Below are 288,358 nucleotides of genomic sequence, written 5' to 3'. Positions count from 1 at the left end.
AGCATGGGAGGGCTGGGTCTGTGGTATGGCTGTGTGGAGCAGGTGTATGGGGAAGACGATGCAGGTCTTGTTGGTGGGGGTCCCGGCAGTGGTATGTGGGACCTGAGCAGGGGATCTGCTGCCTGACAGTGGGCTGTGTGGCACAGGGGGCAGGAGGGAGTGGGGAAGGTGTCGAAGGTGCGGGGGCCCGGCTTGGCTGCTTGCTGTGCAGGGTCTGTGGCGTGAGGCCGGGGAGCTGTGGTGCTGGGCGGGGATTTGGGGCCTGGGGTGGGCTGTGAAGACTTGGTCCTGGCATGTTTGGCCTTTCTTTGGTGCCGGGCCTCCCCCGGTTTGCGGTGCTTCAGTTTTGTGGGGGGCATGCGTGTGTGATATCTTTTATTAGACCAAATAAATAGTTAGAAACATTTTTCTCAGCAAGCTTTTGGGTTTAAAAACCCTTGGTCAGGCTGGGGAAGCCTCTGCAGTTGGTGTGCGCTCTTCCTGGAGGGAATGAATGGTAAAGAGGCCAGCGACTGGTCTGCAGCAAGAAGGGCAGGCAGTGGAGATGTACTTTGAGGTGTCAGTGGATGAGAGGCAGGCCAGGACTGTGTGGGGGAAGGGGGATGAATGTAGCAGGGGAAAGTGGAGAGGTACCTGGGGAGTCAGATGTCAGGCAGCTTATAGCGTGTCATAAATCCCAGGTCTGTGTTTAGTCCAGGGATGTACTTAGTAGCTGTGCCTTTGTGAGTTGTGCCGAGCTCCTCGTTGATATGGCACGTATGTAAAATTTCTTCCCCGGAGGTGTCAGACGGCAGGAGAGGAGGTAAAAAAACCTTTGCTTGTTGCTTTGACACGAAGTTTAAAATCCAACATCGGCTGCAATTCTGCGTCATCCGTGTTTCTGGGATGTACTTGGTAGCCGTTTTGGTCCATAGACAAGAGGCAATGCAAAAAGGTAGAACTCTCGGTTCCAAAATGATCCCTTTAACAAGACCAACAGGGAGATCGCAAGACAAAGCTGGACCCAAAGGGACAGCTTTCTACCTCCACTGCCTCTGCACACACATGAAGTGTCTTTCCTATCCACAGGGACTTTTTATCATCTATACTTTTCTCAGAGCCTGATAAAGGGCCTTGGAGCCTGAAAGCTCGCCGAAAAGGACAGGTTCCTGGTGATTTCCCAGTTGGTCTCATAAAAGGGATCATTTTGGAACCAACAGTTCTACAGCTTTGCATTGCTTCTGTGTTTCGGCCAGGATTTGTTGTATCCAGGAGGTTGATGAAGTGACGTTTGTAGGTTCGTCCGTGGAAAGCGTTTTGTGCATTCCCTTGGAGGATTCATCCCGCGAGACTGGAGAGGGAGCGGTTTTCTCATGAGAAATGTACCCTGGTCACCGGGTAGTCCAGCTTCGGACAGATTTCTGGCATGTATTCACTGAGGCGCGCGGTTGTCGTTTGGTCTCCACTATGTATTTTCGATCGGGGCTTTGATGCTCCGGACAGGATAGCGAATGCTTAGGGCGGTGCCGGTGTCAGACCCTGCAATGGTCTGTTGTGGCGTGTAGCAGTTGTGGCGGCCGCAGTGGCAGAGATACGGCTTTGCATTTCTTTTCATGGCACAGCCTGGACCTGTTTGGTGCATTTTGGGCTGCAAGAAGTTTGCCTCCAGTGATGAGGGTCGCGAGGCTTGGTGCTTGTCAGAAGTCCGGGACGGGTGGCTCCGGGAAGAGCTCGGGAAGAATAGGATCTCTTTCTAGTGTGGGCTGCAATGGTCTGAGGAGTTTACCTATAGGTTTGAGGGAGCAGTGATACGTCATAACCGGCAATGCACAAATTGCGGGGGTTTTCCTTCTGCACTGCAGCCATTGGTCACGTGGTATCCGGGTGGCTCTTTGAAACATGCAGCTATTTTGCTGGAGGAGCGTCCCTGCCGCGTGAAAGCCATTTTAAGAGTTGTGTGGCTGTGATCCCGGGTGTTGCCTGCAGTGCCAACTCAGTGCTACCTGAGGGCTTGGCTGCGTATCACGGGTTTTGTGGCGTGTTGAGGGTGACTGCTTGCTTCGTGCAGATATAGACATTGATCCATGGGTTTCTCATCTGCCGTGACCTGTATTTTACCATTCGGGATGCCGATCATCGCCTCTCAAAAGGAGATGTCGGTGCCAGAGTCCGTGAGAGACAGTTGGACAGAGTGACGACGACTGCCGCATTTTGACGGAACTCAGCCAGAGATGTGGGTGGTTTTTGGTGCAAACAACGAAGATGCCATCAATCTGGCTTAAGCATAGCAAGGGTTGGATGGTGCAGTCTTTGAGGAAGTCTTCTTCCAGGTGACTCATAAACAGGGTGGCCTCCTGTGGGCCCACGGCCTGGAGGAAGCGGTGCTTGTTAAAAGTGGAATTGTTGCGTGCGAGGATGAGGTGTAGCATTTCCGTCATATTGCTAGGTCTGTAAGTCACCAGCTTGCTCTTGGAGATAGGAGGAGCATGCCGTCCTGGTGGGGGATGGTGGCATATAAGGGGGTACCATCCACGCTGGCTAGGAGGCTGTTGCTGGCAAGGTGGCCTACGCTTTGAAGTTTTTGTAGAACGTCTGTAGCATCTCGGACCAAACTCGCTCCTTCGGTAACAAGCGGTTTAAGGACTGGTTCCACGAGACCCACTGGCTCTCAGCCACCAACTCCTCAATTTACACTTTTGCTGACTGGCTTGAACGCAGGCCCGCCTCCAGTGTCTTGACACTTTGTTCCATCTGGGAAGAGCACGCACCGACCGTAGACATTTCCTTAGCCTGATCGCAGGTATTTAAAATGGAGAGCTGGTTAGAAAACCGTTTCCAACCATGTTGTTGGTCTCAAAAAAGATATCCGCTTTACCTGGAGAACCTTGTCTGTCCCATGTATGTGTGCATTTGGCTGTAGTAGGGGTGGGGTACAGGGATAAGTGGTGGGCATGTGCCCCACAGCCAGGCAGGGGCCCCCAGCCTCCCTTGCCAGCTCTAGGAGGGGAAGGGGCCCTTACTCCCACCTACCCAAAGCCCAGCTCTCATGGTGGGAGTCTTGTGTTTGCCCAGGGCCCTGCTACACCTTCATCTGCCTCTGTGCTTGCCACTCCTCCCCACACCCGACCGATGCCTTATTCGCATCAGGGGGCCCCAAAAACTTGTGCGCTGGCCCTGGTGCTGAGGGTGCACTCTATGCCATCTCCCAAGTCACCAAGGAAGATACCGACCCAAACGGGCCCAGCACTGACCCCTGAGGTATTCCACATGATATCGGCTGCCCACGTGACATCGTGCCATCGACTACTACCCTCTGAATGCAACGATCTGGCAGGTTTCGGTCCGCCTTCCAGACCCTTTATCTGACCTGGACTTTCTCAGCTCGCCTGTGGGAATGTTGCGGGAGACGGTAGCAAAAGACCAGCTTGAGTCAAGGTGCGATGGTGTGCCCGCATGCACAGAGCCCATCCTTTTTCCGTAGGAAGCAAATTGGGTGGGTAGGGCCCGGCTTGGTACAATCTCTTTGCTGTCCTTGAAACACGTATACCCATTCACTACATCACTTTACCTTCCATGTTCAACATTTCAGCTGGGCTAATGATTAGACTTTTACCATACGCCGTGAAGGTACGCAGCTGTTTGGAGAGGTAACGAATGTAGAACGGCGAAGAAAAGATACAATTCACTAAGCGGCGTTTCTTGGGAAGGAAGTTATACCGAACCTAACTGACAGGCCTGCCTCGAGATGTGTCTGTAGAGTCACGGGATGGCTTTTGGCACCGGAGAAATGTAGCTTTTACTTGCTGGGATTTATGTAATAACATGGGTCCCTTCATCTTCTTTCAGCGCTGTTGTCATTTATCTCCACGCAATGTTGGAATGCGAGATGCCATCTTCGTAAATTTGCCTGGCATCCAGGATAAATACCACTCCGTGTTCTCTAAACAGTCTGTCTGCGGGGAATCCATTGTGTGGAAAGACCAACAAGTCAGGATGCGCCTGTCCTGCATGATGCAGAATCAGGTAAGAGATGCCCACGGTAGCTTTAAAGGATTGGGGGATAAAGAAGTTGGATCAGAGTACCCCACTGATGCCTCTAGACCACTCCCGTTACCCCGGCTCACTTGGGTAAGTCCGCTCCCACAGCGCAGATGTACATTTACCTAGCGGGTGCATCTACACGAGGTGCATTCCTCAATGGGAGGCCAATTTACCACATGGTAAAGGGTCGCTCTGTAACTGCGTGCAGCAGGGACTGCGTGGTAAAACAGGGTAATGTATGCTTTCTTACTACCTGTAAATGTAGGTAGTAGAGTGACTGCATGGTAGGTAACGCACAGCGGGCATGTCTGCACATGTCTTTACTCTGGCCCCGAGTTACACTTGTGCAAGCCAAGCTGGAGTAAGGGTTTCCAGGCAGGCATTGACACATGCAAGAAGCAGGGAGCAGAGTTGCTCCCAGGTACCTGCAGCCCAGAAATGGGCACCTGCAGACACCAGGGCCAGCTTCAGACTAGCCCAGGGGGGCTGGCAGGGAGCACCAAGACGCTTGTCTCTGGGCCCCTGGGGGGCTGCCTGATGCTGGGGCAAAGCTGAAGTCCCCCCTCCCTGGCAGCGGGGAGCTACTGCCCTGGCTCCCTGAGCAGGGGCACAGGGCGTGGATAGAGCTGCAGGGGAGGGGCAGGGCCCAGCCCCTTGCCCTGATGCCCTGTGGGGCGGCTAGCTGGCTGACCTGCCAGCAGATCAGGGTAGGGGGCTGGGACCGACACCCCCCTGCAGCTCTTTCCATGCCCCATGCCTCAGTTACCCAATTAAGGCAGGAGACTGGGACCTGCCTCTGACTGGGACAGCTCCCCGCCACCCCGGGGCTGCACAGGGAACTCTGCACATACTGCGCTGAGCTGGCAGGAGATGGCCTGAAACCGGACAGTCCCCAGCCACCTCTAGCCTGCTCATGCTCCCCTGTGTGGCCCAGGGCTGGCTGGGAGCTGTCCCGGTCATGGGCAAGTCCCTCAGTTTTCAGTCCGAGGTGGTTCCTGGAAAAATTTAGGCTCCTTGGCTGGCTAATCACCGTAGCCTGTGGTTATGAGGGCTGGGTGCCCGCAGGTGTTGCGGGGTCAATTTTCCACATGCCCGGGATCCCACGGCCCCCGTTGCCTGTGTGCCTGCCACTCTCCATTTTCACCAGCAGCCTGCTGCACTTTTAGCTTGTCTCTTTGCGTGCGGTCTCAGACCAGGAGAGACTCCCCGTGCTTGAAGAAGGGGGGCTGCGCCCGAAAGCCTGCTAAGACCTTTTTTCCAGCTGCTCGGCCAGTCAAAAACAAGATCTCCTGTCTGCTGAAAAAACCTTGCCTACCGAGCATGCCAGTTCTTGTGTACCACGGCGCTGACATTGCCTGGGGGTCTGAGAGGGTGCTGTGCAGCCAGAGCAAGGTTCTGTCTTCACCCATCGGGTGGAGCAGGGCATCCCCCGCTGTGCCCTCCCCTGGGACCTGCCCGAGCCTCGGGGCTGCCTCTGTGGCCCTCAAAAGGCACAGGGTCATGAGCCCAGCCTGGCGCTCCACCACCTCCGGCCCGGCCCCTGAGGGCCGTCTGTACTCATAGAGGAGTCGCAACATGATGCCTGGAAAGTCACCTGCAGCCCCAATGAACTTCTGCTGTCTGAAGGCATGCGTGAGCCATGTGTGGGGCAGGCCAGCAAGGAGAGCAGGCCCCGGCTGTGGAAGCCCCAGCCACGGGCCCTTCCTGTAAAATTGAAGCCATGTGCCATGTCGCCGTCAATGAGAGGCACCGACAGGAGGATCGCCTGCTGGTGGCTGGGCCCAGGGACAGCCTCATTGCCTTGCATTTCTCTGGCATTGGGAGGGCTTGTCCCTGTGCACTGCCGCATCTTATGGGGCCTGATGTTTGTGGCCCAGCGTGCTGTCTGCCCGTGGGTGCACTAGTGCCAGGGTGCTGAGCAAGTGCCCTGGTATCTTTCTGCAGGGCGTTGCTTCCAGAGGCAGGAGCTTGTTCCTTTTTCCCAAGCAAAATCCTCCACAGGGCCACTGCCCAGGTGGGTCTGCTTGGTGGCCTCCCATTTGATCTTCCAAGCGCTTGGCCCCCCCACCATTTGCAGGGCAGTGGGTTCCGCTGCCTCCTTTTCTGCCCCTGGTTGGCACAAGATAGGTGAGCAGAGCCAAGATCTGTCTGCCTGGACCCAGCTGCCTTTCCTTTGAGAGCCAGAGTGGAGGGTGTGCTTTCAGAGCTTGTCCATCCCCCCAGCCATTCTTGACCCCTGCTGATGGGCAAGGGGCCTCGACCTTAGGCAACCTCGAGAATGGGCAAAGTGGAGGAGGAACAAACTGGAAGAGGCAGACGTCAACTGGCACACTAGGGCTGGTGCCCCGGTGGCACGTATACCAAGCTTATGGCTTTAAGGGTCTATGCCCAGTCCTGAAAGGGCCTCATTGAGCGGGGCCCACGGGGGCCCCTTGGGCAAAGGGGGCCCGAGAACGAGGGAGCTCTGCATCTCGCTGATGTTGGGAATGGTCGCCGAGGCTTCCCTGTACGAGCCATCCCCTGAGAAGGGTTCCCCCAAAGTCCAAGCACATACTCAATATTCCACGTGATGACTCACACCTGATGAATCATCGCTGTAAGAAGAAAAAAAAAAAGTTGGAAAGGGTTTTTTTTTGCACATCCTATGAATGCCATCCCAGGCTCCAGGCTCTCACCTACCCTCATGACAATGAGCAACGTATGCCCAACGTCGCAGCGTTTTCCCAACCGAATGACTTGCGAATGTCACATGCCCCTGGGTATGCCTTGTGGAAAGCAATACATTGGGACTCTTCCCCAGTGCCTGAGTCTCCACAGCCAGTCTCCATTGGTGCCAATCAGAGCCCGGCATTCCCTGCCATTGCCTACCGTAGGGTCCCGGGACAAGGCCCGGGGCCTTGTTCTGGCCGTCACACAAGTGAATGTATCCGGTAGGAGAAAAGACCTTTCTATGTTCTAGGAGCAGAGCTAACGTGCAAATTCTTTCTCTTGTTGAAAGTTTAGAGTGAGCCCTTTATTGCACGAGTTAATAGGCAGACTGGCTCCAGCAGGATCCAAATGACTAACACTGAGGTCAGCTATCGCAGGTCCTTGTCTGTTAAGGAAAGCAGTGGTCTTGCTGTTGGGCACCTCAAACATAATGCTGGAAACCCAGCCCATAGACACAATACCCCCGATGTGATGCCATTGAGTAAGAAATGTATGAAAATGCAGCAGTGGCCACCTCTTCAGAGCCCGCTTTCCCACGCGTGCGAGTTTCCTTCCCAGGCACGAGACCCCTGCGGAACAAGATGAACCGATTGTAGTGTCAATACCGACATAGTGAGGAACGGCGCCGTCTGAGTCGAGTGCCACGCTGGCAAGTGGACGAGCCAGCCGTCACGGTCCACAGGTCACCTCTGCCTTTCTTTCCCAGGCAGTGCAAGTATGGTCTCTGCTCTTCTTCAGGTGCCTGCATTTACGTTACATAGACTGCAGTCTACCGAGCTCCCTGGGTTGTATTTCCAAGACTCAAGTCAGTGTCCGGGTCAAAAAAATGCATGTGCCTTATCCTTCATCCCAGAAAATGTGGCAGAGACCAAAATGGAGAGGGTAACAGGCCTTCTGGATGACCGCCGAGCCTCTCGGAGAAGGGGGGCTGTAATCACCCGAGCCGTGGAAGCTCGGGGGCGGTGGGTGCTCCCGACCTAGTCCCCGGAAGTACTTACTGATGCCAGGGACTTCTGCCATTACCTACGAGTCACACCCCCCCCCCCCCCGATCACCGGAGTGGAAAGAATTGGGACCCAAAACATCCGAGAGACCAACACAGACATCAACAGATTCACGCTTGTGATTTCTGGTTCTTCCTTACCTGTCCATGGTGACTGCCTCCCAACGAGCCCACTACATGCGGCCCATGGTGCCCGGTGGTCACCTGCTGTTGCCTGTGAATTGAAAGAGGCACGCATCAGATAGCATCCCATCACATTTGGAAAACCCTACCCCTCTGACACCCAAAAGAAAATGCGGCGGGGCCCATGACGGGTGACTGCTCCCTTTCGTTTATGCCTCGGTCAAGTCCCCATGGAGAGCGATTCTCCCAGCTTTTGGCCAATGAACACCATCTAACACTCACGTATGAAAAAGACACCCATGCTGAGTCGCCAAAGGTCCAAGCCCAGGGTCACTCCAAAGACACTTTTGCTGCACGCGTGTGTGCAAGAGATGGGTCCCATTCCCACCGTCTAGAGAACAGGGTGTGGCCAGGTCCACGATCATGAAAGGGCATGCTGAGATTACGAGTGCAGCAGCTCCCGGCAGACACGGTGTGCACGGCACGGTTTTCACCTTAGCCATGTGATACATTTGAATTAGCTGTGCACAAGCCATGTAGCATGTGAGGAAAGCGCGAGCCCACCACCAAGGTGCCACTCGCTCTATGTGGAACATTTTGGTAGCCGGTCAGTTGACACTGTCACGCAAATGGGAGACACATGTGAACGCATGACCAAACAGAGGGGAAGGACGTGCCCTTGGGGAAGTTTTCCAGTTGCTCTGTGTGCAGTGATGGCCCGCCACCCAACCGAGAGGGCTGCTGGGGCATCTGTCACAAAGGGCTGGGTGACTGTGGAGTCGAGGCTTGGGGCCCAGGTTCCCAAGCGTGGTCAGCTGGGGAGCCCAGGACTCGAAAAAGGCTCCCGGGTGACAGGCTCTCTGCACGCCTGATGGATAAAGGGCATGCCAGGCACCCCCACACCCAGGATGCCGGTCCCTAGTCCTGGGTGTCCCACAGACCGTGATGTTTTAAAGATGCTCCACGAAAAAGTTCTCCTATGGCAGGTTCCCCAGGCGCTAGCCTGTGCATCATGGGATCTGAGGGCTACTGGCGGTAGCCGCACCGGTCTACGGACAGCTGCAGGCCCGACAGAATCTGGGAAGTTTTGTACCAAACCGTTCTTCAGACCAAGACGCCGGCTGGGTCCCCTTGTCAACATGGGCTGCGCCACAGCCAGACTAATGCGCTTGGATGAAAATGCAGAAGGACCCTCTTAGAGGACAGCACGCCCAAAAAGAAGCCTGGTTGGGACACCGCAGGCTGAGAAGTTCTCCACGGACTGGAAAGTGTTACATACGGTCTCGGGTGAGACGCTGGACTCTTCTCCCAGTGCTGAGAGCAGCCTTTTTAACCCCTGGGTCCTTCAACGGGTTACTGTATGGCTCTTCTGTCCCCTGCCCTGACTGCCTTTTCTGGCAGCGCCCTCTCTTTTTCCTGCCAACTCCCCCATCCTCCCCCGGTGTCTTAATCGCAGCTTTCTCATTAGAAGCTCTGCTTCCCGCAGTCCCTTTGATGGATCAGAGGAATGCAGGCAGAGATCCGAGTAAGCTGCCGATGATGGAAGCTTCCTCTTCTCCGCTTTTGTCCGTGCGGCACAGGAACGGTCGTGGTCTGGACTCCCTCGCTGCGCTGTGCTTTTCCTAATGTTAAGCCTGAAATGAGCCCAACACGTTCTTCTGGGAGTTTGTGACCGTGCTTCCTGGCTTTCCCCAAGGGTGCCCTGGCAAACTGGTTGTTCCCTGAGCCCCAGAGGGATGCCCCGGCATAGCGACCGGCTGCTACCCAGTCCCCTGTCGGTCTTCTCTATTTCAGGCTGGATAGTCCAGGCCCTGCCGCCTTTCCTCGTAAAGCTTGCTGTGCGAGTCTCTGAGTGTACGGGTGACTCTTCTCCAGCCTATCTCGAGCGTTACCGCATCCCTCTTAAAGTGCAGTGCCTAGAACCGGATGCTGCACTCCGGTTGCGGTCTCACCAGTGCTGAGCTAAGCCAGAGAGGTGCTTCTTTGTGGTGGTTTGGCTGGAGACACAGCAATTTTGACCTGCCCCATGATAGCTTAGGGGTGACACGTGAAACTGTTTTGATGGGATGGGATGGGACAGCTGTTTTGAATTGAAATGCACTTTGAAATGGAACGCCACTGCTTTGCATGGCCCTAGTGCCCGGTAGGCACTTCTAACTCCCCTACACACCTGCCACCCATCCGTGTCACTGTGAGCAAAGTGACTGTCAAATCACATCTGAACAGATGTCTTTCCCCCTGCTGAGGCGGTAGTAGTTTCTAACCATGTGCTCTTTGTTTGCGCATGGGAACCAATTAGGTCATCCCCAGTAGTCAGTACCAGGTCGAGCAGCGCTTTACCTCTCATTGGCCCATAGACTTCTTGAGTCTGGTAGAGGTCATTCACACATGATAGGAAGCTTTGCAACCACTCAGATTTTGCTGAGTGATCTTCCCATGAGATGTCTGGGTAATTTAAGTCACCCATGATAACTATGGTCCTGGAGCATGCGGCTTCAGCCAGTTCCTGGGCGAACTCCTGGTCAAGCTCTTGACTTTGGGTGGGAGGTCTGTAGTAGACTCCCACCATTGTGTCCCCTGTGCCATGTTCCCCAAGGATTTTAACCCAGAAGGTCTCTAATAGTCCACTCTGGTCAACAACATCAGCTTGCAGGGACACGTAGCTTTCCTCAACATAGACAACTACACCCCTGTCCCTTTTATCTACTCGATCTCTCATTGATTGATTGTGAGGACATCTGAGCAGATGGTACATGTTCTTATTTAATCATTTGCTAACATTATATTGGCCCTTTCTTAAACTCCAAAGCAGGAAATAGAGGAAAGAGTCAGAAAAAGAAAGACAAAAATAAATGGGAAATACTACCATGATGGGCAGCAATATAAAATCCTAGGCCCGCTCACCAGAATATGGGAGGATCATGAAAAACACTATTCTGCTCTGAATATCCCAAGAGAGTAGGGTTGTGCGAAATTTTGGCAGCTGTTTCACTTTGGAAGCCTTTCAGCCCATTTTGACGCCCAAAACACCAAATCCAAAATGAAACGGAAGTCTCCAAAACATCTCTGAAACCAAACCAAACCATCCAAAACATTTTGGATGTTTTGGAGTGGGGCTCATAGGGAAACAGAAACTAAGAAGAGGGAGGAGGAAGAGGCAGAAGGAGGGCTCTGATATTGGCATCTGTAGCTGACCAGTGTCTGCGATCTGTCCCTGAGTTCCCTTCCAGTCCCAGTGCTCTTGGGGAGGGACGGCAGCCTACTGTCATCCCACGCGCAGATCCGGGGCACTGCATCACCCTGGAGGAGTCTGGCATAGCCCTGCAGCCCTCCTGGAGGGTGCAGGCCCCTGGATCCAGATGAGAGTATGCTGCCAGCTGGGGCCAGCACCAGCACCCGAGCCTCACCAGTGCAGTCTGCACCAAGCACAGTCAGAGGAGCCACAGGAGAAGCCCCATGGCTTCCCTGCCTGGCCCCAGTCTCCCAGCACTTACTTAAAAAAAATAATAATAATAAAAAAAAAAATATATATATATATATCTCAGGAGGCTGGGGACGGGCAGGGCATCCATGGAGGATTCTCCCATGGCTCCCCCCACCTGGAGAAAGGCAGGAACAGCTGGAGGAGCTGTGGGAGAAACTGCAGCTGCCCAGCTGTGCCTGCCTCTCCCCGGCTGATCCGAATCCCCGAAACAGCATCAAAACTCTGAAACAGAGTTGGTCAAATTGAAACGTAATGGTGATCCAAAACACCGAAATGAATTCCTATCCCTCTGAAATGGCCTAATCCAAAACTGAAACGAAACGGCCGTTTCACACAGCCTTACAAGAGGGTTCAGTTGTGTGCTTTTGGGAACAGACAAAAGAGCAACTTCCCACTGTAACTCATCATACTTTGCAGGAGGTGTTCTGAGTTGCATTGATCCCCCAGACCAAACAGAAGTTAATTGTTGGGTCCAGGGAGGATGGAGAGTTTGGGAAATCCAGCTGCTGACTTCCAGCCTGCAGCTGGTTTCCCTTAGCAATGGCCCTTCCTCCCCCCCAGCCCAGGCACTGTTTTCAAAGTGGTAAGGGGGGCAGGGAGCAGAGGGAGCTCACTCTTGGGGTTCCCCAGCCAGTACTGGAGGGTGGGGTAGGTGGATTGGCGCCCCCACCCCCACCTTAGGATGGCTCCAGTTCACCTGCCCCTCTTCCAGCGGAGGCTGAAAAAACCCCAGACAAAACTCCCTCTGCTCCCTTTCCCCCTCCCATTCTAAAAACAGCTGGGAGGCTGGGAGGCAGAGCAGACACAAGTTACTGAAGACGTTGTTTTGAAACCTCTTCCTCTGAACCCTCATGCAATGGGGGTTCAGATTTGTGCAGGATTGGGCCCTTTAAAGTATTTGCACCCGTACACTTCTGTTTGGTCATGGCCGTAGAGTGCTTTCAGGGGCCAGATTGGGCAAAAATTGGCATTTCTGTCTGTGCACTTTACCGCTGTACTTTCCCCCTACTCCTTGTATGCCTTTTCTGTTTTTGTACCGTGCTCAAGCAAGCAATATTTGCCTTGGTCACTAGGCACTTTCATAGGTTAGAAAGAAATCTTTAACCTGACAGCAGAAGCTAAGTAGAAGCTATGAGCTCAAAAAAATAGAGCACAGGCTTGATGTACTCATGGAGGAAATCAATTGTCACACGGTGCAAATGTTTGAGAACTAGAGGTGTGTGTGTGTGTGTGTGTGTGTGCAAGAGAGAGAGAGCTAGAGATTCCAATTCAGTGAATTTAGCCTAAAGGAAGTTTAGTCTGGGTACAATGTATTTACTTAGCATATTTTGGGCTCAGCAGACTCTGCTCTTTGTTCTGTAGAGGAAGCACAGTGAGAGTCGTTCAGAAGTACCTTCTCTTTGTCCTTGTAACTCATGCTCTGCTCCCTGCATTGTAGGTTCCTGGTGTTGTCCACATAAGAGAGCAATTTGCATTGTAGAGCATCAGTCTCTGTTCTGATTAAGAACAACACGTACCTCCTCCATCCTGTTTGCATGGCTATTTAACTTAATTAAGCCCAGCAAAGGCCTTATTTTAGCCTAATGACTTGTAAATGTGACTTCTTATGTCCCTGAAACCGAGTGAAAGGCAACAGGCACGGCTTTTTAATACATCTAATTACTCAAATGCCATATATGGATAGATATGGGAATGGGCTTTCAACTTGAGAATACTTCACTTTTCTGAGCTGCTGTTGGATTGTTTCGAACTTGAAACTGGGTGTGTGTACATGTGTGCGCACATGCATTTTGCCTGCTTCAGTATTAGATGTATTGTATAAGGCTGTACTTTGATGCAAAGAGCTTTACTTTCACAGGGTTTTAATCAAACAATGCATGTCATTGCTAAGAATATGTGACCAACCTTATGGAAAGTATGTTACGGTAATCCTGAGACTAGCAGAAGTAACAAAGCCCTTTCGCTTTTATACGTTCTTAAAGCTCAAGTAGCAGTTAATGGCGCGTCTGCTCGTGTGCGCGCTTTAGACATCACAGATAAGGCAAATGGAAAAGATCAGAGAGGCCCCCAGGTGTTAATGTTCCCAGATTTCTGTGGTTCGTAAACAGTGGGAGGAAAAATCCCATGCTTTTGCCATTTATTGGGACAGCTATGCCTAGTGGAATAAACTGCCCAGAAACAGAATAGTTTTGTTTCCTGTGTGCTAAATAGGCCCTAATTCAGGAAAGCACTTAAGGACATGCCTGGATCCCACCGATTCCAAGTCTTGTCTGTGTTACAGTGTGTGTATGTAAAATGCTGGATTTACATTCAAAAATGTTAGGTTAAAGATCTAGACCAAGATGATTACAACTGACTTGCAATCTAAGGTGTCTGAATTTGGGCGCCCAATTTGAGCCACATGGGGGAGATACTCTGGAAATCAATCTTGTTCAGGTGCCGGAAATCGGACACCCTAAAATGAACGCATCTCTTGAAAATCTCTGCACTGGTATCTGATGTTTATTGAAGTCCTTGGATATAGACACACAAAACAGTCAGATATGATGTTAGAGGATGGGCAGGTGAGCTGGATTGTGCTGTACTAAATTCATGAGTGGTCTCAGGTTGTAATAATATGTGATTTTTCCATTCCTACAAAGCATGTGGTGAGGGGAGAAGATGCAATCCTTTCTTAAGCCTGTCTGTCTCGACGCAATTGAAATCCAGCTAAAAGCGCTAAATTGATGTGTAAGTAGGTGAGTCAAGTGCTAACAAGCTGTAGATGTGCTGTGTTTCTAATTGATTTCTTCATGACTCCCGTAGTGGAATAAATTGTACACGAGGGATATAAATAAGTAGATTGGTAACAAGGAAGCAATGGGATATAGGTTTAACTGAAGCTTGTGCCCCTAGAGAGAAGTGACAATTGAAACCGGGAAAGCCTATTAGAGGGATGCTCACAGCCGACAGAAGATGGTCTCCTGGGAAAAGTCCAGAGGGGCATTGGGAAAGAAGTTGTGCCTGACATCAGATCTGGATTCTTGTCTCATTTTTCCACCTATTTTGCTGCATGACTGTGGATGAGTTACCTGATCCCTCATTTCCTCCATCTGTTAATGCCTCTATTACCCGTTCTGAACATATTGTTCTCCTGCTGGTAATGGCGTCGGTCCTTCTTCAAATACTAGCAGAACTATGGAGCCTTACACTTCAGCTTTGCAATGGAGAAGGAAATCATAGGCTTGTTGGTTTGGAAAGGACCTCAAAGGTAGCAGTGGTGCAGCCTAACTCATTTGCTTTCTTTACATACCAGCCCTGAAACAGAGGTGGTCACAAATGGAACCTTTGCAGGGTTTGCACACCAGTTTCTGGTTCCTAGTACCTGCCTATCAATATGTTACAAAGCAGAAAGTGAACTCTGTGCCATCTGCCGCAGTGCCTCTCTCAAAGGATCTCTACATAGTAATAGTTTTTCAATGCCATCTGATATTTCTTGAACATCACGGTACAAAACACTAGTGAGATTTCACCTCAGATGCTCTGAACAACACGGTCGCCTATGTTTAAGAGAGAAAAAATTGGAACAGGATCGATTTCTGAAAAGAATCAAGTACCAGGCAAGTTAATAAATCCCGGGCTTGGGAACTCAGTTCAAAAATCAACTTCATCCAAACTTGCAGTCTGTTCTCTTTGGTTACCTCATTGCTAAACTGAAGGGAATAATATTATACATTGTTCAATTTTGTCACTACGCTGTCCCTTCTGAGAGTAAAACCATACTCCTACGTGAAGAAAAAAGAGCCCCCAGGGGGCACTTGCCTGCCTGTACACAAATGCCAGGAGCTTGGGGAATAAGCAGGAGGAGCTCATCCTCCTGCTCAGTGCAAACAATTACGATGTCATAGGGATCACGGAGACCTGGTGGGACTCCACCCATGACTGGACCACGGGGATAGATGGCTATACCCTGTACAGGAGGGATCATGTAGAGAAAAGGGGCGGGGGTGTAGCTCTCTATGTTAAGGAAAGCTACGCGTCCCTGCAAGCTGATATTGGTGACCAGGGTGGACGGCTGGAGACCCTCTGGGTTAAAATCTGTGGGGAACACGGCACAGGGGACACAATGGTGGGAGTCTATTACAGACCTCCCACCCAAAGTCCTGAGCTAGACCAGGAGTTTGCCCAGGAACTGGCTGAGGCAGCTTGCTCCAGGACCATGGTTGTCATGGGTGACTTCAATTTCCCAGACATCTCGTGGGAGGATCGCTCAGCAAAATCTGAGCGGTCGCAGAGCTTCCTCTCGTGCGTGGATGGCCTCTACCTGACTCAAGAAGTCTATGGGCCAACGAGAGGCAAAGCGCTGCTCGACCTGGTGCTGGCTACTGGGGAGGACCTAGTCGGCGACCTAGTGATCGATGGGAAGCTGGGTGACAGCGACCACGAGCTGATCACCTTCACCATCCGCCGAAAAGCTGGCAAGTCAGTCAGCAACACGCAAGTCCTTGACTTCAGGAAAGCCGACTTTGACAAGCTCAGGAGGCTTGTCAGTGAGGCCCTAAGGGACTGTGACCACAGGGAGAGGGGAGTTCAAGAAGAGTGGTTGCTCCTCAAGGGAGCGATCCTCAATGCACAAACTAAGTCTATTCCATCTCGGAGGAAAGGCAGCAAGAGGGCACAGCAGCCCCCATGGCTCTCCAGGGACCTAGCAGACCTCCTGAGGCTAAAAAGAAAGGCCTACAAAGGATGGAGGATGGGAGTCACCTCCAAGGAGGATTATTCTGTACTGGTCCAGTCCTGTAGGGAGCAGACCAGGAAAGCCAAGGCTGCAACTGAACTCCAGCTAGCTTTGAGCATCAAGGACAATAAAAAGTCCTTTTTCAGATACGTGGGGAGCCGGAGGAAAAGCAGGGGCAACGTTGGACCCCTGCTGAACCAGATGGGGCAACTGACAACTGACGCCCAGGAAAAAGCCAACCTATTAAATAGGTACTTTGCATCGGTCTTTCATCAGCCCCATGGGACGCCCGTGCCCGCTACAGGGCTGGGAAGTCCGGGTGAGGGTGATCCCCTGCCCTCCATTAATGCTGACTTTGTGAAGGAACATCTTGAGAAGCTGGATACCTTCAAGTCAGCCGGCCCTGACAATCTTCACCCCAGGGTACTCAAGGAGCTGGCGAGCATCATAGCCCAGCCTCTGGCACGGATCTTTGAAAACTCTTGGCGCTCTGGTGTAGTGCCCGAAGACTGGAAGAAGGCCAATGTGGTGCCTATCTTCAACAAAGGGAGGAAAGTGGATCCGGCTAACTATAGGCCCATCAGCCTGACTTCTATCCCGGGGAAGATCTTAGAAAAGTTTATTAAGGAGGCCATCCTTAATGGACTGGCCGACGCCAACATCTTAAGGGATAGCCAGCATGGGTTTGTTGCGGGTAGGTCTTGCTTGACCAATCTCATTTCCTTCTACGACCAGGTGACCTTTCACCTGGACAAGGGAGATGAGATTGATGTCATATATCTTGACTTCAAAAAAGCCTTCGATCTGGTGTCCCATGATCGTCTCTTGGAGAAACTGGCCAGTTGTCGCCTTGGGTCCCCCACGATCCACTGGCTGGAAAATTGGCTCCGGGGTCGGACCCAGAGGGTAGTAATTGATGGAAGTCACTCATTGTGGTGTCCTGTGACCAGTGGGGTCCCCCAAGGCTCTGTCCTTGGACCCATACTGTTCAACATCTTCATTAATGATGTGGACACTGGAGTCAGAAGCGGACTGGCCAAGTTTGCTGATGACATCAAATTTTGGGGCAAAGCATCCACACCAGAAGACAGGTGGATGATCCAGGCTGACCTGGACAGGCTCAGCAAGTGGGCGGATGAGAATCTGATGGTGTTCAACGCCGATAAATGCAAGGTTCTCCACCTTGGGAAGAAAAACCCGCAGCATCCTTATAGGCTCGGCAGTGCTATGTTGGTTAGCACTATGGAAGAAAGAGACTTGGGGGTCATCATTGACCACAAGATGAACATGAGCCTGCAATGCGATGCTGCGGCTAGTAAAGCGACCAAAACACTGGCTTGCATCCATAGATGCTTCTCAAGCAAATCCCGGGACGTCATTCTCCCCCTGTACTCGGCCTTAGTGAGGCCGCAGCTGGAGTACTGCATCCAGTTTTGGGCTCCACAATTCAAGAAGGATGTGGAGAAGCTTGAGAGAGACCAGAGAAGAGCCACGCGCATGATCAGAGGTCAGGGAAGCAGACCCTACGATGACAGGCTGAGAGCCATGGGGCTCTTTAGCCTGGAAAAGCGCAGGCTCAGGGGTGATCTGATGGCCACCTACAAATTTATCAGGGGTGACCACCAGTATCTGGGGGATTGTTTGTTCACCAGAGCACCCCTAGGGATGACGAGGTCGAATGGTCACAAACTACTACAAGATCGTTTCAGGCTGGACATAAGGAAGAATTTCTTTACTGTCCGAGCCCCCAAGGTCTGGAACAGCCTGCCACCGGAGGTTGTTCAAGCACCTTCATTGAACACCTTCAAGATGAAACTGGATGCTTATCTTGCTGGCATCCTATGACCCCAGCTGACGTCCTGCCCTTTGGGCGGGGGGCTGGACTCGATGATCTTCCGAGGTCCCTTCCAGCCCTAATTTCTATGAAATCTATGATATCTATGAAATTTCAATTAAGTTATGGAAGTTGTAGCCTAAAAGTTCAATGAAAGATAAACTTTAAAAAGCCCTCTAGATTTTGTGCTTAAGTAATTATTTGTACTAGATTATGATGAAATGAATGCATATTATAAGAACCGTTTCTTGCATCTACTTTAAATTTATCTTACTGCCCGTGGGAAATTCCCTGTTGGGGATTTGGGGATGTTCTTTTTCCTGATAATCTTCACATATTTGTAGTTGCATTTTGCAAGATGCTTTCTGTGTTGATGGGGTTGTGAAAAGGTAAGCAAATGAGATTTTAGGAAGCATGCAATGAGAGTTCCGCTACGGGGATCATTGTGAATCGGAGCATTGCTGTTTGATTAGAAAGAAAGACTAAGAGAGATGGAATAAGAAGAAAGCGGGGAGGGAAAATGGTTTGTTTTTGGGGGCAGGATTCAGCACAGCACTTCAGCGCATGAACAACTTTGAGCCTTACTCTTCATGCCATTCTTATTCAGGCTAACATTTTAACTAGATTTCCACAAATCCACAGATCCACGGATCTTTGAAAACTCTTGGCGCTCTGGTGTAGTGCCCGAAGACTGGAAGAAGGCCAACGTGGTGCCTATCTTCAAGAAAGGGAGGAAAGTGGATCCGGCTAACTATAGGCCCATCAGCCTGACTTCTATCCTGGGGAAGATCTTAGAAAAGTTTATTAAGGAGGCCATCCTTAATGGACTGGCTGACACCAACATCTTAAGGGATAGCCAGCACGGGTTTGTTGCGGGTAGGTCTTGCTTGACCAATCTCATTTCCTTCTACGACCAGGTGACCTAGGGAGATGAGATTGATGTCATATATCTTGACTTCAAAAAAGCCTTCGATCTGGTGTCCCATGATCGTCTCTTGGAGAAAATGGCCAATTGTCGCCTTGGGTCCCCCACGATCCACTGGCTGGAAAATTGGCTCTGGGGTCGGACCCAGAGGGTAGTAATTGATGGAAGTCACTCATCGTGGTGTCCTGTGACCATTGGTGTCCCCCAGGGCTCTGTCCTTGGACCCGTACTGTTCAACATCTTCATTAACGATGTGGACACTGGAGTCAGAAGCGGACTGGCCAAGTTCGCCGATGACACCAAACTTTGGGGCAAAGCATCCACGCCAGAAGACAGGCGGATGATCCAGGCTGACCTGGACAGGCTCAGCAAGTGGGCGGACGAGAATCTGATGGTGTTCAACGCCGATAAATGCAAGGTTCTCCACCTGGGGAAAAAAAAACCCGCAGCATCCTTATAGGCTCGGCAGTGCTATGTTGGTTAGCACTATGGAAGAAAGAGACTTGGGGGTCATCATTGACCACAAGATGAACATGAGCCTGCAATGCGATGCTGCGGCTAGTAAAGTGACCAAAATGCTGGCTTGCATCCATAGATGCTTCTCAAGCAAATCCCGGGACGTCATTCTCCCCTTGTACTCGGCATTAGTGAGGCCGCAGCTGGAGTACTGCGTCCAGTTTTGGGCTCCACAATTCAAAAAGGATGTGGAGAAGCTTGAGAGAGTCCAGAGAAGAGCCATGCGCATGATCAGAGGCCAGGGAAGAGGACCCTACGATGACAGGCTGAGAGCCCTGGGGCTCTTTAGCCTGGAAAAGCTCAGGCTCAGGGGTGATCTGATGGCCACCTACAAGTTTATCAGGGGTGACCACCAGTATCTAGGGGAACGTTTGTTCACCAGAGCGCCCCAAGGGATGATGAGGACGCATGGTCACAAACTACTTCAAGATCGTTTCAGGCTGGACATAAGGAAGAATTTCTTTACTGTCTGAGCCCCCAAGGTCTGGAACAGCCTGCCACCGGAGGTTGTTCAAGCGCCTTCATTGAACACCTTCAAGATGAAACTGGATGCTTATCTTGCTGGGATCCTATGACCCCAGCTGATGTCCTGCCCTTTGGGCGGGGGGCTGGACTCAATGATCTTCCGAGGTCCCTTCCAGCCCTAATGCCTATGAAACCTATGAAGCCTATGAAACCTATGAAATGTTTATGGCAATATGCAGACAAGGTTCCTTGGGTGAATTTGATATCTCTTATTAGACCAACCCAAATAGTTGGAGAATAGTTATTAAGCAAGCTTTGGGTTCCCAAAACCCTTCATCAGGCTAAGGAAGTTTCAGCAGTTGGTGTGTGCTCTTCCTGGATGGAATGAAAAGTAAAGACGCCAGGGGCTGGGCTGGGGAGTCATTTGCCAGGCAGATTATAATGTATCAAAAATCCAATGTCTATGTTTGGTCCATGATCTCTGGTATCCAGGAGGTTGATGAAATGGAGCTCATAGGCTCGTCTCTGGGCAGTGTTGTGTAAGTTTCCCTTGAGGATCAGGACTGAGAGATTGGAAAGAGAGTGGCCCTCCTGTGAGAAATGTGCCCCCACCAGTAATTGAGTGTTTCTGTCTTAGATGGATTTCTGGTGTGCAGTTGTTGTCTGGTCTCTCCTACATATCTTCCATCAGGGCATTTGGTGCATTGGATGAGGTATATTACATTTCTGGAGGTGCAGCTGTAAGATCCTGGGATGCTGATGGCTGTGTTGTGGTGTGTAGAAATAGTGGGGGTGGTGGAGATGTGTTGGCAGGTTTTGCATTTCTTGTCCTGGCACGGTCTGGATCCTTTTGGTGTGTCTGGGCTTGAGGAAGTTTGCTTCTGGTGATGAGGTTGGTGAGTTTCGGTGCTTGTTTGAAGGCTAGGATTGGTGCCTCTGGGAAGATCTTTTTAAGAACAGGGACTCTGTCTAGTATGGGTTGCAATTTTTTGAGGATTTTCCATACCAGTGGTGGTTTCCCTGGATTTCTCTGGTCAGCCAAGGAAGCCTCCTGGCCCCTTTCCCTCTTTTTCCTCGCATCGGGATTGTCTCGCTTTGTGCCCGAAGGATCATTTCCTTAAGGCACAGCCACCCTTCTTTGGTTCCCATCACTTCAAAACTCCTACTCTGCAGTGCGTCCTTGACTAATCACCTGAGTTCATTGAAATCAGCTGTCCTAAAGTCTAGCACTTTCTCCCTACTTGTTACCTTACCCACTCGACATTTTATGAAGATTTCTATTATTAGGTGATCACTGTTCCCCAGACAGCTACCGATCTGTAGGTCCCCTACCATGTCATCCCCCGTTGCCAGTACCAGATCCAGTATTGCATTCCCCCTAGTGGGACCGTGTACCTCCTGTGTCAGGTGGAGGTCCTGTACACAGGTTAGAAACCTGTGTGAACGGTGGGACTTTGCCGTCTGAGTCTCTCAGCAGATGTCCGGGTAGTTTAGGTCCCCCATGACTACCGCCTCTTTAGCTGTTATTGTCTCCGAGAGCTGCCTCAGGAGCCCCAAATCTATTTCTTCCCCTTGGTGTGGGGGTCTGTAGCAGACCCCTACCACCAAATTCCTTTCTCCTTGCCCCCCATGTAGCCTGACCCACAATCCTTCTACTTCCTCATCCTTCGATTCCATCTTGATGAGTGTTGATGTATATTGCTCATTGACATAGACTGTCACAGACATATACTGTGGTCTGTATTTTATCCTTCTGGATACTGATCGTTGTGTCTAAAAAGGAGATGTTGGTGCTGGAGTATTCCAAAGAAAGTTGGATGGAGAGATGGTGATTGTTGCATTTCTGATGGAACTCAATCAGAGATTGCAGGTTTTCAGTCCAAATGATGAAGATGTCATCGATGTATGTTAAGTATAGCAAGGGTTTGATGGTGCAGTTCTTGAGGAAGTCTTCTTCCGGGTGGCTCATAAAAAGGTTGACATACTGCGGGGTCATTTTAGTGCCCATAGCTGTTCCCATCATCTGGAGGAAGTGTTGATTATTAAAAGTGAAATTGTTGTGTGTGAGGATGAAGTGTATAATCTCAGTAATATCTTTGGGTCTGTATTCTTAGCTGTAATTTTGTTCCTGTAGATATGTAAGGCAGGCTTGGATGCCATCCTGGTGTGGGATGTTGGTATATAGGCTGGTAACGTCCATGGTGGCTGGGAGTGTGTTGCTGGGAAGGTGGTTTATGTTTTTAAGTTTCTGTAGAAAGTCTGTAGTGTCTTGTACAAAACTTGCTCTGTGGGTGACAAGTGGTTTTAGGATTGATTCAACAAAACCTGATATTTCCTCAGTTAGGGTCCCATAGTGGGGGGATCAAGGTCTGTAGTTTTTCTTGTAGTCTTGATGGAAATGATTTGATGATATTGTTGAGTTTTTTGGTGAAAGGGGGAGTAGGATCTTCTTGTAGTTCTTTGTAGTAGGTGGTGTCAGAGAGCTGTCTCTTGGCTTCTTTATGTAATCCTCATGGTTTAGGATGACTAGGGCTCCTCCTTTATCTGCCGGTTTTATTCCTATTTGGTGGTTAGATCTTAGAGATTCTATGGCCTATTTCTCTGATAGAGAGAGGTTGTTGTGGTGGAGCGTGTTGCTGATTATTTCATTGTTCATTCTTTCCCCGAAGCAGTCAATGTGGCGGTCAAGGTTACAGTTTCGTCCAATGTGAGGTGTCCTATCTGATGTTTTTTGGGGCTTTTTGGCATTGATCCTTTCCTGAATGTTGTCAGAGGATGAGTTGTTGTTGGGTGTGGGTTCAGTCTGGTCGTGGAAATATTCTTTGAGGTGCAGGCATCGGAAGAATTCTTCTAGTTCTCCACTTTGAAGTATTTTATTAGAGTATTTTTCTGGAAAGAAATTTAGGCCTTTAGAAAGGACAGATTTTTCAGTTTTGGGAAGCATGTGTGTGGAGAGATTGATAATATTTGTGGGTTGGTTGCTGCTTTCAGTTTCACTGAGTCTGAGGTTGGAAGGTCGTAAGGTGTTGGTGTTGTTCCTCTGATGGTTGTTTTGTGGCTGGGGAGCTTGTTCTTGGAGTAATTTGTTCCATTTCTTCTTTTTATGTAGGATGAATGCTGTAGAAAGTTTTTCGTAGTCTCTATGTATCCACTGTATATTGTCAGGGAACCTGCATGGATTTCTGTCTTTTAAGTTGTTGTAGTGTATGGTGATTTCCTTCCTGAGTTGGTCTCTTTTGGAGTAGAGTAGGTGAAGTAGATGATTTCTAATTTTCTCTGAAGTTCTTCTGCATAGCTGTGTAGCATATTTGGAGTTGTGTGTAGTAGTCAGGGGATTGTAGATGTTTAGTCCTTGGGGAATGATGTTGTGTTTCTTGCAAAGGCTTAGAAAATATATGTCGCTGTTGAGTCTGGCTTCTTTCTTTTTCATGCTGTACAGTTTCCATTTCAGACGGCTGAATTTGATATCTTCCATGTTGCAGGGGTTTAGGTTGCAGCCGTGTTGGTCTAAGGACATAGGCAGACAAGGTTCCTTGGGTGAATTTGATATCTTTTATTAGACCAACCCAAATAGTTGGAGAATAGTTATTAAGCAAGCTTTCGGGTTCCAAAACCCTTCATCAGGCTAAGGAAGTTTCAGCAGTTGGTGTGTGCTCTTCCTGGATGGAATGAAAAGTAAAGAAGCCAGGGACAGCCAGTCAGTTGCCAGGCAGATTATAATGTATCAAAAATCCAATGTCTATGTTTGGCCCATGATCTCTGGTATCCAGGAGGTTGATGAAATGGAGCTCATAGGCTCGTCTCTGGGCAGTGTTGTGTAAGTTTCCCTTAAGGATCAGGACTGAGAGATTGGAGAGAGAGTGGCCCTCCTGTGAGAAATGTGCCCCCACCAGTAATTGAGTGTTTCTGTCTCTGATAGATGTCCGGTGTGCACTCATTCTGGTGCGCAGTTGTTGTCTGGTCTCTCCTACATATCTTCCATCAGGGCATTTGGTGCATTGGATGAGGTATGTAACATTTCTGGAGGTGCACCTGTAAGATCCAGGGATGCTGATGGCTCTGTTGTGGGGTGTAGTAATTGTGGGGCTGGTGGAGATGTGTTGGCAGGTTTTGCATTTCTTGTCCTGGCATGGTCTGGATCCTTTTGGTGTGTTCTGGGCTTGAGGAAATTTGCTTCTGGTGATGAGGTTGGCGAGGTTCGGTGTTTATATGGGAATTAGGCACAGAGTTAACAGAGCAAAAATACGGCTTTTGTTACTCTAAGGGGCCATGCGCCAGAGCTGATAAGGGAATGGGCTTTAACTTGAGAGAGCTGAGCTCTGCTCCTTGTTTGACTGCAGATCGCTCCCTACAGATGTTGTGGGACAAATGTCCAGCACATCTAAGCCTTCTTCAAGTGACTAGACATGTGAAGAGTGCCGTTGACTCCAGTCAAGTGTAAAAATCTTCACATGCATTTACTAGGGACGTGTGCGTTGCGGTAAATGTGTACACAGGAGCTCAGTTAGACCTGTAAGCAGTCACACCTCCGTAGGTGTGTTTCTGAAAATCATCTTTCTTCATATGCGGTTTTCAGTTTTACTGATTGACAAAGGTAGGAGTGGCAGGCTCTGGCATCATGCCTGGATCTAAGCATCGATAGATTTTGAAATGCTTCTACCTTCTCCCCGACTCAGTGTGCATAGAAAAGGAGGTCGCATCTAGTCCAACCCCCTGCTCAAATCAGGGCCATCCCCAACTATATCACCCCAGCCAAGGTTTTGTCTGAGAACTTCATTCTCGATTCCGCAGGGAAAGGCCATCAAACCAACTCTTCCGCTTAGCTATTTGTATTATTGTCTCCTCATGTGACTTCTTTATAGAGAGCTAGTGCAGTACCCGCGGCTCCTGGTCTGAAAAAAGAGAGTGGGTGGGAATAATCACCGAGTGGTACTAGGCTGGTAAAGTGGGTAATGAGACCTACTGCTGGTATGGTCTTTGCTTCCCATGTAAAGGTACACCAATGTGTTTTCTATGATAAGTTACAATCAGTTTCTTTTTCCTTTTGCACCCCTGTGCTTCACTTAGCAGTTATTGGTGCTTAGATCCAGGAACGATGCTGGCTGGCATGGCTGCAGCAGACTTATCCTGAATCCTGCTCCTGACAGCGGCTAGTACCAGCTGTATCGGAGGGAGGCACAAAAAAATTAAACACATCCTGAGAAGGCATTATGGGATAACACTTCTTGGGGCAGACTGTTTCCTGACACCGATTAATTAAAGTTGGCTCTTGTCCTGAAGCCTGAGGGTTGAGTTCAGGTCTAAAAATCTTGTTGGTTTGATTTTTAACATGGAACGTAACCATCCCGGGCAGTCTCATTATCCGTAGAAAGACCTAATCCTTTATTGAAACCTGCAAAGCTATGTCCTCCGTTGATTTCCTGATGCAATGCACAGCTTCAATTAATCCACTGAAATGTCATCCAAAGGCACAGAGGCCATTATAAAATGAATCCTGTTCAACGAAGGGTCCAGGCTATTTCTGGGCCACTTCATCAAGTTCCTTAACTGCCCTGACTTGCTATTTTTGCTAGAAAGAAAGGAGTTGTAGGATAACATCTGCTTTTTAATTGTAATGAATAATCGGTGCAGAATAAGCTGTCTCTTTCTGGAGAGCCCTTTCATTTAGTGGATCATCTGGCATGGAAACATACTGTGAAGCCACAATATTTGTTCTGTCTCCGGTCTTGCTACCAGTACAATGAGTGGTAATTTTTTCAAGAACTGGCAAAATGGTAATGATAAGAAGGGCAAGGTAGTGCCTAGGATGCCAGTATCTTGGAGAGTCTGAATTTTGTCCTTCAATAAGCTCCCAGGTGTACTGGGTAGGCTTTGGTGATTGCAAATGGAGATTAAGGAAACGGTGAGTTTTCCACCAAGAGCACCAGCATCTCCTCCTCCTTGTGTTTGTCTGCTGCCTTTAGACAGAGGGCTCCAAGTCTAGGACCTGAATGGGCACCTTCAGCTCAGCAGCACTATGTTTACTGCTCTACTTCCCTATGTGCAATTAGGGTCTCTTGTACACGTGATGATGTGACGATGGACTCGTTACAAAAATGTCACTTTGTGTGACTTAATGGTGTCACACATTGCGTGTACATGAGTTTTGGGGTTTTAGATGAGTTTGCATCACTGCAAACTAAACTACATCCTGATGTAGTTGAGTTTGCAATGATGCATTGCAGCTATTAGTCAGCTAGCTCTCCCAGCCGTGGTAGAGGCGGGCAGGCTCCACCAAAAAAAAAGGATCGGTCCCCTTGCCACTTGTGCCTTCAGCAGGTACCTGGCTTGAATATTCAGAGTAACGGGGCCCTCAGGGATGAACAGAAACCATTTTAAGTGCCCTTCTTACAAACGGGAAAATATACAGGAACCGGCTGCTCCAAGAGACCCGCTCTAGATTCTTGTGCGTGTTGCGGCTGCTTTCCTGGCACGGTATCGGCCCCGGGTAGACTGGAGTTATTGAGAGGCAGTCTGGACTTCCTGGTCCTTAGGCTCGGCAGGCTCCCGATGCGTTTAAACTGTTGTTTTGATCTGCCGTCCATCAGAGTGCTTATGTGTTATCATACCCAGTATTTCTGTGGAGCGCTCCTTGCCCTGAGTGGAGTGTATGAAATGGCTGGATCTGCGGGGAACCATCTTGTAGCGTTTTCCTTGGTTCTTACTGTTAAAACAGTAATGGCATCCCCAAAGCATTTACAGTAGCTGCAATGGCATTCCCTATACTTGACATGAAGGTTGCTTTGAATATTGCAGATGCACTGTCGTTTTGGCTAAGTATGTCTTTGTATAATGGGAGCACCTTGCTTTAGAAGGCAGGGCAGCACGAGAGGCAAGTCCATTTACAAAACTTGGCAGAGCCACCCGGGTCAGTTGGGAAGACAAGTCTTTTGTAACTCGGTGGTGCACGAAATGCATTTACCGGCTTAAATGGGGTTCGGTCAGAATTGACCGTTTAACACCCAGACTGCAATGCTTCAGTCCCAATACCATTTTCATGCTGATGTATGGCCACGAGAGGTGGGAATTCACCCATGATCTAGACATCTAGACTCTCTCAAATCAACAAAAAATACCATCTCAATGGGAGGCAGCTGAAAGAAAAACCTGAGCATCGACCTCATCGCGATCGTCATTGCACAGCATGCGGAACAGTTGGGAGGGGCTGGCCGATGGAAACCCTCCACCAGACACTGCTGAAAGCGAAAACTGAGGGGATTTCACCACGCAGAGGATATGGACTGAGTGGCAGAGCCGAGACCAGCATAGCAGAGACTAGGTACAGACATTCACTTTCTCCTGGAGGAGTCGCTGATCTCCTAGGAGAAAGCCCAAGCATGTAGACATTAATTCTTTTTCACCCACAGCACAAAGGGCTGCTCGTGGAGAAGAGTCACTTGGGAGCAATGGTTCCTGGGAGAATCTGTCTTGGGAGACCATATGTCTGTCTTGGAACCCAGTCTTGGTCAGGCTTCTGGCATGACTTGACTATGGGCATGTCTGCGCATGCACGGTCACCGGTTGAACGTTACTGAGTGGTAAGCGGAAATAGGCCGATGTCTATAGACACAGGTACAGACACAAGCTGATTAGCACGTTGTTCCAGAGTGAGTCTCTGTGCCATAGCCTACATCAGGTCTCAGATCTAGGGAGCCTGACCCCTCCCCAGGCATAGGCTGGTCACATTATACCAATCTGTTGGCCTGTGCAGACCCCACCAGGCTCCTCCCATCCCCAGAAGCATGTGGGAATCCAGCTTCAGCTGCATGCAGCTTCTCCTGGCCGGTGCTGACCCGGCTGGGTCCATCCCATCCGGAGCAGCATGCGGCTGAAGCTGGCTTCTCACAAGCTGCTGGGGATGGGAGGAGCCTGGCCAGATCAGCACCGGCCAGCAGAAGTGGCGGTGGAGCCATGTTCCACTCAGGACTGACCGTTGCAGGCAGGGGAAAAATGCAGCTGAGCCCCTGCCAGTCTGGCCGGGCTCGTCCTATCCTGAGTGGCACACGGCTCTGCCACTGCTTCTGCTGGCCGGGGCTGACCTGGCCAGGCTCCTCCCATCCCCAGCAGCTTGTGGGAAGCCAGCTTCAGCTGCATGCCACTTTTCCTGGCTGGTGCTGACCCGGCTGGGTCCATCCCATCCGGAGCAGCATGTGGCTGAAGCTGGCTTCCCATGTGTTGCTGGGGATGGGAGGAGCCTGTCAAATGTCCAATATGATGTCAATGTCTTTGCAAGCCTGTCCATGTAGGCTTTGGACCTGTTCCTTGGGAAGCTGAAATAGGTCTGAAAACCCATCATTTTTACTGGGGCAGCCAGCAATAGTCTTGAGCATCATGACCTACTTAGAACAAATGTCAATAAGAGAAGAATCATCATTTTTCAGAAATCTAATTCTCATTCTAACATGGCAACCTGTTTCTGAGGATCTACTTAAAAACAGAGGTGAGGAAAATCCACTTTTAGGCACCCTTATTCAAAGCCCTGTACCTAGTTGAGATTAGATTAAGGACTTTGTTTCCCTGGACAGACTCAAGGATTTGATCCCATTGTTAGAGATCACCAAACCATAGCTTCACACGCTACCTATGCTTGGTTTTGCCTAGCAAGATAAACTCGCTCCTTCACGAGGTTATTTGCCTGTTGAGATCTGATGCCCGATGGATGAACAGTCGCTGCTGAAAGGAACAAATGCACAGGTGCCTGAAAAAGAAAATTTGAGATGCAATTTCTTATCGCAAGGAATGCTGCCGATGCATTGCTAAGTGATATCGCCCCTTTCCTTTCTTTTCTTTTCAGTAAAGGTGAAGAGCTGAGCTCCTAAACTGATATCTGGGATTGATCTGAAGCTGCTTTGGAAAAATAAATGGCTTTCACAAGGGTAAGGGAATATATCTTAATGGAGCAAAGTAACAGCTAGAAAGCCCCATGCTGCTCACCTGCTCCAGTGCCCACCCTCACATAGCTACCTCATTGAATGGGCTCTGCTTAAAACCATTGGCTGTACCATCCTGAATGTGCATTGCTTCAAAGAGAGAGATTGCACGCGACATTGAAAAAACTGGGCTTGTGCCTTTTGGGGGCTGCTTTGTGTGAGAAAGGTTGCGGTGCTGCCTGTACAGGCAACCCCTGCTTAATGCCGTTTCATTTAGCGCTATTTCCTTGGAAAGCTCCACTTGGAAAGGATATTCCAGTTCACTTTGTTCTCGGTGTGTTTCATGATAATGCTCGCCGTTGCCATCGTGGGTAATGAAAAACAACCACGGCTGTCATTTTGGGTTATCAGATACTTTCGGTTTCGCTGAGTGCTTGTTTAGCTTCACATTGGTTTTTCCAGGGACCAATTGAGAGCGCTAAGTTGGGGTTGCCTGTACTGCTTTACCCGTGAGCCTGTCTGCCTTGGAACAAATGGGAAAATCTGGGGAGGGCGTATGGAGTCCTGGAACGGAAGTTAAGAAGCTGGGGACAGATTTTTCAGGGTGCCTAGGGAATTTTGAGGAGGAGTTAGAGTTGCGTGGATGCTTGGGAAATGCCACTCAGCACCTCGACCCCTTTGAGCATTCCTGGCTTTTGCCACTGTCTGCTTGGTAAATTGGGGCCAATGGTTTCTCTTCCCACACATTTCACTCCTTGTGCTTTGTCTAAGTTAGCTTGCATGCTCTTCAGGGCAGGAGCTCTCTCTCTCTCGAGGTATTTTTCATCGCATCTCATGCAACTGAGCCACTTGAGTCCAGATTTCTAAATGGTAGTTAGGCCCACAGCTCCCCTAAAAATCACAGGAAATTTGTCACCTGAGTTGCTTTAAAAAGACCAACCCCAAGCCAGCGTGCACCACTCTGTTGGCAGGACTGGACTCCCAGCTAGTTTACATTTTTAAGGGTTGCGGTTTCCTCAGGGTATCAGCTGCTCTAGTACCTTAGCCTTGAACTCGCGCAATATCGATCCCAAAGGATGCCAGGTGAAGCAATCGTGTATATCCCTATCCTGTATGAACAGCACAGACACTTCAAAAGCAGTACGTCGGAGATGGTAGAGAGAGAATCCGGTATGCTTTCTCTCTAGTGCATCTTGAGTTTATGTTCTGTGCCTGAAATGGCTCTATTTGGTTTGACAGTGTCTTGCAAGCATGGAGTAAAGTTCCCTCCATTATCTGTTTGCCCGTATCCCAGTTCCTTCCCCGCAGAAGCCTCTGGTTGGATTCATGCCATAAAGCAGACATATTTACCATTCATGAAGTGGTGCGAGCTGCCAAGCATGCTGCATGCAACAAATGGACATGGGAAGAGAAGGAGGCACACCGGCACGAGCAGACCCGAAGCCTGGCCGGTGTTTCTGAATGTGGGCTTCATTGGCAAGGTTTCCTGTACCACCCACATGTCATCTGAAGAGCTACATTCCCCATTGCCCCCACGGTTGAAGTGTTACACAGGTGTTCTGGTTTTGAGGATTAAAACATTCTTTTGATGTTTCCACTGTCTCTCGTCCCTGACTTGTCTCCTCCATTGATCGCATTCAGGGAAAGGGATTTTGTCCTGTACTCCAAACACAGTCTTCTCTGACAGCTGAAAATTATTTCTGTGATAAGGGAGCCTGCTGAAGGCTCTATGAAGATTAGACTAAGTGTTTTTCTGTCATTTGTTTAGATATTAAGATATATGTCATTGCTAAGAGCCTAATTAAAGTTTAAGATGTAGTAAGGCCTTGTATCAAGTAAGGCCGAGCCAATTTAGCAAAGCCTGGAAGTAGTAAAGCCCTGTGGCCTAGTTAAAATTAACCTTATCAAATAAATGCAAGTCTTGTACTGTTATTGGTGAGTCTAAGGACAGCTGAAGCAAAAAGCATCTGAGTGGCTGTAAGTTATCAGCATGGTTCAGAAGTTATAAATTGGCTGAAACATCCGGAAATCATTCAGAAGGAAGAGACAGTTCCATGAAAGGGATTAATTAGCTGTTGACCCAGATGGGCAGGCCTGTGGATCTTGAGAAGCCCAAGGACCGAATGCCAGGGTCCTTCCCGGTGCCTCTCAGACAGTGCCGATTGGGGATGCCTGACTTTGCTGAGCTTTGCAGAAAGAGAAATGTGTCATACGTCAGGCGTTGGAGGGGATTGCCGATAAGTTGCCGATGCAAATTATTCTCGTCTGTCATTGTTTGTCTCGTTACAAGGCGTAGTTGTGTTTTTGTGAATTCAATAAACCTTTCTTACCTTTCCACCCCCGACCAAACTCTCAATCCCAAACCCTCCGCAGGTGGCTGGAACAGTCTTCCCATGCTGGTCTCCCCTTACCTTGCATCCATTATTATAACAGAGCTTCATAGCATCCTACAGGAGAACTGCGTTGCGTTTACTCTTTTGCACGTGGGCACCTCACCTTTACACACCGCTTAAGGAGGGCCGCAGCGGCAGCCTGGAAGTCTGAAGAACCGTGTCTGGGGAGCCCGGCCTGTGCAAGCTTCTCCATCTCATTCCAACGTGCGTGTCTCCTAGCTGGGTGTGTGGGAAAGCAGGTGTGTGGTTACAGTCCTGGAGGTGGACGGTGTATGCTCTTTGCCAGTCTCTGCTAAAGGCTCCTTCATTTTCCTTAGTCTTAAACGTGTCGGAGGCACTACTGTCCATGCACCATTTTGTCCTTTCGTAATCTATTTTCAGAATTGTATTTTACTAGAGGGCCGGGTGGAGGCTGGAGCCCACGCCACCGTAGCGGACTCAAAACCCATTAGGGCCACCTAAAGCAGCTTTTAAAGGCTGGCTAAACCCGAGTGAGGAAGAATTGTTTCTGAGCCGGGGATTCCTCTGGTCATACCAGGACTTTGGGTAAGTTTGCATGCAAACAGCTTCCTAGCTTTTGAGGAGGAACGGGTCTGGCTGAGAGACAGGGGGTTGCTGTGGGCATCTCTGCACCCATCACCCAAAGCCATTGGAGTGGTCTCTTGAAAAACCCCAGCTACCAATGGTAGTGAAAGTCACCTTTGGGATGTTGGACTGTTGCTTAGCTGGCTTAATAGCCTGACATCTACGCTGGGAAGGGAGAGGGTACCGCTCAAGGGTGGCTTGGTACCTTTCATTCCCAACCCAGCTGAGACCGGCTTGTCTGCAAATCTGGCCCTGAGTTTCTACCAAGCCTTTTGGCATGGTCCGACTTCTGCCTACTTTATATTTATGTATCTGGGTTGGCGTTTTCCTTTTAAGCCTTTGGTGTTGTTCTTCTGTATGAAGCCAAATAAGCGACTCAGTTTATCCCTGATGCCACGGTCTGGTTGTGGGCTTCCTGGTGCTGTTTGTCTGTGGCCACTTTCTAAGTAGGGGCCATGAGCACCCTGGCATCCTCTGCCTTTGTGGCAAGCAATTGTGGATGCGAGAGAAAGGGACAGTCAATCAAGATGATTAACTATGGTCTGATAAAAGATATCAGATTCACCCAAAGAACCTTGCTTGTTTATAAAGGACACCTTTTTTTTTCTCTCTCTTTCAGTGTAGCCCTGCTCCATTTTACTTCCCGTTATTCGTACCATCTCCTCCAAATGCGTTTGCGTGGACTGATGATATGTCAACAGTTAAAGGACACCGGCAGCAGGAGTGACAAGCGAAAAGCAAGTGCTGTGGGTGGCAGGTAAAATCAGCCGGGTACCGGATGTGGCAGGGAGATGCTGTGAGGCTATTTGAAACAATAGAAATGACAAAGTCAAAGGCTCTCTCACTGAAAGCGGCAGGACAGGAGATGCTCTGTCAGAAGTGTGAAGGCGTAACTCGGCTGAGGTCACACAGCAAATATTACACCACATCCTGCATGTAGCCCAGCTCCAAGAAGCACGGGCTTTGTGCTTACAGCGTTGGATTGTGATTTAGGAGCTCCCAGTCAGCTGTTGACTACGCCATATATGCCTGTTGTGACTTGGATAAGGTACTGAAAGTCCAAACCTGAGCTAAATGGGAAACACCACGACCACTAAGGCAGTTTTCCTAGTTGCTGGGATGGGCCACCTTCTTGGCATGGGGTAGTACCTCGACCGAGGTCAGGCACAGTCTCCCACTTTCTCTTCCTGTGGGAAGATCTTGGCTATGTGTCCGCATTATGGAAATGGGAGACTCATCCCTAGCTTGCCCCTGCAGCCATGCAGCTGAGGGTGGGCCAAACTGAGGGGCACCCGAACCCTGAGCCTCCAGTCTTGGATTTGGAAGCATCAGAAGCCCCAGGCAGGGGTGGAGGATGTTTGCTGGTAGTAGGGCCACATGTGGTTCTTGAATGACTCGCAGCTTTGGAATTAATTTGGCTGATTTGCTTGGAACACAAAAATTTTTCCTTATCAGTTATCCACCCCCCCCCCGCCAAAAAAAAAAAAAAAAAGCGCCCAAGCTAAAATATTTTGGCTGCGCTGGCTGCTTCCTTAGCCCCACATCTCTGTGGGCATGTCTACATGAGACGTTTGCTGCCAAGCTAATTAGTTCCACAGTAAAGTCTCAGCATGTACTCACGTGGCCCTATTAGGCCATAATAAAGTAATCAATACCACCAGAAGATAGTATTTGTAAACACAGGCAATAGCGTGTGGCAGTGTTATTAAGTGTGCTGGCTAGCCCCACGCTGGCTCCCCCTCGTGCCCCAGCCAGCCCCTCTGTTCCACAAGAAGCTGGGCAGGAGCAGCCTTGGGCTGGCAGACTCAACCCCCTGGAGCCCCCCAGTTCAACGGGCTGTGGTCCTAGGTGTGCTCAGGCACGTGAATGGTATGTGTAGACACACCCGGCATTCCTCGCCTGCAAGCTGGGGATGACAAAGTTCCCCCTTTCCACCCGCTTTGTCTTTGGTGTGTCAGGTCTTTAGGGAGGGGACAGCCTTTGCTGTGTGAATGTCCACTCATTTATACACCGGGATCTTAACTGTGGGACAGCAGTCACTCCTGTGTTTTAAAAAGCACAAAAGATCTTTGCTAAGCTCAGGTGCCCTGGAGAGGTTTGTCTGCTGAGGTGTTTCTCAGGAGAGCCGAGGCCAATGACTTTTTCCCCAAGCGAGTTGACTTTTCTTTTTAAATCAGACATTTTGTTCCTTCCGTCCAGACGATTTGTTTTTTCCTTCCTCCCTCACCCCCAATTAAATCATAGTGGACGTGTCAGACTGGACACATTGATAGCCTCTAAAATAGCACATGGCTCATCCCCAGGAGCTCCTAGGAGTGGCTTTTAGTAATGGACCAACTGTGACAGAGACTGGACTCCCCCAGTTTATCAAATAGACAATTGGCATATTCTGTACTTTTAAAACTGTAAGATTGATCCGCAACCCACGGGCATTTTCCATGAAAGCTTCACAAAGCACCTTGTACATGATCCTGTTTAGTTGCAATGTCAGTTGTCAGAAACCATATTGAACGCTACACACAATTCACAAGAAGCGTGTCTCACAACTGTTCACCACAGCTCATACATGCTGCGTATTTTCTTATGCCAGTACTTATTTTTTCCGGGCAATTATCTATCAGGGTGGCAGTTATTCCTCAGCCCCATTGGAGGAGAAGAAATGGCAGGCGTGTCGAAGAGAAGAGGCTCAGCTCAGGCGATGGCCACGTAGATGTTCTTTCTTCCACCTCCTGGAGCAATACCTATGGCTTGGAGCTTCAGCCACCGGCCCAGAGGTTGGGCCTGCAAATGGCTCTAGAGGGTTGGGGCACAAGACAGAGCTCCCGGTGGCCCTCTCTGGGTCTCTGTACTCACAAAATGGCTGTGTGGATGCATTGATCCACTAGTGTTGTTGCTTCTGGCTCTTTCCTTGGATGGTGTTAGCCCACAAATGCTGTTTAGTCTCCTTTTGTGGCCCTTGTCTATGGCAGGAGGTGGCGTTGGGTGGCGGGAGCTTTTGAATCCTCTGGTGAAAAGCTGAGGGATTGCCACCCTCATCTCCCTTTTTGCAATTAGGGAAGAGTCCCTTTTCATAATGGGTGTTTTCCCACTTGCACGCGTCCTGTCATCTAGCAGACTCTCGGGCTCCATTGTCGCGGGGCTGCCGAGAGTGCTGTTTGTGTAGCTAACCAAAGCAGACCAGGCTCCCACTTTTGCGGACCCAGGTCATTCACCTCGGAAATGTGTCAGTGCTCGTGCCGATGCAGATTCACTGAGAAGCAAGTTGTTGCTCAGGGGATCTTTCTGAAGTCCTCTGCGCCTTTTTTTGTGTGATCTGAAAGCAAAGGAGATGATTAATGTGTTGTATGTATAGCTGCTTCATTCATGGTTCTGTCGGCCAGATGCAACGCAAACCACATGAGACCCAATGTCAGGGTTGGCCTCGAGACTGAAACCAGAGCATCCTAGGCCGGTGCCCTGAGCGCACTGGTTTTATCCCTATTGCAATGCCCGTGCCCCGCAGGGGCTGCATCCCTAAACCGAGACCTGGTTTTGTCTTTTTGGCAGCCAAGCAGGCCTGCTTTGCTGTCACCATCAGAAAACAATTGGGACCGACGGTAACGATGAAGACTCATGGCCTGACGCAAGGTGACTGTGAAATGGAACGACCCGTCTTTGCTCTGAAAGCCCTTTGCTGTTTGGCTTTGCCCCACCAATGCACTTCGTATGCACCATCCAGCCCCTCACTTCTGCCCCACCTTCGCCCTCGGTGTCAGCCTTTATCACCTGTCCAATTTCTCCTCCCCTTTCCCTTGTTGCCCCTTTTCTGAATGGTAAAAACTCTGCAGAAAAAACAAAAGTCCTCAAAAGCACTGCACTCTCTCTTTCCAAACTCTCCATAAAGCACGAGACTTCAGGTGAGTCTGCATTCTGCATCTTGAGGTCGCAACACAGGAAATGTAGCCTGCCAGATTGGCAGAGGTAGGGGTAAAGCGGGTCGACACTACTGCACCGTCCTCATCTCGGGCGGTTCAGGTCAGTCAGAGCTCAGGCAGGCGCCTTGCCTAGCTGAAGGACCGATAACAGTGAAGCTGTGGCGGTGACTAGCGCCGGGTGCAAAACCTGCCTGAGCAACCGGGCAGATGCTCAGGTATTTGCCGCTCAGGTGGGTTTGCCTGTGCTCGGCTCTAGCCTGCCATGCCCCCCCCCCCCCCCCATGCTAAATTGAAAAGCGGAAGGGTCTGTTGCATACTCATGAGTGGTAATTTGTGGTCGGTTTTGTTTTTAATTCTATCTCTGAAATGATACTGCACTTCCCCAGGAAGGAGCAGCCTGTGCTGTAAGCGTGCTCGGTGGCGTCCCTCCAGCGGAACTGGATCGCTAGCTACGTGATATACAAGTGCACACACAGCTTCGGCACATCTCGCTGCGCGCAAGGGTGCTGCACAGAAAACAAGAGCCACTTTTTCTGAATGTCGGGACACTTTTCAAACACTGGAATGTGCGGTGTGGCTGCCTCCCTGCCGGGAACCATCAGCAACCCTAGTCAATTAGGAGAGTGTTCTCATTTCTGACAGCGGGGATGTTTCCTTGTCGTCCAGTGTCATCCCTAGCACGAGGGAGAGAGCAGGGCCCCTTGGATCGCAGTGAGAGAGAGAGGCAGTGAGAGTGAACTTGCCACTGGGACTTGCCTTCAGAGGTTCCGCCCTTCCAGAGATCAGAAGCATCGATCAGGTTATCGTTGTCCTGGCCGCCATAACGTGTCAGTAGTCCTGGAGAGCTAGATTAGACGAGAAAGCAGAAGCATCTTCTTGTTCTTCACGTGTGCTGTGAAACAGCTAGCTGTCTCGCAGTGGAGAACTTGCTCTCAAGCCTGCTTCCTGACAAAGATGCACAGGTTCACGCCTGTTGCGCCCCCAGGAGCCAAAGACCTGGACCTGGACCCCCCCAGCGAAAGGCCGGGAGATAAAAGCTGGACCAACAGAGAGGGCAGGGGTGCTTGCAGGGGTTTGAGGGAGTGTGTGTGTGGGTGCGCAAGTGTGTGTGCGTATGGGGCTGTGCCGGGTGGGATGCACTGGTTGAATGAAGCCCGGGGGGGAACCCCACCCCACCTCCAGTCTCTACTTAGCTGAGCCCCCCCAGGGAGCCCTGTGACTGGAGCTGTGCAAACAGAGCATGCAAACAGGCACAGCCTGACAAAGACGCAGCAGTTTGCACAGGAGTTTGTGCAGTGGGGTGCGCACTAGGCACCTGAAGGGCTGGTCTGAGCAAGTGACCTGAGCCCAGAGGCCTAGAGAGAAGCTGCTGAGACCAGGTAAGTACGGGAAGTAGCTCGCGGCAACGGAGGTGACCTGATGTGCCTGTCAGCATCAGCTTCTTGGTGCTGAGACCTCCATCCAGACTGGCCCTACACCATGTGGGCTGCCAACACCTGAGCATGGGCGCACCCCCCCTTGTAGGATGCATGCCTTGGTGGAGTCCCTGGAGGGCTGAGTGTGGGAGCTCAAGGAGGAGGTATGACAGCTGCCATGACAGGGACCATGAAGATTACAGCCACAACAACTGCCAGGCCTTAATCCAAGGGAACAGGGGAGGAGGTGGCCACAAACCGCTCCACAAGCTCCCTGGAAAATGGTCGTCTCCATATCTGGGGCACGCAGAGCTAGGGCTGGTCCTCCCCTGGCACTGCACAACAGGTACGCTGAGGAGACTCTGACAGAGACACCAAAGGAGGAGGTAAGTATTCAGGAGGTAAGTATCCCTGCCCCCAGGAGGAGACACTGGGCGGTGGCAGCGGGGGGCTCTCTCCTGAGAGGTACGGAGGAACCCACCTGCTGTCTGGACCCCGTAGCCCGAGAGGTCTGCTGGCTCCCTGGGGCCCGCATGCAAGAGGATCCCCAAGCTCGTCCATCCCTCCGATTATTACCCTGCACTCCTTGTCTGTGTGGGCACGGACCATGTGGCCAGGGGTAACCATGACTGGGACATGAGTGACTGCAGGGCCCTGGGCTCGAGGGACTGGGGGCTCAAGTCATTTTCTTTTCTGTGCTCCCTGTTGCAGGCCATGGAGCCAGGAGGGAAGGCTGCATGGAAGACGTCAACAGACGCCTCCGACAGTGGTGTGACCATGAGGGTTTTGTTTTCTTTGACCCCAGCATGCACTTCAGAGAGAGAGGACTGCTAGGGGAGGTAAGGCCCTGCTCTCAGCCAGGGTGGCCCATGGACTGCATAGGGCTTTACACTGACTTTGCCGAGGGACAGGGAAACTCCAAGTGGAGCGTGCCAGGGGACCGGCATGCAGGAAAGCTCCCATGTGGAGGACACTGCTTTTGAAAATGCAACCCAAACAGTTCTCCCATGGCATCTCAGGAAATCGAGGGTGTCAGCTGGGGGCCTCGGCTGCCTGGACACCAATGCCAGATGCACGGAGAACAAGCCAATGGCAGTGTGACCTGGTGGGGATCACAGAGACCTGGTGGGACTCCTTGCATGATCAGAGCATAGCCCTAGAGGGCTGCACCCTGCACGGCAGGGAGAAAAGGCAGAGGGGTAGCTCTCGATGTGAGAGAGCAGGACTCCTCTCCAGAGGCTGACACTGGCTCTGAAGAGAAGCAGCTTGGAACACCCTGGGTCCAGCTACGGGGTGGGTGTGAGGCGAGAGAAACCTAACTGTAGGTGTTTGCTACAGGCCCCTGAACCAAGCAGAGGAGCTGGATGTGGACTTCTCTAGAGAACCGACAGAGAGGCTGGGTGTCCCAGGGTGACTTCAAGTACCTGGACTCAGCTCGGGAGGAACGCTCGGCTAGGTTGGATCAGTCACGCAGTTCCCTGACTGCGATAGAGAACCTCTTCCTGATCCGGGATGTGCAAGGGCGAAGCAGAGGTAATGATCTCCTAGACCTGCCCTTGGCCCAGGGAGATGATCTGGTGTATGGCTTGAACATCGAGGGTAGCCTGGGCAACAGCAACCACGAAATGGTCAGGTTCACTGTCCTCCATAAGGTCAACAAACTGACCGACAGGCACGAAGTCCCGGACTTCAGAAATGCTGACTCTGACAGGCTCAAAGTATTAGCAGGGGAGGGGATGTGGGACCAGGAAGGCAAGGCGAATGGGGTACACAAAGAGAAGTCGTTGCTCAAAGACAATCCTTTCGGGGACACGGCCGCCTCGGCAGCACGCACCTTCCAGCAAGAATGTTTTACTTCCTATCTCACCCACACTTCCCTTGCTGCAGCGTGAGCTCCTTGCCCTCGCTGAGAACAGCCCTGCTCCATCCTCTTTGGAGCCCCTCCCCCCGCAGGCTGCTATTCAATCCCTTCTCAGTCTTCTCTTCCTACGACTAAATCAGCCCTGTGCCCTCAGCCTCTCCTTGAAAGTCACGTGCCCCAGCCTCCTAACCTTTTCCATTGGCCTCCACTGCACTCTCTCCAAGTTTTCCACATCCTTTCTTAGCGGGGGGCCTAAAACTGGACACGGAACTCCAGATGTGACCTCACCACTGATGCATCGAGGAGTGTAATTGCTTCCCTTGCCCTGCTGGCAACACACCTACCCACGCAGCCCAGGATGCCGTTAGCCTTCTTGGCGACAAGGGCACACTGCTGGCTCCCCTTCAGCTCATTGTCCCCTGTCACCCCCAGGTCCTTTTCTGCAGAGCAGCTGCCCGGCCAGTCAGCCCCCGGCCTGTCCCAGGGTGAGGGACTGTTCCAACCTAAGTGCAGGGTTTTGCACTTGTTGAACCTCATGAAATATAGTTTGATTTGGTCCTCCAACATGCTGAGGTCTCTGAATCCTAGCCCTACCCTGCAGCGTGTCTACTACTCTCCTCAGCTTGGGTGTCGTCTGGACACTTGCTGAGCAGGGCTGGCCTGCCCATGCCTGTGACACCAGTGGCCGCAGGAGGCCCTGCAGCTGAGGGGCCCCGTGCGGCCGGCATCCTCTGCAGCAGGGAAGTGAAAGCTGCTGTTTTAAACTCTGCACCCATTTTTGGCACCAGTTTGAAAGCTGCAGCTTTCCCATTTGCTTCCCTGGGAGCCAGAAGCAGGACCCCTCCTCCTGGGGCAAGGAACGCCGGGCTGGGGTCTTGCCTAAAGAGCCCCACCATGCCTGCAGGGGAGGGGGCTGAGCTGGGCAAGGAGAGTCCTGCCTTCCTGCTCTCTGCCAGACCCAGCCCAGCCAAGCCCTGCCCTGCCCTGCCCACTGCACCTGTGGGCTGCTCAGGATGGCCAGGCAGCAGCTCCCTGCACGTGAGTGTAATGGAGGTGGGGGGGGGAGTGAGACTGAGGTGGCTGGGGGCAGGAAGGGGTCCTGTGTGTGTGTGTGTTTGTGTGAGAGAGATCTTTTATTAGACCAAATAAATAGAAACATTTTCCTGAGCAAGCTTTTGGGTTTAAAAATGCTTGGTCAGGCTGGGGAATCCTCTGCATTTGGTGTGCGCTCTTCCTGGAGGGCATGAATAATAAAGAGGCCAGTGGCTGGTCTGCAGCAAGAAGGGCAGGCAGTGGAGATGTACTTTGAGGAGCCAGTGGTGGGGATGGGGCTGGGGAAGGGGGATGAATGTAGCAGGGGAAAGTGGTGAGATACCTGGGGTGTCAGATGTCAGGCAGCTTATAGCATGTCATAAATCCCAGGTCTGTGTTTAGTCCAGGAATGTACTTGGTAGCTTTGCCTTTGAGAGTTGTGCCGAGCTTCTTGTTGGCATGGCAAGTAGGTAAAATTCCTTCCCCGGAGGTGTCAGACGGCAGGCAGGGAGGTAAAGAAATCCTTGCTCGTTGTTCTGACACAAAGTTTAAAATCCAACATCGGCTGCAATTCGGCGGCGTCCGTGTTTCCGGGATGTACTCCGTAGCCATGCTGGTCTGTAGATGAGAGGCAATGCAAAAAATAGAACCCTCAGTTCCAAAATGATCCCTTTTACAAAACCAACTGGGATATCGCAAGACAAAGCTGGACCCAGAGGGACAGCTGTCCACCTTCAGCTGCCTCTGTGCACAAATGAAGTGTATTTCCTTCCCACAGGGACTTTTTACCACCTATACTTTTCTCGGAGCCTGATGAAGGGCTTTGGAGCCTGAAAGCTCACCAAAAAAGACAGGTTTCTGGTGATTTCCCAGTTGGTCTCATAAAAGAGATCATTTTGGAACCAAGAGTTCTACAGTTTTGCATTGCTTCTGTGTTTCGGCCAGGAGTTGTTGTATCCGGGAGGTTGACGAAGTGACGTTCATAGGCTCGTCTGTGGAAAGCATTTTGCATGTTCCTGTGCTGGATTCATCCTGCGAGACTGTAGTGGGAGCAGTTTTCTCATGAGAAACGTGCCCCTACCAGTCACTGGGTACTCCGGCCTCAGATAGATTTCCGGTGTGCGTTCAGTGCAGCGCGCCGTTGTTGTTTGGTCTCTGCTACGTATTTGACATTGGGGCATTTGGTGTGCCGGACAAGATAGCGAACGCTTCTCGGGGTGCCGGTGTCAGACCTGGGAAGGACTACGGTTCTGTCATGGCGTGTAGCAGTCATTGCAGTGGAGATACACTGGTAGGCTTTGCACTTCTTTTCATGGCATGGCCTGGACCCATTTGGTGCGTTTTGGACTGCAAGAAGTTTGCCTCCGGCGATGAGGGTTGCAGGCTCAGTGCTTGTCGGGAGGCCGGGACGGGTGGCTCTGGGAAGATCTCGGGAAAAATAGGGTCTCCTTCTAGTGTGGGCTGCAATGGTTTGAGGATTTTCCATGTAGGTTCGAGGGAGCGGTGATACGTCATAACCCGCAGTTCGTGAGTCTTGGGGCTTTCCTTCTGCACTGCAGCCATTGGTCACGTGGTATCTGGGCGGCTCTTTCAAACATGCAGCTATCTTGCTGGAGTAGTGTCTCTGCCATGTGAACGCCATTTTAAGAGTTGTGAGGTGGCGATCCCGGGTGTTGCCCACAGCGCCTATTCGGTGCTCCATGAGGACTTGGCTGGGTATCACGGGTTTTGTGGCATGTTTAAGGCAAATGCCGGCTCTGTGCAGACATGGACATTGGTCCATGGGTTCCTCATCTGCTGTGGCCTGTATTTTATCATTCGGGATGCCGATCATCGCGTCTCGAAAGGAGATGTTGGTGCCAGAGTCCGCGAGAGACAGTCGGATGGAGGGACGACGACCGCCGCATATCTGATGGAACTCAGTCGGAGATGTGGCCAGTTTTCGGTCCAAACAACAAAGATGCCATCGATCTGGCTTAAGCACAGCAAGGGTTGGATGGTACAGTCTTTGAGGAAGTCTTCTTCCAGGTGGCTCATCAATAGGGTGGCCTCCTGTGGGCCCATGGCCTGGAGGAAACGGTGCTTGTTAAAAGTGGAATTGTTGCATGTGAGGATGAAGTGTAGCATTTCCTTCGTATCGTTGGGTCTGTACTCTGTGTCACCAGCTTGCTCTTGGAGATAGGCGGGGCACGTTGTCCTGGTGGGGGATGGTGGCATATAAAAGGGTAACATCCACACTGGCTAGGAAGCCATTGCTGGCAAGGTGGCCTGTGCTTTGAAGTGTTTATACAATGCCTGTAGCGTCTCGGACCAAACCCGCTCCTTCGGTAACAAGTGGTTTAAGGACCGGTTCCATGAGACCTGCTGGCTCTTAGCCACCGTCTCCTCAATTTACATTGTCGCTGACTGGCTTGCACGCAGGCCTGCCTCCGGCATCTTTACTCTTTGTTCAATCTGGGAAGAGCGCGTACCGACCGCAGATGCTTCCTTAGCCTGATCGCGGGTGCTTAAATTGAAGAGCTGGCTAGAAAACTGTTTCCAACCGTGTCGTTGGTCTCAAAAAGATATCGGCTTTACCCAGGGAACCTTGTCTGCCCCGTGAATGTGTACATTTGGCTGTAGTGGGGGTGGGGAGCAGGGAGAAGTGGTGGGCATGTGCCCCACAGCCAGGCAGGGGTCGCCTCAGCCTCCCTTGCCAGCTCTAGGAGGGGAGGGGGTCCTTACCCCCCTGCCGGCCCAAAGCCCAGCTCCCATGGTGGGAGGGGGCCTCCACTCTTGTTTGCCTAGGGCCCTGGTACATCTTCATCCGCCTCTGTGCTTGCCACCCCCACACCACTGCCGATGCCTTCTTCGTGCCAGGGGACCCCAAAAACTGTGTGCCGGCCCTGGTGCTGAGGGTGCGCTCTATGCCAGGTCACTGATCGAGATAATGACCCAAACGGGCCCATCGCTGATGCCTGAGGCACTCCACCTGATACTGACCGCCCACCGGACATCACGCCATTGACTGCTACCCTCTGAACACGACGATCCGGGCAGGTTTTGGTCCTCCTTCCAGACCCTTTATCCAACCTGGACTTTCTTGGCTCTCCTGTGGGAATGTTGTGGAAGACCTTAGCAAAAGCCCAGCTTGAGTCAAGGTCCGACAGTGTGTCCACATGCGCAGAGTCGATCCTCTTGCCTTAGAATGCAAATTGGGTGGGTCGGGCCCAGCTTGGTACAATCCCTTGCTGTCCTTGAAACACGTATACCTGTTCGCAACGTCGCTTTACCTTAAACATTGAACATTTCAGCTGGGGTAACGAGCAGAGTTTCACCACACCCTGTGACAGTATGCAGCTGTTTGGAGAGGTAATGGACGTAGAACGGTGAAGAAAAGATACAATTCATTAAGCGGCTTTCCAATGGGAAGGAAGTTGTATGGTGCCTAACCGACGGGCCTGCCTCGAAATGTGTCTGTAGAGTTGCAGGATGGCTTTTGGTACCTGAGAAATGTAGCTTTTACTTGCTGGGATTTATGGAAAAACACAGGTCCCTTCACCTTTTTTCAGCACTGCTGTTATTTATCTCCACGCAACTCTGGAATGTGATGCCGTCTCCGTAAACTTGCCTGGCATCCGGGATAAATGCCACACCCTGCTCTCTAAACAGACTGTCCGCAGGGAATCCATCGCCTGGAAAGACCAACAGGTCAGGATGCACCTGTTCTGCATGATGCAGCATCAGGTAAGAGATGCCCATGGTAGCTTTAAAGGACTGGGGGATAAAGAAGTCAGATCAAAGTACCTTCCTGATGCCTCTAGGCTGCTTCCGTTGCCTCGGCTCACTTGGGTAAGTCTACTCCCGCAGCGCAGATGTACGCGTACCTAGCGGGCGTGGATACACAAGGTGCTTTCATGCACGGGAGGCCAATCTACCGCACGGTAAAGGGTCGCTCTGTAACTGCATGCAGCGGGGACTGTGTGGTAACACAGGCTACCGTATGCTTTCCTACTACCTGTAAATGTAGGTAGCAGAGTGACCACGCGGTAGTTAATGAGGAGCGGGCATGTCTGCATGTGTGTTTACTCTGACCCCAAGTTACGCTTGCGTAAGCCCAGCCAGAGTAAGGCTTTCTGGGCAGGCATCGACACATGCAGGGAGCAGAGTTGCACCCAGGTACCCGCAGCCCAGCAATGGGCCCCTGCAGACACCAGGGCCAGCTTCAGGCTAGTGCAGGGGGGTGGCAGGGAGCACCGAGATGCTTATCTCTGGGCCCTGGGGTGCTGTCTGCTGCTGGGGCGGGGCTGACATCCCCCTGACCTGGTAGCAGGGAGCTTCTACCCTTGCTCCCTGAGCAGGGGTGCAGGGTGTGGAAAGAGTTGCAGGGGAGGGGCAGGGCCCAGCCCCTTGCCCCGGTCCCCTGTGTGACAGCTCGCTTGCTGCTGGCTGTCCCACCAGAGGATAAGAGTAGGGGGCTGGGACTGACCCCCACCCCCCTGAAGCTCTTCCATACCCCGCACCTCAGTCACCCAATTGAGGCAGTAGACTGGGACCTGCCTGTGACCAGGCCATCTCCCAGCCACCCCAGGGCTGTGCAGGGAAGTCTGCACATGCTTTCCTGAGCTGGTGGGAGATGGCCTGAAACCAGACAGTCCCCAGCTACCTCCAGCCTGCTTGTGCTCCCTTGTGCATCCCAGGGCTGGCTGGGAGCTGTCCTGGTCATGGGCAGGTCCCCTGGTTTCCAGTCCCTTTTGGTTCCTGGAAAAAGTGAGGCTGCTTGGCCCATCACTGTAGCCTGCAGTCATGAGGGCTGGGGGCCTGCAGGCTTTGTGGGGTGGATTCTCCATGTGCCCTGGATCCCACAGCCCCTGTCGCCCGTTGCACCTGTCTCTCTCCATTTTCACCAGCACCCTGCTGTGCTTTTAGCTTCTCTCTTTGTGTGTGGCCTCAGACCAGCAGGGACTCCCCAGGCCTGAAGAAGGGGGACTGTGCCCGAAAGCCTGATAAGACCTTTTTTCCAGCTGCTCGTCCGGTTGAAAACAAGATCTCCCACCTGCTCTAAGAACCTTGCCTACCAAACAGGCCAGTTCCTGCGTATCATGGCACCGACATCGCCCAGGGCTCCAAGGGGGCGTTGCACAGCCAGAGCAAGGTTCTGCCTTCAACAGCATGGTGGAGCAGGGCATCCCTCACTGCGCCCTCCCCCGGGACTTGCCCAAGCCCGAGCCCAAGCCTGATACATGGGACTGCCCCCGGGGCCCTTGAAAGGCACAAGGCCATGAGCCTGGCTGCCGCTCTGCCACCTGTGGCCCAGCCCCTCTTGCTGTCCTCACAGAGGAGTCACAATGCGATGCCCAGAAAGTCACCTGTGGCCCCAATGAGCTTCCGCTGTCCAAAGGCATGCACAAGCTGTGTGTGGGGCAGGCCGGCAAGGAGAGCGGGCCCTGGCTGTGGCAGCCTGAGCTGCTGGCCCTTCCTGGAAAAAACAAAGCCATGTGGAACATTGCTGTCAATGAGAGGCACCAGCAGGAGGATTGCCTGCTGGTGGCTGGGCCCAGGGACACCCTCATAGCCTCGCATTTCTCTGGCATTGGGAGCGCTTGTCCCTGTGTGCTACCACAGCTTACGGGGCCCGACGTTGGCTGCCCAGCGTGCTGTCCTCCCGTGAGTGTGCTTGTGCCAGGGTACCAAGTGATCGGCCTTGTAGCTTTGCGCAGGTCATTGCTTTTGGAGGTGGGAGATCATTCCTTTTTGCCAAACTAAATCCCCCAGAGGGCCACCCAGCCAGGCGGGTCTGCTTTGTGGCCTCCTGTTTGATTTCCGAGTGCTTGGTGCCCCCGCCTCCATTTGCAGGGCACTGGGTTCCGCTGCCTCCTTTTCTGCCCCTGGCCGGCACGAGGTAGGTGGGCAAAGCCAAGGCCTGTCTGCCTGGGAATGGCCGCCTTTCCTTTGAAAGCCAGAGCAGAGGCTGTGCTTTCAGAGCTTGTCTGTCCCCACATCTGTTCTTGACCCCTGCTGATGGGCAAGGGGCCCTGATCTTAGCCAAACTTGAAAAGGGGCAAAGCAGAGGAGGAGCAAACTGGAAGAGGCAGGTGTCGACCGGTACACTAGGCCTGGTGCCCCGGTGGCACGTATACCAAGCCTGTAGCTTCTAAGGGTCTGTGCCCAGCCCTGCAAGGGCCTCATGAGTGGGGCTAATGGGGCCTGAGAATGAGGGAGTTCTGCGTCTCGTTGATGTTGCGAACGGTCGCCGAGGCTTCTGCATATGAACCCACAACTGCGGAGGGTTCCCCTGAAGTCCAAGCACATGCCCAATCTTCCATGTGACTACCCACAGCAGACGAGTCATCGCTGCGAGAAAAAAAAAAGCTGGAAAGGGTTTTTTTTTAACACTCCGTAAATGCCATCCTAGGCTCCCACGTACCCCTCATGATGATGAGCAACGTATGCCCAGCATCACAGTGTTTTCCCAACTGAATGATTCACAAATGTTGAGTGCCCCTGGGTATTCCCCGTGGAAAGCGAGACATTGTGACTCTTCCTCGGCGCCTGCGTCTCCACAGCCAGTCTCCATTGGTGCCAATCAGTGCCTGGCATTCCCTGCCATTCCCTACCGCAGGGTCCCAGGACGAGGCCCGGGACTTTGTTTTGACTATCGCACAAGTGAATGCATCCAGTAGGAGAAAAGCCCTTTCTATTTTCTAGGAGTAGAGCTAGCGTGCAAATTCTTTCTCTCATTGGAAGTTTAGAGCAAGCTCTTTCTTGCATGAGCTAATAGGCAGACTGGCTCCAGCTGGATCCAAATGACTAACACTGAGGCCGGCGATCGTAGGTCCTTGCCTGTTCAGGAAAGTGGTGGTCTCACCACTGGCTGCCCCATATGTAATGCTGGAAACCCAGCCCATAGACACCATACCACCAATGTGACGTGGTCAAGTAAGAAACGTATGAAAATACAGTGGCAGCCACTTCCGCAGAGCTTTCCCACGTGCATGATTTTCCTTCCCGGGCACAAGACCCCTACAGAGCAAGATCATCCAACCACCGTGTCGATACCGACTTAGCGAGGAACGGCGCCCTTCGAGTTTTTTGCAACACTGGCAAGCGGAGGAGCCAGCTGTCATGGTCCAGAGGTCACCTCAGCCTTTGTTTCTGGGGCAGCGCAAGTATGCTCTCTGCTCTCCTTCTTCTTCAGGTGCCTGTGTTCACGGTACCTAGACCAAAGTCTACTAAGCTCCCCGGGTTGGATTTCCAAGACACGAGTCATTGTGCAGGGCAAAAAGAGGCAGGTGCCTTATCCTTCATCCCAGAAAATGTGGCGGAGACCAAAATGGGGAGGATTCTTCCTGATGGCTGCCAAGCCTGTTGGAGAAGGGGGGCTGTAATCTTTCGAGCTGTGAAAGCTCAGGGGCAGCGGGTGCTCCTGACCCAGTCCCTGGAAGTACTTACTGATGCCAGGGTCTGCTGATGTTTCCTATGGGTCACCCACAAACGCTGGAGTGGAAAGAATTGGGACTCCAATTGGGACCCCAAATGTCCGGCAGACCAACGCAAGCATCGACAGATTCATACTTATGATTTCTGGCTCTTCCTTACCTGTCCATGGTCCCTGCCTCCCGGTGAACCTTCCCACATGCAGCCCATGGCACCTGGTGTTCACCTGCTGTTGCCTGTAAATTGAGAGTAGTACGCATCAGATAGAACCCCAACCTGGTTAGCACACCCTACCCCTGCGACACCCAAAAGAAAACGTGGTGGCGCCCATGACAGCCAACTCCTCCCTTTTGTTTCCACCTCTGTCATTGGAGACAAGTCCCTGTGGAGAAAGATTAGCCTGGACTTTGGCTGACTAACACCATCTAACGCTTAAGTACAAAAAAGGCACCCGTGCTGAGTCGCTGAAGGTCCAAGACTGGGGTTGCTCCAAAGACACCTTTGCCACATGCGTGTGCACGAGAGAGACCGGCGCCATTCCCACTGTCTAAAGAAACGGGCATGGCCACGTCCACAGTCGTGAAACTGAACACTAAGATCATGGGTGTGGCAGCTCCCAGCAGACATGGCACACACAGCATGGTTTTCACCTTAGCCACGTTATATGTTTGAATCGGCCGTCTGTAGGCCATGTAGCCGCCGAGGCGCCGCTCCCTCTATGTGGAACATTCTGCTAGCCGGTCAGTCGACGGTGTCATGTGAATGGGAGCCACGCGTGAACACGTGACCAAATGGGAGGGAAGGACATGCCCTCGGGGAAGCTTTCTAGTTGCCTTGTGTGCAGTAGGGTTGGAAGGGATCTTGTCGATCATCGAGTGTGACCCCCTGCCCTGGGCAGGAGAGGAAATGGGCCTCAAATGACCCCAGCCAGGTAGACATCGAGCCTCCTCTGAAAGACCCCCAGGGTAGGAGCCATCACCGCTTCCCTTGGCAGTCAGTTCCAGATCCTAGTAACCCTAATTGCAAAGGAGTGCCTTTGGATGTCTAGTCTAAACCTACTCGCTAACAATTTGTGGCTGTTATTCCTTGTTACGGGGGGGGGGGGGGAGAGGTGCTAGGGAGAACTGGGTTTCTGTCAAAGCCTGCGGGTGCCCCCTAGGGAGCTTATAGATGGGCACCAGGCCCCCCTCAGCCTTCTCTGGTGAAGGCTGAACAGGTTCAGGTCCCATAGCCTCTCTTTGTAGGGTCTGCTGCGCTGCCCCCAGATTGTGCGGGTGGCCCTCCTCCGGACGCTCTCGATGCTGTTGACATCTTTCCTGCAGTGCAGTGCCCAGAAGTGGACATGGTACTCCATCTGCGGCCTGACCAGTGTCACATAGAGAGGGAGGATCTCATCCTTGGACGTGCTCATGATGCATCTGTGGATGCACGACAAGGGACGGTTAGCCCTACCCATTGTGACTTTACATTGTAGGCCCATGTTCATCTCAGAGTCAATAATGACTGCAAGATCTCTTTCTGCCCCCATGCTCAGAAGGGAGTTTCCTAGCCTCTGAGCATGCTGCTGGTTCCTACTAGCAAATTGCAGCACTCAGCACTAGTCAGCTTTGAAACGCCTCCTATTTTTGTGAGCCCGCCCCTGTAACCTGTTCACATCTTGCTATCATCTGTCCTTCTCTACTTGTGTGCCCACCTCACCCCAAATCTTGGTCTCGTCAGCAGATTTGAACAGGCTGCCTTTTAGGCCATCGTCCCAGCGACTAATATAGAAATGGAATGGTGTGGCCCCAAAAACCGAGGCCTGGGGGACTCCAGTGCCCACTTCCCTCTAGGTTGAAAAAGACCTGTCCACCGCTACCCTCTCAGTATGACCCTTCAGCTAATTTGCAACCTATCTGACTGTGAAGGCATTAATGTTAGAGTCACCTAGTTTTTTGATGAGAAAGGGGCAGGAGACAAAAATTGTCGGTCGCAAGCAGGTGGGTGTTCCTGCCAGTGACTCTGGGTGGCACTGGAATCGGGCACCAGACCCTCCCCCAAGGCCCGCCATTCCCCCAGGTGAGCTTGCCGACGGTCACCCGATGCTCTCGCCACCTAGTCTGGGGAGGCTTTGTAGGTTTGGGCCCAGTCGCCTTGCTTTGTAGGGCCTGCCTTGCTGCCCTGTGACTGAAGGAACGGTGCTCCTCCGGACCCTCTCTGTGCTGGCCACCTCCCTCTTGGGACCAGACATGGGACTGTGAGTGGTGGGCCCGGCACCGCAGAGAGGGGTGGGATTGCCTCCTGAGACCCGTTTGCGACGTCTCTGTAGATGTTGGACTGGGTGCGGCAGGCCCTGCGGACCACGTCCTCATGTTGCCGGCTCGCGTTTGTCCTGGACGCGATGCCAACGTTGAGAGCCTTGTCGGCCACTGTATGGAGAAGAGCGTTCTCCAGCCTACGCTTGCCACCCCCGTGTCCGGATTGCCGAGAGAGATGTCAAATGGTACAGGCCCTGGGCCCGAGCCCTCGGTGACTGTGCCAGCTGTGTTCCTCTGGGTTGAAAGCGACCCGTCTGTCACTGCTGTGTGGGTGCGACTGCGTGGCTAGTTTGCCGCCCGTAGAACCTGGTGGGCATGGGCACTGCAGTCCCTGTGTTGTGTGAACCTCATGTGGGGGGAAACTGTGCCCAAGACCTTTGTCCAGTCCAGGAAGACATGTGCCGTGACCCCCGTGTTCAGGGACCATGTGGCTCAACGGGAAAAAGAAACAGTTAGTTGGGCAGGACCTGCCCTTGATGAACCCAAGTCAGTTGCCTCTGAGCGTGACCTCCCGTGCCGGGGCCCTGGATCATTTTCTCAAAGGCATGTCTCCGAGGACTGAAAGTCGGGAGGCAGAGGCCGTACCTCTTGCTGAAACGCACGATCCCTCCTGAGGCCCCTTTCCTGGTAGCATGTGGGCAATGTCTCCAGGAAGGCGGCTGAGCAGTTGGCATGTGCAGTGTTGCCCATTGTCTAGGTGGAAAGGAGACTTGTGGGGTGCGGTGCAAACCGCTGGCATGCCACCTGTAAGTTGCGGCTGGAGCGGTGCATTTTTGGGAGAGAGGCTAAGGTAGACAAGTTTGGTGTCTGTTTTGGTGGCTTGGCTCAAGCCTGTGGCCTGCTGCCCGTCCTGCTGAGTGATGGCAGCGGTGGGTGCCTGGGAGGGGGCCGGGGGCTTGCTGGTGCATGCGGTGTGTGAAGGTGCGTCTCGTTCTGGTGACAGATGCCAAAGGTGCTGGTGTCCTCCTTTGCGTGGTTGGTGGCATGCGAGATGGGCTGCAACCTTGGCCCACTGCACAATGTGCTAGGCTGTGTGTGCAGCCACGTGTACTGCTGAGTGAGCTCTGCCATTGAGCGTGTGTCCGGGCCGCTGTGCATGTGATGTGTGTTAGGGGGGGGAGGGTCTGCACGTGGTGCTGGCTGAAATTGTGGGTAGAGGGTAGAGTGACTTTAGGGTAGTGCCCGTGGTCTGGTGAGACCTGGGCCAGGGGCAGTGTAGGTGGCAGAGAGTTTCTGGAACACCTGGGGCATCCCAACTGGGCGGGAAGACGTTGTGTGTCAATGGAGATGGAGGTCTGTTGTTCTGCACCCTCAGCCTCAAGAACTGTGTGGACCTGGTGTTGGCCTGCAATGGGGGCCTGCCTGGCAAACGGACCCCCGGAGGACCTGCTGTAGAAAGGGACGGATGGCGGGATGGAGCTGGTGGGTGAGGGGGAGCAGGGTGACTGTGGGCCTCTGGACCTGTGTGGCAAGCCTGACTGCCTTGTGGCCGCAGGTGTTGGATAAGGGGGCTTGTGGTGGGGTGCAGCCTGACATGGAGTCACTGGGGGAGGGGAGCTAGCTTGGGTGGGGAGGTTGTGAGGTGGGGTGGCTCTGTGAGTGGGGCAGGTGTGCTGAGGTGGGAGGGCCTGTCAGGGAGGAGGCTGTGTTGTATGGCCCTGGTGTTGCAAAAGCTGGAGGTGTGCAGGCAGTCAGCAGGGCTGCTGAGGGCCTGACAGGAGTGTAAGAGTGGAGGGCAGTGGATGTCCCCCCACCCCACCCTGTTGAGATAGTGGTGCCTGTGTGCCCCTGAAGGAGGAAGGGGGCCTGGTGGCCTAGGGCACCCCCAGTTTGTGTTGCGAATCACAGTGGGCAGAGGCAGTGGTGAGCAGTGTGATGTGGCGGAGCCCAGTGAAAGGCCCGTGTGTGCTGTGGCTGGAGAATGGGTGCCTGTGGGATGGGGTGCTGCATGGCAGCCCCTGCTCCTGTGGGTGCTGTTTGGAGGAGGATATGCTTGTGTGTGCCCCTTTTGGAGGGACTCATTTTGGGGGTGAGCAGGGTGGATGGTGGCTGTTGGACGTCAGGGTGGGTAGTCGGGGTCAGGGGGAAAGAGGTATTTAGGTGTCGGGTGAGCAGGAGAGGGAGGGGATGACTTGTAGCCTTTGCTGGTTGGCAACAGTGTGGAGCGGCTGGTGGATTGTGGGATGGAGTCTACGGTTGATGCACAGAGCAAGGCTGCCACCGGCCAGGGAGGTTATGGGGAGCTGCCTGGAGCTGTGCTGCTCTGTGCTGTGTGGTAGGGGGATGAGAGCGGTGCTGCTTTTGTGTGGTGACTGCTTTGGCAAGCGTGGCAGGCTGTCTGCTGCTCCTGGCCCTACATTGCCGAGTAAGCGACTGGGGCCGGAGGAAGTGTCTCTGTGGGATGTGGGACGGTAGCACTTCGTGGCCCTTGTTGGTGGGGGGGAGCTGGGTTTGGGGAAGGAGGTGAGAGGCTGGTTTGGTCTTGTCGATGAGGGCGCGTGGCTGGGAGGTAGAGTTGATTAGGATTGGGGCAGGGTTCGAGAGCTCAGTTCTGTGCTGTGCGGGAGTGTCGGGTGTGGTGGGCTGTGGCACGTGCCCAACCTGGCGGGGCTGCAGAATGCTGTCACTTGCCTGTGGTGCTGAAGTGGCAGAGAATGGCTGGCTGTGCAGGGCCAAGAAGGTAAGGGCTGTGGGCAGGGAGTGTTGATGCAGGGCGGCCGGGGCTCCAGTGGGCAGGAGGAGGCAACTAGTGAAGCAAGGGGCTGCAGCTGGCCCTGGGGCAGGATGGGCGTGAGAGCACAATGAGGGGGCAGGAAGGGGCTGGGCTGAGGCGTATAAGGCAGGGTGGGGGCAGAGGATATGGGGGCAGTCTGGCCTGGGCAGCAGTGGGGAGAGGAGCTGCTGCTTGTGGTGCTGCTCATGGTGTGCTGGAAGGGAGCAGGGGAGGTGAGGCTGTTGCTTGGCTGGAAGAGCTGGGGGGGGGGTGGAGTTTCCCAGCTTGTGTAGGCAAATGCAGTATGGTGGGGGGTTGTGCTTGTGCCTTGCTCTGGGCCCCCGGGGTGGTGGCTGTGAGGGGGAGGGTGTTGGGGTTGGTGGGAGGGGTGGGGGGAGGTGAGACCTTGTAGGGGTGTATGTGCTGTGGAAGGGGGTGGGTGGTGGGGGAGAGCCTGGCTAATGGGGTGTTTTTGTTGTGGCAGGTGTGGCTGAAGGGCCTGTTGGTGGAGTATTGGAGACGTAAGGTAAGTGCTTGTCCCAGGTGCGCGTGGAGGGTTTGGGATGGAGAGTGTGGTTGGGCGTCGAAAGGTTTATTGTCGTAATGTTGGCTACCAATGCCCAACTCAGGATCCTTAAAATTCTGGTTTATTAGGCGGATTGAAACACTGTAATGAAGTTAAATCATAAACCTTGGGGCTGGTCCCCACACACACACACACACACACAGTAGCAAGCTGCAAGAGTCAGGTATACCTATCCTACATGTACTGGAGTCTGCTGTCGATGGCCAGTCAAGGCTTCTTTCCAGCGTGGTGTTATCCTCCAGGAGGGGGTCACCGGCTGGTCCTTCTGGCCTGACAGGTCGGCTGCTGGTCGAGTTGGAGATCAAGAGGGCGCTGCTGAGGGTCAATTTTCATTGCTTTTTATCTGTCCTTGGCAGACTTTGGTGACTCCCCAGTTGTCAGGCTTGCCCAATTCAGGGGTTGTTGACCCTCGTGGGACTTCCCCCCTCAGTGGCTACTGGATGGCATCTGTCAGCACCAGGGGTCGTCCACATGTACGTGCATGTTTGGGAGTCAGTTGATGAATTTTGAATAGGGCTCTGGGAGCAGTCGATCTGGAGATATTCAGCCCAAAAGTTGGTCCCCGGCGTTGATTAACTAAGGCCAGGGCTTCTAGCCCTTGATCAGTGACTTTTAGAGAGTTCCTGGTTGTTACATTGGTTTCTATTCAGTTCTTCTGTTGGCTGATCTGCAGTTTCCCAGGTATTAATTGCTGCCTGCTACCATGTTACACATTCAATCACTGATTCACTCCCTTCTTTCAGGGGCCAGCCTGATACAGGGAAGGGCAGTTTGATTCCTGCCCTTGTTAACATTGTTACAATGTATAACTTATTATGAAACTAAACACATTTAGTTGAAAGGTGAGGAGTATAAAATATAAGCTACAAAAGTAATGCCATGGCACACAAATAGATAAAAATACCAAAATACACAGGGAGATACAAAATGCGCGCACACAAATTTTAAAACACAATTCCTTATCTTAAAGTGAAAGAAAGAGGAAGGAAGAAAAGGTAGAAGAAGAGAAATATATCCAAAGAGGGGAGAGCAAATTCAGGCAAGAGGAAAAGGGGGCTTTCTGCTACATTATTCCCCCCCTTAACATCGGCCTTACACAAGGGTGATGTCGCTAAAGTATTTGGGCTAGTATTTTAGCCTCATCTATTTTAGCATGTACTGTGTGTAGGGTGGAAACATGTCTGCAATACAGGAATATAATTAGGAACGTTAAAATTATCATTAGGATAAACGGCACTACGATGGGGTGAATCATGAGATTCAGAATACCAGTGGCAGTTGGGGACCAGCCCAGGAGGGTCTCCCAAGGGCTGTAGTGGGTGATTTGTTTGATTTTGGTGAGACCTGGGTAACTTGGTGGTTGCTAGTTTGAATAATAGCGTAGGTTTTATTGGCTTGGGACTGTAATGCTTGTAAGGCCTGTTGGATTTCTGGGTGTGTAATGGCATGTTTGAGGGCTTGGGGGGACATGCCTAAGTAGTTTAGGTTTGAAGAGGCTGTCCTGTGGGGTGAGGGACTGATGCAACATGTCTTTTCTTTTATACTGTATGTCACACCCCGTAATGGATCTGACATTACACAGACAGAGGTTGTGCTGTGGGTCAGTAATATTATAAAACTCATTCACGGTGATAGAGGGACATAGGGTGCGGAGGCAGACACATCCAAAACCAATATTGATGAGCAAAGACTGAACACTGGGGTCTCTGAACATCACATAGGGACAGATTCAAAAGTCAGGGTCAAAGCATATCTATACTCAACCTACTTATTCCCAATCTTTCTCCTTAACAAAAGTCTTCCCAGTAAATTAAACAATGTCATTAAATCCTTCATACAAAATCGTTTACCAACAATTATTTTATTTTTAAATTAGTACTTTTATTAACGCTCGAAATAAAAAAACAAACCTGCACATAATACACCAAAAAAGTAAACTCCTAAAACCAACAGCAAAATTAAAATCAGTATCTAAACACCACTATTACAACATTTTCCTAAAATATAACCCCACAAAATTAATAAATTTTACGTTACATCCTATAATCATAATTTTATTATACATCATTATCTTATATTTCTAATGTGTATACTTACTTGCTCTGCCCAAAGGCTATATTGACAAATAAAAAATCTAACAAAATATGTCAACAGCTATATCACCCTATAAAATTTTAATCAGCATAAAATATGCAAATGCAACCAGTCAAGAAAAAAATTGTAAAACCCATCCCAAAAAGATCTCTAAAAAAATGTCAAACTAACACTCCCCCAAAAAACAACTTTACAAAACCCAAAGACCACAAAATATAACCTAATACATCTGCTAATCTGCTAAAAATTAAAATTAAAACTGCTTTATATAACTATTCTAAAAAAATACCCAAAATAACAGCTATAAAAAACTTCAACAAAGCCTAAAGCTTTCCAACATACAATTGAGCTTACTCTAACCTGTAAAAAGTCATAAAACTAAAAACTTCATATAATTAAAAAAAAACCCTAAAAATAAAAAGCAAATAAGTAAATAAATAAAAATCATAAAAATAAAACCTTAAACAAAACTAATTAAAAAAAAAAACTAAAAACCCAATAAAAAAATTATATCGCCACCCTGAACTCCAGGTGGAATTCCCAAAACCCATCAAATAATAATATAAAACAAAGTAAAGCAAGCCTTTCCTCCTACCCAATGTGCTAAAAACTTATAAATATAATAATAATTACAATGTGTGTGTGTGTGTGTGTGTGTATTTATATATATATATATCATATTCATGACAATATAACCTCATACCTAAGTTTTACCTTAACATGTAACTTATAAGTTACTCACCTTCTCCCTTGAAAAAAAAAATAACAAACCCACAGAGAGATCAAGAAGCCTCTATCAAGCCCGAGCCTAAGCCCGCAGGAAAAACCCCAGATTTTGCGGTGCGCCCGGCAGGGTCCCATGCCCATCCCTAGCACACTGCAGGGCCCACCAGCCACCTCGGCGTGAGCCTCGGGTAAGGAGGTTGACACTCGGAGGGGTTTCCATTTCAAGGACCTTTATGGATAACCTCTCTGTCCGGGCATCACAAAGACCTGAGGGGAGTGCTCAGGGGACGAATCCCCAAGCCACGACCAGCAGACAGGAGAATGACTGCGACAGCGATTCGTAACACGGCTGGTCCCTTAACTTACCGCAACATTTTGGGTCGATACGGGGGTGAGGCAGAAGAGACTCTCAAGCCCTTGGCCGCCCACTGTGTTAGCCTTGCTCTCCGAGTAGTGATGCTGTCCCTAGTGTGCGGCATAATTTTTTTCCTAGCTAGACACGCTCGCCGTGCCCCTGAATTGATTTAGCGAGTTGTCTTTGAAAACAAACTAGATATTGACATCCTAAAGGATCAGCATCACTTCCGGATGGTTTTTAAACTCCAGGAAGACTATGCTTGCAGCACACAACATTGAACTCCTGGACGGCCCTGCCCCGGTAGAAAACAGGAAAGAAAAGTTACTTCCCAACTTCAAGTGACAGTGGGGTTTTTCCCCCCTTTTTCCCTTGGGGTCAGCATCCTCAAAGCCCTTCTGCAGGACATAAACAGAGAGATCAGCCAGAGAGACTGAAAACAGCAGCCCTCAGGGGAGAAGGCTGAGAAACCAGAGAGAAAACAGACTTTTTTTCCCCTTCCCTTTCAACTACATTTATAACTCTGTGCAGGGACTAACATGCGCAGCATCAACGAGCTGGATAAGCATTTGATAGCAGCCAGCATCTGTGGCACAGCCACAACTATTTCACATTCATAGCACAGTAGTTATAGATTTCTTCTGTACCTGCCCCGTTGCATTAATGAATGGGAAGAGGAGTGTGACATTTATAAAGAGCCTGAGGACTGCATCTCTTAGAATGATTGCTTTGAATCCCGGGGGGCAGGGCACTCCAAGCTACATGATGACAAAACACAGCCCTCAGCTACTAGCGGTGTGGCAAGTGCCCCAACCCAAGAGCAGTCCCAGCAGGCACTGTCAGTTAGATAGCTCTCTGACCAGCCATTCCTTTTCTACTTAATTCTGCCTCTGGGAAGATGCTGATTTGCCTCTGGCTTATCTAGGTGGTCTAGGAGTAGCTGTGCCTATGATCCATTATGGGTATTTCCCATGCTTGTGGGCTTTGCTGGTTGCTGCATGTGGCTGGGAGTGGTACCCCCCCCCTGCATATGTCAGAAGCTTTTTAAGCCTTCCTCAGAGACACTGATCAGTAGTGATGTGTAGGGGGTGCACCTGTACCTCCTGAGAGCGTTGATGCAGGGTGTCAGGCCACGCTCCCTGTTTAGGCAATGGGCAAAAGCGGACAAAAGCGGTGGCAACTGCTTCTGGGGCAGTTTCAGCTGCATCTTCATTGCCAGAATGTCTTTCAAATACAAGTTTCAAGCGATCCATGTAGTCTGCTGGGGATTCTCCTTTGTTTTGCTTACAGTTATTTATTTTGGCCCAGTCAGTTTTCCTGGGGCAGATTTTAAACACGGATTCAAGAAGGCGTTCTGGGGCACTTACTAAGTGACCTCCCATTCCGGGGCCTTGAGGAGGCCAATTAGCCTGTTTGATGAGGCAGTTATAGACTTCGGAGGGCAGAACACTTCTCATTAATTGGTTTAAATTAATGAGATTACAGTTTCCAATTCCTCTCTAAACTTCTGGGGTTCTTCCCTGATATTGGGAAGTTGCTTAACAGGGTTTAGGAGATAAAGTTGTGTTAATGCTGATAATGTTGTTGATGGGGGATCCCCTTTTGATGCACTTTTCTGTTTTAATTCTTTTATCTGAGATTTTATTTTTTCTTGGGAGTCCTTAAGGCTCTGAACTTGAGAGTCTTGACGTCTTTTGGAAGCTTCTGTATACCAATCAAAAAAAGTGTCCCACTGAGTCTGTGGTGTTTTACTGCCTCTTGACTCAAGGGCTCTGTGGAGATGAAGGATTTTACTTAAATCAAATGTTCCCTCCAGGGGAAACTGCAAGCTAGCATCATCTCTGGTATACCCATTCCATTTACCTAGAAACGTACAACTCTTATGGCCATAGTGTGTGCACACGTACAATGCTGGAGTCCCTTCTGGCAGACCCGATACGTCTTTAGACCCTCTGCTCCCCATATCCTTAACCTCAATTCACACAGGTCTTTCACACAGGAGAGGCTTATTTAGGGTGTCTGGTCAGGTTGTGAGATTTCCTAGTGGACAGAAATTCTGTGGCTAATGACCATAGCACCGGCACACAATGCAGTTGCTCACTGTTAGACACGGCTCATTCATGAGAGCGGGGATAGGGAAAATTTGTCACACAACCCTGATCTCCTTCAGTCTAAGAGTTTCCACCTTGCACCCTTGCTTTCGAAGAGCACACAGTCTGGTGTCCTCGGGGCGGCTGCGCAAGGTTTCCACTCCTAGCTTCAGAAAGACCTCATAGTTCTTTGCAGAACTTAATTCAAACAGGGATTCATTCACTGACAACAGCAACACAGTTTCTTTACTCTTTTCTTTAACCTTAATTCACAGTTCCTACTTACATAGTGGGTCTGACAATTCTGGCCGCAAAACGGTCAGATAGGTAACCCTCAAGCAGCAAACAGGAAGACACACAGGCAGTCTCTCACTGAAAAGCCCCAATAGAGATTTCAAAAGGTCTCTCACCTTAGTTTGGCACCGGGGCGTCAGTGAGGAGATGGTCTGTGTCTCAACTGATCACTCCGGGCGTCTCTATCTGAGTCACAGCAGCAAATTATGGAAGAAATCAAACTTTGCGTTGTGGTTGTATTAAAATTGGCAGAGCCATCTAGGTTTATTTAAAGCTATACAAGTGATCACAGGGAGAGTTCTCAAAGGAACTCTGACCTCTACAAATTTACAAGTGTATTTATACTTTAGACAGCGAGAAAAGATGCAGGGTTCAGACAAAGCAACCTGGGGAGAAACAGAAAGATGTTGATCATTCTTTTGTCACACGTAAGCAGTTTACTTATTTAGAAAAAAACAAAACAAAACACCTTGTTTTGGGAACAGTTATCAGCTTCTGGTTCGGCGGAAAAGAGGAGGTTAACATCTGCACACAGACAAAACAAGTCATGAAGGTTTTTCCTTATCTTAGAACGTTTTAAAACACATAGCATCAGCATTAGCATCTTTTTCTCTTCTCTTTTTCTCTCTTCTTAGTCAAGTAAGAGGCCTGGTTAAACTTATTTCCACACCAGTAAGACATTAAATAGTTGCTATATTCAATGTGGACTAAAAAAATCATCTTGAAAATCCACAGAGTTGACCCACCACTTGCTTTACTAAATAACATCTTTGATATTTGCAATTTATTTCTCCAGCCCCTTTTCCATTCCAATATTCTCTCTGTAAAACAATGCAATTATGTATTATACAATTTGTTTAGGAGATTCACTCTCACCAAGTCTCAGGTGCTGTGATTATGAAAAAGGAAATTGAAATGTAATGGTTCCATTATTCCCAATCTATTCACGAGATATAATCTTGTCTTCTGATAAATGGCTGTCAACAACTACTTCTATGCCATTAGCACTCCTAACCTGGGATTCCTTTTTTTATTTTCAGCATCCACGATGGGCCTTATATTGAAACATGCAGTTTATTTAAAATCCTTGAAATCCACTAATGTTTTTCTTCCCGAGACTTCATCCCAACGAGTAATAAAGAAACCATTCTCCATCCTCAGAAGTTGGCAGGGAAGGAGTTAAACTTCTTCCTTAGGTTAGAATAATGGCCACAGGTGTTCCCTCTGGGGGCTGGAGAGGTGATTTGAACCAGGTGCGGGGAATTAATTAATTAAGTAGTTTGCTGTGTTTGGAGCTGGGGCTTGAGTGCAGCAGTCTGCAGGAGAGAAGTGGCTCAAGCGTTTGCTTTTGATTGCTCTGCAAATACTTTGCCAAGGTGAGGCACAATTTATAATACTGCTGTTGGGATTCAGATTGAAGGAAGCTTGGTTGTGTTTGTGTTTGGACATTAAAGGGCAGGACCTTTTTCTGTTTTGTGAAAATAAATCACAGTGATTTTCCTTTGAATCTTAGGACTGGAGATCCTGGTTAGCTTTGACTAGCTTGGCATGTACCTAATCAGTTTGGGCCTTAACCTTAGCCTGTATCTGCTGCCCTCCTATTCTTCTCTCACTTTTCTTATCTCTTCATCCATTTTCTTTTCCAGCACAGTAACTGGTACCTGAAAGAAGACATATTCATCCTTCAGCATTTATGATGGGTGCTTATGGTCCTTGTGGTATTTAAACAAAACATTACTTGAGGTAGAGATCATAAGAAACAGGTTGAGGATTTCTTTGTCACAGTCTATTCATCCACAGGTAAGCTGTGTACAAATCTGCAATAACTTTGTATATGAACACTTTAAGCATACTTTTAAGTTCAGCTCAGTGTAATGCAGCTAACTCCAGAGATCCTCTAGAATTGTTATGGTTCTGCTTAACCTCAACATTTATTTCCAAGCACTACTTTTACAGTAGGGACTTGGGTTTTTGTTAGTTTTGCATGGGCAGTAGAATTAAATTAATTTTGCTTTGTTTTTAATTGAGCTGAGCTGCATAGAACCCATGCTGGAGCTCTTTCAAATTGTCCATAATGGAAACCAGTGAAGAGTAGTTGGTATGCTGTTAATTCACACCCTATCTTCCTAGGCAGGCACACAAGTCCTAAACATTGAAAACGTTAAAGGGCACATTGGTACTGATGTGGTAAGACTTTTGGCTCGCATGTTCTCCAGCATGTCCACACTTCATCTTGATGTGGAGTATAAAAATGCCACCTTTAACCCTTTACAGTAGTTACTTTCCCTTTTGGGGTTGGTAGTGTAATTTTTTTAAAACAATTTTTCCTCCCTGTCCATATGCTCTTAATTGGATTACCTAAACGAAGGTTGTAAAATTCCCCAGTTTTCGGGCTTGATTTCTTTAGTTATTGTTGTTACGATTTGCTTTCGAAGGGACAAAGTGCTTTCTCGACATTCAAGAAGAGACCCTCCCGAAGAACGAAGCAGATGTTAAGCAGGGACATACACATGCACATATGCGTGCACGCATGCCTGCATGGATGTGCATGCATGCACATGGGGTCTGTGTACAAATCCCCAATATTCACAAAGGCAGCAGAATAGATTTTGAGAGGAGCTGAACACCACAGCTTGCCTTGAATGTTGTTGGACTTGTGTTTGTTGGATACCTTGTCAAGGAATTCACCCAGAGTAGGACTGGTTGACAGAAACCTGACCTGACTTGTGTATGTGGTATGGGAAATGGAATGGTTTGAAGTACAGCTGCCTAAGCCTGGAGAATTCAGCCTGGCAGGTGTGGCAAACCTCCTTCTGTGTCTAGGAAAGTGAGGTAGTTAGCTCTGTTAGTCTGAAGTCAGGCAGAAGGCAAGGCAGGGTTGCACCTTCAGGTTTGTGTAGACATTTGCACCTGGTCTATGCACATGTATCTTCCTGTTAAGCTGTGCCCTGATAGATCAGGAGCAGCAAACGCACACCTTGGCTGGTGCCAGGAATTCCATGTAGGTAATTTGGGGTGGATAGAGGGCCTAGCAGGTGGAGGGAGCAGAGAGGGAAGGACAGATGACCCTGCGGTGGGGAGGGGTGTTGATGTGTCTGTGTGGGGTTGTAGTTCCAGGGGTGGGGGGATTGGGGAACTAAAAACAGCCTAGTCAGAGTTGGGAGGCAGGTAGGAAGAGTGGGGAAGAGTAGCTGAGCTTTACCAGCCCTGGGGCTGTGCTCCAAACGTGAGCAGACATTCAGTAGACCCAACTAAGCCATTCCAGATCTAAGTTGGTTCGCCTCCACAAGTGAACTAGTTTAGATAGGGCCTGGTATTTTTTTTTATTCCAACTGAATCTCCTCTAATGTCTGCACAGATGGTCATTTACCTTAACCTAACCCCAGTTTGGCCAATCTAAATGTAATGTCTGCATGTACCCACTGCCCCATGCTGCATGGGGGACTCTGTATGAGCCCCCTCAACCCCCCCCCCCCCCCCCGCCAGGGGTCTGCCCTTTAAGAAAAAAAAAAAGTAGAAAAAGCCCCAGGACTCATCACTCCTGGTGCAGCCTCTGGGCTTTGGGGGCTTGTGCAGAGCCCCCCACATGGCTTGGGGCAGCGGGGATTGCCCCCCCCCACCAGGAGCAAGATGAGTCCGGGGTTTCTTTGGGGGGGGTCTTAAAGGGCCAGAGCTGACCTGTGTGGGGCACCTGTGAGGTGGATAGGGGAAGGGGGGATGGGAGAGCCCCCCCCATGCAGTTGGGGGGGCAGAGAGGGTTGCCCCCCCCCCCATGCCCACCAGCACCTGCGAAGCCAGGACTTTTTTCCCCCAGGTGCTGGGAGCTGGGTGGGGCAGGGCAGCCATTGCTGGGCTGGGAGAGTGGGCAGGGGATGGGCCTGGCCTGGATGACTCAGAGATTTGGCCGAATCAAATCAGGACACTGATTCAAATCACCAAATCGAATCGCTGTCCCCCAAATCAGCTGAATCCAAAGCAAATACTACCCACTTTGCACAGGCTTGTTGGCTACCTATTCCTGCAAGTGTTGGTTTGCTTCAGTATCAGCTCTTGGCTCCTCCAACTGGGAACACTTCTGGTTCCTCTCCTTAGCTGCAGTTTGTTCAGGTTAATTTGTAGAGTGAATCATTACAATTCAGAAGCGTATTTCTTTAGTGGCTTTAATGTGGCACTTGCATTATGCCTTTGAACAAACAAAAGTGTAAGTTATTACACTTCTTGCACAGCTACACTTTAAAAGACTGCTTTATGAGGAATATTTCAAAGGATCACAGCCAAGTGCATGCAAAGTCCCATCAAAGCAAATGGCAGTAAGAGCAAACAGGCGAGGCAACAGGTACCAGCCAAGGTCTTCTACAATTGATTTTTCAGGTCTGAATTGGCAGCCTCAGACACACTTCCAGCCCCTCCGGGGGCTCATTGGAGTTCTGCTGCTGTTTCCTCCATCAGAGACAGTGTCCCTAGGACTTACTTAAGATGGCAGCTGTTGGCACTGCTTCAGTACAGGCAGGAGTCTGCTTTACTGCCTGCTGTCTTAATGACACTATGCACAATGCTACCAAGTGGGGTTAGAAATATGATGTACAGGGACTGACTTTCTGGAATGGCTTCCATTTTGTCTGGCATGTTTTTGCACTTGCAGATATGTGTTTCTGTGCCCAGGTTTCTGTGCGTCCAAGCTTCTGTAGTGCCTGTTATGTGCATACTGTAGATCCAGACTTTCAAATAACCCTGGGACTCCCTTCCAAATGCTATATCACTGACTCTGCCTATTGTGTACTTCTGGATCATACTCCACACTCTACAGTAGGTGTAGTTCTAGAAAAGGGGTCTATTCAAAGCCTGCTTAAGTCGCTGGACGGAGTCTTTTCACTGACTTTAATGAGCTTTAGAACCGGCTCTTACAGTGCTTTCATTTTCAAAGGCATTGAGCTATTGTTGAGGTTCAAGGAAAGCAAAATGCTCTTGCTAATTCCTTGTTTTAGACTCATGTTCCTTGTGCTGCATACATTCTTAAGCTGAAGGAAAGAACCAATCAAGTCCTATTCTTCTTGTCTCTGAATATCCACTACCACTGGGAAATAGTCTATGCTGTGTGGCTAAGAAAAATTCATTCAGAAGGCCATTTCTTTCAAGGCCTTGCTATGATGTTCACTGTTATTTTCAGTATTGCCATTCCAAATCTTCATATCAGCCCTCAAAATAAGCAGACAAGCATATTAGGCGTCTAAAAGTGTATGTTCACGGCTGTTTTAAATGACTGTGGAAACATTTCTTATGCAGATGATAATAGTGAGTACAGCCAGAGAGGTTCCCTTTCAACTCAGGAAAACACATTAGTGCAAAATATACAGTTGTGTTAGGTACTTGGTGCATTAAGATTTCACAGAAAGGAAATCTAGATCTTTCTAAGTTTGTGGGTTTATTGTTGACATGGTTATAAATGCACTGTAGAAACTATTTACAATTTAATTCAAAGCGCTAGTCATTCACTTTTTTTTGCAAAGCAAATGCATCTTATTTAGTTGCCCAAATTAGAGCTGCTTAATGCTTAAATGAGAATGCTGTGAGCTTTTGAAGATCTGTACCAAAGTATAGAGTGCAAGAGGTGCCTAATTTTGAAACACTGATGTGAATAGCAGGGCATACATGCGAGTAGATATACTGTGCACGTTGTCTGCCTGTTTGTGTTGAATGTATGACCCAGTTAGCTTCTTTCCCAGCCATTTCATAGAATCATAGACAATTAGGGTGGGGAGGGACCTCAGGAGGTCATTTAGTTCAACCCCTTGCTCAAAACTTATTTATTTAGCCCCAACTAATTGTCCTACCCAAGTCTTTTTTATAGCCAGGTCTTAAAAACCACCCAGGATGCAGGGTCCACAACATCTCTGGGTAGCCTGTTCTAGTGCTTTACTCCCCTCCTTGTGAAAGAGTTTTTCCTAATATCTAACCTCAAATTCCCTTGTTGCAACTTGAAACCATTGCTCCTTGTTCTGTCATCTTCCACTGCTGAGAACAGTCCGGCTCCATCCTCTTTGCAACCACCCTTCTGGGAGTTGAAGGCTGCTATCAAATCTCCTCTCACTCTGCCCTTCTCCAGATGAAATAAGACCAGTTCCCTGAGCCTCTCCCTATAAGTGATGTGCCCCAGCCCCCTAAATCTTTTCATTACCCTCTGTGGGGCTCTCTCCAGTTGTTCCATATCCTTTCTGTAGCCAGGGGATGGGAGCAAAACTGGACACACTATTCCAGATGTGACCTCACCAGTTGTGAATAGAGGGAAGAATCACTTCCCTCAATCTGCTGGCAGCACTTCTACCAATGCATCTGTGTGTGTCATTAGCCTTCTTGGCAACAAAGGCACACTTTCTGGCTCATATTCAGCTTCTTGTCCATTGTAACCCCCAGGTCCTTTTCTGCAGAGCTGCTGCCCAGCCAGTCAGTCCCCAACCTGTACCGGAGCATGGGACTGTTCTGTCCTAAGTGCAGGACTTTGCACTTGTCCTTGTTGAACCTCATGAGATTTCTTTTGGTCCAATCCTCCAGTTTGTTGAGGTCTCTCTTAATCCTAGCCCTACCCTCCAGCGTATCTACTGCTCCCCCCACCTTGGTGTCATTTGTTGGTTGCCCCTAACATACCATTTGTACATGAGGTTATGATTCCATCTATTTAAAGTATATGTGCATATATTTGGTTGTAAGCCCTGTTCCTGAAAGTACAAAAGCATATGAATAGCTTCGCTGGAGGCCGATACCAGAGATCACTTTTTTGGGAGCCAGTATAATCCAATTTTAGCTACGTAGCTACACTTAAAATAGTCAGAAACAGTTTTTCATTGCTTTTAAGCCACTGAACATGAGAAGCAACAGGGGTTAGGTAGGTCCTTGTACTGTATACTTAGCAGTGATAAAATAGTTCACATATTCCAAAGCTGTTTTGGAGGAAAAAAAGGAAAGCTGTATTTGGACAGTGTTAATAAAAATGAGCAGCTAAAATATAGAGAGGAGAATATAGACTGTAGGCTAAGGAGTGTGACACTTTCCTCTCATCCATTATTTTCACTGGACCGGTGTTCTTTGGGGAATATGAAGAATGAAGACCAAACCTGAGGGAATGCAGGTGATGAACTCATCAGGGCTTGGTTCACTTTCGTGCAGAAGGCCATGATGATATGCCTTAGAATAAGTAGCACTTTATCATGATCCTTGCCTTTTTATATAGCACTTTTCCATTTTACAAAAGGAGTCACAATCTTTTTCTTTGTTATGGCTGGGGAAACTGAAGCAGAGGGAAGTGAAATAACTTGGCTCAGTTGACCCGGTGGGTCAGTAGCAGAGCTGAGAATATGCATGAGGTCTCTGGAGTCCTGTAATTTTTCCCTTAGATTCTGTTACTTCTCTTAAGTGGTGCCTCCTTGAACTCTTGCCTGCCCACAGGGTAAATTTCTTGTGCTAGTGAATGTCTTAAACAATACTAGAGAAACAAGGCATTGAAGATACTGTGCATTTTCTTATGCTTTTTGCGGTTCACTTCTGGGTCTGCCGCTGAGCACACTGGAGAGCCCCCCGTGCGCCTGTGAGATGCCCCATCCACCCCACCAGCTCAGCATTCATGAGTTGTGCCTGGGACCTCAAGGTATGTAGAAAAAGCATATAAAGCTATGTCTATGTCCAAATCACTGATTCTCCGAATCAAAATTGAATCTTCAGGTTTAGATTGGGCTGAATCAAATCAGGACAGTGATCTGAATCACAAAATCACTGTCCCCTGAATCCAGCCAAATCCAAATTGAATACTGCCTGCTTCGCACACCCCTACTCTTTGGTATAGTTTTATTTGTTGTATTTTTTTTCTTATAGTTAATGGGAATAAAATTATACCACAAAACCATACCAATGGCTACCAAAAAGTTGTCAGCTGGTATATTTTGAAGAAAAACCTCTGCTGAAAGCTTTGAGGATATTTTAAGGCTGTCGTTTTACTTCTAGGAAACTCATCCAGAGGATGAAATTCTGGTTGCATTCAAATCCATGCTAGTTTTGACTTTGTCTTCTATGAGGCCAACATTTCAGGTAGAAATAATTGAAATCAGTGGAAAAATTCCCAGGCTTGTTTCATCAGGCTGCCAATTGGTACGAATCTCAATTTTATACACACAGAGACCCCTGCCCCATACACGGAGAGCACCAGTCAGTCGCTTGATGTAAAACGTGTCTGGGCACTATTCCACTGATTTCAAGCAATGGTTATCACATTGGTTAGACTAGTCGTGCAAGCAGTGGTTTCCATTTTTAAATGTTTATTTGCAAGAGTAAACAGGCTTGGAATATTTCAATCTAACTTCTTCTAGGTAGCATGGCCTCTTTGGGGAAAAAAAAAATATTTAGCCAACCACTTGCTTTATTTCACTTGAAATGTTATATATATATATATATATATATATATATATATATATATATATATATATATATTATAGTGTGTGTATCCTCTTAAAATTTCAAACTCAGTATTAATTATAGGTTAAGAGCATGTCTTGCTCTGTGTAGATATTTTAAAAGTTGGATATTAAAACAAGCTCCATCATCTCAAAGTGACAGTTGACCTTCTTAGAGACACATTGATTGCTGCTCCATTTTTGTGCTAACCTTGGCAAACAGAATCCTACTTGTGTTGGGATGAAACTTGTAAATGTCCCTTCACACTCATGTCCTCTGGGTTGAAATTTCTTCCAGGACCAGGGTCCAATATTTCCCCCTTTCTTTTCCTTGCCTTTTTCTCCTCTTCTTTAGGTTGCAAGAAGTTAAAGCTTTTATACATAGGAAAGCTTATTAAGACAGCCCTGAGTTGCACATGCCTTTGGTGAAAGAAAGCCTAAGTCAAGAGCCCTAACTTGAAAAAAGGAATTCTTTCACTGCGGGACATGTACAAACATTATTCCAGACAAGACTTTGATAGTATTGAATGACAATGGAAAAACCCCCCAGTCTTAAAAGGCCTTAAAACTCTGCATGAATTAAGCATTAGAACACCATGTAGGAAGCATGTGTTCTGACTGGAGAGGAGAGCAGCCACCTGTGACTTGGGAACTCATTTAGGTAACTAATTGTGATTGACAACTAGAACCTAGTCTTCAGCAGCAGGGAGAGCTAGGAATGAGGAAGGGGGAGTAGCAATACTCTCCATCATCTGCGCTCTTGCTAAGCGAACTTTTTTTTTTTTTTCACTGTGAACCTTGGTTGAAGTTTGAACAAAGAAACACCATTGTGTTGTATAATTCCTACTTTATGTAGGTGATTAGGAAGAGCTCTTTTGCAACAGGAAACAGACTTCATCCTTATTTAGTTTGTTCTGTTAAAAAAGACAACCATATATTATTTGGTTTAAAAAATGCTGTGACTAGAACTTTTTTCCATGCTTGGAACACTTGGAGAGTGATTAGAGAGAAGATTTTTTTTTTTTTACTCATTTTACTTTTTTCTATCTTGAGTTGAGCTGCAACAGTTTCAAGGCACTGTATCAAGTCTCAGCAAGTGAAGTAGAAAAAGGAACAAAAAATCTGCAAAGGTTTTTTACACCTTTTTTGCACTTGCACCTTTTGTGTATGTGTTATATTACACACCTGCCTCCCTATATAGACTCATACATAAGGTTTCATATAAATCTTTGGGCTTGGACTTGATTCTCCTGTTGTTTATACTGGGGGGTAGGGGGAAAGAAATGAGAATAACTCAACAGAAATAAAGGATTTACATCAGTGTAAACCCTGAATAGGGCCCCCCTTGTGTTTAAAGGGAGTGAGTAGGTTACTGGAAGACAGCTCAAGGTTTCCTTCTAATGCTTCAAACTAGTAATGGAAAAAAAGGGCTCAATGTAGTGAAGGAAATCATACAGAGGGGAAGGTGTATGTGATTGTCTCTAGTGGGTTATGGAATAGAGAAAATCCCACACAATTTACTGATTCGTTTTGATGCACTGGCTGGGGGAGTAGTTAGCTGATTGCACAATTTCACAATGATTACACACTTAATTTATACAACACAATTTTATTTTAAAACTCTTTGCTACGTATATAACACTGCTTAGCTTTAAGAAACACCACAAACATTAAAAACACAATAATTACATATATCAGAAACAATGCTCCGAATGCACTTCCTTCCCAAACAATACTATAAGAATTAGTGTTACAAAACAACTACAATTACAACTAAAAGTTAAATTTGAATCAATACTATTATTTTTCATATTATACTTACACTCCTAGAATTCCGAGAAGCCAAATACCAAAATATGTTTTCATTCCTCAGTAGTACGATTTAATGGGTTGGCCTCAGTAGTACGGTTCAATGGCCTCGCCTCAGCAATACGATTCAATAGGCTGGCCTCAGCAGTGATAGGACTAAATCCCCTTCCTTCAGTCTCTTTCAGGTGCTCCGCGGCTTCAGCGTGAACTAAGAGATTCGTGTTCACGGAGAGGGTGGTTCAGGTGATCAGTCTGATCCGGCCTGCACTTGCGATTCTTCCTTCGTTGTTCTGCAAGTATAGTCACCTCCAAATTGGAACAGTGAGTTACAGTTTTTATTGAGTGAGCTGCCTTCAGCGGGCTCCTCCTACTCAAACCTGTCGCTGCTCCCAAATTTGGGCTCGGATCTTACTCAACAGGTTCTTTTGTTAACCATTTTAAATTACCTTTGGGAAACTTCCATATCACTGCAAATGCCCTTTTCTTACCGATCTGGTCAAAAGGCCTTAAGGTTTGATCTCTCGGAACTCAGGATATTTGCTCTCTTTGTAAAAGACTTCTAAAGATAAAATTCTAATTAAGACTTTAAACAAAGTCAGGACTTTTTGCATGTAGTCCAAAAACAATGACTTGGATAAGGAGATAAATCTTATCTTCTTCCTGAACCTGGCTAATGGGCAACCTTTACAAACATTCAAACTATTTCATTCAATATGACAGTGATGTGGAAGGTTTCAAAGTCCTAATGGCTTCTTTGTCTCTATATAGCATATAACATTATGTTGCAATACAATAAATGATAGGGCACTCTCTGTATTCTCTCTGTGCAATGGGCAAGGATTTTTTATGTCATTCTTCATTCACAGCCTGCTACACTGTATAAGCATAGATGCTGGCTCTGTGACATCAAAGGGAAAAAAAACAATCTTTTTATTGCTGTTAAGCAGATTTGCCACAAATTCCGTTTCCACTAAAACATCAAAACACCAAGAACAAGGCCACATTCCCCTCAAGGAAATGGATGGGGAGAGAGAAGAAGAAATGTCCTGTGTATGTTGTCATTTGTTTTAAACAATTTTGTCTAGGCATTCATGTTATATTCAAGGCTGTAAGGCTAGGGACAGACACTACACAGAAACCAGTTTAAGTGATCACAAACTGGTTTAAACCTGTAACAGAACAGATGTTCAGTGCACTTAAACCAGTTTGAAAATGGCTGAAATGGTTTTGAAATAAACCTGGTTGAATGCAGTATCAGACTTAACAGATTTGGATCAAACTGGTTCATGCAATGTCTGTTCCAGACCCCTTGCTGGTTTAAGGTAAATCAGACACCCCCAGCATCCTGGCATGCTCTCTGGGCTAGGTGGGGCTCTCTGCTGGACAGCAGGGCTGGCCCCTCCCCTCTGGAGGGGCCAGCCCTACTCTCTGCCAAGCTGTGTGTTGGAGCTTGGCAGAGACTACAGGCATCTGTCTGGCTTCCCCTTTGCCACTCCCTGCTAAGCAGGGATTCTGCCATCCCTTACGCAGACGCACAGCATTAGCTAGCAGACCACATGCTGGCTGTGGTGCACGCTGTGGCAGACCGGACAAAGGGAGAATCAACAGGTAGCTGGTAATGTCCCTGTGTTGTTTTCTTAATGAGGTGGTGAACACCGAGTTAGAGGAGATAAACACTGTTATCAATTCCTGGCTGGGCACTTCTCTAAAGCTGTCCTTCATTATCAAAGACCACAGACGCTGCCAAACAAGTGCAGATCTGATTTTCTATTATTAACAATCAGGCTGGTAAACTCAACAACTGAGATGTTCAGAAAACAGATCTTTTATCCTAAGTCAGGGTAAATAAAAAGCATTTATGAACTGCTTCTCATGACAAAATTCCAAAAAAATAAGAGTTCAATTAAAACGCATCATTTTACTACAGTATATGCATTTCATTTTAGTTTCAACATTTTTAATAAAAAACATTTCAAAGAGTTCTCATATGAACAAATATTTTGTCTAAAAATATTTAAATTAGATGTTATAAAATACACCTCCGACATATTTTTCAAAGAGGAGTTTTGTCAAATTTGATAAGACTTCATGAAACCAATCTGTTTTCTCATAATCATAGGGCATTTTCTACCAAACATGGTTTTGAGGAAATTTTTCTGCCTGGATCTGTTAGAACTCTGCTGACTGACACTTCCAGAGCAGCTAGCCTCTGTCATTTTACCCATTCCAGCAAGGGATCTGGGACAGACATTGCATGAACCGATTTGAGCCGAATCAGTTTAGTCTGACACTACATTCAACAAGGTTTATCTCAAACTGGTTTTGGCCATTTTGAAACTGGTTTATGTGCATTACACATCTGTTCTGTTAGAGGTTTAAACCAGTTTGTGATCACTTAAATTGGTTTACGTGTAATGTCTGTCCCTAGCCAAAATGATTTAAATTAAACCAATTCACTTTCTGTGTGGAGTCAAGACTTTAGGGGCTGTAAAAAATTATTAATTGGTCAATCTGGTGGATTTAATAATATTGAAGGAAACTTTCATAGATTCATAGATGTTAGGGTCGGAAGGGACCTCAATAGATCATCAAATCCGACCCCCTGAATAAGCAGGAAAGAGTGCTGGGTCTAAATGACCCCAGCTAGATACTCGTCTAACCTCCTCTTGAAGACCCCCAGGGTAGGGGGGAGCACCACCTCCCTTGGGAGCCCGTTCCAGACCTTGGCCACTCGAACTGTGAAGAAGTTCTTCCTAATGTCCAGTCTAAATCTGCTCTCTGCTACCTTGTGGCCATTGTTTCTTGTAACCCCCGGGGGCGCCTTGGTGAATAAATACTCACCAATTCCCTTCTGTGCCCCCGTGATGAACTTATAGGCAGCCACAAGGTCGCCTCTCAACCTTCTCTTGCGGAGGCTGAAAAGGTCCAGTTTCTCTAGTCTCTCCTCGTAGGGCTTGGTCTGCAGGCCCTTGACCATACGAGTTGCCCTTCGCTGTACCCTCTCCAGGTTATCCGCATCCTTCTTGAAGTGTGGCGCCCAGAATTGCACGCAGTACTCCAACTGCGGTCTGACCAGCGCCCTATAAAGGGGAAGTATCACCTCCCTGGACCTATTTGTCATGCATCTGCTGATGCACGATAAAGTGCCATTGGCTTTTCTGATGGCTTCGTCACACTGCCGGCTCATGTTCATCTTGGAGTCCACTAGGACTCCAAGATCCCTTTCCACCTCCGTGCCACCCAGCAGGTCATTCCCTAGGCTGTAGGTGTGCTGGACATTTTTCCTCCCTAGGTGCAGCACTTTGCATTTCTCCTTGTTGAACTGCATCCTGTTGTTTTCTGCCCACTTGTCCAGCCTATCCAGGTCTGCCTGCAGCTGTTCCCTGCCCTCCGGCGTGTCCACTTCTCCCCATAGCTTTGTGTCATCTGCAAACTTGGACAGAGTACATTTCACTCCCACGTCCAAGTCGCTGATGAAGACATTAAAGAGTATCGGTCCAAGGACCGAACCCTGCGGGACCCCACTGCCCACACCCTTCCAGGTCGAGACCGACCCATCTACCACGACTCTTTGGGTGCGACCCTCTAGCCAATTCGCCACCCACCGGACTGTGCAGTCATCCACATCACAGCCTCTTAATTTGTTCACCAGTATGGGGTGGGATACCGTATCGAAGGCCTTCCTGAAGTCCAGGTATACGACATCCACCCCTCCTCCTGTGTCCAGGCGTTTCGTAACCTGGTCATAGAAAGAGACTAGGTTGGTCAGGCACGATCTGCCCGCCACAAACCCATGCTGGTTTCCCCTCAGCATAATTTGTCCTGCCGGGCTCTCACAAATGTGAGCCTTGATAATTTTTTCAAATACTTTACCAAGGATGGAGGTGAGACTGACCGGCCTATAGTTGCCCGGGTCCTCCTTCCTCCCCTTTTTGAAAATGGGGACCACGTTAGCCCTTTTCCAGTCCTCCGGGACTTGGCCCGTGCGCCACGAGCATTCGAATATTCCCGCCAGTGGCTCTGCAATGATGTCGGCCAGTGCCTTCAGCACCCTCGGATGGAGCCCATCCGGGCCTGCCGACTTAAAGGCATCCAGTTCTTCCAAATGACTCTGCACCACCTCAGGATCTATGTATGGAAGTCTGGCGCCTTGCTGCTGCCTCTCTACAACCCCAGTGAGAGACTTGTCGTGCCCCTCGCTTAGGAACACTGAGGCAAAGAACTCGTTGAGGAGTTCAGCCTTGTCCCCTCTATCTGTCACCAATTGCTTCTGCCCATTTAGCAGGGGTCCTATTCCTCCCTGGGCCTTCCTTTTACTCCCTATGTATCTAAAAAACAATTTCTTGTTGTCCTTTACTTGGGTTGCCATCCTCAGCTCCATGGTAGCTTTGGCCCGCCTAACTGCCTCCCTACAAGCACGAGCAGAGGAGGTATATTCATCTTTAGTGATCTCACCCTGTTTCCACTTTTTATGTGCTCCCCTTTTGGCCCTTAGGCTGCCCTGGATTTCTCTGGTCAGCCATGGAAGCCTCCTGGCCCCTTTCCCTCTTTTGCCTCGCTCGGGGATCGTCTTGCTTTGTGCCCAAAGGATCGTTTCCTTTAGGCACAGCCACCCTTCTTGGGCACCCATCCCATCAAAACTCCTACTCTGCAGTGCTTCCTTGACTAGTCGCCTGAGTGCAATGAGATCAGCTTTCCTAAAGTCTAGCACTTTCACCCTACTAGTTACCTTACCCACTCGCCATCATATGTTGAATTCTATCATAAGGTGATTTCCTATTGATAGTATTCAGAACACGTTAATACCAGCGTGTGACAGTTCAGAATGTATAGCCCGTTTGTTAAGAAATCTTGAAAATACCATTGACAATGTTGAAGCTATTGCAACTAGTGAGCGAATGGAGTTGCATTTGTTATGGATTTATATTAAATGTCAGACAGCATCCCATTGCCCCAAATCCCAACGTGGCAGGGCATCTTTTCTTTCCTACTTGTCTCCTTAGACTGTTCTCTCAGAAGAGTTTGCAAATCAGCCTTGCCAAAACAGAGTAAGTTCATCTTTACTCTAGTTTAAAAATTAATGGGGTACAGTGGGAGGAAAAAATATACAGGAGATTTCTAGGCTTGAGGTTTAATTTCTCTCTTGTCATTTACACTTCTTTCTGAAGATGTTTCATCAGTTTAAAACATTCATTTTAATCCTACTATATAAATGTTTCTGTCTGCATAAAAGAATATGATTGTAAACTGTTTCTTACTAGCTTCTCAGTGACTCCAAGCCACATACAGAAAGGTTAGCTTTCTATAAATGAGGAGTCCCTAATCGGACATGAGGTTTGGCTAATAAGTTTTCTTAAACTCGATTTGGTTGGACTTATGGCCTCTACTTCCTTTGAAGTCAATGGAGCTGCAGATGCTCAACAGAGGTGCCTAAATAATAGAGCTTTGTTTCGAGTTGACTCAAGGTTTCTGTTTTACTTTGAGACAAAAATACATTTCAAAAGGGAAAATGAAACCTTGTGCTCCAACAACAGTGAAGCAAATTATTTTTAACCTTTCAAAATCCCCCCCCACCCACACACTCCTTTTTTGTGTGTCCAAAACTAGTAACCTGATATGACCCCAATTCACAAAAAGTTTTGCCCTATCCCAAAACTGCCTGTTTTTGGCAAAGTATTCACCAAAAATATGTTCCCTTGTTTTGATGTTTATTAGTAAAGAGTGATGTCTTACTTTTTCCCGTTACTCTCACCCCCTTGATTGGAAGCAGAAATACCACTGACGATGCTAACTGTGCGGCCCTTTCAGTTACCGTTGTAATTATAGGCAGTTTTGAAAGCCTGTTCTCACACGATTGCATGTTTTGAGATTAAGCAACCACACCTACTTGGGTATTTAATCATACGTAGTACGTAACTACCTGCTCTGTAAATGGATAAAGCCAGTACTCCAGGTTTAGACTAATATAGCAAAATTTGTAATCTAATAAAAGTCAAATTTGTCATTCTTGCTCCTTTTGCTAACCTTTTTCTACATTTCAGTTTGACAGTGGCACACTGGATAAGGTGTACTTTTCTTTGCACTTAATAATAAATGCCATGCTATTTTATAGTTTTCTATTGATTTTTGGACCTTCTTCACTTTTTGCTAATTCTCTCCCCAAAGCACATTTTCTCATGCATCTGTTTTTAAGAAAATAACTTACTGACAAATAAAAATATTTTACCTGCCTATATGGTGCTAGGATTGGTATATTTTAAACTGAGACTGTTGTTTTCTGACATGAGCTGCAGTTTGTGTCTTCCTCTTGAGTGTGCACGCACAATAGGAGAAGAATTTATTGTCATGTAATTATTCACGTAGACTGTGTGTGTGTGTGTGTGTGTGTGTGTGTGTGTGTGAGAGGGAGAGAGAGAGATGGAGAGGGATCGAATACTGATGTTGTTTTTCTTTTCCTTCTCTAATGACAGGATGCTGATTCTACACAAGAGGCCTCCCTTTGGACAATTCTTGATTTCAGAGATTAGCAGATCCCCAAATACACCAATTCAGTTCTCTTCCGCTTCTTCCAGAAGACCATCTTCCTTTGAATGCTGCTGCAGGAAAGGTATGTGCGTACACATGAACAACACTGAATATTTGAAAACAAATGCCTGGACAAGAGAAGAGTTCAGACTTGTGTGGGAACAGTTATGTTCCTGTATTCACTCCTCATCTACCTTTAAGCCTACCTAAGTACATATGCAATCAATAATGTTTTGTTAGGCAACCTTTGTCTGTCAGAAGGCAAAGAGAAGGCTAAATCAGTGAAAGAGTCATTTAATAGAAGTAACATTTAGTAGAAAGTGATGCAGCCCTTGTTAGAACACCTTCTCAAGCGTAATGGAGTTATGTATTGTGGGTAAAGAGTGAGGGCCAGGTTGTTTTTTGAGTTACCAAGGTGTAAATTAGAACCAACTCTGTGAAAACTGTTTTGCATAAAGGGACTCCTGGCCCGAGGGGCACTCAATGTAAACAGTTAAAATAGGAAAACTTGGGAGCGGGCAGTAAAGTCACATAGCTGAGGTCATACAGAGCACCTATGCATGAGCGCGGAGGCTGCTCTAATGCACTGAAATTCCAGCGAGTCTTCCCAGCAGCAAACTGATTTTAAAAATACGAGAATAACACTTGTGTTTTATGGCTAAATACAGACAGTCAAAAAACCCAAGGCTGAATTGATTCCATTTTCACAGGTTAGTCTAAGCTACATAGATTGAACTGATAAGCAAATGAGCAGACATTCACTTCTGATTCCAGAAATGCAGCTATTTGCCTGCAGTAGCCCAAGGCGCTAGACTACACCTCCCCCTGCTCAGCTGGAGCAGGCAGCTTGAACCAAGGCTAGGCTGTCCACCCTGTGATTGGGGGGGCAGCACTTTTTAGGTGAAGTGCAAAGCATCCTGGGATGCTGATGAACTGAGAGTTGACTTGATTCTGGAGAGGATCTGGGACAGAAATTCAATAAACCGATTTAACCTAAATTAGTCGAATCTACTACTATATCTATCCAGGTTTATCCATTTTCCAACGCTATTCACTATCCCTGTCTGCCTTTTGTGATGTCCATTGAGAGCTTAACCCACTGACCGAGAAGCAAGATCCCCAAAGATCAGCAAATATCAGAACTTTAAGGATGAGAGATGTGCAAGAGCAGTGTGCATGTTATAGCTAGATAGATAAAATAAACATGCACACTGCTCTTCTACACCTCTCATCCCTAAAGGTCTGATATTCTTTGTCAGGTCCTTGAAATCTCACAGACAAATGCATGCATGTCAGTTAAGATAGGTGCATCATTACCATCACTGTAAGGAAGTTGTGACAATTTTGAACAAATGATCCAGTAATAGGCTGCCAACCAGAGAAGGTTGAGCAATGCTGATCTAAAGCATGCTAGGATCAGAAATGGTGTCCTTTATATTCTGTTTTTTTCTTGTTGTTGTTTTGGTTTTTTAAAGCTTTTAACAGGGAAGTCTTGTGTACTGAAATTACTAGCTCTGCCCACCCTGCTTTCTTTTCCTCCTTGCAAGTATTGCAATTTAAAAAGTCAGTGCTGCCTCCCCTGCATTTCATCTCCCCATTAGGTGGGAGACTTGACCAACTGACCTTCTAAATCAGCTTGCACAAGAAACAAGGTGAGACAGTAGGAGAAAGGAAACCAGAATATTTCAGTCTACCTACAAATTGTATTTCTACACAAACTTACTGCTTAGATAAGAACAGCCCTCTTAATTTAAGTGCATCCAAATGAGTGTAACCCAGACTGCAAGAGGACAATGAATTGCCTTTGTCTCCATCAACACACTTGGTAATCCAATTTAAAATGTACATGGAAGATTTAACAGAAGTAAAGAGAAACTTTTTCCAGCAGCGAGTCTGCTGAAGACAAGGAGTAAGGTTAGACTGGTCAGAGTAAGTGAATCAAAATCTTTTCCTTCTGCTCCTTCCAGGTTCAAGTGCCTAAAAGGGTGCTTTGCTAAACTCCGTATTCTCCAATTGAAATAAAAATTGTTCACCTTCATGCAGAAATTAGTAGGTTCTGCCCTGCGTTAGGTATGCACCAGAGTGTATGATTATAATCGTATCTTCTGGGCTTTAAAATCTGCAGTCTCGGTGTAGTGCTATTCACTGGAGTGATGGTTTAGTGATGACTGTCTGAAGCAGACCCTCCAGCAACAGTTATTTATAGCAGCGTGTAGGGTCACCCTCCTTTTGCCTACACTCCTAATACCATACTTCACAGGCTGCTTATGGGGGTGATGCACAAACACTTTTAACATGAAGAACTTGAATTCTGCAGCCCATGAGAGGCTTTGTAAAGATTTTTTTTTTTTTTTTTTTTTTATACCACCACACAACTACAGCAGGTACCTAACCCCCTTAGGTTCATCTGCAAATCCCTACCTATATTGCTGCTATGAAATCTTTTCACCCACCTCTGAAGTTCTGTAACAAGAGCCTTATGGCTAATGAAGTTGTCCAGCAAACACTTTTATTTTTCTAATACAGGCTGTAACTATTTCTATAGTATGGGAATGAAGTGTATTGGCAGAGGATGTAAAGAATCCCATTACAGTCCCAGGGGTACGGTTCAGAGGTGGTTAGCTACATTAGTCTGAAGTCAGGCAGCAGACGGCATTGTAGCACCTTTAGATACTAACTGGTTCAGTGGCACCTGCTTTTTTAGGCAACCATCTGTTCTGTCAGATGCTACAAATGGGCTCAGGGAAGGGTGGTGTGAGCCTTGCTCATTGCTCGAAGGCTGCCTCCAGTCAATCCAGCTGCAAATAAATAGGTGGTCATGCAGGCTGGAGAGTGGAAAGTAGGCAGATGTAGTTTTAGCCACATCACTGTCCTGTGCTGTTGGCTACAGAAAGTCATGTGTTGTAAGCATGGCAGCCTGATGGGCTGTTAGCCTCCATCAGACTTGCATTCCCTTACAATAAGATTTCTGTAGGAAAGTGTTGGTTTTTCCTTCTTTACATATTATACAGGAATTTTCTGAGAGGACCTACAATGGTGTCCCCCTACCCCCACATAAAGTTTTTGCTATTTTTTTAGCCTTAGATTTTAATAAGTCAGTTGTTGGAACTAAACCATCAGTGCTCCTGGTCAGGGAAGGCTTTGTACATCCTGAAACAGAACAGGATTAGCATGTGCGTGTGTGTGTGGGCACATATATTTTAAAGATAAGCTTCTCAACAACACCTGCTGCAGTATACTGCATTGCACACAATTCTCTTGCAACAAATATATCCTCCTTCCAATATTTTAGCATCTCTGATAATACACCTACTCTACTGCCTGCCAGTATAATTACAGCAATCAGCAACTTAGTTCCAAGAGAACTAAAATCACAAAGCTAAACTTTCCTTATTTTTAGGGAGTTCTTGGGCTGCCTCCTTTTAAGGCTGTGCTTTGGTCTCTGCTTGCTGTTGGAGTGAACTCAGAAGGTGATTTAGGGCTGTGGGGCTTAGCGAGGGGTCTGGTTCAGACCTTGTAGTCATAAGTATGGCAGCTGCATGCTGCCCAGGGCAACCCCTGCTCCTTCTGCGCTGACTGGGCAATATGATCAGCCACCACTGCGGCAATGTCTGCTTTTGCACCCCACCAGGAAGGTGGTGCCTGGGGCTGTTACCCTGGTTGCCCTTTCAGTTATTCTTCTGGTTGCAGTTCCTTTTGCATTGACCCCAGGGGGGTTTGGATAAGGTCTCGAGTCAGTCCAACTCCTGCTGAACTTAGGACTAGCATGGATCTCACAAGGAGAAGCAATGGGCTGTAACAGAGGCCCCTGCTTGTGATGATGCTTTTCATCTTCATGAGAGACTGGTGACTTGGAGTTTTAGCCAGATGCTTGGCTACTGTGCTTGCTCGTAGACAGCACCTACGACTTCTCTTTGGAACAGCTTCAAGGGCTTCGGCTGACTTGGCAGCTTCCAGACCCCTTTAGCTGAGTCATTTCTCGTAGCATTTGTCTCGGGCTGGCAGAATGCTTCTGAGAACCTCTCAATTGCCAGCTAAAACTCTGCTGCCCAATACAACGTGACTTGGAGGAAGAGCAGGGACTTAACCCTTTGTATAAATATGTATGCTTGTATTTGCAAAGACTGGGAGAATGGCAACATTAACACCGGGAGGGTTTCTTGAAGGTCTGCTGGATGGGGGTTTTTTATTTGTTTGTGTTTTCCCAGCATCTACAGTATGCAACTTTAATCTGCTGCCCCAGAACTGGGTGCAGCATGTGAAATATCTGCCTATTCCTTCCTTTCTCTGTCTTCATGACTGATAAGATCTGAATTCACTTGGAAAGTATCACGTCTGCTTAATACTGTGCCCTCTTACATGGTTACATTTGCACTGAAGACTGAAATGAGACCTCATATGAATGCATAGTTGATGCGTCTTCAAACTAATCCAGACCTTGCTTTGTGTGCTGCATAGCTTGACTGCTGTTCTTCCCAGTGCTGATCCCAATGCTGTCCCTCAGCATGACTTGACTTCATCTGCTGCCTGGAACAGACTCTATTCTAAGATACCACCTTGACTTGTTTTTAAAAAACAGAGAGCAAATAAACTTTTTGCTCTCAGATTAAAAAAAATGTTTCTGGTGCTGAAGGGACAGCAGCAGAAATGGAACTGGCATCAAAGCTCTGCACAAACTCCTCAAACTATTATCTGGATATGGCTTGTGAAATGCATCGGGGATGATAAGAAAAATACAACCAGGAGAAAAAACCTCCCTCATAACTAATGCAGTTTAAGTATAGATCTGCAATTCCTTACAATTTCCCTGTGCTATGGCTAACTTGCCCCCTGCGCCAGTGGATCAATTAACTTTTCTGCCCCATCTGTCCAGCTGACTTACTTCTATTGATATTGTACCTCTGTGATGGCTTTTAACAACAGAAGGGCTTTAGAAAGCTGGAGAGGCAGCAGGTGAGAGCATGTGTGGTATCAGCGGTGTGCTGGAGTGCAGTGCTTACCACTTCTCCCCATTTTCAAAAAGTTCTGGTGCCCTTCACTTCTCAATATATGCTGCTGCTACCTGCCCAGCATTCAAAGCCATGCTGTGATAACTGGTCACTGTTCAAAGCCCAGCACTCAAGGGCCTGCAGACAGTAGCAAAGTAGCGCAAGCACAAAGAAAGAGCAGAAGAAGAAACTTTAGTGAAGAGATTGATTTACACTTTGAGGAGATTATCCCTGTAAAGTAAAGTGAAGGGGAGAATTTTATTTGTAAATCATGAAAAAAACTCTTGGTATCCTTTGGAAACAAAGAATCAAGCTACCCCATCATGTACCACGCTAAATTGAACTTCAACCTTCTAAAAAACCCTTTAACAAATTGTTAATGTCCATCATAGCCACATTAAATTAAAAGGAAAAGAAAAGGAAAAAAATATTAAAAGAAGAAAAAGTTGCAAAGTCAAGTGTTCAGAGGTGATGCAATGCAAGCACTAGGCTTGCTTACATAAACTTTGGGAGCCTTCTGTTCCTGCAGTTTGATTCGACCTTTAAATATGCAGCCTAGACTTTTTCCCCAGGAAACGTGCTTCATTTGGTATAAAGGATGGCGCTGCTGTATGAACAAATCCGGGCGGTAAAATGAAGGAGTCGTGTGCAACTCATCCATTATTGTGGGAAAAGGTGTAAAGTATGTAGTAAATGAGGCAGACAGTGGCAAGAAGAGAAAGGGCTGCTTTCTGTGTACAGAAGTTGATGTTACCCTAGAAAATCAGCTTCTATCCCTTCTGATGGCTAGAAAATGGTATTCAGTGGTTTGCTTGTGGGAACTGGCTTGTAGGTAAAGTAGATATCCATTAGAACAATGGTCCAGGGCGACGGCAAGGGTTATTGATTTCTAAAAGCATGTCTGTGACAGTTTCTTCAAGGCCCACTGTGTCTGACAGGCAAGCAGAAACAGGCTGGGGATTCCACATGCTGACAGGACAGAACGTGGGCAACAATGACCACAGAGCCCAATCACCGATGCCCAAAAATGAAGAGTCATCAGAGGGGGTAAAAGATACCAAAAGAGGGGATTTCAGAGCAGCAAAGGGTCCCTAGGAAGGGAACCTGAGGCCACCATGGACAGAGGGCATACCACCAGCCTGTCTTATCCACCCCATGGTGGGGGGTCCTCAGCTTCCAACCTCCGGGCTGCTGACATCTCACATTCAAGAGAGAACTTCAGAGTGAAACTTGTGTACTGGCCAGATGCACCATGACTCTGTGAACCCTGGGACTGGTAGATACAGAGGTGTTTGCCTTATTCTTATCTGCTATCACTGTGTATCAATACAATTTGCCTATTATCATATGGTGAGGTTGTGGTCAGTCTGAGGGGTTGGGTGTGGCGGGCCAGTAGATGGTGCTTCTGCACAGAGCCACCCACCTCACTGCTTCCAGGCTCCGAGTGCCTCCCTGGGGGCAGCCCACATCTAGCCGACCCCCTTCCTGGAGCTGCCACCACCCAGGGTCTGGCATGATCCTGGCTCTGTCCCCTGGGAAACACAGGTCTAGTAGCCCTCGAGGGTACGTGACTCACTTCAAGAACTTGAGGTGCTCCCCTCAGTATGAAGCACCAATAGTGGTCTCCCTTAGGCAGCCGAACCGAGGCGGGGACCCCAAGGCCTAATCTAGACCCACTCCCAGTAAGTCTCCTGTGCTAGGTACAAAGGAGAACTTTATTGGTTACAAGAAGTAGGCTTGGAATGGGGTACAGGGTTGAGCAGTATCAGAGAAATCCCTTAGAGCAAACAGGGGTAGCCTTTGATCATGCACCTGAGTTACTTGAAGCTATATATCTAGTTAGATCTCAGGTAGCTTACTCACGAACACCATCCAGAGGCAGGTGGAGAGTCTCTCTGGAGGCAGGCTGCTCATTGATCATGAGTTTCAAGACAGGAAGCAAGTTTCAGATGGCCCAGCTCTTCTCTCTGAGTTTTTCTCGTGGCTACAACCCTCCTCCTGAGCAGTTCTTCACTTATATAGCCCTTATGACTTCGTTTACCTGGTCCAATGGAGGCCAGCACCTGTTGGCTGCCAGTGAACCCACTGGAAACACATCACTGGTTGCCAGGCAACCTGGCAGGGTCTCTAGCCCCCTCCCGGTCAGGTTGGCATTGCTTAGGAGAATAGGGAGCGTATGCCTCTCACCCGGGGAGGTGATGTCACTTAGGCAGAGGGAGCAGGTTTCTTCCTTCCCTTAGGAATGTCTCAAACTCAGGTTCCCTAAAGAGATGGGATGTCTGCCCTCTGCAGGCCCCATGTTAACCACACTGTCGTAGAACAGATTTTTGGGGGAGAGACAGGTGGCATTCTGCCACACAAAGTATCTATCTGGGTCATAAATCCAGTCCCAACCCCTTCTTCTGCCAGAGAGCCTGTAGGTGAGGCTTGGTAAGTCATGTAAGAAAAAAAAAACTCTAATAAATGATCATAGAATTGTAGATCCAAAAGAGACCTCAGCAGGTTAACCAGTCCCAACCCCCTGCCCGAAGTAGAATTTGCCATGAGTAAACCAACCCAGCTAAGTGTTTGTCTAACCTGGTCTTAAAAACTTCCAAGGATAGAGATTCAACAACTTCGCTGGTTAGCCTGTTCTGATGCTTACCCACTTAAATAGTAGGAAAGTCCCTCCTAATATGCAACCTATTGACCCAATATGTGTGTTCTGTATTTTGGGGGCACTCACTTTTAAATGTCCCAGATCAGAATGACCAGAGCCCTTGCAATGGAGAATGGGAGCTCCATTCTGAACATAGCATGTGCTGTAAAATGAATCAGGAGCTCAGAAAAATCAAGCCCTAGACTTCTGAACAGGGATGAGTGGCTTTTTTTTAGATAATTGTATCTGTGGATCTCTGCATGTCTAGGAACTCCCTGTGTACGATAGGGACACAATTGGTCTGTTGGGAAGAGAAATTCATCAGTGTTTGTAAAACACTTAGACACTATGATGACAGCGCCATGGAAAATCCTAGTCAGTGACAGCAAAAACTGTCGGATGGCAACTACTTTAGCCATAATTGTCTGTCCTAGGCAAAAATTAAGCAAGAGGTCCTGTGAAAAAAATGTGACCATTTCATTTCCAGCAACATATGTTATTTACCACACAGTATTTAAAACCTACACTGAATATAGAATTAATCAAATGTACACATTCATTAGGACAAGTACAATGCAATGGCATGTAATGCCAGTTGCAGAAATTGTGTGAAAATTTTAATAAGGAAAGTTGGTGTGAAGAAACTATTAAATACTGTGCATTTTCACTTTTCTTCCTGTATATTATCACAGGAAAAATCCACATTAGGGACTAAATGGCCTGTAAAATTGTAGTTGAGATAAACTGAATGTGATGGAAAGACAAAGCTGAACAATAGCGAGAAATCCCCAACCATAAATATTTATGAGATACTATAAATATGTATGAGGTACTAGTACCTGATATATATTTCTGTTTGGGGTTTTTTTGCTGCTGTTCAGATTTTTGTTTCCATCACGTACGTGTGTGTGTGTGTGTGTGTGTGTGTGTGTGTGTGTGTGTATATGTGTGTGTGTATATATATATATATATAGATGTGTGTATCCTAGCCAATTGCCCATCAAGAATGACAGGACGGTGGCTGGGACGGAACGCTGCCTCCCACCGGCCCATGCTGCTGCCACTCTGCATCCAACTGCATGCAAACCCTCCCCCCTTGCTCTGTGTTCAGCCCCATGCACCCCCCCCCCCACATGCCACACACACAAATCTCACACACGCAGCCACACGCCACACACATCCAGCCGCACACATGAACGCACCCAGGCGTGTGCCACATGCCACACAAAGCACCATGTGCCGCGCACAAAGCCACGTGCCACACAGCAGCACACACCATGCACCCAGCCACATGCCATGCACCCACCCACATGCCACCCACACAGTGCCAAGTGCCACACACACGGCACCATGTGCCACACACACGCACAGTGCCATATGCTGCAGCCACATAGCCACACCCACACACAGTGCCCCACGCCACACACAGTGTCAGGTGCCACACACATGTGCTTTGCTGCTTGGCCTGCCCAGCGCTGGAACTCACATGGCGCCATTCTGCACCGCTGTCAAAGTAGCAGCAATGAGGCAGGGAGCAGAGGCTGCAGCCCACCCTTGCCCCATGCACAGACTGGGGGGCCACATGCCACCTCTTTGGTTTTCTGGAAGAGCTGCTGGGCTTTTAGTGTCCCATGACCCAACCCAGCCAGGGTCCCATTCACCAGGAACGGGGTCCTAGCTGGGCCGGGTCATGGGGCAGTCAGAGCCCAGTGGCTCATCCAGGGATGTGGCATGGGGGAGCGGCTGGACTTACCCATCCACCCATGGCCTGGAGGAGCCACTGGTCTCCTGTGGAACAGTCTCAGCGCAGCCTGCCCCCATGCTGGGATCAGCCCAGCCTAGCCTCATTCCAAGCCCCCCCTGCCTTTCCCCCGGCAACGGCAGCACCACCCCCACTCCTCTTCCCTCTTCCCTCCTCTGCCCCCCTCCCCCTCCCTGCTGGCTGTTGTCAGTGTGCTGCGGCATGGCAGCTCCCTGGTCCCCACCCACCTCTATCTGCTGCACTGAGCAGCGATGCAGAGTTGTGCCCGGGCCAGCCAATTGCTGCCCGCCCTCTTGGCCGTGCATGTGCAGCTGGCTCAGAGCATTGTGGACAGACAGACTGACTAAGGCTGTTATTATATTAGAATATATATTATATAGTACCTCATGTATATTTATGTTTGGGTTTTTCTGCTACTGTTCAGCTTTGTGTTTCCTTAAATTCAATTTATCTCAACTATAATTTTACAGGACCATTTACTCCCTAATGTGGATTTTTCCTGTGATACTGAACGAGCAGCAAAGGGTGGGAGAAAAGTGTGTGTGTGTGTGCGCACTAGCTAATTGCCTGTCAAGAATGATGGATTTCAGGGAGTCTTTACGTGTGTCCCCCTTGCCCTCACTCACCCTTCGGGGCCAGCCATGTAAAGACTCTCCCTCCACCATCACCGCTGCCTCCAGTGCAGGGGCTCCCTCCCCCTGCCCACCTCCACCTCACAGCAGGGCTTCTCCCCTTTCCTCCCTCCCCACTGCTGCCACCTCCCTACTGGCTGTTGTCAGGACTGGGTGGCAGGGAGGGCACTGCCACCGTGATCCCTCCTGCCCTCCCTGCTTCCCTCTCTCCCTTCCCTGCTACTCAGCCCCAAAATCAGCTGCCCCCATTACCCCCCTATCACCTCCCCCCATGCCTGTCCAGGCCCATGCAGCTTCCCTCCCTGCTGCCTCCCGCTTCCTGCTGGCTGCTTTCTGGGTTCCCTTCCAGCTCCACTCCATCCCCACTGCCCAGCCCTGACAACAGCAGTCCCCATGGCCCCCTTTGCCTCCCCCCTACTGTGCTCCCCTCCCTTCCTCCCACTGCCTCCCCCTCTCTGCCAGCTGTTCTGGGGGCCACCACCACCATGACCCCCCCCCCCTTCACCTTCAGGCAGGGAGACATGGGGGAAGCCTCACTGCTCAGCTGGCTGGGGCATGGTCACCACCACCACAAACTTCCCTGGTAGCGGCTCAAACTTGGGCCCATGCAGCCCAGGCCTGTGCAGCCAATCGCCGCTAGCCCGCCCTCTCGACAGCACATGCACAATTGGCCAAAAGCATTACAGACAGACAGATACGCAGACAGACAGGCTAAGCCATTTATTATATTAGAATACACACACACACACACACACACACACACACACGATATAGATAAATAAAAGATGGTGAGCTTTGGCTATGACTATATAGAGGAGGGTTTGTTTGGTAGGGGGCGGGGTTCAGATATATGTATTATAATATAACGCCACACACTTAAACCTTCCATTTAGACATTAAACCTGGCTTTCCCTTCAAACTGATTTTTTTAAAAGGAGAGCCAATGGACTCTGAGAAGAATCCCAATATGATGGATTTCAGCTCTTCCTCTTAAAAAATATTGTTTTTCAAATATCCCAATGTAGCAAACCCCCCCAGTTTTTGATTGTTTGTTTTATTGTTAAAATGCATTCCCTCCCCTTCCCCAACCGTTTCTGACTTTCTCTCTGCCCCCTCTATCCCTTCTAAGTGATTTTTAGTAGTACTAGGCAAGCTAAGCTAAGGTCTTCTATACTATTATTGTAATACGCCCCTTTTTATATATTGTAAATAGTGTTCTGTTATGTTTGTATTGATTTTTAGTGTTTTATATTGTATCATATTGTATTCCTATAATTTGTGCGTTGGTTGTTATTGTTTCATATTAATATTGTATGGTCCAGGCCTGTGTCTGTGAAGTGATGTCAAGTCTTGATTCCCATCTTGTCCCCATACCCTGGTGTGTAAGTATGTTGCACTTCTGTAACTTCTCCCATGTAAATTGGTTTTCCTTGAGTGCCTGAAACAAAAGAGTGAATGGATGAGTGAAACACAATAATAGCAGGACCCCCTCCTACATCACCCCACCATCAAAATCAATACCTGGACCAACGACCTAGCCCTTGGAACCACCCTCTGCATTCAAGACACAAACGATGAGGCAGCCACCATTGTGCCAAGGCTGCACATGCGCAGTATGAACACCTGGAACCCTCTGGAACAGGACTGACCTTGCCTGGACAGGACCTCCCCAGAGGAGATCAGAGGTAGTCTGCCCCATAAAAAGGGGTAGTGAAGATCCCTTTGGGATGCCATCTTCACCTGGACCAGACCTACTCCACGTTATGCTGCCTATCAACCCAGAGGCCCTGCCGGTGACCTCCTCTGGACAACACCTGCTGGAGAAAGACCCTGACTGGCCATCGAGGACCCCCTCCCAGCCTGGATAGGTAGCTATCACCCCCACCTTCTCTTCAACCAAGGACTTGGACTATGTTTCTCTTCCCTACCTGGACTCCAATCCTTCCACTGAGTCTCTTTCTGCTGCTGCCATTGTGTGAGTGTGTGTGGGAGTGCTTGCATGAGTGTGCGGGAACCAAGCTGTACAGTACAGTGTTCATTTAATAAAACTGTTATTTGGAGCCCTGAGTCGGGGTTTGCTTTACTCTGGCTCTGTCCCTGATCCAATCTGTGCTCCTTGCCCTTCTGACTTCGGTCTCATTTCTCCCTCTCCTGCTTCTGACTTACCGCCACCTCCAACACCTGTCGCATGCTCCTGTGGCTCCAGCTGCCCTGAGCTCCTCTCTGCCACTGGTATTGCCTTATCTCCACTGCCTTTTCCCCTGAAGTCTTCCAGTGTTATTGCCTTGTACCCACTGCCCTTTCCCCTGACCTCTGCCACTACTATTGCCCCATCCCCACTGCCTATTTCCCTGATCTCTTTAGTTAACAAGCACCCCAAGCAGAGGTACCACAGGCACCAACACACACACACTGTCACCTGAGTCAGTGTTCAGCCTGTGTGCATACGTGTATGTTGTGTATGATTTTGTGTCATTATCATTAGAGTGTGCATGTGCTTGAATTGGTGATAGGTATGCATGTGCCTAGGCTGATAATTTTGGATGTGCATGTGCCTGGTGGGGGTGTATGCACCTAGAGTGTGTGTGTGCACCTAATTGATTTTTGTGCGTGTGAAGGTGCAATTGTACACCATGTCCGCCTGTCGAACAGTGCAATATTGAGATCCTGACCATTGGCCTGACCCCACAGGGCTACACTGCAGCTTTGGAAAACATTGCAAACAATGATTATAGGAAGTAGACCAACCTCCTGTACATAATCTTTCCCCACCCTCACTTCACTCATCAATCAAGGGTATTTTAACAACATAAAAACTCTAGATACACAAGACAAATAATGGCTGAGAGAAATGTTAATTAACTGGTTGGGAGTTATCTGTCAAAATGCATCTCAATTGGAAAATGCCAATTTATCGCATGACAACTTCGAATGGAGCTGGGAAATGGTTCCTGGTCCTGGGATGAAATTGAGAGGCTGGGAAAGTGGGGAGGAAGAGAGTGCTTCCCTAAAGAGTCAAATGCCAGCATCCTTCAGTTAAGGCACACAGCAGAGGGGCAGACTCGCTTAAATCAGGCAGATCATGAACTCAGGATCCCAAGCTTGCCTAACATCTCTCCCAGCCATACACTTGGTCCAATAAAAGATATTGCCATAAAAACCTCACTTCTCCCATATTCTCTGGACCATTAGCAGCACAGCAGCTCTTCCTTAAGTGGGTGTAGTACAGCTGAATGGCACTGGCTTTCACAGCTTGGGGCTCTGAGATCCTCTACTGTTTGTAAATAGGCCCCAATGCTTGCTGCATCGGAAAGGGTCCCACTTCCACCCCTAGAACCGTTCAATCTCCCAGTGATTCGAAGCAAATACCTTCTTGGATTCTAAAATGAGTTGCAAATACTGAACATCTGCATAGGGACCCACTGACTTCCCTAAGTATGCAGGGAGCCTTGTTGATTTATGCAGTTGGGGCTCATTGTAGATTTGGAGAAAGATTACCACTACCTGGGAAAATAAGTCAAAGTACCATCCACTGCCATCACCTACCTTGTGTTCTTTCCTGAGAGTTGCTATTTTGTTGAGTATTTACCTAGTGGAAAACATCTATTTGCAATGTTCTGGGTTTTATTAGAAGACCCTTTATATTCATGCCATTCAAAGTCCAATCTTCCCAGGCCCTTCCAGTCTATATGAGGGTTAATGCCCATTCATGGTTGACCCAAGGCCAGTACTCAAATGTTCAGATCTTGAAGTACATTTTCATGTCCTGAGAGAGAAGTGCTTATCTGCCAAGAAAGCCCAAGAGTTGAGCTGACTAATACCCAGGCCTTATAATTTACAATGCTCCTATCATAATACCATTCATAGCTGAAAACAGAGGCAGGGAAGGGGGTGGGATGGGAGTAAGCCATAAGCACAGTTCTTCTTGGAATGACAGCCTGATAAATATAATAGCAAAACTGCATACACCTTTTTTTTCTCCCCTGTTATAACTATATTTCTCAACTAGCAATACAGGCAGTAAAAAGAGCCTAATACCTTTGCATGTCTTCTCCCAAATAACTCCTCTTTCACAGGAATAAATCAATATTAATCTGATGGTTTAAAATAGTAATGATGCCTCGCTGAGTTCCTGTTTCTCTGTACAACAGAGATAACTTACCTCCACAAAGAACAAGTTTGTGCCCTTCTGACAGGCCACTTCACACAGTATACTTGCATACTTCTGTAAAGCCTTGATTCTTTGTGATTTTACCTAGTTTGTCAATACTGTAGCCATACATTATTGCCACTGCAGTTAATGTCCTGTCAGTGTTTCCTTTGCACAGTCCTGTTCTCTGGGACTTATAAATTAACCATAAAAAAAATAAATAAATAAATGAAAAAAATCACTGCTTCCTGAAATTTGGCAGACCCAGCCATCATCAGAATGAAACTGGCTTTAAAGATCTGTTCGGCTGAATATTAGACTCTAATAGTAGAGAAGAGATGGAAGCCCTGTTGCTTAAAATCTTTAAAACCAGCTTAGAAGAAATGCTGTATAATGGACTGCAGGAACTATCCTTCACTGGCAAAAAGATTACATTGTTGTTTAATTATATAGTAATGGACGTGTGCTGCAAGAAAATAATATCTGACATCAAATAGCAAGTTAGCAGCTGGTGTGTTTTAATGAGTATAAAGCTTTACCAAGAGACATTGAATCCCTAGCTAGGCAACAATTAGCTGGCCTTGCAAGAGTTTGCCCTCTCTCACAACTTTTATAGCATGACAGCCAAAAGTAGCCAAATAATTGAAATAAATAGATTATAATCAGCTGTTTAACATAAGCGAAAATTATTCCAGCATTCCAAAACTGCATGAAAAATTCTTATGCATGAACACTTAGCTTCGTTCAATTTCTGGTGTGTTTGCTGCCTGTCTCAAACATGGCTTGCATACTCATTGCTTCCTGTTTAAAAATGGATGCCATCCCTTTGCTTACTAGTGGAAAGAGCCCAAATGACAGTAGTACTTGGGAGAATACAGGCAGGGTCCAGAGAGTCTGCAGTGCTTGGAGCTTTGTAGACATAGCCTCTCTCTTAGGATTGCCCTCTGCAGTAATGATTTTTAGCAGGCTGGAATTTGTTGCATGAAGGTTTTGAGCAAGTATTTTTTTTTTTTAAACTAAAACAAACAATAAAAATCCTTGCAGCTCCCTAATTTCAGAACAGCTGTGCGAACACCATCGAATTATCCTCCTCCCCTGATGAGGTGGCTGCTGCCCTTCTAACAGGTTTAATACAACAACTGCTTATTTCTATGTGCAGGAGGTTGACCATGCATCCATCGAGGTTTAAGTTATTTCCATATTTGCCTGCTTTTTGCCTTGCTCTGAAATGTTATTTGTATCTGAAAATACTAATCTTTTTCTGTGGAAAACTTTCCCCTGCCCTGGCCTTTTCAGCCTCCACCAGAAAAAGAGTGAATTAGGCATTAAGTGCATATGGTGCTGCTGAAAAACCATCGTGTTGTGATGTTTTTGAGCAAGGGCTATCATTTGCTTCATGTACCTGCCACAGCTCCCTTAACCTGCTTGGCTACAAAGCAAGAGGCTCTTCCTTCAAGTTCTTCAGCACACACTTAACTTCATGTACATTAAAATTTCCACTGCATCTGATAGGAGACAGTGTTACTTGGTAGATTGATCATTAGAGTGGCACACAAGAGATGTAGAATCTATCCCTGCCACCTGTGTGCTTAGTAACCGTAAGCAGGTCATTTTGTTTCATCTCTTTGCTTCAGTAACTGATCTGTGAAAGCGGGCTGATATTGAGCCCCCCTGGAGAGAACTGTACAGTCTGTTGGAGAAACAGAGCTATGGAAGAGCATGGCTGGGTTGTTAGGAGTGTTAGAAAAATCCTGAAAGCCAATCAGTGCAATGTACTCCTATTGCCATGAATCTTTTGGAGGAGGATGAAGCTGAAGTGAACTGTGGCTACTTGACTTCTGAATGGCAGGGGCACCCTGTGGTTTGATGTGCTTGAATTTGTGGGCACTGGCTTCACATCTTTACTTGGTTTCCTGAGGGCTCCTTTGGGCTAGGTACAGACAGTGAAAAAGCCAGAAGCTGAATCGATGCAATGTTTGCAGGTTAGTCTAGCCGGCATAGATTGAACTGAGAAGCAAGTGAGCACACATTCACTGTTGATTCCAGAAATGCAGACACATGCCTGCAGTGGCCTGGGCCAGAAGTTGTGGGGTGCTAGAGCACACTTCCCACCCACTGCCAAAAGGAAGGGAGGAGAGAAGCTCTCCACCCTTCCTGCTTGAGTGGAGGGGGCCAGGCCAAACCCCAGCCTGGGCCCAGCATGATGTGGCTGGGGAAGGGGTTAGGGGGCTTTAAACCCCCACTCTGGCCTGCATGGGACCCCAGCCCTGGTCTGCCGGGGGGTGAGGGGGGGCAGGCAGCACCTGCCAGATTAGTGGCCTCAACTCTCTGCTCAAAGTGGGGGGGGGGGGGGCAGTCCCTGTTAGGTTTTTGCCCTCGTGAGCAGAAGGTGGGGGTGCATGTTGTGCCCCAGCCAGGGGGCTCCCAGGCTGAGGTGGGAAGGTCCTCCCTGGCTGCATGGGACTGCATGGGTCTGCCTCAGGGGGAGGGGGACAGGTCCTGCCAGGCCCCTGTCCCCTGTTCAAGTGGAGAGCAGGGGCCATGGACATGCCCAAATCAGGGGCTCTTAGGCTGAGGTGGGGAGAGAGGGGGTTTAAACCCCCTCCCTGGCCCTGGACCCCAGCTGGGGTTTGCCTAGAGGGGGCAGCCTCTGGAAGGCTTTGGCCCCCACTTGCTACCCACTCTAGTGGAGGGGGGTTGTGGCCATACCCCAGGGCAGGGCTTGCATGCTTAGGTGGGGAGGGAGTAAGGAACCCTGCCCTCACTCCCAGGATCCCTTGCAGGAACACTGCCCTCAGGAAACCAAGTAAGGTGTAAAACCCCCACCCTCAGTGTGCCAGCCCAGGACTGGGACATGACTATGCCCCCTGCTCTCCTCTCTAGTGAGGGAGAAAACCCTGGCAAGGGCTGTACTCTCCCCACCTTGAGTGGGGAACATGGGGCAGAACACCCTCCAGGGCAAACCCCAGCTGGCGTCTGGAACCAGGGAGGGGGGTTAAGCTTCCCTCTCCCCCCTGCAAAAGACCCCAGCTGGGATCTGCCTGGCAGGGGTGAAGCAGCCCCTGTCTGCTTGTCCCCTGCTCCCAGCTTGAACAAAGGGTGGGTGAGGGGAGGGGGCATGTAGCCAGATGCTAGCCAGACAGAACCCCCCTGGAGTCCTTTGTGGGGGGAGAAGTGGCAGTTTAAACTCTCCCCCCCACCCCACCTCAGCATACCAGGCTGGCTGGCATCTGGCCATTCCTCCTGCCCCTCTGCTCAGGCAGGGAGAGGGGAAAATCTAAGCACAGGCTGCTTTGCCCTTGCCAGGCAGACCCTGGCTGGGATCCCTGGCAGGCAGAGGAGCGGGGTGTAAACTCCTCCACCTGAGCCTGCCAGCGTGGCCAGTGTCTGCCCATGCCCCTGCCTCTCTGCTCAAGCATGAAGCAGGGGAAAAGACTGAGGGGCAGCTCTGCCCCTGCCAGGAAGGCACCCGCTAGCATTTAGAGACAGTTTTCCCACCCCCGCCCCCTTCTCCCCTAGGCAGAGCAGTGATAGTGCTCGGGTTAGGCTGCAGAGGCGTGAGGCCAACCCGGCTCTGCTGGAGCAGATAGCACAGCCCAGGGCTACAAAGCATCCTGGGATGCTGGGGTCTGTGAGTTAACTTGAACCAGGAAGGGGTCTGGGACAGAAGTTCCATCAAGTGGTTTGACCTAAATCAGTTAAGTCTGATATGACATCCAAGCAGGTTTATCTTAAACTGGTTTGGGCCATTTTGTAAGTAGTTTAAGTGCGCTGAACTTCTGTTCTGTTACAGGTTTAAACCAGTTTCCGATCACTCTGTCCCTAGCCTTGCAGACTAGCCCTCGGTTGTGAGTGAGGGCTCTCAGTACTTCTTGGGATTAGGCCTCTGTTTTGTCAGCTTTTTCAGTATGAGTACAAGAGGAGACTTTTAAAAGAAGGTCCAAAAGAAACAATGTTTGTTTGTTTATTAAATATAATTAACTTTGAAAATACTTTTCTGATTCTAGTTCCTTCAGTTTGATCATGGGAATGAATAGTTTATTAAGACTCAATATCCTTATATTGCCTGCCATCAGTGCAGAGGGGAAATAAGTTCACAGATCACTAAATTGCTTCAAAGCTACTTGGCAACTGCAAATTACAAAATTGACCATCAGACTAATTTTATTCTTCTTTCAAAGAAGAGAAGACGAAAGAAAACCTATTTAGGATTCTCACAAAGAATAAATCCTCTTGCAAACTGCATTTTAATGGCTCTGTCAGTAAATCTGCGGAATTCAAGGCATTTCAACAGAAAAAGCTGCTGCTGTCCCTTTTGGCTCCGTCCTCTTCCTTTCTTGTGCTCTGAACAGCAGGACAGAGCACGAGCGTTTAACTTGAGTCTTGCTGGCCTAATCCAGAGGCATTTTTTGTTTCCAGCCAGATGGTTTGTGCCTCTGGTCCATAAGAAATCCTTTTTCATAGGAAGTAAGGGGACAAGTCTCCTTGGCTTTAGCAATTTGCTATATGGGAGTGGGAGAATGGAGCAAAAACAGCAGGAAGGAAGGGTTTAGCAGAGGCACCAGGAAGTTAGTCTGTGTGCATATGGCTTGAATGCGAGTGGCATTGGTAGACACTGATATCAAGGAAAAGATTGGCACTGACTGTAGTGAATTTTGGATGGGCAGGGGAGCTCTGACAGATCTAGGAGGCAGTATCCTCTTGGATAACTGAAGTGATCTGAGGAAGGGCACTTGGTGCCAAAAAACTGCAGAAGCATGCGGCACCAGGACAGCAGGGAATTGCTTCGGATGTTGTTTTTCTCCCACTGTTTTGTTCATAGATTTTCTTTGTTCTCATATTCATAGCTTTATGTCTTGCCTTCATCTGCATGCTGTTTTCCTGAATACATTTGAGGCCGGGGTCTCAGCCTAGTTCCCCATAGTTCATCACTAGGAATGCTTCTGTTTTGTAGCAGCCATCAATTTGTTCTCTTTTATTTGCAACATTTCCTTGACACATATACCTTTTGGATTTGCAAATCTTTTCCATTGTCTGCTCCTATCATGTTAGTGTTACCTCTAATTTATCTCTTTTCTTGGAAGCCTTGGCTCAGGATGCTTCAATATGCTTCAGTGCCCATCTAAAGTTGTCCACATGTCACCTCTCTTGTTTCCATGTTACACTTTTCCTGTGTCCATGTGACAAAAATCACCTTTAAGCTAGCTAAACAGTGTCTCTGTATCCACGTTATCAGCTGATTTTATCATTTTATATATATATATATATTTTTTTTTTATCGTGGAAGGGGGCTGTTAATGTGGCTTACCCCCCGAAACGTGGGGCAGTGATAGGGTTGCAAAGCAGCCTGGCCATGGGGTTCCTTCAGCTGCAGCAGGAGTGGGGAGGGATGCGTAGGCAGTGGTGAGGGAGGGAGTGGGACTACGGCTAGGAGAGAGACAGGCACTCGGGGTGAGACTGAGCCCCAACCAGCTCATCTAGGGGGTGCAGCTCCTGCCGCTACGCACAGCCTGGGAGGCATGGGGGGATGCATGCCCCCAGATCTGTGTGGGGCAGGGCCGCCTGCCTCTGTGGGCTGGGGCCAGGCTCTTCCCGGCAGGGGTGGGGGCAGGACTAGGCTGAGGGTGGACAGCAGCAGTGCTGGGAGAGGGCTGCAGCCACCTCAATATACACCGTAGCCCACCCGACCCTGCTCCCAGTGCTGCCACCGCACACCCGGAGCATGGCATGCCCCCCCCCCCCGCCCCCGGTGCTGCCCCAGTCCCACTCTGCAGCGGCAGTCCACGGTGCCCCAAGGAGATCAGGGTCACGGGCTGTCCCAAGATGCATGCAGTGGCAGGAGCCATCGCCCCTCCCTGTGTCCCCAGACAAGCCGCAGCTCTGTCATGCACCCTGCCCCACCCCGCCTTGGCTGTGTAGGGCCTGGTGGGGTGGGCATGTGTGGTCCCAGAGGCTCCATCCCCTCCAGCCCAGTGGCACAGCTGAGGCTGGCCCCACTCCAGCCCCTGGCTCTGGGCCCACCTGGGTGTTATGCAGCTGGGAACGGGGTCCTGACTGGGGCTGAGGCTGGGGCTGGCATGGCCAGGCCAGAGGTTGGGGAGGCAGCCAGCATGTGCGGGGCCAGGACAGGGAGACAGCTGGGGCTGATGTGGACAGGGGCGGGGCCAGGAGGCAGCCGGGGCCAGTGCAGTGCAGCATCGGGCAATGCCACTGCCCCCCACAGCCCTTTCCCTTCCCCCTCTCCCTTTCCTGTGGGGGGCAGGGGGGTATGTATGCATGTGTACACGCTCAGCCTTACCACATTTTTTTTCTTTCATTCATCTATGTTGACAATCCAGCTTTCATGTAACCCGTTCCATTTTAGAGCAAACAAGAATGGGCTTCTGACTTAATAAAATGAAATAGGCTTTATGTTTATAAATGGATAAAGAGTTCCCTGTGTCTTAAGGCAAACACAAGCAACTCAAAGGACACGTGAAAGTTTATTATATAGGAGACTGAATAAGAGTCATAGTGGAAATACCTTTAAAAAGTGACTATTTTTGTATGGTCTTGACAAATGCTGATTAATGACCGTGCTGCCTAGACTTAGGATATAACATACTGCTGTAGGTAATATAATTTCTTACATGATTTATATTGCTTTCTTATAACACTTAGCAGTGGTGCCTTATTCTGTTTAGGTGCCCATTCATTATAAGTGTATGTTAATACTTGACTGACCTGAAATGTTGTTGTTTGATAGTAAGGGCCGTTCAGCTCATTTTACACTTCAGTAGGTGGTTCTGAGGTTCTAAGTTCAGTGATAGATTAAATCTAAATAGTCTATTTTATTTGAAGATTTTGATTGAGCTTGCACATATATGTATGTATATTTATACTTGCTATGTGCCTGTTACATTTAAAGTATTGCACATACATGTATCGTGTGTGTTTGTAGTAAATATGCATACCATTGTACTGCCAGAGATGGCTGATGGTCAGAATTTGGTCACGTTATGCTAGGTGCAATACAAAGCTGGAAAAGGGAAAGTTCTTGTATACGTGCATGGGATTTAAACAAAAGCTCGTACAGTGCATGCTATCATTGAGCCAAACAGAGTTGGAAAGTAAAGACCTGGAGTCATGAATTGGGAAAAGAAGAAGGAAAGATAAAAGAAGAGAGTAGGCTAAGGCAGAGACAAAAATATCTAGTTATTTAGACAGGCAAAGTCCTTTGGGGAAATGTGATATCTTTTATTAAACCAATAGTTGGACAAGTTGTTCTTTGCAAGCTTTGGGGCACAAACTCCCAAAGAACCATGTTTGCCTACGTCCTTAGACTGACACAGCTACAGCCATCACTCCCAAAACAGGGTAGTTCAGAAGGTTTTGACCATTTTGCCCTCCCATACTGTGCCAGGAAGCACCTGTCATGTTAAGATTGGAGGCTGCTTGAGGAGCAGCCTGCATGTATTGCAGGGGCTAATGAGGGACTCACTTGACCAGGAGCGGGGCTGGGCTTGAACTAAATAAGCCCAGTGCCTGAGCTGGTTAGGCAGTCTAGCCCTGGGAGCTACTGGGAGAGGAGCAGCAGGACTTCTGCCTTAACATCTGACCTGGGGGAAGCAGCACTGAGCCCAGGAACAGGCCAGGGCTTGGAATAGGTAAGTCTGGGAACAAGAGTGAGTGAGTGAGCCCATATCCTGCAGAGTGGTGGTGGAGAGAGGAGGACCAGGGTGCCTGAATCCCAGTTAGTGAATAGAGCAGTGCCTGAGAGGGACGAGGCAGGCCTGGGGACAGAGGCACTGGTCCGAGAGGGCTGGTGGTTGTGGAAGGGACCGTTGGGGAGGTATGGAGGTCCCAACTGTCCCGGCGAGTGAGAGGGGCCAGAAGAATAGAGGGTCTGGAGTCCAGGGGGGAGAGAATGTGACCCCAGGAGAGACTAGGTACCTGGAAGAAGGTCCAGTGCCTGTGTGGGGGGACCAGGATGGTCTGGTGCCCTGGAGGACTAGGGTGCATCAAGGGAAGCTCCAGTGCCTGGGCCTGCCAGAGGGCAGAGAGTCGTGTTAGTAGATCATCTGTGAGGCATGGGAGTGGGTACTGGGGAGGATGGAGCCCACTAAATTGGTCCTTAAGGCAATGACCACGAGCACCTGCGGTCCTAAGAGTAAGACCAGGTTTGGGAAGCCATGGGGTGGCCTCCCTTCAATCAGAAATTAATAACATGAAGATGTGGTGGGTGAGTAACAGGGAGAGGGCCCCAAGGGGAGCCAGGCTGGCAAGGGGTGAGGCCACCAGGGCACATCGTGACCACCCCTGGGATGGGCACTTGCTATATATGCCTACTGAAATCTTGGCCTATCAGTTGACTATAGGAGCAAAAAGGTGTCTCTTGCAGAGATGCACGCTTCCTTTTTCCCTTTTTTCTCTCACTGTGGGGAACCTGACTCTCACCACTAACTTGCTTCTTAACAACCGCAGGACATCCATTAGCTGGTCAAAACTCCTCCCTCTGTATTAAGCATCTGACACCACTGAGCCAGTAAAAGGTCCTGTGTCCAATTAAAAGCCTCCATTTAGTAAAGTCAGCAGCATCTGACTCCAGCCTGTTTTTACCATGAAGTAAATGCATGAGTTCTGTTCCACCACTCGGTTGTTGCCGTTGTCTCTTATTATTGTGTATAATGTGGGATCTTTAGGCCCAGTGTGATGCATTCTGCCTCCCTCCCCTTTGCTTCATCCTCCAACTGAGGAGGAAGCTCTTGCTTTTCCCAGACCTGTCAGTCAGAGTTAAGCCTGCTGTATTTTCAGATTAATTTTTTTGACTCAGCAGGTATGCAGTTTCCTCTTTTTTTTTTTTTTTGCTTGCAAGGTCTTAACAGTTTTACAAAATAATCCCTCTGCCCCATCCCCTCCCCCCCCCCCCCCAGGCTTTTAGCTCTTGTTTCTCCCCCCGTCCTTTTTTCTTTATTGAGAAACTTTTATTTCTTACTTTTGAATGAGGAATAATGGAGCAAACAAGATGCTGTATGATCAGTAAATAATACAGAACATGGGGGAAGAAAAGAGCAAAGCTGCTGAGGGAGGCAAATAGAAAAGTAAATGGAATTACTTAGCTTTACAAGATGCAGATCCGCTGTGTCAGACATAAATAATGGCAATAGTTTCTGTCATTTGTATTTCGTTTTCAGAATGGACTCATGCCTTTTGCTTCCTTTCTTTATTAACCCTTTACTTAATCCTCCATCTGGCATGGGATATGTTGCTTTACATGCTCACTAAGCACTTCCATGTCATTACAAAGACCTTTTAATGGCTTTTCTGCACTAAGTACACAGAAGCAGTCTGAGAAGCAGAAAGAAACAGCCCTTGTGGATCCGAAACAAAAGAAAGGCACGAGACAAGGACAGCTGTAATGTAACTGAAGCTCAGGACTCAATCCTGCACAGTTAAAAAGGATGTTTGAGGGGTCCCTTGTGGTGGGAGGGGCAGGGACAGGGGTTACTCCTCCTCCCTTGTCTGCCGGTGGAAGGGTCAGCAGGGGGCCTGTTCCCAGGCAGGGAGCACGGCGGCGAGGGCAGGCAAACCCAGCTACCAGTTGGGGTAGAGGGAAGACTAACTCTCCTGCTTTGCCTCAGTCGAGAGATAACGTTTGTCCTGTTACAAAACAGTTCAGCCTAGCCAGGTTAGACTAACCTGCAAAGGTTGAATCATTCCAGCTCCAGCTTTTTGAATGTCTGCCCCTAGCCCTAATGTCCAAAACTTTTCCTAGGTTCTTGCTTCTGAAGGCCATGGAAAATCTCTATACTATGTGTAAAGGAGTATGATGCATCTAAAGGTAAGGGGCATGAGGGAAGCTTGTCAGTATTATGATATATTTTTCTCTTACACAATGATACTGCTTTTCCATAGTGCATGGGCATCTTGGATTGCTGGAACCACTTGATTTCTCTGTTCAGAAGCACTACATGTGGGTCAGTGTTCAACCCTTTCTAAGACATTGGGCTCTGTCAGGTTGGCAGGTTTTTCACTTAGGCCTTGGGTCTTTCATTAATGTGGTGAAATGACCCAATTTTCCTTGTGACTCTGCTTCCTTATCAGTCAGTTGGACATATTGTGTACTCCTATGAAGTGCTATAAGGTTTGGAGTGAAAATGTAAGTGCAAAGAGGGAACTAACTTAGATTTCCAGCTGTATCGCCAGCATCCTGTCTGACCTCTAGGAAGTCCTTTCCCTCCTTCAGTGCCCTTACATCTCGGCAGGAAATACAGATAGCCCTCTGAGGTATGGAAGGGGTAAGACAATGATCATCTGTGCCAGATCCTGAGGGAGGATTATCTGTGCTGGCCCATTTTTTTTTAAAGTTACTTAGAAACAAAATATGAAAACAGGATTTATAAAAGCAAATCCTGTCATACCTGTATGTTTCATTCTCAGTTAAATCCATGGCAGATAAGCACTTATGTACTTTTAAGACTCCCCCTTTGCATTTATTTGCATTAAATATCTTTTAAAAGTGACTTATTGCGAGTTGATTTGTTTTAAGCTCCTACACCATTTAGGTGTTCCTAAATCATTTGGGTATTGAAATGCTGAATACCCTCAACCTTCTGGGGTTAATCACCAGGGATGTGGAGTATCCTCACAAAACTTTTAGATAAATACCAAGTAACTTCCCAGCTTCATCAGTGGCTACCATGCCTGCTATTTTCACCCCCCTGTGCCTTCATATTTACAGGTGATATGAGTTTTTCTTGTCAGCAGTGTGAGGTCCAGTTTTCCAGAAACACCTTCACCTATCTTCTGCAAACTTGGTGGGCTTCATGCCCTCAGAAGGGGCTACCATCCCTGCTATTTTCATTCAAATCTGCCAAAACATGACAAAGTTATAGGCAGTTCTGTGCTTCCCCATTATATCCTAAGGACAAAATGTCGAAACAGTTGCAATGAAACAAAAAGGAACAGTGCTTTCAAAACAAACCGAAACTCAAAATGAAACACTGTCCCATCGAAATGGCGAAAAAAAGTCAAAATGAAACGGTGCTGTTTCGCACAGCCCTAGAGAGCGTTACTGTACTTAGGGTGTGATTGAAGGCAAATAAGACACCAAAAAAGATCAGCAAACGGCAAGAAAAATAGAAGAGTCATTAAACAGCGTAGTGTAAATCAGCTGTGCATGAAATAGAAAGGATTTGTTTCAAGCATCATAAATATTTTTCCAGTCTCTTATGGTCACACTTGAATATTGAAGTTCCATTTATAAATAGTTTGTGGCAGGCTAATGACCGAACTGGACAAGGTTTTGTTTTCCCTTCCTTCAAAGGAAAAAAAAAATAGAATTGAAAAAAAATGTTTAAAAAGAAACAAACCTCGCTCTACTGTTTTGGGGATACAGGGACAAAAAGAGTTGGAGAGACCAAAAGAGTAACTAGAATAATTAACCAATCACCTTCCCTCACCCCTCCTCCTGCCCCCCAAATAGCACCCACTTGGGAATTGGAGGCACAGATTGTTGTGCCCCCCCAATCCTCCTCAGTCCACGTCATCAGGCAAGTCCTAACCAGCTGTAGTTAATATGTGACTGATGGACATGTTCAGGAATTGTTATCTGTGCCAGAAAGGATGATGTGATCATATGTAGTCTGACTTCTTGTTGTAGAACACAAGAATTGTATCTGCGTACTTCCACATTGATCCCAAGCAATGTTTGTGGATGATTATAAAGTTTACTGGGTCAAAAGATAACTTTTATAACCCCAGGTCTCTAACAACTAAGACTGATAGGGCCTAGCACATACTTCACACCATCTATTCATGTCTGCAATGTACTTGTAATATCTATTGATCACGTATAAATCATATTTGGATTGAACTTGAATTTGAAAAGTGACAATTTATAAAGTAATTTTAAACCTTGGACACTGAATACATTGACTCTAATGGATTTTGGCTCACAGCCTATTCTCTCCTACTTCCATCCTTTTCTCTAATTTGGGACTCTCCATTTTTCTGTATAAAAGTTTGAGGTGTTTTAGTCCTTATTTACAGAGGAATGGGGAACCTAAAACACTGACTGAACTCAGTTGAAGTACTTCTGTCAAGGATGTCTAGCAGCTGTTGACAGATTCTCAAAAACAGGGGTGGAAATGATTAGAAAACAAATATGATGAGTTTCTGAAATTTCACTTAATCCCTAATCAGGGTGGAAAATAGGAACTGCAGGATTTTTCATGCTCTGACTTGATAGAAGTTAAGATTGGACTGAAATCAAAATATTTTGACTTGCTCAGAACTGAATGTTGTTGTTGTTTTTTACAAAATCAATACATTCCCAACACATCTTTTTAGATGTTGTTCAAAACATCTTTTCCATTGAAAAAGGTTGCTTGAAAAATTTTAAACTAGTTCTAACTCAAAGCAATATTTTTAGAAGGCATCTGCATCGTTTTCTGGCTTGCTTCTCAAGGACCTATTACCCAGTCAAATGCCAGGCAAGCTTCTGCATGCTTCCCCAGCCAACGTGTCTTGATCTTGCCATGGGGGAAGAATATTTTGAGGGTTTGAGAGGTTAAATCAGCCTCTGTGGTCATTTTAATGATTTGCTTGTCTGCCGAGAGTGGCAGCGAGGGGTGTAGGGAATGGCCAAATGGAGTGGTGTTTTTATCCATGATAGCTGCCCTGAGACTAAAGAACACATTTTATATGTGACACCTCAGAGCCATCACTTGATGATCTCTTCTGTTCATCTTCCTACCTGAACTGGATTGGAACTGGTGAGGTACTGTTTACAATCTCTGTAGTCATTCCTGGCTTTAAAATTATCCGAGAAAAATAAGGCAACAAATTTGGATCCTGTACAATAGGGCCTTCTTTCTTAATGCGGTCTCTGTGTGCTGGTTGTGAGGGCTACACAATTCAGATGGAGACCAAATGCTGTGGAAAATTCACATTAAAGCCTTGAGCTTTGTTTTCAATCTCAGTGCAAGCTGCAAAACTTAAGCAGAGTACGAAATCATTATTTTCATGATAATAATTTACACTTGCATAGGAGCTTTCATCCAAGGAAGTATTGTGTGAGAATTTTCCATTTATAGTCTCTCCAAGACATGGTAATTCTACCATGGTAAGTATTATATTTTCTCCTTTGCTGCTGGAGAAGGGAAGAAAATGATTATTATGGTTTGTACTGTTGAATGTTTATTATAGCAATATTTTGCATTTATGTAGCATTTTTCTTCTGGGGATATGAGTGAGCTTTAGATCTATTAGTTTAAGCCTCAGACTATTTCCATGAAATAGCATTAGCCTATCATTTTGTATATGGGTAAACTGAGGCAATGAAAGGCAGTTTTTCAGAAATGCTGCATGCTCATCATCCTGTTTGAAGTGCATGGGAGCTGAAAGTGCTCAGTGTTTCTAAAAAGCAGCTCTTATGGAAATGAGCCAAAATCATGTTACTTGAGTCCAATTCAGCACCAAAGCTGAAGTCCAGTCTCTTGCTTGGGACTTCTCCTGTGCCTAAAAAGAGGCGTATGCTGTAGTTGTTTGTTGAGAGATGGGTTTAACACCAGTGCTGAAATGTTATATTAAGTGGTGCCTGAGTTTTGCGGGGATGGAAAGCTTGGGTTCTCCTTCCAAATGTCCTTGAACTCCATGGGAACTTCTCCACTGACTTGAATAGGATTTCAGTCTGTAGGCAACACTGCATAACTTTTACCATTTTCCATACCTGGCTGTCACGGCGGGGTCCTCGCGAAGGGCCGTGATCTCCTTGAGGTCCTCTCACCGTGCTACTCCGGCCCGAGGGCACCCTCCATTCTCGCCCGCCACGTCTTGATGGAATATATAATAGGGAGGCTGCCTTGTGTTACCTCGGGCCCGTCAGCTCCTGGACCCCTCGTGGGTCTCCCCGTACAATGGGCGCTGCCCAAGTGCCCTAGCCTTATGGGCTATGCGTGGCTCCTACCTCCCCTGATACCACGCCCCAAGCCTCGCAGAGGTAAAGGACGTTGTCCTGTCTGTCTCTCCACTGTGGCCCACCCTGGGCTCCCTCTCTCATGCCCAGCCTCTTGCTGGGACTCCCATCTAGCCCACTCTGGGCCTCCCCTGCCGGTGTGGTTCCGCTCCGGGACTCTCTAACGGGCCTCCGGTCCTATTGGCCAACCTCACGGATACCCTCCCTGACTCTGGCTCCCTGCGCTGCTACTCCCTGTCTTCTCAGGGGCAACCTGAGCGCCCTGCCTTGGTCTGAGGGGGATTGCCGCACTAGCCTGCGGCCGGGCTCGCTATGCCCGTGCGCCCACACTAGGCTACTCAATAGTACACAAGGGCGTTCCCCCTCTCTGGGGCTCGCCGCGCCCACACTGGGCTACTCAATAAAACACAATGGCGTTCCCCCTCTCTGGGGCTCGCCGTGCCCACACTGGGCTACTTAATAATGTACAAGAGCGTTCCCCCTCTCTGGGGGCTCGCCGCGCCCACACTGGGCTACTCAATAAAACCCAATAGCATTCCCCCTCTCTGGGGCTTGCCGCGCCCACACTGGGCTACTCAATAACGTCCAAGGGCGTTCCCCCTCTCTGGGGGACTCGCCGCGCCCACACTGGGCTACTCAGTAATACCGCCCCTTTCCTGGGGCCGGGGGGGGCTATGTTCCCCCACACGCAATCCGGGGTCCCACTCCAGAGGCTGCTGAATCCCAGCACCGGAAGCTTTCAGGAGCAGATTGGCAGGGTTTCTTAAGGTGATGTCTTGTATTGGACCAGCTGTACAGTGGGGATACAGTCAGACACGATTTCACATGCAAGACGTTCTCCCTCAGACCTCCGATCACAGGCAATAAATCCACAACCTACAGGTTGCGCCCGCGACCCACTGGCCGCGCTCCTCGCCGCCAGCTGCTCGCGCAGTGGCGTGCGAGCTGCACCTTTGTGGTCTACGTTCCCCCACACGCAATCCGGGGTCTAGGTCCCCGTCTGCAACCTACGGGTTGCGCCCGCGACCCACTTGCCGCGCTCCTCGCCGCCAGTTGCCCATACACTGGCGTGCGAGTAATTGAGGATAATGCGCCCTCTTGGCGCTAGGGCACCCCACACTCTCTGGGGTCCCTATAGTTGAGGCCTCCTCCAAGCCTCCGGGTGTAATAACACCAACACAAAGCAAAACCACAAGCCCCTAGGCTGTAACACAAATGCAAGCCGCCTGGCCATAACTCATCATCATAGCTCACGCCTCCAGGGCTATCATGAGCTGTACTTGCGACTTAGGCTCCTTCCCATATCTCGGCCAAGGGAGCTCCTGCCTCTCCGGCTGCTGGCAGGGAATTGCCAGGCTGGCTTCGGCCCTGGGCTTTATAAGGGCCAGGCCCTGCCCCCTGTAGGCAGCTGGCTCCACTTAGTTGCTCCGGCAACCCACAGCTGTGCTCACTTGGTTCTGCCAGGTCTCTCTCCCTGGCAGTTTCTCCTCTCTTAGGAGCAGGCACTAAGGTGCCCTGCGACACTGGCAAATAAAGCCGATTTTGCCGTTTTTGTTATGCAATAAATCCCCCGCACAGCAGCTCAGTTCTTTGGCAGGCCAAGGGCAGTTCCTAACCAATTCTAACTCTAGCGTATTCTCTCTTAATTCCGTCTGAACATGTGCATTCTCTCCCGATCCCATCCTCATCACCACGTGCGGCCAGAGCCCCGATCCCACCTTTGTCGCCATGTGCAGCGGTGATTCCAATCCCTTTCTCGCCGCCATGCGCGTGCCGGGGGTGAGCCGGGCCCGTCTTCGTCGCACGCGGGCTGTGGCCAGCAGCCCGGGCACGCTGGGCTGGAGAGAACCACAGGGAGGTTTAGCACACGCGAGTTAGAATTAGTTACGGAGGCGTAATGGTTGATTTAAAAGATTGTTTACTTACACCCAAAGATGGTATTGGTGTAGGCTGGACAGGTTTCCAGCCACAGCTCCCGCTTAGATACTCGCTAGAGGAACACAACAAATCGATTGCTCCCACGGAGTTGTTCAGGCTCCGCGGGTCCGGTTTGGTTGGGTTCGAAAAGTTTCCCCGGAGTTACTTAGGCTCTGCGGGTCTGAAGTTACAGGAAAGGGATACGTCTGGGATTGTGAATGGTGACGGGGAGAGGCTAGAAGCGAAAGCTCCGTAGGCTGGGTTCCATTGCCTCTATTGCCTGCTTAGGGGAGGCGTGTTGGGTCTGCGAGGGTCCGCAGCGCTTGGAGATCTTCACACAGAATCTCTCTCGTCCTCCCTCCTCCAGCTTGGGCGGAAACTACCCAAGCCTTTTGTATGGCTAGCAAGCCAATCGCTAGCCGCCACGTGTGCCTATATTAGGAATTGGCCAATAATGTGGCATGAGTCCGAATACAAATGGCGGAAACTCCTTTGCAGCGTGTATCACTATGATGCAAAAGAAATGCACCCTGCAAAGGAGCTGCAATTTGGCGGGAAATCGCCTGTTGCACCAGAGTTCTCTCTCAGCAGAGAACTCTACCGTGCAAAGAAAGCGACAAATTGGCGGGAAATAATTTAGCGGTGCCAAAGCGCACACACAAACAAAAATCACAACTTTGGCTTGTGACAATCATCAGACGAATTTGTACTTCTTTCAAAGAAAAGAAGACGGAAGAAAACCTATTTAGGATTCTCACGAAGAATATATCCTCTTGCAAACTGCATTTTAATGGCTCTGTCAGTAAATCTGAGGAATTCAAGGCATTTCAACAGAAAAAGCTGCTGCTGTCCCTTTCGGCTCTGTCCTCTTCCTTTCCTGTGCTCTGAACAGCAGGACAGAGCACTAGTGTTTAACTTGAGTCTTGCTGGCCTAATCCAGAGGCATTTTTTGTTTCCAGCCAAATGTTTTGTGCCTCTGGTCCATAAGAAAGCTTTTTTCATAGGAAGTAAGGGGACAAGTCTTCTTGGCTTTAGCAATTTGCTATGTGGGAGTTGGAGAATGGAGCAAAAACAGCAGGAAGGAAGGGTTTAGCAGAGGCACCAGGAAGTTATTCTATGTGCATATGGCTTGAATGCGAGTGGCATTGGTAAACACTGATATCAAGGAAAAGATTGGCACCGACCGTAGTGAATTTTGGATGGGCAGGGGAGCTCTGACAGATCTAGGAGGCAGTATCCTCTTGGATAACTGAAGTGATCTGAGGAAGGGCACTTGGTGCCAAAAAACGTTTCTAACGTTTCTCCCAATCCTATGGAAATCTGCAGAAGCATGCGGCACCATGACAGCAGAGAAATGCTTTGGATGTTGTTTTTTCCCCACTGTTTTGTTCAGAGCGCTCTGAGAACCTGTAATAAGATATAATGCATTAGAAGTGCAAAATATTAATTAGTAGGTGTAGTTCAGACAGTAGCTCCTACCCTGGTTTGGCCAGAAGGGAGTCTGTGCGTAGTGGACATTTCTTCCCTGAGGTAGAGGTATTTGACAAGCTCTCTAACTAACTTGTTTCTTCCGATTTAGCTATCCAGGTTGTTGCCACATTGGTCTAGAGGAAAAGGCAATCAGGAGTCATAGTAGAGGTAAAATCTTTTACTAGACCAACAAGGTTTTTTGCAAAAAAATGTTTTAGTTGCAAGCTTTCGGGCACAGACACCCTTCATCAGGCATTGGAGAAAAGATTGGAAAAGTTCCCCTGGGTACTTTGAAGTGCAGCAGGAAAATAAAGTGTCTGACGTCAGAAATACCCCAGTCCTTCAGTTTTGTGGCAAATAATTGGCCCTGAAGGAATTGGTTGTTACAGTTGTCCTCTCAGCTGTAGTGTGTGCATGTTGCCTCTCTTTTTCCTGCTTGCCTTGCAGCAAACTTTTTGACAGGAACCCCAAGGACTCATATCTCAAAGGAAGGGGAAAAAGAACAGCCTGAGTTAAGGGGTCAACTTAAAATGATCTAGAGCTTCATTCAATTAAAACATCCACAAGGGAATAAATTCTGAGCATGTTAAAACATTCCCTTATACTTTTAAGAAGGCGCTTTCACTACCAGGCTTGTATTGTTCCTCCTATACAGTGTTTAAGGCAGGGGTGGGCAAAATGCGGCCCAGGGGCCAGATGCCGCTCTCCAGGATGTTCTATCCGGCCCATGGGACCCCTAAAAAATTTAGAATTAATATTAATCTGCCCTGAGCTACCTACCACGCAGCCCTCAATGGCTTGCTGAAACTTGGCAAGTGGGCTTCTGCCCCAAATAACTGCCTGCCCCTGGTCTAAGGCATCTCACTTTTACTAGACTTTAAACCTTACAGACAAGTTGCTATTTCACTACATGTATGCAAGTATGCAGAGTTGTAAGGTATTTTTAAGCAATATGCATTTATTTTTGAGAAATATTTGTTCTTTTGTAGCATGTGCCATATACTACTTGGTTGGTGTTTCTGCAGTCCCAGACCTTTAAAACTTCACAGTGCAGAGGGCTTCTATTAAACCTCCTTTCCTGAAGGACAAGAGGAATGTTAAGGTTTAACAGGACTGGGGGTAAAATGCTGGCAAGTTCACAAGTGATTTGGGAGCTTTGGTCTTACTGGCAAATATGACTGCGAGGTTTAGGAGGCTGGGAGAGGAAAGCAGGTCCTGTGGTTAGGACTTGAGACCTTTGTTCAGTTCCTGCTATGCCATAATCTCTGTGTGGTCTGGAGTAGGCAACACTGCATAACTTTTACCATTTTCCATACCTGGCAAATAAAGCCGATTTTGCCGTTTTTGTTATGCAATAAATCCCCCGCACAGCAGCTCAGTTCTTTGGCAGCTATTGCCTTTCTGGAGGCTTTGCATAAATATATAAAAGCCTCTTTCCAATTCTCTTTTTTTTCCTTAAACAATTCTTTATGCACTATTTACTTTTTTAAGAACTGAAAGTGGATTTTTTCCCCTTCTTTTGGAAAGCTGTAGGGAACCTTTCGTTTAAACATGTGTAAGTAGCATAAGGCAGGCCGATAACACCAAGTCAAAGCCATTTCATAGAAGGTGTTTCATAACTGCTAAATGGGCTTAGACTACTGTACTTTTTATGGAGAAAGTACCCCAAATACAGGATGGGTAGCAAGATACATTCCCTTAGTGATATATGACTGCACCGTGCTGCTGTTGGAGTTATAGATCAGTTTTGATTATGTCATAACAATTTCATAGCTGATTCTTGCTTTTTATGTTTTGACAGTAATCTACTTTATTAATGTTAACTGGTGGTTGAGAGTGACAAATATTGATCAAACTTAAACTTTTAATGTATTCCAATTAGTGGATGGATGTGGCATTATTATGTCTAAGTCGATCACTCTCCCAAGTGTTTCATTGCTTTTAAAAAGCAGTTTGTCTCTGCAGAGATTAGAGAACACTCCAAAGCTTTCATTAAAGATGGAAGTATAAGAAGGATTAATTATTTCGGTTACATTTAACTTTCCTTCATGCTCTGCAAAATATTTAAAATATTTATTATAATTTCATATACACAATAAATAGAGGCATAATCATACAGGCAGAGATTACTTTCTGGGCTACCTGTGAGGGTTCTTATATGGCTCTCAGTGCCATGGTGTATTAATGTATATCCTATGTTAATGTATTTGTCCTGAAGCACTCTTACAAGGTAGAGAGTAGTCTTTATCCCTAACTTACAGATTTAACGGACAAGGGAGATGAAAAGGTCAGACCATCTTTCTGGTATGGATTCATATTGTGTTTAACACAGCGGGGTCCTGGTCTGGGATTGGTGCTCCTCAGAGACGCTGCCTTGCAAAATAATATCAAATTTTCTAAAATGATAAGCTTTGGGCAAAGCCCATTGTGATACTTGCGGACCAGATACTGAAACGGGATCTGAGTTGTTTTAAAAACCTGGGCCCAGTCGTGAGCACTGAATATTGGAAAATCGGTTTAAATCACTTGCTGGGATTGTTGGCGTAGTTGAGACTCAAATTTAGGTCTCCAGAATCTATGGCTGCCTATATGCATGCTCGGTGTGGGGTGGGAGGTGTTTTAATTAAAGCAGTTTCTGGACAGCTATTCTATCTGAATTAATTAAAAAAAGTAATACCCCACCATACACATTCTCACAAGATCCCATGTGTAGGATTTTTTTTTTTTTTAAGGGTTGGGGAATATTAAGAAAGTGGAATTAGAGATGCAGACCCAGGTTGAAACAGGCATTGCTTTCCTCAATTACACTTTAAGGCACTTTACTTTTGTAAAACAAATAATCTAAATGAGTATGTCAAGAAAGATTAAAACCTCATTAAAATGTGTAAACAGAGTTGGAAAAAAAAAAGCTCGGCTGAACTGAATAAAAGTAAAAGTTATGAAACATTATCAGTAGTTAAAAGTTCTGCTAAAGTGAACATACCATTCAGATGGGACGCAGAACTGCTGTTATCTACATCTCAGCATGGTGCTTTCTTTTCAATAATTAGACAACATAATTATTATAATAAATTAATAACATTACCCAGGAAATGGAGCCCTGACATAAAGCTAACTCCTCTCCAGTTCCCCCATCTCACCAAAAGTAATTCTGGTCTCAGACAGTCAGCAATGTGTGAGTTTTTTTCCCTGCGCACCCACAAGCACTGCTGAGCCTACCATGAGAGCTTAATAAGTTTATTTCACCAAACAGAAGTAATGATGCTTAAAGTCCTTAATGGCTGGGAATCAGGCATCCGTATTAAGTGAGCATTGGTTGTGACCAGTATTTATTAAAGATCAAAGAACCTAAGCATATCCATTTTCTTTTTAGCTCTGACATTTCCCTTAAGAAGGACTTTTGCCAAAGGGGAGAAATATTATCAGGCTAGCAGGAGCACAGGGCCCCAGTGTTTTAAGTGCTGGGCAAATATGGGGTGATGATCCCTGCCATAAAGAGCCTTCCAACTAAATACAGGAGGGGCAGGGAGGTGAAGTGACTCATCTGAGGTTAATACCAGGGCCAGGATCTCAGCCTTATTTATGAGCTCTTATCCTATTTCCATACCAAATAGACTGTGCTGCCTTTCCCCTGAGAAAATCATGGTTCTTCATGATGAAAGGAATATAAGCTGGAATGGGCCAATAAATCCGGTTATAGTTTTGTAGGATTGTTCAATATTCAGTGCCAGGTTGCATCTTCATACGTTTGTACAGGGCACCATGGAAGACCCCAATCCTGGCTTAAGTTCCTTGCAACAAAAAGTCACCAGTGACAACAGTAATTAAAGATGATTGAACCACTTTGAATAAGCAGCAGCTCATCATGAAACTCCTTTTTTATTAAAGCAAAATAGCCTACTTATCTCATCAGGTTTTTTTCAGAGGCTTGTAGTTGTTAGAGGCTGGAAGGGACCTTACAGATCACTGGATCCAGCTTCTCTGCACTCAGGAAGGAAAAACTGCTGGGATCAGATGTCTGTAAAAAAAAAAAAGAAAAAAAAAAAGAGGCCATTTTAATATGCTGTTATTTTCTTGCAGAAAAATATTTTTTTAAAAAAACAGTTATTGTTTTCAGTAAAGTGTGATAACAAATGAATTCAATGCATTTTCCAATTAAGAGAAATGGGGGGAAGCCTCTTCCCCTTGACAAACTAAGGTATTGAAACTGCACTTGCCCCATGCTCACCAGGTTATTTCGAATGTCTGATCATTTGCATTGTGATAACAGCTGGGACCCCTAATCATAGAGCAGCATGAATCAAATGCTAATACTTTGGTTTGTTCAGGATGGTTTTTGGTGTTTAGGTACAACCCAGTGAGAGTAAGGGTACTGGCTCTGTTCCATAGTTTACCGTTGTCCCCTTTGCAATGTTTTGCAAAGAGAAGAGCAACAAGAAACACTCCTACAATGCCCTATCTGGCCTTCTAGTTAAGTTCAAACCCTAGACTGAAACTAATAAGACCTCTGGTCAGGGCTCTGTGTGTCCTGACATCCTGGATGACACAAAGTCCCAGCAGCATCTATCATTTCAACAGCAACTCAGTCACTTAAGTGCCTAGCACACCTTTGCTAGTCTTGGATGTATGCCCTCAACCACTGGTACAGACAGGACGTGATCGGTCTGCGCAAGACAAAGCAATCCTTTTTCATGCCCTATAAAATTTGCTCTTCCTACTGCAGTTCATACCTGTCATGATGACAGCTATTCTTTGCTTGGGAATAGGCTGACAGCATTACTCTCATTATAGCTGAGGTTTAGACCAGTGTTTCCCAACCTTTTTCACCACACGGCACTCTTAAGTGGCCACTCTCCTGAGGGTGTGGAGCAGGTGGCGCAGCGCTTGAATCACTGGCTGGAGCCATGCTCCCCATCTGGCTGGCTGGGGCATGGTGGGGGGCTTGGTTCCAGCCCAAAATGATGCGGCACACATGGACATGCCTGGCAGATGGTATACCGGTGTGCCGCAGCACACCAGTTGGAAAACGTTGGTTTAGACATTGCTTTTAAGTCTGATTCAGCAAGATAGGTAGGCTTCCACCTATGTTTAGCAATCCCACTGAAATTAATAGGACTATCCATGCATTTTATGTCAGAGAAATGTTTAAATGCATTGGTGAATTGGACTGTTATCAATGAGACTGAAAACACAGCATGCTTGTGATAAACATAATTTTCCTCACTTACTAAGGCCCAGGTTGGCCAGGGGGTTTCCTAAAGGTCAGAACAAGAATCGGTGGCAACACTGCAAAACAAACTTGTCTTGTTGTTCTTCTGTCAGTGTTTACAATTGTTGATTGTGCTACCAAACCGCGTTATAACGTATCTGCTCTCATGAAAATATATGGCTCCATTTCTAAATGCCATCAATCCTATATGACATGACATATAGCTCTCCATAAAAAGAAGTTTATTCCTCATCTAGAGCATTCAGCTTGTGTTTCACTCTTCCAAATACACCCAATGTGGAATGACATCCAGAATATTTCACCATCCGGGAATAGAGAAGTGCACTTGACTAATCATATTATTAAAATATGGACAAATGCATTCCTTTGGGGTGACTATTTATAAATAAAAGAGAATTGGCAGCTTACTCAGCTTAGCTGAGTAAATGAATGGAAATACTGCTGTTACACTTATGCCTTGTAGTTATGACTAATTCTTTTTTCTGTATAATGGTTGTAATCATGCTAATGACAGCAAGTGTCACCCAGAGCATCTCTAGTGCTCCAGCGCTTCCTACTAATAAGTCACTTCCCTTAACAGTTGGTGCAGGAGAACTGTATAGATCTAAACCTGCTAAATCAGAGTTGAATGGCAAGTATTTTGAGGTGTGTTATGTCTAGGGACCTGCATAAATAGCAGTGAGACAAAGGGTTTGTCACAGATTGCAGCACACCGAGCTGACTTCGTGGGTGTTTTGTAACAGCCCTGCCCCTCACTGCTGATTGTCAGAGAGGCCTTGGTGACCCCACCCCTCACCACTAATTGGTGGTGGTTGCTTGGTTGCATCTCCTTGATGTGACCATCTTGGTTCAGGGTGAACATTACTTGCACCTTGTTGGGGTATCCTAAGATGAAAATGTCATCTGGCCAGCTCTACTTCTTGGTTACATCTCCTTGACAAGGAGATGTAACCAATCTGGTTGGTTACATCAATGATCTACTGGTATTTGGGGAGGGGGGGGGGGTGGAGGTGGCTAATATTGCAGGAAATCACAACCAATACCAGATTTCCTTGCAATCGTGGACTTCTTTTTTGCGGGTTCTGCAAAATCTGTGAAACTGTGGTTATGTTATGTTATGTTATGTTATGTTATGTTATGTTATGTTATGTTATGTTATGTATGATGGTGCACAGTGATTGCCAGCATCTTATTAGGTTGTTAGTTTATTAGCTTGTGGGATAAATTTGCATTCAAGTAATAGTCAGTCTCTTCAATTTAGAATAAACTTGAAACAATAGTGCCTGATAAGACTGTTGGGGCAAAAGCCCCCAGTCTTGCCCGGATCTAACATAATTGAGGAGGAGAATGCAAAACCAGCAGAAAGTTCAGCTTCACATTTTTATTTCCTGAGCTGGCTAGGTACCAAGCCTTGTCCCCAGCAGGCTGCTCTAATTTATATTAGCTGTCACTGGCCACAAGTCATTATTTTGACTGCCAAAAATGACTAGTGTACAAGATTACATTCATTCAGGATCCTGCCCTTTTCTGCATTTGAAGCCTGAGAGTGGGAATGGCATAATCTTTGTGAAACCTTGGTGGAGATTGACATAGTGAAATACATCAGAATAATGATTTCCAACCACCAAGACCTGAATAGCATATAAATAATTTAAGAAAGCCCATTAGCCCAACTGGGATCTACTGATTATCTAGAAATTGTTACGTGATCTCTCTCTTCTAGATACTACAGCAAGCAGCAAAATCCATGAAGATCCTGAAATGAGTTCCTGCAGACACAGAGGCAGTGCCACTAACTCTTGATTTTAATGCGAGTGTCATAAGCTCCAGGGATTCTGCTTTTCTCTGTTTAAAAGTTGCAAACTCTCTGATAAAAATAGCAAATTCTCTAATTAAAAACATAAAATCTCAGTTTTCCCATGATTTAAATGACCACCACTATATTTGTATAAGCATATGTATAGCCATGTGTGTGTGTGTGTGTGATTTGAACACAATGTTTTATTGATATATTTACAATTTTAAAGCAATTTGGAAGCCTACCAGTGTCTCAAAAACTATAACAAACTAAATTCTAAATGCCTATAAATTTTAGCATTTGATTTTGGGTTTCTTATCATGGAAAATCAGAGCTTCCCCTGCCCCCTTCGTTCACCAGGATGCAGGTCCAGCTGCAGCTGTCCTCCCCAGCTGCTTTGTGGCAGTGAGCAGCCTTGATAGGCCGGTACCCAGCTCATGCCACTATCCCTCACTCCCAAGCCACAGACCCTGGCCCTGCTGGTACCCCTCACTCCCCAACCACAGCCCCTGCACCCCCCAGCCCTGCGAGAGAGGGATGGGGGGGGGGGGCAAGCTGCCAGGCCTATGGGGCTGGGAACCCAGGTCTGAAGCCCTCTGTCCCCCACCAACAGTGCCTGAGCACTGGCTGCCAACCATGGGAGGCAGGGGCTGCTGTGGCCTGAGTAGAGCACAGAGCCCATGAGGGCATGCAGATGCAGGCTGGCAGCTGTGGTCTCGGGGATTCCCGCTCTGCTGACCTCCCACTGGGGGCCTCTTTGGTCCTGTGGGCAGGATCTGGCAGGGTGGGCTAGAAGGCTTGGTGCCACTGCCATGAGCCCCACACCACCATGGCAAGGTGCTCCCTGCCCACCTGGCAGCAGTGGGGGACACAACTCGTGGTGCCACCCCTGCTGCTGCCAGGCAGGTAGGGGGTGCCTCACCATGGTTGCATGGGGCTCACTGGGGTTCCTCACCCTGCTCTGCCAGGTCCTGCCCTTAAAATGAGAAAATCTGCATTTTTCTGCACTAAACAGAAAACTAGGATCCCTGGTGAGCTGTCATGTTCCTTTAAAGCCAGGATGCCTGCAATCATGTTTGTATGGGAGAACACCCTTCCTGGTTGTTGTTAAGAAAAGCTGACAATATGACCCACATGTATCCTATCAGCTGAAAAAAACTGGAGGCCAATGAAAAAAAAACAAACAAACAAATAATTTGTAAATCTCATGAGTTTGAACCATCCATGTTGGCAATGCTGCAAACATCTCTATGCATGGAAGTCAGTTCAGGGTCTGGCCCAATGTTGCAGAGAATAGTGAGACACTCTTAGCACAAACCATTTCAAGGAAGTAATTCCCAATTTTAGTAGCAAACTCTTACTCCACTATTAGAATGGTGATGTAACGCATGCTTGCAAACGCATTCGATCTCCTGATTCATGCCTGAGGAAATGTCTGGAAAAAGGAAAAATCTAGTAACTGATCCTAGGTAAAGGAAAAATCAGGTGACTGGGCAAGAGAAGGAAAAGCATTTCCACAGAACAGAGATCCTGAGTGCTGGATATCTTAATGCAAATTAATAGGAAAGTTGTGGTTTGTGTGTTTCCAGACTTACTGCAACTGGAAGCACAAAGGCTGTAAACGCCAGACTGACTTTGAACTTGGATATTCAGCTCGGTGTTGCAAGCCAGAGTGGGACAGAACTTGTGATCCAGAGAGGGAGTGGGAATGGTGCTCCGATATCAGGTAAGCAGAAACCACATGGTTATTTCCTGGGACAGATATCCCATTGCACACCTCCCCAAAGTGAAATAGTTAGAGATGAATGAAATTTCTAATGTAAAAGAAATGTGCTTTGCAACACAAAAGACAAATGTTTTGGCCTGACAACCAAAGCTCCTTATGTTTTGTATAGAATTAAGGTGTTAGGTCTTGTGAATATGTTATTTATGTGCATGTGTATGCATGGTAATCCTGCATGTTAATGCAACACTGCTTCTGAAAAGATCTCCTTTTCTGAATGCTGTCTGCTGGGCTCCACACTCCTGTTAAATTAGGTGTAACTCCAAGTTGAGACCACTACCCTGAAATTATTGTGGATTTACACAGATGTAAGAAGGAATTGGCCTTCCACCTTTATAGTTAGTGTTGATAAGAACAGCAAATGTTCACTGCTACCTTTTACTGCTTTGTCCTCTTGTTTCACTGTAACAAAGATTTATTTTGTCATCCTGGACTAGACATTGTGACTAAACTTGAGGTGGTGTGGTGCTTACCCTAGTGTCAGTCGGCTGACTGTGCTGGGTCCCTTGTGCTGATAAACAGCAAAAGCAATGCAACTTGATGAGCAGAGCAGCAAAGCAGCTGTTTCTGTGTTGTGTGCTGCTGCACATTTCATACATGGTTAAAGTTTAAGAGGAGGGAAAACTTTGGACTTGGAGGATGTACAAAGTACTTGCCCCAAAAGGTAATTCTTGAAGTGGAAATTAAAATTAAGCTAGAGGAATTTAGGAAGCATTTGCACAAGTGCCTTAAAAAGGAGAGACAAGGTTCCTTGGGTGAATTTGATATCTTTTATTAGACCAACCCAAATAGTTGGAGAATAGTTATTAAGCAAGCTTTCAGGTTCAAAAACCCTTTGTCAAGCTAAGGAAGTTTCAGCAGTCGGCGTATGCTCTTCCTGGATGGTATGAAAAGTAAAGAAGCCAGGGGCTGGGCTAGGGGGCCAAGAAACAATGGTCACAAGCTAGCAGAGAGCAGATTTAGACTGGACATTAGTAAGAACTTCTTCACAGTTCGAGTGGCCAAGGTCTGGAACGGGCTCCCAAGGGAGGTGGTGCTCTCCCCTACCCTGGGGGTCTTCAAGAGGAGGTTAGACCCAGCACTCTTTCCTGCTTATGCAGGGGGTCGGACTCGATGATCTATTGAGGTCCCTTCCGACCCTAACATCTATGAATCTATGAAAGTCCCCGGGTTAGATAGTGGGGGGATCAAGGTCTGTAGTTTTTCTTGTAGTCTTAATGGAAATGATTTGATGGTATAGTTGAGTTTTTTGGTGAAAGGGAGACTAGGATCTTCTTGTAGTTCTTTGTAATAGGTGGTGTAAGAGAGCTGTCTCTTGGCTTCCTTTATGTAATCCTCACAGTTTAGGATGACTATGGCTCCTCCTTTATCTGCTGATATCAAATTCATCCAAAGAACCTTGTGTGCCTACGTTTAGTCCATGATCTCTAGTATCCAGCAGGTTGATGAAATGGAGCTCATAGGCTCGTCTCTGGGAAGTGTTGTGTAAGTTTCCCTTGAGGATCAGGACTGAGAGATTGGAGAGAGAGTGGCCCTCCTGTGAGAAATGTGCCCCCACCGGTAATTGGGTATTTCTATCTTTGATAGATGTCCGGTGTGCGTTCATTCTGGTGCGCAGTTGTTGTTTGGTCTCTCCTACAGTTCTTCCATCAGGGCATTTGGTGCATTGGATGAGGTATATCACATTTCTGGAGGTGCAGCTGTAAGATGCAGGGATGCTGATGGCTGTGTTGTGGGGTGTAGTAATAGTGGGGGTGGTGGAGATGTGTTGGCAGGTTTTGCATTTCTTGTCCTGGCACGGTCTGGATCCTTTTGGTGTGTTCTGGACTTGAGGAAGTTTGCTTCTGGTGTTGAGGTTGGTGAGGTTCAGTGCTTGTTTGAAGGCTAGGATGGGTGGCTCTGGGAAGATCTTTTTAAGAATAGGGTCTCTTTCTAGTATGGGTTTCAATTTTTGGAGGATTTTCCGTACAGGTTCAAGGGAGGGGTGATACGTCATAACCAGCGGTGTGCAATTTGTAATTTATTCCTAGTATTGTGATAGCAACCATAGGGCCCAATCAGGACCCTATCATACCAGGCATTGTGCAAAAAAATCACAATGTAGACTTCATTCAATAGCTAACAGGTGGATAAGCCATAAAAGTGAAATGCAATGCTTTTCTAAAACGTCTTTATTTTGGTTCCTCAGTGGACTCTGAACCTGCAAGTTGAATGCGTAAATTCAAATCAAGCCTTTCAGTCTCTTGCAGGTTTTCTTACTTTTGCCTCTAATTAAAGAACCACAAAGTTTGGAGTTGGATTTTCAAGTTCCCCAAAGCCCAGATATGTTTGCATCTGGTATTTCAGTTCATCCCTACCTCTGTATCTATAACAGTTTTTTCCCCCCCTCATTCTCTGTATCTTGGGGGTTTTCTATTAGGGAATATCACTTTAATAACTGAGCACCTTTTGCGGAAAGGTACTTCTGTATTTTGGAGATCAGCACCCTATTAAGGTTTATGCCAGGGAATGTTGCACTTCAGCCACCTTGACCTGTCCTGTCTGGCATAACTTAAAAACTCATGGCTTTTCTTCAACAGGATGCATTTATTAACATGTTGCAAACGGTGATGAAAACGGACCCGGATTTGTATTTTATTTCTCTTTTTTTAAAAGGCATCATACTTTGTCTAGAACTATGTGCAGCAGGCAGAGACATCTAGCTGTTGAATAATATACTACTATCAAACGTCCTATACAAGCCGGTGAGTTTGAGGGTCCTTCACTTGGCTGCTAATGCTGTGATCTCCTCTCCTCATCCTAGTAAATATAACACGTGTAAAAAGAGGATCTTATCCTCTAACTGCTTACAGATGAATGTTTATATGAAATGCTTAAAAAAGATTATTTTAAATTCCAACGTTCCCCAGTTCTTGTTTTGCAATCTCTTCTAGTCATGCAGCTTACTGAAAATGTAACCTCAAACGAATGGATAGAATAGGCTTTGTTAAAGTGTGATAAGAAATTACTTTTAATGCAAATGGGCCCTTTTTATACAAAAATGAGTTGATCCCAAAGCAAAATTATTATTCAAGTCTGCCAAGGCGCACAAGTGCAGCTTTGCCAGAACAAATGTAGTATGCCTCACTATCTCAGGGTTACTCACAAGTATTTCCACGTGTGTACACCAGCTCATCGGTTTCCAAAGTCATGCCCCTTTGCTGCACACGTGCATCCATGTTATATAAAAATAGGACTTGTTTATAGAGAGGTTTTAGTAGTGCAGATATCACAAAGCAACAAAGTCATCTGCATCTGTTTCCTCAGCCTGACAAAGGGTATTTAAACCCAAAAGCTTGCTAGGAAGAAGTTTTCCAACTATTTGAGTTGATCTAATAAAAGATATCAGATTTACATAAAGAACCTTGTTGCCTGTGTCCTTAGACCAACATGACTACGACCCACACCTCTGAGATAACTTGTGGTCTGCTTCACAGATGGAGGAAAAAGCACTAGTAATTAATTTTAAAGGTGAACACAAGAAGCTCTATTCACAGTCATTTTACATTGTGCTTTTAATCCTCTTGTGGGCTGAGAGAGAGGCAGGAGCCTCAGTGCTCAATGAGCCTTCCCTCTGATGCCTTCTCCCTGCAAACTTCTGGGTGACGAACATACACGACTTGAAAATACAGCAGCCTAATGCAGATTTATGAATAATGTCACCTGGGCCGTGTTTTACTTTAGCCACTGCCGTGTTTCAGAGAAAGAGGCAGGGAAGCTTATGATGGAAAATGTATTTGGCAGATTTGCCCTAGAGAGGGTTTATTCCCATTTGCTATCACCTGAAGGCTGGCTTGTGTCCACATGCATTTGGATTTACCGTATTTACTCAAATATGGAATGACCTTCCAATACTTAGTCTATATGTGGAAAATGTACAAATTTGTTACAATTTTCCAGGTAGAGACTCTAATTATTGAAGGTTTGCTTTGAATTTGTCCCCCTCCCACTACTACAGCAGGAAAAATAAATCTGTGGGGTCAGGCAGCTCAAGGGAGCCCTCTGCATCCCCTTACCCGCTCCTTACTGTCAGACCCTGCTCTTCCTGACCATGTGAACAGCAAATTTGAAAAACTGATCTTGATATAAGCATAGACTTAGTTCATTCAGAATTGGTGCGTTTTATCTTTTTTTTGAAACTGCTGCAAGTTTTAGCACAGGTACTCCATAAAGACACTTTAAGCAGCACTTTTGTACCTACTTATCTATATAGTAGCCCAAGCTATGCCTGATAGTAGTCTAAAGCCAAAAGGCTCATGATTTGCCATATAGCTCATTGGGCTGGGCCCCACAGAGTCAACAGTATTTCAAGCCATGGTGACCCCACTGCTCAGCACTGCTCATTGTGTGTCCACACTCCAGATGCCCCCCTACATAAAGGAGACATCTGCTAATTAGCCCCGAATCCTGATTGGGATTAAGTATTCATGAGTCCTGGGATCCTCCAAAAATGTATAGGCAGATGAGGCGCAGGGGGCAACCAGGTCCAGTTCCACCTTTTGGAGGATGGAGCCACACTAATCATATGCACCAGGCTGAGAGGGAGCGACAGAGAGATTCTGGGCAAGTGTTTGGGCCTAGAATAGCTTCTGAATATGTTGAGAAAAAACGCTGTCAGAGTCCTGTTCTGTGTGAGATCTAAGGGCAGAATTACCTAGGCAGTGTTTTGTGGATGATACGGGATTTGTACCTGACCTTGGGATTTCCCTTTGAGTATAGATGCATTTCATCCTATACCCACGTATGTCAGGTTAGTGGTAGGTCTTGGCTTGTTTTGGCCATTGTGATCCATTATTCTGGTATTTAGTTTATCCCTGTAAATCCTAATGGTATGGCTTTTCCTGTCTAATTGAATGGCTTTTCACAATAGTGGCATAAAGGTCTTGGCTATCACCAACGCTTGTATTTGTATGCAGCTGTGGATATTTCACATAGGAAGTTGCTCGTCTCTGCCGAGGGTCAGTTTATGGATAAATTTGAGGGCTTAAATGGTGCCTTGTTCTTTTCTGGCCTCTTGCATAGGGATGAATTTCAAAAGCAAAGGGAAATTACAAAATTGCTTTAAATTACCAAAAAAACCAAAAACACACCTCTTCCGAACCTTAAAATAAGGCATTTAGGACTCTCCTATGTGACACAGATTAACCCCATCCTCTGAAATAGTTTTTTACAGAATAGCTCTATGTATTCTGAAGACCAAAGAAAAGTAGACTATTTGGGCAGCAGGGACCAAGGTTGAGCCCATTGCTACATAACTTCTTTCTCTCTGATTTGGAATATAAACTGGAAATTGGACAGGTGGTATCGTATTGTCTTTTTAATATCGGAGCCAGAAAGATGTGTATATAACTTTCTCCCTATACTAATTCTGTCTTCTCCTAGGCTAGACCATTTCTCCATCTTGACAGTGGAGTATACACGAGACCTGGGTGTTTTCATTTTGAACTGACAAAGCAAGTTTTTTTGCAGAGTGGCTTATGCTGGTCAGCAATTATAAATGTGAATGCTTCAAAAGCAGTCTCCTGCTTTGTCATTGTCCGAGTCTACAAGTGTCCCATAATAAGCTGACAGCATGGTTACAGTTTCTTTGGGATAATTGGTATAGCATGCACAGTCCTTTGGATACCAGCCTTCTTTATCTTTGAGAGTGTTTCTTTGTTTCTGTTGTTAACAAATCAGTCGCATTCCTTGGTATGGATGGTGTGGGCAATTTTGCAAGGATAGCAATGCTGTTGTCTCTAATGCTGAAGTGCTGTTTGCTGCTGTCTCTCCACACTGACTCATCTCATTTAGTGGGGATACAAATAAGAAGCTTGGTAACAGTTTAACCATTTTATAATGCTGAGGTGTAACCAAACAGTGGCACAGTACTTGAGGTCTGCTGGATACACAGGGGAAGATCATTCTAAGGAGAAAAATGCTTTGTTTCATCATTGAGGCAAAGGACTTCTATGGCACAGACAGAAGTGACCATTTTCACCTGATCTGGCCCCCAAAAAGGTTTGACAGCCATAACCAAACACAAGTGTATGACTGAAGCGAGCTTTAAAAGTGTCTGATCCTGTGACAATCTGAACGCTCATTACATGAGGGTTCAGATGAAGGTGCTCCAAAGTGGAGCACATTCATTAACTTCTGTCTGTGCACACTGGGAGCAGGGCTCAGCTGACACAACCCAGCCCAACCCTCAGTGCTGTTTTCAGAATGGAAGTCAGGTAAGGGATCAGAGGGAGCTCATTCTGGGGGTTGCCCAGTTGGCACTGGAGGGTGGGGGGGGGGGTGGATTGAAGCCCCTCCCCCCATTCCAGCATGGCTTGCAAAACCCCAGACAAGACCTCCCTCCCCTGCCACGCGGGGGCATGGGTTGGGGGAGGAAGAGCTAGGGGAAGAGGCTGCAGAGATGCAGCCTCTCTTCCTGTATCTTGAAACTCAATTAGCACACCCTCCTGACCCAATGGGAGGGTGTGCTAATGTTTTGCACCAGGAGGATCAGTCTAACTCATGGCACTTGCTGTAAAGTGCCATGAGTTAGACCTGAGAGCTGCCTTTCTCTCTGCACCTCTATAGTTCAGCTGGGCACTCTTTGCATGGATGAACCCGTCCTTGGAACGCTGTGGTTTGTACTGGTATATAGTAAAACCCTCACCCCCCTCTGAGTAAAACAAGGTCTATGGGTACAGCACCACCAGATCAACTAAAACTACTAACAGTTGGAGCCTAAATGGTTCATGGGTATACTGCTGGCATCCTCCCTACTGTCAGTTTTACCTTGGAAAATCCTAAATCAGATTTGCCTGAAGTGAGAGATCTCTGGAAGCTGAACCTCTTTAATAGAAATAACTTTTATAGCTCCAATAAAAACTATTTGAATGGCTCTCTGTACCTCAGTCTACTGATTTCTATTAAATCAGTATTGAATAGATCAACTGACTTTTGTGGGAAGTATTTGTTCATTCCTAACGGGGAAGCTGTGGTAGACCCTTTTATTCAATGCAGTATAAGAAATGCAGAAGCCTGGTATACTGTTAGAAATCTGCACAAGCCACATAGAGAATGTGGCATTGATGTCAGTTGTTTTGAGTCACTGTTCAATTGTCGTGCACAAACACAACATATTTTCATTGCTCCATTTCATCCTGTCTAGCAGTAGAAGTTGAATGTAAAGTCTCATCTTTGGCATCAAAATTCAGGCTGTTACAAATAACACACTTTTCTAACTGTCCTGTGGCTCCTTTCTCATCTGTGTCTGTTAAGAGCTGGCAGAGGAAGCCATTTGCAGGGCACAACATCTTTTTTTGGTCCAATAAATCCAGCAGCTATTCTCTACATTCTTAAGTGCTGCCTATTGGAATTTTTTTCTATTGGCTGTTTGCTTATGTGCAGCGACCCAGCATATGATCGTGCTTTGGGCAACTAAATGGGAGGGAGGCTAAATGACTGCACAGATGCTTTTCCTGGCCTGGGGTTGATCAGTCACCAGTCTTCTCTAACTACTATCAGTCAGAGTTACCCCAAGGGAATTGTTCTGTTAGATAAGTGCTCCCCTCTCCCTGTAGCATCCTTCCCACAGAGTACCCAAGGAAGATGATATGGAAGCCTCAGTGATGGAAACCTCAGCTACTACATTTGGAGGATTTTTCTGGCCACTTAGTATCATTCTGACCAGCACAAAGGACCACAGTGGTGACCTATTACTCAGTCCTTATTCTTATTCTTATTTATATTACAGTGGCACCTTGATGATGGAGAAGGAGAAGGAAGGCCCCATTGTGCTGGATACCGTCCAACTGTATAGTAATAGAAAGTTCCTTCTCAATGGAGTATACATAAGGGCAAACAAGCCCAGGAGGGGAAAGGTCCTTGAAAGGAAAAGTGACTTGGCCAAAGTCATATAATAATAAATGCAGATCACAAATCCAGATCCTGTGATCCTGCCTACATTCTGCACTGCTGTTATGGCTTTCCATTAGAATACCATTATTTTTTAACACAAAATCTTCCTTTATTTTACAATGAAAGAAAGTGAAGAACTAAAATACATTTTAAAAAAAGGTTGGTCATTCTGAAATCCTGTTAATAAAATAAAATTTAAAAAACCAAACAGAGATTACAATGATGCACCCTATTTGATGGATGAAAAGTCGTGTTGATTTCATCCAAATTCTTTGGCGAGGCAAAGAAGAGATTTTTGTTTTTGTTTGGCTTACAATTTTGTGGTGCATGTCCACACTAGCTTGTCTACACTTTTATAAAATTCCATTCAAGCTCTATTTAGTATGCAGCAGAATTATTGTACTTGCTATATATCAACTTTAAATCTGCTTCAATACAACCTTAAATGCCTTTCTTGCAGTATATCACTTCATCAGTCTAGCTTAACTAGAGCTGCTTTGTCATTTTTTATTGCCCCCATAAAATCTAGGATTGGAACACTTGGATTTTTCTAGCAGTAATTTTCATTACTTAGGCTTTTTTTTTAAAGTACTTGTCAATGAGATACAGTACTTGCACAGAGTATATTTTTCAGCTCTGCATTATATTGTTATTTCAATTTATTTTAGACAGAATGCGTAACGTTCATCTAAATAATACCTATGGTATTTCAAATGAGTGTATTATGAATATAATTAGAATGGATATAAACCTACTTCATCCATCAAGATTCCTATATTTTGTTGCCTGCATCTAAGCGTATGGCATCTTTCAAGTAAGCCTTTAAATGATAACTCACATTGTGCTTTTAATGCTGCACATAAAATCATATCACAACGTGGGGGAGGGAGGGAAATTAGGTTCTTGTAATTTTTATGTTTTAATTTCAAATTTTTAGAGCTGTCTAGATTTTTCCTTGGAGTGAGTTGTACCAGAAAGTTTTATTCCCCCCGCACCCTTAGGCATATAGAAATTGCCATATTAGATCAGGCCGGTGATCTATCTAGTCTAGTAGTCTGCCTGTTTCTTAGACTCGTAAGAGGAAAATGTAAAATATGATGCTACGTGTTATGGAAATGTCTGTTCACTGGGAGAGATTCTTCCTAACCCGCTTCAGTTTTAGTTTAGTGTGGGCCCTGTACCATGAAGATTTATAGCCTTCCCCAAAAAATTGAGCTACAGTTGTTTATTTCTCCCCTTCCCTTCCCTCATTGGAGATATTGGTTCCAGTCTAGGTCCTGCTGCCTTTCTTGACTTTCCTCAGAGAAGTCATTTCACCTTTCTGTTCCTTGATTTCCTCTTCTGTTATTATCCTGACCTTAGGTTAAAGCCTTGAGGACCTACAAAGCAAATATACAATTTAAGATCTAGACAGTATTGGCTTTAAAACATATTTTAATTCTTAATATTGTAACTGCAGATGTTCACACCATCCATCTAAATCTTTGGTAATGCTGAACATCTCTTTGCCCCAGTGATGTATTGTGGCTCTATGTTCCAAACTCTAATTGTATACTATGTAAGAATTATTTTTTTTGTTTTTAATCGGTGAAAGTGAACTGTTACTTTCCAGAAATCTTAGGGATTGAAGGTGGCACAGGGTAGGGAGGCAGCTTTGCATTTCAACTGATGGGTGAAATTGTGTGTTTACAGTTAGCATTCGCATTAAAACATCCCAATTAGCTTTTGCACTGTTTCCATTAGTAGTGCTAATGTACATGAGAAAATAATGTCTCTGTAAGAAAAAGAAAACTGTAACCAGATATGTCAAAACAGCCCTCCTCAGCTATGTCATAAATACCCCCTCGTTACTCTCATTTTGTTGAATGAATATTAATAATACATTTTAAATAATACCTATCATAATATAGCATGAGTGGGGAATAGGAACACCTCTCTGTTGAATGACATTGGGAAAGGGTTCTGGGTTAAATCACTGTTCCTTGGACGTGATTGAATTAGCATAGATTGAATGCCAGTGATAATTCTACGCAATTGTGAGATCTGTAGTTTAATGCATCTGGCAGAGAGACAGGGATTTTCTTTCTCTTACAGCACTGAATAACCCCCTATAATCCTTTTCCTTTAGTGCTCACGTCTATCCAGGCTTCAGTTTAATAAAAGGCCAAAGATATCAGGATTCTGCTGAGCTTCTGTGGCTCCAACACAGAGAGAATGAGATGTCATCTCAGGGTGGTTGTGGTTCAGAATCATTAAAAAGACTAATGGGTGGATTGGAGGGCTATGTTTATATTTCCAATTGCTTGTATACTGCAGAAGACACCCTTCTTAACAGTAAAGTGTATATGCTTTCTTTAATCCAGTAGCCCAAGAACTAAGAGGACAAAAGAGAGCCTGGAGCAATCACTACTTCGGAGTTTTATTTTTACAACATTTTGTATATGTTTGTGTTCATTTGTATTAGAGCTGGACCAAATCTGAAAAACTCCATTTATTTTTAGCCAGGGCAGGGTAGGAGCAGTTGAAAACTTCCTGAGGTTTGTGCTTTCTAGTGCTGTACAGGTTTTAGTGATCCTACAAACCCCAGGGGTTAGGCTACATTTCCCTGAGCACCATCCACAGATACTTTATTTCTTAACTACCTACCTATAGGAAAAAGACCCCTCTATAGTTAGCTTTGTATTTTTAACTGGTGAGCCTACAAGGTGCCGCCCTGCCCTGCCTTCTGCCTAACTATCCACAGGTAGAAACTGAGCACTGCTGGAGTTAGATGGATGGATGTGTGTGTCTGTATAGAGAGCTTTCTTTATGGATGCCCCTACATGAACTCATGCTCATGCAGTTGTGATCTCCTTGGTTTATTGAATACAGTGAAACCTATTTGCGTGACTTTTCCACAGACCTGGGCTTTAATCTCTGAAGTAGCCATGAACCTGAACTTGAACAGTAACCTCATCCAGAGTGGAATTCTTTTTGGCCCATTTTCTGCTTCAAAGGATCTTCAAAGGATCACAGGTTCCACTTACACACCTAAATAAGCAGTTAGTTTCTCCAAAGACCTGCCAATAGTTGCTGAGCTGTTTCAAAACAGCTGAGCTGTTTCTCCCATTGTTGTGGGAGAAAACTCCCTGGAGTTCGTTGTTTAGCTGCATAGGAACTAGGCAACAGGGGTAAAGGCTTTTACTGCAGTTTATTTGCTCAAGCAAATGACCATAAGGCAGCAAAGAGGCAAAATGGCCCCCACTAAAGGGTGGGGCATTCTTTTATACTTTTACAATAAGGTAAGACTACAGGGTCAGCACATAAGCAATACTTATGGTCATCATCTCCTTATATGGTGCTTCACAAATTGTCATAGTAACATTACATTTATCTATTATAGCTAGTACTTTTCCAAAAGCAGAAATTAAGTAACGGTTACATGTTATCTTTTACATTTCAATCTGTTTTCTGTTTTCAGCGGTGCTATCCTCTGCTCCTTTCTCTGGGCCCCTCTTTATCTTTTTTAGTTCCATGCTGTAACTGGTTTCCAGTGCACAGACTTATACAGATTTACTTATTTTTCCCTCAGAAAATGGTTGGCACAGTTAAAATGGCTGGCCTAGCTATCATTCTGCCTTGTAGTCAGCAGCATTGCTAGGCCACAGGTCATGCCTTGTATTCAGCTGCAAATCTAATACTTCTCAATAATCTAAATTATTGTTAACCTAACAGTATGCTATCAGAAAACTATTTTATTTCAGGGTAATAATAAACTTGCCCATCACAGTCCCCCCTTTGTTCCAAACTTCCAGAGGGAGTTTTGGAACACACTTTTAAGTATTCAGATTCCTGTGGGGTTAGGTTTTGATGATTGTTGCCGGATATTTGTACAAAGTGACCATACATTTTTACTTGCCTTTGCATATACTGTTGCCCCAAAGAACACAAACACTGAAAACAGCGTAACAGGCAAACTACAGTTATAACTATTCCGATTATACTTAATACAAAAGGTCTAAGCCATCCCGTAAGGGAAGGGAACCAATTAGTAAGCCAGCTAAGAGATGTGTCTTTGGGGATTTTAGTTATATCTTCGGCGTTTTGGATATGGACAGCTGCAACATTGAGGTGTGTTTGAAATATGGTGAAAGAGCTGTTATTCCATACGCAACATTCCGGTCCGATGACTGCGCATGCCTCTCCTTGAGCAGCGAGGAGGAAATTAAGGGCTATGTGATTTTGAATTACCATTTGTCAGAGTTTTTCTTGAGTGTCAGCTAAAGCTGCGACAGCTTTTGAAAGTTCTTTATGGCCTTCACTGAATTTGTGAGCCATGATTTTTATTACAGCTTGGAGGCGTAATGTAAATTTTCTAAGACACACAGTGCCTATTCCTGGGAGTATTCCTGCAAGGGAACACGCTAGCATTGTTCCTTTAGTAAGTGGAGTTGTTTGATATTTGTTTACTATATCACGGCTTTCTTGCAAATCTCTCTTGTTTGGCACCTGCCCCACGGAAGGTGCGTGGCGAAGGACGTAGAGGGTTTTAGCATTGCTGGATAGCAGATACCATTTCCTTTGGCGGGAATTTTATAGTAGGCATGGGAGCCACAGACCCAGTATTGCCCTTCTAAAGCGGTGAGGCCTGAATACTTGGGAGGTATACGGCCACCATTTCCCAATCCTAGCACTCCTCACTCACCTTTTGATTTAAAGGAAGGATTTGCAGTTCTATTGAAGTAGCAATGTCCCCGGAAGGTATCATGGTATGAACAATAGCACAGGGTATTCTTTAAATTAGGGACAGGTTTACATTCAGGATTAATGCCATTGGTTAAGTTTTTTTTTGCTGTAAAAATTATTGTAAGAGCTGCAAAAAGTAGGTGTATGATTATTACGCCAATCTCCTCCAGTAGAATAAGTATAATAATGAAGACATATGCTAGTACTTAAATTTATGCAGTAACTTGCTGAACAGTTTATGTAGAAGCACCAATTTCCAACGACTGGCACAACTAAGTAGTACTCTTGTTTATTTTTTTGCCCAAGTTTTGTTAAGGAGATTGGGGTCACAAGATGGATTTAGGAGTGATTCTACTGGTCCCAAGGGGATAGGAATCATAGGGATCCCTCCTTGAGCGTGGAGAGGGAGATGGCTACATGCCCAGCAGTTACTGCAGGTTTCTGCTTTAGCAGCGTGTGTAATATAAACACAGTAAACATGTAATATAAACACAGTAAACGTTGTTATTAGACGGAGATAACGGTTGCTACTGGATGTAGGTGGGCTAAGAGTAGTAGGTGAGGCTGGCGGAGAGTTTTCAACAAATTGAAAGTGAACTTCAGTTTTGGAAATATGGGCCCTCTTTGCAAAGCGTTGGTAAATTGGGTGTTTAGGTTTTACACAATACTCTACTCCAGAGCTATCTACTACAACCTCCGGTACCTGACAGCACTGTGACGGGGGGTACCAGTGAGCCATGTTGACTTACATGTACTGTGGAGCTCGCCCAGCCCCTTTTTGAGTTCTGGCATTTACAGCAACTGGTGTTAGAACTCACGCCTTTGAGAAAGAGAAAAATTAAGAATATTATGGTTATAAAATCCATATTATAGTCAAAATGATTACGAATAATATAAGCAACCCTGCAGCTCTGGTAATTACTCTGTGGAAGCAAAGGATAGCTGAGGCATCAGGGGGGAGAGAGAGATTCCTTAGATAAGAGGAAGACGACCGTTAAAGCTTTCTTGAAGGACAGAAAACAGAGGCAGGAAAAGCTAGTTAGGAAACCCTTTGTCTTGAATTTATAAAAGTTTAATTGCCCTTGTTGTAAGGCAGAGAGCCAGGGGCAATCTTCTCTTTGACTATTTCTCTCCGATAGCTATCGAAATAAAGTTTCTACCTGACCTGATTCCAGATATTACAGCGTGTTTTTTCCACAACAGCCTTTTTAGGACAGGTAACAGATTTGAAATGTTTGGTTTTGAAGGTGTCCGCACTTAAAACTCGGCTTTTTTCTTTGGGTTTGGCAGTATCCCAAAAGGGTGACAGTTTATTGATAAATTTTGGTTAGTTTGAGTTTTATGCCTGAAAGTGGAACCATTTGGTGTTTCATCTGCTTCTGGTCTACCCTTGTCGCGGTCAGGTAGACAAGTGGTGCTCCCGCGAAGTCCGCAGTTGTCTTCTTCTGGCTTCTCCTTTTCCAAGTCGGGGAAGCTTGCGTTGGAGCCGATCCTGAGCTCTGGTGAAACTTCTGACTTCTTTGTATGAGTATAATGAATCCAGTTGTCGTTTTTTGTTACCTTCACGGTGGTGGGGGAAGTGAGGAGGACTTGATAAGGTCCTTGCCCCCTAGATTTAAGAGGAGACCGTTTTCAAGTTTTTACGTACACCTGGAGAGGCTGGGCGCGATGTCCTGGAACATCGGAAGGTAAGGGTTGTCTTAAAGCAGCATACCTATTTTAACTGAGACTGTAGAGATAAAACATAAGAGGTGAGTTCTTCATTGCCGAAAAGAAAGGAAGTGTGAGCCGGTAATAAAGGGGAATGTTGGGAGACAGGGTGTCCAAACAGCAGCTCGTAAGGGCTGAGCTTTAGTCTTCCCCTAGGGGTAGTTCTGATGGACATAAGAGCCAGTGGAAGAGCCTTAGTCCATTTCAACCCACTCTCAGTGCAAAGCTTTCTAATCTTTTGTTTTAGGGTCTGATTCATTCTTTCTACTTGTCCTGAGCTTTCTGGGTGCTAAGGGGTATGGGATTTCCATTCTATTTCTAGGCAGCTGGTCAGTGTTTTATTTATGTTAGCAGTAAAATGTGATCCTTGATCGCTTTCAATGATACGTGGTGGGCCAAACCTGGGTATAATTTCATTAAGGAGTATTTTTACTACTTGTTGTGCTGTAGCTCTTCTGGCTTTTACCCACCCCGTGAGTGGGTCAATGATTACTAGGAGGTTTTTGTACCCATTGTCTTTAGGCAAAATCTATTTTTAGTCTTTCAAAGGGAGTATAAGCCCAGGGGTGGGCTCCGGGGGGTCCTGATTTGTCCCCTTTGATATTAAACTTTTTGCATATACTGCAGTGTTCTAAAAGCCTTTTTGCTTCCTGGTAGACTCCGGGTGCATAGAACAGTCTATTAGTGATAGCGGCAAGTTTTTCACAACTTAAATGCTCGCTTTGATGGAGTTGTTGTAGATAAGGTCTAAGGGCTACTTTAGGTAGCACTATCCTTTTGTCTGGCAATCGCCATATTTCATCTTTTTCACAGGTGACTCCTGCCGCTTTTCATTTTTATTGTTCTAAAGGCGGTGCAGACTCATACATTTTTGGTTCTAATTCTCAAATATGCCTTTGACTGAGGAATTTGAGTTTGGAAGGCTAGGGCGGATAGTGGCTGTAGGGCTGCTATCTGGGCCGCTGCATTGGCCAGGGCATTGCCTTTTGAGACTTGATCTCCCTTTTTGGCATGGGTTGGGCAATGCATTACAGCTATAGCTTTTGGCGACATTATAGCGTGTAGGAGATTATGGACTTGTTTGGCATTTGATATTTTAGTTCCAGAGGCTGTCATAAATTCTCTCTGTTTCCACAATTGTCCAGTGGCATGACAGATTCTGAAGGCATACTTAGAATCAGTCCAAATATTTACAGAGTGGCCCGATGCTAATTGACAAGCTCGTGTAAGGGCAGTAAGTTCGGCCGCCTGCGTGCTCAACTGTCCAGGCAGTGGTTTAGCTTCAAGCACTTCAAATGGAGTTACTACTGCATAACCCATTTTTCTGACTCTGTTGACTATTTTTGAAGAGCTATCTACATAAAAAATCAAGTCAGGGTTGTTTAAGGGTAAGTCACTGAGATCTGCCCTGGGTTTGTCTGAAAATGCTGCAACTTGAAGGCAATCATGGGAGTCTGGTTCCCCGTCGCTGGGTAGAGGTAATAGAAACCCCAGGAATTAGGCTACATTTCCCTGAGCACAGATACTTTATTTCGTAACTACCTACCTATAGGAAAAAGACCCCTCTATAGTTAGCTTTGTATTTTTAACTGGTGAGCCTACAAGGTGCTGCCCTGCCCTGCCTTCTGCCTAACTATCCACAGGTAGAAACTGAGCACTGCTGGAGTTAGATGGATGGATGTGTGTGTCTGTATAGAGAGCTTTCTTTATGGAGCCTACATGAACAGGCTCATGCAGTTGTGATCTTCTTGGTTTATTGGATATAGTGAAACCTATTTGCGTGACTTTTCCACAGACCTGGTCTTTAATCTCTGAAGCAGCCATGAACCTGACCTTGAACAGTAACTTCATCCAGAGTGGAATTCTTCTTGGCCCATTTTCTGCTTTAAATGTGGAATATATATGGTTCTGTCTTTACTTAGTGCCCGCCAACTGAGGTTCAAATGGAGCCCAACTTGTAAATGGGTTTAGAGAGTGTTTTTGGTATCTGTACTGGGTGTTGAGCCAGTAAATTGGCATGTAAGACCAGATCCTAAAGGGATCACAGCTTCCACTTACACACCTAAATAAGCAGTTACTTTCTCCAAAGACCTGCCAATAGTTGCTGAGATCTTCTGAAACCATGGCCATAAATGTTTCAAGGGGAGCTGGAGGAGGCCAGCCTCTTGTGCCTGCTTGCTTCATTCTCTTTCTGGTACCCAACCTGAGGAAGAGCTGCACAGATGCAGAACACCTCATTGCAGCTGCTCTGTGAATATCAAACGAGAAATGTTTCATGGCTTTGTTCTCTATTGTTGGCAGACTAATATATCACTATAATCAGAAAGCATTTCCTGTTAAAAGCATGATTGCAACTGGATTCTGAGTTTCACTACCTGTCTGAAATGATCATAGGGACCTAGGAGATTCCTGATTGTATTGGACTCAAAATTGAGTCCAGCAATTCTCTTTACCGGGGTTTCATTGGTAGATATAAACATGACACTGTAAACAAATAAAGAATAATATGTCTTCCCTTAGTTCTCATACTGGTGTGACAGACTTGCCCAACTGAGCTCCAGTGTGTCCTGGGGCTCAAGAAGGCTTACTTCTGATTGGTGGAGACAGTCCACCAATCAGGAACAAGCTGGGAAAAGCGAGCATCACCCCTTTCCTGAAGGGTGTGGGAGAGGGGGTCTGGCTGACTGAATGTGTGTGTGTGTGTGTGTGTGTGTGTGTGTGTGTTTTTAGAAAAATGAGCCACTGACCAGGTCTGGGACTAAGGCTGGGTCTAGCCGCCCCAATTCTAATAAGGTAGCGTCGAAAGCAAGGGGGCCCAGCTGAAACCTTGTGACCTAGTGGACAGGCGTCTGAATGATTTGTCTTTTCCAAACCCCTTGTCCCAGTAGCTTCTGTCAAGAGCAGGAGTGAAAAGATCCCTTTTGTTTCCCTCCCTGCTTTCATTGTATGAGCCGGTGTCGGGTCAGAAGCCTTTTGTCTGGGTGGTAAAAAATCGTGAGGCAGGCACTGTATGGCCCGGATGTCCTAAATAAGCCTTTCCTGTGTATTCCTGTGTGATTGAAAATGGGGATAGGTCAGTTGAAACCAGTTTCAGTCCCCCATAAGGGGACTCCAGCATACTTTTTTATACACTATACACTATTCTCCAGAGACTTGCAAGTATCTGGATAAGTGGAACCGGTATACTAGGGATAATCCCGTGAAGCAATTTCCACAGGAAGGAACATTTGATCAAGATAAATGTTACGGGGGGGCTTTAGAGTCCCGAAGATCTAAGACGTCACAAAATCAGTGGGACGCGTCCTTTTATTGGTATGATGAGATGTCCAAGAGGCCAAGAATATCAAACTAGAAGTGTAAAAGATTCTGAGGAAAAATTGAAACAGCAGTTAAAAGCTGTTCGGGAGAAATTGGCTGCTTTCCCAAATTATACGCCGGCCACCGCTCCACTGTATCCAGCTTTGCTTGGGGCGCCCCCACCAGAACCAGCAGAAGACATCCTTGATTTCTGTTCAAATCCTGCTCTTTTAGGACTCCCACATCAACCGGTTCAACATCAGGCTGCAGCCCAGGCTAGTGACTCATCAGCTTGAGACTGTATTACCCACAGAGTCTGTTAGTCCAGACTCAACTACCGCTCCTGCTGCTCCAACTCTCAAAAAGAGGAATTGGGGCCTGGAGAGATCCTCTATTAATCTTAGATATAGTAGTGCACAGGTTTATTCATTAAGACAAATGCCAGGCATTGGCACGAATGGAACAAATATAATAACTGTGCATGGACCCTGGACACCAGGTGATCTTTACAATCTAACCCAGAAATTCCCTAAAATCAGGGAGGATCCAGAAAAATTTCAAGAAGAATTACAAACTGTTATAATCCGACATGGGCAGATATAGAGTAACTTTTATAAGCCATTTTGCCCAAAGAAACAGGAAGCACGTCTATACTTCCTGTTCATGGCCAACCAAAGACCCAGGAACTGGCCAAGACTTTATTGACAAAAGAAAAGCTTTAGTTCAGGCAATTCTTACAATCTGCCCGAAGAGGGCAGACTGGACCAAGATAAATACTTGTAAGCAAAATAAAAACGAACACCCTAGTGACTATTTAGAACGCCTCAAACAGACATTTGAATGATATTCAGGAATGGATTTAGTTGAAAATGCTAAGCAAGCTATCGTAGCTGCTTTTGTTCAAGGACTTAAACCTAAGATAAAAATCAAACAGTAATTATCGGCTGGGAAACTAAAGATTTAACTGAAGTCCTTGCTGCAGCTAACCATTTTTATAACAAATTGGATCGGTCCAAAGACAATGCCGAGTTCAAGTTAATGGCCTTACAGATTTCTCAGTTGCAAGGTCCAGGCAGAGGAAGAGGATGGGGATGTGGCCGAGAAAGGGGAGGCCCAGGTGAATATGGGAGAGGCTATGGAAACCAATGTCACTATTGTAAGCAAGAAGGGCATTGGAAATCAGAGTGTCCCAACCACCCTGGCCAAGGACCCAGACCCCAGCCCCCACCTCCTCTGCCTGTCAATTTTCCCAGTGTTGAATAGGACAGCCTGAGGGACAGTAACATTATCATTCCTTTGCTTGCTACTGACCAATCTGGTCCGTTTGTTGAATGCCTTATTTCTGGTAAACCTGTCTCCTGTCTTGTTGACACCGGAGCTTCCCGCTCCATGCTAAAGGCTGCTGAATTTCCTTGCCTACCTCATTCTGCTGAAACTGTAAATGCTGTTGGTATGGACAACCTATCCCACATCCTGTCTCTGAACCGGTCTCTATCTCTATTGGCCTTTTGTCTGAAAATCATGCCTTTCTTCTTAGTCCCTGTGCTCCTGTCAACCTTCTTGGAAAGGATTTGCTGTGTAAACTGGGATGCATGATTTATTGTAACCCAGAGGGTTTTTACCTTGAAACATTTCCCTATGTTCCGGGAACATAGGGAAACCGAGCTTGTGGCTGTGCTAACTCAGGAGTACTCTGATCTTGCAAGAGGAACTGTTGGCACGGGTACCTCCACAGCTGTGGTCCACCCATGCAAATGAAGTGGGGCACATGCTGAGTGCTGAACCAATGTATATTTAAACCCTGCCAAGCCACTTCCTCGTGTTCCGCAGTACTCTATCTAGAAGGAGGCTGAAGAGGGAATTAAGCCTGTTATTTCTTCACTCCTTGAGCAAGGGTAATCCCTTTCAACACACCTACCTGTTAAGATATGTATCGTTTTGTACAAGACCTCTGAGCTGTAAATGCTGCTGTTTTACCCGCTTTCCCTAACCCTGCTACTGTTCTTTCCTGTATCCCTTCTGACCCTGCTTATTTTACAGTAGTAGACCTTTGTTCTGCTTTTTTCTCTATCCCTGTTCATGAGGATAGCCAGTATATATTTGCATTTGCTTATTGAGGACTCCAATATACCTGGACAAGACTCCCTCAGGGATATACAGAATCTCCCACTCTGTTTTCCCAGATCCTAAAGAAGGATTTAGATTCTATCACATTCAAAGGGGAGGTCCACCATTGTTCAGTATGTTGATAATCTGTTGTTAGCCTCACCCACTTTGGAGGCTTGTAAGCAAGATACTTTGATACTCCTTATGGCCTGAGCTCAGAAGGGTCACAAAGCCTCAAAATCTAAACTACAGCTCTGTAAGCTATTTGGGGCATGATATTTCAGCAGAAGAATGCCACCTTTCGTCTGGTAGAACTAAAGCTATCCTTGGCATTCCCAAATCTATGACTAGAAAACAGATGAGGGGATTCCTAGGTGCAACGGGTTATTGTAGACAGTGGATCCTGGGTTATGCTGCTTTTACAAAACCCTTGCAAGTGACCCATGATATCACTTGGGAATCCCTACCTTGGACTCCTGAAGCTGAGCAAGCATTTGTGGCCCTTAAACAAGCCCTCACTATTGCACTCTTGGACTCCCTAATTACAGGAAACCTTTTACTTTGTTTTGTTATGAACGGGAAGGAGTCACTTTACTCACTTTACTTTACTCAGCTGCATGGTGAGAAGCATCGCCCAATTGCGTATTATATTTCTGCCCTTGATCCCGTGGCTGCAGGATTTCCCCCTTGTCTTCATTCAGTGGCTGCTGCCACTTTATTAGTTGAAAAGGCCGATACTCTAGTTCTAGGACAACCTTTAACTGTTGCAGTTCCTCATGCTGTAATGGCTCTTTTTCTGAAGGGACAGACTCAGCATCTTTCCAATTCCCGTCTTACTAAATATGGGAAACTTTTACTGTCAGCTGCAAATGTAACCTTAAATTGCTGTTCAATTCTGAATCCAGCGTCACTTCTGCCAATTGCCTCTGATGGTAAACCTCATGATTGCCTATCTGTCACAACTCAATTATTAACCCCTCGAACTGACCTTAAGGACATTCCTATCCCAAACTCTGACCTTGCTCTGCTTGTAGATAGTTCCTGTTGTGGCAGAAATGTCGGTGCCCCTCTCCAGAGATCTGTCTCCACCAGCCTAAGAGGCTGGTGTTGAATCCCTCAGGGCGGGGATCTCCCACCTTGTCTGCATGACAAAAGCCTGGCGCCTGGGAGGCGATGCTCTGGTCACCTGGGCAGGGGGGAAAGGCCCGGCCCTGCGCGCGGGCCCAGGTAGCCAGGGATGCTTGGTAGATTGGTCAGCTTGTGGCCAGTATTGGCAGCTTCGATTGGACCGGGCTGCTGAGGTCAGAGAGGTTATTTAAGGGCCCGGTCCAGGAAGAAAGCCATTAGCCATGCGGTCATCCAGGTGAATCTGAAACTGGCTCTCTCCTCATCACCGCATGCTCCAAGAGTGCCCTGCCTCCAGAGGAAACCTCCAACCACATCTGGACGATGCGAGTGAGTAAGCTACTAGAGATCCGATTAGATATTTAACTTCAGTAACTCAGATGCATGTTTAAACGGCTACCTCAGCCACCCTGGTTTGCTCTATGGGATTCCTTTGATATTCCTGTAATATTTCTATGATATTGCTCTACCTTTTACTCTGTTTCCGCCCTACCCCCTGTAGAATAAAGTTCTCCTTTGTGACTGGTGTGGGAGACTTATTGAGGGATGGGTCTAAATTATGCCGAGGAGGCCCCTTAGGACTAAGGGAGACTTTCCTAAATAGCCCCTGACTTGGGGAAGTGCCCCAAGTGCTTGTATTGGGTCTAGTACCCATTGGATGATCACCAGAAGTGAGTCCAGAGCCTTGGATGGTGGCAGCGGAACCCCAGGCTAGCGGGTGTGCTCCAGGGAAGGGGTCGGCCGGACGTGAGGCACCCCAAGGGATGCACTCGGAGCCTGGAAGGTGGTTGGGCACAGGGAGGTGGGCGGCTCAATGCAGGAGCACCCCCTACTGGCCCGCCACACCTGTCTTAGAAATTATGCAGGCAAATTGGTTGCCTGCATAATACTGCAAATTGGATATGCAGTATGCACTCAGTATGCTGTTTTAGAAGCCTATTCCTTACCTCAAGCTCGTTCTGCTCAAGTTGCTGAACTCATTGCTCTAATACATGCCTGCATCCTTGCAAAAAATCAAATCACAACCATTTATACTGACTCTAAGTATGCATTTGGTGTTGTTCATGATTTTGGACAAATTTGGAAACAAAGAGGATTCCTCACTTCATCAGGAGCCCAAATCAGTCATGGTTGTTATATCAAAGAACTTTTGGAAGCTGTTCAATTGCCCTCTGCTATTGTTAAGTGTAAAGCTCATGAAAAACCTTTTGATGATGTCACATGAGGAAATGATCTGGTAGACCGTTCTGCAAGAAATGTGGCCCTTTCTAGCCCACAGGCTCCTATCTCTGTTTTTGTTTGTTTTTCAGCAAACCAGTCTCCTCTGGCTAGCCTCTCAAACCTTTCTTCAAGATCAGGCCACAAAAAAGGAAAAAAGGTGGCTGGCTGCGTGCAGGGTGTTCACTGCACCCTGACTCTCTATGGCACTCCCTGGACGGCTGCCTGGTAGCACCTAGAGAGCTTTTGCCATACCTTGCTCGTCTGACTCATTCAGAAGCCCATACTAGCAAGGGAGGCATGATTGCTACAGTACAAAAGGATTGGTTTGCCCCAAATTTTCCTTCTATGGCACAACAGTACTGCAGCTCCTGTCCCATCTGTTTAGCTCACAATATTGGGCAATGGGTAAAAATGACACCCGCAGCCCATCCCCCTCCATGGAGACCGTTTGTGAACTTGCAAATTGATTTCTCAACATACAGCAACACCTACACTGCAGTTATCATCCACAGTCAAGTGATGCTGTAGAACGTAAAAACTCAGATTTGAAAATGCGCATTTCAAAGATCTGCGCTGAAACAGGTCTCAAATAGCCCGATGCACTGCCCATTGATCTTATGCACATTAAAAACACCGTCAACAGAAAACATGGATTAACCCTTTATGAAATACTCATGGCATGACTCATGAGAATGCCGGCTACAACACCTGTAGCCCCACACCAAGCAATTTACTGATGAAACTGTCCTAAATTATTGCAAAGCATTAATGAAGTATGCTAGGTCTGTTCATTCACAGGTCCAAGAAGCTTCACCTCAACCACCGGATGTTCCTTGTAACTACCTTGAGCCAGGAGATTGGGTCTACGTAAAGGTTCATCAATGGAAAAACGCACTTCAACCCAGATGGAAGCCCTTTCAAGTGCTTCTGACCACTAACATTCATTGCCAAGGTCGCCAGACATGGGCTCACGCCTCACACTGCAAGAAAGTGTCACCATTGGATCCTGAGGCCGCTGAGTTGAAACCTTTCCCTGAGGCTGAGGACAAAGACCCTCAGGACCTCACTCAAGCAAGTGAGGAGTATCAAGGCGCAAGTGATAGTAATCTCAGTGATGAACCTAACACCCTGATCCAACTGACGAGCTCAGAAAACATACATGTTTCCATTTGGAAGATCATCACCTCAACCAGATCAGTGCTATTGTTCAAGGCGAACAAATAGACAACGAAACCCTGAAGAATTGCCTGCAGAGGCAAGCCAAACAATACTTGCCAACATGTTTAAAAAACTTGTCATAACTGCTATCTTGTTTAGCTTAATTGCTTTAAGTGCTTCAAATGTATACTTAAAATTCTTGCAAAAGATTACTGAAGCCTTAAACACATCTGCTTGTTGGGTCTGTGGACTTATCCCCAGAACCAATGATGCAGAATTTCCAATTATACCACGGCCTTTAACCCTTATAAATTTAACTGTGAGGTACCTGATGGCAGGGTACCTACAGGGAGAAATGTGTTGAGTACACAACTACTCCCAGCAAAAAAAATATTCAGTGGGAAATAATAGCTGCAAACATTATGATATGGGAAAAGGGGTGTGGATGAACAATCATACCAAAGAGAGAACATGGTGCCAAAGTTTTAACGAATGATATAACCCATATAACCAGTCTAGCGGAACTGGCGCAATATCCTGCAAACCAATGAAGTGGTCAACTATTACCATATGGGAATGTTCTAATTTAAGAGGGCATTGCTATAGAAATGGCACCAAAAAGTCAGCATCTCCTGACATTTTGGGGAGGCCTTCTCCTATTGGAGGTCGGTTAGCCCTTGACTGGTATGACGGCTCCTTTAGAAATAACCAGGCTCTGCGAGGAACCTATTAGGTATGTGAAACTAAACCCTACCATCAACTACTGCCAAATTGGTTTGGATCCTGCTATCTTGCCTGGTTAACTCTGACCGTCAGGATAACAAAGGTCTTGCCTCAAGGGCATCACAGAAATAAAAGAGAGAGCAGACCAAAAACAAAATGCGGTAGCTACCCTTGAAGCTTATAAAAATCCTTTAACTTTGGGAAAATTAATAGAGTGCTCTGTAGCAGGAATAATTCCACTAGTTACCGGCCCAGCTATCTCCTGTTTGGAAAGATATACCCTGCGACTACAAGAAGTAGTTGAAAAATTGGCCTTAGAAACTAAAACTGCTATAACCAGTTTTCATAGACCATAGTTTGGTCTATGAAAAACCATAGACCAAAACCAAGATGAGTTACGACAAATAGTTATGCAAAACCAATTGGCTCTTGTTTTAGCTTCTGAAGGGGGTGCCTGTAATAGGGCAAGAATGTTGCACATATGTGATATAGTACTTTCCAGTTAGTAGAAGAGCAAGTAAATTATGTGCTAGCACATGCTGCAAAAGGAGCTGAGGTTTCCTTCATTCCAAAAGATACTTCAGTTGGTCCCCTTGGGGACTATTCAAAGGCTTGCTCGGAAAAATAATGTCTGTTTTGTGCCTGATTTTAGTTTTAGGCTAATACAACTAATTTTGTGTTGTGTCTGCATGAACATCCAAAGAACTAAGCAGAGCATTTCTAGTATCTCAAAGAAAACTAAAATAATGGTGTTGCAAAGGTGTGAGCAGATCGAAAGTAGAAATGAACGGCTGCAGAATGGAATCGAAGGACTTACGAAATTGAAATTTTAAGGCTAAGATGAGACTCAAAAGTCTCAAAAGGGGGGGGGACTGTGGTGTAAAAAAAGCAAAGGCGATCGAAAAAAGGTTGTAAAGATAAAACAAAAGGTATTGTGTAAAAGTGTGGGCTAAGAAAAGAGGAAGAATGTAATCAGCAGTGGTAATCAGCGGTTACTGAGACAGCAAGAAAAGAGTGTTTTGTAATAAAGAAAGGAAAATAATGTTTTTGTAACTGTTACTGCAGCTAGGTTTCTAAAAAATTTCACTATATGTTCACGTGAATTGTAGGTGGCTGTTAAAAAAGTATATAAGCCTTTTGCTTTAACGTTTAGGGAGGGAGCCCCCTCCAAGTGCATGGTGAATCCATGTCACTTTGGGCCCCTCCTACAGCTGTAGCTCTAGCCAAATAAAGCTTCTGATGACCTGACCCAAAAGTTTGCTGCATGTGTTTTCCACGACAAATCTAAGAGTAAATTTAGAGCCTTTAGCCCTAAAAATGTCAATTTTTGCTGCTTAAGCTGCAGGACTCTTACTAGTTGTAACAGGCTGTTGTTATCTTCTGATCATGTTCAGTCAGTAGAAGAGGACAATGGCCTGTGTTATCCTAACCTCCAAAACAAGGTCCAGGTTCAGACATGTAACAAAATGCAGAGCTGTTTAGAACAGAGTGCTCAGTGCAAGCCTGCCTCTTGTACCCAAACTGAAAAAATCATGCAGTTTTTTTCTGTGCTAAAGCAATTAATAGGCTGGGGTCTGGTTTTTATGCACTGACATATGCAGGATGAATGGTTTGGGCGATGAGTTCTGGCAGCCAGCTTGACTCATACTGGAAGGAGTGAGGAATTAGTGGTCAAGACATTCAGTGAAACCCCAAGATTCCTATGAAGAATACAGCTCTCAGTCAGTGATCACAAGTTAAGCCATCATTTTAGTGATGCTGTGCAAAAGCCTGGATTTGGGAGGAGATTGAAGTGGTTATATGCTTCCCTTAATTGTTTGCCTATCCCTTAAATGATACATTTGCAACATTTGCAACATTTGGCTCATTTCCTTCTCCTAGTGTTGTCTACTGTATGTTGCTTATGTTGCTGGCAAGACCTGTTCTGTGAAGAGACTTGTTCTGCTTTCTCCCTGTTTGTGGGGTGACCGTGATGCTAGAAACAAGAGCAGGTGTATACACTACCCTAAAACAGGTGCCTTCAGTTATGTTGCTTTCTTCTCTTTTTGGCGCTCATCTCTTCCTTGCTTGTCAGATTTCTTCTGCAGCCCAGGCAGCCCTGACCTTGTCGTTCTAGTCCTTGACTGTTTCTTGAGCAGAGACTGATAGTCATGAAAATAGTTGGTCGATGGGCAGTTGTCTGGAAGGCTAGAGCCCCCTACAGAGAGCACTGATGCTGCCTTGTTTGTGAACTAAGTTTTCAACATTAACCTCCAGGTGAGAGCGAGGCAGTTGTATCCTTTGAAGATCTCCTTTCAGCTGAGCTGTACCAGGAATTCCTTCAGCCCCTTTTGGTCATCATCTGGTATCTCTGAATATGAACTTGTTTTTTGTTAATTTCATTTCATTGGGGCAGAGCCTCAGATGATGTAAAATAGGATGGATTTCAATAGAGTTAGGCGGACTTATGGTACCTGGTGGGATGGTCAGTAGCTCTGCCTTAATTTACATCCGAGGAAAATTTCAGACACCATTTCCTAATGAATCAAAGGCCTCTGGTGATGTTGGACAGCAGACTGCTGTGGATTCTCCGTTGTTATGGGTTTCTTCTTCCATCCCCTAGACCAGGGGTTGTCAACCAAGGGTAGGCGTACCCCTGGGGGTACGTAGGAAAGCTCTAGCGGGTATGCAGCAGTGGCATGGAGAAGCAGGGGGTGGGGCCGCCAACACTTTGCACCACTTATACCCAGCGTGCTGCCGGTGCTTTTGTTTTCACCGCTGTCGCTTCACCGCGGTTTTGAACACCCCTGCCCAACTGGTTGATCAGCTACTGGGGGACTCCCCACTTCTCGACTGCCTGCCGGGGGTACACCGACCAAAAAAGGTTGAAAACCCCTGCCCTAGACCACCAAGAGATCATTTTGGTTGTCATTTCTCATTTTGAGCAGTACCTCCAGCAGAACCTGGCACCAAATCTGAATGGCAGAAAGCAATCATGGGTGGTGTAGGTTGCTACAGGGAGAGGACAGTGTGTATCTCTTCAAAGTTTTATGTTTTACACGAACACCCAGGTTTTCGTGCAAGTGGTGAGCAGAAAAGGTTGCACGAAGTGACCCACAGTGACCCGGGTTTTGCAGGATCAAGAACACTTTTGATGTACTTCAAATGGCTGCTCCAGGGCAGCTCTCCATCTCAGCTTGTATCCATTCCTTCTCTTCCCAATTTCCTCCTCACGCCTTTTACCACAGGTGTGCTGTCTGCATAGTTACAACAAGCAGCCCGGGCACCCTAATCGACTGGGGAAGCCCCAGTGCCTGGCAAAAAAAAGCCAAAACATGCAACTGGCCAAACCCAGTGACAGCAAAAACAGCTCATTTTAAGAAGAAACATGTTAAAATTATGAATAGGCTGCCTGTGACAGCATTGGACTCCAACCCCAGGAGATCCTTTCCAGTTCTATGTTCCTAAAAGTCTTTCTTTCCAGGATCACAGGATTCTTTCCAGTGGCAGGCTCCACTGAAGGGGGGCGTGGAAAAGCAGTGAGCCTGATTTTCTTTAAACTCTCTGGAGCCTGCCTGAGCTGTGTGGGGGCCTGGTGCTTTCCTCCGCAGCTGCAGTGCCCCTGAGACCACCTGGGCCGGGTGCCAGCGGTGGGTGCTGCCTGAGGAGCGCCACTGCTGCGCAGGGAACCACCTGGCCCCCCGTAGCTCAGGAACCACTTGGCCTGCTGCCTTGATATTACTCTCTGTTTTTTCCCTGCTTCTGAGCAGATATACTATTTTAGTAATGAATGAGCCATCCAGAAATTTTCCTTCTGTACTGCAAACACATAAGGCAACCAATGGCAAGGTTACATCTTCCTGGCATTTTACTGATTATTGTGGGAAGTGTCAGAGAGTCTGCAACTTCTCAACATGAATAAGAATATCAGGATCTGGCCTTAAATTTTATTTTGCCATCTCCTTGTTTTAATGAAAGTAAATCACTTTTATTTTGTGTAGCTGTGCATAAAATACTTCATCTGTCAAACTGCACAACATTAAACTGTCTTGTAAAAGAAGAATAGCATATGAGTGATGACACAAACTACAGGTAAAATATGGAAGCATTATTTAAAAAAAATATATTGTTAGTGGATTTGCAAATGCCAGGATTTGCAGAAGTGGGGAGAGGTGACCATTGCTGGGTGTTCACTGTGCTCGTATCAAAAGTCCCTTAAAGCTGTTCCAAGCTGAGCACCCAAGAAACTGGTTGCCTTTGAATATCTTAACTTCGGGATGACTTCATGCTTCACTGAAATGCAACCAGTTCTGGTTGGAAGACACGATTGTTAATGAAGCCCGTGGGATGATACGCAGCACGTTAGGCCTGGAAGTGGAGAAAAACGGTAGAAAAGAATTTGGTTTATAGTTAAAACACGGTGGATTTTTGGCAGGCAGCACATAACTGCCCAAATTAGACTTGGAGATCCAGACTTAATACCTGATCCCAAATAATTCAAGCAATTTTTAATGGACATAGGCAGGTAGTGTCAGAGTATTATATCTCCTTCAAAAGCTGGCTTTATTTATTTATTGTTTGGTTCACATTTTTATTGTACCTGCTGCTTAATGTAAGATTGACAGAAGGTACAATTGTAGCCAATACACTAGTGACAATAATAAGACAGAAAAGAAAAAGAAACTTCATCCTTGGTAGCTGGGGTAGATTTTCTTCAAGTTTTTAGTATGGCTCATCTATTGTGCAAGTCATCTCAACTTTCACCTGGAACCCAAAGTAAAACACCTGGGAGTGCAAGCCCCTGCAAAACAAAGCTGCTAAGTTTTGCACCATTCTAAAAATAAGGAAATGTGTCCTGTGCCTGTGATATTTCTCCTGACATTATCTCCTGACTTGTCCTTTAATTGCACAATCTTAAAAGAAAATGGCAAAGAAAAAATAAATTCCTCCTACAGTTCTTCAGCAGGTGGAAAATAATAATGTTCTTCTCATGGTCTCTATGTTTCCCCTCCCTTTACATGCTCTGGGGAAAGAAATGACACATCTAAGCACTCAGTACCTGAAGGAAAAAATAGATTCATCTCTAAATTTTGAAAAGCACTGAGTGAAACAATGGATCCAACTCACCCTGAAGTCTGAGGAAGTTCTCTTTCTGATACGAACTTCATGATTGTGATTCTCTTGAGCATGTTTTTGCAATCCACTGCAGAGGTAGGGACGATTTGGCCTAATAGTTACAGCATCAGGCTGTGAATCAGCAAACCAAAACTTACATACCCAGCCCTGTCATTGCTCTGTTATGTGCATGATGTTGCTATTTTTCCCAAGACGCTGGGCTGGGATTTCCATTTTCAGTCCAAAGTTCAGCACTGTCGTATCTGAATATTTAATACCTGGCCTGGGGTAATGCAATGTTACAGTTGCAAAGCTGCTGTCTGTTAATAGATGAAGAAGACTACACAATAATGGTAAGAATACTGTGTGTGGCCTAGTGATGTCATGCAAAGTTACTTTACAAGCCTGGAAGTTGCTACCAATTCATTTACAAACAAATAGAACTAGGCTCATGGGAAGAGCCAACAAGATTGCCACTCAAGAAGACCTGTTCCATCCCTTGCATGGGCTGGCTCTGATCATTTCATTAGAAACTAATTTTGGATGTAACCTGCTATCCAAACACTCCAGTCTTATCACTTGCATCACCTCTGTGTATTGCATTTCAAATATTTTTTTTTCTTGGAAACCAACCACTATAGGGTGATGTTGCAAAACCAGTGCAATAAGTGAAAAAGTTGAGCGGTTTAGTGGAATGTACTCTAGACCTCTGTAAGATGCATCTTGGTATGCCGTTGCCCTTACCTATGCTGCAATGGCGAACTTGCAGAAAATCTCATTAAAATAACTTAGTTGTACCTCTCAGGCCAGAGCCTGCTGCTGTGAATTCTTCCTTGGGTAACAGGGAAGGCTTTTGCAGCCTTGGGTCTGGGAAACATCAGGAAGCATTTCAGTGGCACACCTAATGAAAGCAAGGACATCTGATTTCAGGCTACTGGCATTGAAACTTTCGTACTGCATTTGATTTCTAGCATTACAAAAGCTAAGCTGTGAATTAAAAAAAATAAATAGTGATGTTCTTTGGTTTTCTAAAGTTAACATTTGAAATGGGAATCAGGCTTTTTTTTTTTTTCTTTTTTTTTTTTTGGTTGAAAAACAAATGTTTCTCATTTGCCAGGGCTGGTTTCTAGCCCCAGTTAACAAATCTGAAAGTTTTTCTTTTTTTGTGTCCAGTCCATGAAACTTATTTATTCCTTTTCCCTGACACGCAAGTACTGCATTCTGTGAATCCTGTGATGACCACTGCACCATAGGATGCAAAGTATACTTTGTCATAAACATATAAAGAAAATCCAGTGATTAAATTAAATTAAAAAGAAAAAAAAATCCAAACAAATAGAGGTCAGCTGTGGAATACCCCAAATGACCATAATCGAGCATTTTAAAGATAGTAACGATGGAATAATAACAATTCCTGGCAACCATGAAATCCCTCCAAAGCACTTTAAAGATAAAATCATTATTATCCTTTCCTTCTCAGAGTGAAGCTTACCGCTGTGCAGAGGCACAAGGGACCAGATGACCTTACGAGTTCCCTTCCAGACTTACTTTCCTAAGATCCTATGTAGTCCTAGATCCTCAAAGGCATTTAGGTGCCCAACCTGCAAGGATTACACCAGGATCAAGTGTAACCAGGATCACAGGGGCACATTTCACTCTTGAACACCCTATTCCACCAAGGATCTTGAAGCCCTTGGCAAATGCTAATTAATTAAGCCGTGCAGTATGCCTGTGAATGATCCCAATTTGCACCTTCTGCTCACCCAGCAGTTGCAGCTCCTGTGCCCTGTTCACCAAATTCTCCCTCTCCCTCTCCCTCTCAACTACTTCAGTTTGAGCTGTGTACTGCCACCCCTCACTGGAGAACTTGAAAACCTTCAATAACAACAGTGACGAATCTGGCATTTTTACCCTTCTGGTAAAGGGTACTTTGCTTAGGTATGGAGGTTTTGGTGGGCTGCTCCAGCATATTTGTATTGCGAGTATCATTTATGCTATCTCAAGTGAGAAAGTTTTGCAACATTTCCTGAAGATTGTGGGAGTCTGGATTCACTTGATCTCCTCTGGGAGTTCATCCCACAGAGTTATTACATTTTTCTGTATATATGATTGTATGTAATTGTGTTGAACAGGGCATGCTTTGTCCTGTGTTATCTCTTGTCTCTTCATAGACTGCACCACTCCTTGGCCCTCCAAACTCTTTGTCCGGCAGTTGCAAAAGCCCTGTGACATGAACAGGAATTCTTCTGTGGGCTTTGATAAGGTGTTGGTCTCCTATTCTCCCTGTATTTGTGCCCAGCTTGTTATGGTGCGCACAAAGCTGGCATTAGAACTGGCTTCCCAAATCTAGAGCAAAAATCACCCTCGGTACAGAGGTTTATTGACCTACAGGTGTGAAAAAACGAGCCCAAATGGTGGGTAGCCTTTATATTGACATGCGGTGCAGGAGAAAATGTCATGTTGTGTCTTACAGAAGAAAAGTTTTAATATAACAATGTTTTTTTTTTACTTAAGTAACTCAAATACAACACAACTGGGAAAACACCCATCTCTTTCTGTACTTATTAAGCCAATATTCCTCTCATGTTTGTGCTGCATTTCACGGCTGCAATAGCTAGGGGCTCCATTTTTGAGCTGGGATTGATGCTTTTTGCTTTTCTGCTACTGATGCAGTATTAAGTCTGAACAGGAGTCTTGAAGTGCCGGGTTAAGTTTCTACTCACCATCCTAGTCCAGCAAAGCACTCAGATATTTGCTGAAGCCTCATCCTGTTCCATAAATCATTTGGGCATGAGTTTAAGTGCTTTGGTAACAGTCATGGATTCTGCTCTGTTCTGCAAACTGAGGGACTTTTGTTGCATTATAACATAACAAAACGCAGTGTTACTTAATTTTGCAGTTCGCAAGAATAAATCTAGTGGGTGATTGTTGTTGTACGTCTGTTTTTGTCCTCATTGCCATACCCTGTAACCAAAGGGACCCTGGGTCATGCGTGACAAACCTACACACTTGCAAAACCCAAAGGGTCTGTGGAGCTTTTGTGGGTCAGCAGCCACATAAGCAAGTGTTGGCTAGATTGAGCTCTTGCTGTCATTCATATACAAAGGGAGTTTATTTTGGAGACCAGCAATAAAAGAGCTCTCCCCTTCTCTGTGCATTTGCTTTTCCCTGTCTGTTGTTCAGCTTCCCAGAAAACGCTCCTGTATTAATTCAGAGAGGCAGGGCCCAGTTTCCAGGCTGTTCTTGGCAGGTGCAGTCAAGTACTAAGGGTATTAATGATCTTAATGATCTCAAAATGATGCCCCCAATTCTTGTTGGTGCCTGTTCATAGCAGGTGCTTTGAAGGAAATCACATTTTGTAAGTCTGACTGGTGAGTTCTGCATAGACTTCTGCAGTCCAGCATTGGGCAGTCCAGCATCCAGGGCAGAGCGTACAGATACCAGTATTTATATGCAGTATACATAACTAGGTATCTATACATAGATAGTGATGTGATTTGTCTGTATGTATTCACAGAGTTATTACATATTTCTGTATATATGATTGTATGTAATTGTGTTGAATGTGTAATAGGGCTCATGTAAGAGAAGGCCCCAGTGTAAAACACAAATGTGCTGGAATTCACACCATTTCAGCTGCCTCTGCTTAACAGACTGCATGCTTCTGCAGATCTGCCCCCCAAACTTAAATCTGTGAAAAACCACTGAAACATACAATTTCCAGCATTACATGAGTGATTTGTGTTTTTAAAGCAGTCTCTTAATGATTAAATGCAGCTGCATATCCCTTGGTTGGAATCGTGCCTGAGTTCCTCATTATTTTAATTAAATAATTAAAATAATTAATTTTAATTATTTAAAAAATAAATTCCATTGTTTTACCTGCCTGACCAGCAGGTCACCCAAGGTCATTGGTTTGAATCCAGTTTGCTCTGAAGCCAGCCAAAGTTGGCTAGTGGCAGTCTGATGCCTTGTGTAACAATTAGTTGGTGATGCTAGTCCAGGCTCTCCTGGGCAGATGTACACATCACAAACCCCCATCACCCTAGGCACTACAAAATAATCTCATTGACCTTTTTCAGTAGCTGAGCCAAAGGTTTGCTTTGTGCCTTGGAGACTGAACAGCCTTCCCATGTGTATACGCTCCAGCTCAGGAATAAAAGTGTATTGGTGGGACAGCATGGGAAAAGCCTGAACTGCTGCTGGCCATGCTGTACCTACTGCATGGATAGATAGCATCATTCTCCAGGTTGATCAGTTTGGCACCTTTTTTTAACACTCGGTAGTGGAGACACACAATGCACATGGCGCTGCGTGGTGAGTTTTCAGGAGCCATTAGGACCCCAAAAGCAGGTTTTCAATAATGCTCACTGTCATTAAGGCATAAAAATAAAGGGCCAGATTTTGAAAATCACTGGGAAAGTTTCTTGAAGTAAGTCCCACACTAATGAAAACCTGCCTCCAGTGGTTCAAGCAGTACTGACAGGGTGTGCACCGGGGGGATGGGGGTGTGCCACTTCCATTTTTGCCGCTGGTTCCACCGTTGACATTTCTGGGCTCAGCGATCAGCTGCTGGGGGACCCCCTTAGCAATTGGCCGTGGATGGGCCAATTGGTGTTATGGATACTTGTAAACTATTGTAAGCCAATAAAACTAATTAGCAATGAATCACCATGATTAAAACATCTACCAGCCCTTTATAAATTATTAAAATGTGCCCTCTGTGCAAATGGAGACTGTAGAGTTAGACTGAAATAACGTAAGTGGGAAGTCTTTTCTAGAGTGTGGAGGGCGCAAGCATTTAACATTTATACCATGGCTGCCTTCAGTTGAGGATGAGAATATAACTACACTAAACTCCACGTTTGGAGGGTTGCTGGTAGCTTGCAGGCCTCCCACTTATTGTCTATGCAGGAGTGAGTCTTATTCGCTTCAAAAATAACCTTTTTGTGGATGTCACTCCCCATGGTGGGGTAAGTTTGCTTGAGTGGCTTTGGTTGTAAATACTAGGCCACCTTCTTGATCCAGTAATTAAATAAGGCTTTAATATCCTTAGAGACATCACCCAGAGAGAGAGTTATGGAAACATTCCCTCTGTGGCTTGTAAAATGGGCTGCGTTACAATGCTATCGACATGTTTAGTGAATCTTGTCTTGTTTTAAAAATGGACCTGGCTGGCGCTCCACAAATGCCAGGACTCTCATTTTCTACTTTGAAACATAAATGACCATACGTTAATGCAATAACTTGATACAGCAAGGCTTAAATAGTTCCCTCTTCAGTAACATTAGGAGTAAAGACAGGTGACTTTTTTAGCCTTTTGAATTGTTCCAAAGATGAAAAAAATGTAAAAAATTAGCAATTGCCCAGTTTGAATTATTTTTATAGAGCTTCAGGGCCAATTAACTAACTCCAGGATGACCTTCAATATAAATGATAACCTCAGACACAATTACTGTGCAGGAGAGGAATGGAAAGTGGGTACATGGCATATTATGTACCCAATTCAAAACAATGCCTCAGCATTGTTTTGAATTTATAGAGCAAATTTTAATTTAAACTGGAGTGGGGAAAGGAATTGTTTCATTAGCAAAAATGTTTTTTTCTTAATACCTTTTCCAGTTGAATTGGATGTTTTCCTTTCTTTTTGAGAATTAGACTGTGTATTAACCAGGTTTGGTGGCTGTTACAATAATTTGAACCCAAACTGAGTTTTAAAAAAGTCTGGTGATTATTACGGGTTCAGATCCTCTGCTGGTAAAACATGGCGCCATTGTGAAGCTGAACAGAGTTTTGCCTTGCCGCGGCAGTGCTGCTGTTACTCAGAGGTATTCTGCCCTCATTCAGCCTGTCACACCTGGCAACAGGCAACAATTTACACCTGTCAGCAAGCTCCTCATTGGTACCACCTCAGTATCTACTGCTGTAAGCCTCTTGGGAAAGTATTTACAGCTCTCCTTTTGTATTGATCAGCATTTGCAAGAGTCCTGAGCCCCAGAGCCTTGCCTCCTTGTTCAAATTATATTAGCTCATGCATTTAGGTTTGGAAATCCCTGGCTCCATGTCTCCGACAAGAAGTTTTGTCACTGGTCCACTGGCATGATAAAAGCCTGTGGGTGCTGATAGACTTGGGGGGAAAAAAAAACAAGTGCTTTACAGGAAAAGGAATCACGTCAGTTTGACCCGGCTCCCTAATGTCTTTATAGCTTGCTCGCGTGCTTCAGTGGGGCTTTTCGGCACTTTTATCTGATGACTGATTGAACCAGCTATTAGAGAAAAGTGCCAAGAAGCCATGCTGAAGCATATGAGCTATACAGACGCTGGGCAAGCTGGGTCAAACTGACATGATTTCTCTTCTGGGGTGTGGGTGTGCTCGGGCTGTGGGTGTGCTGAGCTGAAAGTAAAGTGCCAGATTTTTTCCCCATGTCTATAAGCACCCTGATTGTGCAGGCAACCAAAGAATTTCCCTTAGCTGAACGGGCACCAAGAGATGAAATTTTCATCACAAATCCTGACACTGTATTCGACTTACCAAGTAAGGAAGACTCTAGCTACAGAATAGTCATTGATTACAATGAGACACACCTAGAAAAATAATGTCACAATCCAGTTTGGTTGTATTCTTCATCGTTTGATGATGAGGAGGCTGACCTCTCTGGCAAAATGCTTGGAGAGCCATGTATCACAAGTAACATTAGTATACAAGTCCTATTTCTTAAAAGCTGAGGCTGCCAAGATCCTGACCAAGTCCTAACACACGAGAACTATGCTAACTATGAACCCAGCTGTTATTTTTACATTTACGTACACACAGTGACGTATTACTCCTAAAGCCAACTATTGTAATGTGTGCGCTTTAGGAATTGCTGGATGGGGAAAGACACGGTACCTGCCACTGGGTAGAGGATGTTCTTACTAATGTTTCATTCTGGACAACTGGTCCAACCGGACTAGAGAAGCCGGACAGTTTACTTTAACTGTCTGATTTCAAGCCTGATGCTTCCAACAGACTCGTCACAGTATTCAAGCCACCATGTCCATCTCTGCATTAACAACAGAACAGTTTAAAGCATCTTGTAAGGTGTTTGAAAGCCAGGTTAATTAGACTGGGCCTGTTTGAAAACTTCCTGTTATCTATGAAAAGACTATCCATAGACTTCAACATGCTTTGCGCACCAGGACCTAAGAATTTAGTCCCAGTTCCTCCACCGAGAAAATACTCTCTCATTGATTTCAATGTCACTTGCTCTTCACATTCATGTTACTCACTGCTACCGAACATACCCTCTATAACTTTATCCCTGTGTTTATCCTACGTATTTTTATACTAAGTATTTTTTAATGTGTTGCTTCTCTGACAGAACTGTATTAATAAACATGTTCATAGAGTTTCTGCTACCATGTGCTATCTAGCAATCCACATCCACCTATTTTTAATAAGGGCTTTACCACCCTTAGTAAGGTTAAATGTTTGCCATAGTGAGGCACTGAAAACTCAAAACCTTTAATTACATCAGTGCCCCAATGAATTAAATGTGTTGTCCTAAACTGTCAGGCGTTCCTTTATGAACCCCTATTCTGAACAGCTCATACTACAGCAATAACAATTTGTTCCATACTCTAGAATGACACATAAGTTCTCTACTTGAAAGATGCTATTATTATTATTATTATTATTACTATTAATATTATTATAATTATAATACACATGTGTATCCATTTGGCATTTAAAATAACAGTGAACTACTTATGCATTGAGCCCATAAAACTTGTTTGGCATGTACAAAAGAAAAACAATGTTAACAGGCCCAGACCTTTTGGATACTTCACCTCAAAGGTACAAAAATTCACCATGACAGCTAACCAAGGAAATCCTGTTTCCCCTCAGGGAAGGTTCAATTATTTATTTATTCATTTATTTTTCTTAATGAATATTTTAAGTTAAAAGTGGTCTCCTCTTCCACCTCTCCCCCGGCAAAAAAAAACCAAAACTTTTCAGAAGATTTGTTAACGTTTTTAAACACCCTGTTTTCCACCAATATAGCATGTTTTTATTAAATAAATAATAAAAAAAAAACCTAAGTGAGGTTTTTGCTTACCAAAGACAAGCAGTAGCTAAATAAAACATCCTAAACTGAATGCTTTGACTAAAAAAAAATGACAAGAACTTTGAATTCTCAAAGCCTATTTTAATGAAAAAGCATATAAACATTTCATTTCCCCCCATCCACAAAGCAGGACTAATGTTTTGTAAAATATTTTAAGATTTATTATTAGTATTAGAGGTGTACCAATACATTGGTCCATTATTAGATTGGCGCCAATATAAAGAAAATTGATTGTATTGGAAATTGGCCAAATGTGTTTGATAATTTGGCCGATAAATGGCCGTGCATGCACGTAGCTGCAGCATAGCACGTAGGCAGCAAGGAGCACAGCCTGGCAGCTTGGAGAGCTGTGTGCAACTGGTAAGTCTGGTGTGGAAGAGGGGGTGCAGATCAAGGGAAGAGTGGGGCTGGGGCAAGCGCTGCCCAGCCGGGGCAGGGCAGGCATGGGATGGAGCCATGGCTCACCCAGGAGGGGCGGGCAGGAGGGTGGCACACATCTGGGAGCCACTGGTCTTGCACTTGCCCGCTGGTCTGGCAGCTCCTGCCAGTTATCCGTGAAGGCATGGAGGGGGCGCATGTGGATCTGCATGGGGCAGGGTGGGCCAGTAAGATCCCCAAGCAGGCCCATCCCCAGTCCACCCCACCCTGCTCAGATCCTAGGGCCCATGACCCACCTCTACCTCCATGCCCTCCCAGATCAGCAGTGGGAGAAGTGGCGGGAGCCACTGGATGAGCAGGCGAGCACCAGACCAACCATTTCCAGATGAGCAGCACACAGTGGTGGGAGCCACCCCCTCCTACCCACACCCCTCAGATGAGCTGTGGGTCCATCCCACGCCTCAGCCCCTGCCCTAGTCTCACTCCTCCCTCACCGTGGGGACTTTGATCTGCCCACCCCCATGCCCCTTCCCTCCCCGCTCTCCTTCCACAACACCAGACAAGCTGCCGGGCTGCTATCAAATATCAGATTGGTATCGGCCGATACGCCTCCTTAAAAATCAGCTATCGGTATCAGCCCCCAAAATCTCTATCACTGCACCCCTAATTAGTATGCATTCTCTCAAATAGGGAGCAGATAGGATTCCTAGTCATGGACCAAAATCCCAAGCACTGTTCCAGCTATGCAATGTAGATGAAAAGGTTGATCTTATGGAAGAAATCCCCTAATACAGTAAAATCTCTGTTATCTGTCATGAGTTGGGAATGGGGGGTGACGAGTATTGAAAAATTGCAGTTATCTGAGCGTTATACAGTGCAAATAGTGCAAATTTTCAAAGAATTAGTGTACAGTATAGCACCAAGTCCTTGGCCACATGCTGAGGGTAGCAGACCTAAGCAACCACATGCAAATCCTGGTGACCTCCATGCACCTCCAGGTGCACCGGGGTTCTCAGCCACACGCCGAGGGTAGCAGACCTGAGCCACCATGTGCAGCTCCCAGGGTCTGGTGTCCCCATGCACTGCTATGTGCACCAAGTATCCTGGGACCCAAGCTGCCTCCTGCAGCAACCAGGGTTGGCTCCATGCACCGGGCTGGTGCATGGGGCCCCATGCAGGCTCTCCCTGCTCCCAGGGTCGAGGCTATGGCGGTGACTCCTCCAGTGATGTCTTCAGGAGCCCAGGGCTATCACCAGCTGGGGCAGCTCTCCCCAGCTTTTCTTGGCTCTGCTGTTCTTGAGTGCCTTGCTGCATCTGCCCTGCATGCTGAACATGCTCTCCTTTTGTACACTTCAGGGGCTCTGCCCCTCAAGTCCAGCAGAGCTGCCGCACTGCACTCTGAAATTAGGACGGAGAGCTCCTCTCCCCCTCCCTTTGGGAAAAGGGTGGTGCCCACTTTCCACAGCTTGTTCCTGATTGGTGGACTGGCTCCACCAATCGGAAGTAAGCATTCTTGAGCCCCAGGACACACTGGAGCTCAGTCAGGTAAATCCGTCATACCAGTATGAGAACTAAGGGGAGACATATTATTCTTTATTTGTTTACAGCATCATGTTTATATCTCTACCAATGAAACCCCTGGTAGAGAAACAGGATGCTGGACTCAATTTTGAGTCCAATCCAATCAGGAATCTCCTAGGTCCCTATGATCATTTCAGACAGGTAGTGAAATTCAGAATCCAATTGCAATCATGCTTTTAACAGGAAATGCTTTCTGATTATACTGATATATTAGTCTGCCAACCATGGAGAACAAAGCTGCAAAACATTTCTCATTTGATATTCACAGAGCAGCTGCAGTGAGGTGTTCTGCATCTGTGCAGCTCTTCCTCAGGTTGGGTACCAGAAACAGAATGAGGCAAACAAGCACAAGAGGCTGGCCTCCTTCAGCTCCTCTTGAAACATTTATGGCCATGATGTGATGGACAAGTTTGTTATTACCCTGAAATAAAATAGTTTTCTGATATCATACTGTTAGGTTAACAATAATTTAGATTATTGAGAAGTATTAGATTTGCAGCTGAATACAAGGCACGACCTGTGGCCTAGGAATGCTGCTGACCACAAGGCAGAAAGATAGCTAGGCCAGCCATTTGCTTATGTTAAGTAGCCATTAGCTGTGCCAACCATTTTCTGAGGGAAAAATAAGTAAATCTGTATAAGTCTGTGCACTGGAAACCAGTTACAGCATGGAACTAAATAAGATAAAGAGGGACCCAGAGAAAGGAGCAGAGGATAGCACCACTGAGAACAGAAAACAGATTGGAATGTAAAAGATAACATGTAACCGTTACTTAATTTCTGCTTTTGGGAAAGTACTAACTATAACAAATGAATGTAATGTTACTATGACAATTTGTGAAGCACCATATAAGGAGATGATGACCATAAGTATTGTTTATGTGCTGACCCTGTAGTCTTACCTTATTGTAAAAGTATAAAAGAATGCCCCACCCTTTAGTGGGGGCCATTTTGCCTCTTTGCTTGCTTATGGTCATTTGCTTGAGCAAATAAACTGCAGTAAAAGCCTTTACCTGTGTTGCCTAGTTCCTATGCAGCTAAACAACAAACTCCAGGGAGTTTTCTCCCACAACAATTTGGCACCCCAGATGGGACCCGTTTAGCTTGGCGCCTTTGGAGACCTCCATCCCCTGACACCCCAGCACGCACCAGGTGAATTGGGTTAGTCTCGGGAGGTGGTTGGTCCCCTCAGGACCAATAAGGCGGGATCCTCAAATCGGGTAAAGGAACAGTACTGGCAAGTACCTCAGGTCAGGTATGTTTTTGGTTTCTGTCTACTTTCTGGGTTTCTGGTTTTACCTCCAGAGGTCTCTGGAAGCAGTCTTTGAGGGTATCCGTCTGCCACTTTAAAAGCTGTTAGAGCTTCAGCCTGGCCAAAAGGTGAAAGACATGGATATAAGGTAGAAATGCTGTTATAACGGCAAATGACTAGGGTCTCAGACTCAAGACGCCCCTCCTCATGGAGAAAGCCAGTGGGGTCCGAGAACACCGGTTATTGTACGTGGATGGTTTCATGGTTTTCCAGGTAGAACTTAGGAAAATAAGACTGCTTGTACTTGGATATAATCATGGGTTCCAGCCTAGGGAAAGGAAAAGCTATTCCCGATTCACCCCTTGATTATATAATTGGAAACATTTGGAGGGATGGGCAGAACTGTCCAAGTCTCGTATGGCAGAACTTTGTTTAACTAATTGGATGTCTTATACGTCTCAACTAGATTTGGGAAGACAATGGCCAGAAAATGGATCATTTGACCCAAATCGCTTAACTGCCTTTCGAAAGATCTTGGAGGACCTCCGCCCCGGTCAAATGAACTATTGGTATTTATGGGACAATGTTGCTAGTAAGCGATCAAAGCCTTTAGCCACCCCGACCCCTGTACCTTCCCTGAATTTGTTAGCTCCCCTTCAATGTCCAAAACCTTCCGCATCACCTTTATATTCAGAAGATGATTATCCCCCTATCCCACCATTAATCCCACCTGATCCGTTCATTCCCGTGCCGGCAGGGGACTCGGGAAATCGTGGGGAGGCATCACCCCGACTGCCTCCCAGCGACAGCCCAAGTCCCTAGCCTGTAGATGGATCAAGACATCCCTCTCCAGACTCAACCTCCCCGAACACTGATCCGACTCCCATAGCTAATCGTACCCGACAACGAGTACCTGCCCCTAGCCTTCTAGATCCCCTAAGAGAATACCCTGTGCCTGGCATGGGTGGAGACGGGCAAGAAAACACCCCCAGGCTCAGAGATGATCCCGAAGTAGTTCTAAGGTGCTTCAAAACCATTTTCATGACTCATAACCCCTCCTGGTCAGATGTCATGCAGCTTCTCGAAAGCCTTTTAACCTAAGACCCAAGTGCTACACCACGCTGACCAATTTCTAGCCAATCAGCAGCATCAAAACCACCCCATGCCTAATGGCGTACCTAGGCAAGATCCAGAATGGAATTACAACCAGGAAATGGGGCAGAATGCAATACGAATGCTAAAAGGAGGACTAAGAAAAACTACAAACTGGTGCAAAGTAACAGCTACTGTTCTGAAGAACACCCTTCAGATTACTTTGAAAGACTCTTTAAAGCTATATGCCAGTATGGAAACATGGACCCCGAGACACCACTTTACCTGTGTTAAGACTTGTATTCATCAGTCAGGCTAGCGAAGATATTAGAAAGAAGCTCCAACATAACCCTAACCAATGTTAAGGTGTTGAGGGTAAATCCGTGGCAGAAATCTTAGCCATTGCTACTAAAACTTTTAATGAAAGAAAAGAAAAAAAGAAGAAAGAAAAACAAAAGGAAGACCAGTCCAACATTCGCATGTTGGCAACGGTAATTCAGCCGCCAAATCCCTATAGAACCAATCTGCCCCATGGCCCGAGGCCCTTTGTGCCTATGCCACCGGGTCGCACCCACCAACCGTATGGGTCCAATGTATGCCACTACTGTAAGCAGGAAGGACACCGGAAAAGAGAGTGTAAGTTAAGACCAAAAAGACCCCCAAGTGATAACCCTGAAAACCAGAAATTTAAGACCCCTCAGTTCGCTACTGTTACCCCAGATTTTGTTCAAGACCAATTTAATGACTGACGCGATGAGGAAGATTCTACATGCCACCTTTTGCAACTTTCCTCTGTCCAACCCAAAGAAGTCACCCTAAACTGCAATACTCAGGATCCCCTGATACCCTTAGAAATAGAAGGACACGTTTACGAGTGCCTGCTAGAGACAGGGGCAACTTTTTCGGGTATTTCCAAAGGACACCTTTCCCCAAGCAGAAAAGTTACGGGTATCGAGGGCAGACCTTTCCATTGTCCCTTTTCTCAAGCCGTTGATATCAAGATCGGCCCTCTTTCAACAGAACACTCTTTCCTCTTAACCAATAGTCCTGTCAACCTTCTAGGAAGAAACCTTCTCTGCAAACTACATGCCACCATACAGTGTTCACCCGATGGAATTATCTTAATATTCCCGTCCTCTCAAATCCCTACATTGGCTGCAGTCCTTGTACCCATCCAGGACCCAAGTTTAGATTCTCTCCTGTCTGTCCTAAAAGAAAAGGTACCCCCAGATCTTTGGGGCCTCACCTCCAGCTCGGTAGGACTCCTAAAATCTGCAGATCCTGTCAAAATTCTAATTCGCACCAATCTCGAGCCACCTAAAGTACCCCAGTATCCTTTAAAAGCAGAAGCTATTGAGGGACTCAAGCCTTTAATTGAAGATTTTTCTAAACAAGGAATTTACAGCTATAGCTGTAAAGCATTGCCCAGCCCATACCAAAAAGGAAGATCAAGTCTCAAAAGGCAATGCCCTGACCGATGCAGCGGCCCAGATAGCAGCCCTACAGCCACTATCCGCCCTAGCCTTCCAAACTCAAATTCCTCAGTCAAAGGCATATTTGAGAATATTGTTAGAACCAAAAATGTACGAGTCTGCACCGCCTTTAGAACAATAAAAATGAAAAGCGGCAGGAATCACCTGTGAAAAAGATGAAATATGGCGATTGCCAGACAAAAGGATAGTGCTACCTAAAGTAGCCCTTAGACCTTATCTACAACAACTCCATCAAAGCGAGCATTTAAGTTGTGAAAAACTTGCCGCTATCACTAATAGACTGTTCTATGCACCCGGAGTCTACCAGGAAGCAAAAAGGCTTTTAGAACACTGCAGTATATGCAAAAAGTTTAATATCAAAGGGGACAAATCAGGACCCCCCGGAGCCCACCCCTGGGCTTATACTCCCTTTGAAAGACTAAAAATAGATTTTGCTGATATGCCTAAAGACAATGGGTACAAAAACCTCCTGGTAATCGTTGACCAACTCACGGGGTGGGTAAAAGCCAGAAGAGCTACAGCACAACAAGTAGTAATAATACTCCTTAATGAAATTATACCCAGGTTTGGCCCACCACGTATCATTGAAAGCGATCAAGGATCACATTTTACTGCTAACATAAATAAAACACTGACCAGCTGCCTAGGAATAGAATGGAAGTCCCATACCCCTTGGCACCCAGAAAGCTCAGGACAAGTAGAACGAATGAATCAGACCCTAAAACAAAAGATTAGAAAGCTTTGCACTGAGAGCAGGTTGAAATGGACTAAGGCTCTTCCACTAGCTCTTATGTCCATCAGAACTACCCCCAGGGGAGCCCTTATGAGCTGCTGTTAGGACACCCTGTCCCCCAACATTCCCCTTTATTACTGGCTCACACTTCCTTTCTTTTAGGCAATGAAGAACTCACCTCTTATGTTTTATCTCTACAGTCTCAGGTAAAATCTCTCCATAGGTATGCTGCCGCAAAGCCAACCCTTACCTGCCGATGTTCCAGCACATCACACCCAGCCTGGAGACTGGGTGTACGTAAAAACTTGAAAACGGTCTCCTCTTAAATCTAGGGGGCAAGGACCTTATCAAGTCCTCCTCACTTCCCCCACCACCGTGAAGGTAACAAAAAACGACAACTGGATTCATTATACTCATACAAAGAAGTCAGAAGTTTCACCAGAGCTCAGGATCGGCTCCAACGCAAGCTTCCCCGACTTGGAAAAGGAGAAGCCAGAAGAAGACAACTGCGGACTTCGCGGGAGCACCACTTGTCTACCTGACCGCGACAAGGGTAGACCAGAAGCAGATGAAACACCAAATGGTTCCACTTTCAGGCATAAAACTCAAACTAACCAAAATTTATCAATAAACTGTCACCCTTTTGGGATACTGCCAAACCCAAAGAAAAAAGCCGAGTTTTAAGTGCGGACACCTTCAAAACCAAACATTTCAAATCTGTTACCTGTCCTAAAAAGGCTGTTGTGGAAAAAACACGCTGTAATATCTGGAATCAGGTCAGGTAGAAACTTTATTTCGATAGCTATCGGAGAGAAATAGTCAAAGAGAAGATTGCCCCTGGCTCTCTGCCTTACAACAAGGGCAATTAAACTTTTATAAATTCAAGACAAAGGGTTTCCTAACTAGCTTTTCCTGCCTCTGTTTTCTGTCCTTCAAGAAAGCTTTAACGGTCGTCTTCCTCTTATCTAAGGAATCTCTCTCTCCCCCCTGATGCCTCAGCTATCCTTTGCTTCCACAGAGTAATTACCAGAGCTGCAGGGTTGCTTATATTATTCGTAATCATTTTGACTATAATATGGATTTTATAACCATAATATTCTTAATTTTTCTCTTTCTCAAAGGCGTGAGTTCTAACACCAGTTGCTGTAAATGCCAGAACTCAAAAAGGGGCTGGGCGAGCTCCACAGTACATGTAAGTCAACATGGCTCACTGGTACCCCCCGTCACAGTGCTGTCAGGTACCGGAGGTTGTAGTAGATAGCTCTGGAGTAGAGTATTGTGTAAAACCTAAACACCCAATTTACCAACGCTTTGCAAAGAGGGCCCATATTTCCAAAACTGAAGTTCACTTTCAATTTGTTGAAAACTCTCCGCCAGCCTCACCTACTACTCTTAGCCCACCTACATCCAGTAGCAACCGTTATCTCCGTCTAATAACAACGTTTACTGTGTTTATATTACATGTTTACTGTGTTTATATTACACAGGCTGCTAAAGCAGAAACCTGCAGTAACTGCTGGGCATGTAGCCATCTCCCTCTCCACGCTCAAGGAGGGATCCCTATGATTCCTATCCCCTTGGGACCAGTAGAATCACTCCTAAATCCATCTTGTGACCCCAATCTCCTTAACAAAACTTGGGCAAAAAAATAAACAAGAGTACTACTTAGTTGTGCCAGTCGTTGGAAATTGGTGCTTCTACATAAACTGTTCAGCAAGTTACTGCATAAATTTAAGTACTAGCATATGTCTTCATTATTATACTTATTCTACTGGAGGAGATTGGCGTAATAATCATACACCTACTTTTTGCAGCTCTTACAATAATTTTTACAGCAAAAAAAAACTTAACCAATGGCATTAATCCTGAATGTAAACCTGTCCCTAATTTAAAGAATACCCTGTGCTATTGTTCATACCATGATACCTTCCGGGGACATTGCTACTTCAATAGAACTGCAAATCCTTCCTTTAAATCAAAAGGTGAGTGAGGAGTGCTAGGATTGGGAAATGGTGGCCGTATACCTCCCAAGTATTCAGGCCTCACCGCTTTAGAAGGGCAATACTGGGTCTGTGGCTCCCATGCCTACTATAAAATTCCCGCCAAAGGAAATGGTATCTGCTATCCAGCAATGCTAAAACCCTCTACGTCCTTCGCCACGCACCTTCCGTGGGGCAGGTGCCAAACAAGAGAGATTTGCAAGAAAGCCGTGATATAGTAAACAAATATCAAACAACTCCACTTACTAAAGGAACAATGCTAGCGTGTTCCCTTGCAGGAATACTCCCAGGAATAGGCACTGTGTGTCTTAGAAAATTTACATTACGCCTCCAAGCTGTAATAAAAATCATGGCTCACAAATTCAGTGAAGGCCATAAAGAACTTTCAAAAGCTGTCGCAGCTTTAGCTGACACTCAAGAAAAACTCTGACAAATGGTAATTCAAAATCACATAGCCCTTAATTTCCTCCTCGCTGCTCAAGGAGAGGCATGCGCAGTCATCGGACCGGAATGTTGCGTATGGAATAACAGCTCTTTCACCATATTTCAAACACACCTCAATGTTGCAGCTGTCCATATCCAAAACGCCGAAGATATAACTAAAATCCCCAAAGACACATCTCTTAGCTGGCTTACTAATTGGTTCCCTTCCCTTACGGGATGGCTTAGACCTTTTGTATTAAGTATAATCGGAATAGTTATAACTGTAGTTTGCCTGTTACGCTGTTTTCAGTGTTTGTGTTCTTTGGGGCAACAGTATATGCAAAGGCAAGTAAAAATGTATGGTCACTTTGTACAAATATCCGGCAACAATCATCAAAACCTAACCCCACAGGAATCTGAATACTTAAAAGTGTGTTCCAAAACTCCCTCTGGAAGTTTGGAACAAAGGGGGGACTGTGATGGGCAAGTTTATTATTACCCTGAAATAAAATAGTTTTCTGATAGCATACTGTTAGGTTAACAATAATTTAGATTATTGAGAAGTATTAGATTTGCAGCTGAATACAAGGCATGACCTGTGGCCTAGCAATGCTGCTGACTACAAGGCAGAATGATAGCTAGGCCAGCCATTTTAACTGTGCCAACCATTTTCTGAGGGAAAAATAAGTAAATCTGTATAAGTCTGTGCACTGGAAACCAGTTACAGCATGGAACTAAAAAAGATAAAGAGGGGCCCAGAGAAAGGAGCAGAGGATAGCACCGCTGAAAACAGAAAACAGATTGAAATGTAAAAGATAACATGTAACCGTTACTTAATTTCTGCTTTTGGAAAAGTACTAGCTATAATAGATAAATGTAATGTTACTATGACAATTTGTGAAGCACCATATAAGGAGATGATGACCATAAGTATTGCTTATGTGCTGACCCTGTAGTCTTACCTTATTGTAAAAGTATAAAAGAATGCCCCACCCTTTAGTGGGGGCCATTTTGCCTCTTTGCTGCCTTATGGTCATTTGCTTGAGCAAATAAACTGCAGTAAAAGCCTTTACCCCTGTTGCCTAGTTCCTATGCAGCTAAACAACGAACTCCAGGGAGTTTTCTCCCACAACAATGGGAGAAACAGCTCAGCTGTTTTGAAACAGCTCAGCAACTATTGGCAGGTCTTTGGAGAAACTAACTGCTTATTTAGGTGTGTAAGTGGAACCTGTGATCCTTTGAAGATCCTTTGAAGCAGAAAATGGGCCAAAAAGAATTCCACTCTGGATGAGGTTACTGTTCAAGTTCAGGTTCATGGCTACTTCAGAGATTAAAGCCCAGGTCTGTGGAAAAGTCACGCAAATAGGTTTCACTGTATTCAATAAACCAAGGAGATCACAACTGCATGAGCATGAGTTCATGTAGGGGCATCCATAAAGAAAGCTCTCTATACAGACACACACATCCATCCATCTAACTCCAGCAGTGCTCAGTTTCTACCTGTGGATAGTTAGGCAGAAGGCAGGGCAGGGCGGCACCTTGTAGGCTCACCAGTTAAAAATACAAAGCTAACTATAGAGGGGTCTTTTTCCTATAGGTAGGTAGTTAAGAAATAAAGTATCTGTGGATGGTGCTCAGGGAAATGTAGCCTAACCCCTGGGGTTTGTAGGATCACTAAAACCTGTACAGCACTAGAAAGCACAAACCTCAGGAAGTTTTCAACTGCTCCTACCCTGCCCTGGCTAAAAATAAATGGAGTTTTTCAGATTTGGTCCAGCTCTAATACAAATGAACACAAACATATACAAAATGTTGTAAAAATAAAACTCCGAAGTAGTGATTGCTCCAGGCTCTCTTTTGTCCTCTTAGTTCTTGGGCTACTGGATTAAAGAAAGCATATACACTTTACTGTTAAGAAGGGTGTCTTCTGCAGTATACAAGCAATTGGAAATATAAACATAGCCCTCCAATCCACCCATTAGTCTTTTTAATGATTCTGAACCACAACCACCCTGAGATGACATCTCATTCTCTCTGTGTTGGAGCCACAGAAGCTCAGCAGAATCCTGATATCTTTGGCCTTTTATTAAACTGAAGCCTGGATAGACGTGAGCACTAAAGGAAAAGGATTATAGGGGGTTATTCAGTGCTGTAAGAGAAAGAAAATCCCTGTCTCTCTGCCAGATGCATTAAACTACAGATCTCACAATTGCGTAGAATTATCACTGGCATTCAATCTATGCTAATTCAATCACGTCCAAGGAACAGTGATTTAACCCAGAACCCTTTCCCAATGTCATTCAACAGAGAGGTGTTCCTATTCCCCACTCATGCTATATTATGATAGGTATTATTTAAAATGTATTATTAATATTCATTCAACAAAATGAGAGTAACGAGGGGGTATTTATGACATAGCTGAGGAGGGCTGTTTTGACATATCTGGTTACAGTTTTCTTTTTCTTACAGAGACATTATTTTCTCATGTACATTAGCACTACTAATGGAAACAGTGCAAAAGCTAATTGGGATGTTTTAATGCGAATGCTAACTGTAAACACACAATTTCACCCATCAGTTGAAATGCAAAGCTGCCTCCCTACCCTGTGCCACCTTCAATCCCTAAGATTTCTGGAAAGTAACAGTTCACTTTCACCGATTAAAAACAAAAAAAATAATTCTTACATAGTATACAATTAGAGTTTGGAACATAGAGCCACAATACATCACTGGGGCAAAGAGATGTTCAGCATTACCAAAGATTTAGATGGATGGTGTGAACATCTGCAGTTACAATATTAAGAATTAAAATATGTTTTAAAGCCAATACTGTCTAGATCTTAAATTGTATATTTGCTTTGTAGGTCCTCAAGGCTTTAACCTAAGGTCAGGATAATAACAGAAGAGGAAATCAAGGAACAGAAAGGTGAAATGACTTCTCTGAGGAAAGTCAAGAAAGGCAGCAGGACCTAGACTGGAACCAATATCTCCAATGAGGGAAGGGAAGGGGAGAAATAAACAACTGTAGCTCAATTTTTTGGGGAAGGCTATAAATCTTCATGGTACAGGGCCCACACTAAACTAAAACTGAAGCGGGTTAGGAAGAATCTCTCCCAGTGAACAGACATTTCCATAACACGTAGCATCATATTTTACATTTTCCTCTTACGAGTCTAAGAAACAGGCAGACTACTAGACTAGATAGATCACCGGCCTGATCTAATATGGCAATTTCTATATGCCTAAGGGTGCGGGGGGAATAAAACTTTCTGGTACAACTCACTCCAAGGAAAAATCTAGACAGCTCTAAAAATTTGAAATTAAAACATAAAAATTACAAGAACCTAATTTCCCTCCCTCCCCCACGTTGTGATATGATTTTATGTGCAGCATTAAAAGCACAATGTGAGTTATCATTTAAAGGCTTACTTGAAAGATGCCATACGCTTAGATGCAGGCAACAAAATATAGGAATCTTGATGGATGAAGTAGGTTTATATCCATTCTAATTATATTCATAATACACTCATTTGAAATACCATAGGTATTATTTAGATGAACGTTACGCATTCTGTCTAAAATAAATTGAAATAACAATATAATGCAGAGCTGAAAAATATACTCTGTGCAAGTACTGTATCTCATTGACAAGTACTTTAAAAAAAAAGCCTAAGTAATGAAAATTACTGCTAGAAAAATCCAAGTGTTCCAATCCTAGATTTTATGGGGGCAATAAAAAATGACAAAGCAGCTCTAGTTAAGCTAGACTGATGAAGTGATATACTGCAAGAAAGGCATTTAAGGTTGTATTGAAGCAGATTTAAAGTTGATATATAGCAAGTACAATAATTCTGCTGCATACTAAATAGAGCTTGAATGGAATTTTATAAAAGTGTAGACAAGCTAGTGTGGACATGCACCACAAAATTGTAAGCCAAACAAAAACAAAAATCTCTTCTTTGCCTCGCCAAAGAATTTGGATGAAATCAACACGACTTTTCATCCATCAAATAGGGTGCATCATTGTAATCTCTGTTTGGTTTTTTAAATTTTATTTTATTAACAGGATTTCAGAATGACCAACCTTTTTTTAAAATGTATTTTAGTTCTTCACTTTCTTTCATTGTAAAATAAAGGAAGATTTTGTGTTAAAAAATAATGGTATTCTAATGGAAAGCCATAACAGCAGTGCAGAATGTAGGCAGGATCACAGGATCTGGATTTGTGATCTGCATTTATTATTATATGACTTTGGCCAAGTCACTTTTCCTTTCAAGGACCTTTCCCCTCCTGGGCTTGTTTGCCCTTATGTATACTCCATTGAGAAGGAACTTTCTATTACTATACAGTTGGACGGTATCCAGCACAATGGGGCCTTCCTTCTCCTTCTCCATCATCAAGGTGCCACTGTAATATAAATAAGAATAAGAATAAGGACTGAGTAATAGGTCACCACTGTGGTCCTTTGTGCTGGTCAGAATGATACTAAGTGGCCAGAAAAATCCTCCAAATGTAGTAGCTGAGGTTTCCATCACTGAGGCTTCCATATCATCTTCCTTGGGTACTCTGTGGGAAGGATGCTACAGGGAGAGGGGAGCACTTATCTAACAGAACAATTCCCTTGGGGTAACTCTGACTGATAGTAGTTAGAGAAGACTGGTGACTGATCAACCCCAGGCCAGGAAAAGCATCTGTGCAGTCATTTAGCCTCCCTCCCATTTAGTTGCCCAAAGCACGATCATATGCTGGGTCGCTGCACATAAGCAAACAGCCAATAGAAAAAAATTCCAATAGGCAGCACTTAAGAATGTAGAGAATAGCTGCTGGATTTATTGGACCAAAAAAAGATGTTGTGCCCTGCAAATGGCTTCCTCTGCCAGCTCTTAACAGACACAGATGAGAAAGGAGCCACAGGACAGTTAGAAAAGTGTGTTATTTGTAACAGCCTGAATTTTGATGCCAAAGATGAGACTTTACATTCAACTTCTACTGCTAGACAGGATGAAATGGAGCAATGAAAATATGTTGTGTTTGTGCACGACAATTGAACAGTGACTCAAAACAACTGACATCAATGCCACATTCTCTATGTGGCTTGTGCAGATTTCTAACAGTATACCAGGCTTCTGCATTTCTTATACTGCATTGAATAAAAGGGTCTACCACAGCTTCCCCGTTAGGAATGAACAAATACTTCCCACAAAAGTCAGTTGATCTATTCAATACTGATTTAATAGAAATCAGTAGACTGAGGTACAGAGAGCCATTCAAATAGTTTTTATTGGAGCTATAAAAGTTATTTCTATTAAAGAGGTTCAGCTTCCAGAGATCTCTCACTTCAGGCAAATCTGATTTAGGATTTTCCAAGGTAAAACTGACAGTAGGGAGGATGCCAGCAGTATACCCATGAACCATTTAGGCTCCAACTGTTAGTAGTTTTAGTTGATCTGGTGGTGCTGTACCCATAGACCTTGTTTTACTCAGAGGGGGGTGAGGGTTTTACTATATACCAGTACAAACCACAGCGTTCCAAGGACGGGTTCATCCATGCAAAGAGTGCCCAGCTGAACTATAGAGGTGCAGAGAGAAAGGCAGCTCTCAGGTCTAACTCATGGCACTTTACAGCAAGTGCCATGAGTTAGACTGATCCTCCTGGTGCAAAACATTAGCACACCCTCCCATTGGGTCAGGAGGGTGTGCTAATTGAGTTTCAAGATACAGGAAGAGAGGCTGCATCTCTGCAGCCTCTTCCCCTAGCTCTTCCTCCCCCAACCCATGCCCCCGCGTGGCAGGGGAGGGAGGTCTTGTCTGGGGTTTTGCAAGCCATGCTGGAATGGGGGGAGGGGCTTCAATCCACCCCCCCCCCCACCCTCCAGTGCCAACTGGGCAACCCCCAGAATGAGCTCCCTCTGATCCCTTACCTGACTTCCATTCTGAAAACAGCACTGAGGGTTGGGCTGGGTTGTGTCAGCTGAGCCCTGCTCCCAGTGTGCACAGACAGAAGTTAATGAATGTGCTCCACTTTGGAGCACCTTCATCTGAACCCTCATGTAATGAGCGTTCAGATTGTCACAGGATCAGACACTTTTAAAGCTCGCTTCAGTCATACACTTGTGTTTGGTTATGGCTGTCAAACCTTTTTGGGGGCCAGATCAGGTGAAAATGGTCACTTCTGTCTGTGCCATAGAAGTCCTTTGCCTCAATGATGAAACAAAGCATTTTTCTCCTTAGAATGATCTTCCCCTGTGTATCCAGCAGACCTCAAGTACTGTGCCACTGTTTGGTTACACCTCAGCATTATAAAATGGTTAAACTGTTACCAAGCTTCTTATTTGTATCCCCACTAAATGAGATGAGTCAGTGTGGAGAGACAGCAGCAAACAGCACTTCAGCATTAGAGACAACAGCATTGCTATCCTTGCAAAATTGCCCACACCATCCATACCAAGGAATGCGACTGATTTGTTAACAACAGAAACAAAGAAACACTCTCAAAGATAAAGAAGGCTGGTATCCAAAGGACTGTGCATGCTATACCAATTATCCCAAAGAAACTGTAACCATGCTGTCAGCTTATTATGGGACACTTGTAGACTCGGACAATGACAAAGCAGGAGACTGCTTTTGAAGCATTCACATTTATAATTGCTGACCAGCATAAGCCACTCTGCAAAAAAACTTGCTTTGTCAGTTCAAAATGAAAACACCCAGGTCTCGTGTATACTCCACTGTCAAGATGGAGAAATGGTCTAGCCTAGGAGAAGACAGAATTAGTATAGGGAGAAAGTTATATACACATCTTTCTGGCTCCGATATTAAAAAGACAATACGATACCACCTGTCCAATTTCCAGTTTATATTCCAAATCAGAGAGAAAGAAGTTATGTAGCAATGGGCTCAACCTTGGTCCCTGCTGCCCAAATAGTCTACTTTTCTTTGGTCTTCAGAATACATAGAGCTATTCTGTAAAAAACTATTTCAGAGGATGGGGTTAATCTGTGTCACATAGGAGAGTCCTAAATGCCTTATTTTAAGGTTCGGAAGAGGTGTGTTTTTGGTTTTTTTGGTAATTTAAAGCAATTTTGTAATTTCCCTTTGCTTTTGAAATTCATCCCTATGCAAGAGGCCAGAAAAGAACAAGGCACCATTTAAGCCCTCAAATTTATCCATAAACTGACCCTCGGCAGAGACGAGCAACTTCCTATGTGAAATATCCACAGCTGCATACAAATACAAGCGTTGGTGATAGCCAAGACCTTTATGCCACTATTGTGAAAAGCCATTCAATTAGACAGGAAAAGCCATACCATTAGGATTTACAGGGATAAACTAAATACCAGAATAATGGATCACAATGGCCAAAACAAGCCAAGACCTACCACTAACCTGACATACGTGGGTATAGGATGAAATGCATCTATACTCAAAGGGAAATCCCAAGGTCAGGTACAAATCCCGTATCATCCACAAAACACTGCCTAGGTAATTCTGCCCTTAGATCTCACACAGAACAGGACTCTGACAGCGTTTTTTCTCAACATATTCAGAAGCTATTCTAGGCCCAAACACTTGCCCAGAATCTCTCTGTCGCTCCCTCTCAGCCTGGTGCATATGATTAGTGTGGCTCCATCCTCCAAAAGGTGGAACTGGACCTGGTTGCCCCCTGCGCCTCATCTGCCTATACATTTTTGGAGGATCCCAGGACTCATGAATACTTAATCCCAATCAGGATTCGGGGCTAATTAGCAGATGTCTCCTTTATGTAGGGGGGCATCTGGAGTGTGGACACACAATGAGCAGTGCTGAGCAGTGGGGTCACCATGGCTTGAAATACTGTTGACTCTGTGGGGCCCAGCCCAATGAGCTATATGGCAAATCATGAGCCTTTTGGCTTTAGACTACTATCAGGCATAGCTTGGGCTACTATATAGATAAGTAGGTACAAAAGTGCTGCTTAAAGTGTCTTTATGGAGTACCTGTGCTAAAACTTGCAGCAGTTTCAAAAAAAAGATAAAACGCACCAATTCTGAATGAACTAAGTCTATGCTTATATCAAGATCAGTTTTTCAAATTTGCTGTTCACATGGTCAGGAAGAGCAGGGTCTGACAGTAAGGAGCGGGTAAGGGGATGCAGAGGGCTCCCTTGAGCTGCCTGACCCCACAGATTTATTTTTCCTGCTGTAGTAGTGGGAGGGGGACAAATTCAAAGCAAACCTTCAATAATTAGAGTCTCTACCTGGAAAATTGTAACAAATTTGTACATTTTCCACATATAGACTAAGTATTGGAAGGTCATTCCATATTTGAGTAAATACGGTAAATCCAAATGCATGTGGACACAAGCCAGCCTTCAGGTGATAGCAAATGGGAATAAACCCTCTCTAGGGCAAATCTGCCAAATACATTTTCCATCATAAGCTTCCCTGCCTCTTTCTCTGAAACACGGCAGTGGCTAAAGTAAAACACGGCCCAGGTGACATTATTCATAAATCTGCATTAGGCTGCTGTATTTTCAAGTCGTGTATGTTCGTCACCCAGAAGTTTGCAGGGAGAAGGCATCAGAGGGAAGGCTCATTGAGCACTGAGGCTCCTGCCTCTCTCTCAGCCCACAAGAGGATTAAAAGCACAATGTAAAATGACTGTGAATAGAGCTTCTTGTGTTCACCTTTAAAATTAATTACTAGTGCTTTTTCCTCCATCTGTGAAGCAGACCACAAGTTATCTCAGAGGTGTGGGTCGTAGTCATGTTGGTCTAAGGACACAGGCAACAAGGTTCTTTATGTAAATCTGATATCTTTTATTAGATCAACTCAAATAGTTGGAAAACTTCTTCCTAGCAAGCTTTTGGGTTTAAATACCCTTTGTCAGGCTGAGGAAACAGATGCAGATGACTTTGTTGCTTTGTGATATCTGCACTACTAAAACCTCTCTATAAACAAGTCCTATTTTTATATAACATGGATGCACGTGTGCAGCAAAGGGGCATGACTTTGGAAACCGATGAGCTGGTGTACACACGTGGAAATACTTGTGAGTAACCCTGAGATAGTGAGGCATACTACATTTGTTCTGGCAAAGCTGCACTTGTGCGCCTTGGCAGACTTGAATAATAATTTTGCTTTGGGATCAACTCATTTTTGTATAAAAAGGGCCCATTTGCATTAAAAGTAATTTCTTATCACACTTTAACAAAGCCTATTCTATCCATTCGTTTGAGGTTACATTTTCAGTAAGCTGCATGACTAGAAGAGATTGCAAAACAAGAACTGGGGAACGTTGGAATTTAAAATAATCTTTTTTAAGCATTTCATATAAACATTCATCTGTAAGCAGTTAGAGGATAAGATCCTCTTTTTACACGTGTTATATTTACTAGGATGAGGAGAGGAGATCACAGCATTAGCAGCCAAGTGAAGGACCCTCAAACTCACCGGCTTGTATAGGACGTTTGATAGTAGTATATTATTCAACAGCTAGATGTCTCTGCCTGCTGCACATAGTTCTAGACAAAGTATGATGCCTTTTAAAAAAAGAGAAATAAAATACAAATCCGGGTCCGTTTTCATCACCGTTTGCAACATGTTAATAAATGCATCCTGTTGAAGAAAAGCCATGAGTTTTTAAGTTATGCCAGACAGGACAGGTCAAGGTGGCTGAAGTGCAACATTCCCTGGCATAAACCTTAATAGGGTGCTGATCTCCAAAATACAGAAGTACCTTTCCGCAAAAGGTGCTCAGTTATTAAAGTGATATTCCCTAATAGAAAACCCCCAAGATACAGAGAATGAGGGGGGGAAAAAACTGTTATAGATACAGAGGTAGGGATGAACTGAAATACCAGATGCAAACATATCTGGGCTTTGGGGAACTTGAAAATCCAACTCCAAACTTTGTGGTTCTTTAATTAGAGGCAAAAGTAAGAAAACCTGCAAGAGACTGAAAGGCTTGATTTGAATTTACGCATTCAACTTGCAGGTTCAGAGTCCACTGAGGAACCAAAATAAAGACGTTTTAGAAAAGCATTGCATTTCACTTTTATGGCTTATCCACCTGTTAGCTATTGAATGAAGTCTACATTGTGATTTTTTTGCACAATGCCTGGTATGATAGGGTCCTGATTGGGCCCTATGGTTGCTATCACAATACTAGGAATAAATTACAAATTGCACACCGCTGGTTATGACGTATCACCCCTCCCTTGAACCTGTACGGAAAATCCTCCAAAAATTGAAACCCATACTAGAAAGAGACCCTATTCTTAAAAAGATCTTCCCAGAGCCACCCATCCTAGCCTTCAAACAAGCACTGAACCTCACCAACCTCAACACCAGAAGCAAACTTCCTCAAGTCCAGAACACACCAAAAGGATCCAGACCGTGCCAGGACAAGAAATGCAAAACCTGCCAACACATCTCCACCACCCCCACTATTACTACACCCCACAACACAGCCATCAGCATCCCTGCATCTTACAGCTGCACCTCCAGAAATGTGATATACCTCATCCAATGCACCAAATGCCCTGATGGAAGAACTGTAGGAGAGACCAAACAACAACTGCGCACCAGAATGAACGCACACCGGACATCTATCAAAGATAGAAATACCCAATTACCGGTGGGGGCACATTTCTCACAGGAGGGCCACTCTCTCTCCAATCTCTCAGTCCTGATCCTCAAGGGAAACTTACACAACACTTCCCAGAGACGAGCCTATGAGCTCCATTTCATCAACCTGCTGGATACTAGAGATCATGGACTAAACGTAGGCACACAAGGTTCTTTGGATGAATTTGATATCAGCAGATAAAGGAGGAGCCATAGTCATCCTAAACTGTGAGGATTACATAAAGGAAGCCAAGAGACAGCTCTCTTACACCACCTATTACAAAGAACTACAAGAAGATCCTAGTCTCCCTTTCACCAAAAAACTCAACTATACCATCAAATCATTTCCATTAAGACTACAAGAAAAACTACAGACCTTGATCCCCCCACTATCTAACCCGGGGACTTTCATAGATTCATAGATGTTAGGGTCGGAAGGGACCTCAATAGATCATCGAGTCCGACCCCCTGCATAAGCAGGAAAGAGTGCTGGGTCTAACCTCCTCTTGAAGACCCCCAGGGTAGGGGAGAGCACCACCTCCCTTGGGAGCCCGTTCCAGACCTTGGCCACTCGAACTGTGAAGAAGTTCTTACTAATGTCCAGTCTAAATCTGCTCTCTGCTAGCTTGTGACCATTGTTTCTTGGCCCCCTAGCCCAGCCCCTGGCTTCTTTACTTTTCATACCATCCAGGAAGAGCATACGCCGACTGCTGAAACTTCCTTAGCTTGACAAAGGGTTTTTGAACCTGAAAGCTTGCTTAATAACTATTCTCCAACTATTTGGGTTGGTCTAATAAAAGATATCAAATTCACCCAAGGAACCTTGTCTCTCCTTTTTAAGGCACTTGTGCAAATGCTTCCTAAATTCCTCTAGCTTAATTTTAATTTCCACTTCAAGAATTACCTTTTGGGGCAAGTACTTTGTACATCCTCCAAGTCCAAAGTTTTCCCTCCTCTTAAACTTTAACCATGTATGAAATGTGCAGCAGCACACAACACAGAAACAGCTGCTTTGCTGCTCTGCTCATCAAGTTGCATTGCTTTTGCTGTTTATCAGCACAAGGGACCCAGCACAGTCAGCCGACTGACACTAGGGTAAGCACCACACCACCTCAAGTTTAGTCACAATGTCTAGTCCAGGATGACAAAATAAATCTTTGTTACAGTGAAACAAGAGGACAAAGCAGTAAAAGGTAGCAGTGAACATTTGCTGTTCTTATCAACACTAACTATAAAGGTGGAAGGCCAATTCCTTCTTACATCTGTGTAAATCCACAATAATTTCAGGGTAGTGGTCTCAACTTGGAGTTACACCTAATTTAACAGGAGTGTGGAGCCCAGCAGACAGCATTCAGAAAAGGAGATCTTTTCAGAAGCAGTGTTGCATTAACATGCAGGATTACCATGCATACACATGCACATAAATAACATATTCACAAGACCTAACACCTTAATTCTATACAAAACATAAGGAGCTTTGGTTGTCAGGCCAAAACATTTGTCTTTTGTGTTGCAAAGCACATTTCTTTTACATTAGAAATTTCATTCATCTCTAACTATTTCACTTTGGGGAGGTGTGCAATGGGATATCTGTCCCAGGAAATAACCATGTGGTTTCTGCTTACCTGATATCGGAGCACCATTCCCACTCCCTCTCTGGATCACAAGTTCTGTCCCACTCTGGCTTGCAACACCGAGCTGAATATCCAAGTTCAAAGTCAGTCTGGCGTTTACAGCCTTTGTGCTTCCAGTTGCAGTAAGTCTGGAAACACACAAACCACAACTTTCCTATTAATTTGCATTAAGATATCCAGCACTCAGGATCTCTGTTCTGTGGAAATGCTTTTCCTTCTCTTGCCCAGTCACCTGATTTTTCCTTTACCTAGGATCAGTTACTAGATTTTTCCTTTTTCCAGACATTTCCTCAGGCATGAATCAGGAGATCGAATGCGTTTGCAAGCATGCGTTACATCACCATTCTAATAGTGGAGTAAGAGTTTGCTACTAAAATTGGGAATTACTTCCTTGAAATGGTTTGTGCTAAGAGTGTCTCACTATTCTCTGCAACATTGGGCCAGACCCTGAACTGACTTCCATGCATAGAGATGTTTGCAGCATTGCCAACATGGATGGTTCAAACTCATGAGATTTACAAATTATTTGTTTGTTTGTTTTTTTTTCATTGGCCTCCAGTTTTTTTCAGCTGATAGGATACATGTGGGTCATATTGTCAGCTTTTCTTAACAACAACCAGGAAGGGTGTTCTCCCATACAAACATGATTGCAGGCATCCTGGCTTTAAAGGAACATGACAGCTCACCAGGGATCCTAGTTTTCTGTTTAGTGCAGAAAAATGCAGATTTTCTCATTTTAAGGGCAGGACCTGGCAGAGCAGGGTGAGGAACCCCAGTGAGCCCCATGCAACCATGGTGAGGCACCCCCTACCTGCCTGGCAGCAGCAGGGGTGGCACCACGAGTTGTGTCCCCCACTGCTGCCAGGTGGGCAGGGAGCACCTTGCCATGGTGGTGTGGGGCTCATGGCAGTGGCACCAAGCCTTCTAGCCCACCCTGCCAGATCCTGCCCACAGGACCAAAGAGGCCCCCAGTGGGAGGTCAGCAGAGCGGGAATCCCCGAGACCACAGCTGCCAGCCTGCATCTGCATGCCCTCATGGGCTCTGTGCTCTACTCAGGCCACAGCAGCCCCTGCCTCCCATGGTTGGCAGCCAGTGCTCAGGCACTGTTGGTGGGGGACAGAGGGCTTCAGACCTGGGTTCCCAGCCCCATAGGCCTGGCAGCTTGCCCCCCCCCCCCATCCCTCTCTCGCAGGGCTGGGGGGTGCAGGGGCTGTGGTTGGGGAGTGAGGGGTACCAGCAGGGCCAGGGTCTGTGGCTTGGGAGTGAGGGATAGTGGCATGAGCTGGGTACCGGCCTATCAAGGCTGCTCACTGCCACAAAGCAGCTGGGGAGGACAGCTGCAGCTGGACCTGCATCCTGGTGAACGAAGGGGGCAGGGGAAGCTCTGATTTTCCATGATAAGAAACCCAAAATCAAATGCTAAAATTTATAGGCATTTAGAATTTAGTTTGTTATAGTTTTTGAGACACTGGTAGGCTTCCAAATTGCTTTAAAATTGTAAATATATCAATAAAACATTGTGTTCAAATCACACACACACACACACATGGCTATACATATGCTTATACAAATATAGTGGTGGTCATTTAAATCATGGGAAAACTGAGATTTTATGTTTTTAATTAGAGAATTTGCTATTTTTATCAGAGAGTTTGCAACTTTTAAACAGAGAAAAGCAGAATCCCTGGAGCTTATGACACTCGCATTAAAATCAAGAGTTAGTGGCACTGCCTCTGTGTCTGCAGGAACTCATTTCAGGATCTTCATGGATTTTGCTGCTTGCTGTAGTATCTAGAAGAGAGAGATCACGTAACAATTTCTAGATAATCAGTAGATCCCAGTTGGGCTAATGGGCTTTCTTAAATTATTTATATGCTATTCAGGTCTTGGTGGTTGGAAATCATTATTCTGATGTATTTCACTATGTCAATCTCCACCAAGGTTTCACAAAGATTATGCCATTCCCACTCTCAGGCTTCAAATGCAGAAAAGGGCAGGATCCTGAATGAATGTAATCTTGTACACTAGTCATTTTTGGCAGTCAAAATAATGACTTGTGGCCAGTGACAGCTAATATAAATTAGAGCAGCCTGCTGGGGACAAGGCTTGGTACCTAGCCAGCTCAGGAAATAAAAATGTGAAGCTGAACTTTCTGCTGGTTTTGCATTCTCCTCCTCAATTATGTTAGATCCGGGCAAGACTGGGGGCTTTTGCCCCAACAGTCTTATCAGGCACTATTGTTTCAAGTTTATTCTAAATTGAAGAGACTGACTATTACTTGAATGCAAATTTATCCCACAAGCTAATAAACTAACAACCTAATAAGATGCTGGCAATCACTGTGCACCATCATACATAACATAACATAACATAACATAACATAACATAACATAACATAACATAACATAACATAACATAACATAACATAACCACAGTTTCACAGATTTTGCAGAACCCACAAAAAAGAAGTCCACGATTGCAAGGAAATCTGGTATTGGTTGTGATTTCCTGCAATATTAGCCACCTCCACCCCCCCCCCCTCCCCAAATACCAGTAGATCATTGATGTAACCAACCAGATTGGTTACATCTCCTTGTCAAGGAGATGTAACCAAGAAGTAGAGCTGGCCAGATGACATTTTCATCTTAGGATACCCCAACAAGGTGCAAGTAATGTTCACCCTGAACCAAGATGGTCACATCAAGGAGATGCAACCAAGCAACCACCACCAATTAGTGGTGAGGGGTGGGGTCACCAAGGCCTCTCTGACAATCAGCAGTGAGGGGCAGGGCTGTTACAAAACACCCACGAAGTCAGCTCGGTGTGCTGCAATCTGTGACAAACCCTTTGTCTCACTGCTATTTATGCAGGTCCCTAGACATAACACACCTCAAAATACTTGCCATTCAACTCTGATTTAGCAGGTTTAGATCTATACAGTTCTCCTGCACCAACTGTTAAGGGAAGTGACTTATTAGTAGGAAGCGCTGGAGCACTAGAGATGCTCTGGGTGACACTTGCTGTCATTAGCATGATTACAACCATTATACAGAAAAAAGAATTAGTCATAACTACAAGGCATAAGTGTAACAGCAGTATTTCCATTCATTTACTCAGCTAAGCTGAGTAAGCTGCCAATTCTCTTTTATTTATAAATAGTCACCCCAAAGGAATGCATTTGTCCATATTTTAATAATATGATTAGTCAAGTGCACTTCTCTATTCCCGGATGGTGAAATATTCTGGATGTCATTCCACATTGGGTGTATTTGGAAGAGTGAAACACAAGCTGAATGCTCTAGATGAGGAATAAGCTTCTTTTTATGGAGAGCTATATGTCATGTCATATAGGATTGATGGCATTTAGAAATGGAGCCATATATTTTCATGAGAGCAGATACGTTATAACGCGGTTTGGTAGCACAATCAACAATTGTAAACACTGACAGAAGAACAACAAGACAAGTTTGTTTTGCAGTGTTGCCACCGATTCTTGTTCTGACCTTTAGGAAACCCCCTGGCCAACCTGGGCCTTAGTAAGTGAGGAAAATTATGTTTATCACAAGCATGCTGTGTTTTCAGTCTCATTGATAACAGTCCAATTCACCAATGCATTTAAACATTTCTCTGACATAAAATGCATGGATAGTCCTATTAATTTCAGTGGGATTGCTAAACATAGGTGGAAGCCTACCTATCTTGCTGAATCAGACTTAAAAGCAATGTCTAAACCAACGTTTTCCAACTGGTGTGCTGCGGCACACCGGTATACCATCTGCCAGGCATGTCCAGGTGTGCCGCATCATTTTGGGCTGGAACCAAGCCCCCCACCATGCCCCAGCCAGCCAGATGGGGAGCATGGCTCCAGCCAGTGATTCAAGCGCTGCGCCACCTGCTCCACACCCTCAGGAGAGTGGCCACTTAAGAGTGCCGTGTGGTGAAAAAGGTTGGGAAACACTGGTCTAAACCTCAGCCATAATGAGAGTAATGCTGTCAGCCTATTCCCAAGCAAAGAATAGCTGTCATCATGACAGGTATGAACTGCAGTAGGAAGAGCAAATTTTATAGGGCATGAAAAAGGATTGCTTTGTCTTGCGCAGACCGATCACGTCCTGTCTGTACCAGTGGTTGAGGGCATACATCCAAGACTAGCAAAGGTGTGCTAGGCACTTAAGTGACTGAGTTGCTGTTGAAATGATAGATGCTGCTGGGACTTTGTGTCATCCAGGATGTCAGGACACACAGAGCCCTGACCAGAGGTCTTATTAGTTTCAGTCTAGGGTTTGAACTTAACTAGAAGGCCAGATAGGGCATTGTAGGAGTGTTTCTTGTTGCTCTTCTCTTTGCAAAACATTGCAAAGGGGACAACGGTAAACTATGGAACAGAGCCAGTACCCTTACTCTCACTGGGTTGTACCTAAACACCAAAAACCATCCTGAACAAACCAAAGTATTAGCATTTGATTCATGCTGCTCTATGATTAGGGGTCCCAGCTGTTATCACAATGCAAATGATCAGACATTCGAAATAACCTGGTGAGCATGGGGCAAGTGCAGTTTCAATACCTTAGTTTGTCAAGGGGAAGAGGCTTCCCCCCATTTCTCTTAATTGGAAAATGCATTGAATTCATTTGTTATCACACTTTACTGAAAACAATAACTGTTTTTTTAAAAAAATATTTTTCTGCAAGAAAATAACAGCATATTAAAATGGCCTCTTTTTTTTTTTCTTTTTTTTTTTTTACAGACATCTGATCCCAGCAGTTTTTCCTTCCTGAGTGCAGAGAAGCTGGATCCAGTGATCTGTAAGGTCCCTTCCAGCCTCTAACAACTACAAGCCTCTGAAAAAAACCTGATGAGATAAGTAGGCTATTTTGCTTTAATAAAAAAGGAGTTTCATGATGAGCTGCTGCTTATTCAAAGTGGTTCAATCATCTTTAATTACTGTTGTCACTGGTGACTTTTTGTTGCAAGGAACTTAAGCCAGGATTGGGGTCTTCCATGGTGCCCTGTACAAACGTATGAAGATGCAACCTGGCACTGAATATTGAACAATCCTACAAAACTATAACCGGATTTATTGGCCCATTCCAGCTTATATTCCTTTCATCATGAAGAACCATGATTTTCTCAGGGGAAAGGCAGCACAGTCTATTTGGTATGGAAATAGGATAAGAGCTCATAAATAAGGCTGAGATCCTGGCCCTGGTATTAACCTCAGATGAGTCACTTCACCTCCCTGCCCCTCCTGTATTTAGTTGGAAGGCTCTTTATGGCAGGGATCATCACCCCATATTTGCCCAGCACTTAAAACACTGGGGCCCTGTGCTCCTGCTAGCCTGATAATATTTCTCCCCTTTGGCAAAAGTCCTTCTTAAGGGAAATGTCAGAGCTAAAAAGAAAATGGATATGCTTAGGTTCTTTGATCTTTAATAAATACTGGTCACAACCAATGCTCACTTAATACGGATGCCTGATTCCCAGCCATTAAGGACTTTAAGCATCATTACTTCTGTTTGGTGAAATAAACTTATTAAGCTCTCATGGTAGGCTCAGCAGTGCTTGTGGGTGCGCAGGGAAAAAAACTCACACATTGCTGACTGTCTGAGACCAGAATTACTTTTGGTGAGATGGGGGAACTGGAGAGGAGTTAGCTTTATGTCAGGGCTCCATTTCCTGGGTAATGTTATTAATTTATTATAATAATTATGTTGTCTAATTATTGAAAAGAAAGCACCATGCTGAGATGTAGATAACAGCAGTTCTGCGTCCCATCTGAATGGTATGTTCACTTTAGCAGAACTTTTAACTACTGATAATGTTTCATAACTTTTACTTTTATTCAGTTCAGCCGAGCTTTTTTTTTTCCAACTCTGTTTACACATTTTAATGAGGTTTTAATCTTTCTTGACATACTCATTTAGATTATTTGTTTTACAAAAGTAAAGTGCCTTAAAGTGTAATTGAGGAAAGCAATGCCTGTTTCAACCTGGGTCTGCATCTCTAATTCCACTTTCTTAATATTCCCCAACCCTTAAAAAAAAAAAAAATCCTACACATGGGATCTTGTGAGAATGTGTATGGTGGGGTATTACTTTTTTTAATTAATTCAGATAGAATAGCTGTCCAGAAACTGCTTTAATTAAAACACCTCCCACCCCACACCGAGCATGCATATAGGCAGCCATAGATTCTGGAGACCTAAATTTGAGTCTCAACTACGCCAACAATCCCAGCAAGTGATTTAAACCGATTTTCCAATATTCAGTGCTCACGACTGGGCCCAGGTTTTTAAAACAACTCAGATCCCGTTTCAGTATCTGGTCCGCAAGTATCACAATGGGCTTTGCCCAAAGCTTATCATTTTAGAAAATTTGATATTATTTTGCAAGGCAGCGTCTCTGAGGAGCACCAATCCCAGACCAGGACCCCGCTGTGTTAAACACAATATGAATCCATACCAGAAAGATGGTCTGACCTTTTCATCTCCCTTGTCCGTTAAATCTGTAAGTTAGGGATAAAGACTACTCTCTACCTTGTAAGAGTGCTTCAGGACAAATACATTAACATAGGATATACATTAATACACCATGGCACTGAGAGCCATATAAGAACCCTCACAGGTAGCCCAGAAAGTAATCTCTGCCTGTATGATTATGCCTCTATTTATTGTGTATATGAAATTATAATAAATATTTTAAATATTTTGCAGAGCATGAAGGAAAGTTAAATGTAACCGAAATAATTAATCCTTCTTATACTTCCATCTTTAATGAAAGCTTTGGAGTGTTCTCTAATCTCTGCAGAGACAAACTGCTTTTTAAAAGCAATGAAACACTTGGGAGAGTGATCGACTTAGACATAATAATGCCACATCCATCCACTAATTGGAATACATTAAAAGTTTAAGTTTGATCAATATTTGTCACTCTCAACCACCAGTTAACATTAATAAAGTAGATTACTGTCAAAACATAAAAAGCAAGAATCAGCTATGAAATTGTTATGACATAATCAAAACTGATCTATAACTCCAACAGCAGCACGGTGCAGTCATATATCACTAAGGGAATGTATCTTGCTACCCATCCTGTATTTGGGGTACTTTCTCCATAAAAAGTACAGTAGTCTAAGCCCATTTAGCAGTTATGAAACACCTTCTATGAAATGGCTTTGACTTGGTGTTATCGGCCTGCCTTATGCTACTTACACATGTTTAAACGAAAGGTTCCCTACAGCTTTCCAAAAGAAGGGGAAAAAATCCACTTTCAGTTCTTAAAAAAGTAAATAGTGCATAAAGAATTGTTTAAGGAAAAAAAAGAGAATTGGAAAGAGGCTTTTATATATTTATGCAAAGCCTCCAGAAAGGCAATAGCTGCCAAAGAACTGAGCTGCTGTGCGGGGGATTTATTGCATAACAAAAACGGCAAAATCGGCTTTATTTGCCAGGTATGGAAAATGGTAAAAGTTATGCAGTGTTGCCTACTCCAGACCACACAGAGATTATGGCATAGCAGGAACTGAACAAAGGTCTCAAGTCCTAACCACAGGACCTGCTTTCCTCTCCCAGCCTCCTAAACCTCGCAGTCATATTTGCCAGTAAGACCAAAGCTCCCAAATCACTTGTGAACTTGCCAGCATTTTACCCCCAGTCCTGTTAAACCTTAACATTCCTCTTGTCCTTCAGGAAAGGAGGTTTAATAGAAGCCCTCTGCACTGTGAAGTTTTAAAGGTCTGGGACTGCAGAAACACCAACCAAGTAGTATATGGCACATGCTACAAAAGAACAAATATTTCTCAAAAATAAATGCATATTGCTTAAAAATACCTTACAACTCTGCATACTTGCATACATGTAGTGAAATAGCAACTTGTCTGTAAGGTTTAAAGTCTAGTAAAAGTGAGATGCCTTAGACCAGGGGCAGGCAGTTATTTGGGGCAGAAGCCCACTTGCCAAGTTTCAGCAAGCCATTGAGGGCTGCGTGGTAGGTAGCTCAGGGCAGATTAATATTAATTCTAAATTTTTTAGGGGTCCCATGGGCCGGATAGAACATCCTGGAGAGCGGCATCTGGCCCCTGGGCCGCATTTTGCCCACCCCTGCCTTAAACACTGTATAGGAGGAACAATACAAGCCTGGTAGTGAAAGCGCCTTCTTAAAAGTATAAGGGAATGTTTTAACATGCTCAGAATTTATTCCCTTGTGGATGTTTTAATTGAATGAAGCTCTAGATCATTTTAAGTTGACCCCTTAACTCAGGCTGTTCTTTTTCCCCTTCCTTTGAGATATGAGTCCTTGGGGTTCCTGTCAAAAAGTTTGCTGCAAGGCAAGCAGGAAAAAGAGAGGCAACATGCACACACTACAGCTGAGAGGACAACTGTAACAACCAATTCCTTCAGGGCCAATTATTTGCCACAAAACTGAAGGACTGGGGTATTTCTGACGTCAGACACTTTATTTTCCTGCTGCACTTCAAAGTACCCAGGGGAACTTTTCCAATCTTTTCTCCAATGCCTGATGAAGGGTGTCTGTGCCTGAAAGCTTGCAACTAAAACATTTTTTTGCAAAAAACCTTGTTGGTCTAGTAAAAGATTTTACCTCTACTATGACTCCTGATTGCCTTTTCCTCTAGACCAATGTGGCAACAACCTGGATAGCTAAATCGGAAGAAACAAGTTAGTTAGAGAGCTTGTCAAATACCTCTACCTCAGGGAAGAAATGTCCACTACGCACAGACTCCCTTCTGGCCAAACCAGGGTAGGAGCTACTGTCTGAACTACACCTACTAATTAATATTTTGCACTTCTAATGCATTATATCTTATTACAGGTTCTCAGAGCGCTCTGAACAAAACAGTGGGGAAAAAACAACATCCAAAGCATTTCTCTGCTGTCATGGTGCCGCATGCTTCTGCAGATTTCCATAGGATTGGGAGAAACGTTAGAAACGTTTTTTGGCACCAAGTGCCCTTCCTCAGATCACTTCAGTTATCCAAGAGGATACTGCCTCCTAGATCTGTCAGAGCTCCCCTGCCCATCCAAAATTCACTACGGTCGGTGCCAATCTTTTCCTTGATATCAGTGTTTACCAATGCCACTCGCATTCAAGCCATATGCACATAGAATAACTTCCTGGTGCCTCTGCTAAACCCTTCCTTCCTGCTGTTTTTGCTCCATTCTCCAACTCCCACATAGCAAATTGCTAAAGCCAAGAAGACTTGTCCCCTTACTTCCTATGAAAAAAGCTTTCTTATGGACCAGAGGCACAAAACATTTGGCTGGAAACAAAAAATGCCTCTGGATTAGGCCAGCAAGACTCAAGTTAAACACTAGTGCTCTGTCCTGCTGTTCAGAGCACAGGAAAGGAAGAGGACAGAGCCGAAAGGGACAGCAGCAGCTTTTTCTGTTGAAATGCCTTGAATTCCTCAGATTTACTGACAGAGCCATTAAAATGCAGTTTGCAAGAGGATATATTCTTCGTGAGAATCCTAAATAGGTTTTCTTCCGTCTTCTTTTCTTTGAAAGAAGTACAAATTCGTCTGATGATTGTCACAAGCCAAAGTTGTGATTTTTGTTTGTGTGTGCGCTTTGGCACCGCTAAATTATTTCCCGCCAATTTGTCGCTTTCTTTGCACGGTAGAGTTCTCTGCTGAGAGAGAACTCTGGTGCAACAGGCGATTTCCCGCCAAATTGCAGCTCCTTTGCAGGGTGCATTTCTTTTGCATCATAGTGATACACGCTGCAAAGGAGTTTCCGCCATTTGTATTCGGACTCATGCCACATTATTGGCCAATTCCTAATATAGGCACACGTGGCGGCTAGCGATTGGCTTGCTAGCCATACAAAAGGCTTGGGTAGTTTCCGCCCAAGCTGGAGGAGGGAGGACGAGAGAGATTCTGTGTGAAGATCTCCAAGCGCTGCGGACCCTCGCAGACCCAACACGCCTCCCCTAAGCAGGCAATAGAGGCAATGGAACCCAGCCTACGGAGCTTTCGCTTCTAGCCTCTCCCCGTCACCATTCACAATCCCAGACGTATCCCTTTCCTGTAACTTCAGACCCGCAGAGCCTAAGTAACTCCGGGGAAACTTTTCGAACCCAACCAAACCGGACCCGCGGAGCCTGAACAACTCCGTGGGAGCAATCGATTTGTTGTGTTCCTCTAGCGAGTATCTAAGCGGGAGCTGTGGCTGGAAACCTGTCCAGCCTACACCAATACCATCTTTGGGTGTAAGTAAACAATCTTTTAAATCAACCATTACGCCTCCGTAACTAATTCTAACTCGCGTGTGCTAAACCTCCCTGTGGTTCTCTCCAGCCCAGCGTGCCCGGGCTGCTGGCCACAGCCCGCGTGCGACGAAGACGGGCCCGGCTCACCCCCGGCACGCGCATGGCGGCGAGAAAGGGATTGGAATCACCGCTGCACATGGCGACAAAGGTGGGATCGGGGCTCTGGCCGCACGTGGTGATGAGGATGGGATCGGGAGAGAATGCACATGTTCAGACGGAATTAAGAGAGAATACGCTAGAGTTAGAATTGGTTAGGAACTGCCCTTGGCGCAATAACCAACGCCAAGTGAAAAGCTTTGAAGAATTAGAGATATGTATCGCTTACCACCAGGCGGGCGGAACGGGTGAAAGATTTGTAAGCGGCCATTTGTCACTAAAGGGAGAAGAGGGAATCTCCAAAGACGGAGCCCAGAGAGAAAGGGAAGTGTACTTGCTCCCTGCGGCGTTCGGGTGTATAATGAGAGATGAGCGCGTCCTGTTTAGGCCCCTCGATACTGTGTCCCTTGCTGAACCCAACCCGGCGGGTGAAACGAACCCAACTTTCACCTGGGAGTGTGCCCGATGCCTAAGATATGCTCGGGAGAGTGAAGAACCGGAGCCCATCGGCCCGTTCTCCCCGTGTATGGTAATGTCTAGATTATGGGGTCGCGAGCTTCCATCCGAGCTCTGCAAAGATCTGGAGACGGAGGAGCGCCCCGCAAATGAAAGAGTGGTCTTGCGGTACAACAAGGGGGGAGAAGGTAGTGCAACTATTTGTACTATAATGAATCTAATGCAGAAGAATTTAAGTTTAAAAACCCAGCTGCAGATGGCGATCTGATCGGTCAAAGAAGCGGCTGAGAAAAAGGAGCCTGAAACGCCAGTTCAAGATGGTGCCGAGCAGGAGGGAGACCGCGTGGAAGAACTGGAAAAGAAGGGTGGAGCTTCTAACAAACCTGCGAGAGTTCGGTCAGCGACCTCGCCCATCGACGCAGTGTCGTCGCCGGCAACCCCGCCTAGCGACGCAGCAGTGTCTCGGCCGACCACGTCTTCCTGCCAACGAAGGAGAGAGTCAAGCGGAGGAGAGCATCCGCCCCTCCTGCCTGAAGCAACGACAGCAGCAGTAACCCCCGCGGCAGCAGTTCAGCCTTTAACAGCATCGACTCCCGAAAGAGCAGCTTGCCCTACAGCCACAGTCAACCAAGCAACTGATACACAAGATACTGCCATCAGTCGCATTCGTGTTTGGACAGATCTACAACAATGGTATAAAGAATCTGAAATGGAATCTGATGAAGCTATAATTTAATGGCTAGATCTTATGGCTACGGAATTTAAAAGTGATTAAAGAGTAATCTTCTTTGCAAATTGCCAAGACTGCGTATCCTGATGAAGCCAAGACTGTCTTTTGATCGGGACTGTCAACACCCGACCAAGCCCCAGGACACCAGACGACGTGGATCCGATCTCCCACCACTGCCACCGAGAACCCTAGAGGAGCGATACATGTTTGGATTTCTCCTACAGCGTTCCGGACTTAACAAGCGGCAGCTTCGGATTTTAGGGGACGCAGGCCAATGGCAATTAGCTTATGAGTTAGGTTTCCATTATTTGGAAGAACCAGATGATGAATCTTCGACGATTTCATCTAATTAAGCCATGAAAATCATTTAAAATTGTTTAAGTTTGTTAAATTAGGTCATTAATCTGTTTTGAGAGTTTTCTGTTTACAGATCCGAAATTCAGAGCGCATGGCGAGGAGGAGCCCTGAGAGGGATGACACCACCGGAGAAAGTGAGGGCCTGATGTACGACTTTGTCACGACGCCCACTGAAGCCCTGATCATGCAATTTTGTTATGAATCAGATTATGTGTTTGTGTTGATTATTATTTCTTGATTGTTATGTAACTTGATCCCAGGACAGTAAATTTTATGTTTGTGTATTTGTTTGTTGGCTTGTTTACTTGTTTGATGACCACGACAAAACTCTAGATTGCTCGGAAGAGTATGGCATAATTTAGCTATGCTCTCAGCAAGGGGGGATGTCACAACCCAAAGTTGTGATTTTTGTTTGTGTGCGCGCTTCGGCACCACTAAATTATTTCCTGCCAATTTGTCACTTTCTTTGCACGGTAGAGTTCTCTGCTGCGAGAGAGAACTCTGGTGCAATGGGGGATTTCCTGCCAAATTGCAGCTTCTTTGCAGGGTGCATTTCTTTTGCAACATAGTGATACACGCTGCAAAGGAGTTCCCGCCATTTGTATTCGGACTCGCGCTACATTATTGGCCAATTCCTAATATAGGCACACGTGGCGGCTAGCGATTGGCTTGCTAGCTGTACAAAAGGCTTGGGTAGTTTCCGCCCAAACCGGAGGAGGGAGGACGAGAGAGATTCTGTGTGAAGATCTCCAAGCGCTGCGGACCGTCACGGACCCAACGCGCCTCCCCTAAGCAGGCAATAGAGGCAATGGAACCGAACCTACGGAGCTTTCGCTTCTAGCCTCTCCCCATCACTGATCACAACCCCAGACGTATCCCTTTCCTGTAACTTCGGACCCGCGGAGCCTGAATAACTCCAGGGAAACTTTTTGAACCCAACCGAACCGGACCCGCGGAGCCTGAACAACTCCGTGGGAGCAATCGATTTGTCGTGTTCCTCTAGTGAGGATCTAGGCGGGAGCTGTGCCTGGAAACCTGTCCAGCCTACACCAATACCATCTTTGGGTGTAAGTAAACAATCTTTTCAATCAACCATTATGCCTCCGTAACTAATTCTAACTCGCGTGTGCTAAACCTCCCCGCGGTTCTCTCCAGCCCCGTGTGCCCGGGCTGCCGGCCACAGTCCGCATGTGACGAAGACGGGCCCGGCTCGCACATGGTGGCGAGAATGGGATCGGAATCACCACCGCACATGGCGACAAAGTGGGATCGGGGCTCGGCCCGCACAATGATCAATTTTGTAATTTGCATTTGCCAAGTAACTTTGAAGCAATTTAGTGATCTGTGTACTTATTTCCCCTCTGCACTGAGGGCAGGCAATATAAGGATATTGAGTCTTAATAAACTATTCATTCCCATGATCAAACTGAAGGACCTAGAATCAGAAAAGTCTTTTCAATGTTAATTATATTTAAAAAACAAACAAACATAGTTTCTTTTGAACCTTCTTTTAAAAGTCTCCTCTTGTACTCATACTGAAAAAGCTGACAAAACAGAGGCCTAATCCCAAGAAGTACTGAGAGCCCTCACTCACAACAGAGGGCTAGTCTGCAAGGCTAGGGACAGAGTGATCGGAAACTGGTTTAAACCTGTAACAAAACAGAAGTTCAGTGCACTTAAACTACTTACAAAATGGCCCAAACCGGTTTAAGCTAAACCTGCTTGGATGTCGTATCAGACTTAACTGATTTAGGTCAAACCACTTGATGGAACTTCTGTCCCAGACCCCTTCCTGGTTCAAGTTAACTCACAGACCCCAGCATCCCAGGATACTTTGTAGCCCTGGGCTGTGCTATCTGCTCCAGCAGAGCAGGGTTGGCTTCACCCCTCTGCAGCCTAACCTGAGCACTATCACTGCTTCGCCTAGGGGAGAAGGGGGCGGGGGTGGGAAAACTGTCTCTAAATGCTAGCAGGTGTCTTCCTGGCAGGGGCAGAGCTGCCCCTCAGTCTTTTCCCCTGCTTCATGCTTGAGCAGAGAGGCAGGGGCATGGGCAGACACTGGCCACGCTGGCAGGCTCAGGTGGAGGAGTTTACACCCCGCTCCTCTGCCTGCCAGGGATCCCAGCCAGGGTCTGCCTGGCAAGGGCAAAGCAGCCTCTGCTTAGATTTTCCCCTCTCCCTGCCTGAGCAGAGGGGCAGGAGGAATGGCCAGATGCCAGCCAGCCTGGTATGCTGAGGTGGGGTGGGGGGAGAGTTTAAACTGCCACTTCTCCCCCCACAAAGGACTCCAGGGGGGTTCTGTCTGGCTAGCATCTGGCTACATGCCCCCTCCCCTCACCTGCCCTCTGTTCAAGCTTGGAGCAGGGGCCAAGCAGACAGGGGCTGCTTCACCCCTGCCAGGCAGATCCCAGCTGGGGTCTTTTGCAGGGGGGAGAGGGAAGTTTAAACCCCCCTCCCTGGTTCCAGACTCCAGTTGGGGTTTGCCCTGGAGGGTGTTCTGCCCCATGTTCCTCACTCAAGGTGGGGAGAGTACAGCCCTTGCCAGGGTTTTCTCCCTCACTGGAGCGGAGAGCAGGGGGCATAGTCAAGTCCCAGTCCTGGGCTGGCACACTGAGGGCAGGGGTTTTACACCTTACTTGGTTCCCTGAGGGCAGTATTCCTGTGAGGGATCCTGCGAGTGAGGGCAGGGTTCCTTACTCCCTCCCCACCTAAGCATGCAAGGCCTGCCCTGAGGTTTGGTTACAATCCCCTTCACTAGAGTGGGTAGCAAGTGGGGGCAAAAGCCTTCCAGAGGCTGCCCCCTCTAGGCAAAACCCAGCTGGGGTCCAGGGTCAGGGAGGGGGTTTAAACCCCCTCTCTCCCCACCTCAGCCTAAGAGCCCCTGATTTAGGCATGTCCATGGCCCCTGCTCTCCACTTGAACAGGGGACAGGGGCCTGGCAGGACCTGTCCCCCTCCCCCTGAGGCAGACCCATGCAGTCCCATGCAGCCAGGGAGGACCTTCCCACCTCAGCCTGGGAGCCCCCTGGCTGGGGCACAACATGCACCCCCACCTTCTGCTCATGAGGGCAAAAACCTAACAGGGACTGCCCCCCCCACCCCCACTTTGAGCAGAGAGTTGAGGCCACTAACCTGGCGGGTGCTGCTTGCCCCCCCTCGCCCCCCGGCAGACCAGGGCTGGGGTCCCATGCAGGCCAGAGTGGGGGTTTAAAGCCCCCTACCCCTTCCCCAGCCACATCATGCTGGGCCCAGGCTGAGGCCTGGCCTTGCCCCCTCCACTCAAGCAGGAAGGGTGGAGGGCTTCTCTCCTCCCTTCCTTTTGGCAGTGGGTGGGAAGTGTGCTCTAGCACCCCACAACTTCTGGCCCAGGCCACTGCAAGCATGTGTCTGCATTTCTGGAATCAAAAGTGAATGTGTGCTCACTTGCTTCTCAGTTCAATCTATGCCGGCTAGACTAACCTGCAAACATTGCATCGATTCAGCTTCTGGCTTTTTCACTGTCTGTACCTAGCCCAAAGGAGCCCTCAGGAAACCAAGTAAAGATGTGAAGCCAGTGTCCACAAATTCAAGCACCACAGGGTGCCCCTGCCATTCAGAAGTCAAGTAGCCACAGTTCACTACAGCTTAACCCTCCTCCAAAAGATTCATGGCAATATGAGTACATTGCACTGATTGGCTTTCAGGATTTTTCTAACACTCCTAACAACCCAGCCATGCTCTTCCATAGCTCTGTTTCTCCAACAGACTGTACAGTTCTCTCCAGAGGGGCTCAATATCAGCCCACTTTCACAGATCAGTTACTGAAGCAAAGAGATGAAACAAAATGACCTGCTTACGGTTACTAAGCACACAGGTGGCAGGGATAGATTCTACATCTCTTGTGTGCCACTCTAATGATCAATCTACCAAGCAACACTGTCTCCTATCAGATGCAGTGGAAATTTCAATGTATATGAAGTTAAGTGTGTGCTGAAGAACTTGAAGGAAGAGCCTCTTGCTTTGTAGCCAAGCAGGTTAACGGAGCTGTGGCAGGTACATGAAGCAAATGATAGCCCTTGCTCAAAAACATCACAACACGATGGTTTTTCAGCAGCACCATATGCACTTAATGCCTAGTTCACTCTGTTTTTGGTGTAGGCTGAAAAGGCCAGGGCAGGGGAAAGTTTTCCACAGAAAAAGATTAGTATTTTCAGATACAAATAACATTTCAGAGCAAGGCAAAAAGCAGGCAAATATGGAAATAACTTAAACCTCGATGGATGCATGGTCAACCTCCTGCACATAGAAATAAGCAGTTGTTGTATTAAACCTTTTAGAAGGGCAGCAGTCACCTCATCAGGGGAGGAGGATAATTCGATGGTGTTCGCACAGCTGTTCTGAAATTAGGGAGCTGCAAGGATTTTTATTGTTTGTTTTAGTTTAAAAAAAAAAATACTTGCTCAAAACCTTCATGCAACAAATTCCAGCCTGCTAAAAATCATTACTGCAGAGGGCAATCCTAAGAGAGAGGCTATATGTCTACAAAGCTCCAAGCACTGCAGACTTTCTGGACCCTGCCTGTATTCTCCTAAGTACTACTGTCATTTGGGCTCTTTCCACTGGTAAGCAAAGGGATGGCATCCATTTTTAAACAGGAAGCAATGAGTATGCAAGCCATGTTTGAGACAGGCTGCAAACAGACCAGAAATTGAACGAAGCTAAGTGTTCATGCAAAAGCATTTTCATGCAGTTTTGGAATGCTGGAATAATTTTCGCTTATGTTAAACAGCTGATTATAATCTATTTATTTCAATTATTTGGCTAGTTTTGGCTGTCATGCTATAAAAGTTGTGAGAGAGGGCAAACTCTTGCAAGGCCAGCTAATTGTTGCCTAGCTAGGGATTCAATGTCTCTTGGTAAAGCTTTATACTCATTAAAACACACCAGCTGCTAACTTGCTACTTGATGTCAGATATTATTTTCTTGCAGCACACTTCCATTACTATATAATTAAACAACAATGTAATCTTTTTGCCAGTGAAGGATAGTTCCTGCAGTCCATTATATAGCATTTCTTCTAAGCTGGTTTTAAAGATTTTAGCAACAGGGCTTCCATCTCTTCTCTACTATTAGAGTCTAATATTCAGCCGAACAGATCTTTAAAGCCAGTTTCATTCTGATGATGGCTGGGTCTGCCAAATTTCAGGAAGCAGTGATTTTTTTTCCATTTATTTATTTATTTATTTATTTTATGGTTAATTTATAAGTCCCAGAGAACAGGACTGTGCAAAGGAAACACTGACAGGACATTAACTGCAGTGGCAATAATGTATGGCTACAGTATTGACAAACTAGGTAAAATCACAAAGAATCAAGGCTTTACGGAAGTATCCAAGTATACTGTGTGAAGTGGCCTGTCAGAAGGGCACAAACTTGTTCTTTGTGGAGGTAAGTTATCTCTGTTGTACAGAGAAACAGGAACTCAGCGAGGCATCATTACTATTTTAAACCATCAGATTAATATTGATTTATTCCTGCGAAAGAGGAGTTATTTGGGAGAAGACATGCAAAAGTATTAGGCTCTTTTTACTGCCTGTATTGCTAGTTGAGAAATATAGTTATAACAGGGGAGAAAAAAAAGGTGTATGCAGTTTTGCTATTATATTTATCAGGCTGTCATTCCAAGAAGAACTGTGCTTATGGCTTACTCCCATCCCACCCCCTTCCCTGCCTCTGTTTTCAGCTATGAATGGTATTATGATAGGAGCATTGTAAATTGTAAGGCCTGGGTATTAGTCAGCTCAAGTCTTGGGATTTCTTGGCAGATAAGCACTTCTCTCTCAGGACATAAAAATGTATTTCAAGATCTGAACATTTGAGTTCTGGCCTTGGGTCAACCATGAATGGGCATTAACCCTCATATAGACTGGAAGGGCCTGGGAAGATTGGACTTTGAATGGCATGAATATAAAGGGACTTCTAATAAAACCCAGAACCTTGCAAATAGATGTTTTCTACTAGGTAAATACTCAACAAAATAGCAACTCTCAGGAAAGAACACAAGGTAGGTGATGGCAGTGGATGGTACTTTGACTTATTTTCCCAGGTAGTGGTAATCTTTCTCCAAATCTACAATGAGCCCCAACTGCATAAATCAACAAGGCTCCCTGCATACTTAGGAAGTCAGTGGGTCCCTATGCAGATGTTCGCTATTTGGAACTTATTTTAGAATCCAAGACGATATTTGCTTCGAATCACTGGGAGATTGAACGGTTCTAGGGGTGGAAGTGGGACCCTTTCCGATGCAGCAAGCATTGGGGCCTATTTACAAACAGTAGAGGATCTCAGAGCCCCAAGCTGTGATAGCCAGTGCCATTCAGCTGTACTACACCCACTTAAGGAAGAGCTGCTGTGCTGCTAATGGTCCAGAGAATATGGGAGAAGCGAGGTTTTTATGACAATATCTTTTATTGGACCAAGTGCATAGCTGGGAGAGGTGTTAGGCAAGCTTGGGATCCTGAGTTCATGATCTGCCTGATTTAAGCTAGTCTGCCCCTCTGCTGTGTGCCTTAACTGAAGGATGCTGGCATTTGACTCCTTTGGGAAGCACTCTCTTCCTCCCCACTTTCCCAGCCTCTCAATTTCATCCCAGGACCAGGAAACACTTCCCAGCTCCATTCAAAGTTGCCATGCGACAAATTGGCATTTTCCAATTGAGATGCATTTTGACAGATAACTCCCAACCAGTTAATTAACATTTCTCTCAGCCATTATTTGTCTTGTGTATCTAGAGTTTTTATGTTGTTAAATTACCCTTGATTGATGAGTGAAGTGAGGGTGGGGAAAGATTATGTACAGGAGGTTGGTCTACTTCCTATAATCCTTGTTTGCAATGTTTTCCAAAGCTGCGGTGTTGCCCTGTGGGGTCAGGCCAATGGTCAGGATCTCAATATTGTGCTGTTCGACAGGCGGACATGGTGTACAATTGCACCTTCACACGCACAAAAATCAATTAGATGCACACACACACTCTAGGTGCATACACCCCCACCAGGCACATGCACATCCAAAATTATCAGCCTAGGCACATGCATACCTATCACCAATTCAAGCACATGCACACTCTAATGATAATGACACGAAATCATACACATCATACACATATACACACAGGCTGAACACTGACTCAGGTGACAGTGTGTGTGTGTTGGTGCCTGTGGTACCTCTGCTTGGGGTGCTTGGTAACTAAAGAGATCAGGGAAATAGGCAGTGGGGATGGGGCAATAGTAGTGGCAGAGGTCAGGGGAAAGGGAAGTGGGTACAAGGCAATAACAGTGGCAGACTTCAGGGGAAAAGGCAGTGGAGATAAGGCAATACCAGTGGCAAAGAGGAGCTCAGGGTGGCTGGAGCATGCGACAGGTGTTGGAGGTGGCGGTAAGTCAGAAGCAGGAGAGGGGGAAATGAGACAGAAGTCAGAAGGGCAAGGAGCACAGATTGGATCAGGGACAGAGCCAGAGTAAAGCAAACCCCGACTCAGGGCTCCAAATAACAGTTTTATTAAGTGAACACTGTACTGTACAGCTTGGTTCCCGCACACACTCATGCAAGCACTCCCACACACACTCACACAATGGCAGCAGCAGAAAAAGACTCAGTGGAAGGGTTGGAGTCCAGGTAGGGAAGAGAAACATAGTCCAAGTCCTTGGTTGAAGAGAGGGTGGGGGTGATGGCTACCTATCCAAGCTGGGAGGGGGTCCTCGATGGCCAGTCGGGGTCTTTCTCCAGCAGGTGTTGTCCAGAGGAGGTCACCGGCAGGGCCTCTGGGTTGATAGGCAGCATGACGTGGAGCAGGTCTAGTCCAGGTGAAGATGGCATCCCAAAAGGTCAGTCTTCACTACCCCTTTTTATGGGGCAGACTACCTCTGATCTCCTCTGGGGAGGGCCTGTCCAGGCAAGGTCAGTCCTGTTCCAGAGGGTTCCAGGTGTTCATACTGCGCATGTGCAGCCTGGGCACAATGGTGGCTGCCTCATCGTTTGTGTCTTGAATGCGGAGGGTGGTTCCAAGGGCTAGGTTGTTGGTCCAGGTATTGGTTTTGATGGTGGGGTGATGTAGGAGGGGGTCCTGCTATCACTGTGTTTCACTCATCCATTCATTCTTTTGTTTCAGGCATTCAAGGAAAACCAATTTACATGGGAGAAGTTACAGAAGTGCAACATACTTACACACCAGGGTATGGGGACAAGATGGGAATCAAGACTTGACATCACTTCACAGACACAGGCCTAGACCATACAATATTAATATGAAACAATAACAACGAACGCACAAATTATAGGAATACAATATGATACAATATAAAACACTAAAAATCAATACAAACATAACAGAACACTATTTACAAGCTATAAAAAGGGGCGTATTACAATAATAGTATAGAAGACCTTAGCTTAGCTTACCTAGTACTACTAAAAATCACTTAGAAGGGATAGAGGGGGCAGAGAGAAAGTCAGAAACGGTTGGGGAAGGGGAGGGAATGCATTTTAACAACAAAACAAACAAACAAAAACTGGGGGGGTTGCTAGATTGGGATATTTGAAAAACAGTATTTTTTAAGAGGAAGAGTTGAAGTCTATCATATTGGGATTCTTTTCAGAGTCCATGGGCTCTCCTTTTAAAAAATCAGTTTGAAGGGAAAGCCAGGTTTAATGTCCAAATGGAAGGTTTAAGTGTGTGGCGTTATATTATAATACATATATCTGAACCCTGCCCACCACCAAACAAACCCTCCTCTATATAGTCATAAGCAAAGCTCACCATCTTTTATTTATCTATATCGTGTGTGTGTGTGTGTGTGTGTGTGTGTGTGTGTGTGTGTGTGTATTCCAATATAATAAAGGGCTTAGCCTGTCTGTCTGTAATGCTTTTGGCCAATTGTGCATGTGCTGCCGAGGGGGCAGGCTGGCAGCGATTGGCTGCACAGGCCTGGGCTGCATGGGCCCAAGTTTGAGCCACTACCAGGGAAGTTTGTGGTGGTGGTGACCATGCCCTAGCCACCTGAGCAGTGAGGCTTCCCCCGTGTCTCCCTGCCTGAAGGTGAAGGTCATGGTGGTGGTGCCCCCCAGAACAGCTGGCAGAGAGGGGGAGGCAGTGGGAGGAAGGGAGGGGAGCACGGTAGGGGGGAGGCAAAGGGGGCCATGGGGACTGCTGTTGTCAGGGCTGGGCAGTGGGGATGGAGTGGAGCAGGAAGGGAACCCGGACAGCAGCCAGCAGGAAGTGGGAGGCAGCAGGGAGGGAAGCTGCATGGGCTTGGACAGGCATGGGGGGAGGTGATAGGGGGTTCATGGGGGCAGCTGATTTTGGGGCTGAGTAGAAGGGAAGGAAGGGAGAGAGGGAAGCAGGGAGGGATCACGGTGGCGGTGCCCTCCCTGCCACCCAGTCCTGACAACAGCCAGTAGGGAGGTGGCAGCAGTGGGGAGGGAGGAAAGGGGAGAAGCCCTGCTGTGAGGTGGAGGTGGGCAGGGGGAGGGAGCCCCTGCACCGGAGCAGCGGTGATGGTGGAGGGAGTCTTTACATGGCTGGCCCCGAAGGGTGAATGAGGGCAAGGGGGATGCACGTAAAGACTCCCTGAAATCCATCATTCTTGACAGGCAATTAGCTAGTGCGCACACACACACACACTTTTCTCCCACCCTTTGCTGCTCGTTCAGTATCACAGGAAAAATCCACATTAGGGAGTAAATGGTCCTGTAAAATTATAGTTGAGATAAATTGAATTTAAGGAAACACAAAGCTGAACAGTAGCAGAAAAACCCAAACATAAATATACATGAGGTACTATATAATATATATTCTAATATAATAACAGCCTTAGTCAGTCTGTCTGCCCACAATGCTCTGAGCCAACTGCACATGCACGGCCAAGAGGACAGGCAGCAATTGGCTGGCCTGGGCACAACTCTGCATCGCTGCTCAGTGCAGGAGGTAGAGGTGGGTGGGGACCAGGGAGCTGCCATGCCGCAGCACACTGACAACAGCCAGCAGGGAGGGGGAGGGGGGCAGAGGAGGGAAGCGGGAAGGGGAGTGGGGGTGGTGCTGCCGTTGCCGGGGGAAAGGCAGGGGGGGCTTGGGATGAGGCTAGGCTGGGCTGATCCCAGCATGGGGGCAGGCTGCGCTGAGGCTGTTCCACAGGAGACCAGTGGCTCCTCCAGGCCATGGGTGGATGGGTAAATCCAGCCGCTCTCCCATGCCACATCCCTGGATGAGCCACTGGGCTCTGACTGCCCCATGACCCGGCCCAGCTAGGACCCCGTTCCTGGTGAATGGGACCCTGGCTGGGTTGGGTCATGGGACACTTAAAGCCCAGCAGCTCTTCCAGCAAACCAAAGAGGCGGCGTGTGGCCCCCCAGTCTGTGCATGGGGCAAGGGTGGGCTGCAGCCTCTGCTCCCTGCCTCATTGCTGCTACTTTGACAGCGGTGCAGAATGGCGCCATGTGAGTTCCGGCGCTGGGCAGGCCAAGCAGCAAAGCACATGTGTGTGGCACCTGACACCGTGTGGCATGGGACACTGTGTGCGTGTGGCTATGTGGCTGCAGCATATGGCACTGTGCGTGTGTGGGGCACATGTTGCCGTGTGTGTGTGGCACGTGGCACTGTGTGAGTGGCATGTGGCTGGGTGCATGGCATGAGGCTGGGTGCATGGTGTGTGTGTGTGGTGTGTGCTGCTGTGTGGCACGTGGCTTTGTGTGCGGCACATGGTGCTTTGTGTGGCATGTGGCACACGCCTGGGTGCATTCATGTGTGCGGCTGGATGTGTGTGGCGTGTGGCTGCGTGTGTGAGATTTGTGTGTGTGGCCTGTGGGAGGGGGGGTGCATAGGGCTGAACACAGAGCAAGGGGGGAGGGTTTGCATGCAGTTGGATGCAGAGTGGCGGCAGCATGGCCCGGTGGGAGGCAGCGTTCCGTCCCAGCCACCGTCCTGTCATTCTTGATGGCCAATTGGCTAGGATACACACACATCATTATATATATATATATATATATATATATATATATATATATATATATATATATATATATATATACACACACACACACACACACACATACATACACACACACACACACACACACACCCCCCCACACACACGTGATGGAAACAAAAATCTGAACAGCAGCAAAAAAACCCAAAACAGAAATATATATCAGGTACTACTACCTCATACATATTTATAGTATCTCATATATATTTATGTTTGGGGATTTCTTGCTATTGTTCAGCTTTGTCTTTCCATCACATTCAGTTTATCTCAACTACAATTTTACAGGCCATTTAGTCCCTAATGTGGATTTTTCCTGTGATACTATAGAGAAAGAAAAGTGAAAATGCACAGTATTTAATAGTTTCTGCACACCAACTTTCCCTATTAAAATTTTCACACAATTTCTGCAACTGGCATTACATGCCATTGCATTGTACTTCTGTCCTCATGAATGTGTACATTTGATTAATTCTATATTCAGTGTAGGTTTTAAATACTGTATGGTAAATAACATATGTTGCTGGAAATTAAATGGTCACATTTTTTTCACAGGACCTCTTGCTTAATTTTTGCCTAGGACAGACAATTATGGCTAAAGTAGTTGCCATCCAACAGTTTTTGCTGTCACTGACTAGGATTTTCCATGGCGCTGTCATCATAGTGTCTAAGTGTTTTACAAACACTGAAGAATTTCTCTTCCCAACAGACCAATTGTGTCCCTATCGTACACAAGGAGTTCCTAGACATGCAGAGATCCACAGATACAATTATCTAAAAAAAAAAAGCCACTCATCCCTGTTGAGAAGTCTAGGGCTTGATTTTTCTGAGCTCCTGATTCATTTTACAGCACATGCTATGTTCAGAATGGAGCTCCCATTCTCCATTGCAAGGGCTCTGGTCAATCTGATCTGGGACATTTAAAAGTGAGTGCCCCCAAAATACAGAACACACATATTGGGTCAATAGGTTGCATATTAGGAGGGACTTTCCTACTATTTAAGTGGGTAAGCATCAGAACAGGCTAACCGGAGAAGTTGTTGAATCTCCATCCTTGGAAGTTTTTAAGACCAGGTTAGACGAACACTAAGCTGGGTTGGTTTACTCATGGCAAATTCTACTTCGGGCAGGGGGTTGGGACTGGTTAACCTGCTGAGGTCTCTTTTGGATCTACAATTCTATGATCATTTATTAAAGTTTTTTTTTTCTTACATGACTTACCAAGCCTCACCTACAGGCTTTCTGGCAGAGGAAGGGGTTGGGACTGGATTTATGACCCAGATAGATACTTTGTGTGGCAGAATGCCACCTGTCTCTCCCCAAAAACTCTGTTCTACGACAGTGTGGTTAACATGGGCCCTGCAGAGGGCAGACATCCCATCTCTTTAGGGAACCTGAGTTTGAGACATTCCTAAGGGAAGGAGGAAACCTGCTCCCTCTGCCTAAGTGACATCACCTCCCCGAGTGAGGGGCATACGCTCCCTATTCTCCTAAGCAATGTCAACCTGACCGGGAGGGGGCTAGAGACCCTGCCAGGTTGCCTGGCAACCAGTGATGTGTTTCTAGTGGGTTCACTGGCAGCCAACAGGTGCTGGCCTCCATTGGACCAGGTAAACGAAGTCATAAGGGTTATATAAGTAAAGAACTGCTCAGGACGAGGGTTGTAGCCACGAGGAAAACTCAGAAAGAAGAGCTGGGCCATCTGAAACTGGCTCCCTCTCTTGAAACTCATGATCAATGAGCAGCCCGCCTCCAGAGAGACTCTCCACCTGCCTCTGGTTGATGCTCTTGAGTAAGCTACCTGAGATCTAACTAGATATATAGCTTCAAGTAACTCAGGTGCATGATCAAAGGCTACCCCTGTTTGCTCTAAGGGATTTCTCTGATACTGCTCAACCCTGTACCCCATTCCAAGCCTACTTCTTGTAACCAATAAAGTGCTCCTTTGTACCTAGCACAGGAGACTTACTGGGAGTGGGTCTAGATTAGGCCTTGGGGTCCCCGCCTCGGTTCGGCTGCCTAAGGGAGACCATTATTGGTGCTTCATACTGAGGGGAGCACCTCAAGTTCTTGAAGTGAGTCACGTACCCTCGAGGGCTACTAGACCTGTGTTTCCCAGGGGACACAGAGCCAGGATCATGCCAGACCCTGGGTGGTGGCGGCACTACCCCCAGGCTAGCGGGTGCGCTCTAGGAAGGGGGTCGGCTAGATGTGGGCTGCCCCCAGGGAGGCACTCGGAGCCTGGAAGGTGGTTGGGAGCAGTGAGGTGGGTGGCTAAGTGCAGGAGCACCACCTACTGGCCCACCACACCCAACCCCTCAGACTGACCACAACCTCACCATATGATAATAGGCAAATTGTATTGATACACAGTGATAGCAGATAAGAATAAGGCAAACACCTCTGTAGCTACCAGTCCCAGGGTTCACAGAGTCATGGTGCATCTGGCCAGTACACAAGCTTCACTCTGAAGTTCTCTCTTGAATGTGAGATGTCAGCAGCCTGGAGGCTGGAAGCTGAGGACCCCCCACCATGGGGTGGATAAGACAGGCTGGTGGTATGCCCTCTGTCCATGGTGGCCTCAGGTTCCCTTCCTAGGGACCCTTTGCTGCTCTGAAATCCCCTCTTTTGGTATCTTTTACCCCCTCTGATGACTCTTCATTTTTGGGCATCGGTGATTGGTCCCTGGTCATTGTGTTGCCACGTTCTGTCCTGTCAGCATGTGGAATTCCCAGCCTGTTTCTGCTTGCCTGTCAGACACAGTGGGCCTTGAAGAAACTGTCACAGACATGCTTTTAGAAATCAATAACCCTTGCCGTCGCCCTGGCCCATTGTTCTAATGGATATCTACTTTACCTACAAGCCAGTTCCCACAAGCAAACCACTGAATACCATTTTCTAGCCATCAGAAGGGATAGAAGCTGACTTTCTAGGGTAACATCAACTTCTCTACACAGAAAGCAGCCCTTTCTCTTCTTGCCACTGTCTGCCTCATTTACTACATACTTTACAACTTTTCCCACAATAATGGATGAGTTGCACACGACTCCTTCATTTTACCGCCCGGATTTGTTCATACAGCAGCGCCATCCTTTACACCAAATGAAGCACGTTTCCTGGGGAAAAAGTCTAGGCTGCATATTTAAAGGCCGAATCAAACTGCAGGAACAGAAGGCTCCCAAAGTTTATGTAAGCAAGCCTAGTGCTTGCATTGCATCACCTCTGAACACTTGACTTTGCAACTTTTTCTTCTTTTAAGATTTTTTTTCCTTTTCTTTTCCTTTTAATTTAATGTGGCCATGATGGACATTAACAATTTGTTAAAGGGTTTTTTAGAAGGCTGAAGTTCAATTTAGCGTGGTACATGATGGGGTAGCTTGATTCTTTGTTTCCAAAGGATACCGAGAGTTTTTTCATGATTTAAAAATAAAATTCTCCCCTTCACTTTACTTTACAGGGATAATCTCCTCAAAGTGTAAATCAATCTCTTCACTAAAGTTTCTTCTTCTGCTCTTTCTTTGTGCTTGCGCTACTTTGCTACTGTCTGCAGGCCCATGAGTGCTGGGCTTTGAACAGTGGCCAGTTATCATAGCATGGCTTTGAATGCTGGGCAGGTAGCAGCAGCATACATTTAGAAGTGAAGGGCACCAGAACTTTTTGAAAATGGGGAGAAGTGTTAAGCACTGCACTCCAGCACACCGCTGATACCACACATGCTCTCACCTGCTGCCTCTCCAGCTTTCTAAAGCCCTTCTGATGTTAAAAGCCATCACAGAGGTACAATATCAATAGAAGTCAGTCAGCTGAACAGATGGGGCAGAAAAGTTAATTGATCCACTGGCGCAGGGAGCAAGTTGACCATAGCACAGGGAAATTGTAAGGAATTGCAGATCTATACTCAAACTGCATTAGTTATGAGGGAGGTTTTTTCTCCTGGTTGTATTTTTCTTATCATCCCCGATGCATTTCACAAGCCATATCCAGATAATAGTTTGAGGAGTTTGTGCAGAGCTTTGATGCCAGTTCCGTTTCTGCTGCTGTCCCTTCAGCACCAAAAACATTTTTTTTAATCTGAGAGCAAAAAGTTTATTTGCTCTCTGTTTTTTAAAAACAAGTCAAGGTGGTATCTTAGAATAGAGTCTGTTCCAGGCAGCAGATGAAGTCAAGTCATGCTGAGGGACAGCATTGGGATCAGCACTGGGAAGAACAGCAGTCAAGCTATGCGGCACACAAAGCAAGGTCTGGATTAGTTTGAAGACACATCAGCTATGCATTCATATGAGGTCTCATTTCAGTCTTCAGTGATCCTCAGTGCAAATGTAACCATGTAAGAGGGCACAGTATTAAGCAGACGTGATACTTTCCAAGTGAATTCAGATCTTATCAGTCATGAAGACAGAGAAAGGAAGGAATAGGCAGATATTTCACATGCTGCACCCAGTTCTGGGGCAGCAGATTAAAGTTGCATACTGTAGATGCTGGGAAAACACAAACAAACAAAAAACCCCATCCAGCAGACCTTCAACCCCCCCCCCCCCCCCCCCCCGGTGTTAATGTTGCCATTCTCCCAGTCTTTGCAAATATAAGCATACATATTTAGACAAAGGGCTAAGTCCCTGCTCTTCCTCCAAGTCACGTTGTATTGGGCAGCAGAGTTTTAGCTGGCAATTGAGAGGTTCTCAGAAGCATTCTGCCAGCCCGAGACAAATGCTACGAGAAATGACTCAGCTAAAGGGGTCTGGAAGCTGCCAAATCAGCCAAAGCCCTTGAAGCTGTTCCAAAGAGAAGTCGTAGGTGCTGTCTACGAGCAGGCACAGTAGCCAAGTCACCAGGCTCTCATGAAGATGAAAAGCATCATTACAAGCAGGGGCCTCTGTTACAGCCCAATGCTTCTTGTGAGATCCATGCAAGTCCTAACTTCAGCAGGAGTTGGACTGACTCGAGACCTTATCCAAAACCCCCTGGGGTCAATGAAAAAGGAACTGCAACCAGAAGAATAACTGAAAGGGCAACCAGGGTAACAGCCCCAGGCACCACCTTCCTGGTGGGGTGCAAAAGCAGACATTGCCGCAGTGGTGGCTGATCATATTGCCCAGTCAGCGCAGAAGGAGCAGGGGTTGCCCTGGGCAGCATGCAGTTGCCATACTTATGACTACAAGGTCTGAATCAGATCCCTCACTAAGCCCCACAGCCCTAAATCACCATCTGAGTTCACTCCAACAGCAAGCAGAGACCAAAGCACAGCCTTAAAAGGAGGCAGCCCAAGAACTCCCTAAAAATAAGGAAAGTTTAGCTTTGTGATTTTAGTTCTCTTGGAACTAAGTTGCTGATTGCTGTAATTATACTGGCAGGCAGTAGAGTAGGTGTATTATCAGAGATGCTAAAATATTGGAAGGAGGATATATTTGTTGCAAGAGAATTGTGTGCAATGCAGTATACTGCAGCAGGTGTTGTTGAGAAGCTTATCTTTAAAATATATGTGCCCGCACACACACGCACATGCTAATCCTGTTCTGTTTCAGGATGTACAAAGCCTTCCCTGACCAGGAGCACTGATGGTTTAGTTCCAACAACTGACTTATTAAAATCTAAGGCTAAAAAAATAGCAAAAACTTTATATGGGGGTAGGGGGACACCATTGTAGGTCCTCTCAGAAAATTCCTGTATAATATGTAAAGAAGGAAAAACCAACACTTTCCTACAGAAATCTTATTGTAAGGGAATGCAAGTCTGATGGAGGCTAACAGCCCATCAGGCTGCCATGCTTACAACACACGACTCTGTAGCCAACAGCACAGGACAGTGATGTGGCTAAAACTACATTTGCCTACTTTCCACTCTCCGGCCTGCATGACCACCTATTTATTTGCAGCTGGATTGACTGGAGGCAGCCTTCGAGCAATGAGCAAGGCTCACACCACCCTTCCCTGAGCCCATTTGTAGCATCTGACAGAACAGATGGTTGCCTAAAGAAGCAGGTGCCACTGAACCAGTTAGTATCTAAAGGTGCTACAATGCCGTCTGCTGCCTGACTTCAGACTAATGTAGCTAACCACCTCTGAACCGTACCCCTGGGACTGTAATGGGATTCTTTACATCCTCTGCCAATACACTTCATTCCCATACTATAGAAATAGTTACAGCCTGTATTAGGAAAATAAAAGTGTTTCCTGGACAACTTCATTAGCCATAAGGCTCTTGTTACAGAACTTCAGAGGTGGGTGAAAAGATTTCATAGCAGCAATATAGGTAGGGATTTGCAGATGAACCTAAGGGGGTTAGGTACCTGCTGTAGTTGTGTGGTGGTATAAAAAAAAAAATCTTTACAAAGCCTCTCATGGACTGCAGAATTCAAGTTCTTCATGTTAAAAGTGTTTGTGCATCACCCCCATAAGCAGCCTGTGAAGTATGGTGTTAGGAGTGTAGGCAAAAGGAGGGTGACCCTACCCGCTGCTATAAATAACTGTTGCTGGAGGGTCTGCTTCAGACAGTCATCACTAAACCATCACTCCAGTGAATAGCACTACACCGAGACTGCAGATTTTAAAGCCCAGAAGATACGATTATAATCATACACTCTGGTGCATACCTAACGCAGGGCAGAACCTACTAATTTCTGCATGAAGGTGAACAATTTTTATTTCATTTAGAGAATACGGAGTTCAGCAAAGCACCCTTTTAGGCACTTGAACCTGGAAGGAGCAGAAGGAAAAGATTTTGATTCACTTACTCTGACCAGTCTAACCTTACTCCTTGTCTTCAGCAGACTCGCTGTTGGAAAAAAGTTTCTCTTTACTTCTGTTAAATTTTCCATGTACATTTTTAATTAGATTACCAAGTGTGTTGGTGGAGGCAAAGGCAATTCATTGTCCTCTTGCAGTCTGGGTTACACTCATTTGGATGCACTTAAATTAAGAGGGCTGTTCTTATCTAAGCAGTAAGTTTGTGTAGAAATACAATTTGTAGGTAGACTGAAATATTCTGGTTTCCTTTCTCCTACTGTCTCACCTTGTTTCTTGTGCAAGCTGATTGAGAAGGTCAGTTGCTCAAGTCTCCCATCTAATGGGGAGATGAAATGCAGGGGAGGCAGCACTGACTTTTTAAATTGCAATACTTGCAAGGAGGAAAAGAAAGCAGGGTGGGCAGAGCTAGTAATTTCAGTACACAAGACTTCCCTGTTAAAAGCTTTAAAAAACCAAAACAACAACAAGAAAAAAAACAGAATATAAAGGACACCATTTCTGATCCTAGCATGCTTTAGATCAGCATTGCTCAACCTTCTCTGGTTGGCAGCCTGTTACTGGATCATTTGTTCAAAATTGTCACAACTTCCTTACAGTGATGGTAATGATGCACCTATCTTAACTGACATGCATGCATTTGTCTATGAGATTTCAAGGACCTGACAAAGAATATCAGATCTTTAGGGATGAGAGGTGTAGAAGAGCAGTGTGCATGTTTATTTTATCTACCTAGCTATAACATGCACACTGCTCTTGCACACCTCTCATCCTTAAAGTTCTGATAGTTGCTGATCTTTGGGGATCTTGCTTCTCGGTCAGTGGGTTAAGCTCTCAATGGACATCACAAAAGGCAGACAGGGATAGTGAATAGCGTTGGAAAATGGATTACAATCTAAAGCACGTTTAGAAACATACACGTTTGTATGCATATATGTGCTTTAGATTGCAATCCATTTTTCAACGCTATTCACTAATTCTGACTGCCTTTTGTGATGGCCACTGAGAGCTTAACCTACTGACTGAGAAGCAATGTTCCCAAAGATCAGCATTGCTAGTGGGAGAAGCCTTTCATTGACCAAAGCCTGGAGCTTCAAATTGTGATTTGCTGAAAGGAGACGGAATAAATTTGGCTGATGCGGCTGATGCAATCATCATCATAAATCTTTAACTGGCCAGACCTGTCGATGTCAATTCAAAGCTTACAGTGGGGTCTCTTTTGGAGCCATGCTGAATTGCTCCACCTTGTTTAAAACATGCCATTTGTTCAGTCGCACTAAGCTTCTGTACCCGTGCCTGGAAACCTGAATTGTACTTTGTGGTACATTCAAAATACTCAACAAGCAAATCTTCTATAACTGGCAGCTTTATAGGCCACAATCAATTGTCTGATCTTTGTACAGGAAAACTACGTTTTATTTCAGTTCAACACGTTCTATATAGGAGGTTATTTTGATGGGAGACTGTATTTAGAAGTGCAGTGAACCATTTGAGATTTGAAAGGTTGAAAACATTATCCTCCTGGGATGCTTTGCTTTGAGAGCTTTTTGGTTGGGAGCCAGATCTAAGCTTCCTTGATCTCAATTGGGTGATTTCACCTCCAAAACTTTACAGAAAGCAACCACTAACTTGGGCCCTGGTTTTGCTTTCAGATGCACATGCTTAATTCTCCTGCCTCTAATGAGAGTCCCAAGAGTGCTTTCCAAGGCATGTCTTACCTTGACAAGTAAAAATGAAGACTAAAACTAAATGCTATGGGAAAGTTTACCAAAGCTAAAGGAAAAATCAAAGGGGTATGATAGAAGGAAAGAGTACTTATCGAGTAGATCAGAACGCGGGAGGGATCGTGTCATTCACAACTCTCCCCCTACCCTCACACTAGGAGCACTGCCATTTGGAGATGGTGGTGTAACTGTGACTATGCACTACCGTGTTATAAGATACTGTAGCAGAGACCCTAACCAGGATCTAGCATTAGATATTGCCCAAACACAGACATTGTCATTTTTTAAGGAAGGTCACAAATGAGGGTCCTTGATGAAAAAGGAGATGCTTGGTGGTGGCTTGTCAAGCTTATTTACAAATCTTGGCTAGGGATAGGAATTACACATAAACCGGCATAAGTGATCAGAAACTGGTTCAAATCTGTAACATGACAAGTTCAGTACACATATGCTGCTTTCAAAATGGCTGAAACCAGTTTAAGATAAACCTGGATAGATATAGTAGTAGACTCGACTAATTTAGGTTAAATCGGTTTATTGAATTTCTGTCCCAGATCCTCTCCAGAATCAAGTCAACTCTCAGTTCATCAGCATCCCAGGATGCTTTGCACTTCACCTAAAAAGTGCTGCCCCCCCAATCACAGGGTGGACAGCCTAGCCTTGGTTCAAGCTGCCTGCTCCAGCTGAGCAGGGGGAGGTGTAGTCTAGCGCCTTGGGCTACTGCAGGCAAATAGCTGCATTTCTGGAATCAGAAGTGAATGTCTGCTCATTTGCTTATCAGTTCAATCTATGTAGCTTAGACTAACCTGTGAAAATTTAGTCAATTCAGCCTTGGGTTTTTTGACTGTATTTAGCCATAAAACACAAGTGTTATTCTCATATTTTTAAAATCAGTTTGCTGCTGGGAAAACTCGCTGGAATTTCAGTGCATTAGAGCAGCCTCCGTGCTCATGCATAGGTGCTCTCTATGACCTCAGCTATGTGACTTTACTGCCCACTCCCAGTTCTCCTATTTTAACTGTTTACATTGAGTGCCCCTCAGGCCAGGAGTCCCTTTATGCGAAACAGTTTTCACAAAGTTGGTTCTAATTTACACTTTGGTAACTCAAAAAACAACCTGGCCCTCACTCTTTACCCACAATACATAACTCCATTACGCTTGAGAAGGTGTTCTAACAAGGGCTGCATCACTTTCTACTAAATGTTACTTCTATTAAATGACTCTTTCACTGATTTAGCCTTCTCTTTGCCTTCTGACAAACAAAGGTTGCCTAACAAAACATTATTGATTGCATATGTACTTAGGTAGGCTTAAAAGGTAGATGAGGGGTAAATACAGGAACATAACTGTTCCCACACAAGTCTGAACTCTTCTCTTGTCCAGGCATTTGTTTTCAAATATTCAGTGTTGTTAATGTGTATGCACATACCTTTCCTGCAGCAGCATTCAAAGGAAGATGGTCTTCTGGAAGAAGCGGAAGAGGAAGAGAACTGAATTCCGTGTATTTGGGGATCTGCTAATCTCTGAAATCAAGAATTGTCCAAAGGGAGGCCTCTTGTGTAGAATCAGCATCCTGTCATTAGAGAAGGAAAAGAAAAAAAAACAACATCAGTATTCCATCTGTCTCACACACACACACACACACACACACACACTCACACACAGAGTCTACATGAATAATTACATGACAATAAATTCTTCTCCTATTGTGCGTGCACACTCAAGAGGAAGAAACAAACTGCAGCTCATGTCAGAAAACAACAGTCTCAGTTTAAAATATACCAAACCTAGCACCATATAGGCAGGTAAAATATTTTTATTTGTCAGTACGTTATTTTCTTAAAAACAGATGCATGAGAAAATGTGCTTTGGGGAGAGAATTAGCAAAAAGTGAAGAAGGTCCAAAAATCAATAGAAAACTATAAAATAGCATGGCATTTATTATTAAGTGCAAAGAAAAGTACACCTTATCCAGTGTGCCACTGTCAAACTGAAATGTAGAAAAAGGATAGCAAAAGGAGCAATGACAAATTTGACTTTTATTAGATTACAAATTTAGCTATATTAGTCTAAACCTGGAGTACTGACTTTATCCATTTACAGAGCAGGTAGTTACGTACTATGTATGATTAAATACCCGAGTAGGTGTGGTTGCTTAATCTCAAAACATGCAATCGTGTGAGAACAGGCTTTCAAAACTGCCTATAATTAGAAAGGTAACTGAAAAGGCCGCACAGTTAGCATCGTCAGTGGTATTTCTGCTTCCAATCAAGGGGGTGAGAGTAACGGGAAAAAGTAAGACATCACTCTTTACTAATAAACATCAAAACAAGGAAACATATTTTTGGTGAATACTTTGCCAAAAACAGGCAGTTTTGGGATAGGGCAAAACTTTTTGTGAATTGGGGTCATATCAGGTTACTAGTTTTGGACACTTAAAAAAGGAGTGTGTGGGTGGGGGGGATTTTGAAAGGTTAAAAATAATTTGTTTAACTGTTGTTGGAGCACGACATTTCATTTTCCCTTTTGAAATGTATTTTTGTCTCAAAGTAAAACAGAAACCTTGAGTCAACTCGAAACAAAGCTCTATTATTTAGGCACCTCTGTTGAGCATCTGCAGCTCCATTGACTTCAAAGGAAGTAGAGGCCATAAGTCCAACCAAATTGAGTTTAAGAAAAGTTATTAGCCAAACCTCATGTCCGATCAGGGACTCCTCATTTATAGAAAGCTAACCTTTCTGTATGTGGCTTGGAGTCACTGAGAGGCTAGTAAGAAACAGTTTACAATCATGTTCTTTTATGCAGCCAGAAACATTTATATAGTAGGACTAAAATTAATGTTTTAAATTGATGAAACATCTTCAGAAAGAAGTGTAAATGACAAGAGGGAAATGAAACCTAAAGCCTAGAAATCTCCTGTATACTCCTCCCCCCCCCCCCCCACTGTATCCCATTAATTTTTAAACTAGAGTAAAAATGAACTTACTCTGTTTTGGCAAGGGTGATTTGCAAACTCTTCTGAGAGAACAGTCTAAGGAGACAAGTAGGAAAGAAAAGATGCCCTGCCATGTTGGGATTTGGGGCACTGGGATGCTGTCTGATATTTAATATAAATCCATAACAAATGCAACTCCATTCGCTCACCAGTTGCAATAGCTTCAACATTGTCATTGGTATTTTCAAGATTTCTTAACAAATGGGCTATACATTCTGAACTGTCACACGCTGGTATTAACATATTCTGAATACTATCAATAGGAAAGTTTCCTTCAATATTATTAAATCCATCAGATTGACCAATTAATAATTTTTTACAGCCCCTAAGGTCTTGACTCCACACAGAAATTGAATTGGTTTAATTTAAATCATTTTGGCTAGGGACAGACATTGCACATAAACCAATTTAAGTGATCACAAACTGGTTTAAACCTTTAACAGAACAGATGTGTAATGCACATAAACCAATTTCAAAATGGCCAAAACCAGCTTGAGATAAACCTTGGTGAATGTAGTGTCAGACCAGACTGATTTGGCTCAAACCGGTTCATGCAATGTCTGTCCCAGATCCCTTGCTGGAATGGGTAAAATGACAGAGGCTAGCTGCTCTGGAAGTGTCAGTCAGCAGAGTTCTAACAGATCCAGGCAGAAAAATTTCCTCAAAACCATTTTTGATAGAAAATATGCCCTATGATTATGAGAAAACAGATTGGTTTCATGAAGTCTTATCAAATTTGACAAAACTCCTCTTTGAAAAATATGTCGGAGGTGTATTTTATAACATCTAATTTAAATATTTTTAGACAAAATATTTGTTCATATGAGAACTCTTTAAATTTTTTTTTATTAAAAATGTTGAAACTAAAATGAAATGCATATACTGTAGTAAAATGATGCGTTTTAATTGAACTCTTATTTTTTTGGAATTTTGTCATGAGAAAGTTCATAAATGCTTTTTTATTTACCCTGACTTAGGATAAAAGATCTGTTTTCTGAACATCTCAGTTGTTGAGTTTACCAGCCTGATTGTTAATAATAGAAAATCAGATCTGCACTTGTTTGGCAGCGTCTGTGGTCTTTGATAATGAAGGACAGCTTTAGAGAAGTGCCCAGCCAGGAATTGATAACAGTGTTTATCTCCTCTAACTCGGTGTTCACCACCTCATTAAGAAAACAACACAGGGACATTACCAGCTACCTGTTGATTCTCCCTTTGTCCGGTCTGCCACAGCGTGCACCACAGCCAGCATGTGGTCTGCTAGCTAATGCTGTGTGTCTGCGTAAGGGATGGCAGAATCCCTGCTTAGCAGGGAGTGGCAAAGGGGAAGCCAGACAGATGCCTGTAGTCTCTGCCAAGGTCCAATCAGGGAGCAGAGGGGAGGGGCCAGCCCTACTGTGCAGCAGAGAGCTCCACCTAGCCCAGAGAGCATGCCAGGATGCTGGGGGTGTCTGATTTACCTTAAACCAGCAAGGGGTCTGGAACAGACATTGCATGAACCAGTCTGATCCAAATCTGTTAAGTCTGAAACTACATTCAACCAGGTTTATTTCAAACCCATTTCAGCCATTTTCAAACTGGTTTAAGTGCACTGAACATCTGTTCTGTTACAGGTTTAAACCAGTTTGTGATCAGTTAACCTGGTTTATGTGTAGTGTCTGTCCCTAGCCTTACAGCCTTGAATATAACATGAATGCCTAGACAAAATTGTTTAAAACAAATGACAACATACACAGGGCATTTCTTCTTCTCTCTCCCCATCCATTTCCTTGAGGGGAATGTGGCCTTGTTCTTGGTGTTTTGATGTTTTAGTGGAAACGGAATTTGTGGCAAATCTGCTTAACAGCAATAAAAAGATTGTTGTTCTTCCCTTTGTGTAAGCATAGATGCTGGCTCTGTGACATCAGTGTAGCAGGCTGTGAATGAAGCATGACATAAAAAATCCTTGCCCATTGCACAGAGAGAATACAGAGAGTGCCCTATCATTGATTGTATTGCAACATAATGTTATATGCTATATAGAGACAAAGAAGACATTAGGACTTTGAAACCTTCCACATCACTGTCATATTGAATGAAATAGTTTGAATGTTTGTAAAGGTTGCCCATTAGCCAGTTTCAGGAAGAAGATAAGATTTATCTCCTTATCCAAGTCATTGTTTTTGGACTACATGCAAAAGGTCCTGACTTTGTTTAAAGTCTTAATTAGAATTTTATCTTTAGAAGTCTTTTACAAAGACAGCAAATATCCTGAGTTCCCAGAGATCAAACCCTAAGGCCTTTTGACCAGATTGGTAAGAAAAGGGCATTTGCAGTGATATGGAAGTTTCCCAAAGGTAATTTAAAATGGTTAACAAAAGAACCTGCTGAGTAAGATCCGAGCCCAAATTTGGGAGCAGCGACAGGTTTGAGTAGGAGGAGCCCACTGAAGGCAGCTCACTCAATAAAAACTGTAACTCACTGTTCCAATTTGGAGGTGACTATACTTGCAGAACAACGAAGGAAGAATCGCAAGTGCAGGCCGGATCAGACTGATCACCTGAACCACCCGCTCCGTGAACACGAATCTCTTAGTTCACGCTGAAGCCGCGGAGCACCTGAAAGAGACTGAAGGAAGGGGATTTAGTCCTATCACTGCTGAGGCCAGCCTATTGAATCGTATTGCTGAGGCGAGGCCATTGAACCATACTACTGAGGCCAACCCATTAAATCGTACTACTGAGGAATGAAAACATATTTTGGTATTTGGCTTCTCGGAATTCTACGATTGTAAGTATAATATGAAAAATAATAGTATTGATTCAAATTTAACTTTTAGTGTAATTGTAGTTGTTTTTGTAACACTAATTCTTATAGTATTGTTTGGGAAGGAAGTGCATTCGGAGCATTGTTTCTGATATATGTAATTATTGTGTTTTTAATGTTTGTGGTGTTTCTTAAAACTAAGCAGTGTTATATACGTAGCAAAGTTTTAAAATAAAATTGTGTTGTATAAATTAAGTGTGTAATCATTGTGAAATTGTGCAATCAGCTAACTACTCCCCCAGCCAGTGCATCAAAACGAATCAGTAAATTGCGTGGGATTTTCTCTATTCCATAACCCACTAGAGACAATCACATACACCTTCCCCTCTGTATGATTTCCTTCACTACATTGAGCCCTTTTTTTCCATTACTAGTTTGAAGCATTAGAAGGAAACCTTGAGCCGTCTTCCAGTAACCTACTCCCTCCCTTTAAACACAAGGGGGGCCCTATTCAGGGTTTACACTGATGTAAATCCTTTATTTCTGTTGAGTTATTCTCATTTCTTTCCCCCTACCCCCCAGTATAAACAACAGGAGAATCAAGTCCAAGCCCAAAGATTTATATGAAACCTTATGTATGAGTCTATATAGGGAGGCAGGTGTGTAATATAACACATACACAAAAGGTGCAAGTGCAAAAAAGGTGTAAAAAACCTTTGCAGATTTTTTGTTCCTTTTTCTACTTCACTTGCTGAGACTTGATACAGTGCCTTGAAACTGTTGCAGCTCAACTCAAGATAGAAAAAAGTAAAATGAGTAAAAAAAAAAAATCTTCTCTCTAATCACTCTCCAAGTGTTTCAAGCATGGAAAAAAGTTCTAGTCACAGCATTTTTTAAACCAAATAATATATGGTTGTCTTTTTTAACAGAACAAACTAAATAAGGATGAAGTCTGTTTCCTGTTGCAAAAGAGCTCTTCCTAATCACCTACATAAAGTAGGAATTATACAACACAACGATGTTTCTTTGTTCAAACTTCAACCAAGGTTCACAGTGAAAAAAAAAAGAGTTCGCTTAGCAAGAGTGCAGATGATGGAGAGGATTGCTGCTCCCCCTTACTCATTCCTAGCTCTCCCTACTGCTGAAGACTAGGTTCTAGTTGTCAATCATGATTAGTTACCTAACTAAGTTCCCAAGTCACAGGTGGCTGCTCTCCTCTCCAGTCAGAACACATGCTTCCTACATGGTGTTCTAATGCTTAATTCATGCAGAGTTTTAAGGCCTTTTAAGACTGTGGGGTTTTTCCATTGTCATTCAATACTATCAAAGTCTTGTCTGGAATAATGTTTGAACATGTCCCGCAGTGAAAGAATTCCTTTTTTCAAGTTAGGGCTCTTGACTTAGGCTTTCTTTCACCAAAGGCATGTGCAACTCAGGGCTGTCTTAATAAGCTTTCCTGTGTATAAAAGCTTTAACTTCTTGCAACCTAAAGAAGAGGAGAAAAAGGCAAGGAAAAGAAAGGGGGAAATATTGGACCCTGGTCCTGGAAGAAATTTCAACCCAGAGGACATGAGTGTGAAGGGAGATTTACAAGTTTCATCCCAACACAAGTAGGATTCTGTTTGCCAAGGTTAGCACAAAAATGGAGCAGCAATCAATGTGTCTCTAAGAAGGTCAACTGTCACTTTGAGATGATGGAGCTTGTTTTAATATCCAACTTTTAAAATATCTACACAGAGCAAGACATGCTCTTAACCTATAAATTAATACTGAGTTTGAAATTTTAAGAGGATACACACACTATATATATATATATATATATATATATATATATATATAACATTTCAAGTGAAATAAAGCAAGTGGTTGGCTAAATATTTTTTTTTTCCAAAGAGGCCATGCTACCTAGAAGAAGTTAGATTGAAATATTCCAAGCCTGTTTACTCTTGCAAATAAACATTTAAAAATGGAAACCACTGCTTGCACGACTAGTCTAACCAATGTGATAACCATTGCTTGAAATCAGTGGAATAGTGCCCAGACACGTTTTACATCAAGCGACTGACTGGTGCTCTCCCTGTATGGGGTAGGGGTCTCTGTGTGTATAAAATTGAGATTCGTACCAATTGGCAGCCTGATGAAACAAGCCTGGGAATTTTTCCACCGATTTCAATTATTTCTACCTGAAATGTTGGCCTCATAGAAGACAAAGTCAAAACTAGCATGGATTTGAATGCAACCAGAATTTCATCCTCTGGATGAGTTTCCTAGAAGTAAAATGACAGCCTTAAAATATCCTCAAAGCTTTCAGCGGAGGTTTTTCTTCAAATTATACCAGTTGACAACTTTTTGGTAGCCATTGGTATGGTTTTGTGGTATAATATTATTCCCATTAACTATAAGAAAAAAATACAACAAATAAAACTATACCAAAGAGTAGGGGTGTGCGAAGCAGGCAGTATTCAATTTGGATTTGGCTGGATTCAGGGGACAGTGATTTTGTGATTCAGATCACTGTCCTGATTTGATTCGGCCCAATCTAAACCTGAAGATTCAATTTTGATTCGGAGAATCAGCGATTTGGACATAGACATAGCTTTATATGCTTTTTCTACATACCTTGAGGTCCCAGGCACAACTCATGAATGCTGAGCTGGTGGGGTGGATGGGGCATCTCACAGGCACACGGGGGGCTCTCCAGTGTGCTCAGCGGCAGACCCAGAAGTGAACCACAAAAAGCATAACAAAATGCACAGTATCTTCAATGCCTTCTTTCTCTAGTGTTGTTTAAGACATTCACTAGCACAAGAAATTTACCCTGTGGGCAGGCAAGAGTTCAAGAAGGCACCACTTAAGAGAAGTAACAGAATCTAAGGGAAAAATTACAGGACTCCAGAGACCTCATGCATATTCTCAGCTCTGCTACTGACCCACCGGGTCAACTGAGCCAAGTTATTTCACTTCCCTCTGCTTCAGTTTCCCCAGCCATAACAAAGAAAAAGATTGTGACTCCCTTTGTAAAATGGAAAAGTGCTATATAAAAAGGCAAGGATCATGATAAAGTGCTACTTATTCTAAGGCATATCATCATGGCCTTCTGCACGTAAGTGAACCAAGCCCTGATGAGTTCACCACCTGCATTCCCTCAGGTTTGGTCTTCATTCTTCATATTTCCCAAAGAACACCAGTCCAGTGAAAATAATGGATGAGAGGAAAGTGTCACACTCCTTAGCCTAAAGTCTATATTCTCCTCTCTATATTTTAGCTGCTCATTTTTATTAACACTGTCCAAATACAGCTTTCCTTTTTTTCCTCCAAACACAGCTTTGGAATATGTGAACTATTTTATCACTGCTAAGTATACAGTACAAGGACCTACCTAACCCCTGTTGCCTCTCATGTTCAGTGGCTTAAAAGCAATGAAAAACTGTTTCTGACTATTTTAAGTGTAGCTACGTAGCTAAAATTGGATTATACTGGCTCCCAAAAAAGTGATCTCTGGTATCAGCCTCCAGCGAAGCTATTCATATGCTTTTGCACTTTCAGGAACAGGGCTTACAACCAAATATATGCACATATACTTTAAATAGACTGCAATCATAACCTCATGTACAAATGGTATGTTAGGGGCAACCAACAGATGACACCAAGGTGGAGGGAGCAGTAGATACGCTGGAGGGTAGGGCTAGGATTAAGAGAGACCTCAACAAACTGGGGGATTGGACGAAAAGAAATCTCATGAGGTTCAACAAGGACAAGTGCAAAGTCCTGCACTTAGGACAGAACAGTCCCATGCTCCGGTACAGGTTGGGGACTGACTGGCTGGGCAGCAGCTCTGCAGAAAAGGACCTGCGGGTTACAATGGACAAGAAGCTGAATATGAGCCAGAAAGTGTGCCTTTGTTGCCAAGAAGGCTAATGGCACACTGGGCTGCATTGGTAGAAGTGCTGCCAGCAGATTGAGGGAAGTGATTCTTCCCTCTATTCACAACTGGTGAGGTCATATCTGGAGTAGTGTGTCCAGTTTTGATCCCATCCCCTGGCTACAGAAAGGATGTGGAACAACTGGAGAGAGCCCCACAGAGGGTAATGAAAAGATTTAGGGGGCTGGGGCACATCACTTATAGGGAGAGGCTCAGGGAACTGGTCTTATTTCATCTGGAGAAGGGCAGAGTGAGAGGAGATTTGATAGCAGCCTTCATCTCCCAGAAGGGTGGTTGCAAAGAGGATGGAGCCGGACTGTACTCAGCAGTGGAAGATGACAGAACAAGAAGCAATGGTTTCAAGTTGCAACAAGGGAATTTGAGGTTAGATATTAGGAAAAACTCTTTCACAAGGAGAGGAGTAAAGCACTGGAACAGGCTACCCAGAGATGTTGTGGACCCTGCATACTGGGAGGTTTTTAAGACCTGGCTATAAAAAAGACTTGGGTAGGACGATTAGTTGGGGCTAAATAAATAAGTTTTGAGCAAGGGGTTGAACTAAATGACCTCCTGAGGTCCCTCCCCACCCTAATTGTCTATGATTCTATGAAATGGCTGGGATAGAAGCTAACTGGGTCATGCATTCAACACAAACAGGCAGACAACTTGCACAGTATATCTACTCGCATGTATGCCCTGCTATTCACATCAGTGTTTCAAAATTAGGCACCTCTTGCACTCCATAGTTTGGTACAGATCTTCAAAAGCTCACAGCATTCTCATTTAAGCATTAAGCAGCTCTAATTTGGGCAACTAAATAAGATGCATTTGCTTTGCAAAAAAAAGTGAATGACTAGCGCTTTGAATTAAATTGTAAATAGTTTCTACAGTGCATTTATAACCATGTCAACAATAAACCCACAAACTCAGAAAGATCTAGGCTTCAATTTGGGATTCCTTTCTGTGAAATCTTAATGCAACAAGTACCTAACACAACTGCATATTTTGCACTAATGTGTTTTCCTGAGTTGAAAGGGAACCTCTCTGGCTGTACTCACTATTATTATCTGCATAAGAAACGTTTCCACAGCCATTTAAAACAGCCGTGAACAGACACATTTAGACCCCTGATATGCTTGTCTGCTTATTTTGAGGGCTGATATGAAGATTTAGAGTGGCAATACTGAAAATAACAGGGAACATCATAACAAGGCCTTGAAAGAAATGGCCTTCTGAATGAATTTTTCTTAGCCACACAGCATAGAATATTTCCCAGTGGTAGTGGATATTCAGAGACAAGAAGAATAGGACTTGATTGGTTCTTTCCTTCAGCTTAAGAATGTATGCAGCACAAGGAACATGAGTCTAAAACAAGGAATTAGCAAGAGCATTTTGCTTTCCTTGAACCTCAACAATAGCTCAATGCCTTTGAAAATGAAAGCACTGTAAGAGCCGGTTCTAAAGCTCATTAAAGTCAGTGAAAAGACTCCATCCAGCAACTTAAGCAGGCTTTGAATACACCCCTTTTCTAGGACTACACCTACTGTAGAGTGTGGAGTATGATCCAGATGTACACAATAAGCAGAGTCAGTGATATAGCATTTGGAAGGGAGTCCCAGGGTTATTCGAAATTCTGGATCTACAGTATGCACATAACAGGCACTACAGAAGCTTGGACACACAGAAACCTGGCACAGAACCACATATCTGCAAGTGCAAAAACATGCCAGACAAACTGGAAGCCATTCCAGAAAGTCAGTCCCTGTACATCATATTTCTAACCCCACTTGGTAGCATTGTGCATAGTGTCATTAAGACAGCAGGCAGTAAAGCAGACTTCCCACTATACTGAAGCAGTGCCAACAGCTGCCATCTTAAGTAAGTCCTAGGGACACCGTCTCTGATGGAGGAAACAGCAGCAGAACTCCAATGAGCCCCCGGAGGGGCTGGAAGTGTGTCTGAGGCTGCCAATTCAGACCTGAAAAATCAATTGTAGAAGACCTTGGCTGGCACCTGTTGCCTCGCCTGTTTGCTCTTACTGCCATTTGCTTTGTTGGGACTTTGCATGCACTTGGCTGTGATCCTTTGAAATATTCCTCATAAAGCGGTCTTTTAAAGTGTAGCTGTGCAAGAAGTGTAATAACTTACACTTTTGTTTGTTCAAAGGCATAATGCAAGTGCCACATTAAAGCCACTAAAGAAATACACTTCTGAATTGTAATGATTCACTCTACAAACTAACCTGAACAAACTGCAGCTAAGGAAAGGAACCAAAAGTGTTCCCAGTTGGAGAAGCCAAGCGCTGATACTGAAGCAAGCCAACACTTGCAGATATCGTTAGCCAACAGGCCTGTGCGAAGTGGGTAGTATTTGCTTCGGATTCGGATGATTTGGGAGACAGCGATTCGATTTGGTGATTTGAATCAGTGTCCTGATTTGATTCGGCCAAATCTCTGAGTCATCCAGGCCAGGCCCATCCCCTGGCCACTCTCCCAGCCCAGCAATGGCTGCCCTGCCCTACCCAGTTCCCAGCACCTGGGGGGAAAAAGTCCTGGCTTTGCAGGTGCTGGTGGGCATGGGGGGGGGGCAACCCTCTCTGCCCCCCCAACTGCATGGGGGGGGCTCTCCCATCCCCCCCTCCCCTATCCACCTCACGGGTGCCCCACACAGGTCAGCTCTGGCCCTTTAAGACCCCCCCCAAAGAAACCCCGGACTCTTCTTGCTCCTGGTGGGGGGGGGGCAATCCCCGCTGCCCCAACCCATGTGGGGGGCTCTTCACAAGCCCCCATGCAGCATGGGGCAGTGGGTACATGCAGACATTACATTTAGATTGGCCGAACTGGGGTTACGTTAAGGTAAATGACCATCTGTGCAGACATTAGAGGAGATTCAGTTGGATTAAAAAAATACCAGGCCCTATCTAAACTAGTTCACTTGTGGAGGCGAACCAACTTAGATCTGGAATGGCTTAGTTGGGTCTACTGAATGTCTGCTCACATTTGGAGCACAGTCCCAGGGCTGGTAAAGCTCAGCTACTCTTCCCCACTCTTCCTACCTGCCTCCCAACTCTGACTAGGCTGTTTTTAATTCCCCAATCCCCCCACCCCTGGAACTACAACCCCACACAGACACCTCATCACCCCTCCCCACCGCAGGGTCATCTGTCCCTCTCTCTCCACTCCCTTCACCTGCTAGGCCCTCTATCCACCCCAAATTACCTACATGGAATTCCTGGCACCAGCCAAGGTGTGCGCTTGCTGCTCCTGATCTGTCACAGCACAGCTTAACAGGAAGATACATGAGCATAGACCAGGTGCAAATGTCTGCACAAACCTGAAGGTGCAACTCTGCCTTGCCTTCTGCCTGACTTCAGACTAACACAGCTAACTACCTCACTTTCCTAGACACAGAAGGAGGTTTGCCACACCTGCCAGGCTGAATTCTCCAGGCTTAGGCAGCTGTACTTCAAACCATTCCATTTCCCATACCACATACACAAGTCAGGTCAGGTTTTTGTCAACCAGTCCTACTCTGGGTGAATTCCTTGACAAGGTAGCGAACAAACAAGTCCAACAACATTCAAGGCAAGCTGTGGTGTTCAGCTCCTCTCAAAATCTATTCTGCTGCCTTTGTGAATATTGGGGATTTGTACACAGACCCCATGTGCATGCATGCACATCCATGCAGGCATGCGTGCATGCATATGTGCATGTGTATGTCCCTGCTTAACATCTGCTTCGTTCTTCGGGAGGGTCTCTTCTTGAATGTCGAGAAAGCACTTTGTCCCTTCGAAAGCAAATCATAACAACAATAACTAAAGAAATCAAGCCCGAAAACTGGGGAATTTTACAACCTTCATTTAGGTAATCCAATTAAGAGCATATGGACAAGGAGGAAAAATAGATTTAAAAAAATTACACTACCAACCCCAAAAGGGAAAGTAACTACTGTAAAGGGTTAAAGGTGGCATTTTTATACTCCACATCAAGATGAAGTGTCGACATGCTCGAGAACATGCGAGCCAAAAGTCTTACCACATCTGTACCAATGTGCCCTTTAACGTTTTCAATGTTTAGGACTTGTGTGCCTGCCTAGGAAGATAGGGTGTGAATTAACAGCATACCAACTACTCTTCACTGGTTTCCATTATGGACAATTTGAAAGAGTTCCAGCATGGGTTCTATGCAGCTCAGCTCAATTGAAAACAAAGCAAAATTAATTTAATTCCACCCCCCATGCAAAACTAACAAAAACCCAAGTCTCTACTGTAAAAGTAGCTCTTGGAAATAAATGTTGAGGTTAAGCAGAACCATAACAATTCTAGAGGATCTCTGGAGTTAGCTGCATTACACTGAGCTGAACTTAAAAGTATGCTCAAAGTGTTCATATACAAAGTTATTGCAGATTTGTACACAGCTTACCTGTGCATGAATAGACTGTGGCAAAGAAATCCTCAACCTGTTTCTTATGATCTCTCTCTACCTCAAGTAATGTTTTGTTTAAATACCACAAGGACCATAAGCACCCATCATAAATGCTGAAGGATGAATATGTCTTCTTTCAGGTACCAGTTACTGTGCTGGAAAAGAAAATGGATGAAGAGATAAGAAAAGTGAGAGAAGAATAGGAGGGCAGCAGATACAGGCTAAGGTTAAGGCCCAAACTGATTAGGTACATGCCAAGCTAGTCAAAGCTAACCAGGATCTCCAGTCCTAAGATTCAAAGGAAAATCACTGTGATTTATTTTCACAAAACAGAAAAAGGTCCTGCCCTTTAATGTCCAAACACAAACACAACCAAGCTTCCTTCAATCTGAATCCCAACAGCAGTATTATAAATTGTGCCTCACCTTGGCAAAGTATTTGCAGAGCAATCAAAAGCAAACGCTTGAGCCACTTCTCTCCTGCAGACTGCTGCACTCAAGCCCCAGCTCCAAACACAGCAAACTACTTAATTAATTAATTCCCCGCACCTGGTTCAAATCACCTCTCCAGCCCCCCCAGAGGGAACACCTGTGGCCATTATTCTAACCCAAGGAAGAAGTTTAACTCCTTCCCTGCCAACTTCTGAGGATGGAGAATGGTTTCTTTATTATTCGTTGGGATGAAGTCTCGGGAAGAAAAACATTAGTGGATTTCAAGGATTTTAAATAAACTGCATGTTTCAATATAAGGCCCATCATGGATGCTGAAAATAAAAAAGGGAATCCCAGGTTAGGAGTGCTAATGGCATAGAAGTAGTTGTTGACAGCCATTTATCAGAAGACAAGATTACATCTCTTGAATAGATTGGGAATAATGGAACCATTACATTTCAGTTTCCTTTTTCATAATCACAGCACCTGAGACTTGGTGAGAGTGAATCTCCTAAACAAATTGTATAATACATAATTGCATTGTTTTACCGAGAGAATATTGGAATGGAAAAGGGGCTGGAGAAATAAATTGCAAATATCAAAGATGTTATTTAGTAAAGCAAGTGGTGGGTCAACTCTGTGGATTTTCAAGATGATTTTTTTAGTCCACATTGAATATAGCACCTATTTAATGTCTTACTGGTGTGGAAATAAGTTTAACCAGGCCTCTTACTTGACTAAGAAGAGAGAAAAAGAGAAGAGAAAAAGATGCTAATGCTGATGCTATGTGTTTTAAAATGTTCTAAGATAAGGAAAAACCTTCATGACTTGTTTTGTCTGTGTGCAGATGTTAACCTCCTCCTTTCCGCCGAACCAGAAGCTGATAACTGTTCCCAAAACATGGTGTTTTGTTTTGTTTTTCTAAATAAGTAAACTGCTTACGTGTGACAAACAAATGATCAACATCTTTCTGTTTCTCCCCAGGTTGCTTTGTCTGAACCCTGCATCTTTTCTCACTGTCTAAAGTATAAATACACTTGTAAATTTGTAGAGGTCAGAGTTCCTTTGAGAACTCTCCCTGTGATCACTTGTATAGCTTTAAATAAACCTAGATGGCTCTGCCAATTTTAATACAACCACAACGCAAAGTTTAATTTCTTCCACAATTTGCTGCCGTGACTCAAATAGAGACGCCCGGAGTGATCAGTTGAGACACAGACCATCTCCTCACTGACGCCCTGGTGCCAAACTAAGGTGAGAGACCTTTTGAAATCTCTATTGGGGCTTTTCAGTGAGAGACTGCCTGTGTGTCTTCCTGTTTGCTGCTTGAGGGTTACCTATCTGACCGTTTTGCGGCCAGAATTGTCAGACCCACTATGTAAGTAGGAACTGTGAATTAAGGTTAAAGAAAAGAGTAAAGAAACTGTGTTGCTGTTGTCAGTGAATGAATCCCTGTTTGAATTAAGTTCTGCAAAGAACTATGAGGTCTTTCTGAAGCTAGGAGTGGAAACCTTGCGCAGCCGCCCCGAGGACACCAGACTGTGTGCTCTTCGAAAGCAAGGGTGCAAGGTGGAAACTCTTAGACTGAAGGAGATCAGGGTTGTGTGACAAATTTTCCCTATCCCCGCTCTCATGAATGAGCCGTGTCTAACAGTGAGCAACTGCATTGTGTGCCGGTGCTATGGTCATTAGCCACAGCATTTCTGTCCACTAGGAAATCTCACAACCTGACCAGACACCCTAAATAAGCCTCTCCTGTGTGAAAGACCTGTGTGAATTCAAGTTAAGGATATGGGGAGCAGAGGGTCTAAAGACGTATCGGGTCTGCCAGAAGGGACTCCAGCATTGTACGTGTGCACACACTATGGCCATAAGAGTTGTACGTTTCTAGGTAAATGGAATGGGTATACCAGAGATGATGCTAGCTTGCAGTTTCCCCTGGAGGGAACATTTGATTTAAGTAAAATCCTTCATCTCCACGGAGCCCTTGAGTCAAGAGGCAGTAAAACACCACAGACTCAGTGGGACACTTTTTTTGATTGGTATACAGAAGCTTCCAAAAGACGTCAAGACTCTCAAGTTCAGAGCCTTAAGGACTCCCAAGAAAAAATAAAATCTCAGATAAAAGAATTAAAACAGAAAAGTGCATCAAAAGGGGATCCCCCATCAACAACATTATCAGCATTAACACAACTTTATCTCCTAAACCCTGTTAAGCAACTTCCCAATATCAGGGAAGAACCCCAGAAGTTTAGAGAGGAATTGGAAACTGTAATCTCATTAATTTAAACCAATTAATGAGAAGTGTTCTGCCCTCCGAAGTCTATAACTGCCTCATCAAACAGGCTAATTGGCCTCCTCAAGGCCCCGGAATGGGAGGTCACTTAGTAAGTGCCCCAGAACGCCTTCTTGAATCCGTGTTTAAAATCTGCCCCAGGAAAACTGACTGGGCCAAAATAAATAACTGTAAGCAAAACAAAGGAGAATCCCCAGCAGACTACATGGATCGCTTGAAACTTGTATTTGAAAGACATTCTGGCAATGAAGATGCAGCTGAAACTGCCCCAGAAGCAGTTGCCACCGCTTTTGTCCGCTTTTGCCCATTGCCTAAACAGGGAGCGTGGCCTGACACCCTGCATCAATGCTCTCAGGAGGTACAGGTGCACCCCCTACACATCACTACTGATCAGTGTCTCTGAGGAAGGCTTAAAAAGCTTCTGACATATGCAGTGGGGGTAGGGGGGCGGTATCACTCCCAGCCACATGCAGCAACCAGCAAAGCCCACAAGCATGGGAAATACCCATAATGGATCATAGGCACAGCTACTCCTAGACCACCTAGATAAGCCAGAGGCAAATCAGCATCTTCCCAGAGGCAGAATTAAGTAGAAAAGGAATAGCTGGTCAGAGAGCTATCTAAATGACAGTGCCTGCTGGGACTGCTCTTGGGTTGGGGCACTTGACACACCGCTAGTAGCTGAGGGCTGTGTTTTATGTCATCATGTAGCTTGGAGTGCCCTGCCCCCCGGGATTCAAAGCAATCATTCTAAGAGACGCAGTCCTCAGGCTCTTTATAAATGTCACACTCCTCTTCCCATTCATTAATGCAACGGGGCAGGTACAGAAGAAATCTATAACTACTGTGCTATGAATGTGAAATAGTTGTGGCTGTGCCACAGATGCTGGCTGCTATCAAATGCTTATCCAGCTCGTTGATGCTGCGCATGTTAGTCCCTGCACAGAGTTATAAATGTAGTTGAAAGGGAAGGGGAAAAAAAGTCTGTTTTCTCTCTGGTTTCTCAGCCTTCTCCCCTGAGGGCTGCTGTTTTCAGTCTCTCTGGCTGATCTCTCTGTTTATGTCCTGCAGAAGGGCTTTGAGGATGCTGACCCCAAGGGAAAAAGGGGGGAAAAACCCCACTGTCACTTGAAGTTGGGAAGTAACTTTTCTTTCCTGTTTTCTACCGGGGCAGGGCCGTCCAGGAGTTCAATGTTGTGTGCTGCAAGCATAGTCTTCCTGGAGTTTAAAAACCATCCGGAAGTGATGCTGATCCTTTAGGATGTCAATATCTAGTTTGTTTTCAAAGACAACTTGCTAAATCAATTCAGGGGCACGGCGAGCGTGTCTAGCTAGGAAAAAAATTATGCCGCACATTAGGGACAGCATTGCTACTCGGAGAGCAAGGCTAACACAGTGGGCAGCCAAGGGCTTGAGAGTCTCTTCTGCCTCACCCCCGTATCGACCCAAAATGTTGCGGTAAGTTAAGGGACAAGCCGTGTTACGAATTGCTGTCGCAGTCATTCTCCTGTCTGCTGGTCATGGCTTGGGGATTCGTCCCCTGAGCACTCCCCTCAGGTCTTTGTGATGCCCGGACAGAGAGGTTATCCATAAAGGTCCTTGAAATGGAAACCCCTCCGAGTGTCAACCTCCTTACCCGAGGCTCACGCCGAGGTGGCTGGTGGGCCCCGCAGTGTGCTAGGGATGGGCATGGGACCCTGCTGGGCGCACCGCAAAATCTGGGGTTTTTCCTGCGGGCTTAGGCTCGGGCTTGATAGAGGCTTCTTGATCTCTCTGTGGGTTTGTTATTTTTTTTTTCAAGGGAGAAGGTGAGTAACTTATAAGTTACATGTTAAGGTAAAACTTAGGTATGAGGTTATATTGTCATGAATATAATATATATATATATAAATACACACACACACACATTGTAATTATTATTATATTTATAAGTTGTTAGCGCATTGGGTAGGAGGAAAGGCATGCTTTACTTTGTTTTATATTATTGTTTGATGGGTTTTGGGAATTCCACCCGGCGTTCAGGGTGGCAATATAATTTTTTTTATTGGGTTTTTAGTTTTTTTTCTTAATTAGTTTTGTTTAAGGTTTTATTTTTATGATTTTTAATTATTTATGTATTTATTTATTTGCTTTTTATTTTTAGGGGATTTTTTTAATTATATGAAGTTTTTAGTTTTATTACTTTTTACAGGTTAGAGTAAGCTCAATTGTATGTTGCAAAGCTTTAGGCTTTGTTGAAGTTTTTTTTATAGCTGTTATTTTGGGTATTTTTTTAGAATAGTTATATAAAGCAGTTTTAATTTTAATTTTTAGCAGATTAGCAGATGTATTAGGTTATATTTTGTGGTCTTTGGGTTTTGTAAAGTTGTTTTTTGGGGGAGTGTTAGGTTGGCATTTTTTTAGAGATCTTTTTGGGATGGGTTTTACAATTTTTTCTTGACTGGTTGCATTTGCATATATTTATGCTGATTAAAATTTTATACAGTGATATAGCTGTTGACGTATTTTGTTAGATTTTTTATTTGTCAATATAGCCTTTGGGCAGAGCAAGTAAGTATACACATTAGAAATATAAGATAATGATGTATAATAAAATTATGATTATATGATGTAACGTAAAATGTATTAATTTTGTCTACGTGGGGTTATATTTTAGGAAAATGTTGTAGTAGTGGTGTTTAGATACTGATTTAAATTTTGCTGTTAGTTTTAGGAGTTTACTTTTTTGGTGTATTATATGCAGGTTTGTTTTTTTATTTCGAGTGTTAATAAAAGTACTAATTTAAAAATAAAATAATTGTTGGTAAAAGATTTTGTATGAAGGATTTAATGACATTGTTTAATTTACTGGGAAGACTTTTGTTAAGGAGAAAGATTGGGAATAAGTAGGTTGAGTATAGATATGCTTTGACCCTGACTTTTGAATCTGTCCCTATGTGATGTTCAGAGACCCCAGTGTTCAGTCTTTGCTCATCAATATTGGTTTTGGATGTGTCTGCCTCTGCACTCTATGTCCCTCTATCACCGTGAATGAGTTTTATAATATTACTGACCTACAGCACAACCTCTGTCTGTGTAATGTCAGATCCATTACGGGGTGTGACATACAGTATAAAAGAAAAGACATGTTGCATCAGTCTCTCACCCCACAGTACAGCCTCTTCAAACCTAAATTCACTCCAGTCTACTTAGGCATGTCCCTGCAAGCCCTCAGACATGCCATCACACACCCAGAAATCCAACAGGCCTTACAAGCATTACAGTCCCAAGCCAACAAAACCTACACTATTATCCAAACTAGCAACCACCAAGTTACCCAGGTCTCACCAAAATCAAACAAATCACCCACTACAGCCCTTGGGAGACCCTCCTGGGCTGGTCCCCAACTGCCACTGGTATTCTGAATCTCATGATTCACCCCATCGTAGTGCTGTTTATCCTAATGATAATTTTAACGTTCCTAATTATATTCCTGTATTGCAGACATGTTTCCACCCTACACACAGTACATGCTAAAATAGATGAGGCTAAAATACTAGCCCAAATACTTTAGTGACATCACCCTTGTGTAAGGCCGATGTTAAGGGGGGGGGGGGGAATAATGTAGCAGAAAGCCCCCTTTTCCTCTTGCCTGAATTTGCTCTCCCCTCTTTGGATATATTTCTCTTCTACCTTTTCTTCCTTCCTCTTTCTTTCACTTTAAGATAAGGAATTGTGTTTTAAAATTTGTGTGCGCGCATTTTGTATCTCCCTGTGTATTTTGGTATTTTTATCTATTTGTGTGCCATGGCATTACTTTTGTAGCTTATATTTTATACTCCTCACCTTTCAACTAAATGTGTTTAGTTTCATAAGTAAGTTATACATTGTAACAACGTTAACAAGGGCAGGAATCAAACTGCCTTTCCCTGTATCAGGCTGGCTCCTGAAAGAAGCGAGTGAATCAGTGATTGAATGTGTAACACAGTAGCAGGCAGCAATTAATACCTGGGAAACTGCAGATCAGCCAACAGAAGAACTGAATAGAAACCAATGTAACAACCAGGAACTCTCTAAACATCACTGATCAAGGGCTAGAAGCCCTGGCCTGAGTTAATCAATGCCGGGGACCAACTTTTGGGCTGAATATCTCCAGATCGACTGCTCCCAGAGCCCTATTCAAAATTCATCAACTAACTCCCAAACATGCACGTACATGTGGACGACCCCTGGGGCTGACAGATGCCATCCAGTAGACACCGAGGGGGGAAGTCCCACGAGGGTCAACAACCCCTGAATTGGGCAAGCCTGACAACTGGGGAGTCACCAAAGTCTGCCAAGGACAGATAAAAAGCAATGAAAATTGACCCTCAGCAGCGCCCTCTTGATCTCCAACTCGACCAGCAGCCGACCTGTCAGGCCAGAAGGACCAGCCGGTGACCCCCTCCTGGAGGATAACACCACGCTGGAAAGAAGCCTTGACTGGCCATCGACAGCAGACTCCAGTACATGTAGGATAGGTATACCTGACTCTTGCAGCTTGCTACTGTGTGTGTGTGTGTGTGTGTGTGTGTGTGTGTGTGGGGACCAGCCCCAAGGTTTATGATTTAACTTCATTACAGTGTTTCAATCCGCCTAAAAAACCAGAATTTTAAGGATCCTGAGTTGGGCATTGGTAGCCAACATTACGACAATAAACCTTTCGACGCCCAACCACACTCTCCATCCCAAACCCTCCACGCGCACCTGGGACAAGCACTTACCTTACGTCTCCAATACTCCACCAACAGGCCCTTCAGACACACCTGCCACAACAAAAACACCCCATTAGCCAGGCTCTCCCCCACCACCCACCCCCTTCCACAGCACATACACCCCTACAAGGTCTCACCTCCCCCCACCCCTCCCACCAACCCCAACACCCTCCCCCTCACAGCCACCACCCCGGGGGCCCAGAGCAAGGCACAAGCACAACCCCCCACCATACTGCATTTGCCTACACAAGCTGGGAAACACCACCCCCCCCCCCCCAGCTCTTCCAGCCAAGCAACAGCCTCACCTCCCCTGCTCCCTTCCAGCACACCATGAGCAGCACCACAAGCAGCAGCTCGTCTACCCACTGCTGCCCAGGCCAGACTGCCCCCATATCCTCTGCCCCCACCCTGCCTTATACGCCTCAGCCCAGCCCCTTCCTGCCCCCTCATTGTGCTCTCACGCCCATCCTGCCCCAGGGCCAGCTGCAGCCCCTTGCCTCACTAGTTGCCTCCTCCTGCCCACTGGATCCCCGGCCGCCCTGCATCAACACTCCCTGCCCACAGCCCTTACCTTCTTGGCCCTGCACAGCCAGCCATTCTCTGCCACTTCAGCACCACAGGCAAGCGACAGCATTCTGCAGCCCCGCCAGGTTGGGCACGTGCCACAGCCCACCACACCCGACACTCCCGCACAGCACAGAACTGAGCTCTCGAACCCTGCCCCAATCCTAATCAACTCTACCTCCCAGCCACGCGCCCTCATCGACAAGACCAAACCAGCCTCTCACCTCCTTCCCCAAACCCAGCTCCCCCCCACCAACAAGGGCCACGAAGTGCTACCGTCCCACATCCCACAGAGACACTTCCTCCGGCCCCAGTCGCTTACTCGGCAATGTAGGGCCAGGAGCAGCAGACAGCCTGCCACGCTTGCCAAAGCAGTCACCACACAAAAGCAGCACCGCTCTCATCCCCCTACCACACAGCACAGAGCAGCACAGCTCCAGGCAGCTCCCCATAACCTCCCTGGCCAGTGGCAGCCTTGCTCTGTGAATCAACCGTAGACTCCATCCTGCAATCCACCAGCCGCTCCACACTGTTGCCAACCAGCAAAGGCTACAAGTCATCCCCTCCCTCTCCTGCTCACCCGACACCTAAATACCTCTTTCCCCCCGACCCCGACTACCCACCCTGACGTCCAACAGCCACCATCCACCCTGCTCACCCCCAAAATGAGTCCCTCCAAAAGGGGCACACACAAGCATATCCTCCTCCAAACAGCACCCACAGGAGCAGGGGCTGCCATGCAGCACCCCATCCCACAGGCACCCATTCTCCAGCCACAGCACACACGGGCCTTTCACTGGGCTCCGCCACATCACACTGCTCACCACTGCCTCTGCCCACTGTGATTCGCAACACAAACTGGGGGTGCCCTAGGCCACCAGGCCCCCTTCCTCCTTCAGGGGCACACAGGCACCACTATCTCAACAGGGTGGGGTGGGGGGACATCCACTGCCCTCCACTCTTACACTCCTGTCAGGCCCTCAGCAGCCCTGCTGACTGCCTGCACACCTCCAGCTTCTGCAACACCAGGGCCATACAACACAGCCTCCTCCCTGACAGGCCCTCCCACCTCAGCACACCTGTCCCACTCACAGAGCCACCCCACCTCACAACCTCCCCACCCAAGCTAGCTCCCCTCCCCCAGTGACTCCAAGTCAGGCTGCACCCCACCAGAAGCCCCCTTATCTAACACCTGTGGCCACAAGGCAGTCAGGCTCACCACACGCTGCTCATCACCCTCCTCCCCCTCACCCACCAGCTCCATCCCGCCGTCCGTCCCTTTCTACAGCAGGTCCTCCGGGGGTCCGTTTGCCAGGCAGGCCCCCATTGCAGGCCAACACCAGGTCCACACAGTTCTTGAGGCTGAGGGTGCAGAACAACAGACCTCCATCTCCATCGACACACAACGTCTTCCCGCCCAGTTGGGATGCCCCAGGTGTTCCAGAAACTCTCTGTCACCTACACTGCCCCTGGCCCAGGTCTCACCAGACCACGGGCACTACCCTAGAGTCACTCTACTCTCTACCCACAATTTCAGCCAGCACCACGTGCAGAACCTCCCCTCCCCCCCAAGAAACATCACATGCACAGTGGCCCGGGCACACGCTCAATGGCAGAGCTCACTCAGCAGAACACGTGGCTACACACACAGCCTAGCACATTGTGCAGCAGGCCAAGGTTGCAGCCCATCTCGCATGCCACCAAACACGCAAAGGAGGACACCAGCACCTTTGGCATCTGTCACCAGAACGAGACACACCTTCACACACCGTATGCACCAGCAAGCCCCCGGCCCCCTCCCAGGCACCCACCGCTGCCATCACGCAGCAGGACGGGCAGCAGGCCACAGGCTTGAGCCAAGCCACCAAAACAGACACCAAACTTGTCTACCTTAGCCTCTCTCCCAAAAATGCACCGCTCCAGCCGCAACCCACAGGTGGCATGCCAGCGGTTTGCACCGCACCCCACAAGTCTCCTTTCCACCTAGACAATGGGCAACACTGCACTCGCCAACTGCTCAGCCGCCTTCCTGGAGACATTGCCCACATGCTACCAGGAAAGGGGCCTCAGGAGGGATCGTGCGTGGCAGCAAGAGGTACGGCCTCTGCCTCCCGACTTTCAGTCCTCGGAGACATGCCTTTGAGAAAATGATCCGGGGCCCTGGCACGGGAGGTCACGCTCAGAGGCAACTGACTTGGGTTCATCAAGGGCAGGTCCTGCCCAACTAACCCTGTTTCTTTTTCCCGTCGAGCCACATGGTCCCTGAACATGGGGGTCACAGCACATGTCTTCCTGGACTGGACAAAGGTCTTGGGCACAGTTTCCCCCCACATGAGGTTCACACAACACAGGGACTGCAGCGCCCATGCCCACCAGGTTCTATAGGCGGCAAACTAGCCACGCGGCCACACCCACACAGCAGTGATAGACGGGTCACTTTCAACCCAGAGGAACACAGCCGGCACAGTCACCGAGGGCTCGGGCCCAGGGCCTGTACCATTCGACATCTCGCTCGGCAATCCGAACACAGGAGTGGCAAGCGTAGGCTGGAGAACGCTCTTCTCCATACAGTGGCCGACGAGGCTCTCAACGTTGGCATCGCGTCCAGGTCAAACGCGAGCCAGCAACATGAGGACATGGTCCGCAGGGCCTGCCACACCCAGTCCCGCATCTACAGACACATCGCAAGTGGGTCCCAGGAGGCAATCCCACCCTTCTCTGCGGTGCCGGGCCCACCACTCACAGTCCCATGTCTGGTTCCAAGAGGGAGGTGGCCGGCACAGAGAGGATCCGGAGGAGCACCGTTCCCTCAGTCACAGGGCAGCAAGGCAGGCCCTACAAAGCAAGGTGACTGGGCCCAAACCTACAAAGCCTCCCAAGACTAGGCGGCGAGAGCATCGGGTGACCGTCGGCAAGCTCACCTGGGGGAACGGCAGGCCTTGGGGGAGGGTCTGGTGTCTGATTCCAGTGCCACCCAGAGTCGCTGGCAGGAACACCCACCTGCTTGCGACCGACAATTTTTGTCTCTTGCCCCTTTCTCATCAAAAAACTGGGTGACTCTAACATTAATGTCTTCACAGTCAGATAGGTTGCAAATTAGCTGAAGGGTCATACTGAGAGGGTAGCGGTGGACAGGTCTTTTTCAACCTAGAGGGAAGTGGGCACTGGAGCCCCCCAGGCCTCGGTCTTTGGGGCCACACCGTTCCATTTCTATATTACTTGCTGGGACGATGGCCTAAAAAGCAGCCTGTTCAAATCTGCTGACGAGACCGAGATTTGGGGTGAGGTGGGCACACAAGTAGAGAAGGACAGATGACAGCAAGATGTGGACAGGTTACAGGGGTGGGCTCACAAAAATAGGAGGCGTTTCAAAGCTGACAAGTGCAAAGTGCTGCACTTTGCTAGTAGGAACCAGCAGCATGCTCAGAGGCTAGGAAACTCCCTTCTGAGCATGGGGGCAGAAAGAGATCTTGCAGTCATTATTGACTCTGAGATGAACACAGGCCCACAATGTAAGGTCACAATGGGTAGGGTAACCGTCCCTTGTTGTGCATCCACAGATGCATCATGAGCAGGTCCAAGGACGAGATCCTCCCCCTCTATGTGACACTGGTCAGGCCGCAGATGGAGTACCATGTCCACTTCTGGGCACTGCACTGCAGGAAAGATGTCAACAGCATCGAGAGCGTCCGGAGGAGGGCCACCCGCACAATCCGGGGGCAGCGCAGCAGACCCTACAAAGAGAGGCTATGGGACCTGAACCTGTTCAGCCTTCACCAGAGAAGGCTGAGGGGGGCCTGGTGCCCATCTATAAGCTCCCTAGGGGGCACCCGCAGGCTTTGACAGAAACCCAGTTCTCCCTAGCACCTCTCCCCCCCCCCCCCGTAACAAGGAATAACAGCCACAAATTGTTAGCGAGTAGGTTTAGACTAGACATCCAAAGGCACTCCTTCGCAATCAGGGTGACTAGGATCTGGAACTGACTGCCAAGGGAAACGGTGATGGCTCCTACCCTGGGGGTCTTTCAGAGGAGGCTCGATGTCTACCTGGCTGGGGTCATTTGAGCCCCGTTTCCTCTCCTGCCCAGGGCAGGGGGTCAGATGCGATGATCGACAAGATCCCTTCCAACCCTACTGCACACAAAGCAACTGGAAAGCTTCCCCGAGGGCATGTCTTTCCCTCCCATTTGGTCACGTGTTCACGCATGGCTCCCATTCAAATGACACCGTCGACTGACCGGCTAGCAGAATGTTCCACATAGAGGGAGCGGCGCCTCGGCGGCTACATGGCCTACAGATGGCCGATTCAAACATATCACGTGGCTAAGGTGAAAACCATGTTGTGCGTGCCATGTCTGCTGGGAGCTGCCACACCCATGATCTTAGTGTTCAGTTTCACAACTGTGGACGTGGCCATGCCTGTTTCTTTAGACAGTGGGAATGGCGCCGGTCTCTCTCGTGCACACGCATGTGGCAAAGGTGTCTTTGGAGCAACCCTGGTCTTGGACCTTCAGCGACTCAGCACGGGTGCCTTTTTTGTATTTAAGCGTTAGATGGTGTTAGTCAGCCAAAGTCCAGGCTAATCTCTCTCCACAGGGACTTGTCTCCAATGACAGAGGTGGAAACAAAAGGGAGGAGTTGGCTGTCATGGGCACCACCACATTTTCTTTTGGGTGTCGCAGGGGTAGGGTGTGCTAACCGGGATGGGGGTTCTAGCTGATGCGTACCACTCTCAATTTACAGGCAACAGCAGGTGAACACCAGGTGCCATGGGCTGCACGTGGGAAGGTTCACCGGGAGGCAGGGACCATGGACAGGTAAGGAAGAGCCAGAAATCATAAGTATGAATCTGTCGATGCTTGCGTTGGTCTGCCGGACATTTGGGGTCCCAATTGGAGTCCCAATTCTTTCCACTCCAGCGTTTGTGGGTGACCCATAGGAAACATCAGCAGACCCTGGCATCAGTAAGTACTTCCGGGGACTGGGTCAGGAGCACCCGCTGCCCCTGAGCTTTCACAGCTCGGATGATTACAGCCCCCCTTCTCCAACAGGCTTGGCAGCCATCAGGAAGAATCCTCCCCATTTTGGTCTTCGTCACATTTTCTGGGATGAAGGATAAGGCACATGCATCTTTTTGCCCCGCACAATGACTCGTGTCTTGGAAATCCAACCCGGGGAGCTCAGTAGACTTTGGTCTAGGTAACGTGAACACAGGCACCTGAAGAAGAAGGAGAGCAGAGAGCATACTTGCGCTGCCCCAGAAACAAAGGCTGAGGTGACCTCTGGACCATGACAGCTGGCTGCTTCGCTTGCCAGCGTGGCAAAAAACTCGAAGGGCACCATTCCTCGCTATGTCAGTGTCGACACAGCGATTGGTTCATCTTGCTTCGTAGGGGTCTTGTGCCCAGGAAGGAAAATCATGCACGTGGGAAAGCTCTGCGGAAGTGGCTGCCACTGTATTTTCATACATTTCTTACTTGACCACGTCACATTGGTGGTATGGTGTCTATGGGCTGCGTTTCCAGCATTACATATGGGGTACCCAGTGGTGAGACCACCACTTTCCTGAACAGGCAAGGACCTATGATAGCCAGCCTCAGTGTTAGTCATTTGGATCCAGCTGGAGCCAGTCTGCCTATTAGCTCGTGCAATAAAGAGCTTGCTCTAAACTTTCAATGAGAGAAAGAATTTGCACGCTAGCTCTACTCCTAGAAAATAGAAAGGGCTTTTCTCCTACTGGATGCATTCACTTGTGCGATAGTCAAAACAAAGTCCCGGGCCTCGTCCTGGGACCCTGCGGTAGGGGATGGCAGGGAATGCCGGGCACTGATTGGCAGCAATGGAGACTGGCTGTGGAGACGCAGGCACCGAGGAAGAGTCACAACGTATCGCTTTCCATGGGAAATACCCAGGGGCACGCAACATTTGTGAATCATTCAGTTGGGAAAACACTGTGATGCTGGGCATACATTGCTCATCATCACAAGGGGTACGTGGGAGCCTAGAATGGCATTCACGGAGTGTTAAAAAAAAAACCCTTTCCAGCTTTTTTTTTTTCTCGCAGCGATGACTCGTCTGCTGTGGGTAGTCACATGGAAGATTGGGCATGTGCTTGGACTTCAGGGGAACCCTCCGCAGTTGTGGGTTCATATGTAGAAGCCTCGGCGACCGTTCGCAACATCAACGAGACGCAGAACTCCCTCATACTCAGGCCCCATTAGCCCCACTCATGAGGCCCTTGCAGGGCTGGGCACAGACCCTTAGAAGCTACAGGCTTGGTATACGTGCCACCGGGGCACCAGGCCTAGTGTACCAGTCGACACCTGCCTCTTCCAGTTTGCTCCTCCTCTGCTTTGCCCCTTTTCAAGTTTGGCTAAGATCAGGGCCCCTTGCCCATCAGCAGGGGTCAAGAACAGATGTGGGGACAGACAAGCTCTGAAAGCACAGCCTCTGCTCTGGCTTTCAAAGGAAAGGCGGCCATTCCCAGGCAGACAGGCCTTGGCTTTGCCCACCTACCTCGTGCCGGCCAGGGGCAGAAAAGGAGGCAGCGGAACCCACTGCCCTGCAAATGGAGGCGGGGGCACCAAGCACTCGGAAATCAAACAGGAGGCCACAAAGCAGACCCGCCTGGCTGGGTGGCCCTCTGGGGGATTTTGTTTGGCAAAAAGGAACAAGCTCCCACCTCCAAAAGCAATGACCTGTGCAAAGATACAAGGCCGCTCACTCGGTACCCTGGCACAAGCACGCTCATGGGAGGACAGCGTACTGGGCAGCTAACGTCGGGCCCCGTAAGGTGCGGCAGCACACAGGGACAAGCGCTCCCAATGCCAGAGAAATGCGAGGCTACGAGTGTGTCCCTGGGCCCAGCCACCAGCAGGCAATCCTCCTGCTGGTGCCTCTCATTGACAGCAATGTTCCACATGGCTTCGCTTTTTCCAGGAAGGGCCAGCAGCTCAGGCTGCCACAGCCAGGGCCCGCTCTCCTTGCCAGCCTGCCCCACACACAGCTTGTGCATGCCTTTGGACAGCGGAAGCTCATTGGGGCCACAAGTGACTTTCTGGGCATCGCATTGTGACTCCTCTGCGAGGACAGCAAGAGGGGCTGGGCCAGAGGTGGCAGAGCAGCAGCCGGGCTCATGGCCTTGTGCCTTTCAAGAGCCCCGGGGGCAGCCCCATGTCTCAGGCTTGGGCAAGTCCCGGGGGAGGGCGCAGTGAGGGATGCCCTGCTCCACCATGCTGTTGAAGGCAGAACCTTGCTCTGGCTGTGCAACGCCCCCTTGGAGCCCTGGGCGATGTCGGTGCCATGATACGCAGGAACTGGCCTGCTTGGTAGGCAAGGTTCTTTGAGCAGGTGGGAGATCTTGTTTTCGACCGGACGAGCAGCTGGAAAAAAGGTCTTATCAGGCTTTCGGGCACAGTCCCCCTTCTTCAGGCCTGGGGAGTCCCTGCTGGTCTGAGGCCACACACAAAGAGAGAAGCTAAAAGCACAGCAGGGTGCTGGTGAAAACGGAGAGAGACAGGTGCAACGGGCGACAGGGGCCGTGGGATCCAGGGCACATGGAGAATCCACCCCACAACACCTGCAGGCCCCCAGCCCTCATGACTGCAGGCTACAGTGATGGGCCGAGCAGCCTCACTTTTTCCAGGAACCAACAGGGACTGGAAACCAGGGGACCTGCCCATGACCAGGACAGCTCCCGGCCAGCCCTGGGATGCACAAGGGAGCACAAGCAGGCTGGAGGTAGCTGGGGACTGTCTGGTTTCAGGCCATCTCCCACCAGCTCAGGACAGCATGTGCAGACTTCCCTGCACAGCCCTGGGGTGGCTGGGAGATGGCCTGGTCACAGGCAGGTCCCAGTCTCCTGCCTCAATTGGGTGACTGAGGTGCAGGGTGTGGAAGAGCTTCAGGGGGGTGGGGGTCAGTCCCAGCCCCCTACTCTTATCCTCTGGTGGGACAGCCAGCAGCAAGCGAGCTGTCACACAGGGGACTGGGGCAAGGGGCTGGGCCCTGCCCCTCCCCTGCAACTCTTTCCACACCCTGCACCCCTGCTCAGGGAGTAAGGGTAGGAGCTCCCTGCTACCAGGTCAGGGGGATGTCGGCCCCGCCCCAGCAGCAGACAGCACCCCAGGGCCAAGAGATAAGCATCTCGGTGCTCCCTGCCACCCCCCTGCGCTAGCCTGAAGCTGGCCCTGGTGTCTTCAGGGGCTCATTGCTGGGCTGCGGGTACCTGGGTGCAACTCTGCTCCCTGCATGTGTCGATGCCTGCCCAGAATGCCTTACTCTGGCTGGGCTTACGCAAGCGTAACTTGGGATCAGAGTAAACACACATGCAGACATGCCCACTCCTCATTAACTACCGCGTGGTCACTCTGCTACCTACATTTACAGGTAGTAGGAAAGCATATGGTAGCCTGTGTTACCACACAGTCCCCGCTGCATGCAGTTACAGAGCGACCCTTTACCGTGTGGTAGATTGGCCTCCCGTGCATGAAAGCACCTCGTGTATCCATGCCCGCTAGGTACGCGTACATCTGCGCTGCAGGAGTAGACTTAACCAAGCGAGCCGAGGCAACGGAAGCAGCCTAGAGGCATCATGAAGGTACTTTGATCTGGCTTCTTTATCCCCCAGTCCTTTAAAGCTACCATGGGCATCTCTTACCTGATGCTGCATCATGCAGAACGGGTGCATCCTTACCTGTTGGTCTTTCCAGACGATGGATTCCCTGTGGACAGTCTGTTTAGAGAGCAGGGTGTGGCATTTATCCCGGATGCCAGGCAAGTTTACAGAGACGGCATCTCACATTCCAGAGTTGCGTGGAGATAAATAACAGCAGTGCTGAAAAAAGGTGAAGGGACCTGTGTTTTTCCATAAATCCCAGCAAGTAAAAGCTACATTTCTCAGGTACCAAAAGCCATCCTGCAACTCTACAGACACATTTCAAGGCAGGCCCGTCGGTTAGGTACTGTACAACTTCCTTCCCATTGGAAAGCCGCTTAATGAATTGTATCTTTTCTTCACCGTTCTACGTCCATTACCTCTCCAAACAGCTGCGTACTGTCACAGGTTGTGGTGAAACTCTGCTCGTTACCCCAGCTGAAATGTTCAATGTTTAAGGTAAAGCGACGTTGCGAACAGGTATACGTGTTTCAAGGACAGCAAGGGATTGTACCAAGCCGGGCCCGACCCACCCAATTTGCCTTCTAAGGCAAGAGGATGGGCTCTGCACATGTGGGCACACAGTCGGACCTTGACTCAAGCTGGGCTTTTGCTAAAGTCTTCCACAACATTCCCACAGGAAAGCCAAGAAAGTCCAGGTTGGATAAAGGGTCTGGAAGGAGGACCAAAACCTGCCCGGATCGTCGTGTTCAGAGGGTAGCAGTCAATGGCGTGATGTCCGGTGGGCAGTCAGTATCAGGTGGAGTGCCTCAGGCATCAGCAATGGGCCCGTTTGGGTCATTATCTCGATCAGTGACCTGGCATAGAGCGCACCCTCAGCACCAGGGCCGGCCCACAGTTTTTGGGGTCCCCTGGCACGAAGAAGGCATCGGCAGTGGTGTGGGGGTGGCAAGCACAGAGGCGGATGAAGATGTACCAGGGCCCTAGGCAAACAAGAGTGGAGGCCCCCTCCCACCATGGGAGCTGGGCTTTGGGCCGGCAGGGGGGTAAGGACCCCCTCCCCTCCTAGAGCTGGCAAGGGAGGCTGAGGCGACCCCTGCCTGGCTGTGGGGCACATGCCCACCACTTCTCCCTGCTCCCCACCCCCGCTACAGCCAAATGTACACATTCACGGGGCAGACAAGGTTCCCTGGGTAAAGCCGATATCTTTTTGAGACCAACGACATGGTTGGAAACACTTTTCTAGCCAGCTCTTCAATTTAAGCACCCGCGATCAGGCCAAGGAAGCATCTGCGGTCAGTACGCGCTCTTCCCGGATTGAACAAAGAGTAAAGATGCCGGAGGCAGGCCTGCGTGCAAGCCAGTCAGCGACAATGTAAATTGAGGAGACGGTGGCTAAGAGCCAGCAGGTCTCGTGGAACCGGTCCTTAAACCACTTGTTACCGAAGGAGCGGGTTTGGTCCGAGACGCTACAGGCATTGTATAAACACTTCAAAGCACAGGCCACCTTGCCAGCAATGGCTTCTTAGCCAGTGTGGATGTTACCCTTTTATATGCCACCATCCCCCACCAGGACAGCGTGCCCCACCTATCTCCAAGAGCAAGCTGGTGACTCAGAGTACAGACCCAACGATACGAAGGAAATGCTACACTTCATCCTCGCATGCAACAATTCCACTTTTAACAAGCACCGTTTCCTCCAGGCCATGGGCCCACAGGAGGCCACCCTATTGATGAGCCACCTGGAAGAAGACTTCCTCAAAGACTGTACCATCCAACCCTTGCTGTGCTTAAGCCAGATTGATGGCATCTTTGTTGTTTGGACCGAAAACTGGCCACATCTCCGACTGAGTTCCATCAGATATGCGGCGGTTGTCGTCCCTCCATCCGACTGTCTCTCGTGGACTCTGGCACCAACATCTCCTTTCGAGACGCGATAATCGGCATCCCGAATGATAAAATACAGGCAACAGCAGATGAGGAACCCATGGACCAATGTCCATGTCTGCACGGAGCCAGCAGTTGCCCTAAACATGCCACAAAACCTGTAATACCCAGCCAAGCCCTCATGGAGCACCGAATAGGCGCTGTGGGCAAGACCCGGGATCGCCACCTCACAACTCTTAAAATGGCATTCACATGGCAGAGACACTCCAGCAAGATAGCTGCATGCTTGAAAGAGCCGCCCAGTTACCACATGACCAATGGCTGCAGTGCAGAAGGAAAGCCCCAAGACTCACGCACTGCGGGTTATGACGTATCACCGCTCCCTTGAACCTACATGGAAAATCCTCAAACCATTGCAGCCCACACTAGAAGGAGACCCTATTTTTCCCGAGATCTTCCCAGAGCCACCCGTCCCGGCCTCCCGACAAGCACCGAGCCTGCAACCCTCATCGCCGGAGGCAAACTTCTTGCAGCCCAAAATGCACCAAACTGGTCCAGGCCATGCCATGAAAAGAAGTTGAAAGCCTACCAGTGTATCTCCACTGCAATGACTGCTACACGCCACGACAGAACCGTAGTCCTTCCCGGGACTGACACCAGCACCCCCAGAAGCTTTCGCTATCTTGTCCGGCACACCAAATGCCCCAATGTCAAATACGTAGCAGAGACCAAACAACAACAGCACTCTGCACTGAACGCACACCGGAAATCTATCTGAGGCCGGAGTACCCAGTGACTGGTAGGGGCGCGTTTCTCATGAGAAAACTGCTCCCACTCCAGTCTCGCAGGATGAATCCACCACAGGAACATGCAAAATGCTTTCCACAGACGAGCCTATGAACGTCACTTAGTCAACCTCCCGGATACAACAACTCCTGGCTGAAACACAGAAGCAATGCAAAACTGAAGAACTCTTGGTTCCAAAATGATCCCTTTTATGAGACCAACTGGGAAATCACCAGAAACCTGTCTTTTTAGTGAGCTTTCAGGCTCCAAAGCGCTTCATCAGGCTCCGAGAAAAGTATAGGTGGTAAAAAGTCCCTGTGGGAAGGAAATACACTTCATTTGTGCACAGAGGCAGCTGAAGGTGGACAGCTGTCCCTCTGGGTCCAGCTTTGTCTTGCGATATCCCAGTTGGTTTTGTAAAAGGGATCATTTTGGAACTGAGGGTTCTACTTTTTGCATTGCCTCTCATCTACAGACCAGCATGGCTACGGAGTACATCCCGGAAACACGGACGCCGCCGAATTGCAGCCGATGTTGGATTTTAAACTTTGTGTCAGAACAACGAGCAAGGATTTCTTTACCTCCCTGCCTGCCGTCTGACACCTCCGGGGAAGGAATTTTACCTACTTGCCATGCCAACAAGAAGCTCGGCACAACTCTCAAAGGCAAAGCTACCAAGTACATTCCTGGACTAAACACAGACCTGGGATTTATGACATGCTATAAGCTGCCTGACATCTGACTCCCCAGGTATCTCTCCACTTTCCCCTGCTACATTCATCCCCCTTCCATAGCCCCATCCCACCACTGGCTCCTCAAAGTACATCTCCACTTCCTGCCCTTCTTGCTGCAGACCAGCCACTGGCCTCTTTACTATTCATGCCCTCCTGGAAGAGCGCACACCAACTGCAGAGGATTCCCCAGCCTGACCAAGCGTTTTTAAACCCAAAAGCTTGCTCAGAAAAAATGTTTCTAACTATTTATTTGGTCTAATAAAAGATCTCTCTCACACTAACACACACACACACACACAGGACCCCTTCCTGCCCCCAGCCACCTCAGTCTCACTCCCCCCCCCACCTCCATTACACTCACGTGCAGGGAGCTGCTGCCTGGCCATCCTGAGCAGCCCACAGGTGCAGTGGGCAGGGCAGGGCAGGGCTTGGCTGGGCTGGGTCTGGCAGAGAGCAGGAAGGCAGGACTCTCCTTGCCCAGCTCAGCCCCCTCCTCTGCAGGCATGGCGGGGCTCTTTAGGCAAGACCCCAGCCCGGAGTTCCTTGCCCCAGGAGGAGGGGTCCTGCTTCTGGCTCCCAGGGAAGCAAATGGGAAAGCTGCAGCTTTCAACCTGGTGCCAAAAATGGGTGCAGAGTTTAAAACAGCAACTTTCACTTCCCTGCTGTAGAGGATGCTGACCGCATGGGGCCCCTCAGCTGCAGGGCCTCCTGCAGCCACTGGTGTCACAGGCATGGGCAGGCCGGCCCTGCTCAGCAAGTGTCCAGACGACACCCAAGCTGAGGAGAGTAGTAGACATGCTGCAGGGTAGGGCTAGGATTCAGAGATCTCAGCATGTTGGAGGACCAAATCAAACTATATCTCATGAGGTTCAACAAGTGCAAAACCCTGCACTTAGGTTGGAACAGTCCCTCACCCTGGGACAGGCCGGGGGCTGACTGGCCGGGCAGCTGCTCTGCAGAAAAGGACCTGGGGGTGACAGGGGACAATGAGCTGAAGGGGAGCCAGCAGTGTGCCCTTGTTGCCAAGAAGGCTAACGGCATCCTGGGCTGCATGGGTAGGTGTGTTGCCAGCAGGGCAAGGGAAGCAATTACGCTCCTCGATGCATCAGTGGTGAGGTCACATCTAGAGTTCCGTGTCCAGTTTTAGGCCCCCCGCTACAGAAAGGATGTGGAAAACTTGGAGAGAGTGCAGCAGAGGCCAATGGAAAAGGTTAGGAGGCTGGGGCACGTGACTTTTGAGGAGAGGCTGAGGGGACAGGGCTGATTTAGTCGTAGGAAGAGAAGACTGAGACGGGATTGAATAGCAGCCTGCGGGGGGAGGGGCTCCAAAGAGGATGGAGCAGGGCTGTTCTCAGCAAGGGCAAGGAGCTTACGCTACAGCAAGGGAAGTGTGGGTGAGATAGGAGGTAAAACATTCTTGCTGGAAGGTGCGTGCTGTCGAGGCGGCCGTGTCCCCGAAAGGATTGTCTTTGAGCAACGACTTCTCTTTGTGTACCCCATTCGCCTTGCCTTCCTGGTCCCACATCCCCTCCCCTCCTAATACTTTGAGCCTGTCAGAGTCAGCATTTCTGAAGTCTGGGACTTGTGCCTGTCGGTCAGTTTGTTGACCTTATGGAGGACAGTGAACCCGACCATTTCGTGGTTGCTGTTGCCCAGGCTACCCTCGATGTTCAAGCCATACACCAGATCATCTCCCTGGGCCAAGGGCAGGTCTAGGAGATCATTACCTCTGCTTCGCCCTTGCACATCCCGGATCAGGAAGAGGTTCTCTATCGCAGTCAGGGAACTGCGTGACTGATCCAACCTAGCCGAGCGTTCCTCCCGAGCTGAGTCCAGGTACTTGAAGTCACCCTGGGACACCCAGCCTCTCTGTCGGTTCTCTAGAGAAGTCCACATCCAGCTCCTCTGCTTGGTTCAGGGGCCTGTAGCAAACGCCTACAGTTAGGTTTCTCTTGCCTCACACCCACCCCGTAGCTTGACCCAGGGTGTTCCAAGCTGCTTCTCTTCAGAGCCAGTGTCAGCCTCTGGAGAGGAGTCCTGCTCTCTCACATCGAGAGCTACCCCTCTGCCTTTTCTCCCTGCCGTGCAGGGTGCAGCCCTCTAGGGCTACGCTCTGATTATGCAAGGAGTCCCACCAGGTCTCCGTGATCCCCACCAGGTCACACTGCCACTGGCTTGTTCTCTGTGCGTCTGGCATTGGTGTCCAGGCAGCCGAGGCCCCCAGCTGACACCCTCGATTTCCTGAGATGCCATGGGAGAACTGTTTGGGTTGCATTTTCAAAAGCAGTGTCCTCCACATGGGAGCCTTCCTGTGTGCCGGTCCCCTGGCACGCTCCACTTGGAGTTTCCCTGTCCCACGGCAAAGTCAGTGTAAAGCCCTATGCAGTCCATGGGCCACCCTGGCTGAGAGCAGGGCCTTACCTCTCCTAGTAGTCCTCTCTCTCTGAAGTGCATGCTGGGGTCAAAGAAAACAAAACCCTCGTGGTCACACCATTGTAGGAGGCGTCTGTTGATATCTTCCATGCAGCCTTCCCTCCTGGCTCCATGGCCTGCAACAGGGAACACAGAAAAGAAAATGACTTGAGCCCCCAGTCCCTTGAGCCCAGGGCCCTGCAGTCACTCATGTCCCAGTCAGGGTTACCCTTGGCCACATGGTCCGTGCCCACACAGACAAGGAGTGCAGGGTAATAATCGGAGGGATGGATGAGCCTGGGGATCCTCTTGCATGCGGGCCCCAGGGAGCCAGCAGACCTCTCGGGCTACAGGGTCCAGACAGCAGGTGGGTTCCTCCGTACCTCTCAGGAGAGAGTCCCCCCGCTGCCACCGCCCAGTGTCTCCTCCTAGGGGCAGGGATACTTACCTCCTCCTTCGGTGTCTCTGTCAGAGTCTCCTCAGCGTACCTGTTGTGCAGTGCCAGGGGAGGAGCAGCCCTAGCTCTGCATGCCCCAGATATGGAGACAACCGTTTTCCAGGGAGCTTGTGGAGCGGTTTGTGGCCACCTCCTCCCTCGTTCCCTTGGATTAGGGCCTGGCAGTTGTTGTGGCTGTAATCTTCATGGTCCCTGTCATGGCAGCTCTCATACCTCCTCCTCGAGCTCCCACACTCAGCCCTCCAGGGACTCCACCAAGGCATGCATCCCACAAGGGGGGGTGCGCCCATGCTCGGGTGTTGGCAGCCCCCATGGTGCAGGGCCAGTCTGGATGGAGGTCTCAGCACCAAGAAGCTGATGCTGACAGGCACATCAGGTCACTTCCGTGGCCGCGAGCTACTTCCCGTACTTACCTGGTCTCAGCAGCTTCTCTCTAGGCCTCTGGGCTCAGGTCACTTGCTCGGACCAGCCCTTCAGGTGCCTAGTGCGCACCCCACTGCACAAACTCCTGTGCAAACTGCTGCGTCTTTGTCAGGCTGTGCCTGTTTGCATGCTCTGTTTGCACAGCTCCAGTCACAGGGCTCCCTGGGGGGGCTCAGCTAAGTAGAGACTGGAGGTGGGGTGGGGTTCCCCCCCAGGCTTCACTCAACCAGTGCATCCCACCCGGCACAGCCCCATACGCACGCACACTTGCGCACCCACACACACACTCCCTCAAACCCCTGCAAGCACCCCTGCCCTCTCTGTCGGCCCAGCTTTTATTTCCCGGCCTTTCGCTGGGGGGTCCAGGTCCAGGTCTTTGGCTCCTGGGGGCGCAACAGGCGTGAACCTGTGCATCTTTGCCAGGGAGCAGGCTTGAGAGCAAGTTCTCCACTGTGCGACAGCCAGCTGTTTCACAGCACACGTGAAGAACAAGAAGATGCTTCTGCTTTCTCGTCTAATCTAGCTCTCCAGGACTACTGACACGTTATGGCGGCCAGGACAATGATAACCTGATCGATGCTTCTGATCTCTGGAAGGGCGGAATCTCTGAAGGCAAGTCCCAGTGGCAAGTTCACTCTCACTGCCTCTCTCTCTCACTGCGATCCAAGGGGCCCTGCTCTCTCCCTCGTGCTAGGGATGACACTGGACGACAAGGAAACATCCCCGCTGTCAGAAATGAGAACACTCTCCTAATTGACTAGGGTTGCTGATGGTTCCCGGCAGGGAGGCAGCTACACCGCACATTCCAGTGTTTGAAAAGTGTCCCGACATTCAGAAAAAGTGGCTCTTGTTTTCTGTGCAGCACCCTCGCGTGCAGCGATATGTGCCGAAGCTGTGCGTGCACTTGTATATCACGTAGCGAGCAATCCAGTTCCGCTGGAGGGACGCCACCGAGCACGCTTACAGCACAGGCTGCTCCTTCCTGGGGAAGTGCAGTATCATTTCAGAGATAGAATTAAAAACAAAACCGACCACAAATTACCACTCATGAGTATGCAACAGACCCTTCCGCTTTTCAATTTAGCATGGGGGGGGGGGGGGGCATGGCAGGCTAGAGCCGAGCACAGGCAAACCCACCCGAGCGGCAAATACCTGAGCATCTGCCCGGTTGCTCAGGCAGGTTTTGCACCCGGCGCTAGTCACCGCCACAGCTTCACTATTATCGGTCCTTCAGCTAGGCAAGGCGCCTGCCCGAGCTCTGACTGACCTGAACTGCCCGAGATGAGGACGGTGCAGTAGTGTCGACCCGCTTTACCCCTAGCTCTGCCAATCTGGCAGGCTACATTTCCTGACTTGAGAGACAGTGGAAACATCAAAAGAATGTTTTAATCCTCAAAACCAGAACACCTGTGTAACACTTCAACCGTGGGGGCAATGGGGAATGTAGCTCTTCAGATGACATGTGGCTGGTGCAGGAAACCTTGCCAATGAAGCCCACATTCAGAAACACCGGCCAGGCTTCGGGTCTGCTAATGGTGGTGTGCCTCCTTCTCTTCCCATGTCCATTTGTTGCATGCATCATGCTTGGCAGCTCGCACCACTTCATGAACGGTAAATATGTCTGCTTTATGGCATGAATCCAACCAGAGGCTTCTGCGGGGAAGGAACTGGGATACGGGCAAACAGATAATGGAGGGAACTTTACTCCATGCTTGCAAGACTGTCAAACCAAATAGAGTCATTTCAGGCACAGAACATAAACTCAAGATGCACTAGAGAGAAAGCATACCGGATTCTCTCTCTACCATCTCCGACGTACTGCTTTTGAACTGTCTGTGCTGTTCATACAGGATAGGGATATACACGATTGCTTCACCTGGCATCCTTTGGGATCGATATTGCGCGAGTTCAGGGCTAAGGTACTAGAGCAGCTGATACTCTGAGGAAACCGCAACCCTTAAAAATGTAAACTAGCTGGGAGTCCAGTCCTGCCAACAGAGTGGTGCACGCTGGCTTGGGGTTGGTCTTTTTAAAGCAACTCAGGTGACAAATTTCCTGTGATTTTTAGGGGAGCTGTGGGCCTAACTACCATTTAGAAAACTGGACTCAAGTGGCTCAGTTGCATGAGATGCGATGAAAAATACCTCAAGAGAGAGAGAGAGCTCCTGCCCTGAAGAGCATGCAAGCTAACTTAGACAAAGCACAAGGAGTGAAACGTGTGGGAAGAGAAACCATTGGCCCCAAGTTACCAAGCAGACAGTGGCAAAAGCCAGGAATGCTCAAAGGGGTCGAGGTGCTGAGTGGCATTTCCCAAGCATCCACGCAACTCTAGCTCCTCCTCAAAATTTCCTAGGCACCCTGAAAAATCTGTCCCCAGCTTCTTAACTTCTGTTCCAGGACTCCATACGCCCTCTCCAGATTTTCCCATTTGTTCCAAGGCAGACAGGCTCACGGGTAAAGCAGTACAGGCAACCCCAACTTAGCGCTCTCAATTAGTCCCTGGAAAAACCAATGTGAAGCTAAACAAGCACTCAGCGAAACCGAAAGTATCTGATGACCCAAAATGACAGCCGTGGTTGTTTTTCATGACCCACGATGGCAACGGTGAGCATTATCATGAAACACACCGAGAACAAAGTGAACTGGAATATCCTTTCCAAGTGGAGCTTTCCAGGGAAATAGTGCTAAATGAAACGGCATTAAGCAGGGGTTGCCTGTACAGGCAGCACCGCAACCTTTCTCACACAAAGCAGCCCCCAAAAGGCACAAGCCCAGTTTTTTCAATGTCGCGTGCAATCTCTCTCTTTGAAGCAATGCACATTCAGGATGGTACAGCCAATGGTTTTAAGCAGAGCCCATTCAATGAGGTAGCTATGTGAGGGTGGGCACTGGAGCAGGTGAGCAGCATGGGGCTTTCTAGCTGTTACTTTGCTCCATTAAGATATATTCCCTTACCCTTGTGAAAGCCATTTATTTTTCCAAAGCAGCTTCAGATCAACCCCGGATATCAGTTTAGGAGCTCAGCTCTTCACCTTTACTGAAAAGAAAAGAAAGGAAAGGGGCGATATCACTTAGCAATGCATCGGCAGCATTCCTTGCGATAAGAAATTGCATCTCAAATTTTCTTTTTCAGGCGCCTGTACATTTTTTCCTCTCAGCAGCGACTGTTCATCCATCGGGCATCAGATCTCAACAGGCACATAACCTCGTGAAGGAGCGAGATTATCTTGCTAGGCAAAACCAAGCATAGGTAGCGTGTGAAGCTATGGTTTGGTGATCTCTAACAATGGGATCAAATCCTTGAGTCTGTCCAGGGAAACAAAGTCCTTAATCTAATCTCAACGAGGCACAGGGCTTTGAATAAGGGTGCCTAAAAGTGGATTTTCCTCACCTGTGTTTTTAAGTAGATCCTCAGAAACAGGTTGCCATGTTAGAATGAGAATTAGATTTCTGAAAAATGATGATTCTTCTCTTATTGACATTTGTTCTAACTAGGGCACGATGCTCAAGACTATTGCTGGCTGCCCCAGTAAAAGTGACGGGTTTTCAGACCTATTTCAGCTTCCCAAGGAACAGGTCCAAAGCCTACATGGACAGGCTTGCAAAGGCATTGACATGGTATTGGACATTTGACAGGCTCCTCCCGTCCCCAGCAACACATGGGAAGCCAGCTTCAGCCACATGCTGCTCCAGATGGGATGGACCCAGCCGGGTCAGCACCAGCCAGGAAAAGTGGCATGCAGCTGAAGCTGGCTTCCCACAAGCTGCTGGGGATGGGAGGAGCCTGGCCAGGTCAGCCCCGGCCAGCAGAAGCAGTGGCAGAGCCGTGTGCCACTCAGGATAGGACGAGCCCGGCCAGACTGGCAGGGGCTCAGCTGCATTTTTCCCTTGCCTGCAACGGTCAGTCCCGAGTGGAACATGGCTCCACCACCGCTTCTGCTGGCCGGTGCTGATCTGGCCAGGCTCCTCCCATCCCCAGCAGCTTGTGAGAAGCCAGCTTCAGCCGCATGCTGCTCCGGATGGGACGGACCCAGCCGGGTCAGCACCGGCCAGGAGAAGCTGCATGCAGCTGAAGCTGGATTTCCACATGCTTCTGGGGATGGGAGGAGCCTGGTGGGGTCTGCACAGGCCAACAGATTGGTATAATGTGACCAGCCTATGCCTGGGGAGGGGTCAGGCTCCCTAGATCTGAGACCTGATGTAGGCTATGGCACAGAGACTCACTCTGGAACAACGTGCTAATCAGCTTGTGTCTGTACCTGTGTCTATAGACATCGGCCTATTTCCGCTTACCACTCAGTAACGTTCAACCGGTGACCGTGCATGCGCAGACATGCCCATAGTCAAGTCATGCCAGAAGCCTGACCAAGACTGGGTTCCAAGACAGACATATGGTCTCCCAAGACAGATTCTCCCAGGAACCATTGCTCCCAAGTGACTCTTCTCCACGAGCAGCCCTTTGTGCTGTGGGTGAAAAAGAATTAATGTCTACATGCTTGGGCTTTCTCCTAGGAGATCAGCGACTCCTCCAGGAGAAAGTGAATGTCTGTACCTAGTCTCTGCTATGCTGGTCTCGGCTCTGCCACTCAGTCCATATCCTCTGCGTGGTGAAATCCCCTCAGTTTTCACTTTCAGCAGTGTCTGGTGGAGGGTTTCCATCGGCCAGCCCCTCCCGACTGTTCCGCATGCTGTGCAATGACGATCGCGATGAGGTCGATGCTCAGGTTTTTCTTTCAGCTGCCTCCCATTGAGATGGTATTTTTTGTTGATTTGAGAGAGTCTAGATGTCTAGATCATGGGTGAATCCCCACCTCTCGTGGCCATACATCAGCATGAAAATGGTATTGGGACTGAAGCATTGCAGTCTGGGTGTTAAACGGTCAATTCTGACCGAACCCCATTTAAGCCGGTAAATGCATTTCGTGCACCACCGAGTTACAAAAGACTTGTCTTCCCAACTGACCCGGGTGGCTCTGCCAAGTTTTTTAAATGGACTTGCCTCTCGTGCTGCCCTGCCTTCTAAAGCAAGGTGCTCCCATTATACAAAGACATACTTAGCCAAAACGACAGTGCATCTGCAATATTCATAGCAACCTTCATGTCAAGTATAGGGAATGCCATTGCAGCTACTGTAAATGCTTTGGGGATGCCATTACTATTTTAACAGTAAGAACCAAGGAAAACGCTACAAGATGGTTCCCCGCAGATCCAGCCATTTCATACACTCCACTCAGGGCAAGGAGCGCTCCACAGAAATACTGGGTATGATAACACGTAAGCACTCTGATGGACGGCAGATCAAAACAACAGTTTAAACGCATCGGGAGCCCACCGAGCCTAAGGACCAGGAAGTCCAGACTGCCTCTCAATAACTCCAGTCTACCCGGGGCCGATACCGTGCCAGCAAAGCAGCCGCAACACACACAAGAATCTAGAGCGGGTCTCTTGGAGCAGCCGGTTCCTGTATATTTTCCCATTTGTAAGAAGGGCACTTAAAATGGTTTCTGCTCATCCCTGAGGGCCTCGTTACTCTGAATATTCAAGCCAGGCACCTGTTGAAGGCACAAGTGGCAAGGGGCCCGATCCTTTTTTTTTGGTGGAGCCTGTCCGCCTCTACCACGGCTGGGAGAGCGAGCTGACTAATAGCTGCAATGCATCATTGCAAACTCAACTACATCAGGGTGTAGTTTAGTTTGCAGTGATGCAAACTCATCTAAAACCCCAAAACTCATGTACACGCAATGTGTGACACCATTAAGTCACACAAAGTGACATTTTTGTAACGTGTCCATCGTCACATCATCACGTGTACAAGAGACCCTAATTGCACATAGGGAAGTAGAGCAGTAAACATAGTGCTGCTGAGCTGAAGGTGCCCATTCAGGTCCTAGACTTGGAGCCCTCTGTCTAAAGGCAGCAGACAAACACAAGGAGGAGGAGATGCTGGTGCTCTTGGTGGAAAACTCACCGTTTCCTTAATCTCCATTTGCAATCACCAAAGCCTACCCAGTACACCTGGGAGCTTATTGAAGGACAAAATTCAGACTCTCCAAGATACTGGCTTTTTTTTTTTTTTTTTGATGTGTCTAGCTGTATAAAAGAAGTATGCCATGTCTCATCTGGAAAAGTCTGAAAAGCTCAGAGCTGCTGTGATGATAGGAGGAGGAAAAAAGTTCTGCATGCAACCTGGATTTTTCTTTTAGGTGAACTTCTTCTAAAGAAAGAAGAGAGAAATCCCATCTATATTGCTCGGTAAACAAAGACAACGCACACAGAAGTGCCATGATATTTAACGGACGATGATTCACTGACTGGTAAAAAGACAAGCATTGAAAAATAGCCACACACTTGACTTGGTACACGGTCCAGATCCCAATTTGGATAACTACATTCTCTTTACCTGACAAGAGCTGGTACAATCAATCGCAATACTCTGTTTTACGACCATTTCTGTTGTTATAAAGCAGCCGAAGGAAGACTGACTTTCGAGCATAAAATCTCCGCCACACCTTTTCTGTCATGTTTGTCAGCGACACCGAACCCGAAACACAACGAAGGTGCCAGAATACTTTTACAGCAAAGGCCTCAGCACGCTCCTTGGCTTAACCTGTAAGAAAGCTTTTGATTCACTTGACTCCCGCACAGACTACTCACCTGGCATTGTGAACGTGCTACTCAGTGCTCCCAGTAAGGACACTTTTGTGATATCACATGAGGCCCTTCCCCTCAGGTGGCTTGATTCTGCAGAATAGTTTTGGGTCTGACTTATTTACTCAAAAGCTTATTTACATCACCTAGGCAGCATAAAAGAAGCGTTAAAAGGGGTTGGCTGTATCCCCTTTGAAGCTGTGTTTCAATGCACTCCTTTTCCTTACAATCATTAGTCATGAGATGGGGAGAGAGAGAGAGGAATGAACTGGGGGCTGCTGATATGGGGTAGAAGTGAAGATAGTTGACACTAATACTTACAACAAATGAATAAGCCAGCAAAATGTGTAACAGCTTGGCGTGCAACAGAAATAAAGGCTACGGACAGCTGTCCTAGCAATGTTTTGTGATTTAGGATGCTCTAAAACACCATTTGTCTAATTGACTATATGTTGAACTGGAGTGTGTCAGTGGTTCCTCTGAGTGCACAGCTGGTCAGAGACAATGAACACCATCTCTCTACATTAAAATACAGTGGAATAAGTAAATCTACATCGCTCACAAACTACAGTATGGCATGTCCCACAGTACAGATCACTGAATCACGTGGGCTGTGTAATTGCTGGCAGGGATAGAATTGTAACCTGGGTATACGTGCCAAAAACACCACTTGGGTGGCTAGAAAACTGCCGTTCAGTTGCACTAAAGAGAACAGCCTTCTGCCCTCAGCTCCCACGCAGCACATTCCTCTTTCCAGCTCAGTGCACTCCACAAAACAAGGAAGTATCAACATCCCCGTAGCACAGGTGGGGAAACCAAGTCCCAGAGATTTGACGTGACATCACAGCAATAATTTGAAGCTAGTGTTCCCGCGTCTGACCCTAGTGCCCTCGGCAACAACGTGACAGAACTCAGCAAGGATGCGGCAGTCCTGCCCTGCCTCTGGGATCGCAAGCCAGGATCAGAGTCAGTAGCTGAGGAAAATGGTCCTTTTAACAAGTGTCTCTGAAAGAGACTTTGTTATCCACACTGGACCGTCCCCAATGGGTTGCTAAACAAGATGTTGGATCAAAGTCTGGGGTTTGCAAAGCAGCACGTCACTGTAGAGAAAGTCCTCTGAAATGGGACATAGTGCTGCGGCACATCTTAGTACTCGGGAATGATGCCCAATGCTACTGCCAGCTCCTTGTCCAGTAAGATGTAGATCTTGCTTAGAGGGAGTCAAAACCTTAATACTGCTTTAGCATAAGCACCCTATCTATACCACTACTGGGGAGCCCTTACTCTACAGAAGCTGTACATTGAAGACAATGGAATTACTCAGATGAGTGATTGCTAACTGAGATTCACAGATAATGCATCTTATGGTGAGTAGCCATCATATTCCCACTGGCTTCAGTGGGAGTACAATCGGACCCTTAAATAACCAAAGACTGTCAAGAGTCCACGTTCAGATGAGTGAGGGCTGAAGAACATTACATGAACACAGACGAAAATCAAGCTGCATTTTCCAAAATATCCCAGGCATGCTTGATATAATGCAATAGCCTTGACATTATTTTTTATTTTATTCATCCATTTTGCTGCTAATTTGTAGTATTCTGTAGACTGCAGTGGGCATGCAGCTGTTACCACCCAACACATTTAACCCCGTGATCAGAGAAAAAAACGTTGCAGTGTAACATTTCCCTTGCAGGTTTCCCTTGTATCCTTCTGCTAGGAACTATGTTTCCTACCAAGAAGCTATGGTGTATAAAACACAACATTTCAAGAGTAATTTCTATGGAAGCCTAGTTTTATTGCAGAATCCTGCTGTAATCTATAGGATTTGGTGGTCTTCTGTTGCTGCAGAGGTTATTCCTATTCCCAGAGAAGTCAGCAGAAAAGCTCTCATTAACTACAGGCCAAAGCATATGCAAATGCCCTTAATGCTTCAAAAGTGCAACATATCCCAATGATTACTACGTGAATTGGAATAGTCTCATTAACAAATAATTGTTTTCCACAGACAAAATATAATAGAAGTTCACCAGCATTATGGTGCATTCACTGCCTTTACTTTCCAGCACATAATATGATCTGGTTGAATGCAAACATCACCAGTTAAAAGGCACAAATGAGTTAATAAAGTGATTACTTTTAGTATTTGTGTGCTTGTGGGAAAAGGTCGGTCATTTCACCTCTTAGGGGCAGTTAAATAGGTTCCTGGAGGACTCCATTTCTATTACCTGGCAATGGTGCTACAGGTGTTAAAGCTGGACCAGATTTGCTTCACTGTTGCAGCTTTAAAAAGTGGTGTGCCCAAGAGGATCCTCTGAGGGAATCTCTTGGAAGTGTGCTATGGTTTAAATCCATAGAGAATACTGTAAAATGTCAGATTAGCTAACAGTTTTAAATGCTGGAAAAAAGACAACTGTTGATGGATTACAGTAGAGGCCACCCCATGACTGGGCATCCTAGGCACTACCTTGCCCTTCTTATCATTACCATTTTGCCAGTTCTTGAAAAAAATTACCACTCATTCTACTGGTAGCAAGACCGGAGACAGAATGAATATTGTGGCTTCACAGTGTGTTTCCATGCCAGATGATCCACTGAATGAAAGGGCTCTCCAGAAAGAGACAGCTTATTCTGCACCGATTATTCATTACAATTAAAAAGCAGATGTTATCCTACAACTCCTTTCTTTCTAGCAAAAATAGCAAGTCAGGGCAGTTAAGGAACTGGATGAAGTGGCCCAGAAATAGCCTGGACCCTTCGTTGAACAGGATTCATTTTATAATGGCCTCTGTGCCTTTGGATGACATTTCAGTGGATTAATTGAAGCTGTGCATTGCATCAGGAAATCAACGGAGGACATAGCTTTGCAGGTTTCAATAAAGGATTAGGTCTTTCTACGGATAATGAGACTGCCCGGGATGGTTACGTTCCATGTTAAAAATCAAACCAACAAGATTTTTAGACCTGGACTAAACCCTCAGGCTTCAGGACAAGAGCCAACTTTAATTAATCAGTGTCAGGAAACAGTCTGCCCCAAGGAGTGTTATCCCATAATGCCTTCTCAGGGTGTGTTTAATTTTTTTGGTCTTCCCTCCGATACAGCTGGTACTAGCCGCTGTCAGGAGCAGGATTCAGGATAAGTCTGCTCCAGCCATGCCAGCCATCATCGTTCCTGGATCTAAGCACCAATAACTGCTAAGTGAAGCACAGGGGTGCAAAAGGAAAAAGAAACTGATTGTAACTTATCATAGAAAACACATTGGTGTACCTTTACATGGGAAGCAAAGACCATACCAGCAGTACGTCTCATTACCCACTTCACCAGCCTAGTACCACTCAGTGATTATTCCCACCCACTCTCTTTTTTCAGACCAGGAGCCACGGGTACTGCACTAGCTCTCTATAAAGAAGTCACATGAGGAGACAATAATACAAATAGCTAAGCGGAAGAGTTGGTTTGATGGCCTTTCCCTGCGGAATCGAGAATGAAGTTCTCAGACAAAACCTTGGCTGGGGTGATATAGTTGGGGATGGCCCTGATTTGAGCAGGGGGTTGGACTAGATGCGACCTCCTTTTCTATGCACACTGAGTCGGGGAGAAGGTAGAAGCATTTCAAAATCTATCGATGCTTAGATCCAGGCATGATGCCAGAGCCTGCCACTCCTACCTTTGTCAATCAGTAAAACTGAAAACGGCATATGAAGAAAGATGATTTTCAGAAACACACCTACGGAGGTGTGACTGCTTACAGGTCTAACTGAGCTCCTGTGTACACATTTACCGCAACGCACACGTCCCTAGTAAATGCACGTGAAGATTTTTACACTTGACTGGAGTCAACGGCACTCTTCACGTGTCTAGTCACTTGAAGAAGGCTTAGATGCGCCGGACATTTGTCCCACAACATCTGTAGGGAGCGATCTGCAGTCAAACTAGGAGCAGAGCTCAGCTCTCTCAAGTTAAAGCCCATTCCCTTATCAGCTCTGGCGCATGGCCCCTTAGAGTAACAAAAGCCGTATTTTTGCTCTGTTAACTCTGTGCCTAATTCCCATATAAACACCGAACCTCGCCAACCTCATCACCAGAAGCAAACTTCCTCAAGCCCAGAACACACCAAAAGGATCCAGACCATGCCAGGACAAGAAATGCAAAACCTGCCAACACATCTCCACCAGCCCCACAATGACTACACCCCACAACTGCTGAAACTTCCTTAGCCTGATGAAGGGTTTTGGAACCCGAAAGCTTGCTTAATAACTATTCTCCAACTATTTGGGTTGGTCTAATAAAAGATATCAAATTCACCCAAGAAACCTTGTCTGCCTATGTCCTTAGACCAACACGGCTGCAACCTAAACCCCTGCAACATGGAAGATATGAAATTCAGCCGTCTGAAATGGAAACTGTACAACATGAAAAAGAAAGAAGCCAGACTCAACAGCGACATATATTTTCTAAGCATTTGCAAGAAACACAACATTCCCCAAGGACTAAACATCTACAATCCCCTGACTACTACACACAACTCCAAATATGCTTCACAGCTATGCAGAAGAACTTCAGAGAAAATTAGAAATCATCTACTTCACCTACTCTACTCCAAAAGAGACCAACTCAGGAAGGAAATCACCATACACTACAACAACTTAAAAGACAGAAATCCATGCAGGTTCCCTGACAATATACAGTGGATACATAGAGACTACGAAAAACTTTCTACAGCATTCATCCTACATAAAAAGAAGAAATGGAACAAATTACTCCAAGAACAAGCTCCCCAGCCACAAAACAACCATCAGAGGAACAACACCAACACCTTACGACCTTCCAACCTCAGACTCAGTGAAACTGAAAGCAGCAACCAACCCACAAATATTATCAATCTCTCCACACACATGCTTCCCAAAACTGAAAAATCTGTCCTTTCTAAAGGCCTGAATTTCTTTCCAGAAAAATACTCTAATAAAATACTTCAAAGTGGAGAACTAGAAGAATTCTTCCGATGCCTGCGCCTCAAATAATATTTCCACGACCAAACTGAACCCACTCCCAACAACAACTCATCCTGTGACAACATTCAGGAAAGGATCAATGCCAAAAAGCCCCAAAAAACATCAGATTGGACACCTCACAGTGGATGAAACTGTAACCTTGATCGCCACATTGACTGCTTTGGGGAAAGAATGAACAATGAAATAATCAGCAACACACTCCACCACAACAACCTCTCTCTATCAGAGAAATAGGCCATAGAATCTCTAAGATCTAACCACCAAATAGGAATAAAACCGGCAGATAAAGGAGGAGCCCTAGTCATCCTAAACCATGAGGATTACACAAAGAAGCCAAGAGACAGCTCTCTGACACCACCTACTACAAAGAACTACAAGAAGATCCTACTCCCCCTTTCACCAAAAAACTCAAAAATATCATCAAATCATTTCCATCAAGACTACAAGAAAAACTACAGACCTTGATCCCCCCGCTACCTAACCCGGGGACTTTTTACATGCTCCCTAAAATCCCCAAACAAGGGAACCCTGGCAGACCTATCATATCCAACCATGGGACCCTAACTGAGGAAATATCAGGTTTTGTTGAATCAGTCCTAAAACCGCTTGTCACCCACAGAGCAAGTTTTGTACAAGACACTACAGACTTTCTACAGAATCTTAAAAACTTAAACCACCTTCCCAGCAACACACTCCCAGCCACCATGGACGTTACCAGCCTATATACCAACATCCCACACCAGGATGGCATCCAAGCCTGCCTTACATATCTACAGGAACAAGATTACAGCTCAGAATACAGACCCAAAGATATTACTGAGATTATACATTTCATCCTCACACACAACAATTTCACTTTTAATAATCAACACTTCCTCCAGATGATGGGAACAGCTATGGGCACTAAAATGGCCCCGCAGTATGTCAACCTTTTTATGAGCCACCCGGAAGAAGACTTCCTCAAGAACTGCACCATCAAACCCTTGCTATACTTAAGATACATCGATGACATCTTCATCATTCGGACTGAAAACCTGCAATCTCTGATTGAGTTCCATCAGAAATTCAACAATCACCAACCCTCTATCTGACTTTCTTTGGAATACTCCAGCACCAACATCTCCTTTTTAGACACAACGATCAGTATCCAGAAGGATAAAATACAGACCACAGTATATGTCTGTGACAGTCTGTGGCAATGAGCAATATACATCAACACTCATCAAGATGGAATCGAAGGATGAGGAAGTAGAAGGATTGTGGGTCAGGCTACATGGGGGGCAAGGAGAAAGGGATTTGGTGGTAGGGGTCTGCTACAGACCCCCACATCAAGGGGAAGAAATAGATACGGGGCTCCTGAGGCAGCTCTCGGAGACCATAAAAGCTAAAGAGGCAGTAGTCATGGGGGACCTAAACTACCCAGACATCTGCTGGAAGACTCAGACAGCAAAGTCCCACCGTTCACACAGGTTTCTAACCTGTGTACAGGACCTCCACCTGACACAGGAGGTACACGGTCCCACTAGGGGGAATGCAATACTGGATCTGGTACTGGCAACGGAGGTGACATGGTAGGGGACCTACAGATCGGTAGCCATCTGGGGAACAGTGATCACCTAATAATAGAAATCTTCATAAAATGTCGAGTGGGTAAGGTAACCAGTAGGGTGAAAGTGCTAGATTTTAGGACAGCTGATTTCAATGAACTCAGGTGATTAGTCAAGGACGCACTGCAGAGTAGGAGTTTTGAAGTGATGGGAGCCCAAGAAGGGTGGCTGTGCCTTAAGGAAATGTTCCTTCGGGCACAAAGCGAGATGATCCCGATGCGAGGAAAAAGAGGGAAAGGGGCCAGGAGGCTTCCTTGGCTGACCAGAGAAATCCAGGGAAACCACCACTGGTATGGAAAATCCTCAAAACTTTGCAACCCATACTAGACAGAGACCCTATTCTTAAAAAAGATCTTCCCAGAGCCACCCATCCTAGCCTTCAAACAAGCACCGAACCTCACCAACCTCATCACCAGAAGCAAACTTCCTCAAGCCCAGACACACCAAAAGGATCCAGACCGTGCCAGGACAAGAAATCCAAAACCTGCCAACACATCTCCACCACCCCCACTATTACTACACCCCACAACAGAGCCATCAGCATCCCAGGATCTTACAGCTGCACCTCCAGAAATGTGATATACCTCATCCAATGCACCAAATGCCCTGATGGAAGATATGTAGGAGAGACCAGACAACAACTGCACACCAGAATGAATGCACACCGGAAATCCATCTAAGACAAAAACACTCAATTACTGGTGGGGGCACATTTCTCACAGGAGGGCCACTCTCTTTCCAATCTCTCAGTCCTGATCCTCAAGGGAAACTGACACAACACTGCCCAGAGACGAGCCTATGAGCTCCATTTCATCAACCTCCTGGATACCAGAGATCATGGACCAAACATAGACATTGGATCTTTGATACATTATAATCTGCCTGGCAACTGACTCCCCAGCCCAGCCCAGCCCCTGGCTTCTTTACTTTTCATTCCATCCAGGAAGAGCACACACCAACTGCTGAAACTTCCTTAGCCTGATGAAGGGTTTTGGAACCCGAAAGCTTGCTTAATAACTATTCTCCAACTATTTGGGTTGGTCTAATAAAAGATATCAAATTCACCCAAGGAACCTTGTTTGCATATTGCCTTAAACATTTGTGGAAATCTAGTTAAAATGTTAGCCTGAATAAGGATGACACGAAGAGTAAGGCTCAAAGTTGTTCATGCGCTGAAGTGCTGTGCTGAATCCTGCCCCCAAAAACAAACCATTTTCCCTCCCCGCTTTCTTCTTATTCCATCTCTCTTAGTCTTTCTTTCTAATCAAACAGCAATGCTCCGATTCACAACGATCCCTGCAGTGGAAATCTCATTGCACGCTTCCTAAAATCTCATTTGCTTACTTTTTCACATCCCCATCAACACAGAAAGCATCTTGCAAAATGCAACTACAAATATGTCAAGATTATCAGGAAAAAGAACATCCCCAAATCCCCAACAGGGAATTCCCCACGGGCAGTAAGATAAATTTAAAGTAGATGCAAGAAACGGTTCTTATAATATGCATTCATTTCATCATAATCTAGTACAAATAATTACTTAAGCACAAAATCTAGAGGGCTTTTTAAGGTTTATCTTTCATTGAACTTTTAGGCTACAACTGTTTCCATGCAGCAACCTACCAAAGGCCCCTTCCAGTCCTGTTTTCTTGTGCAGCCTCTATACTACTAAGGCTGTCCCCACCATAATCTTCTTTGGTGAAACCTCGTTATTTAACATGCTTCGTTGTTCAAATTGAAACCAAAGAAAGCTGGCCTTTTTCAAAGAAGGGTCCAAAAACCTTTCGCCGATATTTTTTGAAAGTGACTAGCAATTTGGGGTATGGAGCTTCAGAGACCTGATTTCAGGGAGCAAGGTTGGCAAAAAAAACAATGCTTTAGTTGGGGAAAAAAAAGGTTGTATATAAAATTCAACAAGTTCTCATTTTCTTATTCAAAAGCTTTGGTAAAATATATATCTACCCCCTGCCCCTCCACCACCTTTTAAGAAGAAGGGAAAACTCCACTGAAGACATTTCTGTGGGAATCCCCTCTATACTTTCTGATGATACTTCAGTTGTCCATCTGAAGATCTTGAAGCATGTTACAAATATTTAAATGAGCTAATCCCGTCAGACTTTTTTCAGATAATGTTATGGCAGGAATTACTAACAGCCTCACACGCTCTTTTTTCTTCACGTAGGAGTATGGTTTTACTCTCAGAAGGGACAGCGTAGTGACAAAATTGAACAACGTATAATATTATTCCCTTCAGTTTAGCAATGAGGTAACCAAAGAGAACAGACTGCAAGTTTGGATGAAGTTGATTTTTGAACTGAGTTCCCAAGCCCGGGATTTATTAACTTGCCTGGTACTTGATTCTTTTCAGAAATCAATCCTGTTCCATTTTTTTCTCTCTTAAACATAGGTGACCATGTTGTTCAGAGCATCTGAGGTGAAATCTCACTAGTGTTTTGTACCGTGATGTTCAAGAAATATCAGATAGCATTGAAAAACTATTACTATGTAGAGATCCTTTGAGAGAGGCACTGTGGCAGATGGCACAGAGTTGACTTTCTGCTTTGTAACATATTGAAAGGCAGGTACTAGGAACCAGAAACTGGTGTGCAAACCCTGCCCAGGTGCCATTTGTGACCACCTCTGTTTCAGGGCTGGTGTGTAAAGAAAGCAAATGAGTTAGGCTGCACCACTGCTACCTTTGAGGTCCTTTACAAACCAACAAGTCTATGATTTCCTTCTCCATTGCAAAGCTGAAGTGTAAGGCTCCATAGTTCTGCTATTATTTGAAGAAGGACCGACGCCATTGCCAGCAGGAGAACAATACGTTCAGAACGGGTGATAGTGGCATTTACAGGCGGAGGAAATGAGAGATCAGGTAACTCATCCACAGTCATGCAGCAAAATAGGTGGAAAAATGAGACAAGAATCCAGATCTGATGTCAGGCACGACTACTTTCCCAATGCCCCTCTGGACTTTTCCCAGGAGACCATCTTCTGTCGGCTGTGAGCATCCCTCTAATAGGCTTTCCCGGTTTCAATTGTCACTTCTCTCTAGGGGCACAAGCTTCAGTTAAACCTATATCCCATTGCTTCCTTGTTACCAATCTACTTATTTATATCCCTTGTGTACAATTTATTCCACTACGGGAGTCATGAAGAAATCAATTAGAAACACAGCACATCTACAGCTTGTTAGCACTTGACTCACCTACTTACACATCAATTTAGCGCTTTTAGCTGGATTTCAATTGCGTCGAGACAGACAGGCTTAAGAAAGGATTGCATCTTCTCCCCTCACCACATGCTTTGTAGGAATGGAAAAATCACATATTATTACAACCTGAGACCACTCATGAATTTAGTACAGAACAATCCAGCTCACCTGCCCATCCTCTAACATCATATCTGACTGTTTTGTGTGTCTATATCCAAGGACTTCAATAAACATCAGATACCAGTGCAGAGATTTTCAAGAGATGCGTTCATTTTAGGGTGTCCGATTTCCGGCACCTGAACAAGATTGATTTCCAGAGTATCTCCCCCATGTGGCTCAAATTGGGCGCCCAAATTCAGACACCTTAGATTGCAAGTCAGTTGTAATCATCTTGGTCTAGATCTTTAACCTAACATTTTTGAATGTAAATCCAGCATTTTACATACACACACTGTAACACAGACAAGACTTGGAATCGGTGGGATCCAGGCATGTCCTTAAGTGCTTTCCTGAATTAGGGCCTATTTAGCACACAGGAAACAAAACTATTCTGTTTCTGGGCAGTTTATTCCACTAGGCATAGCTGTCCCAATAAATGGCAAAAGCATGGGATTTTTCCTCCCACTGTTTACGAACCACAGAAATCTGGGAACATTAACACCTGGGGGCATCTGATCTTTTTCTTTTGCCTTATCTGTGACATCTAAAGCGCGCACACGAGCAGACGTGCCATTAACTGCTACTTGAGCTTTAAGAACGTATAGAAGCAAAAGGGCTTTGTTACTTCTGCCAGTCTCAGGATTACCGTAACATACTTTCCATAAGTTTGGTCACATATTCTTAGCAATGACATGCATTGTTTGATTAAAACCCTGTGAAAGTAAAGCTCTTTGCATCAAAGTACAGCCTTATACAATACATCTAATACTGAAGCAGGCAAAATGCATGTGCGCACACATGTACACACACCCATTTTCAAGTTCGAAACAATCCAACAGCAGCTCAGAAAAGTGAAGTATTGTCAAGTTGAAAGCCCATTCCCATATCTATCCATATGGCATTTGAGTAATTAGATGTATTAAAAAGCCGTGCCTGTTGCCTTTCACTCGGTTTCAGGGACATAAGAAGTCACATTTACAAGTCATTAGGCTGAAATAAGGCCTTTGCTGGGCTTAATTAAGTTAAATAGCCATGCAAACAGGATGGAGGAGGTACGTGTTGTTCTTAATCAGAACAGAGACTGATGCTCTACAATGCAAATTGCTCTCTTATGTGGACAACACCAGGAACCTACAATACAGGGAGCAGAGCATGAGTTACAAGGACAAAGAGAAGGTACTTCTGAATGACTCTCACTGTGCTTCCTCTACAGAACAAGAAGCAGAGTCTGCTGAGCCCAACGTATGCCAAGTAAATACATTGTACCCAGACTAAACTTCCTTTAGGCTAAATTCACTGAATTGGAATCTCTAGCTCTCTCTCTCTTGCACACACACACACACACACCCCTCTAGTTCTCAAACATTTGCACCGTGTGACAATTGATTTCCTCCATGAGTACATCAAGCCTGTGCTCTATTTTTTTGAGCTCATAGCTTCTACTTAGCTTCTGCTGTCAGGTTAAGGATTTCTTTCTAACCTATGAAAGTACCTAGTGACCAAGGCAAATATTGCTTGCTTGAGCACGGTACAAAAACAGAAAAGGCATACAAGGAGTAGGGGGAAAGTACAGCGGTAAAGTGCACAGACAGAAATGCCAATTTTTGCCCAATCTGGCCCCTGAAAGCACTCTACGGCCATGACCAAACAGAAGTGTACGGGTGCAAATACTTTAAAGGGCCCAATCCTACACAAATCTGAACCCCCATTGCATGAGGGTTCAGAGGAAGAGGTTTCAAAACAACGTCTTCAGTAACTTGTGTCTGCTCTGCCTCCCAGCCTCCCAGCTGTTTTTAGAATGGGAGGGGGAAAGGGAGCAGAGGGAGTTTTGTCTGGGGTTTTTTCAGCCTCCGCTGGAAGAGGGGCAGGTGAACTGAAGCCATCCTAAGGTGGGGGTGGGGGCGCCAATCCACCTACCCCACCCTCCAGTACTGGCTGGGGAACCCCAAGAATGATCTCCCTCTGCTCCCTGCCCCCCTTACCACTCTGAAAACAGTGCCTGGGCTGGGGGGGAGGAGGGGCCATTGCTAAGGGAAACCAGCTGCAGGCTGGAAGTCAGCAGCTGGATTTCCCAAACTCTCCCTCCTCCCTGGACCCAACAATTAACTTCTGCTCGGTCTGGGGGATCGATGCAACTCAGAACACCTCCTGCAAAGTACGATGAGTTACAGTGGGAAGTTGCTCTTTAGTCTGTGCCCAAAAGCATGCAACCGAACCCTCTTGTAGGGCTGTGCGAAACGGCCGTTTTGTTTCAGTTTTGGATTAGGCCATTTCAAAGGGATAGGGATTCATTTCGGTGTTTTGGATCACCGTTACATTTCAATTTGACCAACTCTGCTTCAGAGTTTTGATGCTGTTTCGGGGATTCGGATCAGCTAGGGAGAGGCAGGCACAGCTGGGCAGCTGCAGTTTCTCCCACAGCTCCTCCAGCTGTTCCTGCCTTTCTCCAGGTGGGGGGAGCCATGGGAGAATCCTCCATGGATGCCCTGCCCGTCCCCAGCCTCCTGAGAGATATATTTTTTTTATTTTTATTATTATTATTTTTTTTTAAGTAAGTGCTGGGAGACTGGGGCCAGGCAGGGAAGCCATGGGGCTTCTCCTGTGGCTCCTCTGACTGCTTGGTGCAGACTGCATCGATCAGGCTCGGGTGGTGGTGCTGGCCCCAGCTGGCAGCATACTCTCATCCGGATCCAGGGGCCTGTGCCCTCCAGGGGGCTGTAGGGCTATGTCAGACTCTTCCAGGGTGATGCAGTGCCCCGGATCTGCGCGTGGGATGACAGTAGGCTGCCGTCCCTCCCCAAGAGCACTGGGACTGGAAGGGAACTCAGGGACAGATCGCAGACACTGGTCAGCTACAGATGCCAATATCAGAGCCCTCCTTCTGCCTCTTCCCCCTCCCTCTTCTTAGTTTCTGTTTCCCTATAAGCCCCACTCCAAAACATCCAAAATGTTTTGGATGGTTTGGTTTGGTTTCAGAGATGTTTTGGAGACTTTCGTTTCATTTCGGATTTGGTGTTTTGGGCGTCAAAATGGGCTGAAAGGCTTCCAAAGTGAAACAGCTGCCAAAATTTCACACAACCCTACTCTCTTGGGATATTCAGAGCAGAATAGTGTTTTTCATGATCCTCCCATATTCTGGTGAGCGGGCCTAGGATTTTATATTGCTGTCCATCATGGTAGTATTTCCCATTTATTTTTGTCTTTCTTTTTCTGACTCTTTCCTCTATTTCCTGCTTTGAAGTTTAAGAAAGGGCCAATATAATGTTAGCAAATGATTAAATAAGAACATGTACCATCTGCTCAGATGTCCTTACAATCAATCAACGAGGGATCGAGTAGATAAAAGGGGCAGGGGTGTAGCTCTCTATGTCGAGGAAAGCTATGCGTCCCTGCAAGCTGATGTTGTTGACCAGAGTGGACTATTAGAGACCTTCTGGGTTAAAATCCTTGGGGAACACGGCACAGGGGACACAACGGTGGGAGTCTACTACAGAGCTCCCACCCAAAGTCAAGAGCTTGACTAGGAGTTCGCCCAGGAACTGCCTGAGGCCGCATGCTCCAAGACCATAGTTATCATGGGTGACTTCAATTACCCAGACATCTCATGGGAAGATCACTCAGCAAAATCTGAGTGGTTGCAAAGCTTCCTATCATGTGTGAATGACCTCTACCGGACTCAAGAAGTCTATGGGCCAATGAGAGGTAAAGCGCTGCTCGACCTGGTACTGACTACTGGGGATGACCTAATTGGTGACCTAGTGATCGATGGGAAGCTGGGTGACAGCGACCATGACCTGATCACCTTCACCATCCGCCATAAAGCTGGCAAGTCAGTCAGCAACACTGACTTCATAAACACCAACTTTGCCAAGCTCAGGAGGCTTGTCGGTGAGGCCCTAAGGGACCACAACTCCAGGAGGCGGGGAGTTCAGGAACAGTGGTAGCTCCTCAAGGGAGCAATCCTCAATGCACAAGCTAATTCTATTCCATCTCAGAGGAAAGGCAGCAAGTGGGCACAGCAGCCCCCTAGGCTCCCCAGAGATCTAGCAGACCTCCTGAGGGTAAAAAGAAAGGCCTACAAAGGATGGAGGATGGGATTCACCTCCAAGGAGGACTATTCTGCACTGGTGCGGTCCTGCAACTGAACTCCAACAAGTATGAAGGACAATAAAAAGTCCTTTTTCAGATATGTGGGGAGCCAGAGGAAAAGGAAGGGCAACACTGGACCCCAGCTAAACCAGATGGGACAACTGACAACTGATGCCCAGGAAAAAGCCAACCTATTAAATAGGTACATTGTGTCGGTCTTGCATCAGTCCCATGGGACGCCCGTGCCTGCTACGGGACAGGGAGATCTGAGTGAGGGAGATCCCCTGCCCTCCATCAATACTGACCTCATGAAGGAACACCTTGAGAGGCTGGACACCTTCAAGTCAGCTGGCCCTGATAATCTACACACCAGGGTACTCAAGGAGCTGGTGAGCACCTTAGCCCAGCCTCTGGCACGGATCTTTGAGAAGTCCTGGTGAAGTGCCCGAACACAGGAAGAAGGCCAAAGTGGTGGCTATCTTCACGAATGGGAGGAAAGTGGATCCGGCAAACTATAGGCCCATCAGCCTGATCTCTATCCCGGGGAAGGTCTTAGAAAAGATTATTAAAGAGGCCATTCTTAATGGACTGGCCAACGCCAACATCCTGAGGGATAGGCAGCATGCGTTTGTTGTGGGTAGGTCTTGCTTGTCCAATCTCGTTTCCTTCTATGACCAGGTGACCTATCACCTGGACAAGGGAGGGGAGATGGATGTCGTATATCTTGACTTCAAAAAGCCATTGATAAGGTATTCCATGATCACCTCTTGGTGAAACTGGCCAATTGTGGCGTTGGGTCTACCAAGATCTGCTGGCTGGGGAATTGGCTCCGTGGTCAGACCCAGAGGGTGATGGTTGACAGAAGTCAATAGTCGTGGTGCCCTGTGACCAGTGGGGTCCCCCAAGCCTCTGTCCTTGGACCCATAGTGATCAACAACTTCATTAATGATGTGGACATTGGAGTCACCAGCGGACTGGTCATGTTTGCCAATGACACCAAACTTTGGGGCAGAGCACCCACACCTGAAGACAGGGGGGCAATCCAGGCTGACCTGGACAGGCTCAGCAAATGGGCAGATGACAACTGATGGTGCTTAAGACCAAAATATTCAAGGTTCTCCACTTTGGGAGCAAAAACCTGCAGAATCCCTATAGGCTTGGCAGAGCTACGCTGACTAGCATTACAAACGAGAGGGACTTGGGGGTCAGGATTGACCACAAGATGAACGTGAGCCTTCAGTGCGATGCTGCGGCTAGTAAAGCAAGCAAAATGCTGGCTTGCATCGAGAGATGCTTCTCAAGCCAATCCCGGGACATCATTCTCCCCTTGTACTTGGCCTTGGTGAGGCCACAGCTGGAGTACTGCGTCCAGTTTTGGGTTCTACAATTCAAGGATGTGGAGAAACTTGAGGCAGTGCAGAGGAGAGCCATGTGCATGATCAGAGAGCAGGAAAACAGACCTTAGGATGACAGGCTGAGAGCTATGGCGCTTTCAGCCTGGAAAAGCGCAGGCTCAGGGGTGATCTGGTGGCCACCTATAAGTTTATCGGGGTGACCACCAGTATCTGGGGGAACGTTTGTTCACCACGGCGCCCCAAGGGATGATGAGGTCAACCAGTTATAAACTATGGCAAGACCATTTCAGGCTGAACATAAGGAAGAATTTCTTTACTGTCCGAGCCCCCGAGGTCTGGAATAGCCTGCCATCAGAGGTGGTTCAAGCACCTACATTGAAAGCCTTCAAGAGAAATTTGGATGCGTATCTTGCTGAGATCCTATGACCCCAGCTGACTTCCTGCTCTTTGGGTGCAGGGCTGGACTCGATGATCTTCCAAGGTCCCTTCCACCCCTAATATCTATGAAACCTATGCAAATCCTGCCAGACTCCCATGCCTAAAATCTGTCAGAATTGTCTGAGGAGGGAGGTGACACCGACTGGCCCACAACGACTCCGATCCACTTTGCTGCCCTCCTCAACAATGGGGACCACACCAACCCTTATCCAGTCCCCCGGGACCGGAGCCGAATGCTGTGAGCACTCGGAAAGCCCTGCCAATGGCACTGCCGTGACATCGGCCGATTTCTTCGGCCCCCTCAGAAGCAGCTCCTCTGGGCCTGCCAACTAAAATGCACCTCGTCCATCCTAGTGACTCAGCGTCAAGAGCCGGCAGGCCGGCATTCCCATGGAGCCCAGCTAAGGGCCCGTTAGGAGACTTGCCTGCACGCTGCTTCAGGAACACAGAGGCTCAGCCTGCCCCCTCCCCCATCACTAATGGCTCCCACTGTTTGAGGAGGGGTCCTCCTCTGCCCTGTGGCTTCCTTGGACTCCCTCCCGACCTACAACAAGACTCATTGCCGCCTTTGCTTTCCATTGCTAGCTGCCACTGTGCAGTTGCCATGGACTGTCTTGCCACCTCCCTGCACATTCAGGCCCGGGAGGACATCTCCTCGGTAGCTTCCCCCTGCCGCCACCACCTAGATGCCTCTTTTTGCAACCCAGGATGTCTCTGCTCAGCCAAGGATGTTTTGGGGCCCCGTTCCCCCCCAGCATGGAATCGTATCCCTCAGTGCCCAAACCGGCAAATTCAAGGGAAAGACGGTCGCTGTCCAAAAGGCAACCACAAAGCTGCCACTCCCCAACCGGGCCCTCCCCCGCAACCCGCGCCAAGCCGAGGGAGGCATTGCCCCCAGCGGTGCCATAGACCTCCTACATTAGGCAATGGCCCCATGCGAAGGGTCAGATTGGCCAACAGAGCCTCTGAGCAGGCGTCGTGGCAGTTTGGGTCCCCTGCAACAACCGTGCACCTCGATCGTGCAGCCTCTCTGGTGTTAGCTGTGGGGAACACATGGGGGTGGCGAGTGCCAGCTGCCCGCAGACAAAACTGGCAGCATAGGCAGCGGGCAGGGGCCAGGGGTGGCGGTGAGTGGCAACTGCCCACAGGTGCTACCAGCAGCGGCATCCAAGTTCAGTGGGGGGAGGGGGGGGCAGGCCAAACTCAGGGGATGCATGTGCACCCCCTCCACATCACCACTTTGTGTTAGAGTCTCTCTGTAGCTGTTCTGAAGGCTTTTGTGTCTGGCATTCTGGAGAGAGGCTACTGGGGGCACCCCTCCAGGGGGAGGTTCCAGGTTCAGCCCGTGCAAGAAGGAAGAGGGTGGGCAGGATGCACCTTGGGAGCTCCGCTTCCCGGGGGCGTCGAGCAAACAGACTGCTTGTGTGGACGGGCTGCGTCGCTTCTCTTCCCTATGACCCGAATGAAAGTCCGGCAGTCCAGTGGCGCATGGGGGGCCAGGGGCCTGTTTGTCAGGACTCAGGCAACAGCTACCCAACTACCCGGCTACCATCGACAGTGGCCATCTTGCTCGCAGAAAAAGGGAGCATCTCTAGCACGCCATTATTCCTGATTCTGAAAACCTCATCGAGTGCTTCACTCTGAACTGAGCAACGGGCTTCCTGTCAGCCTGTCAACAGCCCCCCAGCACCTTGATGAGCTGTCCACAGTCAGAGGATGGTCAGGCGGATGAGAACAGAAGGCACCGTGAGACAGGCCCGAGGCAGCACCAACAGGGCCACACGCGGGAAGGAAATGGTGAGCACGGTGGCGGGGGAAGGTGGACACGTGATTACAGAGCTTTCACGTGGACAGAGGGCCTCAGAACAGAGATAAGGAAGAAGGTCATCTCAGAGGAAGGCAGCCCTCGTAGGGAAAGGATGGGGCTAAGACACGAGATCCAGAGCTGGCACTCAATACACCGCAACCGAGTCTCCGTTCAGCAGCCAAGACCTAAATAGACCCGTGGCTCACAGAGGCCCGGCAAGGGATGGCTTCTCTCAGCGCCTCTGCTTACCGTCTTGAACATCGGGAGGATGAAGCTTCCTTCCCCCCGCCCCTTCCTCGGCTGGTCCCGCGCACATCCAGAGGAAACACCGTAGACAGTTGCTCCACATCTGTATGGCACGAAATGCAATGGGACACCCATCTCTGCCCATCTCACCTCGAGCCCGTACGTTCACTCAATGGGGCAGGCTTGGGGCCAGACAGGGCCCCTGGCTGCACCGTGCATGCCTCTGCCCAGGGTGGCGAGCACCCCGAACTGCCTGGCAAGCTGTTCGTCTGCCTTGTTCCCGTCGCAAGAGCGCAAGGTTGTTGCAAATGAGGCATTGGGCACAGCTGCCCTCCCAGCTCCACACACCTGTGCCCAAACCCTTTGCAAATGCCTCCATCACCTCACAGAACAATGGGACGCCTTTCATTCGCTTTGCCCAAATGGACGAAAGTAGACGTTACGCTTTCTTCCAAATGTCCTGCTTTGGGCCACCACCCCTAAGGCATCCCCGAATAGTGCCAGAGGCCTTAGGCCACCTTTTCTTACTCTGGAGGTCCCCAAACACCATGAGCGGTTCACAGCCAGTTGCTCCTCATCAGGATTGCAAGGCAAAGCACCCATCTATAGCATTCATCAGGGAAGGCTGTGGCACCGAGACCTTTCCAGGCCACGCGGTGTGTACTCTATACCTGGCCCACACATGCCAGGAAGCATGCACGCACAGCTACATTGATATGTAACTGTCTTGGGGCTCGCAAGGACCCTCGCTAGCTTAGTGTCGCACCATTCTTTTTAAGGCCGAGCTCGGTCAGCGTCTGAAGCCTCGGTCCTGGGTGCCCAAATTCAAGCTCTGCCCTCGGCCCCTGACAGGAGGGAAACCTTCAGTCATGACATCGTGCTAGTCATTGAGGGAGCCACATGTTCCACTGGAAAGGGCTGTGGCTTTGACCCCGGGTAATGGGCCATCTTGTCCCACTGCTCCCGCCAACCGCCGTACGGCCTTGGGCACAGTGCTTCACCTCGCCATGTCCCAATTGGGTCCCACTCAATGGAGTGGACCCCCTCGGCCCCACCACAATACACACAGAAACGGCCACTGGTTTCTCCTCGGAAGTGCACGTCCCTCGTTTTCTGCTGCTCTTCACTGTCTGTAGAGACCAACAGCGCGGGGGGCCGGCCTGAGAGGGAGCTCTCGTCGCCAGGGCCATGGCAGAAAATTCTTGGCTTCACACGGTCGGCACCGACTCATCACTCACTCTCATGTGATGGGCTGCAAGAGGCACATTGAACCCCAGAAATACCTTGGGAGGCACTGGGATGTGCAAGAAGGCAGGCTTTGCTTGTCCAGGTTCCCACCCACGTGACCCCATGTTCCTCCCAAAACCTGCCACTGTTTAGTGATCAGATTCCCAATACGGGGTTTGGATTCTCATTCCGTGTCCGCTCAGAATGGCAGCCTGCATTGCACAAGACAGAGGCCAGGGTCCCGAGCATGGCGATACTCCCTGCTCGTCCGAGCAAGCACAGGATGCTCCAAAAGCAGCCAAATGCTTTCTCCCTGTGATGCATGTGCCATGGCTGGGGCTGAGCCTTTCTGCCAAGTCGCTTCTTTGAGCGCCACAGAGAGCCAGGGCTTGGGCAAAGCCAGACCGGGAAGCCTGACTCTCAGCACTGTAAAGTGGAGAGGGGACAAAGTACAGCAGAGAAGACCAGATGCATGCAGCTCTTGTGCCAGTGAGTCACAGTGCCCACGGGAAAGAAAAGGCCAGGGCAATCCACAGCGAGGCTCACCCTCAGCTCGGGACAGAAACTGAGCATTTTCAGGGGCTGGTTGCCCAGTTCCTAAGTGGAGGAGAGAGATGGGTTTCAGGGGCATGCAGAAGGCTGGCAGAGGTGAACAGCAGGCACTCGCCGGCATTGACTCATCACAGACCCATTCTGGGTGCCGGCTATTCTGGCTCCGACCTTACCGCTTCAAGCCCGGTCTCTCAGCCAGTGCTGGCTCACAGTCTTGTAGCAGTGACTTTTCTCTTTCAGGGCATCACTTTCCTGCTTGAGGAGTCCCACCAACAACCACGTGGCATGCCAAGGCTACCGCTCAATGTAAAGTCCCGGTCTTGAAAGGAGGATGGAGGTAGATGCCTGCACACGGCTTAGGCTCTGGACAGAAGCCGCGGCCACCTGTGCTTGGCCTTCTCTCATGGCCTCGGCTCGCAAAGTGGTTCTGTTTGCCGTGCCAGACCTCAGGTCATGCCGATTGCATCCACTGGCCGGATTCTCTGCCGCCCTGCACTGTGGGTGGTCATCTTCCCATGCGCAAACAAAGAGCACATGGTTAGAAACCGCTACCGCCTCAGCACGGGGCAAAGACATCTGTTCAGATGTGATTTGACAGTCACTTTGCTCACGGTAACACGGATGGGTGGCAGGTGTGTAGGGGAGTTAGAAGTGCCTACCGGTCACTAGGGCCATGCAAAGCAGCAGCGTTCCATTTCAAAGTGCATTTCACTTCAAAACAGCTGTCCCATCCCATCCCATCAAAACAGTTTCACGTGTCACCCCTAAGCTATCATGGGGCAGGTCAAAATTGCTGTGTCTCCAGCCAAACCACCACAAAGAAGCACCTCTCTGGCTTAGCTCAGCACTGGTGAGACCGCAACCGGAGTGCAGCATCCAGTTCCAGGCACTGCACTTTAAGAGGGATGCGGTAACACTCGAGATAGGCTGGAGAAGAGTCACCTGTACACTCAGAGACTCGCACAGCAAGCTGTACGAGGAAAGGCAGCAGGGCCTGGACTATCCAGCCTGAAATAGAGAAGACCGACAGGGGACTGGGTAGCAGCCGGTCTCTATGCCGGGGCATCCCTCTGGGGCTCGGGGAACAACCAGTTTGCCAGGGCATCCTTGGGGAAAGCCAGTAAGCACGGTCACAAACTCCCAGAAGAACGTGTTGGGCTCTTTTCAGGCTTAACATTAGGAAAAGCACAGCGCAGCGAGGGAGTCCAGACCACGACCATTCCTGTGCCGCACGAACAAAAGCGGAGAGGAGGAAGCTTCCATCATCGGCAGCTTACTCAGATCTGTGCTTGCATTCCTCTGATCCATCAAAGGGACTGCGGGAAGCAGAGCTTCTAATGAGAAAGCTGCGATTAAGACACCGGGGGAGGATGGGGGAGTTGGCAGGAAAAAGAGGGGGCGCTGCCAGAAAAGGCAGTCAGGGCAGGGGACAGAAGAGCCATACAGTAACCCGTTGAAGGACCCAGGGTTTAAAAAGGCTGCTCTCAGCACTGGGAGAAGAGTCCAGCGTCCCACCCGAGACCGTATGTAACACTTTCCAGTCCGTGGAGAACTTCTCAGCCTGCAGTGTCCCAACCGGGCTTCTTTTTGGGCGTGCTGTCCTCTAAGAGGTTCCTTCTGCATTTTCATCCAAGCGCATTAGTCTGGCTGTGGCGCAGCCCATGTTGACAAGGGGACCCAGCCGGCGTCTTGGTCTGAAGAACGGTTTGGTACAAAACTTCCCAGATTCCGTCGGGCCTGCGGCTGTCCGTAGACGGGTGCGGTTACTGCCAGTAGCCCTCAGATCCCATGATGCACAGGCTAGCGCCTGGGGAACCTGCCATAGGAGAACTTTTTCATGGAGCATCTTTAAAACATCACGGTCTGTGGGACGCCCAGGACTGGGGACCGGCATCCTGAGTGTGGGGGTGCCTGGCATGCCCTTTATCCATCAGGTGTGCAGACAGCCTGTCATCCGGGAGCCTTTTTCGAGTCCTGGGCTCCCCAGCTGACCACGCTTGGGAACCTGGGCCCCGAGCCTCGACTCCACAATCACCCAGCCCTTTGTGACAGATGCCCCAGCAGCCCTCTCGGTTGGGTGGCGGGCCATCACTGCACACAGAGCAACTGGAAAACTTCCCCAAGGGCACGTCCTTCCCCTCTGTTTGGTCATGCGTTCACATGTGTCTGCCATTTGCGTGACAGTGTCAACTGACCGGCTACCAAAATGTTCCACATAGAGCGAGTGGCACCTTGGTGGTGGGCTCGCGCTTTCCTCGCATGCTACATGGCTTGTGCACAGCTAATTCAAACGTATCACATGGCTAAGGTGAAAACCGTGCTGTGCACACCATGTCTGCCGGGAGCTGCTGCACTCGTAATCTCAGCATGCCCTTTCATGATCGTGGACCTGGCCACACCCTTTTCTCTAGACGGTGGGAATGGGACCCGTCTCTTGCACACACACGTGCAGCAAAGGTGTCTTTGGAGTGACCCCGGGCTTGGACCTTTGGCGACTCGGCATGGGTGTCTTTTTCATACGTGAGTGTTAGATGGTGTTCATTGGCTGAATGCTGGGAGGATCGCTCTCCATGGGGACTTGTCTCCAATGACCAAGGCATAAATGAAAGGGAGCAGTCAGCCGTCATGGGCCCCGCCGCATTTTCTTTTGGGTGTCAGAGGGGTAGGGTTTTCTAAATGTGATGGGATGCTATCTGATGCGTGCCTCTTTCAATTCACAGGCAACAGCAGGTGACCACCGGGCACCATGGGCTGCATGTAGTGGGCTCGGTGGGAGGCAGTCACCATGGACAGGTAAGGAAGAACCAGAAATCACAAGCGTGAATCTGTTGATGTATGTGTTGGTCTCTCGGATGTTTTGGGTCCCAATTCTTTCCACTCCGGTGATCGGGGAGGGGGGGGGGGTGTGACTCGTAGGTAATGGCAGAAGTCCCTGGCATCAGTAAGTACTTCCGGGGACTAGGTCGGGAGCACCCACCGCCCCCGAGCTTCCACGGCTCGGGTGATTACAGCCCCCCTTCTCCGAGAGGCTCGGCGGTCATCCAGAAGGCCTGTTACCCTCCCCATTTTGGTCTCTGCCACATTTTCTGGGATGAAGGATAAGGCACATGCATTTTTTTGACCCGGACACTAACTTGAGTCTTGGAAATACAACCCAGGGAGCTCGGTAGACTGCAGTCTATGTAACGTAAATGCAGGCACCTGAAGAAGAGCAGAGACCATACTTGCACTGCCTGGGAAAGAAAGGCAGAGGTGACCTGTGGACCGTGACGGCTGGCTCGTCCACTTGCCAGCGTGGCACTCGACTCAGACGGCGCCGTTCCTCACTATGTCGGTATTGACACTACAATCGGTTCATCTTGTTCCGCAGGGGTCTCGTGCCTGGGAAGGAAACTCGCACGCGTGGGAAAGCGGGCTCTGAAGAGGTGGCCACTGCTGCATTTTCATACATTTCTTACTCAATGGCATCACATCGGGGGTATTGTGTCTATGGGCTGGGTTTCCAGCATTATGTTTGAGGTGCCCAACAGCAAGACCACTGCTTTCCTTAACAGACAAGGACCTGCGATAGCTGACCTCAGTGTTAGTCATTTGGATCCTGCTGGAGCCAGTCTGCCTATTAACTCGTGCAATAAAGGGCTCACTCTAAACTTTCAACAAGAGAAAGAATTTGCACGTTAGCTCTGCTCCTAGAACATAGAAAGGTCTTTTCTCCTACCGGATACATTCACTTGTGTGACAGCCAAAACAAGGCCCCGGGCCTTGTCCCGGGACCCTACGGTAGGCAATGGCAGGGAATGCCGGGCTCTGATTGGCACCAATGGAGACTGGCTGTGGAGACTCAGGCACTGGGGAAGATTCCCAATGTATCGCTTTCCACAAGGCATACCCAGGGGCATGTGACATTCACAAGTCATTCGGTTGGGAAAACACTGCGACGTTGGGCATACGTTGCTCATTGTCATGAGGGTAGGTGACAGCCTGGAGCCTGGGATGGCATTCACAGGATGTGCAAAAAAAAACCCCTTTCCAACTTTTTTTTTTTCTTCTTACAGCGATGATTCATCAGGTGTGAGTCATCACGTGGAATATTGAGTATGTGCTTGGACTTTGGGGGAACCCTTCTCAGGGGATGGCTCGTACAGGGAAGCCTTGGCGACCATTCCCAACATCAGCGAGATGCAGAGCTCCCTCGTTCTCGGGCCCCCTTTGCCCAAGGGGCCCCCGTGGGCCCCGCTCAATGAGGCCCTTTCAGGACTGGGCATAGACCCTTAAAGCCATAAGCTTGGTATACATGCCACCGGGGCACCAGCCCTAGTGTTCCAGTTGACGTCTGCCTCTTCCAGTTTGTTTCTCCTCCACTTTGCCCATTCTCAAGGTTGCCTAAGGTCGAGGGCCCTTGCTCATCGGCAGGGTTCAAGAATGGCTGGGGGGATGGACAAACTCTGAAAGCACACCCTCCGCTCTGGCTCTCAAAGGAAAGGCAGCTGGGTCTAGGCAGACAGATCTTGGCTCTGCTTACCTATCTTGTGCCAACCAGGGGCAGAAAAGGAGGCAGCGGAACCCACTGCCCTGCAAATGGTGGGGGGGCCAAGCGCTTGGAAGATCAAATGAGAGGCCACCAAGCAGACCCACCTGGGCAGTGGCCCTGTGGAGGATTTTGCTTGGGAAAAAGGAACAAGCTCCTGCCTCTGGAAGCAACAACCTGCAGAAAGATACCAGGCCGCTCGCTCAGCACCCTGGCACTAGTGCACCCACGGGCAGACAGCACGCTGGGCCACAAACATCAGGCCCTATAAGATGCAGCAGTGCACAGGGACAAGCCCTCCCAATGCCAGAGAAATGCAAGGCCATGAGGCTGTCCCTGGGCCCAGCCACCAGCAGGCGATCCTCCTGTCGGTGCCTCTCATTGACGGCGACATGGCACATGGCTTCAATTTTACAGGAAGGGCCCATGCCTGGGGCTTCCACAGCCGGGGCCTGCTCTCCTTGCTGGCCTGCCCCACACATGGCTCACGCATGCCTTCAGACAGCAGAAGCTCATTGGGGCTGCAGGTGACTTTCCAGGCATCATGTTGCGACTCCTCTATGAGTACAGACGGTCCTCAGGGGCCGGGCCGGAGGTGGTGGAGCGCCAGCTGGGCTCATGACCCTGTGCCTTTCGAGGGCCACAGAGGCAGCCCCGAGGCTCGGGCAGGTCCCAGGGGAGGGCACAGCGGGGGATGCCCTGCTCCACCCGATGGGTGAAGACAGAACCTTGCTCTGGCTGCACAGCACCCTGTCAGACCCCCAGGCAATGTCAGCGCCGTGGTACACAAGAACTGGCATGCTCGGTAGGCAAGGTTTTTTCAGCAGACAGGAGATCTTGTTTTCGACTGGCCGAGCAGCTGGAAAAAAGTTCTTAGCAGGCTTTCGGGTGCAGCCCCCCTTCTTCAAGCCCGGGGAGTCTCTGCTGGTCTGAGACCGCACGCAAAGAGACAAGCTAAAAGTGCAGCAGGCTGCTGGTGAAAATGGAGAGTGGCAGGCACACAGGCAACGGGGGCCGTGGGATCCCGGGCATGTGGAAAATTTGCCCCGCAACACCTGCGGGCACCCAGCCCTCATAACCACAGGCTATGGTGATTAGCCAGCCAAGGAGCCTCAATTTTTCCAGGAACCACCTCGGACTGAAAACTGAGGGACCTGCCCATGACCGGGACAGCTCCCAGCCAGCCCTGGGCCACACAGGGGAGCATGAGCAGGCTAGAGGTGGCTGGGGACTGTCCGGTTTCAGGCCATCTCCTGCCAGCTCAGCGCAGTATGTGCAGACTTCCCTGTGCAGCCCCGGGGTGGCGGGGAGCTGTCCCAGTCAGAGGCAGGTCCCAGTCTCCTGCCTTAATTGGGTAACTGAGGCATGGGGCATGGAAAGAGCTGCAGGGGGGTGTCGGTCCCAGCCCCCTACCCTGATCTGCTGGCAGGTCAGCCAGCTAGCCGCCCCACAGGGCATCAGGGCAAGGGGCTGGGCCCTGCCCCTCCCCTGCAGCTCTATCCACGCCCTGTGCCCCTGCTCAGGGAGCCAGGGCAGTAGCTCCCTGCTGCCAGGGAGGGGGGACTTCAGCTCTGCCCCAGCATCAGGCAGCCCCCCAGGGGTCCAGAGACAAGCATCTTGGTGCTCCCTGCCAGCCTCCCTGGGTTAGTCTGAAGCTGGCCCTGGTGTCTGCAGGTGCCCATTTCTGGGCTGCAGGTACCTGGGGGCAACTCTGCTCCCTGCTTCTTGCATGTGTCAATGCCTGCCTGGAAACCCTTACTCCAGCTTGGCTTGCGCAAGTGTAACTCGGGGCCAGAGTAAAGACATGTGCAGACATGCCTGCTGTGCGTTACCTACCATGCAGTCACTCTACTACCTACATTTACAGGTAGTAAGAAAGCATACATTACCCTGTTTTACCACGCAGTCCCTGCTGCACGCAGTTACAGAGCGACCCTTTACCATGTGGTAAATTGGCCTCCAATTGAGGAATGCACCTCGTGTAGATGCACCCGCTAGGTAAATGTAGATCTGCGCTGTGGGAGCGGACTTACCCAAGTGAGCCGGGGTAACGGGAGTGGTCTAGAGGCATCAGTGGGGTACTCTGATCCAACTTCTTTATCCCCCAATCCTTTAAAGCTACCGTGGGCATCTCTTACCTGATTCTGCATCATGCAGGACAGGTGCATCCTGACTTGTTGGTCTTTCCACACAATGGATTCCCCGCAGACAGACTGTTTAGAGAACACGGAGTGGTATTTATCCTGGATGCCAGGCAAATTTACGAAGATGGCATCTCGCATTCCAACATTGCGTGGAGATAAATGACAACAGCGCTGAAAGAAGATGAAGGGACCCATGTTATTACATAAATCCCAGCAAGTAAAAGCTACATTTCTCCGGTGCCAAAAGCCATCCCGTGACTCTACAGACACATTTCGAGGCAGGCCTGTCAGTTAGGTTCGGTATAACTTCCTTCCCAAGAAACGCCGCTTAGTGAATTGTATCTTTTCTTCGCCGTTCTACATTCGTTACCTCTCCAAACAGCTGCGTACCTTCACGGCGTATGGTAAAAGTCTAATCATTAGCCCAGCTGAAATGTTGAACATGGAAGGTAAAGTGATGTAGTGAATGGGTATACGTGTTTCAAGGACAGCAAAGAGATTGTACCAAGCCGGGCCCTACCCACCCAATTTGCTTCCTACGGAAAAAGGATGGGCTCTGTGCATGCGGGCACACCATCGCACCTTGACTCAAGCTGGTCTTTTGCTACCGTCTCCCGCAACATTCCCACAGGCGAGCTGAAAAAGTCCAGGTCAGATAAAGGGTCTGGAAGGCGGACCGAAACCTGCCAGATCGTTGCATTCAGAGGGTAGTAGTCGATGGCACGATGTCACGTGGGCAGCCGATATCATGTGGAATACCTCAGGGGTCAGTGCTGGGCCCGTTTGGGTCGGTATCTTCCTTGGTGACTTGGGAGATGGCATAGAGTGCACCCTCAGCACCAGGGCCAGCGCACAAGTTTTTGGGGCCCCCTGATGCGAATAAGGCATCGGTCGGGTGTGGGGAGGAGTGGCAAGCACAGAGGCAGATGAAGGTGTAGCAGGGCCCTGGGCAAACACAAGACTCCCACCATGAGAGCTGGGCTTTGGGTAGGTGGGAGTAAGGGCCCCTTCCCCTCCTAGAGCTGGCAAGGGAGGCTGGGGGCCCCTGCCTGGCTGTGGGGCACATGCCCACCACTTATCCCTGTACCCCACCCCTACTACAGCCAAATGCACACATACATGGGACAGACAAGGTTCTCCAGGTAAAGCGGATATCTTTTTTGAGACCAACAACATGGTTGGAAACGGTTTTCTAACCAGCTCTCCATTTTAAATACCTGCGATCAGGCTAAGGAAATGTCTACGGTCGGTGCGTGCTCTTCCCAGATGGAACAAAGTGTCAAGACACTGGAGGCGGGCCTGCGTTCAAGCCAGTCAGCAAAAGTGTAAATTGAGGAGTTGGTGGCTGAGAGCCAGTGGGTCTCGTGGAACCAGTCCTTAAACCGCTTGTTACCGAAGGAGCGAGTTTGGTCCGAGATGCTACAGACGTTCTACAAAAACTTCAAAGCGTAGGCCACCTTGCCAGCAACAGCCTCCTAGCCAGCGTGGATGGTACCCCCTTATATGCCACCATCCCCCACCAGGACGGCATGCTCCTCCTATCTCCAAGAGCAAGCTGGTGACTTACAGACCTAGCAATATGACGGAAATGCTACACCTCATCCTCGCACGCAACAATTCCACTTTTAACAAGCACCGCTTCCTCCAGGCCGTGGGCCCACAGGAGGCCACCCTGTTTATGAGTCACCTGGAAGAAGACTTCCTCAAAGACTGCACCATCCAACCCTTGCTATGCTTAAGCCAGATTGATGGCATCTTCGTTGTTTGCACCAAAAACCACCCACATCTCTGGCTGAGTTCCGTCAAAATGCGGCAGTCGTCGTCACTCTGTCCAACTGTCTCTCACGGACTCTGGCACCGACATCTCCTTTTGAGAGGCGATGATCGGCATCCCGAATGGTAAAATACAGGTCACGGCAGATGAGAAACCCATGGATCAATGTCTATATCTGCACGAAGCAAGCAGTCACCCTCAACACGCCACAAAACCCGTGATACGCAGCCAAGCCCTCAGGTAGCACTGAGTTGGCACTGCAGGCAACACCCGGGATCACAGCCACACAACTCTTAAAATGGCTTTCACGCGGCAGGGACGCTCCTCCAGCAAAATAGCTGCATGTTTCAAAGAGCCACCCGGATACCACGTGACCAATGGCTGCAGTGCAGAAGGAAAACCCCCGCAATTTGTGCATTGCCGGTTATGACGTATCACTGCTCCCTCAAACCTATAGGTAAACTCCTCAGACCATTGCAGCCCACACTAGAAAGAGATCCTATTCTTCCCGAGCTCTTCCCGGAGCCACCCGTCCCGGACTTCTGACAAGCACCAAGCCTCGCGACCCTCATCACTGGAGGCAAACTTCTTGCAGCCCAAAATGCACCAAACAGGTCCAGGCTGTGCCATGAAAAGAAATGCAAAGCCGTATCTCTGCCACTGCGGCCGCCACAACTGCTACACGCCACAACAGACCATTGCAGGGTCTGACACCGGCACCGCCCTAAGCATTCGCTATCCTGTCCGGAGCATCAAAGCCCCGATCGAAAATACATAGTGGAGACCAAACGACAACCGCGCGCCTCAGTGAATACATGCCAGAAATCTGTCCGAAGCTGGACTACCCGGTGACCAGGGTACATTTCTCATGAGAAAACCGCTCCCTCTCCAGTCTCGCGGGATGAATCCTCCAAGGGAATGCACAAAACGCTTTCCACGGACGAACCTACAAACGTCACTTCATCAACCTCCTGGATACAACAAATCCTGGCCGAAACACAGAAGCAATGCAAAGCTGTAGAACTGTTGGTTCCAAAATGATCCCTTTTATGAGACCAACTGGGAAATCACCAGGAACCTGTCCTTTTCGGCGAGCTTTCAGGCTCCAAGGCCCTTTATCAGGCTCTGAGAAAAGTATAGATGATAAAAAGTCCCTGTGGATAGGAAAGACACTTCATGTGTGTGCAGAGGCAGTGGAGGTAGAAAGCTGTCCCTTTGGGTCCAGCTTTGTCTTGCGATCTCCCTGTTGGTCTTGTTAAAGGGATCATTTTGGAACCGAGAGTTCTACCTTTTTGCATTGCCTCTTGTCTATGGACCAAAACGGCTACCAAGTACATCCCAGAAACACGGATGACGCAGAATTGCAGCCGATGTTGGATTTTAAACTTCGTGTCAAAGCAACAAGCAAAGGTTTTTTTACCTCCTCTCCTGCCGTCTGACACCTCCGGGGAAGAAATTTTACATACGTGCCATATCAACGAGGAGCTCGGCACAACTCACAAAGGCACAGCTACTAAGTACATCCCTGGACTAAACACAGACCTGGGATTTATGACACGCTATAAGCTGCCTGACATCTGACTCCCCAGGTACCTCTCCACTTTCCCCTGCTACATTCATCCCCCTTCCCCCACACAGTCCTGGCCTGCCTCTCATCCACTGACACCTCAAAGTACATCTCCACTGCCTGCCCTTCTTGCTGCAGACCAGTCGCTGGCCTCTTTACCATTCATTCCCTCCAGGAAGAGCGCACACCAACTGCAGAGGCTTCCCCAGCCTGACCAAGGGTTTTTAAACCCAAAAGCTTGCTGAGAAAAATGTTTCTAACTATTTATTTGGTCTAATAAAAGATATCACACACGCATGCCCCCCACAAAACTGAAGCACCGCAAACCGGGGGAGGCCCGGCACCAAAGAAAGGCCAAACATGCCAGGACCAAGTCTTCACAGCCCACCCCAGGCCCCAAATCCCCGCCCAGCACCACAGCTCCCCGGCCTCACGCCACAGACCCTGCACAGCAAGCAGCCAAGCCGGGCCCCCGCACCTTCGACACCTTCCCCACTCCCTCCTGCCCCCTGTGCCACACAGCCCACTGTCAGGCAGCAGATCCCCTGCTCAGGTCCCACATACCACTGCCGGGACCCCCACCAACAAGACCTGCATCGTCTTCCCCATACACCTGCTCCACACAGCCATACCACAGACCCAGCCCTCCCATGCTTCAAAGCCCCACTGCCCAGGCCACAGCCCCCCCACAGTCCTCTTTCCAGGGTCTCCTCCAAGAACCACACCCCTCCCCCCTCCCACTAACACCCCCAGCCCCTCCCCCCACACATCCCCTTGCCTGGCCTCCTCCAAACCCTTGCCCAGGCAGCCAAAGGCAGGCGGGGGTGGGACCGGGGACAGGAGCAGGGGCCTGCCCCACAGCACCGAGTAGCCTCCACCTGGACACTGCATCCACACTCCTGCCAGCCTTCCCCCAACTCCTCTGTCCCCAACTGCTCACATCAACCCCGAGGCTCTACCACACGCAACCGCCTGCCTGCGGCCGCTGCCACCAAGGCACAGCAGCCCCTGCCTTTCGCACCGGACAAGCACCACCTCTCCCAACAGGATGGCTTCCCAGTCCCGGATCCCCAGGTATGGCCCCAGGAAGCCCCGGGGGCTGCACTTAGACAGCAGGTTTTGCAACCGAGTGCTCTGCTGACACTCCATGATGCTCAGGCGACAATGAGCAGACAGGCTTCTGCTACTGACTTCCGACAAGCAACTACACTACACGACCAAAAAAATGCTCCTTCCCAATATAACACAACCTACCTGGCCTCAACTACCTGGTCTACCCACATGTCCCAACCCGGCACACACACGAAGTCGCTCTCAGACAGCCTCCTGGCACAGATCCTTCACTTGTCAGCCACATGGTGGGCCGGCTTCCGGCACGCCTCTCACTGGCAAGCCCATGCAGTTTTTGCATTCTTTACCATGAGAGCTTCCAAGCATCTCTCCTTGACAGCGGGCCGAGGTGACTCCCAACATGCAGGGCAGAAAGGCAGATCGTTGTATCGCGCAGTTCCGTGCCGGGTTCCCGTCCTCGGATCGCTCCGGAGGCGAGGCTCATCTTTTCCTTCAGCCCCCATGCTGATGAGCTGGTCCAACAGGACGGGCCTCCCAGGGTCAAACAGCATGCTTAGAGGCACGGGTACCCAGCCAGGAAGAGGAACCTGGTTTCATCAACAAACCACACCGGCAAGAGCTTGCACCACTCAGGGCCACCTGACAGGACTCCAGGTACGCACTGCCCAAAAGAGACACGGGAAACGCCCTGGCTGCCCACTCAGGCTCCGTTTTCCTTTCGCTGCTAGGTCCCTCGACATGCAGGAATCGCTTCCTTGCCTTTCCCGGCTCCCGGAATGACGCAGATATGACAAGCAGGGTAGGTCTCCGCTAACCGTCACAACCCCTAATAATACTGAACATCACAGGTCCCCTCCCGAGGACCGCAAGTGCTCCGCCTTCTCGACACCTACCAGGTCACAAGCCCTGGGGGAGGCGGCCCATCTCAGGCCAGTCTGGCGACCGCCATCCAACCTCACCCCAGCCGTCGTCTCACATGCACGCTGTCCAAGCTTTCCCAGGTGTCATTGGCAGCACCAGGTGGCACTGCAGGGGGCTCACAGGGGCCCGAGCACAGCAGCATCCTACAGCCACGGGAGCCAAGCAGCTCAACGGCATGCAGAGTGCCCTTTCCCCACCCCCACAGACTACACCCCCAGACTCTCCCCCTCTCCCAGAGCCAGGGGCCATGGAGACCACCCCAACCTGTCAACGCTTGGCAAACACAGTGCATGCCTGGCCCAAGCACAAGCCTCCACTCCCCGCCGCCATGCACAGCCTGGTCCAGCACAGTCACTGCGCAAACTACCTCTCTTAGCCCCACGCATCTCCCCAGCTTCCCGCCACCAGACACTCACACTCTCCCCACCGCTCCACCTCCAGCATGCACACTGCCCAGACAACACCATCAGCCACTTCCACCCCTACCTGTCCCAAGCAAGCTCCACACACAGAAACACAGCTCTGGGGAGCACACAAAATGCCAGGCTGCCCGGCCTGGCCCCATGTCCACCAGATGCCCAGTCAAAGATGTTAACATCGGGCCTCACGCAGCCACAGTCACAGCCCTCCCCTTCCACTCTCCTCCTTGTCCTGCCCACACAGGCTTTGCCACCCCTCAGATCCCGCTCCCGCCACACCTCCGCTCCACTCTGCCCCAGTTCAGCCCAGGCACCCTCCAGCTACTTCCAGCCATCCCCTCTCCCTTCTGCACAGCCTCACCCTTCCCTCCTGCCCCTTTTCATGGAGGCCACAGAGCCCCACTCCCTACTGACTCTGGACACACCTTGCCCACAGCCTGCCTCACTGGATGGCACCCCATCAACTTGGCACCCACACACATAAGGCACCAGCTCCCTCCCGCCCAGGTCTGGAGCCACGTTGACCCTCGCCGTCCACGGGAGAGGCCATAGCATCCTGCAGGCTCCCAACGTGAAGGGCCCCGGCTCCAGGCATGCAGCTCCTCCCCACACTGTGCCACTTTCCTTTCTGTAGACTGCTTCCTCCCACATGCCCAGGTCCCCAAGGTCCAGCCACACAACCCCACACCACAGAGCTCCACACTTCTCTCCCGGCAGAAGCTGTATCATGCCTACCGCTTCCAGGGAGGGCAAACAACCCGGATGCCGTGACCCCAGGCAGCCCACTTGCTCCTGAGCTGCCAGCAGCAGGGCGCCAAAAGACAGGCAGACCCAGCACCTCCAACCACTCGCCAAGGTGCTCAGCTTGCCAGGGGGGCCTGGGTTGCTCCCTTTCTGGGCCCAGGAGGGCTGCCCAGGTCCCATGGGACGTCTCACCCCAAGCACCATGACAAGGGGACCCTTCGAGCAGCTTCTCTCCGGCAAGCACCTCGGGCAAACACAGCACCGCTCCACCAACTCCAGCCACCGCAGCTGGCCGGCCTGCTACTCAGCTTCGTTGCCACTGCCTACAAGCAGCAGGAGGTCAACGAGGGCACAACCTAGGAAAGGGCAGAGCCAGACCCGTCCCCACAGGCCCTCCTCACGCCCAGGTGCAGAGCAGCCAGAGACCTGCACTTGGCCCGACAGCCCATCGCACCCCTGCCGTCCTGCTCAGAATCCTCCACATGTCCCCTTCTCCACACGGCCCCAGCCCAGGGACTGTCCAGCCCCTCCCCACCCCTGCCAGCCTTGGCCCCGGCGGGGTACATCTCTTGCATGCCAACTTCATGGTCCCCAGCAAGAGGAGAAGGGACCACACCAGGGAAGAGCACACAGGGCCCAGGAGGCATCAGCTGACTGGCACGCTTGTCACCTACCCGCCACACCTTGCCCCTTCCCTTCCCCGCGACACCAGGCCCTCGCTAGGCCTCTCCATCTCAGGCCAGCAGCCAACAGGCCACCACCTCTCCTCACCATGGGCAGCCTCTGGTCTCTTCTTTACAAGCTCCACCTGCCCCAGGCCCCTGATGCCAGACTGCGACAGCTGAGCCTGGGCTCCCACCACACCAGTGACTGACAGGGGCCCCTCTACCCCACACGCAGCCCGCACACTTCAACAGACAGCAAGCAAAGCTGCCAGCACCCATGCCAGCCACCACACCCACCAGCCCACGCATCCACACATGTGCACATAACACACTGACCCCTTCTCCAGCATCCCCACCACACATCCTGGCCAGCTTCAGCACTCACACTTCCACGGAGCCAGGCCCAGCTGCCCTGGCTCACTACTGCCACGGGATCTGGCTGCCAAGGCACCAGCCTCCGACCCCGCCCAGGACACCTGTGGCAGGACACGGCACACAACTGCCCCCTCCACACCCTGACCCGCGCATCTGGCACCCACCAGATAACTTCCAAAGTGCATCAGGCCCCCACCCTGCCCCGCAGCCCTCCCCGGCTCAGACCACCCATACCACTGCGTGACACCAGCGACAGACTGAGGAGCGCAAGCATCGGCACCCAGGCACCAGCTACAGGGCCAGCAGCCAAGACACCCCTGCCCCCAGCCTTGGTGGCAGCACCCAGAGCCCAGCCTCGAGCCTTGTTCTTCTCTGCCCAGAGAAGCCCAAACCCCATCATTTCACCGACAGGAGGAGAGTGCCTGAGAAGCTTCAGTCCAGGCACCATGCCAGGGGAGAACACAGCCAGGCCAGGGACTGAGCCCTGGGGTGCTCAGCTTGATTCCACACACTGACTGCGCCGCGCCACGCCGCATGCCATTGATGACAACCCTCTGAGCCTGAGGCCCCAACCCATTTCCGATCCGCCTTCCAATCCCCTCATCCGGCCTGTCCTTCCATCGCTCGGCTCTCAGGGGGCAGGGGGTGGCTTGCTCCCGGCACCATGCAGAACCAGAGGCGGAGAGGCCTTCTGTCTGTGTGCCCCTGCGAGCGGGCACCTAGACTCCCCAGCTACAGCCAGGGCCCCGGGGCCAGTTCAAAGCCTGTGCATGCCCACCCCACCCCGTATCTGTTCCCCTCACTCCGGTGCCCACCCCACCCCACTCTTCCTACTTAAGTCTGGCAGGCAGAGGCAGCCCTGCACGGAGGCCCTGCTCTGAGCCATGATAGAGCTGGCAGCAGCTCTCAGTGACAAAATGCACTACACAAGTCAGACGCATGGCAAGGAGGGTTCCCCTCCTGTCCCCACAGCAGCCTCCACACGTACCAGCAGGAGTCTTTGACAGACTGCCGCCAGGTGGAGGCCCCCACCCAGGGCCTCACCATGGCACACTACGACTCACAGCCTCTCAGCGGGCCATGTACCATGGGACCTGCCCCATGGCTCCTGTCCGCACGCAGCTCCTGGGCAGCCTCAACACCTCCCCCAGCCTCGGCTTCCTCAGTCTTTCTCCTCAATCCCATTGATCCAGGCTCCCGCAACACCGAGACACACCTCTACCTCTGCGGGTGAGCCCTGGCACTGGCAGTCTGTCAGCCGCGCTGCTGTCTGCCGGGACGGGGAGGGCTGGCCGGCCTCGCCCAGGTCCCCAGGCCATGGCAGGGTCTCCCTGTGCTGCCCCGAGTGCAGCCTGCCCAGTGTGGAAGCCGCACCAGTACAAGCCCCGACCGCTGCGCGACACCCAGGACAGGTGGCCACTTCCCCACTACGTTCCGGCGTGCTCAGAGCCACTCTCAAGGGACCACGCCGAGACTTCCTGACCCTCAAAGAGACCGAGGGCCTGCCACACTTTGATCGCCCATTGCTTCCTGCTCCCACTTCAACAGCTGCTCACCCTGGCTACTGCTCTGTGCCATCAGAGGGGCTGCGAGACCTCCACGCTAAGTTCACCCGGATCATATACCCCACCACCGTCCTGGCACTGCCCCCCCGTCATAGTTCAGTTCCTGCTCAGCTCCATTCAGCAGCAGCTTTGCCGACGCATCTTTTCCTGCGGCCCTAGCACAGTCAATGTCCCCTGGCAAAAGGCGCCGCCTCCATACAAGCAACCCCCAGTTTGGCACCAGGCAGCCGGCAGTACCGATACACCGGGACAGGGGGTTTTCTTCTGCAACAGCGCCTGAGAGCCCCACCAGGATTACAGGATTACACCCTCGGGCACCGCCCCCCCCATCTCATGCTGGCTCCCCTCCTGCTGCCATGCAGCACTGGTGCCACCCAGCCTGGAAGACAGATTTGCTCCTGCCCATTTCAAATAGCACCCCTGGACTACTGCTCGCCATCCTGGAGGCTGATGTTTCAGCCCACAAAAGGTAAAGTGGCACACCTTGACATCAGCGTTATTCGACCCGCATTGCATCCTGCGACAGAAGGGCCGTCCAAGGGACTGCGAGTCAGGGACAACACTGCGGGGGCCGTGCGTCATGACTGACCTGCTGCCCCCCACCCCCAGCAGGCAGGCAGGAGACGGCTCTGATGCCAGGGCCTGAGGAACCAAGCGAGCAGGTGCAGGTCTGCAGCCTTTCCCCTATGTGCCCCGCCATTGCGGGCATTTTCTCAGAAGACATCTGTGCCCACGGCAAGGCAGCCACAATGCATACCTCCCTGCACTAGCCCACTGACACTTGCCTGCAGAAGGGGCCTGCTGCAGCTCTCCCACGGGCCCGGGGTCCCATGGGCCCTTGCCCCCAAAACAGCCTCACCCATCCTGCCCTCGATTGCAACCAGTAATGGGTGCAGTGGGCGTCATCCGGCACTACCCCGTGGTCTTGGCTCCTGCTTTCTGATGACATGATGTCCTGCAGGGACTCTGGCAGGGACTCTGGCTCCAATGCCGTCTCACGCAGCCGGGGCTCAGGCCACTCGTGGCACCAGGCAAAAGCCCTCTCCATCCACAGAGCCCATCTCGAGCGCTCGAGCGCTCGTCCAATGACCCATGAGCGGCAGGCAGCTTCAGGTCCCCGCCTTTGCCCAGGCTGCATACTGAGCCACCTGGATGGGGAAGCGGTCAGAGGGGGAGGCTCCCCTGGCTCCGGGCATGGCGGAGGGTTGGGAGTCAGGCAGGGCTGACCGGCCGCTCCACACCCAGTGCAGCCGGTTCCGTCTGCCCAAGCCCTGCCTCTGGGAACACCCTCATTCTGGGGATGGGTACTGCCTGCCACCACCGTCACCCGCCCTTTGCCAGTGAGGGGTTAGTCTCCCTGCTCCTGGAAGATGACGCTTTTTGGGGATCCCTCAGAGGTGCAGTCATAGGGTGCAGCTGGCTCCACGGTGACTCAGCCATTTTGTGAGCTGCCAGAGGGGTTCCACAAACAGACAGGTAGCCAGAGCACCACTCTCAGCTGCACGCCATGCTCAGCACCTTGCACAGGCCCAAAGGGCCAACAGTTTATGCCAGGGCCTGTGCCCGCTCACACACCCGCCCAGCCCGCAGCGCCCACAACTCACGAGCGAGCTGGCCTGCATGTGACTGGGCAGAAAACAGCTCGGGCCTCCGGGGCTTCTGCCAGATGGGCCCAGGGCCTGGCTGACCGGGCTACTCCCATGCCCACAGGTAGCAAGGTCAGCTGGGCAGCCACAACTCAGGGTTTCCCATTTAGAGCACCATTCCACAACCCCCAGACCCTCCCTTCTGCCCAGTGAGCCTAGCCTTGGTGGCGAGCACACTCTCTCCCCGAGCAGGGCTGCAGGGACCGAGCGACCACTCTCGCTGGGCTCATACGGCCACCAGTCAGTTCCTCTCCTTCCCCATGGGATGGAGCATGGATCCGGCCCCAGCACTCGCAGCCCTAGCCCCCAGTACTGCTGGCCCCCGTGGCACCTCTCTTTCCAGGGACTGCCCGCAAAGGACCCAATGGCCACCTACAGCCCGGCAGGACATGCCGCAGAGAGGGATGTGACCGATGCTCTGCTGCCGAAGCAGCGCAAGGCTTCACCGTGGGCAGTCTAGGCTGAGACAGAAATGTAACTGCCTGCCGGCGCCACTGCCATCCCTGCACTGTGCACAGGGCCAGCAAAAGTCTTTGGCAGGGGGTCAGGAGAAAAGAGGTGGGGGGCAAGGCCTCCCCAAAGGAACCCTCCACATCCAGACTCACCCTCTCCCTTTGGGCCAGGCCAACCGTCCCCATCCTGCCAGGGCATCAGACTGGCCACAAGCTTCACTCTGCTGGCCCTCGGTGGGGCCCACACCGTAACCCTCAGGCTTCCTCCGTCAGTCCAGCCGGGCGTCACCGCCACCAATGATGGCCCTGAGGCTCAGGGTCCGGACACCCGGGTCCTCGTTCCTGTGCTGCACAAGCAGCAAGGCAATAACTGCTTGGGGGACAGCTCGGCAGGCAACATCAGGAGCAGCCAGACACTTAGCTTCCCCATGCACAGCTCGTCTCCCCACATACAGGAACACCACCTAGGCAGCTTCCTGCAGGCAGGGAATGTGCAACCGAAGGGACAGAGCCAGGCGCAGGGCCTACAAGTAGCTTTTGCTTCAGCTACCCTGCTACACACTGGTGCAACTACTGTGTTCCTAAAAACCGCCCAGCCCTTTTGCGAGCCCGGCCCGTCACCACCTCCAACACAGCCCCTCTCATCACAGGCCACTGCTACCAGAGACCCCAGTGCATGCCACTTTCCTCTATGCCACAGCATCGCTCTGCAACAGTGGGGTGCTGTCCTTGTGCCACCAGTTACAACCACCGCACACAGGGTGGGTAGGCCCTCGACAGAGGGTGCCCTGCTGCCACGTGGGGGCCTCAGGACTTCAGCCACCCTGCCGCTGGCCCTCACCCCAAGCCGCCCCAACATGTGCCCTCCCAGCACCGCAGCTGAGGGCAGATGCTGGACCTCATGTGACGGGTCTCACACACCTGGATTCCACGGGGGCATGCAGGCAAGGCATTCCTCCACTCGAGACAGAGGAACTGCCACAACCGTCCGATCCCAGCACAGGCTTGGTATGGCTGTTGGACATGCCTCGCTCATTTGTCGCCACCCCATGACGCATTTGGGACTCACTCTTCCTTACTCCCCACCTGGCCCTCTGTTACCCAAGCCCCTATCCTGCACGCAGCAGCTCCCCACAGCGAGACTAAGCCCAAAGCATCTCTGGGCCACAGACACAGGCCCCAGGCCTGCAGCAAGCACCACCCTTGGCTCTCCAGCATGAGTCCTGGAAAACTCAGAGCAGCACCGCGTTCATGGGGGGTCCCATCACTGCAGCACTAGCACCTCACAGCAGGCCCTGGAGGAAAGTGCTCCTATGCCAGACACATATTGGCGCAGA

General features: G+C 47.5%; 2 long non-coding RNA genes across 5 annotated transcripts; one reads left to right on the top strand and one right to left on the bottom strand.

Annotated features, from left to right (window-relative positions):
• The first annotated feature begins 62,446 nt into the window (after positions 1–62,446).
• Positions 62,447–115,512, top strand: LOC132244249 (uncharacterized). Of its 3 annotated transcripts, none has more exons than XR_009455840.1 (4): positions 62,447–66,115; positions 68,899–69,044; positions 75,194–75,330; positions 115,380–115,512. It is a non-coding gene; the product is annotated as an uncharacterized LOC132244249 (long non-coding RNA). The 3 variants fall into 3 exon arrangements; XR_009455842.1 differs by lacking the exon at positions 115,380–115,512 and adding an exon at positions 81,175–87,335; XR_009455841.1 differs by lacking the exon at positions 115,380–115,512 and adding an exon at positions 81,147–87,335.
• A 27,945-nt stretch (positions 115,513–143,457) lies between these two features.
• Positions 143,458–210,987, bottom strand: LOC132243962 (uncharacterized). Of its 2 annotated transcripts, none has more exons than XR_009455525.1 (5): positions 210,827–210,987; positions 206,800–206,943; positions 173,957–174,093; positions 145,463–145,565; positions 143,458–143,917 (listed from the first exon to the last, which is right to left on the bottom strand). It is a non-coding gene; the product is annotated as an uncharacterized LOC132243962 (long non-coding RNA). The 2 variants fall into 2 exon arrangements; XR_009455524.1 differs by lacking the exon at positions 210,827–210,987 and adding an exon at positions 210,098–210,684.
• Between the last annotated feature and the right edge of the window lie 77,371 nt (positions 210,988–288,358).

This window comes from Alligator mississippiensis, chromosome 11 (genome assembly GCF_030867095.1).
Source record: "Alligator mississippiensis isolate rAllMis1 chromosome 11, rAllMis1, whole genome shotgun sequence".
Lineage (NCBI taxonomy): Eukaryota > Metazoa > Chordata > Crocodylia > Alligatoridae > Alligator > Alligator mississippiensis.
Note: the sequence above shows the minus strand (reverse complement) of the source record. Positions and strands in the feature narration are given on the sequence as shown.